General features: G+C 52.8%; 7 protein-coding genes across 10 annotated transcripts in view; 2 read left to right on the top strand and 5 right to left on the bottom strand.

The window, feature by feature from the left end:
• Positions 1-16,181: 16,181 nt before the first annotated feature.
• On the top strand, positions 16,182-93,395 carry PAX8 (paired box 8; the record flags this gene model as incomplete). The annotated part of the gene is made up of 15 exons (XM_081264573.1): positions 16,182-16,228; positions 17,905-17,970; positions 21,699-21,943; positions 40,117-40,292; positions 40,629-40,737; positions 68,362-68,527; positions 70,254-70,454; positions 72,101-72,189; positions 72,518-72,646; positions 72,788-72,963; positions 76,880-77,000; positions 77,343-77,549; positions 84,429-84,530; positions 90,937-91,023; positions 92,317-93,395. The coding sequence occupies 15 exons, from the start codon at positions 16,182-16,184 to the stop codon at positions 92,391-92,393; spliced, it is 1,998 nt and encodes a 665-aa protein (XP_081120699.1). The 3' UTR covers positions 92,394-93,395.
• An 11,550-nt stretch (positions 93,396-104,945) lies between these two features.
• Positions 104,946-138,132, bottom strand: PSD4 (pleckstrin and Sec7 domain containing 4). Of its 3 annotated transcripts, none has more exons than XM_081264688.1 (17): positions 138,020-138,132; positions 118,472-119,472; positions 117,476-117,601; positions 117,141-117,219; positions 116,707-117,058; positions 113,615-113,794; positions 113,090-113,170; positions 112,850-112,962; positions 112,585-112,643; positions 112,362-112,451; positions 111,247-111,290; positions 110,758-110,915; positions 109,783-109,853; positions 109,504-109,667; positions 108,705-108,849; positions 108,451-108,594; positions 104,946-107,093 (listed from the first exon to the last, which is right to left on the bottom strand). In XM_081264688.1, exons 2-17 carry the CDS (start codon positions 119,360-119,362, stop codon positions 106,836-106,838), a joined length of 2,955 nt encoding a protein of 984 aa, XP_081120814.1. In that variant the 5' UTR covers positions 119,363-119,472; positions 138,020-138,132; the 3' UTR covers positions 104,946-106,835. The 3 variants fall into 3 exon arrangements, with proteins under 3 accessions (XP_081120814.1, XP_081120813.1, XP_081120815.1); XM_081264687.1 differs by lacking the exon at positions 138,020-138,132 and adding an exon at positions 125,939-126,225; XM_081264689.1 differs by lacking the exon at positions 138,020-138,132 and adding an exon at positions 125,339-125,394.
• A 13,348-nt stretch (positions 138,133-151,480) lies between these two features.
• IL1RN (interleukin 1 receptor antagonist) lies at positions 151,481-161,251 on the bottom strand. Of its 2 annotated transcripts, XM_081264947.1 has the most exons (5): positions 161,214-161,251; positions 161,021-161,072; positions 154,256-154,344; positions 153,197-153,309; positions 151,481-152,874 (listed from the first exon to the last, which is right to left on the bottom strand). In XM_081264947.1, the coding sequence occupies exons 2-5, from the start codon at positions 161,032-161,034 to the stop codon at positions 152,659-152,661; spliced, it is 432 nt and encodes a 143-aa protein (XP_081121073.1). In that variant the 5' UTR covers positions 161,035-161,072; positions 161,214-161,251; the 3' UTR covers positions 151,481-152,658. The 2 variants fall into 2 exon arrangements, with proteins under 2 accessions (XP_081121073.1, XP_081121072.1); XM_081264946.1 differs by lacking the exon at positions 161,214-161,251 and having other exon boundaries at positions 161,021-161,203.
• Positions 161,252-202,619: 41,368 nt separating this feature from the next.
• IL1F10 (interleukin 1 family member 10) lies at positions 202,620-204,977 on the bottom strand (the record flags this gene model as incomplete). The annotated part of the gene is made up of 4 exons (XM_081264844.1): positions 202,620-202,832; positions 203,111-203,238; positions 203,497-203,582; positions 204,946-204,977. 4 exons carry the CDS (start codon positions 204,975-204,977, stop codon positions 202,620-202,622), a joined length of 459 nt encoding a protein of 152 aa, XP_081120970.1.
• Positions 204,978-215,235: 10,258 nt separating this feature from the next.
• On the bottom strand, positions 215,236-218,414 carry IL36RN (interleukin 36 receptor antagonist). Its single transcript, XM_081264386.1, has 4 exons — positions 218,313-218,414; positions 216,620-216,705; positions 215,873-216,000; positions 215,236-215,551 (listed from the first exon to the last, which is right to left on the bottom strand). Exons 1-4 carry the CDS (start codon positions 218,339-218,341, stop codon positions 215,315-215,317), a joined length of 480 nt encoding a protein of 159 aa, XP_081120512.1. The 5' UTR covers positions 218,342-218,414; the 3' UTR covers positions 215,236-215,314.
• An 11,284-nt stretch (positions 218,415-229,698) lies between these two features.
• IL36B (interleukin 36 beta) lies at positions 229,699-234,736 on the top strand. The gene is made up of 5 exons (XM_081264022.1): positions 229,699-229,848; positions 230,691-230,827; positions 231,332-231,439; positions 233,342-233,481; positions 234,357-234,736. The coding sequence occupies exons 2-5, from the start codon at positions 230,713-230,715 to the stop codon at positions 234,564-234,566; spliced, it is 573 nt and encodes a 190-aa protein (XP_081120148.1). The 5' UTR covers positions 229,699-229,848; positions 230,691-230,712; the 3' UTR covers positions 234,567-234,736.
• Positions 234,737-247,431: 12,695 nt separating this feature from the next.
• Positions 247,432-253,706, bottom strand: part of IL36G (interleukin 36 gamma) — a gene marked incomplete at both ends in the record, with an annotated part of 15,923 nt that continues 9,648 nt past the window's right edge. Inside the window, one exon of the mRNA XM_081264572.1 lies at positions 247,432-247,644. Coding sequence (XP_081120698.1) covers positions 247,432-247,644 — 213 coding nt within the window. The remainder of the gene's footprint in view (positions 247,645-253,706) is intronic.

Below are 253,706 nucleotides of genomic sequence, written 5' to 3'. Positions count from 1 at the left end.
CAGTGAGGTGCTAAGCAACGCAGTGAGACCGTGTCTCTAAATAAAATACAAACATAGGGCTGGGGATATGCTCAGTAGCCAAGTGACCCCGAGTTCAATCCCTGGTACCTCCCCCCCCCCCCCGAAAATCCATGCCAAACTCCCAAGGCTGCCCTGAGAATCAATTAAGGCAAAAGCTATAAATGCCTTTCCAGATGAGGGCCCTTGTTCCAGAGTCCTGACGACAGCACCCCAGTCCTCTTGCTCAGGCTCCTGTTCTGTGCATGTGACCTGCATGCAGCCATTGACTCCAGAGTGCCCACCTTCCCTTGTGGACAATGGAGACGGAGCCTCCTGGGTGAGTCCACTCAGAGGAGCAGAAGTTGGCAGAGGCTGGGAGCTCTGGCAGGAGTGAAAAGTCAAGCTGTCTCTCTGAGACTCAGTTTACCCATCCATAAGATGGGATAATAATAGCAATAACACCACTGGCTTCCAGGGCAGATATGCAGGTATAGGACTAGGTACAGGTGAAACACGCAGTAAATAGTTACTGAACCAATCAGTTGCCAAACTTTGTAGCTTCTTCTTGTCCTGCTGTGCACAAACTGTCCTCCTCCTTTAGCTGGAGCCACAGCCTCCCCTTCCTACCTCCAGCCAGTCAGCCTGCTCTGGTACGGCCTCCTCACCACCTTGGATTCCCAGTGGGTCACCCTGTAGGAGGAGCAGGGGACACAGACCCAAGGGGACCTGCCAGTGCCACTGGATGCTAAACAGGCAGAGCAGCTGCTAGGCTCCTGGGGCCCAGCCTGTGGGTCACCCCACCTGAGGGGGCTTTGAATTCTGCACAGCTCAGGTCTGGCTGTTCCTCCTCACAGCCCTTCACCAAGGCCCAAGAGGGAGGACCGGCCCCTGCTCCAACCCAGGCCGTCAGTGATTCCCACTCTCACCCCCTCTCCTCCTTCCCACGTAGTTCATTCACAGCTCACTTATGTGTGTGCTGGGCCTCAGACAGGCTGCCAGGGACGCAGCTGGGCAGTCTTTGCCCTCAAAGAGCCCCAGCCTGGCAAGCACCCGTGCCCCGCAAACCTCCCACCCTGGCCAGGGGCTCCAGCTGCCTCCTCCCATCATCCTCAAAGCCATCTTCCTCCATGAAGCCCTCCCAGATTGGCTGACAGATTGAAGGCTCTTCCCAAATCCTCCCAAAGGGCACCATTCCTCTTTGAAACTGTACGCATGAGGTGTTTTTATCTCTTTTTGAAACTGCACTTCTCCCTGTGTTGATATAATGTATACGGCTGACATTTTAAAGTCCATTTTCAAAACGTCTTCTTGTCTCATCTGGTTCCTGAATATAGAAGTCCACTCCACTGTCTGCATAGCATTGTAAGCCCCTGGAGGCTCCCAACAGGAAGGACAACCAGGAACAGGGGAAAGGCACCTCAGAGCTGAGCCCTGAGCCTCTCCAGGGAGAGGAGAGGAGTGGATGATAGAGAAGGAAAGGACCATTTCTGGATGTGGAAAACCCAGAGACACACCCCTCCTTCCAAGGATCCCCTGGACCACCACACCCTGCATAATAGCTTCTCTGTTCCCCCAACTGCAATTGCGCTCCTTCTGCTAGGGAAACACCCCACTCAGTGCAGATCTGCCCTGTGACACAGAATAGATTTGGGGGGGCAACTTTCGGGGGGGGGCGGGATTCTGTCAGTCTCCTCTGTGCACAGCTTTGCTTTCTCCACAATATGGAGATTCATCCTGAAAAGAGGTCGGATTCTGACAAGGTTCGTACCCTTCCTTCCTCAACACCCCCTAATTGAATGCCTGGTGCTTAGTAGATGCTCAATAAATATTCCAAGAGGAAAAGAAAGGAGGAAGGAACTAGAGGAAGGAAGAGAGGAGGGAGAGGAAGTGGGAATGGAGGGAAGGAGGGGAGGAGGAAGGAACCCGCACTCTCTCAACAGCAAGGGGGCTTCTCCTCGTGGTCTCCCTCCCTGCACCAACCAGAGGGCTGGGAGAGAAGATTTAATTCCCTGTTGCCCTGGGGGCAGAGCCAGCCCTTGAGGCACAGCCCTGGGTGTGCTGCTGGTGAGAAGTGCAGCTGCAAACTCCTCTGGATGATTAAGATGCACATCAGCAGCCTTGAGCAGGATCCAGTAAAAGAGAAGAAATCCATCAGCACCCTGCCCCCTCTGCCACAGGAGGTGGCCCCGTCCAGGCGGGGGCAGGGCAGCAGCAGGTCCTGGGGCCCAGGTGCAGCTGGAGCTGCAGGTGAGAGTGCAGCCCCCAGATGTTGACACCTGGTGAGGGCAGATTGGCCAGAACTCAGTCCACTGAAGTGTGAACCAAATGGAAATGTTTTCTCACATTCTTCTTTTTTCTAAGAAGTGCAGGACCTCCGACTCCAGTGCCATTTCTCTGTGACAGAGTAAAGGTTTGCTGCAGAATGCAGAGGTGAGCCAGTCCCAAGGAGGACAGTGAGCTGGCCTGCAGCCTGGACTCTGCTGCCAGAGCTGCTGGGCACTGCAGCCTGGACTCGGGCCATAGGCTGGCCTGACCTTGTCCCCATCTGTGAAGGCTCTATTCTCAGGCAAGGTGGCTTCAGGTCTCAGCTTTATAGACTCTTCTTAAGTGAAAAGTGTCAGTGGGATTTGAAAAGTTTTTGTGGTTGTTTTGCTTTGTTTTTATTCCACCCCCCGCCTTCCCCCCCTGTCCCATACCCCCGAAAAACTGAAGGCTTCAACTGTCAGCATCTTCCAGTAAACTGAATTCTTCTGTCATTCCACGTATTTCTGGTCTTTTCTCAAATGTTGCCAACCAAATGAGAGGCTACTCTGCTCTGAAGCTCACCATGCCCTCGAAGTCAAGGACCTGGTTACTCTTCTTGGAAATAAAAAAGAAAACCTCATCTCTTCATTCATTCAGTGAACCTTTTATTGAGCACATACTATAAACAAGGTTATAGGAAAAAAACAAAAATGAGTAACTGCAGCCCCTGCCTCTGTGAAACATCTCCGAAGGGGGAAGAGTTAAAACAAGAAATAAATCATTACACATAAGGCATCGCAGACTTCCTACAACACAATGCCTTACAATGTAAAGGTGGGTGAGACTCTTATGGGTCATCTGACCTTTAACAAGTCTGATTCCTCATATGTTGGCCTTACAAATCCCGTTACAGCAGGGGCTTCGCACCCACCATTTTCAAGCCTAAGTTTTGTGCTTGGGAGAGAGGCTCAAGCCTCTGGACTGAATGAAGAATCACTGGCCCTCCTGTGTCCCTGTCTCTCTTCTGAAGCCATTTGAATCCGGGGGTTTGTTTATCCAGGACTCAGTTTCCTGCTCTGTTAACCGGGAGGGCTAGACTGCGCAGCTCTGAGACCCTTCCGGCTCTAACACTTTATGATCTATGATTAAGGCTGGGAGGACATTGCTCAGCCTGCTGTCCAGAGGGTGACCTGCCAACGTTCATAAAAACAATCATCATTAACCTATGTTAATTGGTCAATAAAACCAGCACAATTTTATAGCATGAAACTCGGGACCTGCTGAGTCCAACGCTCCTGATGAGCCCAGAGGAAGTAGAGTTTAGCTTTAGAAATGAAAAAGAGCTGACCGGTAACCCCAGCGTCTTATTATTCAAAGCAACAAAGACTCAAACTTACTGGGACTGAAGTGGAAGAAGCTGACAGAAAGGGGACCATATACAAAATAATGTTGTGGTTGGAAGAACCCAGGTCACTCAGATTTGGAGGGTGGACTTCCTGGGGTAGAGACTGGTACAGGAAGGGTCCGGAGGACCTGCTTAGTCACACAGACACATTCCTGACTTAAGGGACCACAACCCACTGGGCGTGGTGGCACATCCTTGTAATCTCAGTGACTCAGGAGGCTGAGGCAGGAGGATCACAAGTTCGAGGTCAGCCTCAGCAACTTAGGGAGGCAACTTAGCAAGACCCTATCTCAAAATAAAAAAATAAGAAGGGGCTGGGGATGTGGCTCAGTGGTTAAGTCCCCCTGAGTTCAATCCCTGGGACCAATAAAAAGACCACAACCATCACCGCAGGGAGTCCACGCAGCCTGTGTCAGCAAGTCGGGCCGGAGGCGCCACCCTTCCCAGGCGTACTCTGCTTGCTGCCCCACTTCTGAAATTTAGGGGTCATCTCCCATTCCTTCCTGACCCCCTCCTCTTCCCCCTGGACATACTGGGATTCAGCTGCCCCTCAAGATTTTCTGATCTTACACTCCCTGCTCATAAGAGGTTATCAAATGTTCCACCCACAGTGTGTCAGGGGGTTTACACAGGTCTGCTTACTCCATGGGCAGCCGTGGGGCCGTGCACCTGGCCAGGTCTGTTCTGGAGCCCCTCAGGGAAGAATTGGATGAGCCACCCTTGAGTTCTTTGTGACTCTTCCTCATCCAAGACAAGAAACAACATCAACTGAAGTACAATGAAAGCTAGAAGCTGTACAATGTATTTGTGTGACCAGCAAAGAACCCAGGGGAACAGACGAGGCATCTGGGGGCCACGAAGGTAAAAGCAGCCAGCCCTTTTTTATTTTTTATTTGACACAGGGTCTTGTTAAGTTGCTGAGGGTCTCCCTAAGTTGCTGAGGCTATCTTCAAACTTGCAATCCTCCTGCCTCAGCCTCCTGAGTCACTGGGATTACAAGGATATGCCACCATGCCCAGGTTGTGGACCCTTAAGTCAGGACCGTGGCTTTGTGATCAAGAACAGAGAGGTTGAGAAACCAAATGAAGGACGCTGGTGCCGCAGCAAGAAGTAGCTTTGGGCCCAGGGCACAGGGACAGCGAAGTTCATTACGGATGCTGCGTGTGGCCCACAGAGGACACCTGCAAGGTCAGCCACCCGCTCCTGTTATCCTGAGTCATCCGTGCCAAGAAGGTTTCCAGACCAGCATAAAAAGCCACAGTCAGTTAGGGTGATGCACAGCATTAGATAGAGACCCTTTATGATCACTCCTAGGTTAGAAACCTATAGGCATACAATCTACACGCCCGCCATCTTCTCCCATGAAGGCAGCAAAAGTGTTGTTTCATAATTTCATTCTTCTTTTCAGTTGAGTATTATTCCATTGTGTACATACACCAAAGCCCCCCCCTCCATGTGAGTTAATAAATGACTTGATAACATGTAGCGAGAAGTCCTGCTTTAGGACACAGAAATGTGTCAGTGCATGAAATGCACTTCTCAAAACGTGGAGGTGTTAATGGGCAGATTTGACCCGGACCCCTCTGTGATGAGCTTCTCCAAGGAAATGATGCTGGGCCTGGGACCAGCAGGTTTTGTGGGGCTCAGACCCGACTCAGACAAGAGCTTGCTAGGCCGTGTCTGCTGTGGAGGTGACCCGTGATCTGCGAGAACATACCCTGGGGAGCGTCGGAGCGGTGGCCCTGGAGGACCCACGGTTTCCAGGACGTGTTCTCAGCCCAGCACTCACTCTTGCGGCTGGTACATCCCGACCAGAAACACCCCAGAAACGCGTTAGGAAATGAAACCAGGATGCCCGGGTAATTCTGCACGTCTTTCATCAACACCCCTGTGAACAGGAGGCAGGTCATGTGCTCCACATGTGTTCTAGATCTTGATTAGCAATATGTGAGGCGGTTAGTATCGCCAGGAGGGATAAGCAGAGTTCACCCACAGTGAACCTAGTGCCTAAGATGGGAGCAACATTAACGGGGGTCACAGCTTCCAGGCCCAGAGGACTGAACCCAGCTCTGCTTCTTCTGAGGTGGCCATGGCCTCATGGCTCAGCCCACCTGGCTCCTGTCGCCACCCCACCCCCCCACCCCCGCCCCAGGGTCCCAGGTCCAGCCTCATTTCCCTGGAGAAGCTCGCCACAGAGAGGACCCGGGCAAATCTGCCCACAGCAAGTTCCATTTCACACACTGGTCACCAAGGCAGATTCACCGGCATTGGTGCAATCGCTTCATCTGTGTTTTTATCTCTTCCTGGTGACACTCACCTCCAAGAACGCTGTGTGGTGCGTGAAGGAATAAGATTCATTAATCAGTTGATAAAAGATGGGAAGACACCCCCCTAAAACTAACAGCAAGACAGCCTGCACCCTCTGCTCCCTCCCAACACGTCGACCTTTCCTCAAAAGCAAAGCACCTCAAGTTATAAGCACTGAGCTTACAAATGCCCACTCCTCCTGCCAGCTGCCCGCCACCCAGCCCGTGTCCAGAGCCAAAAGGACCCTTCCTGCCAGGCGCTTCCCCCCTCCTCCACCCCTTCCTCCCTCCCCCAGTGAAGTCCCCTCCCCTCCCTGACTTGCAGGATATGGTGCCGAAGAAGACCCTAAATTGTTTATCAAACCAGCTGATGTTTCTGATGTTTAAAGAGGTCTGTTTTCCTCTCATCATTTCCTCCCTTTCCCTCCCTCCCTCCCTCCCTCCCTCTCCCTCTCCCTCTCTCTCTCTCTCTCTCTCTCTCTCTCTCTCTCTCTCCCCCCCCCTGTTTATAAGCCATAGATGACCTTAATTGTGGCTGATAGAGTCACAGTTCCAGCGACCCCGTCTGAATCCAAGAAGGAAGGTGGGATTATATGTCATATAGAAACAGTGCCACCAACCTCAAAAGTCCTTGAGCATGCCTGCAGACTTCTCCCGAGGTCTCCCAAAAGTCTATGCCTTTGATGTCCCCAAATCAATTCTGTTTCTTCAAGAGGTCAGCTTTCGGGGTAAATCCAAGAACCAGGAAACCCCTCTTTCGGATGCAGTATCAACTGTTCTGACAGCAGCCGGGGTCTGTGATGGTCCAGCTCATTCTGGAGGCGCACACTCTTAGCTAATCCAGGAATCCTAATAAAGGTTCATCATGCAAAAGATCTGAGCTTCTGAACTCCTTTGTAACTTGAATTCTCCCTGTGAGAAGCTGGAACCAGCCTGGTAATCATGGAGAAAGGTTCATTGGAGGAAACACAAACTAAACTTGAAAAAGAGTGCTGGCTAGGGACCAAGAGTCAATGCTCAGCCCTTGACCTAGAAGGAGCCCACCAGTGCAGGTCCTGGGTTCCATGCAACTCGAGGTTCATGCAGCAGCAGCAGCAGCAGCAATATGCCCCCAGGGCTCCTGTCCACCACCCTGGGCTGTCTGCTGAGCCTGGGTCCTACTGTCTGTATAGTGAGCAGGGGCCCCCCCTTTCTAACCATCTCGCCGTAGCATCCTGCTATCAAGGGAGCCTGCCGTCAGAGGATAATAAAAGTCACACCACCAGCAGCGGTGGCAGCCATCTCTCGATGGCATCTCTGGAGCAGGCACCTGACCCTTTGCAAGCAAGTCCCAGCAACCACCAGCATCAGGACCATCCCTGCTCCCAGGTAAGGAGACTCAGGCTGACCCACAGAGACGGGCCAGAGAGCAGGAGTCTGAACGGAGCCCTCTCTTCTAAGCCTCAGAGTCCTGGGGGCTGAAATGAACACATCTGGGTTCCAGATCCAGTTGGTACCTCCTGGATAGTGCGACTTCCTGGAAAACCCAGAGCAGACGTAACCTGGACAGCCAGAGTGGGACGCACGCAGTCAGAAGGGAAACCAAGGTCAGCCCTGGAGGTGGGGAGGCAGGAAAGGCCAAGAGCAAGCCCCTCCAGGGGAAGAACTGGGTCGGGAGGGGGAGGAAGGCGGCAGCTCTGGGACATGCCTCTTCAGACTCAAGGACACCAGAGGGGACACCAAGCCCCTGCCAGAAAAGGAGCAGCTGCTGGCAGGGCCTAGGGCAGCCTCCGCCTCCTGCAGCAGGTGGGGCTCCGAGGTGTTATGTAAGTGAACCAAATCGATTCAAAGGCACAGGGGCTTCACTGGCTCCCAGGCCCCTGGAGGAAGGGAGGGATTTAAGAAGATGGAATAACCAGCCATGGAATAACCGATCTTGGTCGGCAAGCTCCTTCTCCAAAGCAGGTCGTCCAGAAGTGGGGCAACAACCGACCGCCTGACATTCCGCAGGCCCAGCCTGGTTTCTGATGGGCAGTGAACCACTGATTACTGCCACCCGTGGCTGCTGTGTCCTAATTGCACGCGTCTCCAGGGAAGGCGACCCACAACCTTCTTCACAAACTCATTCCAACTCCCAAACTTCTTCCAGGCGGAGACTTCTCCTCGTCCCCAATCCCATGCCACCAACCCCTTTGAGATGAACAGAAGTGATCACTATCTGCTCTGGTCCCTGTGTGGGCTGGCAAAGCCATTTAACTCCACACACCTGCTTTTCTTTCTTCCCCAGCATACTCCTAGATCTGCCTCATTTTCCCTGAAAAGAAGGAACTTCAGGCAAGAGATCAAGACACTGACCTGGAGGGAGGGCCTGAAAGGGATCCTGGGTCCCAGCTCATAGTGACTGGGTCTGCTTGTGACCTGACTGCTCCGACCCACAGGCTCCTCATCTGTATAAGGCAGCTAGGAATGATAGCCCCCCTGGAGGGTTCTTGGGATTCAAGAAAACCATATACATGTTGCAGACCCCATATCTGAAATGTTTAGAATCAGATGTATTTCAGACTTTGGGATTTGGGGGATTTGGAATATTTGCATATACATCATGAGATATTTTGGGGAATAGGACACAAGTCTAAACACAAAATTCATTTAGGTTTCACATTCGCCTTTAACACATAGTCTGAAGGTAATTTTATATGGTGTTTTTAAATATTTATGTGCATCTAACAAAGTTCCAGAGTGTGCAGCGTTCCACACTCTGCTCAAAAGTGTTTGGGTTTTAGATTTCCAGCTCAGGGGCTCCTGGCACCTGGTCCTGAGCTGCTGCGTCGGCGCCAGGGCTCCAGGCGCTACAGCATCTCTCCACGCAGGTTTCCCTGGTGTGACGAGCACCCGTGGTGGCCCCGGGCGCCACGCAAGCGCATCATTTGGGAAGTGAGGTGAATCCTGGGGCACCGTCTCTGCTCTGGAAGTCCACTGGGGACTCGCCGAGGTACCCGGCCGACGCATACACCCTTCGCCCCCAGCAGGGTGGCCAGCTAGGATGTGCCATGGAAGGAGGCCGGTCACGGGTGAGGCTCCCTCCGCTGGTCCTCTGAGGTCCCCGAGGTCTTTCCCTGGGAGACTGGTAGCGGCCCCTCACCTCAGAGCAGGAGCGGGGGAGCGGAGGGCGCAGGGGCTTCACACCTGCCGCACATGCTCGGATCGGCCCCTGCGCCCCGGCGACGTTCCAGTGGTTGAACTCCATCCTAAGACAACACTGCGAAGTGCCGGGGTTGGCTCCTGTCCTGCGTCACCCTGTCCTGCGTCACCTAGCCCCACTTCAGGACTGAAGGACGCACTCCCCAGCTCTGGACCCCTCGGGAACTGCACTTGGATGCAGAAAGCCAACTTGCCCGAAGTCAAGCCCCAGTCTTGTGAGTGGTCCACGGGGACTTTGAACATTGGCTTTCTGCCTCAGTCCAGGCCCATTCTGCCGAGACCTCCAGGTTCAGAGGCCTGCACAGCCTATGTTGCCGTTCACCTCGTCCCTTCCCACAGCACTGCTGTCCCCAGACGCACTCCACATCCAACATGCATGTGCATCTTCCTATGGAGAGTCAGAAAGTCTCAGAGAGGTTAGGAAGGTTTTCCCAGGTCACACAGCTCTTAAGTGATAGGACTGAACTCAAACCCAAGATTATATGACAAGACTATTATTTTCAGTGTATAAAACAAAAATCCTCTATTACCTTGGGAATCGATACACTCTGAATTCTAAATTCCCCAAAAGAAGCAGGATGTGTACTGCAGGCCAGTAAGAGTCCAAATAAGATCAGGCAGTGTAAGTTAGAATGGATTCTGCCCTTGGTCCCTTCCCCTGCTGAGGAGCCAGCCCTGGCCCTCTCTGTGGGCTGCCTCGCAGGTGCAGGAGGGCCCAGCTGGAGACCTGTGGCACAGGTCCAAGGACAAGGGTACCAGTGCCCACCCCTCTAGGTGCCACCTGTGTGGCTCTGAACAAGCTGGTCAGCATCTCCACCCATCTTCCATTACCTCAATTTTAAAATGGAAGCAGTGATTCTACCCCCAGGGTTTTTTTAGGGTTAAAGTTCATGATAAATATTTTTAAACTTCTTGTGGTTGAGTGGGAATGCAGAGCTTTGGAAAGGTGGGGATAATGGATTTGATCAGAAACCTGAGGCCAGTACCTTGAGACTCGGGCTTCACAGAGAGACCCTCCCAGAGGAGCCTCAAACTAACTCAGGGCCACTCTGGAGCAGCAGAGGCCACTCACATGAGAAAGGGATTGGGAGCCAGGGACCTGAATTACAGACCTGGTTCTCTCCAGGATGAGGTCTGATTCCTTCCCGCCTCCTTCTCTGGGTCTGGCTCCTTCCTGGGGGCGAAGTGGGGCAGTTGGACTGGATGCTCCTTGGCTCTCCTTCCATCTCAGGAGTAGGAAATTCTATGGCACCAGTGAAAGTGCTCCTCCCACTGTATCTCACTCTGCCTGCCACCTGGACCCTCCACCTTGGGGATGGTGTCCTTACACCCCGGGTAGGAGGACGGGGTGGCCGGAAGGGAAAGGAAAAGACTGCCGGCAGACCAGGGTTGCCCAGAGACCCTGGTGCCCTTGGACCAGCGCTGACAGCTCCTTTCAAGAAGATGTCCGAATGCAACTCCTCTGAGTGCCAAGCCCCCACCCCAGGTGGGTCTGAGTGTGCACCCATGCCACCGGCCCCACCTGCCAACTGGCTGTCCCCTGACATGGAGCCTTGCCACACATACCGTTGTGCACCCTGTAGAGGATCTTGGGAACGGCAAGCTGCTCTTCCAGTAAGTCAAACAAACAATCAAGAGGCAAGATGTGCCAGGACAGAGCTGAGTGTGTACACACCAGAGCCAAGTAGTCTGCAGTGAGTTCAGAAGGTTCGTTTACAAAGTTAATGACCAACGTGTTCTGCCCAGGCGAAGCCCTCCATCTCTCCCCTTGCACTTTGGCTTGTGGGTCAACAGGATGGGAGGCAGCTGTGACCCTTACCCCCCTGGAGGTTTGGTGCTCCCTTATTGCAAAAGACCCAAGCAGTTCCCAGAAAAAGGTACTCGGTTTGCAGCTCAAAAGACATTTCCACTGCAAAAAAATCTGATCACCCATGTTCTGCGGTTTACAGAGAGTGCTTTGACCAGAGAAAGGTTTCCTAATGTGACAGGAAGGTTTCAGCAAGAGATACAGCGAGCTGGTGATGCTAGGGAAACTGGGATCGCCTTGATTTTGATCAGTCCACATTGATTCATTCTGAAGAAGGTGCTAAGTACACACTGCATGCCATTCACTTGACAGCCAACCAGAAGGTGGGAGTCCCCACGTCATTCAAAGTGCCCTTTCAGGAAATGAAGGTGCAAAGTATTGACAAGGGGTTTCTGTCCTCCATCTCCCAATGACCCTCTGCAGATCTACTTCGGGGCAGGCATTGCACCAACAGGAACATCGGATGTTCCGTGTGGCCCCAGCTGCTGCAGCCCAGCGCAGAGGGGAGATTGACACGTGATTCTATGCAGTCGCCAGAGGTAACTTGTCACGTACCTAAACCCAAAGGGATCTGATGGTCAAGGTGCCATCTCGCGTGGCGATGCCCCTGACTGGATGCTGCGTTGAGACATTCAAGGCCAGTGTGGATCAGTGGGGAAGGGGGCCTGGGGTGCCGGAAAGGGGGTGTATCCTGGCTTCTCCATTTTGAAAGGCACATCCTATCGCCCCTCAGGCCTGGTGATCAGAAGGGCTCCTAGGAGTGCCCCCCCCCCCCGGGCTCTTTTTCCGGGGAAAGTGTTGAAGAGAGGAGAAAAAAAAGCATAGGGCCAAAGCAAGGTGCCCCAAGGCTGCGCCTAGACCAATCCGTCTCCCTCCCGGCAAAGAGCAAATGCTCCCTGTGAGGAGGCAGAGGTCTAGGGGCCAAGGTTGGGGGGTGGACAAGCCCTGTGGCCCCTTGTTCCTGGGACTGGGAAAGCCTGTCCCCTGTGTCTGGCGGCCAACTAATTGCAGAAGTTGCAGCTCCTTGAGAGTTAACTCTGGGGACAGCTGCACTCCTCGCCCCTGTCTGTGTAATTAAGTAGCAGTTGTTCCCGCTTTGTGGAACATGGACCTGGCAGCCCCTGCGAGGTCCTGTGGGGACGCTCTCAGTCTGATTGGCAGACAGTTGGCAGGCAGGTGCCTCTTCTGCAATGCCTCACTGCGGGACTCGGGCCACCTGGCATATTCTTCTCCACCTGAAATCACACCATCCACCTCTCCCCACTCCCTCAGGGCCCTCGCAGTGTCACCCTGGCCATCCTTGCTGGCCACCAAACCTATGATTCCCCTGAGAGTAGGTGGTTGAGCTTAGGCCCGATGTCCAATGCTAGGTGGGCATTTTGGATTCGATTCCTAAAACCTCATCATTTGAGTTCCAGGATAAACTGGAAGAAACTGCCGCTGTGGAGGACAATCTCACCATCTTGCAGAAGAGAAAATTCCTCTTGGCACACCCAAGGACATACCGCTGTCCAGGACAGGACTGAGGCCCACTCTAGGGCTGCTCATGGCCAAACCTCACCGCCATTTGATCCTCCCGAAACCCCCGAAGGGTGTTCCTCCCTCAGCAGCCTGGAGCCGGGGGTGGCCCTCCCTCAGGCCCTCTCCACTATCTTAGTCCCCATTTCTACCCTTCAACATCACCTCTTATTTAAATTTCATATTTGTTTTATTTTATTTTTCCAGGTACTTAAAGATCCACCTGCCTGGTAATGAGGGGTGGGAGGTCCATTCTAGGGACCCAGGAAATTCTCAGTTCCACAGCCACCGCGTCTCCCTGTCTCCTCACTCACTCTGGAGATTCCCCAAGGACAATCCGTACATTCCACAAATACTGAGTAAGCGCTGCTTACTGGGCACTTCTCTAAGCACTTGGGGACACAGCAGAGAGCAAGAGTGACCCTTTATCAAGGCCAGGCACTAAGTCAAGATGGGGCAGAGGCTGGCATGGGCATAGGGAGCCAGGGCCAAGGGGCCAATGGAAGGATCTGGAATCCTCAGTTTCTGTACTTCCTCAGGAGGGACGAGGCTGGGATCAGAGGACCTTGGTCCTCATTCCACTCCTGTAGCCTGATGGAATTCTGCTTCCCTCTTTCCTAAAGCATACAACCCCCTGCATTCTTGCCTGTTTCCTTTAAATCCTAGAGTGGGCCTATCATAAGCAGCACAGGGAAGCTGCGTCCCAGCCAGGTGGCCTGGGGAATTGCTATGAGGATGGCAGCTCAGACATGAAGACGAACAAAAGGCCACCAAGGTGACTCCTTACCCCCACCCATGCACTCTCAGGAGGAGGACTAGGGAGCTCAGGGGCCTGATACCTTCTGTCCTCACCCGGCCTGGGCTGTCCACATTCAGGGACTGAAACCCCTCCCTCCTGAGCTGGGCTGACCCATTTCCAAGGGAGACAGGGTGCAGGAGCCTCGTTCCTTCTTACAAGGGTGAAGTACAACCTGCCTTTGCAATCCACATGCTCATGGAGCTGTCACATGATTGCCTTTGCAGTGTGAAAACCTGACCCCCAGACCCCCAGGCTCCCAAACCCAACAGCTCCTCCTCTGCAGCCCAAGCACCTCCAGGTCCCCATGTCCAAAGGGCAAGTGCCTGGACCAGCCCAGCACGGCCTGCTAAGTCCTGCATGTGCTCACGGAGGCCCTCGACAGAGGAAAGCAGAGTGCTCACCTCCGCATTCCACCAGGAATGTCCCCCAGAGCCCACTGTCATGCCATTGTCAAGTCCCCAGGTCCCCAGGACTTGCTCTCAGTCATCCAAGGAAAGCAGCCATTTCCCTTGGCGGTGTCTTCTTCCTGCCCCTCTGGGCTGCCTGTCCTGCCTGCTCACAGCAGGTCCTTCATTTGATGAGAGGGACCCTCCTCCCCTGTGAGGCTCATGCCCTGCGCTGCTCCTGCTAAGGAGGGAAATGAGCTGGGGATCGGATACCCTGTTGTGACACTCCCGTCTCAGTTGGCTTCTGGAGTCTTCCTCCTCCAGGGCTCCACCAGCTTGTGCCGTCGCTTCCTAAACACACGCTCACTGTGAATGCTGAGGGATGGCCTGGGCCAGGACAGGCAGGTGTGCAGAGGACCACTGAGAAACAGACAGAGGAGCACACCCCACCCACAAGGGGCTCTGGCCAGGGCAGGATGGTGCAGGGAGCAGGCCAGATAAGGAAAGAGGAGCGGGATGCTGTCCTTAGACTCTTGTTTGGGTTTCAGGCTTAGGGTGCAGATAAAAATGAGGAAGAATGAAGGGCAAAGAGTCCTGATTGTCCCAAGTCCAGGCTTAGTTTCAAAACCTGGTATTGCGGGTCACTTGCATCCACACCTGAGCTTCAGTTTCCTCATCTGCAAAAGGAAAGACACAGGGAGAGTCTCAAAACATGGACAAGGCTTGAAGAAAGGCAGAGTCTCAGCCCCACCTGGGGCTGAGGGTGCGGTCAGCCAGGCTTATTTGTGAGGAGCTGTCCTGGGCAAATCAGAGAAGGGGCTCAGACAGCCCCAGGAGGAATCACCCAGGGACTTTAAACCCTGTACCCTGAGGGGACTTCCTGGACCATCTGTTCTCTCTCTGCACTGGAGTGGTGGTCATATGCATGTTATAAATGTCAAAACTCAGAGACTGAGCCATGCTGGGGGGGCACTGGAGTGTGTGCTAATGAGACCTCAATCAAGTGGAGCTCACAGGAAAACATCCCTGAGCACAAATCACTGGCTGACGTAAACCCATGATAAGGAACACTGTGCTCAAGAGCACCAAGGCTGCCCTGCCATCCAGCCACGTGTCCCCCTGGAGAAGGCTGCTCTCAATCATGAATGTGACTTGGCATATTTGCTAAGGGTACAAATTGGTGTTTCTTTACCCTCATGTTAAAATATCTCCACTTGTCTCGCACGCAGACACACAGTCCCAGGGCTGCTGTCCACAGCCATTAGGAGCAAATTCCTGCATGTTTCTGAAAACTCTCCAGGTAATCCTGGTGGGCTACAAGGCTGAGAGCTGCCTGAGACCCTCTTACTGGTGTTGCAATCAATCCCATGGTTTTGTTGAGACACCTCTAAGTACTTCACACCAGACAGAGGACAGCATGAATGAATCAAGGGCATGACAGCCTGTAGGAGGTCACAGATACTCACCTCCAAGGCCCCTCCTCCTGGCTCCCAACCCACTTTTGATTTCATGAATAAATAAGTGGATACTCTGAGAGGTCAAGTGGCTCCCCCAGGGTCACACAGCTAGAAAGGTAGGAGGGAGACCTTGAACCCATATCTGTTGGCTCTAGAGCAGGAACTCTTTCCAGATGCCACATGTGTCCCCTCAGGCAGTGGCTGAGATCTCCCCTCCCTTATTGATTGGCCAGAACCAATTGATTGTCATGTAGGACTCACTCAAGATCCCCAGGACCCAAGAGCAGAAACAGGAGCCACAGCCTCTATGGTGGTGCTGGTGCAAGGAGCAGGAGAGGCTCTCTGTGTGACAGTTATGCAGCCCAGTCTCAGGGAAATGCAGCCACCTGCCATCGGAGGGCACAGGTGCAGGTGCCCCCTCAGAAAGAAGAGCCACTGTTCGGGGATGGTCAGCTCCAGGAGGCCAGGGCACGAAGCCCCACTGCCCCTCCTCCTTTGCCAGGGCAACCTGGGATGTCAGACAACACTGTGGCCACCTCATTATTGGGCTGCTTGGCCATTGTCCCCAGGACAATGGTTTCCGGCAGGGGCTTTGTGTGGGGCTGCCAGCCAAAGTTATTAACCCCGGGAGCTGCCTTTGAGGGACATCCAAGGGAGGGGTGAAAGGTCACCGGGAGCAGCGAGGGGAGCGGAAGTGGGAGGGAGAGGCAGCACAAAAGAAAGGGATGAGCCCCTGTCCCCCTCCCCCTCCCCTTGGAGGAACCCCAAACAGAGCTGCGCCCAGAGGGAGGCGTGGGGGGGAGGAAGTTCCTGCTGCTGCTGCTGCTGCTGCAGAATAGAGAGGACCTGGGGTGGCCGGCTGTCCCTTCTGTAGAGGTGTGACCGGGCCGGGGCAAAGAGCCAGGGGTTCAGGCCCTGTGTGGGGAGAGCTGAATCCTGGGACAGGAAACCAGGAGGTGGCAGAGACTGAGCTCCGGCTCCTCAACTCACTCCTAAAGCAGGTGGCTGCAGCCTAAGCCCTCCACCATCCATGCCACCAGCCTGGCCCTGGCCTCGGGAAACAAACCAGATGGACGAGCATGTGTCCAGCCAAGAGAGGGCTACTGCCTTTCCCAGTGCCGCCCAGGTGAGCCCGCAGGTGTGGGTGCTGCGCTGGAGACCAGCCTGGACAAGTGGCCGTGGCCAGCGTCAGGTGGAGCCCCAAGGGTTCCTTCATCACCCAGTGATTCTGCTTCTTGTGGATGGAGAGACTGACACAGGACAGGAGATGAGCAGACAGGGTGTGAACCACGCCAGGGCAGAACAGGAACTGAGAACATTCCTCTTTCCTGCCCTTGGGGAAAACCTGGGCCTCTAGCCTTCATCTGGAGCCTCCATTCTGTCCCAACTTCCCAAATTCCAGATCCCAAGGTGGCTCCAGCCTCCTGGATGATGCCAAGAGGCATGAGCCCTCCCACTTGCCAGGCCTGAGGAAGAGAGCTCTGTCTGTGTCTCAAGCAAGGCAAATACAGGGACCCCTGCTCCCAGGGCTAGCCACTGTGCCCCACTCTTGTGCTCTGCCAGTCCAGCAGAGACGCCCAAGCCGGAATGTGTCCCCACAGTAGGACACAAGGCCCAGAGCTCTGAGGCCCCAGAAGGCCTGGGCTCAGGGCTCCTCTGTCACAGCTGCTCCTCCAGCTGTGTACAGGGCAGGCGTGGGGTGGCCACCGGTAGAAGATCAGATGGCAGAAGGATTCATGACTTATCTGTAAGTTCCCATGTGTGGGGATGGGATGAAAAAGGAATCATTCCACTAACTGTACGTTCAAGGCCACCCAGCTCTATCTCTAGCCTTTCTTCCTCCTCCCCAGCTCCAGTCCCCACACACCCCAGCCCCAGTCCACACTCCTCCCCAGTGCCCCTCCCCTGCACTCAGGGTCCCCTCCACAGCCAGCAACTGGGGAGGCCTCTGCTGCTGACCCGCCCCTAGGAAGGCAGCACTGACCAGGCCCGCCGGCCTCCCCGCTGCCAAACGTCCCAGCACCTTCCTGGATGTGGCCGGCCTCCGCCTCCTGTCCCACTGCTGAGCTCCTGCTGCTGTGTCCCAGAGCCTCACAGCCCAGTTTGGGGGCAAAGAGCTGCTGACAGGGGCTTCAAGTGAACAGACTCACAGTGAGCAGGTCAAACCAAGGCAAGGAGGTGCTCTCTCTCTCTCTCTCTCTCTCTCTCACCCCCCCCCCCACACACACACAGCTACACACAACACTAAAATTACCTCTATTACCTTGGTCCTTTTGGTCATCCTCCTCGTCTGTCCCAAGCTAGGGACACCAATCCTCTGCCCTTGCCCTGAATTGCCTTCCTGAAGCTTCAAGTGACCTTAGCTCTGACCTGAAGCAAACTGCCAAAGGGGGTCCCAGGGACTCCCCTCAGCACAGGCCATGGCACTGGGGTCTCATGGGGTGAGCTGCAGCTGGGACCCGGCTCAGCCTAGGGAGCTGGTCCCACCCGTGCCCCAGGCCCACTCCAACCCGCTCCTCCCCAACAGGCAGGAGATTCACACTTTCCAGAGTTTGGCAACAAATTAAAATCCCAAACCAACAAAACAGGAGCGGGTGGAGGGAGAGGAGAGCAAATGAAATGTTACCAAAAAAAAAAAAATTAAGCACTACGTCCTTGCATTCTCATTAGCAGGACCATGTGAGACGAAGCACGTTATGTTATTAGGCATTCTCTCGATTCAGTAAACACAAGCTGAATAAATTTATAAATATCAGCATTAAGTGAGATTTAACGGGGAGCTGTTTATCTTCCGCCTGTCAGGCAGGAGGCGACGCTCTTCATGAATCACCCGCCAGCCGTGCAGTCTGCACCCGCCTGCCTGCCCAGGTGAGTGGGCCAGCGCTCGCTGCACCCAGCCCAGCTCAGCCCAGCCCGGCTCAGCCCACTCAGGAACACACTCTCTGCAGCAAGGATCCAGGAGACTAGTTGATCTCTCCAAGCTAATGTACCAAGATGTGGCTTGAATGTCCCCAAAAAACTCATGTGACATTCCATCTCCATTTTCAGATGTCAAGAGGTGGGACCAGGTGGCACTGTAAGAGTTGCCTAGGTCCTCGGGGAAGTGAGGGCTCTGAGGGGACTAATCCACTCAAGGGGTGTTGGGCTATCTTGAGAGTGGGTTGGACTCTGTCTCTGGTAAGTCCCCCTGGGCCACCTTGATTCTGCAGAGTGTCCACTAACAAGAAGCCTGTCACCAGATGAGGCCCTGAGATGCTGGACCTCCCAGATTCTAGAGCCATGAACTGAATGAACCTTTGTTCTTTGTCAGTTAGCCAGGCTTTGGTAGTCAGTTACAGCCCCAGAAAACAGGCTAAGACCTCAACCTTGATGGGAGCAACACAGGTACCCAGGAAGGGGGAGGACGAGGCAGCCACAGGGGAGATGCAGACTCAAGGAGCTTGAGTGTGTGCCTGGCTCTGCAAGGACCATATGTGGCCCTTTTTGTGGTGACTCTGACTCTCTGAGTCTCTGTTTTCTCCTGTGATAGTCGTAAAGTTCCTCTGAGCAGGGGCTATGTGCAGAGTGCCTTGTCCACAGGTAGTAGGATCAAGCACTGGAGGACAGGCCACCGAGGAATGAGGCCTGTACCTGGTGAGGGCCTGATACTGTGACTTGATGCCCCTGGGCCGGCAGCCTGCCTCCCCCTTGCTGGACCCCTCATGGCTGGGGCATGGTGCATGGGCTTGTGAACCCCCAGCCTGGGCCCCATGGGCCTTCCCAGTCCCCTCGGCACGTCCCAGAGCGTCGGCTCCCGTGTCTGCCTGGACCAGAGGCACGTCTAGCAACCTCTGCCTCCCTGCTCCCGCCACCCATCACAAGTAAAGTAAAAGACAAAGGTAGTCTGCGCCCCTGGCCCAGCTTGCTGTGGTACACTGCCACGGAAAGTAAGGCGCAGCGACGGGTCCTCGATAAAGAGCTGCAGGGTCTGTGGCTGGTGCCACTCTTCAGCACCTGGTAAGGCGTGGATGCTCTAAGGTCCCAGCAGAGCCCTGAGAACAGACCATGTGTGAACTGCACATGAGCCCGGGGACACCCAAGGCCCCTCTTCCCCCAGTACAGGGCAACAGCCAACTCTCTTCATTTCCCTCCCCCTCTGCTCAGACCTACAGACCCCAAGAACTCACCAGGACACCTCCCAAAGGCACTCTGAGATGCTGTGCCACCGGGCAGCATTTCCACGGAGCTCTGGGTAGATGTCGCAGGATAAAAATGGGCAAGGGGTCTGTAGCAGCCCCCACCCAACACGCTGCAGGCAGGGGCTCATGGAGCACCGCCTGGCCCCTGGGAGGACCACCTGCTTCCCACACACACGCACAGTACTGCGATTGAACCTAGGGCCTCGCGCATGCTAGGCAAGGGCTCTGTCAAGGAGCTAAGTCCTCCGTTCTTTTTATTTATTTATTTTCTCTCTAAGTTGCTGAGGCTGGCCTTGAGCTTGCGATCCTCCTGCCTCAGCCTCCCAAAGTAGCTGGAATTACAGGTGTGTGGCATGGCTCCTGGCTCAATACTGTCCTTCCAAAAGAGAAAGTGTGATTGATATTCAGCTTTCTGTCACAGTGACAAAGAAAGACAACTTAAAGGAAGAAAGATTTGTTTGGGCTCCCAGTTGCAAAGATTTCAGTCCATAATTACATGGCCCTGTGGCCATGGCTCTGTGGTGACCATCATGGTTGGGAGCCAGGAAGCAGAAAGACCTTTGAGGGACATTTGAGACCCAAACTATAACAGAAAGTAAACACAGGTACCAGGTAGGAAGGGCTAGCGGGGCAGGCGGGGGATGTCCCTGATGTCTCGGGACATCTGCCTCCTCGCGGATGACATGAAGGGTTTGAAGCAGGTTGTCTCTGCAGCCCACTCCAGCCTTGAATCCCACACTGCGCCATTATTATGCTCTCTGGCTGTGCAGGGAATGAAGGTTCTGGAAGCTGACCTGCAGAGAAGTAGCAACAGCTGCTTACTGACAAGCCCTTGAGTGCAAGCATTTTGAATTTTGTGAATGAGATAAGCACCCGGCAAACTGCGTTATTCACCGTGTTTATAGGAAGCTGGCTGTGAGAGGTTGTCTACTACCAGCTCTGGAAAAAATACAGAATTAGTGTAAAATCGTCTGTTCTATGAGAGAAAGGGCGTCCGAGGCACTTCTGGGCCTCACTGGATCTGAAATCAGGCTTAGTGTTATCTTATTGTCTAAGTCAGCTCGAGCTGCTATAACAAAAGCACTACCAATCAGCTAGCTTCAACACCAACATTCATTTCAAGCGCTTCTGAAGACCAGAAGCTCAAGATGTGGGTGCCAGCATGGGTGGGTACATGGGTGGGTACCTCTTTTTGGCTTCTTGCTGAGAATGAGAAAGGTGGGAAAGGGTGGGGGTGAGAGGAGGTAAGCCCTCTCCTGGGTCCTCCTATAAAGGCACTGATCCCATTCCGAGAGATCCACGCTCATGACCAATCACCTCCCAAAGGCCACCTTCACATGCCATCCCACCAGTGGCTAGAGCTTTAACACATGAATTTGGGGTCCACAGACCATAGTGCTAATGCCTCTGTGTTGCTAGTGTGTTTGAGAATCTCAGCTCAGGGAACCAGGCACAGATCAGAGAGTCCTAGGCCTCCAGAGGGCCACAGTGATGGCAATAAGCCACCCTTCGCTGGGTTAATCTCACCTGCTCTCTAGGGAGCCCGTCCACATCCGCAGTGCCACGGGTATTTCTGGAAGTCTCAGAACAGTTTCACAAACGCTGACATCAATACATGAAAATACAAAATGGGCAAGGACTGGGGGTGGAGCTCAGTGGGAGGGCACTTGTCTATGAGTGAGGTCCTGGGTTCCATCCTCTGTGCAAGAAAAGAGAGAGAGAGGGGGGGAGTATGGTGGGTTGGGTGTGTCCAGGTGTGTGCGCACACTCGTGCGTGTGAAGAGGATGTGTTGTGCTAGGGATAGATTACCTTTGAGGCTCCTTGGTGACTTCTAAGTGGCAAAGCTTGCCCTGAGCTCGCAGAGATGTATCTGTTACCTACTTAGAAGAGGGCGCTGGAGCATGAAGGTTGGGAAGAGGCCAGAGGAGAGTGCATTGGACAGGGACTGTGACCAAGGTCCCCACGTTAAGAGGCACCTGGAGTTGCAGATAGGGAGGGAAGGAAGAGCACACAGGAGCCCCAGGTGCACACAGTGACCTGGACACCAGGTTAGCAGAGGTCACCCTGGACACTGGGTAGCCAGAAAGGAGGGGAGAGACAGCCATGCCAAACACCATGGGGCAGTCACAAGGGAAAGGAGTTAGAAGCAGCCAGTGAATCTGCAACTGATGACCTTCAGGGGAACCATGGAAGGGCAGGATGTGGAAAGACACCTGCTACAAGGAGCCACAGAATGAGGCTACAAGAACATTTCGGAAACTCTGAGTTGCCTGGGGTCCCCCAAAAGATATGTGGAAGTCCTGATTCCAGTGCCTGGGAATGCGACCTAATTTGGAAATAGGGTCTGTGCAGACGTAATCAAGTTAACATGCGGTCATTAGGATGGGTCCTGAGTCCTTATGACTGTGTCCTTGTAGGAGGAGGAGACGGCCATGTGAGAACACCAATGTGGAGGGAAGAGAACCGTGTGCAGATATGGTCAACGACAGCCCAGCGGCCCAGCTCCAGGAACTCCGGAGCCCCCAGAAGCTGGGAGAGACAGGAGACTCTCCAGAGCTGTCAGGGGACAAGGCCTGCCTGCATCTCAATTCCCCGCTCCAGAACTGCAGGAGAAAGCCACCTGATGTGTGCTGCATGGTCACGGTAGCCCCTAACACAGGCAGTGAGCTAACTTAACAAGGAATTTGCTCATGAAGAGATAGAATTCAACACTTTCAGTAACTAGATGATTTGCTTTTCATGGAAACACTTGTGCATGAGCTAAGAGAAGGAAAGCCACAGGGAAAGAGAAGTTCAAGGTTTAGAATAATAGAATGGTTAATGAAGTACGCAGGAGGCAGAAGTGATTGACATGAGAAACCAAGTGATGGAATTGGCATCAGGAAAGGAGAACAGTGTGTCACCTCAGGTCAGGGGTCTTAGCCTAGGTCCTACAGAAAGCAGAGCCAGAGGCAAGGATTGCAGTGCTGGTGCCTCAGGTGGGGGAAGAGAGCACCCCTGGGATGGAGAGGGAGAGGAGGAAAAGGAAGAAGCAAAAGATTTCCCGTGAGGAAATGCAATTTATCTAGGACCAATGTCACGACAAGCTTGAAAGGTGCTGTATTAGAGTTTGCTGGAGAAACAGAACCAGTCAGTATATAGATACAGATATATATCTCTCATAGGTAGGTAGGTGACGGATGATGAACGGATGCATGGAAGGATGGATGGATGCATGGATGGATGGATAGAAGGATGGATGGTAGATAAAGGGATGGATGCATGGATGCATGGATGAATGGATGAATGGATGCATTCATGCATGCACACATAGATGGGTGGATGGAAGAATGGATGGATGGATAGATGGATGGATGGATAGATAGATGGATGGGTGGATAGGTGGATGGATGGATGCATGCATGCATGGATAGAGGGATGGATAGATAAAGGGATGGATGGATGCATGCATGGATGAATGGATGCATGAATGCATGGATGGATGGATGGATGGATGGATGGATGGATGGATAGATGGATGGATGTATGCATGCATGGATAAATGGATGGATGCATGCATGCATGCATGGATAGATGGATGGATAGATGGACAGATGGATGGATAGATGGATGCATGCATGCATGGATGAATGGATGCATGGATGGATGGATGGATGGGCGGAGGGATAGATGGATGCATGCATGCATGCATGGATAAATGGATGGATGCATGTATGCATGGATAGATGGACAGATGGATGGATAGATGGATGCATGCATGCATGCATGGATAGATGGATGAACAGATGGATGGGTGAATGGATGGATGGATATATGGGTGGATGAATGCATAGATGGATGGATGAATGGATGGATGATGTATGAATGGATGGATGGATGGGGAGATGGATGATAGATAGATAGACAGACAGAAGGAAAGACAGTGAGAAATAGAAAGATTTATCATAAAGAATTGGTTCATATGATATAGAGACTGAGGATCCCCACATTTTGCCATTTGCAAACTGGAAAGCTGGTGGTGCAGTTACAGTTCAAGTCAAAAGGTCTAAGAACCAAGAGTAGCAAATGTACCAGCTGCAGTTCAAGGGCAGGAGAAGAAGGATGTCCTAGCTCAAGCAGTCAGGCAGAGAGAACAGATTCTCCCTCCTTCCCCTTTTTGTTCTGTTCAAGCATTCAATGGATTGGAACTCCCACACTGGGAGGCAATCTGCTCTAGCCAGTCTCCCAATTCAAATGTCAATCTCTCCAGAAACAGCCTCACTGACATGCTCAGAAAGAATGTGTAGCCAGATATCTGGGCAGTCCACGCTCTGGTCAAGTTGATGCATCAGGAACACAGGGCAGATCATGCATGAGACGTGACTGCCTACCATGCTGGGCTTCTCTGTTCGATTTTCAAGGAGGAATCATACTTGAAGTATTCCCCAGAATGAGGGGGATCCCCCTACCCCAGTATCCCATTTCCCAACAATCAAGATTTATCAACCAGTGAGCAAACACCCCTGAACTTGTTCATTACATCATCCAGTCACCAGAACTATACAAAGCTCATGATAGGACCAGTCTGGAAATGGAGTGGTGACCCAGCATGGACTGGGCACTTGACCAAGAGAAGAACATAGGCAGTCACGGGAAGCCAAGAAAGTACCCTGAGGTGTGTCCCAAAACTCTAGGGAAAAGGAGAAAATGGACAAACGAAGATATAGAGATATTTTTAAAATAAAGAGAAGTTCTGGAAATTAACTTCAAGATTTGGTAACGTCAAAAGAGACAGAAGTCAAGCAAACTGCAGGAAAGGAAGGAATGGGGAGATAGGGATGACCCCAAGGACAAATGAAAATGAGTAAAAGAAGCTTGTGAGAAATGCTTTGCTGAGGAATCTAGGAATCCAGAGCTGGACATTGGAGGTCACTTTCCTCGACGTTTTCACTTCAAAGATGAGGAGAAAAAGCCTGGAGAGGGTGAGCAGAAAGTCTGGATATGTTTACAGTGCTTGTCAGTTCCAGGGCGGATTTTCATCCTTTTTTCTTTCTGTTTTTCTTGTGGTCATGGTGGTGATGCTGGGGATGGAACCCAGGGCCTCGAACATGCCGGGCAACTGCTCTACCACTGAGCTACACCCCAGCCGTTAGTATTCTGTGAGTGTGTGCGTGCGTGTGTGTACGTGTGTGCGCGCGCGCGTGTGTGTGTTTGTGTGTGTGTACGTGCTTGTGTGTTTAGGAACAGCTCCAAGTGTGATGGTTAAAGCTCTTCTCTTGGGTGAGTTCTGCCTTGAAATCCAGAACTTCTCCACCTGGTGGAATCTGCATGAATTGCAGGCAGAGTCCGTAACAGTGGAAACCCAACTTCCAAAGACAGGTTTTGGGATCTCAGAAGGAAAGCTGAGTGCCAAGAGCTCCTTCATAGAACCAGAGGGCTTCTTGCGGACTTGCGGGATGCTCAGGGACTCTGCATGCTGTTGGTCCCTCCTCCCCACGCCGTGTGCCCCTCTGTGGTTCCCTTTTCTGTAAAAGGAAATGGAAACTAGTGGGAAAGTAACAAACAGAATGGGTCAAGTTGGCCAGCACTGGCCCTGGCCTCCCATTGCTGAAGAATTCCAAGATGGCGAATGGACACAACATCCACAAGTGGTCAAACACCAATCTGAGAGGCCGGGATGATACGCCTGAACTTTTCTCTCCTTTTACTCAGAGGTGAGTCTCGCGTGAGTCTCGCCGACCCCAGCCACTGTCCCCCACTGCCATTGCCCCTGATTTGTCTCTGGGAAAGACCATGTGGTCTCTCCTCCAGGATAACCCGTCTCCGCCAGCAGTCCATCCAGAGCAGGATAAAGCATCGAATGGACCCACAGGAGAGCACCCAATGTCTCCCAACTGTCATCTGGGAGGATCCCTTGAGGGAATTTCTAAAATGCCAATACACTAAAATACTACATCTAAAACACCAAGAATAGAGTGTTATGTGAATTCACCAAAACTGTCAGTGGTAGGGGCCAGGTTTAAAACTCAAAACAAGTCAGTTTAGGACAAAAAGAAAATGTAGGAAAAAAATCCGGGGCTGGGGTTCTGGCTCAGTGGTAGAGTGTTCTCCTAGCATGCATGAGGCATTGGGTTCAATCCTCAGCACCACATAAAAAATAAAATAAAGATATTGTGTCCACCTAAAACTAAAAAATAAATATTTAAAAAAAAAATCCATTTCCTTTTCTAATCAGGAAAATATTTTCTAAGCAGTCTTCTAACAGCATACTCCTATGACCAAGAAAAGAATTTCTCAGAGGATACAGGAAAACACACATCTAGTATGAATTTTCTATTGCTGTAAAACAAATTAACCCCAAAGTCAGCATCTTAGAACAACAAACATTTTTTTAACTCAAACACATTTATTTCTGAGGGTCAGGGCTCCAGGATCTGCATAGCTGGGCGAATCCTGCCCAGGGTTTCTCATGAGATTACAGTCAAGCTGTCAACCAGGCCTGCAGCACATGAAGGCTTGACTTGGACCGAGGATCCATCCAGGATGTCCCCCTCACAGTTACTGACTGGGGGCCACGGGTGCTCAGTGGCTGTCGGCAGAAGGACTCAGGTCCTCACACGTGGGCTTCCCCATGGAGATGCCAGCATCCTCAAACATGGTGGCTGGCTTCCAAGAGGCAGCAGGACAGAAGCTCCTCTTTCATAGCAGAGCCTCAGAATTCATATGCCATCACACCTGCTGTCCTCCAGGGTCCAGTGGACCAATCCTGAGAGTGCGAGAAGGAACTGCAGGAGGGCAAGAGCAGCAGGAGGAAGGGATCCTTTGCACTTGGGAATTTGGGGGCCATCTTTGAGCCTGACTACCACAAAGTAGGTGGTAAACTCAATGGAACCCATTGTTCAAATACGAGCCGAGCTAAACTAAAACGAAATAGAGTTGAACTAAAAATTAGTTTTATAAATAAAACTAATAATTACTGGAGATCAGTGGTTCTCAGATGTGAGCAGGCATCAAAATCACCTGTGTTTTAATATACAGAGGCTAAAACCCACCTTTAGCATTTCCGATTCAGCAGGTCTTGGGTGGGTCCCAAGAATTTGCATTCCAAACAAGTTCCAGATGACACTTGTGCTGCTGGTCTGGTTCACATATTAGTGTAGATGTATTCATCAGGATTTAGAATTTGAAGAGGTCTTCTCTTTGAAGAGATGGGGCCTTTGTTGTTGCTTAGTCTGGCCTCTGATGCCTGGGCTCAAGTGATCCTCCTGCCTCAGCCTCCTGAGTTGCAAGGCTACAGGCATGTGCTCAGCTGAAAGATTTCTTAAAGGTCTTCGGATTCAATGGTTCCCGGATCCAGCTGATGATCAGAATCACCTGGGGGAGATTCTAGATGTTAGAGGCCCCGGGCTCAAGACTGCTTCAGCAAGTCTTAGGTGGAGTCTGTGGTGTTTTTTTTTTAACTCCTGCAGGTGACTATATGATACTTAGGGTACTTAGGAAAATCAGTCAGACTTGGGAACCCCTGATCCCTAAGCTGTCCTCTTCCCAGCATCCCCAGCAGCCAGCGTTCCCTGAAAGAAGACTCACCTCCCACCCAAGGCAGTGCTCATTCCAGGGCCAGGCAGATCAGCTGCCCCGATCGCCACTCAGATTTAAGCAAAACTGATTTGGGGACAACATTTAGTGAGCACATTGTTCACTAAATACATGGACTCTCTCCCCAGAGCCACTGTCCCCTCAGTCTTGTTTAGGAAAAATATTCTCTGTCCTTTAAACCCATCCTCAGTGGGCCTGGTTTAGAGTGCACTCAGGGTCCTCTGGGACCCTCAGCTTCTATCTCAGACAGCTTTTTTTTTTTTTTTTGATAGTATTGAACTCAAAACCCAAGTGTTGTGTGACTCAAGAGAAGAAGGGGGGGGGCAGGAATCACCACCTTACCTTGGATGTGCTATCACTATTTTTTTTATAGTTATAGATGGACAGAATGCCTTTATTTTATTTGTCTTTGTGTGGTGCTAAGGATTGAACCCAGTGCCCTATGCATGCTAGGCAAGCGCTCTGCCCCTGAGCAACAGCCCCAGCCCTGTGTGATCACTATTAATACCACCTGCTGGCATAAGGCGTTTCAGGTCAGTCCCAGCTCACTAGAGAGGTAAATTGTGACAAAGGGGTACTTAGGAAAGTCCAATCTTTGGAAAAAGCATCTCTGATGAGTGTTTGGGGGTGTCTAAGCCACCCCGAAGTTTCTAACCCCTCTTCTCTGAGAACTGCAAACCTCATTCACCCGGATGAACCCCAAGAGCCTCGGTGACAGCCGATTGGACTGGGTGTCAGCATGCCCGGCCCAACCAAGCTCTGCTGATGCCCCCCACTTCACGATGTCCAATAGGTAATCTGGGTCTCACGCCACACTTGTGTCACCCCCACCTTGTGCAGGACAGAAAAGAGACATTTCCTGCAGAGGTATAGAAAGAGAAGCCGGGGCTCTGATAGGAAAAGCAGAGGAGATGGCAGGTGGTCCCAGGGCCTTTCTGGTCCTGGTTCTGGTCACTTCGGAGGCCCTGCTGCATCTTGACCTCGGGTTCTGTGACCCGTCCCCACAGTTCTGTATTTTTGCCCAGTTGATTTTAATGGGCTCCTTCTTTTGCAAGTGAAGCGTTTCGCTGACGGGTTACCCAGGAGTCCTGGGCACCACTCATGCTACTCCCTCAGGGGTGAGGACCAGCCTCCTCCTGTAGGCCAGGTCCTTCACCTCAGCCTTCAAGGACCTATTCGCCTCCTACCCGGTCAGCACCTCCCATCCCCAGAACAGCTCACGGGGTGTAGCCCAGCTGGGTGGTCACTCTCTGAATCAATTGAACCTTTTAGCCCCTTCGAGAAAATGTCCCTTTTTTCTTCTCAAACCAGAGGAGGAGGAAGCTGGGGCTCCAGTTCACACCCACAGGTGCACACCCTGCTTCTCTTGCATAAATCCAATCCTAAACGGGAATTCGCCTATTCAAATCTGCCTCCCAGGCCCTTTCTCTGCTCCCATCCCCTCTCCCTCGCTGATCCCTTCTTCCATCAATACTTACTACTTTTCAACAGAGAACCTGGACAAGCCAAGAGCTGAGCCACATGGTCCCAGGCTTGGAGCTCCTGCACCCACCAAATCATACCCGCTCTGGAGGTCTGTCCCCCTGAGCTCACCTCTCTGCTTCCTGGGTGACAGCAAGTGTAGCGAGTGGCTCAGAATCCGCTAATAACTCCGTTGTGTCTCGGGCTCATGTTAATACATTGTTCCCAACTGAATCCTTGTATTTTGGTACATCTCTGGAGTCATGGTGCCTGAATTAGGGAAGAAGTCTATGGCTGGCATTTCAATCAAGATGCTCACCTTGTTCTTCCGAGTGTCCTGGGTGGATGGTTCCACTTTGTGGGCAATGGCAGGGGACGCAGAGTATTAACTAGACTCCAGGTCCCTTCCAGATGGTCTTCCCCACCTCAGCCCCGAGTCTCTGGAAGCAGAGGGCCCCATCCAAGTCCCGATCCGATGCTCAGTAGATCCTCAGTAGCAAGGTGACCTTGATATGTTACTTAGCCCACCAGAACCTCACTCTGCTCATCCACGAAATGGGTCAACACCCCCCTCATAGAACACTCAGGTGCTCATGAGGACACCATGAGATCGCACTGTAGAATGCGCTCTGGGGCAGGGAGTCACTGCCATTGTTCTCTCCTCAGTTCAGCAGAGCACTGTGGCAAAGGGGATGTGAACAGAGAGTTCAGGGCTCCAGACAAATGAGATCTTCATCTTTCATATGCCTGCCCAGCTAGAGGGGAAGGGGAATGGGCAATTGGGGACATTCCAAACGCACACCTCCAAAACAAATCTGGACCTCGTCTGCCGTCTCCTGCCCCTGCCTACCCCGGACCTAGCATGGTGTTGACAGACATCTCCCAGTCCAAGGAAGAGGGATTTCTAGAAAAGGAGGATCTGACCTAGCTCATGGGGGCTGGGACCTGGGTTTCCTGGCCCCATCTGGGGTCAGGGGTGAGCCCCCTCTGCTCCTCCTTTCTATATCTCTAAGAATCAGGCCTCCTGCCTTCTCTCTTCCTCCTGGTCCTGAGACCTTGGGCAGCTGGAGGGGCCAAATACTGGCCAGGGAGGAGAGGGATTGCAGAGGTCAGCTGGGAGGTCCAGAGTCCGAAGGCAGAGAGGGCTCTGCAGTCAAGCCAGTGCGCTGGTCTGGGTCTCCAGGTCCCTCAGAGCACAAGCACCAGGGAGGCCCCAGGTCCCACCTCCCCAAGAGTGTGCCTCCTCTGTGGGAAGCCACCTGGCCACAGTTGAAACCCCAGGACTGTGGCGGCCAGGTGAAATGGCCCGAGTTCTCTACCATCAGAATCTTCATTTAATTAATACATAAAACATGAAGATAAGGCGTGGCTCAGTGGTAGAGCACCCACTTTGCATGTAGAGGCCCCAGGTTCCACCCCAGCACTGAAAAAATAAAATAAAATAATGGTCCACACTGAGAGTCTATGGCCTGCTTCCCTTCGAATTCCAGTTCTTCAGCTGAAAGGTTTCAGCTGCTGTTCTGACCATCTTCTGCCAGAGAGTTCCTTGTGAGATCTCCACTACAAATGTCTCCTGATGAGCTTCAGTTCCTTTTGGGAAGGAGCTGGGACTTGACCTTCCCTGAAATAACCCCCAGGGCTCAGGCCAGGGTCCAGGCACCCGGGGAATCGGGAATACCAGCCTTCCTCAATCACCCCCTCACCTCCAGGGCCAGCCCTGGCTTTAGGGACCCAGTGACATGGTCTGAGAATAAGCCTGAGCTCAGCAGGAGGCTGGGGTCCCTGGGAGGACCCCTCCCCCCTGCAGGGGAGGCCATGCTGCCTATGGAGTCCGGAGTCCAGGGGCAGCATAGCAAGCAGGGTGCTCGCCCTCTGGACCAGGTGTCCCTGGACACAGCAGGATGCTCCGTTAAGCTCCTGGTTCATCCTGATACTGAGGCTGCATAAAGAGAAGGATCCCATGCAAATGCAGGCCAGTCTAGCGGAAGGCTAAGTACTTTTAATTAAAGGAAGGCACCTAGAGACAGCCAGGCGTAGGAGGAGGGAACTGGAGCAAGTCGGCTCGCTCCTGGGCAGGGAGGGGGAGAGGCCCAGCCTCCCTCCTCCCCATCCTCCCTCCTCCCCATCCTCCCTCCTCCCCGGCCTCTCTCCTCCCAGTCCTCCCTCCCCCAGTAGGCTGGGGGCCCAGGAGGGGGTCACCTAGCCCAGAGTTAAGGGTGAGGCCTTTCTGTCCTTTGGCCCCAGGCAATCAAGCAAGGGGGAAATGGAGTCAGGTCCGTGAGGCTGCCTGTCTGGAAATCCCAGGAAGCCGAGAAGCCCAGGATGCCATCTCTTGGGTCCTGCAGAGCCTCCGCTACTTCTCCATCATCTTTTCTCCTTCTTCTTCATTATCCCACTAAACTTTTCAGCATCGTGTGCCTGTGCCCCATGGTGTCATTGACTCTCACACGCTTGGACTTTGTGTCCTGATTGTCCCTCTGTCACAGGCGAGGCAAGCAGGCCTCCAGGAGGGAGATCACCTGCCAAGGCCCCAATGGCAAGTGGCATAAAGGAGGCTCAAGACTGTCCCACCCCAAAGTTCGAGGTCACAGAACCCTTCAGGGACAAGGGTGCCAAGAATGATGGAAAAGGTGACACAGCACCTTGGACAACACCTAAAACCACTGGTGCTCACTAGCAGGTGACCCCTCCATCGCCCTCGCCTTGTTCCCTTCCCACAGCTGGGCAAGGGGGTTCCCTCAGAAGAGAGGAGAGAAAATCCAGGGAAGCAGAAATCAGCTCAGATCCCCTGCAGCCAGGGTCAGGGTCAAGGGCATCCAAGGTGTCCGCGTCCTGGTCTCCGCACCAGCATCCGTCCCTGCCCTTTCCTCTCTTCTTGTGGAAAGCCTTGCTGAGGACTGGGGACAAGGCAGGCCTGAGATGGCTGAATCCCTAATAAGAAGCTGGGACCCAGAGTAGGTTCCGGACTCAGATTCACCCCTTGACACTTCCCTCCCACGGGGCACTCAAGAATCTCCCGAGGTACCAAGCAAAGCACCATCCCCCATTCACCAAGTACAATCAAGCTCATTGTGGCCACCTCCCTTGGGGTGACCTACAGGAGGGCCTGGACATCTGACGGCTCCCTGCCAGCCCCACAGCTGTGCCCTGCAGGGAAGGCAGGGAAGCGGGGCACACTCCCTCCATTGGGGTGTCCTGCCTTGTCCCAGTACTGAGGCAACTTAAAGAGAAAAGCAACCTGGGCTGGGCAGGACTTCCTTAATGGCATGAGTGGCCCTGTGATGGGGAATCTACCCATGTGCTTGGTTCTAGCAAGAACAGGGTGCAGCGCCTCCACGGGACTCCTCACTCCTAGGACAGCAACGAGTGCATTTTCATTATGCTAACATTCCACGCCTCTGGCTCCATTTGAGATCCTCTGCCACTGTGGATGAGAAGCCATGTCACCCCCTCTTACCATGAGGAAGCTCAGGCTCAGAAAGGCTAGGTGCCTGCCCAAGACCACTTGGCTTTCAAGGGGAAAGCTGGCACGTGCTCCCTCCCGCCCATCTGCCTTTCCAGAAGTTCACCCGCTGTGCTCCCTCCAAGTTTGGCCAGAGTCAGCCAGAGCTGAGTAGCCCCAAATCCTTGGCTGGTGGCCTGCTGAGGACAGTTGTGTGTAGGAAGATCCTCCTCCCAGAATGGGCAGTGACTTGCTGAGAATTTCTGGACCCAGTTGGAACAAGGAGAAAACCTTTGGACTTCTAAACAAGTCAGTTAACACTCAGCAGTCTTTGCCACCAAAGCAAGTGTTGGAGGACCATGGCCAACGGTCAGTGCCAAAGTGTCACCAAGAATCCAACCAGCATGGATGGCCCTGTGTCTACCACTCCCCAGAAAGCCTGAAGCCTTACTTCTCCCCCTCTACTCCCACCTGCGAGTCTCCAGAAGGCACCCTGTCCTCCCCAGGGCCCTCCGGATCCCTCCCCGCAGTCTGGGGACCCTGTGAATCAGGCCTCGGAGGGCTGGCGCCTGGGGTGAGGCGTGGCTTGGCACGGAGAGCCACGAGTTTAGCACAATAGCCTGCCTGTGCAGGTTGTTCCAACCCAGCAGCCTCCAGTGGTCACATGTCCCCTGAGCAGCAGGTGCTGCGACCTTTGCCCTGGAGATCAGGAGCCCTCGATGGTGGGATGAGTGCCAAAAAGGGGGAGAGAGTTCTGCTGTCTCCCCTTGGCCCTGGGATGCAGCGAGGGCCACTCCCTGACCCTGCCGTGGCCTCTGCCACGCTCCTATCAGACTCGATTCAGCTAGAAAGAGGAGGGCAGTGCCCAAGGTGGAAGCTAAGCACCACTTGCTCCTGCTTCACCCACCAGCTACCAAGAACCCGCGAGGGCCGTGCAGGGCCGAAACGCAGAGCAGTGTTTGTCTCCTGAACTGCCAGCACCAGGACATCACAGTGAGGTCACTGTGTGGCCCTTGCCACTCACAGCCATCCTGTGGAACTTTCCCCAAGCACGTGTGTTTATTAAGCATCACCAGTAGGCCAAGTACCATTCTCAGCACTGAGAAAAGAAAGGCACCCAGAGCTGTCAAAATGCCGCTGCCCTCGCGACACTCACCTACTGGGGGACAGTGGCAAAGAGATTAGCGAGTGGACTGTGTCAGAAGGTGGACCGAATTGAAGAGGCAGCAGGGGCGAGGGGGCAGAGGGGGCAGTAGGGCATGGGAGAAGCATTCCCAGAGGGGACACTGGAACCAAGGCATGGAGGCCAGGGAGGAAGTGGCAGAGGAACCCGAGGGGACAGCAGCGCAGGGACACAAGTCCAGCATGTCGTGTGGCTGCAGCAGAATAAAAAACACAGAGCACAGAGGAAATACAGGAAGGAGGGGGAAGAGGGTGGGCTGTGGGGAGCTTGGGATGGAGGAGTGGGACTGGGAAACACTGCAAGAATGTTGTCATTGTCCCTGAGTGAGTTACGGAGCCACTGGACGTGACTTGGAATATGTCAGAAGCTCTCACCTGCCTACTGTACACCTTATATATGTAAATAAGCACCCATGCGTGTGTCCCCATGATGCATTACCACATAGCAATGACACACAGCAATGCCCCGTGACGCACATCTATACTGACAGCTGCACTGAAGGTGGTTCTGGGTGCCCGATGCTACCTCGTCACTGGGAAGTGCCAGATCCATCAACGGCATTAGTACAACTGTGGGTTTCAAAGTGCTTTTTTTTTTTTTTTTGGTACCAGGATTGAACTCAGGGGGGCTTAAACACTGAGAAACATCCCAGCCCTTTTTTTTGTATTTTGATTAGAGAAAGGATTTCACTAAGTTGCTTAGGGCCCTGCTAAGTTGCTGAGGTTGGCCTTGAACTCACGATCCTCCTGCCTCAGCCTCCTGAGCCACTGGAATTACAGGCCTATACCACCACCTGACTCAAAGTGCTTCCACACACACTGGATCACAGGAGCCAACCCAATGGGATTTACAAGAAGACGTCCCTAGACACTTTTTATTGAAAAGGAGAAAACACCATGTGGAGGTATTGAATGGCTTCGCTCAGGACAGACCTGGGAAGTTCTCTCTCCTTTACAGACAGGGCAACGGGCCTTGTGAGCTGAGCAGACTTCCAAGACCCCAGAGCCGGCCAGCAGGGCTTCCTGATTCCCGCCAACGCTGTTTGCTGTCCTATGTCAAAGACTGAAACCTGCACAAATTCCCACCCTCCTCCCACTGCTCAGCTTTCTGTGGCTCGGCCACGTGGGTGCCATCAGTCCACGTCGGTGGGATCTGAAACCCAAGGCAGCTCCTCCTCCTGGTCTCTGCTCAGAGGCCCCTTCTTCTGAACAACCAACACTCTTATGAGGCACCCTCTCTGTGCTCCCAAGGGTCCTGCCCCCACCATAGCATGTACTACACCCTCACAAGACCTGTCAACTTGCTCCATGACACAGGATTCTTATTTTGGTCACCACTGTATTCCCAGATCCCACTTAAGTGTCCAGCCTTAGTAGATGCTCAGTTATCAGTTGCACAGCTAAATACATAAAAAGTGAGAGAGGGTAGGAAGGAAAAGCAAAGCTTTACTGGTGAGATGACCCTACCATTCCTCATCCCTCACTTTTCCCTATTAACAGTTTCCAGATCCTTTCACGCCATCCTGCTCACTCATTTGTACTAAGTATGACGAGCTGGAGAAACAGAGTGGATTAGTGACTTCCCTAAGGTCACACAGCTCTTGCCAGGGCTGCATCACAAATCCAGGTCTCACAGATGTATGAGCCCAGGTACTTTCTATTCCCAATTCCCTGGGCTCGAGAATGCAGCATCCTGACATCTTCTGGTAGCTGCTTTCACTTTCAATCATTAGCACTGGTTAAGCACTCACTGTGTCCCAAGCACCTTGTCTGACTTAATCATCATGATATCATCCAAGAAAAGCACCATCCTGAGTCTCACACTTCAGACCTGAGCAGTTCAACTCAGAGAAGTTGGGACAGTGGCCTGAAGTCACACAGCAGCCAGTCCAGGGTTGTGTCAGAATTCCAGCTTGGGCTTTGGTTCCAGCCCCACAGTCATGACTTCTACACCTTCTGTACAGGATAGAAAGGCAAGTGCTAGCATCCAGTGGGAACAGACCCATCTCCCAAAATCCTGGTCCCTCTCCATTGGAGTGAGGCAGCAGGAAGGGATTTTACTTGGAATAAAGAAATCTCACAGCCAACGGGATGGAAATGTGGAGCCAGGGGAAGCACCAAGACCAGCACTGCCCTGGGACAGCACTGCCCTGGGGTGGGAGCCGCAGAACAGCAGAGCTAGCCACTGGGCATAGAGAGAAAAATGGGGGTCCAGAGCCCTAAGCCTCAAGGCTGCTCCTCCAAACACAGGGAAGGCAGGGGCTGCACCATGCACAGCCTAGCGCACAAAGTGGAATGGCAGGAGACCCCGTGTGCCAGTGAGCCATGGCCCCCAGGGGAGGGGACAAGGCACCAAGATGCCTCTGCTCAATCCGTGCCAGGAGCAGAGAAGTCTGGAACAAAGCCAGGTTTAATCCACTGGGTCTCCATGCCTCAGCCTCTTCCCCTTCCCTCGGCCTCCCTCCCCCAACCTCCAGGGCCTCTGGTCCTTTCTCTAGGACCCTGGGCACTGCCAGGGGATGGGGAGGGGACACCCTGCTCCGTGGTTTGTGCCCAAAGCAGAAACCTTGTCATTCCAGGGCCACAGAACACACAGCCAGCCCAGAGTCTGGGGAAGTGCTGGGCCTGGGTGTTTTTCCCGGGTGCTTCCCCACGTGCCCTGGCACCAGCAAGAGAGGATTCCTGTCCCCTGACTCCCGCTGCTCTGGGCTGGTCCCCAGAGGCCTGAGGGAGAGGAGGGCATTCCTGCTCAGTGAGCTCTTGCCCTCCTGTGGCAGGGAAGGTTTCTGGCCACGGGGGTCTGACCTCACCCTGGCCACTCCCTAGGTTCCAGAATCTTCCTTAATAATAGAAGAGGTGTACGTGCCAGGGGGAGGAGCGAGGCTGGGGTGGGCAGAATTTCTGGCACCTAAGGCAAGGCCTGGGGTCATCCGTCCTCACCAGCCCTCTCTTGGCCATCAAGTTGGCCACCTCCCACGGGGAGACCCTGGCCATAATTAGCGTCCCTGGGCTTCAGTTTTCTCATCTGCCAAACAGCCTGCAAACAGGGTCTAGTTGACTACTCATAGCTGTTTAAGAAGCACTATTACTAGAACAGAAAAGGGACCTGTGGCGTCCGTCCCCTCTAGACATTGTTCCAGCTCCTCTGCTGTCACCTTCCTTTCTGCTCGCCCAGGAAGGTTTTCCTCCCCTGCCCTGGAAGCACCGATTTTTCCTCCAGCAGCCCAGGCAGCCGCTGCCAAGGGGCTAGAGGGTGGGCACAGAGCCCAAGAGACACGTGCATAGGTCACATCTGCAGCCCTACCTGACTGGATAAGGGCCAAGGGTGGCTTTTTCCAAACTGCCTTCTCTAACTAGTGCCCCTTTCCTTCTACCTGCCAGGATTTGTGTTTCTATTTCTGTGTGTTGGAAGCCTGGAGGGGTAGGGGACACGGAGTAATTAATGATTGATTCTCAGGCACAGCCACCTGCAGGCCCCTGGACAGACTGTCAGCCATTTCCTGAGAGTGGGGACAGGGTGGAAATCCCTTAGGGCTGTGGTGAGCACTTCCGCCTTCTGCAGAATTGGGACATTCCTTCTGCCACCAGCAGCTCCCCTGATTGGGGATCCAAGGACACACCACCCCACTGCAGCCCCCACATCCAGCCCTGTGCCCATACTCCTTCCCTGGCCCTCCCCTTTCCAAGGACTCTCCAGCAGAGGCTCATGGAGTTTTCAGAGAACTTGCCATGCTTCAGGGAAAGGATTAAAGGAGCCGAGTTGTACAGCAAAACGTTCGAGAAGTTTTAACTCTGCCCTGCTTGGAGTATTGTTGTCTAATAATAATTAACTTTTGTACAGAGTTGTAGTTTTCAAAGGGCTCCACATTCAGAGCGCTATTCATCTCACAACAAAGCCATGAGGTAGTTCCCACCCTCCCCAGCCCCACCTGCACCCACAGGTGCAGAAGAGGACATTGAGGCCCAGAGGGAAGGAGTGGCTCTGTTTCACAGTCAGGGCAGGAACACTGGCCTTCTGACTCCTAGTAAAGAGCTGCCAAATTCTCCCTAAATGACACACGTCGGTCCCAGGACGGGTTCACGTAGGGAAGGCAGCATGGCAGGTGAGAAGGAGGGATCCTTGCAGGTCTCCTCCAAGGATGGAGTGAGAAAGTCCATGCAGGTCAAAGGGGAGGAGGTGACCCCAGGATTCCTCCCCTAGTTACCCGGAAGTGAGGTGGAGAAGCCCAGGACTGCTGGAGTAGAAGAGGCCCAGTCAGCAGGCGACCTTACCTGCACCCTCACCTTCTATTCTATTGAAACTGACCCCAAAGTTCCCCCTCCCCAGTTGTGATCAGCTATTATAACCAGCTCAACCTGGTTTGCCCAGGACAGCCCCAGTTTTAGCACTGAAAATCTCACATCTAGGGAAGGCCCTTGGTTTCATCTAGGCAAATCAGAGAGAGTTTACCATTGTACTACAGGGCAGTGACTTCCAGCTGAACCCTGGGAAGAAAGGCCATTTTTCTTTTTTTTTTTTTTTTTGGATCAACAAATTTTACAATTTAAAATCCACAGAATGTTATGCAAACTCAAACATTCACCAGGGTTAGGCAGTTACCTGGGATTCTCAGAAAGGTAAATCTGAAAGAATATTCATCTTCACAAGGACACACTCAGATCTGTGACCAGATTATTCTGACAAGCCAGAGTTATTCTTTTTTTTTTTCTTCTCTACTTCTGCATTTTAACATTAACAACAAATTAAATTTTCTCAGAAAAACACTGAGTTAAAAAAAATATTGCAACTGGCTTTAAACCACAGGTCACCAATTGATCATTTTGGCAGGAAGTCATTATGGGCATGGAGTCTGAAAGGAGGAGGAGGTGTTACTTTCAAAAAGTGAATTCTCCATTTCCCATTTAACAGAGAGTCAGATGCAAATGTATTTTGAAATTTCCAATCAAGTCTTGGGAAGGCAGACTTGAGATTTTTTAAACGTTCAAAGACAAACTCTGGTTAAAGACAATTTTTAAAAAAAAAAAAATATGCATTTCAAACCCTTCATTTTCATAGGGAGGGGACTGGTGCCAGAGAGACAGAGTTGGGGTACCCAGTTGATGACACTCTGGCCTGGGTCCCAGGGGATCAGGACGTACCAGAGAGCCCAGACCTGATTTCCAACTGTTCCAGGTCACACAGCCAGTTGTGTTTGCCTCTGCAGCAGGGATCACTGTGTTCCTACTGCTCATGGGTTCTGGGTCCTCTCTGCCGACTGTCCTTCCTGGTCATCTGCAAGGGCAGATGGGGTACGTGTGGGGTAAGTGCAAGGCACGTGGGCGTGCTTTTCTTTGAGGACTAGATTTGCACAGTTGCAAGTTAAGTTTTCATTAAAGTGATTTTGTAAAACGAGTTCACCAATGGGACAGGAATGTTTTGATCATAACTTGCTGGTTTTGTCCTTTGAAAACTTTTGCCCCAAAGCGGAGGGAGGCAGGGGACTTGTTTTGCTGGCAGTGAAAAGAGCATTGGCAGAAGGGATGCCTGAGCCAAGACTAGGTGCCTTCTAGTCCTTGGCTTGGTGGAACCACCTAGGTCTTCAGAACTGTCTGGACGAGGGCCTGTGAGACTCTCCCTTGGGTACTGCCACCCTAGTGGGAAGAGAGCTTGGGTAATGGTGACCAGAGTCTCCACTGGGCCTCCACCCCCTCTGGTTCCCCTCCAGTGACCCAGCAGGGATTCACATGGTAAGCCAGCCCACGGGGTCCACGGGGCCTACACCGAGATGATGCAGCTTCAATCTTTCTCTCCAAGGGGTCTGACGGGAGAGGTCGAAAATCCTAACCTTCAAAAGCCACCAAGAATTTTAAAGAACAATTCATTCGGGAGAAACATTTAAAATAAAAAAAGCACAGATTACTTTCACTGGGAGCCCTTTACAAAGGTGAAGGATCTCATTTAGAGACACACACATTCTTTTTCTTTTCACAAAATAAATTTATCCTAAACCAAGAAATGAGAAAGCCTAGGTAGAAGGAAGTAGTGGATTACTTTTTTTTTTTTAATTAAGAAAACTTGTGAGTGTTCACACACACAGGCCCCCCCCCAGACCCCCCCACACAAAGACCCCCCCCCTACACACCCCTCAGTTTCTCTCCCCTTCACTCCCTTCCACCTCCCCCAGCATCTTATCTTCCACACCCCAGAGCAGCAAGGCTCCTCCAGACCCACAGGGCTGTCCTACGCTGTGATCCCAGTCCAGAGATCCCTGCTAAAAGCAGGGAGTGCCCAGCCAGCCCTGCTGGCCTGAGGGTGCTCCGGGACACTTGTCCTGCATACTCACAACTTTCCATGGACCCTGACTCCATAAGAGAGAAGAACTACAAAGAAACAGGGGGCAGCCCTTACCATTACTAAGCACCTCTCTTCCTACCCAAAGGACCCCTCCTCATCTGCATCCAGACCCCCACATTGCAGAGGCTGTTGAGTCCTGCAACCAAGGACATAGGTCAGCTCAGTCCTGCCCCTTTTAAGGCCCTTCCAGGAGGAGGTGAAATCTAGGCCCTCACTGTTATTTCTCTAAACTCTTTCCCCAAGTTCAAAATCCTCATCCATCGGAAAAAAAAGGGACAGGAGGTATGCATGTGTTCAGGAAAAGAAAGGAGTCCCCTGGCATGGGTAATGGGACCATTCCTTAACTTCCCAAAGACAGGGTGTGGATCCTGCCTGTGTGGCCCGAGGGGATGCCTTCAGGGCTGTTCAGAAGTCTGACCTGGAAGAGGTGCACACCAGGGTGGGAAGGTGGGACCTTCTTGCCTATGGCCCTAGGAACAGGTTTCTAGGGAAAGAACTGGGCATGGAAAAAGTTCCCTCCAGACAAGGAAAGAAAGGAAGGACTGCTTCCCAGTGAACAGACTTGGGGGTAGGGGAGGGCCATAGGGTGTCACAGCCAGACCATGCCTCTGCCTCTGGTGGTCAGCGACCTGGGAGGCCCCAGAGGCCCTCACCCTAAGGCGTGAGGCCTCCATCTCCTACTCCTCCAGCATTTCCAGGCCTGCCGACTTGGGGCTCAGCTGCCTGGCCCTCTTCCCTCCGCTGGAAACAGAAGCTCCAGCGAACGTTTCTAACTCCTGAGTCCACTCAGCCATGTCCCCCTTGCAAAATCCTCCCCTTCCCGCACCCCCCCTGCACCCAGACAGCCAATCCGCGGCCTGCAAGCCTCGCCAGACCCATCTCCCAGGGCCTCAGCGGGATAAAACCGGTTGGCGATGCCGGGTGGATGGAACAAACTTCAAAACGAGGAGAGACACCGGGCCCAGGGCACCCTCGGGGGCGGACCCAGGCAGTGAGGGCCTGTGGCCAGCAGACCAGGTATGTCGCTCAGAGGTTAGGTGAGGGCTGGCTGGGAGAGAGTGGGGATGCGTGAAAGGAGAGGGCCCCAGGCCAACTAACAGCCCTTTCCGTCTCAAGTTAACGGGGATAGGTTAGGACTGGGGCAGTGTGGGGAGGATGGAATTGGGACTTCTTTGGGCATCTACAAACCCGCATCTTCCCGACAGGCATGTTAGCTAGGCCAGGCTGAGATTGGCCCCACTTCGTCCCCAAATCCTGGCACTCTAAGAAACTCTAAGGTCCAGGGCCTGGGGAGCGGGGTGTTCTAAGCTTAAGGGCATCGAATCTTAAGTCCCTTCCCCTGGGTCTGTGCAGGGCAGCGGCGTGGCGGCGGGCGCGGCTGGGACTGGCGTGAAGGAAGCCCCGAGTGTTCGGCAGGCTGAGAGCGACTCCCCGGCCATGCCTCACAACTCCATCAGATCCGGTAAGGACGCGGCGCGGCTAGGACCCCAGAGCCCCCGCGCCGCCGTGCGTCCGTGCGTGCGCTCGGGTCGGTGGGGCTCGGCAGCTTACGCTTGGGGCTTGCGGGACCCACCTGTGTGGGGACGCGGCTGGGGACGCCTCGGGCCTGGCTTACCGCTGGGGCCGCCTCACTGTTCTCGGGTCCCCTTTGGCCGGACTGAGCCGCCCTCCCCAGGCCTTGGTTTCCGCGGACAACACAGAGCGGTGAGGGGTTCTCTAGGGGGTCACGAGGGTTGTCCTTTGCGTCTCATGACCGTCTTGCATGGCCCACTAGGGTGGACCTCCTGCATGTTCTGAGGCCCTGATCCCCGCGGGTGCTGGACTTGAAGCTCCTAGCCCCCGACCTCTAATCCCTTCGCAGTCCTTGGCCCATGACTCCCCTCGCAGGATCGGGGGTCCCTGGCATCTCTCAAGCCAAAGGGAAAGGAGACTGTGGCTGGAGGCCTGGAGCTGGTGGCGCACTCTGGGGCTCTGGGATGCTTTCCTGCCCTGCACGTAGCAGGCGGGGACCGGCGCGCGCGGGGCATTCGCTTGTTCGGACTAGACTGCCCTGAACCCCTGCGCCCGGAACCAGGGCCTTCAGAAGCGCTCGAGCTCCCTAGCCACGGTGCCTGCTCTCTCCGTTCTGGGCCGGGGCCGGGCGGGGTCTGTATCGGGCATGAGCCCCGGGGTCGGGGCTGTTGGGCGCGATGGGCAAGGCCACCCAGACGCGCAGCCCGTGCAGACAGCGGGCGAAGGCGCGGCTGGACCCTCAGTGATGGATGGAGCCGGGCCAGCGGCGGGGAAGGCGATTTATGGGGCCAGGGCGCATCGCTATCGATTTGGGCCGGCGAAGTGAGAGGAAATCAATATTTCAGATGAATTCTCTGCGAATATGAAGTCCCGCTCGGCAAACGGGACATTTGTTATAATAAGGAGGGTCAGAAAGCGCGCCGCGCGCGGCTGAGATCTCTATTTAGCAGCGAGCGCCGCGGGACCCGGCTGTGCCGCACAGTCGCCGGTCTCAGGGCTGAGGCTCCGCGAGGAGCGGAGCCGGCAACCCCTGCGGCGCCGAAAGGTTTTTCACCCGAGTTCGCTCCGCAAAGGCAGACGGGTCAGCAGGATGCTCCCTCCCTGTCCCCTACTTCCTTTAGAAAGTGTGGCCCGACATCACGGCCGCCCCCTGCGGGCGCGGGGCCGCTTCTGGGACCTGGGGTACAGACCTGACTGCCGATCCCGGGCGCCGCAGGTTTGGCAAGGCCGGGAGCCGGCGGAACTGCCTGGCACCCCTTATCGGTCTGCTCCGGGGAGCCAAGCGCTCTCCTAGACCACTTTCTAAGGCCCATTAGTATTTAGTCAAACCCGGGTACTGGGCGACGACGCCTCCCCCTTGGAATCTGGACGATGCTGGAAGGCCAAGCGCGTGGTACCGGGTGCCGGATCGATCCCAAGCCTGGTTGATCCTCGCCACTCGCTCGCCTTCGGGGTTCGGCCTTTCCCCTCGACCTTCCCCTGACCTTTCGGGCCGTGATGAGAGGAATGAGTACTCTGGACCTGGAATCTACCGGGCTGCGCGAGACCCTTCCCCTGTGACCCTTGCCAGAGAAATAACCCGATGTCACAAGCCCTGGGGCTGGCTTCCCTTCCTGCTTAATTTTCATTTTGTAGGCTCTCATTAGAATAAATTGGAACAAAAGAAGGAAAAACAAAAGGCACCATTTACTTTTACTTCATTTGTGATCAATAAAGCTGAGTCCCCCAAATGGACACTGCTTTCTCATAAGCTCAGATGCAAATTGCCTTTGGGTTTAGAGGAGGAGCTGTCTGCCCCTGACCGGGCCAGGTATTTTTCTCTTGGGGAGTCAAAGGGGCTTCTCCTAGCCACTTCCCAAAACAAATAAAGGAAGAAAAGCTATGAGGGAGAGAGAACAGAACTTTCTCCATTAATTTAATGCTAGAAGGAGAAGGGAGAAGAAGAAAATCGACCAAAAACAGTCAAATGGTTCAAGGTTGTCCCCTCTGCTTCCTGAAGCTTCTCCGAAAAACCTGAGCCCAAGACTTTCCTTCTTTCTGATCAGTTTACTTGACATTGTCCCAAATAGAGCTAAATTCATAAATTGATCCCGCTTGCTTTTATATGTCCATCCTCTCTTAAGTTCCAGCAGCTTCCTAAATTCCCCTCAGGCACCTCCATTTGTGACTTCCGAGAGACCTTCCGTTTAAATTTTCCCGGAGTAGACTGGGCGGGAGCGTCGGCTTGTTTGGCTTTTCGTGAGAGCGAGGCCGAGAGCGCACCCTTTCCATAATCCCAGACGCCCCGAAAAAGTTTCCTGCGCGCTTCTGCTTCGCAGGTCCCCGCGACTCACTCTGTACTCATCCTTGGCTAATCTTGCTTTGCTGAGATCATAGTATCTTCTATGACTGTCTTCTAAAGAGATCCTGACAGAGGATTATTTTACCGTGCGCAGGTCAACATCCGCCGGGATTTTTGTTGCATCAGGGAACAAAATCTTCTAGAGCAAAAACCTTTAAAAAAATATTCAAAGACGCATAAGAAACAATAAAGGCCACATAGATATTAAAATGTAAATAATACCATATCAATGAGGTGGAGAGTTTAGTAAAAGCAAGCAAACTGTCATTAAAAGTTAGGTTTGAAATAACTTGTCCCAGTCCTCTCTTCCTTTCCCTGAAAATAGATCATTCAGGCGGTAAAATGAGAAGTCAGATCAAGAGCGACTGATGCCTCTAAATACCCCCACGGAGATCCAAAGCCCTGGACCACCTTCTTGGCTTTAGAATGGGGGAAAGAAATGGAAATCCGTTTGGGGAGAATTTATTTTTTTCCTGGAGTTTCTTGCCTGGGTTGGAAAAAAGGTCTTGAGAGGAGAGAGTGTGGAGGACATAGAGGTATTGGGGTTCCCCTATTCATCTTTGTTTCAAGATGGTCTGCCCTCCTACCCTCTTCAATTCAAGTTAATTAGGAGATAATTTAGCTACCTTGTGAATTAGTTTTAAGATAAGTATCTTTTCAAGCTTTGTCACTTTAATTGCCCCACTGATTGATAAGAAGTAATTATTTCTAATTGACACTTTTTTGATGTCTATTGGAAGCATTTATTTGGGACTTTTTTGGGGGGTGGAAGGGAAGTTAATTAATTTTATCAGTCTTCACCCAAAAGGTCTCTGCCTGATTTTCCTAAAGAGGACAAAGAGAGTGAAGAAAACACACAAAAAATCGATCTCATGGGATTTTAATTACTAAGAGACATTTTGGTTCAAAGGCAGACACATAGTACAATATATCAGAACTTTCTATTCACAGCTCCACGTCTCTGGTTTTAAGGAGGTGCACATTTCACCGCATAGGTGTTCCCACAGATAGATCCACAAGCCCTTTATGTGCCCACTTCATTTTGAAGACAGGTTTCTCTGCTTTGTAATTAATTTTTTTGTGTGTGAAAAGCAAAATCAATAAAACTTGGTAGGCTCAGAAGAAATGAAATCATTTTTGTAAGAGCTAATTGTAGGAAAGATTTACCCATGGTCATCCTCGTTCTGTAATTATTGATGGAGTTGGGTGTAAAGGTGAAACTTTACTTATGGTGTCATGCTGTCTCATACCTAAATCTTGGTGTAAACAGTTTAATCATTTACATCCTCCAGAACATTTTCCTGTTGAAGAGAGAGACAGGAAAGAATATAGAGAAAAAGAAGAATAGTGAAAGGGAGTCAATGGGGGAGGGGAGGAGAGAGAAGGAAGTGGCAGGGAGAAGAAAAGGAAGCACTTATTGCAGAAAGAAGGTTGCCAGGTGCACAGAACCTTTGTCATCAATAGGAGAAGATTAAAATCCTGCCTTCAAAATATATGCTTTTGAACACAAAATCTCTACCACAGCCCCTGCGCCACCCCTAACCATCACTCCCAAACCCCACTTTTCTATGCATTAAAAAAAGAGGAATCTTTGGAAGCCAGTTGGTTAGGATATTGGGTGTTGGGCATCAAAGTTTTGACTTGGGGTCCATGGAAAAGAAAGCCCCCCCAAAAAAATACACATCATGCTCTGAGAACTGATCAAAGGACTTGAGTGTTATTATTTTTATTTTATGATTAAAGCCTCAGTGATCCTCGCCTCCATTTACATGAGGAGTCTTTTCGTAGATAATGTGTGACTTACTGACATCAGGAAACATTCCCGAATTAATCCAAAGAGGAGGCACCCAGACTCCAGCGCCCTGAAAGGAGGGGAACACAATCTTGCAATGAGATGTGCTCCTGTCAGGTTAATCTCAGCCAGTGCCTTTTCCAATCGTTTATGTATAAAATCTTGTCTCCTTTTAATGATGCTTCTCCCAGATTTTGTGGAGTTGAAAGAATGAGGAAACATCTTAAATGAAAAAGAAATTTAAGGCATACAAACAGCAGATAATATCGCATACCAACCTCACTATTAGTGAAACTGAAAAAAATATATAAATAATGCAAAAAAAAAATCGGCAAGGGAGAGTTTAGTAATGGAAAATTCCCCTGCAATTAAATGAAACAGTAATTTAGTGAAGATATGCCTGAATGAATTAGCATTTATTAATTGGTTCTCATAAAAACAATTGTGTGTGTGTGTGTGTGTGTGTGTGTGTGTGTGTGTCCAGGAGGGGAGTGGGGGAAGTATGTATTTTTCATAGGAAAAGTTTCTCAATTTTTTCTATCAAATGATGTCATTATCACATTCCATTTTGTGAAAAATCCCAATTCTCTCACTGCTCAGAGGGCTTGGGGGTGAAGGGAAGAGTCCCCTCCCCAGCAGGAGGAATGAAGCTGATCCCTCTCTTCTCTTGGTACATTTCTAAACACAAAACCCAACCCGTGGGGAACACGCTGGCAGTATGTCATGCTTAAGAACATCCAAACCGGATCCCCAAAAGACTCTCAGGCACCTCACTCTGGCTGGGGGGCACTTCTGGCTGAGGCAGGGAAGGCTGCTTTGTGGTTCTGGTCCCCCCAGAGGGCAGGAGCATCCTCCGGCTCCGGCAGGAACTCCAGTTTGTAATCTCAGCCAGGCGCTTGCTAGGGTTGACTGGCGCATGGATGTGTTTACTCTCTCTCGCCACAGTTGGTCTGTCTTCAGCTCTCAGCATTTTAAAGCTGCTCTATTTATCAATCCAAGAGGTGCCGGGAGTTCTCAGTTGAGTTGAGCAGCTTTAAGCTCTGTGATTCTGAGTACAGAAGGAACCAAAAGATAAAAGAAACAGTTTGGGGGGGGGGGAAGCAAGATTTGAAAGTGCAGGGGGCGAGTCTTGATTCAAGATCACAGATTATCTCTGCTTTTGTTTCAGTTGAGACTTGGGGCAAAGCTGAGGCGCTGCCCCCAGCAGCCCCCACCCCCTTCAGAGATGAACCCCCTAGTGAAGTTCTGTGAAGGAAGGATTCTGTCTGAGTTCAAACTGGGACTCCTGGGCCAGGTTGTCTTGAGGAGGGAGCCAAAAGTTCTGCCTAGGAGAGGTGGGCAGTCATTACTGCCTCCGATGGGGTTTCTTAAGGGTCTAGATGATTTTCTTTGAGGGAGAAGTGCAGAGAACTACAATCCAAGGGTCTCCTGGTTCCTACAGGCTCATGCTCCCAGGCCAATTTGAGTTCATCCAGCCGCCAGTCAGCGCCCTGGGATGCGGTCCCTTGAGCCAGGGCGGGTAGACAGAGGCATCCACCCTCTTTATTTATCTGTAGTAATAACACTTTAAAGCAAATCTTTGGGGGTTGATAATTATTTTCTTAGGTCCAGAGTTAGGCTGACAGGCCCATCTGGGCTGCCAAAAGCCCCTCCAGACTCGTCCCTTGGCCAGATGGGGACATGATGAGCAATTATCTCTTAGACAAGCCACTGGCCAGAAAAACCTTTGTTTTAAACCCATAATTCATGTCACTGAATCTGGGCTAGACCTCAAGTGGGGGGTCCTTCCCCAGGAATGGGCCTCAATGGGAACCAGTATCTCTTTTCCAAAGCACGTTCAAGACCAAGGGTCGGGAAGTTCAGGGGTCCCCCCAGGATACTTGGGTCCTTCTTCTGTGTTTACTCTTCATAGTTCCAAATGTCACATGAGATGCCAGATATTTCTGGGCTCAGCATAGCCAACTTCAGAGCCCTCCCGATCTGCCTGTTCTACTTTTCTATCCCAAGAAAGGGAGCTGAGCACCCTGGCCTCAGTGAGCTTGCAACAGATGGAGGCTGTGGTCATGGCCTCTGAGGACCATTCCAGGTGTGGCCTGTGCTGGCAGCAGGCATGTTCCCCATGCCCTCTATTCACACACCCTGTGAGGCAGGCATGGCTCCTGACAACCGATTAGGCGTGATGTTCAGAGAGGTCCACCCACCTCCAGTGCCCTCTCCACCGGCCCCGCCCCCTCAGAGCCCTGCTTACCAGAGCTCGGTGCAGGGGTGAGCAGGAAGTGGACCATCTTGCGACCTCACTGGAACCTCTGCCAGCACCTTCAGTAGGAGCCCCTGTGCCTGTGCCAGCAGTGACCTCCAGGGCTTTCCCCTGTCAGATGCCTTTCTGGCAATTTCTTAAAGCATATTGCCTTTTCAGAATGGCTCTCAGTCTTCCCGTCTGTGAAAGGGGAGAAGTGGTCGTGGCCTCTAAGCTGTCCTGGAAGTCTCTCTGAACAGGAAGGAGCACACCGGCCACCGGAAAGGCAGCGGGAGGGCCTTCTCTTAGCAAATCGCCTCCAAGGCTACCATGTCTCCACTGGGTCCAGAAAAAGAAGTCATTCTTGGGTCTCCAGCTGTGGAAGTTCTGAAATCAGGAAACCTGATTTCCTCCCTTGGCATCTCAAAGGCAAGGGCCTCCCTGCCTGCTCCATTTCGGAGACTGAGGAGTTTCTGTGTTGGAAATAGGGCCAGAGTTACCAGCAAGACCTGCCTCTCCACCAGGAGCCAGCGCTCGGGCCCAGCCACAGACGGCACAGCCAGGCACGGGGCCGGTGCTGGGCAGCCTTTCTCCAAGTTCGGGTCCACTTCCTGGGCAGCCTCCTCAGGGCCCCTTTCCCTCAAGAGTTCAAGGCCAAGACCTCCACCCCTGTGCAGCTTCTGCAGAGATCCACTCTGTAGTCTTAGGTTGAAAGGGGTTTCATTTTTCCCATTTTCCCCTGGACATAGCTGCCCAGGTCCCGGGCTCTGTGCAATCCTCAGGGGAATGCCGCCTCTGGTTTAAGCCGAGTGACAGAAAAGAAAGAAGCTGTCCTGGCCTCCCTTTCTTCAGCTCTTTTCTTCCTCCTCCTTGCTCAGCCACCGTGGTCGCCGGTGCTTGTCTTTTCCCTTGTGTTCCTAAGTGGCCTTGGCATGACCTGGGTAGTTAGTGCTAATTAGTCCACTGGGACAAATTGTCACTGTCAGACCAGCACAGCAGAAAGGTCCGGGAGCTGGCTGGTGACGTATCCGATGGGGAAATGGCTCCACCGTCTGCCATCGTTTGGGCAGCGGGTCTGCGCGCACCCGGGGCCGTGTGTGTTGGGCTCTTGATCCTTCCAGGAGGACAGCAGAGCTTCGGTCCCGGGAATGAGCTTGGGGACCACAGCAAGGTGTCAAGAGAAGGTGAGGGGCTTTTGACATCACCATGAGCCAGCCTCCTGATCCTGTTGGCCCTCCTCTGTTCCTGACCGGGCCTTGCTGTTTTCTCCCTGTGTGACCTTATGCAGGTCAACTCTCTTTGGGCTTGTTTTCTTCACCTGTATTCAACACGGGGACGTTGCAGAGTTTTCTAGGAGGTAACGCAAATAAAACCAGTGTCCTCACCTGGCACATAGTGACCCCTTGAGGAAAGTTTTCTGCTTCCTGCAGTGGTCACTAGGGAAGGTGGTCTCCATGGAAGGTGGTCCCCAGGGAAAGTGGTCACCAGGGAAGGTGGTCTCCAGGACATGCTCAACGAAGGTGACTCTAAACCCAACACTGAAATGTTGCATTTAGAATTTCGGAGAGAATTTCTAATATTCTACAGGTACCAGATAACAGGCACAGCAGGCAGGAGTGCTGGGGTTAAATAAAGGGACACGTGGTGGGCCAGCCCAGGTGCCTTGGCCATGGTCAGCTGTGACCACAGCCCCATCCAGAGGGGCTTGTTTCATTTTATCAGGAAACCCAGTCACAGGGAAAGCACTGGGCTTTTGGCAGAAAGGGCTGACCATGAACTTTATGCTGGACTCCAGAATATCCTGGGAGCTTAGAAGAATTAGCTTAAAGTAAAAAGCACTCTCCATGGTTGGCAGAGGTGCTGTGTGCAGGAAGGCGGCCCCAAGCACTTGTCCTGACGCCCACCCGCTCTGCCTTATACTTTCCGACTATGTAGACATGATCCAGTTTCCCTATGACATGAACCCTGGTTGTCCCTCAGAAGTCTCTGAGTGGCTGGACACCAGCCCCTGGCTTGAGTTCTGCTTGGCTGTCTTACTGAACACTGAGATTCTTTCCTGAGCATCATCAATAAGGAGATGGTGGTAATAGAGGTGACTCTCTGGTACTTACTGGGACCCACTCAGTGATGAGCCATGTCTCTGAGGTGGGAGGGAGGAGAGAAGTGACACTAGAAGGAGCATCGTGGTGGGAAGTGACACCAGAGTCCAGCCAGGAGGCAGCGGTTCAGCTTTAACAGGCACACAGAGCGCCACCCACCATGTGCAGGGACCTGCCTGCAGCGGAGGCATTCGTGACCAGGGTAGTGGAGGCCCATAACTGGGCGTCCATCAGGCAGAGGTGAGAGTGCCTGCCTCCTTGAGTCAGGGTGCAGGAGTCTTGAGATTCCCTGTCACGGCTCCCGTGTGGCCCAGAGAGGGAACCCCCAGGTGAATCAACTCGGGCAGCACAAGGAAGGAACACCAAGGGGCACAAAGGTCATTTATCTTGAGCACAACCATGTCATCCCCACTAGCAGATAAAACTAGTGGCCTTCTGGAGTCCTGTGAATCCCTGGAGCACTCTGGTCCAGAAGGGCAGCCTGTGTTTGCTCAGCTGTCCCCTAATGGTCTACACTGGGCTGCATCTGGGGGCAGCAGCCAGTTCAGAGCAAAACATGGCAGAGCTGTTGGTGCTGGTGCCAGGGAGATGTTTCTGCCCACTTCTGCTAACTCAGAACACTCACCATGCACTTCCCATGCTAACCTGTGCCTCCACAGGACCCTGCCTCCCAAGCCCCCTCCCCCACAGTGAAATGGCTGTGGTCTGAGGCTCCCTTCCTTGGGGCTTGGCTGGGTCCTATCAGCTGGAAAGTGTCCATTGCCCAGGGACATCTGAGGCCCAGGGGTGCACCGTGCCCCTGCCCACGCCACTCTTCGTCCCCACCTCCCTGGCGGTCACTCTCTGTACCGTGCAATGTGACACAATGGTGCACACACCCTGCTTGCAGACTAGTTTTTCTGTGCTCCTCCCAGTTCCCACGTAGACGGTGGCCAAGGAGGCCAAGAACCTGTCTTTCCTCTTTGGTGGAAGAGGAAGGGAAAGATTCAGAGGCTGGCCGTAGGGGTCACACATGGCTATCTCTGAGCCCCCCACTCACCCCTCACGCTGGCCAGCCTGGAGCCCTTTGCTCTGTGATTAGGGTACTCATTCTCCCTGTTCAGAAGGCTGCCTCCAGGTGGGCTGGCGTCACACTGGTCAAGCAAGGCTTGGCACGTCCCAGCCCTCCTCAGGCACCCAGCTCCGCCGCCACTGACCCCTAAAGCCTCCAGGGGCCCTTGCACTGTGTCTGCAGGCTGCCATGCCATGCTTAGCGACTCTTACCTTCTGGACTTGAGCTTGTTGGATGAGCACCTGCAGCTTGTGTCCCCGCACACCCTGGGAACTCCATGGGGCTGTGTCACACCAAATAGTCCACCTGGCCTAGAGGTGGTTAAGGCCAGAGGGGACTCAGGGATGAGACTGTTGTCACATTGTACTGAGGAGGAAACTGAGGGCCAGAGAGGCCCTCCTTAGGGCAGAGCAGGAACTCCCTCCCAAGACTGGGTCTCTCTCTGTGACCCTGTGGTGCCTCCCAGAGCCTGGCAAGGGTAGAATGAGGGCTGACCAAAGCCAAGGGAGTCCTGGCTGTGGCCTGTTCTGAGTGAGCAGGACCCAGTTGGGGGGATGAGAAGAAGGAGTCTCCCTCACCTGTGGATGGTGACTGGAGGACCAACACACACACACACACACACACACACACACACACACACACACACACACAACACATCTCAGGCTCCTGCAAGGTAGGGTTGGCCTTGAGAGAGGCCGCCTCCTTAAAATTTGCAGCCTGGGTTGCTGGTTGTCTTCATTCCAATCCTGCATACATGACACACACAGCAAGCACTGTTGCACAGATGCTCACATACAATACACACACACTGCTCTCCTGCACACACATTAAACATACTGAACCATGTGTGTGCGAGCACATCGAACACTGTCCTAGGTCCAGGGGTGATAAACTGAAACGAAGGCCCGAGAAGCCCCTGCTCTCATAGATGCCCAGACACTCAGCTCTGAAATCACAGGTGCAACTGAAGAGTCCCAGCTGAACCCGCAGTTGCTAGGAGAAAGTGGTGGTAGGTGTGGTAGGGCAAGTGGGAGTCCCCTAGACACAAGGTGACTGACCTGTGACCTCCCTGGTCTTGCAACCTATGGTGCAAGGTCTGAATAAAGGAGCTCCAGTGTCCCAGCCATGCCCACCATGCCCGCCATGCCCACCCTGCAGATCCAGTCCCTCGTTGATGTTTTGGACACAAGTGGTCACTGAGGCCCTGTTCAGACCTTTGAGTTCAGCATTCTGGTTTTCAGATGAGGTTCAAGGACAGTCAGTCATTGGGCAGTGTCAGCCCCTACCATTACTCTGGGGTGCGTGCTGGTTCTTCCTCCCGGGTGGACAGTGGCAATAGCAGCGGGACCCATCCTCTCCAGAATTTGGTCTCTCAGGTCCCCTGAGGAACTGAGGATGGACATCAAGGACGGGTGGCTGAGGGCTGTCTTGAGCAGGCTCTTCTGCTCAGGCCATGAGAATGTCCTCCCTAACGTCTGCCTCACCCAGAATTCCCAGCAGCTCCACGCCAGGGGGATCCTCAGCTTTGGCCCCACAGCCTAACAAGCAGCATGCCCCAGCTCACACACTAAAACCTGAAGAGGAAACATGGAAGCCAACCACAGCTGCAGATTGTCCCAGCACCCGCATGAACGTGTTCACAGCTATTACACCAATATGCTGTCATCCTGGACCTCTTGCACATCCGAGCAGTCAGGGTCAGTGGAACTTCCATAAACCATTGATTCTCTCCCAGGGTGAGCAGAGATACCCATAGATGCAACCTAAAACACTAGCAGGAAAAAGTACTTTTATGGATAAAATACCTTCAAATTCAAGGTGCACATTTTTCTATTTATGAGCCACTACACCATTTTCCCCTTAGGATCGGGGATCTGATTGATCAGCACATTACAGTTTTGCCATGTTGAGCTCCCTGTTCTGTAACACTCTGTGCAGAACACATACCTTCCAGGTGCCCCATGTCCTGACAGGTGTTGGAATAGCGGTGTCAGCTTGAGGCTGGATTTGTCTGATGGCCACATAGTGATCGTAGCCCCTGATTATGTGAAATGCTGAGCTGGACCTGCCTCTCTCCCTCAGAAGGAATCCCCAGGATACCTTCACTCACCTTTGCTTTTCCTAACCAAGGCCCCCTTCATTCCAGGCACATGGTAGAGCAGGTGTGCAGTGATCTTTTAAGGAACTCAGGTGCTTTGCTGGAGCACAGTCCATCTCCGAGTGTCCTGGGCAAATTCTCACCTTGACCCCTACCATCTCATTTACTCTATTCCTATGACACCCTCTCACCCAATTATGCATCCCCTGGCTGTGCAAACCCTGAGTTCCAACTCCGAATTGCTTCAAAGAGTGTAATTACTTGACCGTTCAGTTCAGTAAGTAAATGTCTACTGGGCCCCTCCATGGGGCAGGCGTGGCATTGGGCTTCGGGGTTACAGAGCTCAAGATCCATGGTCTCCGCCTTCACGTTGACATTCAAAAGAGAGAAAAGCAAACTGGACTTTTAGCCACAGTTGGAGAGAGAGCAGAAAGACCTCAGTCTAGACAGATTGAAAATTCTGAGCAAGGGTGGAGGGAAGCGCTGGGCTGGGAGCCATCCCGTGGGACCCCAGCAGAGATGTGTGTGCCCTTGGGAAGGACAGCACTGGGGAGGTGGGCGTGGTCCAGATCTGCTGCTGGGGCCCTTTGCAAGAGAAGCCAGTCCTTGGTGTTGACTCTAAGCTGCTGTTATAAAGTCTCAGGCCTTTCACTGACTTGTACGTGAAACTTCCACCCTGGCTTGACCTAAGGCTTTGGGGGTTGGAATTTTCATATTCTTTTTAGCTCTCTGCCAGAGCCACCTACCTCCTGGCTGTGCCCCCTGGGCTTGATGATGTTTTTTATTAAGTAGAACAGCTGTGGCAATAATCTGTGATAGCTAGATTATTCACATCATCAAAATGTTCCAGTTTCTGTCCTCTCCTGGCCCTGTTCCAGGGAAACTTCACCTGGTGATTTTCCAAAATCATCTTAGATTCCTGTTTCCACTTTCTCTTAATCCAATCATTAACAAACATTTGGGGGCCAACTGCTGGTGTCCAATCTGACAAGACTATCCCACCTCCCTGACCCCATTTCCCACCATTTCTGTGTGCGGACCCAGGTTCCAGCCAACTGGTCCTTGTTTCCAAAACACTCCCACCACTGGGCCTTTGCCCATCGGATGCCAGCAGCCTGGACCACCATCCCTACACCCCGCTCCTTCCACAAATGCTGCTCACGCTCTACCTCTCCACCCTCAGCCCCCCTCAACCTCAGTGGCCATCCCGTCTGACTTGCCATTCCCTGGCACTCAGTACTTGTAACAAACCAAGCTTGTCACTCGGCTTTTTCCAGTGACATCCTACCTCTAAGCCTAGATAAAACACCTTGTTCAGACCCAGCACCTTACACAAAATCCAATCTGGAGTGAGGACTGTGAATGTGTTGATAATTTTCACCTAATTCTCTAATAACGAGGTTTATTGTTTTACTGGTTGACCTAATTTGTCCATTTGAGTTTTGTCTGTAGTTTTCTCAATGTGAAGCGCACCTGATCCTTTCCTGTGATCTTGCTGTAATTACTCTTCTAGCTTCTTTACCATGAATGAAGAGCAGGGGGCTGAAGAAATGAGGAACAAGGCTCTTTAGAGATGTTAAGACAGCCATCAGGGCTGGAGCTGCCCCACTATGTCCCCTCCCTGGTCCTGGGGCATCTTTTGGCACACGAGCCAGGTGGCACACAAGCCTCAATGCAGGGTAGCCAGGTGAGGCAGCAGCGAACCACAGAAGGTGCACACACACAGATTTGGGCAGCTGACCCTGTAGGGCACTTGCCTGGTGGACATGGGCATCAACCTGGCAAGGTGTTTAGTTAGACTTCAGGTGAGGGCACCTGCGAGGACCAAGGGTTGCAAGGTTCTTGTAAGTACTGAGTAAAGTATGGCTAAGACTCCAACCATGTTCGGTGCATAGTAGACAAATACTCGGTACTTAAAAAAATATCTGTTATGTGGAGGAACCTCCTTTCCTCCTCTGTCTCTTCCTCCCCTCTCTTCTTTGTTTTTCTTGGCTATAGAGAAGGGTTTTTTTTTTCAATTTCATCTCTAATCTAGCATCAGAAACCCCTAAGACCTGTTAGTAAATGTAAGACCCTGGAAATCTGCATCCTTCACAAGCTCCTGTGGATGCTTTTGCAGGCTCTGTGATTTAAATATCTGGATTTGGATATGGTTTGTCCACCCAAGGTTCATGTGAATATAAGGGCATTGAGAGTTGGTAGAAACTGTAAGAGGTGGCACCCTGGCACGGGAGAGGTTGGTCCTTCCAGGACCAGATTAGTTCCCTCGACAGTGGTCTCTGACAAAGTGAGACCCGGGATGTGGTGGGTCGATGCAGCATGAGCACGTCAGCAGAGATGGGCAGCCTGACTGTGCACTTTTCAGTCTCCAAAACCTTGAGTCAAAATAAGCCTCTTTTCCTTATTAGGTGCCCAGTTCTGAGTATTTTGTTTTAGTGACACCGAACAGACTTAGAAAATCAACTTTTGAGAAACTGATCTAGAATCAGAGGCCCAGTGGAGGCCAGCCGGAGGCCTGTCCCCTGTGGAGACTCCCATGAAAGTTCACTAAGTACACAGCCCTTCTCCTTGGACAATGTCTCCTGCTTCCAGAGACTTCCATTTGGTCATGGGCAGGTGCAGATTGACCTGGATGTAACCTTAGATTTGCTTCTAACTGGCTATGCACAGCCTACTTACCCCTCCAAGATGCTGCTCTTGTCTATGAGTGGGGCTCCCAGGGCCACCTCCCTTGTGGGCTGTTGTGACTTCCAGCCCTGCTGCAACCGAGGCCCCATGAAGGTTTGCTAAATTGGACTAAACAGGAACCGCTTCCCCGACAGCACGTTGACAAGTCCTGTGGACATGCGGCCAGTGCAGAGCCCCCCTGCAGACTGAACCCATGTGGGAAAGGTCTGAAAAGGAGGAGAGCCTGGGTGTCCTGGCAGCCTGGGGGAACCCAGCCCAGCAGGCAAGGGTGATGGCTGCCTGCCTGGGGCTTTGTTACCTTGGTTCATTGACATTCTTCCATTAAAGAAGAAGTTGGCCACGTGATGGAAGGGTCAAGAATGGAGACCGGATAGTGGCTCCGTGGGGAGGTCGTGATGTCAAGAGAAGCAGGTGCCCTGAGGGAGGGTGAGATGTGAGGCAGCCTTCAGGCCTTTCCTTCTCACTAACCTGGCTGCTGGGGAGCCACTTGGGGGGAAGGGGTGGGAGGCCAAACACCCTGAAAAGACGTCCCCTGGGCTTCCCATGCTCGCTGTGGCCAGTGCAGGTTGAGAACGGGTCCATCTCTGCATTGGTTGGCTAGGGCTGCCGTGACCTAGTACCACCAACTGGGGACTTTAAGCAATAGCAATTCATTGTCCCATAGCTCTGGAGGCCAGAAGTGTCCAATCCAGGGGTCAGCACGAAGGGCTTCTAAGAGCTGTGGGGGGAGTCGGCTCCTTGCCCTCCCCAGCTTCCAGGGGTGGTCTGTGGTGTCCGCTGGCTCCGGGGAACATGACTGCAGTCTCCTCCCCGTCTCGCTGTCGCTGGGTCCACTTCCTCCTTTTGACAAGGGCATGGTCACGCTGGATCAGGGCCCATCCTAATGTCCTCGTCCTAATGCCATCATCGGCTAAGACCCTGTTTTCAACAAGGCCACATTCTGAGGTTGGGAACTACACTAGGAATGGGAGGGACACAAATCGATGATAACAGTCTGAGTGTGGCATGTCATTGGCTCAGCCCCCACCGGGCCCTCAGCTGCTCTGGGTCCTGGTTTGGGATTGGCAGAGAGAGGACGGGAAGCCAGTACCTGTCCTCCAGAACCTTCCCTGTTGCCCCCACAGAGGAGAGGATTCTACCTCACAAACCCAGAACCCCAGTGAGAGCCTTAAGTGTGGGTTTCATGCTTTAGAATGTAAAAATGACGAGCAATCACACTGACAAAGAACCCGCGGTGGCCTTGGTTCAGAGCACAGCCCACTCCCTCTTGCCATCCCTCCCTCCACTGCCAAGATGGCCCCAGCCAAGATGGCTCCACAGGCCTCCTGAGGTGGCAGAATGGACACGGGCCCAGATCAGAAGACATAAGGTCTGTCCTGGCTCTTCCAGGAAGTGGACCTGTGGCCTGAGATGGACAGGTCAGCTTCTTTTCCAGCTGGGGACTTTCTGAGAAGTGTGCTGTGTGGTCACTGTGCACATGACTGCATGCTTCTCTTGACTTCACTCCTGGATTGTCTGCTGGCCACGGCAGCCCAGGGGGCCCACCATAGGGGCCTTCCCTTGTCTTCTTACGGTAGGGCCACTTCTCTACCAGGGCCACTTCTGGTAGTCTGCTACTTGGGGCACCTGCACGACACGTCCCCACAGAGCACCCCTTCTTGCACCCCTTCTTGGGGGTGTGTGGCCTCTGTTCCCAAGCCTGAGGGCAGTCCTGGAGTTGTCAGTATTAGGACAGGTGGGATCAACTCCTCTTTGGAGGTGAGACGCCACCAGCATGGTCACAGGTGACAGGGCCTGCCAAACCAGGCCTCCCAATTTTCAGCACCCGGGTTCCTCCCAGAGCGCGCAGCCTCAGGTGTGTCTGTCCCTTCCCGTTCCTCCTGAGCCAGGAGTGTGGCTTTGAAGTGGGAGACCCTCTTTGCTATGGTGCCAGGTTCTGGGGAGACTGTCAACAGGCGTGGAAAGTACAGATGCAGTTTGGTCACAGATCTGACTTAGGGTGTTGCTCAAAAAGCTGTTCATGTGTCGGCCCCCCGCAGGCGGGTGACCTGAACCTAGTGGTGCACGGGAACAGATCTCTCTCACACACACACGCAGCTGGTCACACACACACACACGCACTTGCTGTCTCTCTCAGGCTGAGCCCGCTGTCCCTCCTCCCTGAGCTGGTCACTAGTGACACTTCAGAAGCCAAGAGCCCTGGAGGGAGAGCACAGCTCACATTATTCAGTTCCACCCTCTTGAAAAGGCAGTGTCTGTGTCCCCTGTCTCTGCGTCCTGTGACGTCACAACTCCCCCACTCTTCCCACCTCTCAGCCACCACAGGCACCCCAGCTACAGATGGCATTTCCTTCCCATCCCCTCTCCCCTTTCCTCCCTCCCTGCCCCTCTTCTCTCCACTCTGGTGTTCCCTTGTCCCCACTAGGCCCTCTTCTAGCCAGCTCTGGTCTCCCTCCTTGTTCCCCTCTGGGTGATGTTTAAAGCCATGCTCACTACACCACATTTATAGCATGGGACCTCTGAGCCAGCGGTTCACAGGGTCATATATGTGACCCTAGTTGTTCATGATAGCGTACGTCATGGGGACCTGGATGGTCCACCGACCCCCACAGGGTCACACTCTCACTCCCAGCCAGCGGGGCGGTACTCCTCAGGGCTTGGGAAAACAGGAGATAGCAGGGGAACGGATTGGACATGTCGAAGTTCCCAATGTCAAGGTCATTAGCCTGTAAGACAAGTGTCTCAAGGGCCAGGACTATCTTCCACTCTGAAACCATCTCCCTGCCACCTCACACACCTACTGGCATATTATCAGAGTGGGTGCAGCGTTCCAGCCACAGGCCGCCGGGTCAGGGGCACACAGCACAGTGATGTGCATGGACGCTGGTGTGAAAGTGTGTGTCCAGCAGGTGTCCCCGCTCGCTCTGAGCACAGCGCCCGGGCCTGGCTGTGCAACCAGAGGGTCCCTGCAGCCGATGGGGTAATGCCAGGAGTCTGCAGGCCTCCAGGAAGCTCAGTGAGAAGAAGTCAGAAAATGACCTCCAGTAAATCTCCAAGGAACCTCTGCCAACAAACTCATGGTTAATTCATTAATTAATACTTTCAGTGCCTAACTATCGACATCTACTGAGTGGATATAAACTGGATGCTCACCAGAGGAACTTTTTAAAACTACAGGTTTGGGGCATCACTCTAAAAGGCTGGGTCAACTGACCCAAGGGGAAGTTCCTGAGCTCCGCCGGCCATTCCAGTGGGCAGCAGGAGAAGTGGTGGTCTGCGCCCTGTGAGTTGAGCCGCACCGGGCAGTAAGGCATGGCCTGTCCAGATCAGACCTGAATAAGAGACACAGGCAGAGGGCCATGGGTGGCCCTCCTCAGGAAGGGGAGCAAGTGTGTCTCCAGCTTGGGAGACAGTTCCCAGGCTTAGCCACAAAGAAAAAATGGCCCATCTGTTGTTTGGCCCACCATTAAGGATTTAAGAGAGCCGGCAGAAATTCTTGGGAGACCCCAAAGGCCAGTCTGCCCAGGGACCCCTCCTGGACTCCGAGCAGCCTCTGGGTGCCCCATGTACCTCCAGCTCTTTGGTTCCTGTATGCCTAAGGCTTGCAAAATGACTTCCTCTGGAGCAGGCCGGGCCGCAGGTCCAGCACTGCTTCTCGTGGGGAGCTTAGAGGGCTGGTGACTTTTGCAGCCGCTACATCTCTGGAAACCCACACACTGGGGTCCTTCCTGAGAGGGAGGTGACAGGGTTAATCCCAGGGCTGTGGGAGGCTGAGAGAAAGGCCTTGAAACCACCCAGTGAAGCCAACCAGATTAATAGAGGAAGAGAGAGGGGGGTAGACCATTAGGAAGACAAAGAGAAAATCATGCTGGAGCAATAGAAAGGGAAATCTAATATCAACTAGGGAAAAATAAATGGAGATTAGGGCAAACAAATTAGCTTTAATGGGTTCAATGCTAATACAAGAATAACAGAGGAGCTGTGGATGCCTTTGAGGGGAAGATGGGATAAAGAACCTGAGCAGCCATGCAGGCAATCAAGATTCTGCAGGGAAGGGGTGGCCAACCTGCCAAGGGAGGGAGGGGCCAGACTCAGGGCGAATGGGCAGGGAGAGGGCAGCCCAGGGGCCTCCGCCATCTTTGATGGGGAGGGGCTGAGAGCTGGTGAGAATGGGGAAGAGGCAAGCAGCTTGGATGGGAATACAGGGAAGTAAAGCAACTGGAAGAGACCCAGGACAGAGCAGGAAGGCGTGGGAAGGAAGGAAGTGGAGAGGGACGTGAACAAAGAGGGTGGAGGAGAATAACCCAACAGGGAAGAGTGGGACTCAGGTTCACTCTCTAACTAGGGAAAGTCAAAAAGGGACTGCTGCTAGTGGTGGGTGCCAAGAGGGGGCGAGGAGGGGCCAGGTGGTGGGACCATCTGGGATGGCCTCTTGAGAGCTCTGAGTTCTGGCCCTTGGTCAAATTCCATGACCTCTCTGCTCCTCCTCCTCTGTTCTATATAAAGAGGGGATGCTGGTCTTCCTGTCTCCCAGGTCTTCCTGCCATGAGAACTTATCAGAAGGCCAAATTTATGGCTCTCCACTGGGCTCAGGTATGGACACTCCCCATGATGCTGCCCAGGATTGTTACTAAGCATTGGCTAACTGGGGACAGGGGCTGAATAAAAGCCCTTCCTCTTCCCCCTTCCTCCTCCTCCTTTTAGGTCCAATATGGGTCTAATATCAGCCAACTTTGGTTCTTTCCCAGTCACAGCTGAATCCAAGGGAAACTTTTGGATCTATCCTTGATCTCCTTCCTTTGCCCTCACCCACAGCCCCCTTTCTCCAACAGAGAGGAAACAGGGAAAGAGTCTTCCCATCTCAGCCACCCTCTGCGATGATCCAAAGCAGGGACATCCCAGGAAATCAGACTTCTTATCCTTTAGGGGACTCTGAGATTTGCCTGAGCTTAAGCTGTAGGAGCCTCAGAGCAGGTTGGTCTTTGTGGCTGCAGTAAGTGGCACTGGGGCCTGCCAGAGGGAAAGAGCCCCCCAGACGGGGAGAAGGCATTAGTGAGAACACGCAGGAGTTCAATGAATAACCACCCAGTCATGCGTTGCAGGAGGGGAAAGGAGGAGCTGGCATTATTTCCTGCCCCTTAAGGCATCCAGAACTATGCCTTGTCTCATCACTGAGGATTTTGGAAAAGGGAGAACAGAAAACAAGAAGAGGGGCCAGTGGGGTGGGAGAGCTCTGTCACTTGCAAAGACACAAAAAATTAAATTGAAACCGCTACAGAAAGAACTTTCCATGAAACCCTAACCTCCAAGAGGGTGGAGACCCAAATATCTTGATCTGCGTATCATGCTGTAGCAGGGCCTGGCACGGAACCAGGGTGGATGAGGTGGTCATGGTGACGGTGACACTGTGGAGGGCCCATCCAGGCCAGGCCCAGTGCCTAGTCCCATACATGCACTGTGCTCACCCAGCACACCTAGGGGCAGAGTTAAGACAGGAGCAGCCCGTGACAAGATTCAAGGAGCGATGGAGCAGGGGCTTCCCAACCTCTGCCTACACAGCTTCGGAGAAGGGAAATAAGTGGCCGTATGAGCCCTGCCCACGCATCCAGGCAGGGGGACAAGTTTGAAAGCTGCCTATCAGTTTGGACTTCTGTGAGGGAAGGGGCCACCTGGCAGTGGTGGAAGGCCAGAGACTGTGGAAGGACTTCCTCCTTCAAGGGGTTTGCATCTGCTGGTCCAGCCCTTCCAGGGCCAGCCTCCCACGTCCCCTCAGAGGTCCAAGCCCCAGCTCCGTGGCACTCCCTCCAAGATCTCCATTCCCATAACTCCAGCTCTGCCCTCTGCTTCCTGCAGCCCTGGGGCAGTGGCTTGCGCACCCCATGTTCAGCATGCTAGGGCCAGAGAAGTGCTGGACTTCGGACTCCTTGGGGATCTTGTAATGTTTTTGCATATACTTACTGAGATAGCTTATTTGTTTGCATGTATTTATGGAGATAAATGACACTCATTGGTGTTCCATATACACCTTATGCACATATCCTGAAGGTTATTTTATGCCATGTTTTTATGCACCTGTGTTGGGACTGCCACCTGTCACAGAGGCCAGGACTGGAACTTTTCATTTGTGGTATCATGTTAGTGCTCAAAGGATTTTGGATTCTGGAACTTTTCAGATTTGGAATTGTATCAGCCTGTATGGGACGCTCAGCTTGTATCTCAGAATGACCTCAGTTCCTCCTGAGTGCGCTTATTTTTCTCCAACACCTGGGAAAACAATTCCTTGCATTAAAGCCCTTCTGTTGAAATACCTAGGAGTAAGTTTCTGTTTTGCAACGACTTCATTGACTGATGCATACTTGGTACCTGAAGAGTCCGAAAATTCCAGGGCTGGACTGATCATGTCCTTGACCTTGACCATAGTGTTGAGCTCCCTGGCAACAAAAACCGGGAGCCAGTTTCTTTTATACCAACTGGACAGTGGCAGACTTGAAGGGGCAGCATCGCCACCCAGAGCTGTCAGAAACTCCCCTCAGTGGGCTCTCTGGTTCTCAGGAGGAGCAGTTTGCACTCTTATCCACTGTGCCCCCAGCTTAGCCTGGCCCTCATGGATCTTCCCCTGAATGCATGTTGATGTCGCCCCAACTCTGCTGGAAACCATGAGGACAGAGTCTGTCCCCCCGCTATCCTCCATAGAGCCTTTATCTCCAGAGTCAGAAGGACAGGTCTTCTTGGCTCAGAATGTAAAGACCTCCATTAATGACAGTTTCCCCGCTGGTGTCAAATGGAGAGAAGGCTTCTTATCTCAGCAGAACATGCTCCCACAGAACATGCCGCCACATCCAACGGGAAGCTCAGCAAGTGTGCACACTTCCAGTGTTGACGTCCAGGACTGTGTGGAAGTCACGAGAGGACCCTGCACGCACCCCGGCTCCTCAGCAGCAGGCCAGCCTCTCTCCTCCTGGGCTGTGGGATCTGGACCTCGTTCATGTCGAAGAGCACACGTCAGAGGAAGCCAAGCTGCTGGAGGCCAAGAGCAGCCTGTGAGCTTCACTGACTAACTGTGGATCTGCCCGCCTCCCTGCCTCCCTCCCTCCTCCCCCTGCCTCCCTCTCTGCCTCCCTGCATCCATCCCTGCCTCCCTGCCTCTCTCTCTCTCTCTCTCTCTCTCTCCTCCCCCTCCCTCCCTCCCTCCCCTCCTTCTTCCCTCCCTCTTCCCCCTCTTTCCCCCCTCCTCCCCCTGCCTTCCTCCCTCCTCCCCCTCTTTCCTCCCTCCTCCCCCTCCTTCCTCCCTCCTCCCCTGCCTCCCTTCCTCCTCCCCCTCTTTCCCCCCTCCTCCCCCTGCCTCCCTCCCTCCTCCCCCTGCCTCCATCCCTCCTCTCCCTCCTTCCTCCCTCCTCCCCCTCTTTCCTCCCTCCTCCCCCTGCCTCCATCCCTCCTCCCCCTCCTTCCTCTCTCCTCCTTGCATCTCAGATCACCTCAGTTCCTCCTTAATACTCTTATTTTTCTCCAACACCCAGAAAACCAATCCCCTGTATTAAAGCCCTCTCCTCCTCGTGGACCTACCAAGAGAATTAAACTAGCATGTGAGGCCTCACCAGCCACTGTTCTCCACCCCCAAGTTCCCTTGACTATAAAACTCTCCTCCTATTGTTTTCAACCAAATTTCTCAAAAAACAATCGTATTGATCCTGCATGTTGATGGATGCTGTGGGAGAAAGGTAAAGGATATTCTGAGAACATCTAAACAAGACCCTGACCTGCTCTGCAGGATGAAGCAGAGCCCCTGGAAGAAGTGACCTGGAGCTGAGCTCCACAAGATGCACAAGAGTCAACAGATAAGACAAGAGGTCCAAGCCAAGGCAGCAGCATGTGCAAGGGCCCTGCAGTAGGGGATCCTCCAATAGTTCCAAGGACATGCAGAAGCCAAATCCAGAGGGTGCCACGGAAGGTGGCAAGCTCCACGCTTGCAGGGCACTGCGGTCACCAGCCAACACAAGAGAAGCAGCCTCTCTATTGCCTAAGTGGAGATTTCCAACAGGAAGCTGAATGTGCAAGTGGCAGGAAGACTTGACCTAGAGACACCTGGGACACCCCCGATGCCTCGGAAGATGGGTGGTAGTAGAAGAGCGAGAGTGAGCCGCCAAGGAGAGCCTCGGAGTGGAGCAGCCCCGAGATTTGAGAGAAACCTGGGGGCGCAACAGACATGGTGGAAAAGAGATCGGAAAGCCCAGACTGAAGGTCCAAGGAGCCAGTGGACGGCCTTGTGTGGAAGCCCCTTGGAGAGAGAGAACATGGCCCCTGGCAGCCCCTCCCTGGCCACCCACTGCCCCCATGGCCAAGTGCTGATGCACATGCCCAGCAGGAGGCAGCGGGGCCAGTGGGAGGAAAGAAGGGAACGGGAGCAGCACATTTGCCTGCTTCTTAAGACGGGGTTGAAAACAGGAAAGTCAGATGTGGTGGTGCACGCCTGAGACTGAGGCAGGAGGATCTCCAAGTTCAAGGCCAACCTCAGCAATTAGCGAGGCCGTAAGCCACTTAGCAAGACCCTGTCTCTAAATAAAATACCAAAAATGGGCTGGGGCAGGGGCTAGTGGTTAAGCACCCCTGGGTTCAGTCTCTAGTACAAATATATATATATATATATATATATATATATATATATATATATATATACACACACACACACAGAGAGAGAGAGAGAGAGAGAGAGAGAGAGAGAGAGAGAGAGAGAGAGTTTTTCATGGTCAAGAAAAGAATTTTTTTCCAAGGCAAGGGCTGGGGAGGCAACACGGATTAACTTAATTGCATTTGTAGCTGCAGAGGAAGGACTGAGTAGAAAAGAGATAAACAATATAAAAGAAAGCCTGGCCCCATGGGGCATATCTGTAATCCCAGCTCCTCAGAGGCTGAGGCAGAAGCATCGGAAGTTCAAGGCCATCCTGGGCAACTTAGTGAGATCCTGTCTCAAAACAAAGACAAACACAAACCAAAACACCCTGGGGGACACTTTATGGAATCTCAGGTTCTAGAACAGGTCGGAGGAGGAGGAATCAATGAGATTCTGAGGTCTGAGCTTTCCTCAGACCTTCTCTTCTCCAGTCCCCTGAGGAGGACAAAGGGAGGCACAGAGATCCCCAGGGCCACCCAGCACACTGGGGTGCAGCAGACACAGGGTGCTGCTTTCCTGCATTCCTGCTCTTTTCATCCCAATCTGAGGATCTGTGTCTAGGTGACCCATGACCTCATGGGCAGCGGGCTGATCCGCTCTGCAGAGTGGGGCCCTGGGGTTCCACGGTTCTGGGACACTTTCTTTGGGAGCACATTGAAGCAGAAGGCATGGACTTGATTCTGGAAAGGGAGAAACTTGAAGGGCGTAGAGACCACAGACCTGCAGGCGAGCATTCGGGGAATGTTGGAGCACAGGCCAGGCTGAGATGGACACCAGGGGTGGTGCTGGAATCTGGGACTTGGGGGTCACCACAGGGGATCCCCGAATCACTGCCACCACCCCCACAATGCAGAGCACATTTTTGTCTCATGCGTGTGCAGGCGTTGATTAAACTGTGCATCGGGTGTTAGGGAGACAAAGCAGGCCCTGCCCTTGAGGAATGCACAGGAATCCACACTAGATAAAGCTTCTGTTCACGAAGTCAGTTCTGTGACAGGGATGTGGGCAAAGCACTTCAGGGCATGGGAGAAGTCTTCCTGCATCTTGAAGGTTTGATATCAGTGCATGTAATGAGACTCTCGGGACATCAGCCTCCTTTTTCTTCTCCTGTCCCTGCTCTTTAGAGTCTTCTAAGTGGTGAAAAAATTATAAAGATGGCCCTACACCTCTCTGAACATCACTTTCCCAAAGGAGAGAGCAAGCCCCATGTAGAGCTAAGGATAAGTCCCCTTGGACCTGAGAAAGCTCTGGCCCCCTGTCTGCAGCATCCGGCCAGGCCACAGGTCTTCCTTCTCCACACCCACCCCTCCCCACCCACGCCCCTCTAGAAGGCAAAGGGTCTTTGCTTAAACCTCAAATCTCTTCCTGACTCACACCTTCCCTGCACCCGCCTCGCGCCCAGCCAGGGGCTCCTACTCACTGCTGGCTTCCGGCCTCAGGCCCACCCGTCTGCAGAGCAGCATAGAAAGGGGGTCAGCACAGTGGGCACCAGGCCACTCCCCAGGGCAGGAAGGAAGCCTGCACCCACCTCTGGGTGTTTGGTGGTGACTCACCTAGAAAAGTCCACTCCCCCACACCGGACACAGGAAAGATGAAAGTCCTTCCATTGCAGGGACTCGGTTCAAAACCTCAAACCATAGGAGCCATTTCATCCGCAGCTGCCAGCCCTCTCCAGCTCACCTTCCTGCCTGTCCATGCCTCTCAACTTCTCCAAGTCACCAAGACCTCACACATGGGATTTGCTCCTGCTTCCTGTGGAAATGCCTTCCTGGGTCACCTCCTAGTCTCTCCTCCCTGCAACTGCCCTCCGATCACTTCACAGCTGGACTGACCTCTCTTGGGGACTTCTCCCTCTGACATGGCAATTCCCAATTTATCTGATTGTATCCACTGAAAGGGTTTAAGGACCCAAGGGACAGCATCAAGGTTTGAGCCTCAGCACTTGGTATCTCAGTCATGATTGGCACTTGGTGGATGGGTCATTGAGTTTAAAAGAAATGAAATCCAAAGTACAAGCCCAGCTTGGTGGCACACACCAGTAATCAGCGGCTCCGGAGGCTGAGGCAGGAGGCTGGCAAGTTCAAGGCCAGCCTTAGCAATTCATCAAGGCCCTAAGCAACTTAGAGAGACCCTGTTTTAAAATTAAAAACCAAAAAGGCTGGGGATGTGGCTCAGTGGTTAAGTGCCCCTGGGCTCAATCCCTAGTACAAAAAAAAAAGGAAAAAAAAAAGAAAAAGAAAACCAAAGTACATAAAGAATACTTGTTAGGAGAAGGGGTTGGAGGAAAGGGGAACAAGCAGAGTCATTCTCTTAAAATTGTCTTCACCAGCCATTACCTGGCCTAAACCAGGGACCTCCGCGTGGTCTCAGACTAGTAACAGTCACACCTTCTGGAAACTTCTTAGAAACACAGATTCTTGGTTCCGTCATAGACCTACTAATTCAGAAACAGCCTTGAGTCCAGCCATTTTTGCCGACCTCCTCAGTGATTCTGACACACACTTACATTGGAAAGTCCTGGGGCCTTGCCTGGGTCAGAGCCCTCAGCCATGTGAACAAAAAACAAAATCAGAAAAACATTCCCATTTCTATCGGGATTTTCAGCCACCAACACTTCTCCACGTCCATCCCCCGTCTTCTTGTGGCACTTGTCCCAGGACAGCAGCAGACACGACGAGAAGTCACGTTAACTGTTCAACAGACAGAAACACTGGGGTGGCAAACCAACCCCAAACCCACCTTCTCAAAGGATGAGATTGGAACGGGTCAGGTCGAGGCAGGAATCGGACCCCGTGGTTCTTGGCCTTGGCACAAACACCCAAGCCTCCTCCTCGTATGGGCATCGGAAGTTCTGGAAAATGGGGGCAAAGCTGGACCTAGCAGGTTGTGTCTGTTTGGGAAATTGTCCAGCACCCCTTTGTGTTTAGCCTCAGGGCCCAAAAGATCCAAAGGGCAGTACGATGGCAGGTGGGGGAGATGCGTGGCCAGAGGGGCCAGCATGAGGGCCACTCTTCCCACTGGGCTGTGCTGAGGCTCACAGCCCTTTGTTTTAAGGGAGCTGTTCTGCTGAAGGCCGCTGGAGCCCTTGAGGAGACATGGACAGGCAGCTCAGAACATGCTGTCACTGGGCAATGAAAGGCACTCAGTGCCCAGCTAAGACCCTTCCCGCCCACAGTCATAAATAGACTCCACTGGCTCCCACAGGGGCCTGGTCATGGCTCCTTCTCGCCTGCCGGCTCTCTCTGACTCCCACCCCAGGGTTCTGACCACCTCCAGGTCATCCACCAAATCATGCTCTGGTGTGAAAAGACCTTCCCTACCCAGGCCACAGCACCTTCAGAAAGGACTGCAGGCCAGTCCCACACCTCACCGGCCAGCTCTGGCCACTGAGCCACTGGGTAGCCTGGGAGCAGCTCCGGTCTGAGCCTCAGACTTCGGGTGGATCCTGGCTCTTTCTGGTATAGTCTTGAGTCTCGAATGAATCATGTAAATCAAGTCGCTAAAATGCTCCTGGTCCCAGTCCCCTGGTTGAAAAAGTGGAGATCTGAGTCCTAAAATTAGCCCCACTGAGTGATTTCATGGAGTAGAACATGTCAGGGAGTCTGACCGACGGTGCCCTCTGGCCTCAAAGCCTTTGCATACGCTGTTCCACTGTCCGGAATAGTTTTCTCCTTCTTCTCCCACTCAGCGGGCACCTCTTTACCTTTGGCCTCAGCTTCGACTTTCCAGGAACCCTTCTGTAATTCCCTGACCGGGGCCAGGTCCCCTCCTCTGGTTCCAAGGGACTGTTTGCTACTTTGGGATTCTACTATAATAAAGCCATGAGGCGAGAGCCGGCTGGGGTCTGACTTATTTACCTCAGTGACCATGAGCCTCCCACCACGGCTGGCAAAGAGTGGGCACTCAGTCAGCACAGGTCTGCTGAGAGAATGGGCTCAGAATGGAGGAGGACCGAGGACAGAGCAGGAAAGCAGCTGAGAGTCTGCGGCCTGACGGGGCCATCCCCAGCCAGGCCTCTGCCCACCATTTTAGTGCTCTGACCTGTTAGAGGAGAAACCCTGAGGCTCTCTCAGGCAGGACACCGCTTCAGGACTGGGGTCTGCTCCCCCCAGCTCAACCAGAGACGCTCTGGGTTCATTCTTTGGTGTTTATGTTTGTGACCAGGTTTCAACACCACTTCTGTGGTTTAAAGAGAAATGGGGAGACTATGGATCTCCTCTTGAGCCCTCATTTCATAGAAAAGGAAAGGAGACCCAGGGAGGAGAGGGTCCCCCCAGGACACCCAGGACACAAGGACACCCTGAGTCTTTCTCCTTACCTGCCTTCAGAGGAAGGAAGGGGGTTGGTGTCTGGAGTGAAGGGCTTGGTCAGAAGGAGATAGGACAGGCCCCAAGGGCCCCCAGGGCATGCTGTGCCCCTCTGGAACCAGCAGTGGGCGTCGGGTCTGAGCATCAGGACCACTGGTGCCCCGTCCAGGAGGTGGGACTCCAAGTTGGAGCTCAGTCACGGCAGGGCTCAGTCACGGTCGCACACCTGCAGCCTATGCTTCCCCACCTCCCCGCCTGATCCTGACCACTCTCCCCGGGGTGTTGTGTTTCCAGGCCATGGCGGGCTGAACCAGCTGGGAGGGGCCTTTGTGAACGGCAGACCCCTGCCCGAAGTGGTGCGCCAGCGCATCGTGGACCTGGCCCACCAGGGCGTGAGGCCCTGCGACATCTCTCGCCAGCTCCGCGTGAGCCACGGCTGCGTGAGCAAGATCCTCGGCAGGTAAGCTCGCAGTTCAGCACGCCCCACGCTCTGCAGAGCTGGCTTCCCACGTCCAGCTTCAGTCCTGGGACCCGGACAGGGTGTGGTGGCACCTCTGCCCGCTATGGCCTCCTGCTGTTCCCTGTCCTCGCTTCCTTCTCCGCCCGTTTCTCCTTCCTTTGGCTTCTCTCTTTTTGGGGGAAAGGGGGTTAACAGGACTGAACTCAGGGCACTCGACCACTGAGCCCCATCCCCAGCCCTATTTTCTATTTTATTTGGAGACAGGGTCTCATTGAGTTGCTTAGCGCCTTACCACTGCTGAGGCTGGCCTTGACCTCGCCATCCTCCTGCCTCGGCCTCCTGAGCTGCTGGGATGACAGGGTGCACCACTGCGCCCGGCTCCTTTTTATCCTCGTTTCTGCAGCCGTCTTTGCTCTTCATACAGGAGACTCACCCCCCAGTTCCTTCTCTGTTGACACCTAGGGAAATGGGGCCCCTAGAAGGGCCCCACAGTAGAGAAGGCTCCTGGGGTCTAACCACTGCAAGGGGGACGTCTGGGTTTGTGCCCCTGTGACAGAAGCAAGGGAGTGGCTTGCTCAGTCTCCAGGCCCAGCTCGGCCTCCCTGAGTAGCCTCTCTGGGAGTCAGGCCTAGAGGCTGGGATTCTTATGAGGTGACACTCGGGACCCCTGGGCACTGTTGCTCTATGAGCACCCAACATGGTGGCCCTCAGCCCCAGCTGCCCTGGAAGAAACTTAAACATAACAATAAAATTAAGTGTCTGTGCTCCAGCTCAGACTGATTTAGGGGACTGGGTCTAGGCCCCCACCTTCCCTCTGCAACCAGGTGGGGAACTACTTCGGGGGGCAGGGGCAGCACAGGCTTCCAGCAGAAATGCCCCGCCCTGGAGGACTCTGGGTTTTGAGGTAGTTCCATGCACCCGTCCCCCTCCTCCACACCGCACATGGATTCAGGGGGACCCCCGGTGCCAGGAGGCAAAGGGCCTGGCTGTAAGTGAACCCTGGAAACCCCGACTCCCTGCCCTGGGCTGTCAGGTTGGGGTCCAGGAGAGGGGATTCCCAAGATGGCTGTGGAGTCCCAGGCAGGAGGGGAGCTCTGATCACTAGTGACCAACAGAGAGTTTGGAAGAGACAGATTGGCCCCGATGGCAGAAGAGGGTGTCTACAGCAGGGAGGGGAGGATGTCCTGACCCAGGCCACCCATCTGCCACAGCAGAGAGCGGGGCAGAGGCTGGACGCAAGCAGGCTCAGCTTGGGGGACTGAGCCTGGCCAGGGATCCCCAAGGCTGGCCTCCAGAGTCCAGGGGACCAGCCTCACATGGGCGGTGAAAGCAAGATGGTCAAGGAGTAGATCAGTCAGCCTTCAGCCCAGAGAAACTGCCACTGTGCCCCACGGTTCCCACTGGGCCCAGCCAAGACGCCCCTCCTTACAGGGGACACCTCGTGCCCCTGGCCCTGATGGGGGCAGGCAGAGCCTGGACAGAGGCAAGGCAAGGAGAGGAGCTGGGGCGTCCAGCAGAGGGCTCTGGTTTGGCGGCAGCATGAGCCTCCCCAAGAAAGGGATGTGGACAGTTCTGGGCATGCCAGGTGCCGCAGGCATCCTTGGGCTCCTCACTCCCATGGCCCTCCCCAGAAGCTTCAGACAGACAGAGGGGGGGAGGCTCTGGCGACATCCCCCCCCAGCGACCCCCTGCTTATTGGGTAATTCTTTGGGGTTCTCTATTGGAGTAGGTACTACGAGACTGGAAGCATCCGGCCTGGAGTGATAGGGGGCTCCAAGCCCAAGGTGGCCACCCCCAAGGTGGTGGAGAAGATCGGGGATTACAAGCGGCAGAACCCCACCATGTTTGCCTGGGAGATCAGGGACCGGCTCCTGGCCGAGGGCGTCTGTGACAATGACACCGTGCCCAGTGTCAGCTCCATCAACAGGTGAGAGACTGCAGCCTCTGGCCTTGGGCGGGCGCCTGGCTTTGGGATCATGAAGGAACTGAGCAGGGGCCCAACCCAGAGGGACTCGGGCCTTGTGCTGCAGAGTTGGCAGGACCTCTCCATCCCCAAAGGTGTCCCCCCTGCCTCCTCTCTCCACGCTGGGGGCACCCTGCCCCATTCCACAGGGACCCATCTGCACCTTCCTTCCTCAGATACCACATCCTCTTTCATTGGACCAAAGAATGTTCCTGAACTGGTCATCTCCTGACCCCTCTCCTGGCCCCATTCAAGCACCTGGTCATCTGTTCAGCCCTGCAGATAGCTACAGCCCATCAAGCGCTTACTCTTCATCCATTATTCATCACTCATTCAGTTACCCATCACTTTCAGGCCCTGGGGACACAAAACTCCTCCCCTGTGCAGCTTGCAGTCTAATGGGAGCACAGACCAAACCCAGTACCCACACAGACATTATAAAAATGCAGCTCCAAGTCCTGCTAAGGACAGGAACATGGGGGCATGTGGACCAGCACAGGTTGACTTTATGGGGTTATGAAAGGCTTCCCCTGAGTAAGAGGCAAGGAAGAAGAGCTGACTAGTCAAAAGGGAGCAAAGGAAAAAGGTCTGAGACATTCAAATGCCCTGTGGCTAACACAGTCTTATACAAGAAGCTAAAGGAGAGCCAGTAGACAGAGGGAAGGGAACCTGAGGCATGCTGAGGGGTTGGTGCCAAGTTATATACTCTTTGCTTTTGACCTCTGAGCCCTTGTCAGATTTTAAGCAGGATGCTGACTTGCATTTCAAAAATCTCACCTTGCCCCAATAGGGTGAGTCGATTGGAAAGGGTCAAGAGTGGAGGAGTGGGCCCTGAGTGTCCGCAGCCGGAAAGAACACTGTTGGCATGCGCTGAGGTTATCAGGAAAGGATCAAGGCTGGAGAGGTTATCAAGGACAAACCCACAGAACTTGGGGATGAGCTTGATTGGGAGGGGCAGGCAGATGCCCCATCTGCACTTGACCTTGAGTGACCGATGTTTCCAACATGACATGAGGACACAGGCAGGGCCGGTGTGAAGATAGAGATCAGGGATTTGGATGTTGTTCTAGTTAGCTTCCTTGTTGCTGTGACTAAATGACCCGAGCATCACCTCTATAGAGGAGGAAGAGTTTATTGAGGGCTCATGGTTTCAGAGGTCTCAATCCATAGACAGCAGGCTCCGTTCCTCAGGCTGGAGGTGAGGCTGAACATCATAGCAGGAGAGTGTGGTGGAGGGAAGAGGCTCACATGGGGATCAGAAAGCAGAGAGAGACTCCACACCAGATACAAGTATGTAGCCCAGGGCCAGCCCCATGCCCACCTGCCCAGCCACACCCACCACCTCAGCTGCCATCAGCTCATCCCAGCAGGGGTCAGTTCACTGGCTGGGCTGAGGCTGTCACCCCAGCCATTTCTCCTCTGAACCTTCTGGCATTGTCTCACACCTGAGCTTTGGGACACCTCACATCCACACCATAACAGACGTGGACTAACTGAGGTGGAAACTCCTCTGAGGTGACCAGTGGAGTGTCAGAAAGGCCACCCACCTGGGCACCGCTGGGGCCTATTTCCTCCTCTTTCTCTAGTGATGTTTTTGTTCTTCCTCGCAGAATCATCCGGACCAAAGTGCAGCAACCATTCAACCTCCCCATGGACAGCTGCGTGGCCACCAAGTCCCTGAGTCCAGGACACACACTGAGTGAGTTCTGGGGGCTTGAAAGCTCACAAAACCCTTGGCACACAGACCCCCACCGCGTCCCCCAGGAGCCCCCAGACGCATCCCAGCACCCACGCCACCCACCTGCCCCAGCCCCTGTGTGGACCGAGCTGTCGAGTTGACAAGCCTGTCTTGGTCCCCATGAAAGGTCCCGTGGCCACAGAGAGGTGGAAAGGACAGGCATGGATGACTCCAGCTGCCACCAGGGCTCAGGGCTCAGGTCACCACGTGGTTGGCTGGTCCCTCCAGGATGGCTGCAGGGGCTGGGGGCACTCCCTCGGCCTGACACTCTCCCTCTCGCCCACTGCAGTCCCCAGCTCCGCCGTCACGCCCCCCGAGTCCCCCCAGTCGGACTCCCTGGGCTCCACCTACTCCATCAACGGGCTCCTGGGAATCGCCCAGCCTGGCAGCAGCGACAGCAAGAGGAAAATGGATGACAGTGAGTCCTGTGGGGACGGGCGGGGACACTCGGGGTCTGTCCCTCGCAGGGTGGCAGGCCCAGACCTAAGAGCCCGGCTCTTGGCCCCCTGGGATGGGTGGATGGGTCCCCTGAAAGCCTTCTCCCTGCCTGGCCACGCAGGTGACCAGGATAGCTGCCGGCTCAGCATCGACTCCCAGAGCAGCAGCAGCGGGCCCCGGAAGCACCTGCGCACGGACGCCTTCAGCCAGCACCACCTGGAGCCGCTCGAGTGCCCCTTCGAGCGGCAGCACTACCCCGAGGCCTACGCCTCCCCCGGCCACACCAAAGGCGAGCAGGTGAGCCAGACTGAGTCCGCAGAGCTCTAGGGCTGGGGGCTGGGGCACCTGCTCTACACGGCCTCGAGCCTCGATTTCCCTGGGTGCTCCGGCAGCTCCGCTCCTGGCCTCTCACCTGCCCTCACCTTGGAGCCTGTCCCTTTAAGGGTGGGTGGCATAGCCAGGGGTGCCATCTCTGTGCTATCAGGGCCGGACGCTGTCACTGTCAAGTGGCCTTCCCGCTATGACCTGAGCACCCTTCTGGCCCCACCTCCCCTTGCACACCCCATGAGCCTGCATTACTCATGTCCCCAAGCATGCCACCCTCGTCCACACCCCTCTGCCCTGGCACACCATGTGCCCTCCGTGGAGAATGCCTTTCCTCCTACTTCTCCTCCTGGAAAAATACCACTTGGCCGCTATGACTCAGCTCAATGCCGCTCTGTGAATCCACCCCTGCCCCTCAGACGTGCTCCGTCCCCTGTCTCTGGTCCTGCGACCCACACGTGGCTCCTGGGGACTTCTCAGGTGCATGGAAAGGACCTAGTGGGCGCAGCGAGGCACAGTGGTGTCTGAAGGGTGGCGCAGGCTCTCGGCCGTGGCTCTCGTCCCCAGCACCAAACTCTGCGTGCCTCTTGGAATAGCCACTCAAGGCTGTCCCAAGAGGGCACAGAGGCACCTGGGGAAATCGGGACAGTAGGTCACCAGCTGCTGGGAGTCTTTCTTCCCAGCACCCAGGACAGGTCGGCCTCTGGGAAAAGCTGAGCGAGATGTGAGAGGTCCCTTCCCGAGGCCAGCAGAGCCTCTGCCTCGCTGGCAACCACTGAGCCCTGGGTTCATATTGTCTGGGGAGCATTGAGTCTGGCCCCCAAGTCAGCCAGCTGAGGAGCATCTCTGAGGGGCCCACGCTGATCCAGAACGGAGGCGAGACTATGTGTGTGTATGTACACCTTTAAGATCTAAGTAGGACAGTAGGGGTGCTGCCAATGATCAACTGAACAGTCGCCAGTGGCCGGCTGGACTGCTGGCCCCCAGCCAGCCCCACAGCTGGGCAGTCGATCTGCGTCAGCGATTTTATCAGCCTTGGCTGTGACAACAATGAGGGGTGCAGAGAGAGCTGGCCGTCGGCAGACCTGGGAGAGGGCCTGGGTGCTCATCCGAGGGTCGGCACAGCTCCAGGAGGGGACAGGGCATCCATAGTGGTCTATAGGATGGCCTCTCTGTGAGAGCAAGCCTGCAGAAACCAGAGTGCAGCTCCAGCTGCCCCAGAGAGCAAAGAAACCCCGATAACACCTGGGCACCTGCTGGGTCCCAGAGCCATTTCCTGGCTCCAACCTAACTCTCAAAGGACCCTGCCTGGCTACAGACAGCCCCTGGACCCTGCTGGCATACATATTCAGGGGATCCAGGAATGAGAGGCTCTCAGAGCTAGAGGGGACCTCAGGGACCACCCAGTCCTCCTTCCCCACTTGTGTGGAGATAGCCCAGGCCCAGAGAGCAGGCAAAGGCTTGAGGAAATAGATGGCTGCCAGGCTCAGGCCTATCAGCCCTGGTTTTATTCAGACGGTGCCACTTTACCTCCTTGGGAAAGATGCTTCCATATACATCCTGGTTTGAATAAATACCAAGAAAAAGCATCTGAAAACCTTCAAACTGCCACCACCACGCAGCCTACAGAGGAAGAAATCCAGGTGCAGACTGTGAATCACTCCTTGTCTCAGGCACCTGGCTGGATGGTGAGGGGCACAGAGAACCCAGCCTGTGCCCAGGGCTTCTTAGGTCTGAGCCCCTGCCTCCCCAGCCTTTGGTACTGACTGTGCTTCCAGAGTAATACTGTGTTCTCGCACATGGGCACAGAGAGGCCCTCTGGCTGGGGGATCCAAGAGCAAAGCACAGATTCTCACACTTGACCTTAGCATGGGGCAAAGACACCAGCTTCTTGTCTGGAAAATCAATCGGGGGGGGGGGGGAGTTTAATGGGAACTTCTGGTGGCCTCTGTCCTGGTTGCTATTTTACTAGGGAGCATCATCAGAAGCCCGTAGAGCTCTCCTTCTGCTAGTTCACAAGCCCACCAAGAAGCGGACCAACAGAGCGTGGATATTATGATGCCAGAGACCAAGAATTTGGCAGCTTCTGACTCTTCCCCAAACCCCCAAATAACATCTATCATAACTGCTCATTGAGCATCTGTTGTCAGCAAGCATTCTGGGATGAATGTTGCATATAAGTTTGTAGATAATATCTCATTCACTCTTCACATCACTCAAGTAGATCTTAGGTCTATTGGAATAGGGGAGTTCAGGACTAGGTCTGATTCCCACCTGCTCACACAGGTGAGAACAAGGATGCAGGAAGTCAAGTAGACTAAACGCCTTGGCTTGCCTGAGTTCTGAAGCATTGTGAAGCTCTGCCCCAAATCTAGGTTCAACCCCAGAAAACAATCCAGTCATCTCTGAGATGTTTAAGCTATTCAAAAACATTAGACTCTAGTTGTTTCTTTTTTCTTCTTTCATTGAATAGCCTGGTTTTTGGAGACTAGAAATATCTTGAGTAAATATTTTGATATCAAATCAACTCAACCAAAGGCCTTTCAAACTTTTCTTACACTGTCTAGAATTTAGGGATTTTATTCAATTTCATTAAGCCAGGCCAGGCTCTGAGCAACTCCACCCTGCCTGGGAGTTGGCCCCCTCGGAAGGCACAGAACCAGAGCACCACTTAGTTAGTAATTGCTGCTACATGCTAATGGTGCCCTGGTGCCCTCCAGAATTGCCTGCAGCTTCCAAAGGTGCCCAGCATGCAACCAGAAAGCGCTGCAGCTTTATGGAGAGCCCTGCTCAGTGGAAATAACCAAGAGCACCTGATAAAGATTTGCAACCAAAATGAACAGCAAGCATCTTTCAAGCAGAATCTGCATGCTGCTTTTGGCTTGGCTTTGGAGAGAGAATGCACCTGTCCTGTGGACCAGAGTCAGACTCTGATGTCCTAGGTTTAGTCCTGGTTTCAATAAGCAAAACAGGGACATTTACCCTCGTGGTCCAGCCTCTACATGTACCAAACAGACATGGTCACATGCACTCATGTCAAGGGACTGGGGAGGAGGGGACTCCATGAGATTGACAGGCAAAACCCCAATATAAGTGTAAGAAGTGGTCAGGATGTCATCCAGTTTAGGGCAGCAGGTGACACAGCAGGGCACTGGAATCTGAAACCCGCCTCCAGCCCACAGGGGAGGGTGTGGAGTTTCTGAACCTCTCTGTGCCTCATTTTCTTTCTTCCTTTCTTTTCTTTTCTTTCTTTCTTTTTTTTTTTTTTTTTGTTGTTGTTGCTGTTGCTGGGGATTGAACTCAGGGGCACTCAACCACTGAGCCACCCATTTTGTATTTTATTTGGAGACAGGGTCTCACTGAGTTGCTTAGCACCTTGCTTTTGCTGAGGTGGGCTTTGAACTCAAGCCACCCTCTTGCCTCAGCCTCCCGTGTGCCACTGGGACCCACTGTGCCTGCATTTTCTATTTGAAGGTGAATACATGAATAGTGGTGTGCAGGACTGTGAACTGCCTGTTCCAGCCGCTGGCATTGACCATGCTCAAACCATGTGAGGGGACAAGGAGAGACCAGTGTCCAGCCAGGACACAGTTCCTTAAAGGACACCAGCCATCCTGTACCTGGACTCTCCTTCCACCAGCCAACCTTGAACTCTGGGCCCTGGAAGAGGCACTCCCACTGTGGGACTGGGAGAAGAACAGCAGGGCTTTGAGTTGCAGAATAGGAATTCCTTCAACAGGCCACCTGGAACAAGGGATACTATGAGCCAAGGAGGAAAGGGGCCTTTCCTGGGGGAGATTAGGGCCCTCATGTCCAGAGACAGGCTGCAGGCTCTGGAAAACTTAGCCAGGGCCTCCCTGTGCCCTACTGATTCCTCTTTCCCCCGCAGGGCCTCTACCCGCTGCCCTTGCTCAACAGCACCCTGGAGGATGGGAAGGCCACCTTGACCCCTTCCAACACACCCCTGGGGCGCAACCTGTCGACTCACCAGAGCTACCCCGTGGTGTCAGGTAGGATGCCAAGGCGCCTGGGCCACCCGGGCCCAGCTGCGAGGGCTTCTGGAGGGCAGGGGAGGGCAGATGTGGCTGGTGTCAGGAGGAGCGTCTGTGGCCCCAGCCGGGAGAGGAGAGGTGGGCTGCAGGCTGGGCCTCCAGGGGGACAAGGGGGCGTGCCTCAGCCCACCTCCTGGGTCTCCTGGCGCCCTCCTGCGGGCACAGGCGGCATCGCACCTGCGGGCCCACGGCCACCTGCCGCCCGCCCGCCCTCCGCAGGCCGCATCCATGGCTGTCGTGCATGTGCCCGCCCCGCCATCTCACACCCCTCTCTCCTTGTTGTCTCCCTCCCTCCGGCAGATCCTCATTCACCCTTCGCCATAAAGCAGGAAAGCCCCGAGCTGTCCAGTTCTAGCTCCACCCCTTCCTCTTTATCTAGCTCCGCCTTTTTGGATCTGCAGCAAGTCGGCGCCGGGGGCCCCGCGGGCGCCTCGGTCCCGCCCTTCAATGCCTTTCCCCATGCTGCCTCCGTGTACGGGCAGTTCACGGGCCAGGCCCTCCTCTCAGGTACGACAGGGAGGTCCCCGTGCAGGTACGCGGTGGGAGGGAGGGCCTCGGGCTGGCCCAGGTCCCCGGCCCCACCTGGGCCAGCACCGCGGCTTTGTGTCCCGCGACTTGGCGGAGGTGGCGGCACCCAGGCGCGGTTCCGGTGCGGTCTGGACAGGCTATGAAGGGACAGGCGCTCTGGGGGTGCCAGGAAGTGGTGAAGGCCCCCCAGGACCCCGTGGAAGAACAGGGACCCAAAGGCAAGGAGCCAGATGCTGAAACTGGGGACATTTGGTCTTGGTCTTAAAGTTTAAAAAAAGGGGAAGAAGAAAACCGCATAGGGCAAAGGCAGTGACCTTTGATCCTTTCTGGATCAAAGGCCTCAAAAAGAATGGGGGCCAGTTCCAGCTGGGCCTCTGTGATGTAGCTCTCCCCATTTGCACAAGGCAGGGCCGGCCGAGGATGCTCCTGTATCTTTCAACGGAGTAAGGGGGGTGCAGATTGACAAATTGGGGGGGGGGGGTCCCTGATGGGCCTCCTGTCAGGAACCTCATCTACTTTAAAACATTAAGAGCTAGAAGCAGGTTCAAGCCACCTGGAGCAAACCTTGCCCTGCACGGAAAAGGAGAAGCTTGCCCATCCACAGGTGGGAGCATGTATCCTGCATCCGAGGCTGGACCTGCATCCCAGGGCCAGTCCTCAGGTTCTCTGTCTCCGTGACAGAAGGGCATCCACCCAGCCAGCCAGGGCCTGTGCTGTGTGTAAAAGTCCAGATTTGTCTTGAGCAGAGACAGAGACTCCCAGTGAAGTCTGAAGGGCATCCACAGAAACGAACTACTTCAGATGTGGACCAGCCAGGCAGGAGGCCAACCAGGCAACTGTAGGCTCAGCAGAGACCCGTCTCCCTTGTGTTGGAGCTGTCTCCAAGGTGTGCAGGCATTTAGGGACAGAGAGAATGCCTCCCTGCCCTTGCTCCCATCCTGACTACCCTGAGAGGCTAGAGCAGAGACCAGGGCAAGAGGGCAAGAGGGCAAGGACACCTGGTACAGAGACAACCCCGAGTCAGACCGGCCATCTGCACCATGCTTTCACACATGCTGGACCTCACAGGTTGTCTTGAAATGAAGTCCTTTATGGGCACCAGGTATCCCAGCTAGCTCAGTGAAGGGCTGCGCTGTTTGAGTAGGCCTTGCCCCCAGAGAGCCTTTGGACGTGAAGCCACTGTCCCAGAGGGCCAGCACCTCTGCCAGCCCAGAGAGATCTCTGAGTCAAGTGCACGGATCCTTTCTCGTAACCCACCCTGTGTTTACTCCCTAGCACCTAGAATTTTTTCCCTTCCCGGTGCATCCCTACCTCTAAGCCGGGAGGTCCTGTTGGTGGAGATGGACATTCAGAGAGTGGGTAGAGAGGCAATGTGTAAGGGCTGATGCGAGGGAAAAAATGTTGACTCCAGAGTTTGCAATGTCGAGAGGATGAAGTCAGCAGAGATGGGTCATTTGTCTTGACCAGAGGACTAAAGAAGAAAAGCTGTGGTCTGAGTGAAATGGTGTCAGACAGACAGTGGAGGGGAAAGGAGGAGTAGAGGAGGCTCGAGTGTGCTGTGGGGTGGACGGGCCAGTCCCTGGGAAAACTCAGGTGCCTGTGGGAATGGCAGGAGGTAGGGCAGTGGAGAAGAAAGGGGAACAGTTCTTTCCTGTGTGAGCTGCAGAAAGGCATGGCAGGGCCAGTGAGAAAGAGGGATGGACAGATGGCGGCTGGACGCTGGTATATCAGAGCCCACACAACAGCCCAGGGCCAACTCCCTGATCCTGAGGCCCTCCCCCCACTCTCTCCCCTTCCCAAGACCCCCCTTTAAAAATTATTATTATTATTATTATTATTATTATTATTATTATTATTATTATTATTTTGGTACCCGAGATTGAACTCAGGGGCCCTTGACCACTGAGCCATGTCCCCAGCCCTTATTTAGAGACAGGGTCTCACTGAGTTGCTTAGCACCTCACTTTTGCTGAGGCTGGTTTTAAACTTGCTATCCTCCTGCCTCAGCCTCCCTAGCTGTTGGGATTACAGGTGTGCACCACCACGCCCGGCCTCCCCAGGACCCTTTTAAGGAAGGCTGCAAGTGCAGTCAACCAATGTCTATTGGCTCTTTGGCTCTTCATTTAGTGGACAAGCCCACTCCAGCCAGCTGTGAGACAGGGAGCTGATCCAACCCACAGGACCAGGCAACTGGCAGCAGACAGCAGGTGGTCCCCGAGGCAGCAGGCAGCCAGATATACAGCACTATCATGTCCTGGCAGGTGACCTCAAAGCCAGGCCCAGATGCTGTTGCAGTTCAGGTGTGAGCACTCATGGAGACCAGTGGCTGGCCCCAGGGCTGGAGATTCAGCACAGAGGCAAGGGCCCCAGAAGGGCAAGGAGTGCCCAGGCTTGGAGGGACTGGGGTCCAGGCAGGTGGCTGGCAGCAGGAAGCAAGTCAGGACTGTGCTGTGGTTCAAGGAGCCAAGCCAGTCCTGCAGCTGAAGGGCAGGCAGGCAATGACTGGCAACCGTGCCAAGCTCGGGGTGTTGGCCTGGAGCTCTTCACACTGTCTAGCTGAGGCCTATGGTCAAGGTTGGACCTATATACCTAACAAGGCTGAGCCCTGCTGGGAGGGCTCAGAGGACAGGATAGGACAGGGGAGGATCAGAGGGGCATGAGCTCAAGGGTCTGGGGGGCTGCAGACCTAGAAGAGGTGAAATTTGAAAGAAAGGAAAGGAAGCAGAGACCGAGCTCTCCTAGGAAATTCTGCAGACAGGGCAAGGAGGGACCATCTGGGAGTTTCCATTCCATAATCAGCTCAGCTGTGACCTGCATGGACCTTCCTGGCTCCCCTCTACTGTGTGACCCGAGGGCCTCCTGCCATTTCCTGCAACCCTTTTACCTGCTTCCCTGAGCAGCATTCCAAAGCTGGTAGCTCTGTTAATGTGATGTCCAGGGTGACTTCCCTTCTGAGTCTCAGCTTCAAGAAGGAGGAAGCATTAGGGAATAGACTGCCCCTGAGATGCCTGCCAGTCCTCTTTGGACAGCCCAGTCCACATCCCAGTGCGGATCCCGCAGCCCTGCCAGTAACATCAAGGCCAATCTTGCCCTGCTGCTCCAAGGCTGACTGCAGCTCAGCTGATCAGAAAGCTTGAAGTTAGGTTTTATCATCAAAGAGCTCATTACCCTCCTCCGTCCTTTTGTGCACAATTATATTTAGTCCTGCCAAAGAGATTTCTGGGTTGCCATAATTCTCCATGCTATCAGAACAAGATAAGGAATTGAAAAGGGGTCACACAGAGGGCAGACATCAAAGGGGGCAAATGAAATAGTCTGAAGTCACCTCTACCCTCTGCATTCCTCCAGCTAAGGTCTTCCCGCCCAGCTCTGCCGTTCTCTAGAATACTTACCAATGATCCTGGGGTGCTAGAGATGTCTTAGAGAATCCCACCTCCCAGCCAGTCAACTTGGGCCTGGGCCTATGTCAACTTCTTAAAAATAAGGCCACATTGGAAATATGTTGTATGCAGAGGAGATGGAATTACACAAATTAAGGATGAAGAGTCTTAAAAAAAGAGAGAGAGAGGGAGAGAGAGAGTGTGTTAGGCTGTTCTGGAGCATTTAAGCTCATGGCATCTTCTGTTTGGTTTCTAAGAGAGAAGCAAGGTTGTTGGCTTTCTGGAAGAAATATTATTATTTTCCAGTGCTAGGGATGGAACCCAGGCCCTTATACATTCTAGGCACTCACTCTACCACCGAGCTAACTCCCAGCCTGCACACCCCCAATTTTTTTTAAGGAGTTGGGGCAAAGAGGGTTGTGGGCTGCAGGGACAGACTAGGGCCGCACAATTGGGTGAGGGCCACAGGAGAAGGTTTTCCAGGAGGGCCAGGTGTCATGGGAGGAATGTGTCCAGTTCTGCTCTGGCAGGTGATCCAGAAAGGAAATGAGGTGACTCCAGGGAGAGGAACATTAAAATATCAGAACATAGGGGATGGAGGACAAGGAATTCCATTTGCAGGGGCAGTGTGGGGACTTGTGCTGGGGGAGGGGTACTTGTGGCCTAATGGAATGTGTGTCCCGGAGTCTGCCCACTGCACTGCACAGCTCCAGAGCCCAGGGTCAGCGGAGGGAAAGCCCCAGGATGAGGTCTGGAAGGGGGGAGCAGGGACCTGAGGCCACCAGGGACAGAAGAGCACTAGCAGAGAGGTGTCCTGTGAGCCTAGACTGGTCCCCACCAACCTGTCCCCAGTCATGGCAGACACAGGCTGCCTCCGTGTCCTTCTTAGCTCACTGTGCTGGGACGCCCCTGCCCGCCAATCCAGGAGAAGGTGAACCAGTCATCAGCTCTCCCAAGTTAGCCCCATGTGACAGGCAGGAAGACGTGGTTTGGAGGGATTTTTCCCCCATCCACAGTCTGGATCTAGAGGACTCCCTATCCCCCTCTGTGGGGAAGGAGGAGGAAAGAAGGTATCAGGCCTGGTGGGCCACCACCAGCCTCTTCCACCTCTCCCCCATGCCACCACCCCTCCACCTTCCCACTCTCCCTCCGTGGTCCCCAGTGCCTGGCTGGGCGCTGCTCCCTGGGCCAATGGGGCTGAGTCTGAGGGTCGGTCAGATGACACTGTCCTTCCCAGGAAGCTCAGGTGTCCCCATGGTATGCTTCTGCCCGTTTCTCTTCTCCTTCTAAATATGCCACAGTTCCCTTCTCCTTACTCTGCTCCAACCCTCCCTTGTTCCCCTGATGACCCTGGGTCAAGGTGAACAGAGCCCACCTCAAGGATCCCAATGGGTCCCACCCTGTTTGGTCCAGCACCAGACATGGCCAGATCCTGCAGTGAAAGTCAACAGGTGAGAGGTGGCGTTCAGGTAGGACCCTCCCACAGCTTCAAATAGCTGACAGCTCGTTGCAAAGAGGGTTTATTCTGCAAGGTCTACTGACATGGCCATTTCTAAGGTGTGCTCCCTGCACTGATCCGAGTCCATCTGTAGCATGAAAACCTGGGTATGGCGTATGTTGACAACTTCAGGGGAATGGTAATAAGGCACGTGAGGTTTATTCGATCCCATGTTACGCGTAGATCAATAGGATTAGGGCACATACGTGCCTGTCAAGGGCACGCAGAAGATTGGCTACAGAAGCGGGATGAGGATCCCCAGGCTGAGGGCACAGGGTCTTGTCCGTTGGCTCCTTGGGCCTGGCTCCAAATGCCCATGCCAGCCTCTGCCCCATCTTGACTTACTGCCTGGCCTTGATAAATGGTCACTCTTGCTGTCTGCTGTGTCCCCAAGTGCTTAGAGGTTTCCTGGCACACAGCACTTACTCAGTATTGTTGGAATGTTGAGATGTCCTTGGGGAATCTCCGGAGTGAGAAGTTAGGGAGATGAGGTCACTGAGGAGTTGAGAATTTACTGGGCTCCATGGACAGACCTCCCATCCCTCATTACCTCATTACTGTCCAAAGGGCTGCTGTGTGAAGGCCTCAGGGCACCCAGGGGAGGAAACTTGGGCAAGCAGTGGCCCTGAGGAGGTGGCCCTGGGAAGGTGGTGGGCAGGGCTCACAGGGAGCCCATGGAGCCTGGGAGGAAAACTTGGCCTCCATGAGGGAGGCAGAAGGCATCTGGGTCACAAGCTAACACAGAGGTCTCAACCCGGAGTGACTTTGCCCCGTTTCCTCCCCGCTAGTGACACACGGCAGTGTCAGGAGACACTGGGTTGTCACACAGATGGGAACTGTAGACAGAAACCAGGGTGCTGCTAAATGTCTCTAGTGCACAGGACAACCTCACAATGAATAATTAACAAGCCTAAAAAACCATATTGCTAAGATTGGGACCCTGTAGATACCACAAAGACCACGGAGGGCCAAATAATTCATCATACAATAGCAGCATTTTGAAAGTGAAATGGACATTAGTAATAAATGTGCTTGGATACGGTCAGCACCTGGTTCCCCCTGGGCAAACCAGGCTATACCGTCTCTGTCACAGAACCTGGGGGTGAGCCAGATGCTGACCTGGAGTGCAGCACCTACGGGTGGTAGCAGAGGGGAACAGGTGAGGGACCCTGGCTGTCAGGCAGGGGGTCGGTGGGGAGAACATCACCAGGTCATCTACGTCTCCTAAATGGAAAGCTTTCACTTCCTGATTCAGAGGAGAGACAGAGCCAGGGAGAAGGGTCTTCACAGAGTTCCCCTGGTGACACCACAGCATGGTTATGTCCCACAAGTTCTCTGTGTAACAGATAACACAGATGTCCCAGTAACATCCGTGTCGCTGAGAAAGTTTTCATTTTTTTCAGAAATGCAGGTGACCGATGTGCAGCTGGTGGTCACCTGTAAAAGCTAATCATCCCTCAGCCATGTCTCCTCTTAGGTTAGGGGTAGGCAGTGGGTTTTGTGTCCCTTGCATCTCTGATAGATTATATTCCCCTGGAAGGCCAAGTCAAGGAGAAGAACCCTGCTCTCTGGTTCAGTGGAAAGGGTGGTGGTCGATGGGTAATGTCTGCTCTTAACCCTCCGAGCAGAAGCTGGAGAAGATGCTGAGACTCTGGTCTCTGTGCACACACTTAGGCGGGGTGTGCCGACGACTGTGCTGGGCACGGGGATCAGGAAGACTGGCAGACTATCCCCTGGCCTCCAGGATCGTGATATAAATAACACTCATGGCGATGAAGCCATTGGAGAACAGGGAACAGAACAGTGCTGTTCAAGTCCTTGCTGCCTGGAGAGCCTCTGTCCTGACAGAGGCAAGGGCTTGGGCTCAGAGGAGGAGGGCAAAGGCAGGAATGGCATCAGGGCCTTGCTGAACTCAAGGAGAGCAGACGTCGAGCCCAGGAGCCCCACTGACCGACTAATGACTCTGCTGTGTTTTTTCAGGGAGAGAGATGGTGGGGCCCACGCTGCCCGGATACCCACCCCACATCCCCACCAGTGGACAGGGCAGCTATGCCTCTTCTGCCATCGCAGGCATGGTGGCAGGTAAGGGGAGGGGCCACATGGGGGAGGTGCAGGGACATTGCAAAGGAGGGGCAGGAGACAGACCGAATCCCATACATAGGCTTGCCAAAGGGCACTGAAGGGTGATGGACCCAAGGGGCACCTTGTGCACGCCTGGAGAAGATGCCCCTGTACCCTCCTGGCTCCTTCTCTAGCCCCCAGCTTGGCCGCCTCCTTCCCAAATAGCCCATGTCCCCACCATGATGGAAAGGGCGGGGCTCAGACAGACCCATGTTCAAGTCCAAGCTCCCTGACCTCTTCCACCACTTCGATGGATAATAATGGAGTGTGCTTCGGGGACCAAAGGCCCTAAGCCAAAACTGAGCCCGACCTCGGAGCACCCTTGTCACGCAGTGATTTAACTTTGATGAATTGCAATCTCATCCCTTCGTGAGATCCAAACATTGATGATGATGATGGTGATGGGATTGAAATACAGCCTTCTCGTCTCCCACTCACTCATTCTGCATGAGCAGGATCCTGGTTCCCAGGTTCTAGGTCTAAGGAGCCTGAGATGAGCTAGGGGTTTCCATCCTTGGTTGAACTGGCTTGGAATCTGCGTGCCAGACATTTGGGGTTCTTTATCTGCCAGTTGTCATCCAGTGGTGACTTGTAGTGTCAAGGTCTGAACAAATGAGGACAATGGGGATTTCTTTGAGAAAGTCTCTGTCATCTAGGAGCCTATGAGGCAGACCCTGGGGTGGATGGGCTAGAACGGAGACACTTCCACTGTCCAGAGAGGTCCAGGGGACTTTAGCTCATGGAGGGGACTCTGAACTCAGGGCATGTGTGAACCCCATGCCAGCCCTGGGCCTGCTTCCCTGGCTCTGCACCCAGAGACTTGGCACGTCCACTTCCCTCTGCTGACCACCTGCTCTGGGCACCCTGTGCAAGGCAGGTGGGCTGGGCTCTCCTGGGCAGAGGAGGGGCAGGAGAAGGAGGAGGGAAGCAGACCCAGTGCTCCCTGGGAACCTGCTGAGCTGGCACTTGTTGCCGCCTGGTTACCGTGGCGATGTGCTTAATGCAGCGTTGAAAATACAGAATACTGACTCCTCTCTCCCTCCTGGCCCCGGACTCCCTTCCTCCCTCCCTTCCTCTTCTGGAGCGTGAAATGAGATTGGTCAAGATAAAAAAGGAAAAGATTCGGTTATTTTTTTAAGAGTGTGGATAATGGGGCCTCTCAATCAAAATCCCAGGCTCCAGTCTGCTCCCCCATCCCCCTTCCACCCCTCCACCTTCCCCTGCCGCCTGCTCCGAGGAGGAGGAAGACACCAAAGAACGAGGTTTTCCTCTTAATTATGAATCATTCCTTGAGGGCAGGCCCAGGGCAAGGGGTTCCTGGGGCCCAGAGTCTGACCCGGGAGGTAGCTGGAAGGCTTGAGCCTCTCATCAAAGGCTCCAGGTCATTTCCAGTAAGGCCTCATCCAGAGCCAGGCTGTGGAGAAACACACACACACACACACACACACACACACAACCACCCTGACTACAAGTGGATTTCGAGAGGAAGGGACCTTGTCTTGCACATGAAGGGCCTCCCAGTATGTGCGGCATGCAAATTAATTTTAAGAAAATGCGACACTATTTAAGTAAATCAGCTGGCTCCTAGATATGCCCTTGTGTGGATTAACTCTTAAAAGAATTTTATTTTTGTAGAAAAAAATACGCGTACATCTCTCTTACCACTGCTTGTGACCTCCCAGTCACAATTGAAGGGGGATTCCTTCAATTAATGTCAATAAACTCATCAGGCACCTACTGCATGAATGTAAGGTCATAATAAGCGCATGAAGTAAGGCATGTCAATGACATTCTTAATCCCTGTGGAGAGGAGGAAGTGGTCATTGACTGTGCACTTGTGCGTGCCCAGACATTCATCCGTAGGACTTTGTTTCCCATGGAGTCTTCACCATAGACTGGGAGGCTGACATTACCCCTGTTTTATAGACAAGAAGACTTGGAAAAGCAAACAGTGTGCTCTGGGTCTTCACAATACTCAGCAACTGAGTTGCTCACAAATCTTCTGATTCCAAATCTAGGGCTCCTTCCGCTTCGACACGCTGCCTCCAGCCACCCCAGAAACAAATGTAAGCTCTAGGAAGTAGCACAGGAGAAGGGTCAGGATGCAGATTCCTTGGTCCATTCACTTTCCATTGTGTCTTTTCTGTCTCTCCCTCTCTGTGTATCTCTGTCTTTTCCTGTCCTCTCTTCTCTCATTTATTTTTATTTTTTGGTTCCAGCCCCACTAACTCAAGGACCCTTACATCAGTTCTAGAGCAGAACTAACACCTCCAGATAGATGGCCCATCCAGCAAACTAGCCATCCTTCCATCCATCCATTCACCCACCTTCCGTCCGTTCATCCTGCCTACCTGTCTGTCCAGGCAACCTTGCATTTTTAAGTCCTCTCTTGATCCATATGTTTTTCTATCTGTCCATCCACCCTTTCTTTAATCCCTCTATTTCTTCATCTCCCCATCCAGCTATCCATCCTTCCACTTTTTATCCATCTTTCCATCCACATGTCTTTCCATCCACATGTCTTTCCATCTATTTATCCATCCGCCATCTTCCATCTATCCATCTGTCCATGTTCTCTTGTATTCAGCCTTTTATCTACCCATTTATCTTTCCATCCATTTTTCCATCTGTCCACTCATTCATCTACCTATCCATCCCTCCATCTGTTCAACTGTCCACCTTTCCATCCGTCCATCTACTCTTCCATCAGTCTATCTGTCCATTTTTCCACATAGCCATTCTTTCATCTAGCCATCTTTCCATCTGTCCCTCACACCTGTCCTCCCATCCATGGTGTTGTCCATCCATCTGTCCTTTTCCACACCATCTTTACCTTCATCTGTCCACGCATCCATTCTCCCTGCCCCCCTCTTCCCACCTGTCATCTCCTCATCTTGGGTATTCTCATCATGCACACACCATCCGTCCCTGGGTCTCTCCATCTGTTCACCACTTTTCCACTTAACAGATATCAGGGAGATTCTCTTGGAGGGGATGCTGGGGATGCAGGAGCACACAGGACGTGTTCCTCTATTCATGGAGCTCACGACCTAATAATGGAGAGAAATGAGTGATGAACAAGTCAATGAATGAACGAGCATAATTCCAGATGGTTTTAAGTGTGCGGAAACCAGAACACGGGATGATGTAACAGAGCCACCGGTAGAGGAGATCACTGCTTTAGATGGGTGATCAGGGAAGGCCTCTCTGAGAAGGTGTTCAAAGTGGTCAGCCAAGTGATAAACTGGGGCTGACCATCCCTGGCCCCAAAAGAACAGCCTGTGCAGAGGCCGTACGGCAGGAAGGAACTGGTTTAGCCTGATAGCACACAGAGGGAAGGCCACCTATGGGAGGATGCTGAGCAGCTGGGTGCACTCCAGGACAAGGAGGTGTCATAGCAGCAAGGTCAGGTTTTAAAGGACAACTCAAGCCTTCTGGGAAAACAGACTGTAGACATGAAGAGAGGACGCTCAGAGGCCAGTCAGGGTGGAGTGGCAGTAGTGCTCGCAAGAGATGCCGGTGGCTTGGATAGCAAAGGAGGAGAAAGGAGACGCCAGTGGTATGTTTTAGTGGTAGAGCCAACCCAAGCTGCTGGGGAACTGGCCATAGGCATGATACAGGGATCAGAAGACAGGAATCGGGGGTCCCTCCGAGTTTGGCCATGGCAAGCCCCATTGGTGATGGTGGGAAGCATATATGTGGGCAACGAGGGGAGGAAGATAGGAAGTGGGTGAAAGGTGGGACTCCAGAGTCCTGTGAGGCCATATTAGGACTGAGACACCGTGTGAAATGCCCAGTTTAACATGCCAGCAGGCACATGACACACGTCTGAGGCCAGAAAAGTATCCTCAGTACCCTCTGAATATCAGTCTGTACAACCCTCTTGTTTCAAACCAAGGAATTAGATGAATTCTCTTGAAAGAATAGGAATGGAAATTCACAGAAGGTTCCCAGACCCTCAGAAGGTTTCTCCAACATACTGTAGAGTTCTAACAGAGAACAAGCCAGCAAAGAGAGTGGGGAGCAGAGACAAGCCAGAAGCAGACCAGGACTTGGGCCGCATGGAACCCAGAGGCACAGGGGGAGTGGTGAGCTGGAGGGGCAGGTGCCTGGAGACAGAAGTGGCCATTGGTGATCAGGTCAGAGGCTGTGGGACTTGCAGGCCTCCGCATCGGCATGATTAGAAGGGCATAAGCAGAGGCCATGGGGCAGAGAAAGGGGCAGATGGCTAGAAAGGGCTCTGGGGTAGGAAGAAGTTGGGTTTTTTGTTTGTTTGTTTGTTTGTTTGTTTTTGGTACTGGGGATTTAGCCCAGGGGCTTTTTACCACTGAGCCACATCCCCAGTCCTTTTTATTTGAGACAGAGTCTTGCTAAGTTGCTTAGGGCCTTGCTAAGTTGCTAAGGATAGGATAGAACTTTTGATCCTCCTGCCTCAGCCTCCCAAATCACTGGGGTTATAGGTGCATGCTGCCACCCTGGCAAATTTTTTGCAGGTAGAAAATAGCAGAGCCATGATCATAGGCTACAGGGCGTGATGAATGGGAAAGGAAGAGACCACTAAAGTAGAAAGAAGGGGACTGTGCAGGAGGACTGCACATGCCGAGGGAGGAGGACAGGACATTCGGTCTTCCCTGGCCCAGCAGGTGGACAGATCTGGTGGTGGGAAGAGGCCACACCCAGGAGTGTTCCTCCCCGAGCCCCCACCTCCACCCGGGCTGCCCTGGGGCTGAGGCACAGGTGCCCAGTGTGTTCAGTAACTGAGTCCCTGTGCGGGTGAGCGGATGCATGAATGAGTGGCACTGTGAGGGGCAAACATAAGGCTTCCGTCTCTTCCACGTCCTTTGGAGCCTGCAGCACTCAGCTTTGAGAAGGGTGGGGTGAAAGTCAGGGTGGGGCCATGCTGTGAGGCCAGGGAGATGGAAGAGAGGGGCAGTCAACAGGGTAGTTCAAGGGCGGGTGCCCACCTCCGCTCCTCCTGCACTATGCCTACTTCTCTGCAAGGAAGCAGCCCCCACTGGCCCCAACCTAGCTCTAAGGCTGGTTGTATGACAGATTTGAGTGGAACTTTATTTAGCACCTGTTTCATGGGAGACTAATTAAAAAGCTAACAATTATTGAGTGCTTCTTTTATTCCAAGCACAATTATATATTACGTATTACCGTGTTTAGCCCCATGAGTGGGGGGCAATAATTTGTTCCATTGGACAAATGAGGGAAACAAGGCTCAGAGAGGCCAAGTGACTTCTCCAAGTTTATAGAGCCAGGAAGTAAGAGACAGGGATTTGACTTCAAACAGCCTGGGAAGAAGATGCGGAACCACAGAAAGCACTTAGCTCATAATCGCAGATGAGTTTCCAAAAGGCTGTAGGTCATTCACTGGATCTCAGGGTTGGCGGGAACCTGTCTTTGTAAATGACATTGTCTCATAAGTGATAAAGAAACTTTCTGGAATTTAGGGTCAAGAGTTCTAAGGTCAAGTCCTGCCTTGCCATTTATCAGCAGTGTAATTTGAGGCAAATGACTTAATCCGGCTGCGCTTCAGTGTCCTGGTCTTTAAATTGGCTGTGTGGCCGAGTGCCCCAAGGGATGATTGTGAAAGCAGAATTGTTGCTGCTATGTCAGAGATTTCTTAAGTAATTCCTCTGGGAAATAAGTCCTGTGGGGAAGCCATGATCTACTCACGGAAGGAGGTGATCTGGTCTACTTTGTGTAAATAAATTCATGCCCTGGGTTTGCTTACAATGGTGACAAATTCTCAGAGTAAGTTCCAGAACACAGCGTCCCCAAGAACTGGATGCCCTCCAGGCTCCTCCCTCTTCTCTGGCCTTAGCCTTCAGCCCTGTGTGCTACAGAGGGATACACCCTCCCCAGACCTCCACCTGGGAGGATAGCAGTTCTCAGATCTTCACGGCTGGCTCCTCTTCCGGCCCCCTGCCGTGGCCCCTCTAGAGCCCCTGTACAGAAGGTCCAGGCAGCAGTAGAAGCAGGGGTAGAAGCTGGGCCCTCGAGCCCAGTACAGTGTTCACCCTCCACTAGGCCCTGCAGCTGTGTGAGCTTCTGTGGGTCCACAGCCTCGTTTCTTTGTCTGTAAAATAGGGTTAGTGATAGTGTCTGTCTCCTGGGGCTCCTTCAAGGGCTAGGGTGTTTCCATGTGTTAGGGCAGCCCCTCTGGTGCCTGGAGAACAGGGCACAGCCCCAAATGACCCCAGACTGTGCAGTTCCCGGTGGGACGCTGGAGAGGCCTCTTGGCCCTGCCCCTCCCCCTGCCACTCACCCACTGCCAGCCCCACACGCTCTTCTCCCCCAGCCCCAGCTCCACCTTGGAGCCACCATCCTCCTCACGGACCTCTCACCTGTGCCTCCACAGGAAGTGAATACTCGGGCAACACCTATGGCCACACCCCCTACTCCTCCTACAGTGAGGCCTGGCGCTTCCCCAACTCCAGCTTGCTGAGTAAGTCCAGCCTGGCAGGCCCCCTGCTGGGCAGGGCGGGTGGGAGGGACAAGGCCAGGCCCAAGGAGACTGAGCACTGGGCGGCCTCAGGTTAGACAAGGCCTGGAGACCTGTGTCCCCTGGCACAGGACATAGCAGGAGGGCAGTCTTTGCCGGGAGAAGGCAGAAGCCAGGTAATTCCTGACTTTGATCTCCCTCCCGCTCCCTAAGGCCCTAAATCATGGTTTTGCATAAGATTCAGAGTCGAGGACTTGAGGGGAGGGCAAGGACGGATTCAGGAGAGTCTAAGAGAGGCCTGCTGCTGCAGGGTCACCGTCCCGTCCCCCTGGCCACGCTGCTCCGGCCACTGCAGGCCACGCTGCTATGCTTCTTCCTGAGAGCTGATTTCAGAACACTGTCCTGACCCTCATCATCCACCTAAGTGGGTCCCAGATAATCCTGACTCTGTACCAAAGCCCTTAGCAGGGAGCCTTGTTCCTCCAGGTTTGGCCTATTTGGTTTGAGAACTGGACAGCATGCAGAATTGAGGTCCAGAGAGAGATAATGGCTTCAACAGGCTTCAGGGCCACTGTCCACCCTTCTCTAGCCATGGGACCTGGGCTAGGGAGAAAAGCAAGCCCACAGTGGGGAACTTGAGGGCTCCCACTCGGGCTTCCCTGAGTGGTGGCCTTGAGGGTATCAGAGCAGACCTGAACTGGAGAGGAGCCCTGGCAGACCTCCTGGGAACCTCTGCTGCTGTAACCTCTGAGCATTCTGCCCTAGGCTCTGCAGATGTCTACAATTCCAAGCCACCTCTTGGTTCACCTCAGCCAGGAAGGACAAGGGCAAGGAGACATGCAGGGGGTCAGGGGTCAGGACAACCTCCTGCTGAGCCTCCCCAAGCTGCTGTCCAGCAGGGGCTTGGAGCCTGCTACAGGCCTGGAGCCCAGGCCTCCTTGGCCCAGTGGGAATCTCAGTCTGGGCATCAGATTCTGCGACCTGCTGTTGTTGGGCAAGTCTGGTGCTTGGTTCTTGTGCTCCCATGGGCCACGGCTCTCTCCTGCCCTCTCCCTGCCCCCAGGTGTTGAAGGTCAAGAGAGGGGAGGGGGCAAGACAGGCTCTCATTCTGGCCGGCAACTCCGGGGTGAAGTTGGAGAAGGAGGAGACAGGGCTGGAGAGGAGTTAATCTTTGATGATCAGATAGGCCGGGGTGAATGATTAACTGCTGCTGTCTTAAAGGTCAGCAGAGGCCGGGAGGCCGAGCCGCCACCTCCCCTCTGACCAGCAGTGTTGTTGTTTTTTTCGATGGTCCAGGTTCCCCCTATTATTACAGTTCCACCTCGAGGCCGAGCGTGCCGCCCACCTCTGCCACGGCCTTTGACCATCTGTAATTGCCATGGGGACAGTGGGAGCGACCAGGCAGCAGGAGGACTCGGCCTGGGACAGGCCTCAGAGAGTCATACAAAGGAATCTTTATTTATTACATGAAAATAACCACAAGTCCAGCTTCGTGGCTCACTCCCTGTGTGGTTAATGTAATCAACCATGAAAGATGGGATGACCTTGGAGAAGGCCAAACTGTCCTCCAGGACTCCTTAATGGGGGCAGGAGTTCAAGGGAAAGAGGACCATCCCATTCCAAAAGACGGAATTGGAGAAGAAATGTTCCCTGGCTGCTAGCCACCAAAGGAGAGAAGGAAGCGCCCCAGGACCTGGAGGGGGCACAGGTGGGCCTGCCTGCCCGCCCGCACGGGCACAGGGCACTCACATGGCTCGTCAACACAGCTCAGCAGAGGTGGAGTGTAGGCAAGTCCTTCTGCCCACAGGTCACAGCCCAGTGCCAAGGCTCTCCCCGACAGGCACCCTGACCCCCCCCCCCCTCAGCCTCCACCACTGCTGGCTCTTCCTGCTCTGTCTCCCGGGCACGGGCTGAGGGCTGCTAGTCTGTCACCCCACTGCGTTGCCAGCTGACCCCCACTCCACCTGCTGCTATGCAAGTTCCAGCCTCTCCTCCGGTGGCTCCTCTCTTTGGCAGCCACCATCAGCCATCCAGAAGCAGCTGAAGACAGGCATTCCCCAGGGCCTAGGCCCTGCCCAGGGCAGAACAAGGCCGAATGGTGGGAAAAGCCAACCGGAAGACACTTCCCCTTCCAACTGCTCTTGCCAAGTCACCTGAGCTTCCGCAGCCCTCCTACAGCAGCCAGAAGACACCCGAGGCAGCCCCCAAGGCCCAACTGTAAATACTGTATATGAAGCTCTGGTGGGTCCTGCTTCCCTCTTTCCACCCCAGACTTGGCCTCTGAATTGTCTCCCGGCACCTTGGGCTTCTCTCCTTGATGCTTCTTTCTTTTTTAAAGAAACCCACCATTGCCACATGACTCAATAAACCATTACTCTTCGTCTCAGGCTTTGGGGTTGGCTCCGGGGTGGGATTGTGCTTCCTCCGAGAACCTCAGCGTGCGCTCTGGGGCGGGGGTTGGAAGGGGCCATCAGATGCCCCATGGCCCTGACTTAGCATCTCCCTGTGCTCTTTTTTTTTTTCCTCCTAGAAGACAGAATTTATTTAGGAAGATAGGAAAATTCACAGAAAATTACTTACGGTGAAGATCGATATTATATTTGACCTTATAAAAACACTTTTACTCTCGAGCTAAAATATGACGATTCACTGTTCTGCTAGATGTCCAAGGCTGGGGAAATCAGTTTTCCCAAGCTTTGAGTTCTTCCACTCCGAGTAAATACGAGGCCAAAACAAGCTCCTGTGTGGGGCAGGGCCGTCCTGCGCTTCCCACAGACCTTTGCTGTTGGTGTCCAGAGGAAGCCTGAGGGTCTGTGGGGCAAATGAGGAAGGACCTGGGGACAGCTACAGAGTGGGAGCCATGACCAGCTCTCATGGGCCCTGCGGTGCTGGGGGGAGGAGGGGAAGACTGGGCTCCCTGTGCCAGGCCAGGGCGTCATGCACACGCAGCTGGGACTGCGTGTGAGGGCCCCAGGCCTGGGGCGGAGTGAAGTTCCCCAGGTGGAAAGTGTGGATTCAGTCAAGCCCTCTTCCGCTGTGTCCAACATTTCACCCAATACCACAGGCCCCCTGTCGGGTGCCAGAGCCTTTTGCACCCAAGGGAGGTTATAGGACTCTCATGGAGGGTCTGGTTTCTTTGGGTTCCGGTCTAAAGATTTGGCTGGGCAGAGGTAAGGGACAGGGTAGCGGGGTCAGGAGTGGGTAAGGGAGGCTGCAGGGCCCGAGGACAACCTCCTCTGGGAAACTTGGGAGAAAGGAGGGAGATCCAAGGAAGGGCTGTCCTAAAAGCCCTCTGGGGGCTGTCTGGGATCTGCATGGCTCTCTTGTCGGTGTGGGACCCAGCTGGAACGCGGGGCCAGGCTGCAGCCACCGTGCTTGGGTTAATGTCGATGCCTGGGCAGACGGCAGCTGGGCTGCAGAGGATGGGAGGGGGACTCCTCACCCCACCCAGGGGCTCCGCAGCAGGGAGGACAGAGGTGGGAGCAGCACTGTCACCTCCCCGGGGACCCTCAAGTAGAGGCCAGGGATGCCATGAGAATAGGCCATGAGAAGGGGACCCCTCCCTTGAAGAACACCTGTCCCCAGGTCTTTAGAGGGGATCTGAAAGGAGGCTGGGTTCTCAGCAGCAGGCGGAGAGTGGCCGGAGGCCCTGGAAGCCCATGAGATCTGAGCTCTTCATGACCCTGAACCACTGGGTGCCCGAGGGCCCTAAGACAGCCCCCAACCCAAGTCACTCTGAGATGTGTCATGTCCCCAGGAGCCTACCCATCGATCCTTGGGCGCCAGCCCTGGAGACCTACCATGTGTCCCTGCAGACCCTCTTCAGGTCCCAGAGGACGGAGGGCCTGGAGCAGTTCTTCTGCAGCAGTGACCCTTCTCTGATCTGAGCTGGTTACACCAGGAGGCCTGGCTCAGAGCGGGTGTTTGTGGCTGTGCTGTGTGACCCAAGGGCACAGGTCCTGGCCAGGGTCTACCCAGATATTCCACCCCAGTCAAACCACGGGCCCCTTCAGAAAATATAGTCATGTGAGAGGCGATCTGAGATACCTTGGCACTGGGAGTGGCATGGGGAGAAGTCTGGTGGCACATGAGAAAGGACTTGGGAAGGGGGCCAGGGGGATGTAGGAGGCTGCTGGGCTGGAAGGCCACACTCACCCTGCACATTCAGGAGCCTGGTTCACTGTAGTCGGGGGCCCTGGTTTCCATGGGGCATGTGAGAGGGCGTTGGCAGGAGAGCTGGGAAGAGCTTGGGCCTGAGACATTCCCAAGGCATCTTGTCCCCCACCCCAGGCGCCTGGAACAGTCCCTTCCAGTGCCCACTTTCCCAGGCTGCCCCCCCTGGTCTGGCATTCCTCCCTCCTCCCCTCTGGGCCTCCCTGCCTCCTAGCCTGGACAGGTCAGCCCGGGAGCTGGCACAAAGTCCATATGAAGGGCAGGCCGTGGGTTTCTTGCTGGAGGACAGAGTTGCTGTAGCCCTTTGGCCCCTGCCTGAAGCCCTTGGGGTGGGCAGAAGGGGCACTCTGGGAGTCTAGCCTCCAGGCTAGACCTAAGGCCTTCCCATCCCACTCACTTTCCCTCAGTCTTCCAAAATCCTTGCCACGGGTTGTTCCCACCCTGTGCCAGGCAAGAGCAGTGACAGCCACAGACCACACGCCCTGAGGGAGGACACCAGACCAGAGGTCCAGGCCCTTGCTAAGGTGTTCAAGGCAGGTCCTTGGAGGCTGGGTGCAGGAAGGGCCATGGGGACCTCCTGTCCACCATTGGTGGGTCCATGTCTTAGCATCGTTGTGAGTCAGGGGCAGGGGCAGCAGTGGTCACTGTGGCTCCCTCCTGGGTCCCTCCTTCCTTACTGCTGAGCAGGCCCACCCTCTCCCAGCCTCGGAAGTGACAGTAGCCCTCCCCGGAGGCCTCCGTTCTTCCTGCACATGAAGCTCAGTCACATGTGCTAGTGTCTTTGATTCTGATCACTGGCCCCATTTTTTTTGCTCTTGGGGAGACAGAGGTGACTTTGTCACGGTCAGCCAGTCAGCAGAGGAGCTAAGACCATAGCCCAACCCCTGCCAAGGGCCTGGTCTGCATCCTGTTTGAAGTCTCAGGGACCTGGATGTGAACAGGCCCCCATCTCTAGGGCCTGAAAGCACTCCCACCTGTGGGGGGCTGATGGCCCCCTGGAAACGCATTCTGACATCAGAGAAGGGGTTCCAGAGAGAGGACCCCTTGTCCCACAGACCGCCTGCTCTGGCTCTCGACTTCAGTCCGAGCTCCTCTCCCATCCCTCTATTGCTGAGTTGGAAGCCATTACTGCTTCCCTCCCATGTGACAGACGAATCAAATGTTTGGGAAGAGCGTGGAGGTCGGGGAATGGCGGGAAACCTTCCTCTCCCCTTTCCCTTTCTTTGGCCTCCTGTCTTTTCCGTGCTGTCTTCTCTTCCTTTGGCCCTTCGGGGTCAGAACTTTCTGGACAGCAGACCCCTGTGTCCAGGGTTCCCGCCTCGCGCATGCGCGCGCACACACCGCATCATCCGCCTTGCTTCCAGTGCCTCGCTGTTCACTCCAGCTCTGCCGGGTGCAGGCCTCCCTGGGGAGGCCGCGGAGGCAGCAGGGCAGGTCTCCCCTCCCTTCAGGGCAGCCTTTCCCCTGGACAGCCCCCTGCCCCACTAGAGAGCAGCCCAGGCTGCGGGAGGCTGCCCTGAGGTCTGGGTGAGGGTGCAGCGCAGGAGGGTGGCAGCGGGCCAGGCTGGGGGCGAAGCGCAGCCTGCAGCTCTCCCAGGGAAATGTGATTTCCCCTGAGTGAAGCGGACTGTGCAGTGTGGAAATTGGCTCTTTTCTGAGCGAGTGGCGGCTGTTGCTGCAGAGTCAGGCGGCTGAGGCCCGCGGGAGGCCTCGCTGGCCCCTGGAGTGAGCCGGGAGCAGCCATGTGCTGAGAACTCATTAGGGATAAATCAAACTAGTAACAGCATGAAGCCAGCACCGCCCCCTCCTCACGCCTCCTTCACCCCCCAGGCCCCCACTTCCCCTCCTCCCCTGGTGGTCGTCTCCCACCCGAGTCCCTCCTCCTGCCTTCTCCCCAGCCAGGGCGCCCTCCCCACCCCCACCCAGAGAATCCTCCCCTCCAACCAGGGCACCCTCCCACAGCCAAGGCACCCTCCCCTCAACCAGGGCATCCTCCCTGCCCCCACCCAGAGAACCCTCCCCCAACCAGGGCACCCACCCCTCCAGCCAGGGCACCTTCCCCCCACTTCCAGGAGTCAGAGCTCACACAGGTGTGCACATCCACCTGTGCATATGCACACTCACATCCACCTGCTGCCCAAACTCCAGGAATGGTCCTTGAATTTACAGACCCAGCCTTCTCTCTCTGTCTGTGGTGTCACTTGCTCCTGGGGGAGACGAGGCGCTGGTGAAAAACCCAACTACCCAACTGTCAGCGCCAGGTCCTGCCAGAAGCATAGGCCACCGGGCTGTCTTCCCACACCAGGGCATCTTCATCTCCACCTGCCTTTTCACCCCTGCACGGGCTCCATGGGGACCTATGTCCCCTGGGGGCTGAGAACATCCCAAAGGCTCACACAGCAGGAAAGAAAATCTCCATGAAGTAGACGAGCTTGGTCAAAATGGAAGCTCGTTTCCCACAGAAGGAGAAAGGCGGAGAGAGAGGAAGGGGACAGTGTCTGCCTGTCATCCCAGGGACTGGACCGTGGGTGCCCCTGGAGCCTGTGGGTTATGTCACCATGATAAGGCCCCGTCATCCCTTCGTCTCCCCAGGCCCTTTAGTCACAGCAAGTGCTGTGACTAAAGGAGCCCGGGCCTGGAGTGCAGGGTGTGACCACCTTCTGTCCCTCCTGCTGGTGACCCAGGAGGGTCCTTCTCAGTTTCCTCAGCTATAAAATGCATGGCTTGCCCCAAAATGACATCCCTTTCCTGGGGTCAGTGAAAAGTCCCGAGGGCCTCCGCTGACCGCTCCAGGTATGAAACCCTCTTTCTCCCCAATTCCCCAGGTAATTTTCCATCAGGCAAACTCCACAGTTCCATATTTGGAATCCAGTTTCTGTTTGGAGTGTGGCCAGAAGCCACCTCACCCACTCAGATGGACACTGGGGCTCTGACTCAGGTTGGAAAACCGTGGCCAGGCTTCTCAGAGATTCCAGAGTGGGGCAGAGCCGGGGGCTGAGGACTGAGCTGCATCCTCACATGAGCTGGCAGATGCATGCCTTCACATGGCTTCCTTGGGCCACCTACCCTGGCCAGGCCACCTACTTCCGGTGGGCCCCTGGGGGAAAACAAGATGACGGCCTCAGGACCCCCTACTGCCCCACCCCAAAAAGAACACCTCAGCACCTAGGACCAAGACCTGTCCAGAGCCATGGGCAGTGGCTCAGACCTCTAGGCCTCTGAGCACATGCATACTCCGCACGCCCTGCCAGGCCTTGCCCTGGCATCCCCGCCTCTGCCACAGCGGCCGTGAGGAGCACGGCCGCAGGTAGGCCTCAGGCCTGACCACCCCACCTCTTCCTAGAAAGGGCTGCCGCCCTGTCCTGTATGTCTGTGTCCCAAGGAAGACCCCAAAATGTCAGTGTCCTCCCAGACACCTCCTGCCCCATCCCATGTACACCTTCCAGCCTTGGCCGGTGGCTGGCTGGGCAGGAAGCTGGGCACCGTGGCCTGCACCTTGGGGAGCTGCTTCCTTCTCCTACTCCTGGGTAGGGAAGGGGCAGGGGTGCTCAGAGCCCAAACACACACCAAAGGTGCCCCTGGCTGCATGCGGGGCTGGTGGCCCTGCTTCCCTTCTGAAAGACCCTGCTCCACCCAGGGTGAGGCTCACCCAGTCCCTGACCAGAAGTTCACAGACCAAAGGGAAGAGGGAGAGAGAAGGGCAAGGGCGGAGGTGGGCATGAGCAGCACCGGAAGGAGAGGTGGGCATGCCCTGGACAGCACCAGGCCCTGAGTTCTAGGACCCTGGGGATGGTGGCAGTGACACAGGCCCTGGGGACAGCCCTCACCTCATGGTCCCCTCCCCAGGTGCATTTCCTCAGGGCTCTACTTGGAAAGTGGAGGGAGGGGGATTTAGGGGCTGGGATACAAAGATGGCAGGGGTTTGCTGCTCCGAATGCCCCCAGGGAGGGAGAAAGGGAGCCAGAGAAGGGGAGCAGGTGCCATCTCGAGCAGCCAGCCTGGGGAGGGGTGTGGGGGGTGCCCAGACCCCGGCCAAGGCTCAGGGCCCATCTGAGCATGTCGCCTGCTAAGGAGGAGCGGGGGCGGGGGAGGGGAGGGCGGGGAGGTGAATAAATAATAGGAAATAAAACTTCATGAAGCAGAAAATAAAAGGCAGATTATACAGATGTGGCAATTTGAAGGATCATTGCCTCTGTCCTCTTTTTAACTGCTGCATCTGGAGTTTTGAAGTGGCTTATCCTCTCCCTCCCTCTGCCAGGTCCCTGCCTGGCTGGAGGCCCCCGCAGGGCCAAGGCACTAGTGGGGACAGCCCCTCGATGTCCGCCAGTGGCTCTTCCTGGCTCCACGCACAGCTGCCCAGCTCTGGTCAGCTCCCAGGCCTGGGTGGGTGAGGGGCACCAGGCAGGGGTGAAGCTCTGACCAGGTGAGGGTGTGGCTGTGCCTGGGACAGGAAGGGCAGCCCTGTGAGTGCGTTGGACTGCCGGTGAGGACAGGGGTTCTACTCTGAGAGCGGGCCAGCAGGGACAGCAGCACAGCCCTGGGTTCTGATCTGGGAGATGGTCAGTCTGAAAAAGAAACCCTGGAAAGAGAGGGTGTGGAGGACTATCGTCAGGAGGGTCCCCTGGCTTCTTCCCCTCTTCATCAGAATTCATTCTTTAGGCCTCAGTTTGACACTGTGCCAGGTGCTATATAAACAGCCATGGTCCCTGCCCTTAAGGAATGTCCAACCCAAGACACAGACACACGGACATTTTGTTGATTTTATTTTAAATAGTAATGTACTCCCCACTTTGCTCCAGGGAGTTCACACAGCTCAGGGGAAATGCATCCAATAAATCCGTAAGATGCAATTTTAAAAGAAGGTTTTAGGGCCACAGGAAACAGGGCCGGTTGGAGGGTCACAAGTGCCAGCTAAGTCAAGCTGAAGAGTGGCCTTGATCTCTCAGCAGTGGAAGGGAAAGGCCACCATGGCCACAGACAGGCTCTGGTGCAGAAGACGTGTTCCAGGCCTCAGGAGCAGAACTTTTGTTAGTGCTCAGTTCTAAGTGAAAAAATCCACCTTGACCCTGGTGTAGGGGACTAGGCGCACCTGATCCCTCAAATCCCCAAACTGGCTATTCCCCAGGACCATCCTGTGCAGTGTTCAGCAGGGAGAGCCCTGTGGTCACTCTCCAGGTTTGTCCAAGCGAGAGTATTAAAATCCAGAATGTCCTGAGCAAAGAAGGACTTTGCATCCTCCAACCCTGCCTTCCACACGGGGACTCCTTGGTCCAGTGGGTGGGCTTGTTTGAGACAAGATCTCACTAAGTTGCTGAGGCTGGCCTTGAACTCACAATCCTACGTTTCAGCCTCCTGAGTTGCTGGGATTACAGATGTGCACCACTGCGCCTGGCTTTCCAGTGGGTTTTGGACCACAGATTTGGCACCTGGCCCTGACTAGAATCTCAGAGGAAATACTAGTAGCTGAGGTCAAGGTGACAAATCTGGTCTGGCTCAGGGTGAGGCCAGTCCCTGCATATGGGAGGTGGGAGACATGGCAAGACTATTCTGCAGAACCTCAATGAGGGAGTCGTCCCTTCCCCGTCCATGTGCCCCTTACCAACTCTGTCACAGAGACAAAGAAAGCAGAAGCCACAGTCTCTATCCCGATAGCAAAGGGGAGGCAAAAGCCCATCTGGGTCCGATCTCCCTGTGGGTCCTGGTGAGTTGTCTTTCAAAGTAAAGGTCAAGCCATCACAGAACCAGACGAAGGGACGGAAGAGTCAGGATGTCACTGTTGGGATGCCAGATGAAGTCCAAGTCCTTGTTGCACTGAACAAAGCATTGAGCAAGACACACAGAAGGAACAGATAAAGTACAGACGTACTGAAGGTGAAGGTGGCACTCTATTAGGTAGGCCAGAGGGGGTAAGCAAGAAGGAGGCTCAAGAACCCAGTCTCTGGAAATTAGGGTCTTATATCTTAAACCACGAGGCATGCTCTTCCTATGTGGACCTGATTGAAGACCTTACCCCATCGTCTCCCATTGGTCATCTTACAATACCTGATTAGAATATTTTCCAATTTTCTCTCCATTGGTTATTTTAGAAAACTTAATTAGAATACTGTCCACTTTACCCACATTGGTCATTTTAAAATTTGAACCTGGGGTGGAAGTTGTCATGGTGATAAGTGCTCCAGTGGCGGGGAGCTGTCCTGGTGATGTCCTCGGGGGCAGAAGTTGTCATGGTAATGGGAATTATTGTAAACAGGGACAGGACTCCTTGTCTCTTCGTCTTGTCCCCCAGTGGCTTCTTTCTTAGGCCCTGTCCCCGCCATCTTGGTGTCCCTGAACTCCTACCTAACAAGCAGAGGAAGGTTCTGGGGAGAAGACACCAAGTCCAGTCCTAGGGGTAATGAGCTACACCTGTGTGTACTCACACCTGCTGGAAGGATTCACCGAGACCCAAGACTTGCACACAGAGCTCGAGGTCCAAACTCCAGGACAGAGATCAGGGCTGAAGGCTCCGACTTGGACACCACTCCTCCATGAGTTGTCCCAGAAGCCTAAAGTGGCCGGGCAAGACCTCTTGTGTGGAAACACTGGGTTTAGGGGATGGAGGAGGAAAAGGACAGTGGGAAAGGCAGAAAAAGAACATGCAGAGAAGCCCAGAAGGAAGAGAGAGCAGGGGTGCTAGAGGCCCAGGGAGGGTGAAGATGGGAGATATGCATCCTCCAACTCTGATGCCAGGCCCTAAAGCAGCCTCGAGGAAGCCAGGGACACCAATCCCCAGGTCCTGAAGGTTCGGCTCTTCTGGAAGCAGAGAACAAAATAGAGAGAGGAGAGAGGGGAGGGGAATACCTGGAGGAGGAGGTCAAGGTAGGCTTCCTGGAGGAAGTGGCGAGTGGATAGCAGTTGGGTTTCCTCTCCATCATCCATTCCTCCCAACCTGTCCTTTGGCCATCAGAACTTCTCCACGGCTGGTGCCAGTCCCTGTTCCACCGCCCCCCCCAGGGGACCTTGGTTTTAGCACAGGCTCATTGTGCAAGGCAGGCAGCACCTCAAGGAGGCTCTATTTCTGGACTTGAACTTGAAATGTCCAGGGTGTAGGTCATCTCTATCTGCTAGATTTGCACCAAGAGGAGGGATGTTGGGAGCTACTGAGACCATCTTGCTACCAATGAGGGTTGCTTCTGCCCTCAAGGCCTGAGAGATGCAGCCCCTGAAGAAGGAGAGACAAACAGGGTGCTGGTTCTGTGTGCAGCCTGGATTCAACCTCCCCGGGGCATACGCATGGTCCAGTCAGAGGAGCTGATGGACGTCCCTTTCTGAGCAAGAGCCACTCCTGGCAACCTCCTGGGGGAAAGCCCAGGGCAGAGGCTCAGCTTAGAACAGAGTGGTGTGTCCTAGGGCAGGACCTCGGCTGGAGCCCAGAGAAGGACGGGTGGGTGCCCGGTGGAGTCTGGCCGGGCGGGGTGATAACTGCTAACCTGCCAGGCTCTCCTCCCGGGCCAGGCATTGTTCCCAGGTGTTTACATGCGTGACCTCACTCAGTCCCTCCAGGCTCCAGTGAGGTAGATGGTGGCATTGTCCCCATTTTATAGAAAAGCAAACCAGAGCACGAGAGGCCAGGAAACTGGCCCGTGGTCACACAGAACACACTCAGCAGGACACAGCCCCAGGCAGCCAACTCCAGGGCTCCACCACCCAGGCCAGGTCATCCAGGCCTGGGGCAGGGGTGGGCAGGCCTTGTGGCTGATAGGGACAAGGGTTCCTAGGAGGTGAGGAGGGAGGAAGGCTCAGAAGACATCGAATTTGAAGGTCATCAGTGTTCCCTGGGGTGGCATTGCAGAGAGGGGTGGGGTGGAAGCTGGTCTGTAGATGTGAGTGACAGTCACTGGGAACAGGAACCAGTGAGAGAGGATGGCTGGTGAGGACCAGCACCTGGGGCGTTAGGTCATCACAAATGAGGAGAGCAGGAAGCAGCCGACTCTGACTCAGAGTCTTGGTGTTTTTCCTTGTGTTGGTGACACTTGGTGTTTGTGGGGCGAGATGAGGAGGGGCAGACAGCACAGCAGGCCAAGGAGCCCCGTGGAGCCCTGAGGACAAGGGGTCACACAGGCAGGGCAGGGGCCAGTGCTGCCTCATGGGGTGGCCAGGCACGGCACGCAGACAGTACCTCTTCCTCCTGGGGAGAAGGGAAGAGGAGGCGACCAGGCAGGGGTGTACACAGGAACCCAGAAAAACCGAAGTCTTGGCTGTGGTAGAGAGAGAGCAGCCATGCAGGAAACCCTGACATTTTTGTGAACACGTACTCGGGTAAGGTGGGAGGGCGAGGACAAGGAAGGGCCAGCTGAGGTGCAGCCACATTGTCCTTGACCCCAGACCGTTGTCTCCACTTTTACCTTTTTTTTTTTTTTTTTTTTTTACATTTTTTTTATTGGTTGTTCACAACATTACAAAGCTCTTGACATATTATATTTCATACATTAGATTGACATGGGTTATGAACTCCCAATTTTACCCCAAATGCAGATTGCAGAATCACGTCAGTTACACATCCACAATTTTACATAATGCCATATTAGTGACTGTTGTATTCTGCTACCTTTCCTATCCCACTTTTACCTTTTTAATTTTTAAAAAACTTGAAACACTTTTAGATTTGCTTGAGAGTTTCACATAGTCCTGACCCCATCAGACCCCACCCATGGCTTTGCTTGATTTCATCTTAAAGCAAAGCTCCTAAGCCACAAGCCGTCACTCATCTGGGCCCCTGAGCAGCTTCCCCCGCCTTCCTTGGTCGTACTGGACACCCTTGCCCGTTGGACTAGTGCCCCTGCCGACCCTGCTTCCCTTAGCTTCGCACCCTGACCCTCCAACCCGCCCCTTGAGTCCCTGCACAGCCCCCTCTTTCCTTCTGCTGGGGACTCTGAGCCCCGAGGAGTGGCCCAGGCCTCGGGCCACGGCCATCTTGACTCTTCTTTGGTGCTGGTGAACCACAGCTTCTGTAGCCCACGAGCTGAGCAGCCATCAGGCCGCCAGGAGCAGGAGCAGGGGTGTTAGCCTGGTCACAGCGGTCCCAGGCCCCAGAGGCTGAGCTTCCATAGAGGGGACAGGAAGAACTGGAGCCCAGTTCAACCTCCTGACCAGCCTGGGCTCATCACCGTGAACCTCGGATGAGGCTCTTCTGCAAAGGGAGGACCCCCACTGTAGAAAGGGAAAGGAGGAGGGTAGGGTGGAGCCAGGGTCGGATGGGGGCTTGCAGAGCCTGGGTCTGCTCCACTCCTGGGACTGGGACTGGGGGTCACTCCACTTTCACTCTCCTGGGTAACCAGGAGCCTCCCTGGAGGGCCCCAGGCTGCAGAAACTTCCTCCTCTCCTGCTGCAGAAAGCCATCCCCATCCCAACCCTTTGCTTGGAAGAGCCCACCTATTGGCCCCTGTGAGCTTGGGGAGTGGAAGGTTCTGGTTATGAAGATGGCCCAGGGGCCACAGACTAACTTCCTGCCCCTGCTGACCACAGCTGTGGCTGGGCCCCTGAGCAGCCTGGAGCTAGGAAGATGCAAGCCCGCCCCCCAGTGGCCGTATGTTACAACTGCATCCCCACCCTGCCTGCCCCTCTCCTCCCAGACCTGGTCCAATGGACCCGGTGAGGCTAGCAGCCAGCCAACCCCGTCCTGAAAGCTTCCCTTGCCCAGGTGAAAGGGAAGGTGCAGGTTCTACACAAGCAAAAAAGCATCAGAGCAAAGCATCATACGTGCAGACTGACTTCCACCTTTTATTCTGGTGTCAGAAATGAAGACACATATTCAATGAGGTCAAAAAGCCACCCCAGCTCCCTCAGCCTGAGAATACCAGGCCTGGACAAGTCAGGGCCACCTGATGCCACGTTTCCACCTTAGTAAAAGTGACACTGGGCTCTCGGGTGGCTGTTAACTGCTACTATGCCTCAGTGACCTAAGTAGCTTTGAAGGCATGTACCCATTCCCCTGAGCAGGAGACTGAGCCGGAATCCTGGGGGAAAGGCAGGACTGTGGCTTTTCTATCAAGCTTCTTCAGTAAGATAGAATCTGTCTATACTGATGGCTGGGAGCCAGCAGGCAGAATCATCAACTCATGGGGTCAGGGGCATGTTTAGCTCATTTTTGGATCTCCTAGTACTGGCCTATATTGAGTGTCCGATGGTATCTGTGAAATGGACAGAAATGAAGGAATGGATAGAAATGATTCTTAGGGCCCCTCAACTTTGGAAAGCTGTAACTATGGTCCCATCATACACAGGAATGACACACACACACACACACACACACACACACACACACACACGGCTGTGGCCCCCACCCTGCAGATGGCCCTGATGCCCGCCCCCTTCTGCACACACTCATGCACACTTCCTTCGCGATGGCCTGTACTTATTGCACACCAACCAGGTGCCCCAGGCCCTGACAGAGACCCTGTGTGGCCCCACCTTATGGAGCCCCAGGCCCAGGGCTGGTGACAAGCCTCGCCAGGAGGGAGGAGTGTGGCTCAGCAGGAAGGCGGGAGTGCCAGTGCGTCATGCAGGTGGCGGCAGGCAGCCTACTCACGCTTGGCTGGACAGAGACAATGGAGGCTGCCCCTCCAGCCAGCTTCTTCCCACAGCCTGAGCCCAAGTCCCCAAGTCTCCCGGAACCTCCCCTAGAGAACAGCCCCAGCTGGCAGGCAGCCAGGGCCGGCAAGGGGATTTCCCAGGGGAGGGTAGCAAGGCCCCAGGGCACTGGCTGGGCACCTACGAGGGGTCCTGGCAGCCATCAGGAATGCAGCTTTTAGGGGTGCATAGGATCAGGTGCAGGGAGGAACCTCCAAGATGGCCAAGGACCCCAGACTCCAGCCTCCCTCCCCCACCCCTCCTCAGCTGAGCCTCAAGGGGACTGTCACCACTTCCCCCTCTAGTGAACCTGAAGAACCCTCTTCCCTGCGCTGGGGAAACAAAGGTCCCTTGTACCTAGCACTCCAGGGCTCTTGGCAGAACTCTGAGGCCCTGCCCCACTCAGGTCATCAGAGGCTCCACTGGTCATCAAGTGGACAGGAAGCTCTCATGTGTCCCCGTGTAAGGGTGATTATAATGGGAAGAGGAGCCACAGGAGACAGAGGCCTCGCAACCTCCCTGGGTGCTTGACACATGTCCAGGTCCCTGCCAGAAGGGTGTCCCTTGGCGGGCAGGGCCTGAGTAACCTGAGTCATGAGCTGTGAGCTGAAGTCTCCCAGAAGTCCTTGCTCTGTTCTTCTGGGGCCTTCCCTAGCAGGTCCCTGTCCTCAGGGCTGTGGCTCCCTGGCTGGATGGCCCCAAGCTCACTCCCAGAAACCCAGGCCCATGTGCCCAGGATACAAGGCGTCCTGGATTCTGGGGATGGAGGTGGGATAGGTCCCTGGGATTGAAGCCCAGGCCCCACCTGACCTTCCTCTTCCCTGGGAGTGGTCAGGAGCAGCCACGGCCGAGGGCCTGTGGGGTTGTGAGCAGGCAGGCAGCGTCAGGGAAGGACCACAGGGAAGAGAGCTTGGTCCTCCGGCAGAGGGTGGGGCAGGCCCATCCCTCACCAAGAGCCCAGAGAAATAAAGGTCCTCCGTGGATTCATTTCAGGTCCACCTGGATCAGGGCCAGTGTCAGAAGTGGCACCAACTTCATAGCTGATTGCGGGTCCGCTTGGGGATGATCTTCCGGTAGGTTCTGCGCTCTGAGATGTTGCGCTTCACCTTGGCTGTGGTGGGGGCCTCATCCTGGTGCAGAGACGGGCTGGAGTGGGATTTCTTCAGGCTGGGCTTTGGCTCCCGCAGGCCTGCAGCTTCCCTCCCCAGCCGCTCTTCCCACAGGGCCAGGTCCCCGGAGGGACAGCGCAGCCGTGCCACCAGCAGCTGCACGTATGTCTCGTAGCGGGTTTTCTGCAACACAGAGGCACTGTGTCTTAGGCTGGGGGAGGCTGGATTCATAAGGGGCAACTCATGCTTGGGTGCACGAAGTAATGGTGACAGAGACCTCTGCAGAAAGAAGACAGCACCAACCGCCTCTGACCTCAGCCAGTCCTGTTACAACCACCGGGGTCGTAGGGCTGCGACTGCCGTCCCCAGACCATGTTGAGCTCCGTGTCCCACTGTGCCCAGGGTCTGTTAGCATACACGCACCCTCACATCTGGATGGAGCCCTCATAGTGTCTGAACAGTGTTGTAGCAGCTGGCATCTGCGAGCTTGATGCCATCTACCCTGCCCTCGTCTGCTTCACAGGCAGTAACCAGCACCCTTGGGCTCCCATTCCCGGTTTGCAAGGCCCTTTCCTACCCTCCATCCCACGGGCTCCTCAGCCATGCCCTGAGAGGTTGGACGGTGTCTCTGGTTTAGAAAAGGAGGACCTAAGGCCAAATGAGGGCTGACAGTCCCAGCAGTGCAGTGGTGGGAGAGGCTGGGTCCTTTCAGCCACACCCTGAGGCCTCTGGGAAATGGGGAGCTCACAGCCAGGGGGGTGACATAAGTCAAAGGGCTGACAGGGACCTTGAAAGCAGACCAGGGAGGGAGCAGGCTACATGGGTTCCTGCCAGGCACAGGCAGGACTCCCTTATCGCTCACACTGCACCTGGCTTTCCCTGGCTGCCCACAACCTCAGCAGGACCGCCAGGACCTTGGACAAGGACCACTCAGCATCAGGGTCCCAGAATGTGTACTGATGTGAGGCCAAAGAAGAACTGGTGTGTGTGGGGGGGTCAGACTAGGTGCAAATACATCTTGGAATCCGTCACAGGGCTGAGGAAGGCCTTGCCTGAGTTAGGACCATACGGGAGTGACTGGAGCGACAGGTGAACTTACTAGTTGCGCAGACTGTTAGCTCCCTATGCCTCGGTCTCCTGGTCTATAAAACGAGGATGCGAGTACCCAGCCCAGAGGCATTAGATAATCACAAGAAGTAATTCGTGAGAGAAATACAAGTCCACATACACTACCTGTTATTATTAGGTAGGTACTGGGGGAATAATTCTGCTATAATAAAATTTGTCTTTCAACTTGGAAAAAAGCCAAATAAGCCCAGGAAGGAAAAAATATATATATATATATAAAGAGACCTCCATCAGTTTTCAGACGGCATTGCTATGCACCTCCAGGATGAGAGGTGAAGGGCCTGAGTACACACAGGTATACATTGTACATTTCGTTCACTTCTGTGTGCGCATCAGCACACCGGGGCCTCCAAACTGCTGGAGCGACGGCTGCAGGGACAGAGGCAGCCAGGAGGGGGCGGCAGAGCCTCACCTCGTACTCCAGGTACTCCTTCCGCAGGCGGTACTCTTCCAGCTCCCGGCTCCGGCCCCGCCACTCAGGTAAGTTCCTCTGCAGATCTAGCAGGTCGTCAGAAGCCGCGTCCAGGCAGTTCTCGTGGGATCTATGCTGCTCCTCCTAGGAGGGAAGGCGGTGTGGAAGTCATACGTGGTAGTGGGCTCTCACCACCCGAGGCACAGGTGTGCAGCCCCACCCGCCCTCTGCACCCCAGCGGGTAGGGAGCCTACCAGGGAGCTCTGAGCAGGGCCCACAGGCAGGATGGGTCTCACGAATCGGCGCTGGGAGCCCACTGCAGCGGGGAAGGGCGGCGCTGAGTGGGTGGCCGCAGCCAGGTTGATGCGCGCGATCCAGGAGGTCATCTCCTTGGCAGTGCTGCAGGAGAGAAGCTCGTGGTCCCAGGGTCCGCCCTGTCACCTGCTCCCCATCCCACACCTTCCGTGATCTACACAGCCTTCCATCCACTCAGGACTACCCACCCAAACCAGCAGCCCTTCACTACTGGGCAGTTGCCCTCTGCCTGAGGTTTTTAATTATCAAAGAGGAAACTCCAGAGCTGCCTGGAGCTGCCTGTAATCCCAGACGCTTGGGAGGCTGAGGCAGGAGGACCAATCCTTGGAGGCCAGCCACAGCAACTTAGTGATCCTGTCTCAAAATAAGTTACAAGGGAGTTACAAGCACTGGTATGGTGCTGGCCTAGCATGCCCAAACCCTGGGTTCAATCCCCAGAAAGGCCAGAGGATCCAACAGATGTTATTTTAAATGTCAAAAATTGAGTGACCTCCTGGAATCCTATACCCAATACTGGGAGGCTTGACCTGGAATTAGAAGGAAACCGTGGATGCCTCAAGGAAGTTGGCCACGCCTGGCTTCATCTCTGCATCCCCAGGACCTCTGGGGCCATGGCACTCTAAAGTTTCCTGGCCAGGAGGGTTGGGCCAGCAGGCATCAGAGGGGTCAGGCGGATAGGAGAGAGGAGAATTAGGGGCCCCGAGGCCTGGCCACTTTCCTCCCACCCTAGGGACTTACGGTGCCTGGAAGAGGAAGAGGCGCCAGTCAGCCGTCCGCAGCTGGAAGACGTGGGGCCTCTTGGTGTAATGGGTGGCGGGCGAGGCCAGTGAGTGGTGCACCCCCACGGGCTCGTCCACCATGTGCCCCACCAAGCTGTCTCCTTCCAGGCAGTGGTCCTCTCCCTGCCAGCAGGCACAGGACTCAGAGAAGGGTTTAGTCTCAGCTGCCCCCTCCAACAGCTGACCACCCCGTACATCCCCACCTCATCTGCCCATCAGGGTGCCGACTCCTTCCTACCTTCAGGAAGTAGAGGACCATTCCCCGCAGCAGAGTGTGGAACATCTTCCAGCCTCGCTTGCCCCACGGCGCTGTTCCAGACCAGACACAAAGGCAAGTGGCACACCCGCACCCAGACACAGTGTGGGCAGGTCACCCTGCCCTCACCCTGCGTCCCTCCCCACCGGGATGCACATAAGCGCACAGAGAGCCATCACCAGGAAACTCAACGGCACCTCCTGGGTCTCCAGCCCAGTCCTGCTCCACACAGCACCAGAGAACTATTTGCATACAAATGTGGCTATTTCTTTAGACCCTCTCTCACCCCCCACATCCCCCGAACCCCAGGCACAAACACAGCCGTGCCCAAACAGTTCCACTCAGACACCTTCCTGCCAGACACCCAACCTCCCGGGTCCTGCGTGATGAGGAGCCACCTCCCTGGGGCCCTGCTCAGGCTGCTTCTGAATGTCACACCCACTCAATCTGTGATTTCCAGAGGAGTCTATGGCGATGGCCAGGCTGCTGCCTTGGGCTGCTTGGGGCATGAGCCTTGCCCCAGTGCGTCCTCCAGGTAGAGTGACTCTGCCTGCTCTGTCTTCTGTGGGTGCATCCCCTGACCAACTGCAGAACTCCAGCTCCTCTTGCCCCCCAAGTTCCACTCAGGTCCACCAGTCACCCACATGCAGTGACCCATTCCCCACATGCAGTCCCCAGAACGAAACGAAACCCTTTGTTCCTCCATCTCCGAGCTCAGTCCAGCCCTGCCACCTTCACCCCGCTCGCCGACTATCTTGCCTGATCTCTCCCTTACCAGGGCCCAGGAATAATTAGACGCCCCCTTTCCCCTTCCCCAGCACCCAGGTCATGGTCATGTTCGGGAGGAAGCAGCACTCGCTGCCTGTCCTCAGCAGGGCATCTCACACACGGCACACACAGAGTGGCCCCTGGGCAGCGCTTCCCCTCCAGCCCTGCTCGCAGGCAGGGGACACTCACTCTTCTTGCCATCCGCATCCTGATGCATCTTCCGAGCCAGGATGCCCTGCTTGTAGGTGGGCGCCATGGGATCCTGAGCCAGCTGGAGGAAGGGGCTGCCCGTCTTGCCAGGCGGGGATGGCAGGGCCTTCTCGGGTCTGGCTGTGTCTTCCTCATCCCTGGGTGTCAGAGAACAAGGCTGGGAGTGCTGAGTGGGCAAAGACCACCAGGAAGTTCCCACTGCCCCCCCCCCCGGGGCCTCAGCACACTCTCTTTGGTTGGGGAGGTACATGGGATCCTCGTTCAGAGCCAACTGTCAATTCCTGGGAATAGCCCTGTGGCCAGCCCTTACTACCTTGGGCTTCTCTGAGATCGGCTGGCCAGCACTCTGCCTTTGGCTCCATCCCACACAGAGGGAGCATCCTCCCAAGACTCGGGTGACAGAAGAAGGACAGGCCCAAAGGCAGGATCAAGGGCCAAGGAGGGAAGTGGAAGGGGACTCTCACTTACACAGCCCACTCGAGCTTCTCACTTCGGATAGACCAGTAGAGAGCCTGGAATAGAAGCACACGGTGGGCAGAGGGACTTCAGGGCCAGGCTACCTAAACTCACCCCTCAGGCACACCGCTAGGGGCATGTGTGCTGCCTGTCCTGGCACCCCCATCACAGCTATCCTTCTCCTTTGACTGGGCAAGCACCTATCCACCTGTCCATCTGTCCACCCACCCACCCACCTGTCCATCCATCCATCCATCCACCTGTCCATTTGTCCATGCAACAAATTATTCCTGGAGCATTTCCCAGGTGCCAGGCCCTAGGATGTATACTGGAGACACAGAGATGACCAAGGCAGCAAGTCCCTGCTCTGCCCAAACTTGGAAAGGCCTGAACTAGTTTTCTTGAAGGGGACATGCATCGTGTACCACCCAGCATGGAGGGATCAGACAGAGAGGGAATCAGACTAAGCAATCCCCACAATAAAGGTCTGGTCACGGAAGGAACTCGTGAATGATGTGCTAGAATTCTGAAACAACATAGTGAGTAGTCCTGACACAGGTGCATCTCGCTAGCTTGGTGCCCTCCAAACGCCTGGCAAGGTGTGCAGCATACAGTAAGCACTCAATAAATGTTCACTAGATGAAAGAACCAGAGATCTGCTTGGGAAGCAGGTGTTGCACCTGGCGAAGGTGATCTCATCTTGAGGAGGACACTGTGAGGTGGGGATCTTGAGTGGCCCAGGGGTATGTTGTCCCACTCCCAAACCTGAGTTCGAGACATTTGCTACATGAAACTTTGCTTGTCATCTACTCAAAGTGCTTCTCAGACTTCAAAGGGACAAAAATCACCTAGACGGACACTCAGTGGAGCATCTGCAGGGCTCCAGCCCCACAGCGTGGCTCAGTAGGTCCAGGGCTGAGATCTGCACAGTTAACCAATTCTGAGATGTCCCTGATGCTGCCACCAAGCCAAAATACATCCTCCTGGCATTTCAGCAGAGCCAGGCTGAGCTCTCTATGTCCCCCTGGGGGCAAGGGACCAAGGACCAGGCTCCACGGGGAGCCTGGAAGGGGAGACTGAAGGGGGGAGCCTGGAGGGGGGGCCTGGAGGGGGGCGCCCAGCCACACCTTCAGCAGCTCCTTGGGGAAGTTGCCGCCATCCTGCAGGCCGTGCAGGTTGGTGACGAAGTCCTGGCAGCTCATGCTCTTCCCAATGTTCTGTGGTGTGGAGAGAAGAGGGACAGCTTGAGCACCCCACCCCGACTGAACACACCCCCGTCGGTCCCTGGGGGGGGGATCCTCCAGTGCCCCAGGCCCCTGTGCCCCGGGCCCTAGGCTCCCCGCCTCTCACCTGCCCATGCAGGTCCGTGTTCAGGAGCATGATGGCACAGGTCAAAGTGTGCACAGAGTCTGCCCCAGGAAGAGAGAAGGGGAAGCCACGGAAATTCTGACTGCCACGTCCTCTGCCCACAGGGTGGGATGCACCCTCGCCCCGCACCCCCGCACCGCTTCTCGGCAGCCCCCACACGCCCCCAGCAGCCCCCACCCATGGAATGCCCCAGCAGATACAGGGACACTGCCCCCAGCCCTGCCCCACCCGCAGCTGCCCACCCTACCTACTGAGGGGAAGGCCCCAGGGTTGCAGTGGTGGAAGCGCCGGGAGAACTGGTAGAGGACCCGCTCCCGCTCCTGGGTCTCCCCACTGAGCACCAGGGCCTGGAGGAAGCCCCTGCAGGAGGCCATGGTCAAGGAGAGGCAAGTGGGTGGCCACATTCCCAGGGCAGGGAGCCAACCCCATCCCGCGTCCCACGACTGCCCCCTCCACAGCCTCCCCAGGGAGGGCCCGCAGGTGGTACCGGAGGGCTCGGTCCAGGCTCTGGCCTCCAAACTGGAAGAAGGACAGGTACTCCTCGGCCACCGCCCTGCTGAAGTCATCGCTGCAGAGGGACAGCTGCCTGAGAGCTGGACTGGGGCAGGCTAGGCCTGGCCACGGCATGGGCCAGACACGGACCCCAGATCCCAAGATGGCAAGGGACGGTCAGGGTCTGGCCTACCCCTGGCACCCACCCAGTGTTGTGTGGAGGGGCCTGTGGGTTCTGGGGTGGGCCAGGGGGCTGGGCCGGGGCTCTAAGAAACACAGAGGGTGTGCAGCAGAGAAAGCAGGACCAGAGAAAGCAGCAGGGGGCCAGAGAACTGGGGAAAAGGCCGAGGATGGAGTGCAGAGGAGGGCGGAACACTGGGAGGAGACGCAGTGTGGGCTTGGGGTGGTGAGGAGGGGTCACAGGACAGGGAAGGAGGGGGACAGCCCATGCAGGGAGCCCGTGGGCAGCTGCCCTTTGTCCTGCCTCCCCTCCAGCCTTGCCCAGGCCCAATGCCCTTACTTCTTCTGCAGGTGGACGGCCACTTCAGACTTCCGGAAGCCCTCCAGGTGATAGAGGCGTGAGGCCAAGTTCCACGCCGTCTTGTCAGTAGTCCGGAGGCCATTAGCCAGTTTGTCCCTAGCCAGTGTTTTCCGGCCTTCCTCTGGGGACTGTGCTTGGGGCGCAGAGCTCTCAGCATGCCTGGAAGAGTCCATCAGTGTCCTCAGACTCACACCTGGATGGCCTGCAGGCATTCTGGGCCAGGGGTCCATGCAGGCCAGCCATGGAAGGGGGTGCCCAGAGCTCGGAGTTGGAGCTGGGCCCAGACCCTCACCCATGGGAGACGGAGTCTCAGCCTGCCTCACAGGAGAGCTGGGAGCCCCACACTTCCTCCCCTGGAGGATCTAAGCTTTCTCACCTAGAGCTCAGGCGCAGCCCTTCCAGGCCCCCAAGGTGTTCTGTCAACCAAGGTGAGTGGAGCGTTTCTCTCCCCTGAGCCCAGCCCTGTGTCCCCCACTCCCACCCCCAGCCAAGAAAGGCGAAGGCCCGGCTTAGAACAGGGAGCTAGACTGGCTTTGGATGGTGCCAGGGGAGTCAAAGAGGGGGTTCCAGCCTGCCCTCCTGTGCCTGGCACTGCTCACCACCAGGAGCCTGGCGGGTGAGCTAAGCCGAGTGGCGCTTCACCCCAGGGTCAGGAGCATGGAGCTCCACACCGAGGCTCTGAGAAGTCACTCAGCCCCATCTCTACCTGACTCTGCTGTGCTCCCTGCAAAGATACCACCAGGTGTGGGCATCCTAGTCATTCACATATTCATGAGCAAGCCGGCACAGTGACAGAGTCGCACAGAACGCAAATGTCATCAAATATCATCGCAAGGTGAAAACGGTCGCCCGCAACCCGAGGGCTGATTACACCCCCCGAGGGCCCTCTCCACCTCTCATGAACAGGTCCACTCTTGGCTGATAACTGCTCTGTTTCCTAAGTCTCCTAAACATCCCAAAATGCAGGATCAACAGAACAGACACTGAAGAGCAAAAGGCAGATCTTGCCAAAACCTGTAGGATTTCAGGAAGTCTGTCCAAAGTGACCCTGGAAGACTCCAGGAATCCCATGGAAAGCCACTGACAGATGGGGACTGCCAGAGTTAGTCCCCCAGAAAACTGAAGAGGAGGAAATAGAAATAATGACACAATTGGCCAAGTAAAGAGAACTACATGGATAATAAGCTATAAAGAGCCAGGTGTCTTGCACATGCCTGTGATCACTGAGGAGGCTAAGGCAGGAGGATCACAAATTTGAGCCCTTGAGCAACTTGGCAAGAGTCTGTCTCAAAATAAGAAATAAAATGTGAGGATGTGGCTCAGTGGCTAAGCACCCCTGAGTTCCATCAATGGTACCAAAAAAAGAAAAAAAGATCTTTAGGATCTCACTATGAAAGGTGGCATAAATGAAAGAGGCCACCAAGGCTGTGTCAAGAAAATTGAACTTCCTACAGTGTGTTAAATGTAAGACTAAATAAACTTACTTATATGTTTAGTTAAGATAAAGCCCAATTAACCCTTTTCACCATTTATTTACTATGAAACTAGAGTTGTCACTTCAGGTGGAGTTACTTTTGCTTTGGGTTGGATTAACTAGTCTTTGGTATCTGCAGCCTCCCTTTTTGGAGGCTGAGATTTCTCTGGTTACCTGGCCTCTGAACAGCCCCACGGCAGGGAAGTTTCCAGAAGCATAAGGAAAGTGGTTTTGTGGTTTCTGGCACTGATTGACATTTGTCATCGTCACCCAAACACCCGAGATGGGAATAGGGCTGGCCTATCGCAAGCCACCCATGGGCTGTGTGTGAGCTATGTGCATTTGAGCGTCTGAGGGGACTGGTCTGGCGTTACCAGCTTTTGGGGCTGTGTGACATATGTGTCATTTCCTCTGGCTCTGCCTGTGATCCCACATAGCACCTGCGATGGGCGTGACTTGCCGAGATGTCAATCAATCTGCTGACCACAGACATCACCAGGCGAGACTCCACCCTTCGAAACCCAACCCCTGGCCTTATTTGGGTGGAACTTTCTATTGAATGTCTTTTCCCCAATAAATAGAGGGGTTTGGGGTGCACTCTCTCTCTCTCTTGCCTTCCCTGATCCCCTCAGCATGGAGCTGAGGTCTCAGAGCCATCCCTAACCCCCCAAAAAGGTATTTCTGTGTTTGTGTGGTTTTCTTAGTTGTCAGCCTGGCCAGCTGGTGACACTAACCCCCCATATCTGCACCATCTGGTCCAATATGCCCCTGTTAGCCAACCAGAGACAAAGCCCTGCTGAGTTCCAGGGACCAGGAGTCTTGACGCAGCATGGGGGCTGGTAGACAAGGAGGTCCGCTTCCCAGGTGGCCTGCTCCCACCTCTGGCCACAGTCCTGAGGTGACACCTACCTGCAACGGGCCCCAAGAGCCAGTCACTCAGTCCCCACCAGAGCCCCCCTCCAAGATCAAAGCCAGCACCCTGGGCCTAGGCTGTCAGGTGACTTTCTCCCAAGCACTCCCTCAAGGCCAGAGCCATCTCTAATCCCCACATCACTGGACTGCTCTCCCCCAAGGCGGCCAGGGCCCGGTCAGCTCCCCACAATGCCTCCCTGCCTTCTTCCTCACCTGGTATCCAGCTGTGGACACTCCCCAGGGCCAGGCCTCTCCACCCTTCCACCTCCACCTGGGACCATCCTCCCATTTGTTTCTTGAGCTTCTAGACCCTCTGGTCCCTATCAGCTCTCTCCTGAGGCCGTTCAGACAGCCCAGCTGTGAGGCTGTCAGAAGGACTCATGGCCCGATAGCTTTACCCTCCAACCAGAGGAGGGCTGGGGGCTTGTGGATTCCTTTTCTTTTCTTTCTTTCATTCTTTTTCCTGATACTGGGGTTGAGCACAAGCTTTCTCACATGCGAGGTAAGAGCTCTTACAATTGAGCTACTTATTTACTTTGAGACTCACTAAATTGCCTCGGCTGGCCTTGAACTTGCACTCTGCCCACCTCAGTCCCCCCACAGTAGCTGGGATCACATGGCCAGCTCCACGCTGGGTACTCTGAATGCAACCATCACCAGGAGCCAGGGCGCCAGTTAGACTCACCCCTTGGTAGACATGGAGTCCTCGCCGGGCTCAGCACCTGCAGCCTCCGGAGTCCTGGCTGGGCCCTCGCTCTGTGCCTCCTGCCCTGGGTGTGGAGCTTTCCCCGTCACCTCTTTCTTCAGGGAACTCGGCTCTGCCCCATCCGACTCCAGAAGAGAAGGGTGTGGAGCATCTAGTGACCACTTGGGGAAAGTGCCGGGGCTGTGGCGCTGGGATGGTGGGCTGCTCTCCGGGGAGGTGGAGGGGCTGGGCCTGGGGCCGAGGCCTCTGTGCTCAGACTCTGGGCTCCCCCAGGGCCCAGGGGCCAGGATGCAGGGGGCAGGTTCCTGGGGACGCCCGGCATCCCTTCCACCTGAGGGAGAGTGTGGAATGAGCATGACGACCCCAAGAACCACCCCCACTTCCCACCACTGGACCCCTGTGTTGGGTCTCACCTCTATCCTGGGAGATAAGAGGCTCCTGGGGCCAGGAAAGATCCTCTTCTGTCTGGCAGGCCTCGGGGGTGGGTGGCTCCTGTGGAGATTTACAGAATCCCATAAGCCCCGGAAACAAGTGAGTGGGAAGGGGAGAGAAGAACACAGGGCACCCGGAATCCCCTCCCTCCTTGCCAACCCCCACCGGGAATACACAGGCACCAATCTGGGTCCTCAGTTCTGAAGAGAATCCCGGATGGGAGAAGACCCACATCCTAGGAGAGTAGAAATCAGCAGGTTCTTGTTCCTCCTTCACAGATGGAGAAGGTGAGGCCCAGAGAGGGGAATTGACTTGCCGAAGGCTGCACAGGATGTGTGGCAGGGCTAAGGTCAGCTCCATGGTGTGCAGTCTCCCAGGCCAGTGCCCTATCTTCATACGGTACCTCAGGTGTGGCCAGAGTGGGCTGGTCCTCCAGAGAAGTCTAAGAGGAGGAGGGCGCAGAGAAGAGGTTTGACCAGAAGGAAATTATTCCCAGGATCTTTGCATATCCCACAAGTTTCCTCACCTCACCAGACGCCTGCTCAGGCAGTACCTGCCCTAGAGGGGCGTGGGTCCAGGGAGGGTGCTGGCCCCAGGCACAGGCCTGGGCGGCAGGCTCAGCCAGCGGGAAGGCAAGCCCCAGCTCCTCCCAGACTTCTCTCTGAGGTTCTGAGACAGTGCTCCTCACAGGACGCAGCCCAGCCACCCCTGGGCCCCGCCTGCCGGGCTCCTCGCACTCCATGTTCTCTGGAGAGATTAGAGAGCCACAGCCCCTCCGCCAACTTGAGCCTCCTTATCTCTGAAGGGAGGCCTCCCTGGGAAAACTGTTCCCTATTGTCTCATCCCCAGGGCTGGGTGATATCACAGGCCCCCTGCCATGGTCATATGAGCCTGATCTATTGACCATGGATGGGGGACAGTGGAAGATGGGGAGCTACAAGTAACCGAACCCCAGAATCCCTGGAGACACTTTCTGTTGGGGCAGAGGCCGTCCCTGCTGGCATTTGGGACAGTCTCAGAGGAGGGAGGGGAAGACTGGGAATCCGCCTGGGACACCCTGCAACGGAGGAGCTGCCTGTTCTTCACCTGTCTCTAGACACAGCCCCTCGGAGATGGGAACTTCTGTGGGCCTCACTACCATGGCATTGGTGGTGATGACCTTCCCAGGGTTCTGAAGGCCACACTGGTCCTGCTGGTCAGCAGTGTACCTCAAACCACCAGCGGGCCCTGCACTGAAGAGTGTTCTGGGCCTGGTGGCCCCAGGAAGGCCCTCCTCTGTGTGTCCCCAGGGCAGCCCTGGGAGTGAACTCACCTCGCCCTCCTGCGTGGCAGGTGCTGTGGGAGCCCCGTGGGTGGCCCAGCAGGAGGTGTGTAGCTTGTAGGAGGGCACAGGGAACGGAGGGGTGGCACACCCGCTGGACTCCGCGGTGCTGTCCCTCAGGTCTGGCTCACTGCCCAGCTCCCGGGGCCCTGTGCCTCCCAGGAGCAGAGGCTCCAGAGCCTGTGGGCTGTGGGGCCTCGTCCTCACGTCCGGGCAGGAGTCAGAGAAGCCCCAGGAGAAGCATTCCCCAGAGGCGCTGGTGTCCGAGCAGGGGCTCTCCAGGAAAAGGGGGTTGTCGAAGAACAGGCTCTCCTCCTCAGCACCCCACTCTGGGGAGGAGTCTGCCGCTCCCTCCAGGGCCCAGGCCTGGCTCTCCCCCTCAGGCCCACTACTGTCCTCCCCGGAGTCCTCCTCCACTGCTGGGCTGGGCCGCAGGTCCCTGTCGCCAGGGAGGCCCGGGGAGGACGAGGGCACGCAGCACCTCAGCTCAGCCCTGAGTCCTTCCGCCTTCTCCAGCTCCTCTTCCAGGTCCAAGACGCACATCTGGGCCTGCAGGATGCCGGCCCAGAACACCACCTGTGCAGAGGAGCTATGGCTCGGTCGGGGACTCCCTGTGGGACAGCTGCCCCCTGGTGTTCCTGGGGAGGAGCAGCGTCCCACGTGCGCAGGCTCCACACCAGAGACCCTGGCAGGAGCGCCAGGCCTACTGGTCTCGGGAGAGTCCAAGGCCCAGGTGTGTCCCCCGCAATGCTCAGGAGGGCCTGGCTGGCCATGGGTCTCCCTCTGGCACACTCCTGGGTGGGGCTGCAGGTTGTCTCCCAAATAGAGGTTGAGCAGTTCCACGGGCTGCGGGTGATCGGGGAGTGTCCTGTCGCCCATCATGCACAGAGCTCAAGCTGCACAGGAGCCTCTGGAGTGTCCACGTTCACCATCCCACGGGGTGTGACAGGGGATGTGTCCACCACGGGGGCCACCGGGAGTCCAGCTCTGCCCTGGAAATGCCCAAAGGAGCGCAGGTTAGAGAAGTACCGTGTCCTGGGGGTGAGCACACGTCTGCAGCGTGAGGGGTCTGGAGGGCCTGCCGCGTCCAGGAGGCTGGGAAGCAACCCTGCCCGCGCCGTCCGGTCCGCAATCTCAAGCCCACACCAGGCAGCAACTGCCCCAAACACACCCATCTGCCGGTTGAAGGAGCACCATTTGGGTTAGCCAAGGACAAGCTGGCTGGGAGCATGGTGGAGCAGTGGCCAGTGAGAGGGAAATGCACACCAAATAGGCAGGAGACAGACGCAGAGGCCGGGAGGGGAGCGGCCTGGCGGGGGAACAGGCACCACCCAGGAGACAAAGGCCCCAGCCCGCCTGACCCTGACCATGCCGGGCCCTGTCCTTGGGGCTGCACCATTCCCAGGGCTACTCCCAAGGCTGGGCTTCTGGCCCTTGCAGCCCGTAAGCAGCTGTGCGGAGGCGCAGCAGCAGCAAGGAGCTCCAGCCCTCTGCCCCACAGAGAGGCCACCTGCAGCTCAGGGAGGGCAGGCTTGCCTTCTGGGAGCGGGCATGGCCACATCTGCCAGGAGCTGCCCACCCACTTGGGCTGCCCTGCACATCGTCCACAGGACAGGTCTGGGTGGGCCCTCATGCAGCACAGACCCTCCCAGGTGTACCCGAGGACGTGTGTCCACTGGTGCTCCACCCTCAGGAGTGACTCAGATACCCAGGATTGGCAGCCCCTTCCACCCATCCAAGCCCATCCCCAGCCTCCACTTGCCAACCCAGACCAGGAAGGCCAGCGGGCACCTGCTGTGCCCTGTTTCACAGGGGAGGGAGAAAGCCCGAGGCTGGCTCAATGTCCCCGCTGGGAACAGAGGCCAGGCCTGTCCCCAGACCACCCACCCTCCAGTCCACAGCTTCCCTCCTCCCACCCCTGCTGTAGGAACCTCCCTCTGACATGGAGGGGGTGCTGCCAGATGGCCGCCCCAGCCCAGCCTCCTGCAGCACCATGGCCTGTCCCTGTCCAGGGCTCCAGACCTCATCCAAGGCCCCACCCAGGCAGGCTACAAGAAGGTAGGGCCAGACCTGGTGTGCAGGCCCAGAAAACCATGGGGACAACTTCTCCCTGCCTGGTGGTAGACAGCAAGGGCCTGGCCTCTCAATCCCCCTCTGCTACTTAGAACTGAGTGATAGCCGGGGAAGCGCCCCAGCCCTGTGGGGCCCAAATCAGAGGGGCGCTGGGGGAGCTCAGCCTTCAGCCCAGGTTCAGCCCACCACTGGACACCCAAAATGGAAACCCCACGACCCTGCAAACAAAGATCAGACAGGGCCCCCTACTGTTTAAGGCCACCAGAGCCAGGGGCCATGTGTAGGCCATAATCTCAGGGATTAGGGAGGCTGAGGTAGGAGGATCACAAGTTTGAGGCCAGCCTCAGCAATTTAGTGAGACCCTGTCTCAAAATAAAATTTAAGAAAGGCTCAGTGTATGAGGCCCTGGTTCGATCTCCAGTGCTGGGGGAAGAAGAGTCCCCGAGAAACGAGGGAGTATTAACATGCATGTCAGTTTCTTATTCATCTTCAAACTATTCTCCTAACACTTCCTCAAAGATAGAGTCCCCTCCTAGGTTTTTACCCACTTCTGTTCCAGCCCCGGGTCCCGTACTTTCCGTAGAACAGGAATCTGGGCCTGCAGAGGCTTCAGCCACTGAGATAGGTCACCTGATGTCCTTTATCAGTTAGTGATAAGTCAGCTCCCATCCTGTTCTCAGCCCCTGTCCCTCTCCAGGCTCGACTCCAGAGGCCCCAGGTTCTCACGGCTGGAAAGGCTACTCATGCAGCTGATGCTCTGAAGCGACCCGAAGGGACGAAGGGACGTAGCCTTGCCTGTCACCCTCTGCTCAGCTAGCCCTCCACCCACCCCTCGCCCCACCCAGATCTGAGTGGCAATGCCTGCCCCCTCCCCCCTCAGAGCTGCCCATCCCCCATCCTCACTGCTCTGGGTAAGAGGCTGGGGCTGTCCTGGTTCGTTGAAAAAGGGACAAGGGGGCCTTGGGGCCGGCTAGGGTTTTGGTCTGCAGTGTCACCCAAAGTGCCCAGCATGGTGCTACCGGGAGGTGGTAGAAAGTGTAAGCAGTGGGCCTGGTGGGAGGTCTTTGGGTGTCGTGGGGAGGGGTCTGGGACCCTGGTCTCTTCTCTCTTTCCATCCCCGGCATGGGCATGGGGGGAGCAGGGTAGCCCCCCCCACACACGTGCTCCTGCGGATGCCACAGCCCAAAGCAAAGGCGCCAATCAATCGTGGACTAAATCCAAGCTAAAATCAACCTTTTCTCTTCTCTTCACAAGCTGATTGACCAGGGCACCCCTGGATCACAATTCTCCCTCCTGGCCTGCTGGGGGGACAAGGACCATGTGGTAGCCAGAGGCAAAACAGCCCTGCTGTCCTCATCAGGTTGAAAGCCCCTAGGACAGGGCAGGCCTGGAGTCCAGGGAGGGAAGGTCCTGGACCTGCGGATCCCAGCCCTAGCCCAGCCTTCTGCCAGGCCCCAGGCTGCTTCCCTCCACCCCTCCCTGCGGAGACCCCTTAATCTGTGTCCACCCGATTCCTCCTGAACCCTCCCTTCCCTCATCCTCATCTCCAGCCCCGACATGTTGCATCTGAACCTGTGCCAGCCTCACGTCCCCGTGGGCACCGTGGCAATTTGACATCAACTCGCCTAACAGGACAAGTTCACAAGCCCATGATGGGTCTGGGAACAGGGGCAGGGCGGGTAGAAAGGGCACCCTGGATTTTTATGAGACCAGAGGGTGCCCCACTTGGCTCTTTTTGCAAGTGTGCACTTAGGCACAGGGGTATGTGAAGGAGAAGCTCTAGGAACGCAGAGATGGCTATGGCGGACACTGGTGAGCCATGGGTCTGCCTTCCTCAAAGAAACCCAGTGTCTCTTGCTAGAGGTTTTCAAAGGAGGAAATAAATAAAGGAGGAGCCTCAGTCACTTTTCAAAGAACAGAGAGAACAGAGGTCCCTGTGGCCTAAAGAGTCTGAGGAGCCTGGAGAGGGAAGGGGCTAGGAAATGGAGGGTAGCCCCTCCTACGGAAGGTGAGGCGAGAGGCCTGTTAGAGAAAGATGGCGGGCAGCCTCTGTGGTGGGCGGGCAGGGCTTGACTGGACCAGACTCTTCTAAGTCACTTACACAACCTGATGAGGTTCCCATCCTTCCTGATTCCAGAGTTTGCCTCCCAGTGGGTTCCTCCTGCCAACCAGGCAGGTTCTTTGTGCTCCCAGCTCTCCACGGTCTCAGCCCACCCCATGGCTGGCTCTTCCCCCCACTCTCACCCACAAAGTTCTGAGGACACATCATTACCCTGTAGTTCAGGTGGACCTGAAAGTTACAGGTCAATTCCGACTTGAGAAGTTCAGGTGCACCCCTGGACACCCCTGGGGTTCCATAGCTGGGTGGGAGGTAGTTCTAGTTCCATAGAAACCACCCCAAACGGGCAGCACACACCTTCAAGGTGGGGGTGGCCAAGGGTAGCCATAACTGTATTAGGATGCCCAACATCTGGGACATACTTGTGCTAACAATTTAGTCACTGTTTATGAGAAATTCAAATTAACTGGGCTTTCTGTCTTTTATCTGGCAACCCAACACCACAGGGAAGGTATAAACACTGTCATCAAGCCCCTGCTATGTGCCAGCTCTCAGCTGATTCCTCTCTCTTCCCAACCACACCCTGGCGAGACCAGTGGTGACATCCCTTCCTTCATAACAAAGAAGCTGAGGCTCAGAGAGGTTCTGAAGTTGCACTAGGTAACTCAGCTGTAGGCAGGGGGCAGGGGTCTGAATCCAGGTCCACAGCTCTCTTAGCCAGCACCCTCTTCCCACCCCCAAATCAATCCCCTTGGATAATCATGAGGTTCATGAAGGGAAAAGTGCTTCTTCCTTCTTTTCTTTTTATATCTGTCCCTCCTTCAGGTGGAAAGGCCTAAGGGTATGGTCACATCTGAAGGCCACTGAGGTGTCCTGCCAGTTACCTGGGTGAAGACAGAGACCAGCCTTTGCCTCCTGGAGGTGGGACGGCCCCTCTTAAGCAGAGACAAGCCAAGAACCTGCATCTTATGCATGCATCTAGAATTTTCTTTTTTGACATTCCCAGGTCCAGCGTTTAGTAAAAACCTCTTTTGAATTTTCCTATGTCCAGTATGGAACAGAGGAAGGGATTCAGCAACAGAAGAATGTGGCACACGCCTGATCTGGTGGATTCTGTCACCTAATATAAAGTGGCCCTTTGCTTTTCTGCACTCTGCGATGGCTCAGGAAGTTTAAGGATAAATTCTGGGATATGGAGACTGGCTCTGCAGGATCCCAGAAAGAGATCTGGAGCAGGCGGGAGGGAGCCGCAAGGGCATGAGGTGGAGAAGAGGGAAGACCTCACTCAGCTGCAGTGGGTCCCAGCCCTGCTCTCGAGCTTGCAGGGGACCCTCCCGGGGATTCACCCTGGAATGAAAGTGTCCCACTCCTACCCCAAGGCTGTGGTACAGCTTCCTTTTGGTCTTACAGGGCAGGAGGGAGCCCTGGGGACACTGGACAGGACTTTTTATCAATGGGTTTGCTCTTTATCCTTGGCTTGGGGGATAAGCCTAGTCCTTTGGCTGAAGAATGGGGAGGCCGGGGCTGGGTGCAGCTCAGTGGTAGAGCTCTTGCCTAGCACCTAACATGCAAGTCCCCTCAGCACTAGGCCCTGGGGACCGACCCCTGCACCACCAAATAAAAAGAAATGGGAAGGCCAGGCACAGACTTGGGATGCGACAGGCCTGGGAACTTGGCCCACCTCCGTCCCTTGCCCACCTAGGAGTCATGGTAACCGGCAGCTCACAGCTAGAGGCACATCTGAGCTCTATGCCACCTGCCCAGTCAGGTGACTGAGAGGAAAACCTCACCTGGTTCCTCAGCTGTAAAGTAAGGAAATCAGATGGTGGGAAGTACCTGGAGCTGTGTTCCCGAGTGGGTATGCCTCTCAGGGCAGACGCCGGGGCTGGGCCTACAGAGGAACCCATGTCCTGCTCCATTGAACTCTGCTGCTTTGCCACCCCCCCCAGAGAAGCCAGAGTACCCCAAACAGCAACCACACTCCTTGTCGGGCTCGTCTGGCCCACCTCTGCCCTCAGCTCCAGGAGGAGGAACCCCATCTTCTACCTGGAGTGCACCCGCCCCTCTGTCCTGCAAGCTTCCAGGCCCAGCCAGCAACCGTCCTTCCCTCCACCCTCCAAGTGGAAGTGGGCGGCCCTGTCCTGTGGTGCAGCCTGCTCAGGAGAACGGGCCTCTGGGGCTCCCTGGTCTGGAGCCGCAGGACAGAGGCCCCTGATGAATGCGAGCTCTTGCCCTGAGAGCTGGCGCCCTGAGAGCTCCGATCAGGGAGGCCCCACATCCTGCCCCTGAGAAGGAGCCTCCATGCAAATGTGCTCAGAGGAGGGGAGAGGCAGCTGGGGGCTCCCTGGGGGAGCCAGCTGGGGCTCAGGAAGGGAGCAGAAAAGGTGGGGAGGAGGTGGGGGTGTGAACCAAAGAGCCCCAGAACACCTAGCACTGTCCCCTCACCAGACTCGGGATGTCACCCCTCCCGCCACAAAGACCCCAGCAGCCGGCGCCCCTCCCTGTGCTGGGTGCTGCCTTGGCCTCAGGAGGCTGTGAGCAGCCCACAGCCCAGGGGGCAGGTCTTTCAGGCCTGCTGAGGTCCAGCCCTCTGAGGCGCCTTCTGGTCAGCTGAGGACAGGTCATCTTCCCAGCCTCCAAGCAGCACAGGGACTCCAGCAGGGGGACTTTAGCCTCTGGAATAAGGGGGCAGTAGCTGGGCCTTCCCTCCATGAGACTCCACTGACCTTCAGGGTAACAAGTGGCCTTAAAGGATCTCAAACAGGGACACTGAGAGTGACAGCGTTCCTCCTGCACATCAGGACAATCGGCCTAAGCCAGAGAAAACAGGCAGCGTCCCCCACCCTAACCTGACCTTCCTGGGTGGGGCCTGGATGCAGGGTGAAGCTCCCCCTAACGGCAGGGCCTGCCTCTCCAACCCCACAGCCACGGACCGCACCCAGGCCAGCACCAAGACCTGGGCTCCCTCCCTGGGGTCTAGGACGAGGGCTTGCTCAGGGCCTCAGCCACAGAGGCCCTGGGGCTCTGGGAAGGCTTCCCCAGCCCCTGCCCTTCACTACTGCACACCTCTAGGGGCTCTGGGGACAGGGAACATCAGAGAGGGGCTGGGGAGGGGGTGTTGCAGGATGGGAGGATGGAGAAGAGGAAGGGGAGGGGAGGGTCCAGGCACAGGCCAGGTGCACGCAGTAGGTGCACACAGTGGGGCCCAGGCCCTGGCTTCCTGCCTGCCCACCTGTCCCCAGCCCCTGTCACAAGAGCCCCACATGTGGCTCACATTCTAGCCCCCACCCCCTCCAGCCCCTCCCCAGCGGGTTCTCCCAGCTCACCTCCAAAGGGTCCAGAAGTGAGGAGCTGCCCTGCGCCCCCCAGTCCTGGGAGAACTTCCTGTCGAGCAGTCGTCTGCCCCACAAATGCGGCCGCTGTGCTTCCGACTTCCGCTCGCTCCCCTCATCACGATGACACACACCATCCTGCTCCCCGGGGCTCCCCAGGGCCCAGCACCTCACACTTCCTGCCCACAGGCCAGTCTTCCGTGCCCAGCAGCAGGCCTCAGCCCCTCTCCACATCCCACTCGGGAGGCCCTTCCCAGCCCAGGAAGGACTTGCCGTTGCTCTGCCTACACCATGGAAGGGCCTGGAGAGGGAAGGGAAGGTGCTGGACCCGGACTGCGGCAGGCCCCTCCCCCGCCCTCCCTGCAGTCCTGCCCAGCTCAGTCACCTGCAGGCACCCCGTGGAGACAGGAGGGTCCCAAGCCAGCCAACTTTCCTTTTCCCTTTTAACATGACATCTCCATTTCTGCACGGCTATGTCTCATATCGACACCTGATACAAGCCTTGTCGTTACAAAGTGTCGCCAACTCTCCTTGCTGGGTTCTCCCACCTGCTTTATGATGCTTTACTGTGCCCACTCTACAGAGCTGGAGACGGGCTCTGAGAGGTCACACCAGCTCAGATGGGAAGTCACAAAGCCGGGGTCTGAACTCAGCACCTCTGAGCACAGGAGCCACCTCTTGCCCCATCTGTTCCCCACGCAGGTCCTGGGCACCAAGGCTAGAGGGGAGCCACACCCATGGTCCCCTTCTCACAGACTACCCTGTCCACTTCTCCAGCCTCAGACCCCACCCCAAGCTCTAGACCTCCAATCCACTCGCTGCCTAGGAGCCTCTTCCTGGGCAGGTCCACAGGGCCATGTCTTCAGTCCCAGGCCACCTGGGCCATTGTCAAGAGGGCCCCATTCTAGCCACACCCCTCCCCAGGGAACAGGGGAGTCCAGAGGAACATGGCTCCTGAAGCCCAGGCTCCCCTTCCTCCACCATACCGGGTGCCCAGGATCCTGGAACTCTGCCTCTGGGGCTGTGTGGCCTCCACCTCCCACGGCCCCAGGCCTCGCTGCTCTGTGCAGCCCTGACTGGGGAAGAGAGGCCATAAGGCTGACTGTGGACCAGCAGGGGGCCATGGGGTGGGTAGGACTTGGGGCCATGGCCAAGTCTCCACTCTGTAGACTTGTGGCAGGGGGCAGGGTGGGGAAGAGGAGGGAGGGGAGAAGGCACATTCACAGGAGGCCCAGATTTCAGCTGACGCCTGGCCTCTGGGCTGCTCTGGAGTGAGGTGGGGGATCAGGTAGAAGAGGGCAGGATTCCCCTCCGCCACGGGTCTCCAGCTTCATTTACACCCCTCACTTTCTGAGACTGACAGACAGGCCTAGCTCACAGGCCCCTCAAACTGTGTGACACAGGCCTAGCTACGGTTCCTCACACAGATTTCAATGGACAGGCCACACCTGGTCACCAGGACCTTCATACAAACCTTCCTCTCAGGCCCCCAGCCCCCAGGGCCTCTGCAATACCAGCCCAGGCCAGCACCTGCCCTGAGCATTCTTTGCTGGAAACTGCTAATCCATCAGGAATGACCACCCAGGAGTCTGGCTGCAGGGAGCTTCCAATCTGGTGACGCAGAGTAAATGAGCGGGCTGAGGGTGAGTCATGATGAAAGCTAGGGAGAAATGACAGCGGGTGGCAGGGCTGAGTGAGCCACCAAGGGAGGTCAGGGAGGCCTCTGCTGCCCGTGGACAGGTTGTCCAGGAGGAGGGCCAGTCAGGGAGAGCCAAGGGAACTGCAGGTCTCACTCTTGCCTGGGGTGGGAAAGGTCTCCATGTGCCCAGAGTGGAAGAGATGGGCCCAGGGTCTGCAGGGGCAGAGCCCGACACACCCACCAGGTCTACAAAGTAAGCCAAGGTGCCATTCAAGGTGGGCAAATGCCAGGTCAGGAAGCATTTACGTATCTGTGACTTTGTTCTTAAGGTCATCTCTCTGCTGTGCGGAGAACAGAGGGCAGGTAAAAGCCAGGAGACCAGTCACGTCTCTGTGCATGTCCAGCAGAGGGAGGGCAGACCTGGGGCTTGGGATCCACACTCAGGACCAATGGGCACACTTCCTGCTCAAAGAGGAGGAGGAGAGATGGGCGAGTAGGCAAGGCAACTCCCAGGATCCCGGCTTGAGCCCCTGGCTGAGTGGTGACAGTGACATGTACAGAAACAGGAAGAACCAGGGAGAGAAAGCACACTGGGCTGGGACTGTCAAGTACTGGGTTTGAGCTACTTGAGATGTTCAAGTCCGCAACCGAAGATCGCACCTGGCCTTAGGGAAGTGTGTGACCAGAAGTCATCAGAGCCAGGGGTGGAGGAGCCCACCAGGATGGGAGGGGACAATCTGCAAAGGGGCCACGAAGTCGGTGAGAGAGAGAGAGAGAGCCCTGTCACTGAGAGGAGAGGCGGCTGCAGAGGAGGAAGTGGCTGGCTTTGTTGAAAGCTTCTGCAAAGTAGAGAAAGATAAGAAGAGAAAGTGGTAGATTGAGAGGGGCCACCCAGAGGTTAGGGCAAGCGAGGCTGGAGGGGACAATGGGGCAGAAGACAGGTGGCTGTGAGGGGAGATGCACCACCTCCTCGCCCAGGCTGTGCCCCTCGGGTCCAGCCTCCCTGGCCCTCCTTAGCACCCTGCTCCTCAAAGCCGGAGTGCCACCTGGCAGGATCTGCACCCCTCCCCAGCTCTGCCCCCACTCGTTCCAGGGTCCACAGCTCCCCTTGACTGTGAGCTACTCAAGGGCAAGGACGGGTGCCGTCACTGTGCACCAGAGGGCCTGTCCTGTAGATGAGTGATGTGTCACTAACACTCGAGTCACCTCAAGAGGACACCACAAGCAACACCAGCGCCCGTGGCTGTTCCAGGCCGTGGTCTGTGCGCACCCAGCGTGCCAGAGATGGGCTGAGAGGTTCCCGCTTACACCAGACGAGCCTCCCAGCCCTGCAGCACCAGCTCCTTCCTGTCTGCTTGACTCTTGTCTTCCCAGGACCACAAGGAGCATTGCTCGGGCAGAGGATCCTCGGTGGAGGACAGCAGGGTGTCCAGCACCGGGCAGATTCCCACGCCCAGAGCCCTGCCAGCTGGTAGCTTGGATGCTGGGTCCTCCTGCCCAACTCCTGGGCTCTCTCCTGGGCCTCCTGGGCCCCTCCCCAGGACCTGAGGCCACAGGGCCTGCACCCACAGCCCTGGTGAGCAACTTCCTGTTTGCCTACAGAGGAAGCTGCTCAGCAGGTTGGTGGCAAGGTGGCTTCTCACACCCTGAGCCAGGAGGGGAAGCGGCCACCTTCTAAGAAGGAACCCTGGGTATTTCAGCAGAGTCTGGCCCTCCTGGGAGGCAGAGGGGAGAGAGCAGAGGGCAGCAGAGGAAGGGACATGGGCACTTGACTTACACCGCCCTTTCCTGAGGCCCTGCGTGCTGACCCACAGGCCCTCCGCAGCACCTGACCAGCTCTAGGGGTGTGGGGGGGAGGGGAGTCTGAACCTACACCACAGACAGGGGAGGAGACCGACAGTCACAGCTGTCACTCACGCTCACAGGTGGTCGGTGGAGAAGGCGGGATGTGAAACAGGAAGCTGACCCCAGCAAGCACACCCTCCGCTCTTCCCTGGCCACCCACATGCCTCAGGGGGCTGAGCCAAGGCCACCCTCCTCTTAAGCCAGCAGAGATGCTAGGGTGGGGTGAAGCCATTCCTCTCAACTCGGGGCTTACTGTGGCGCTCAAGCTGATGGAATACTGTCCTTCTGGGGGGACCAGCCACCTGGCAGGGTGAGGAGGAGGCCTGGAGCAACTCAGAGGTTCCAGGACCTCTGAATTTGACACTGTAAACGTTTGTCCCCTTGGGGAAGCCTGGGGTTAAGGCATCCAGGGACTTCTTTCTCCAGCTCTCCACCTCTACAAGGCCAGGCCCCAGCAAGGCCAGATAGCACGCCTGCGCTCCCTCTGTTGAGTTAGACATTTACCTCCCCATGGGCCTCTGAGGATGGACCCCCATGGCCAGAGCAGGGAGCTGGGGGGTAGGCCTGAGGGGACAAAGGCGCCCCCTCTGGAGAAGAGGTCTTTCAAGGCAGGAGCAGGAGGACAGGGAACAGTCCAGGGGTAAGTCACTGCCCATTTCCCAGCACAAGCCTCTACTGCTGTATCTGGTTACCCAAACCTAACTTTAGAAAGCTGTCCCTACTCTGCCACTCAACCAGAAGACCCTCTGTGTCTGCAGACAGAGCCTGGACACAATACCAGGCTCTCACTGCCCCAGCATGAAGGTTTGCCTGGCCTCCCCTCTGGGCCTCCCCTCCAGGCCTCCCCTCCCGGCCTTTCCCAACACTGTGAGTTTTAAAGATGGGCGCTTGCCAGGCAGCCTCTAGTTGTGGATCTGCCTCTCAGGGTTGGGCTCTAGTTAGTCACTCTCCATCTCCCAGTCCCATGGCACCAGAAGTCACCTACAGAACAGCTCCTGAAACACACATGTGCGTCATTACTTACAGTGACAAAAATGCTCAGCCTTCAATATCCAAATAGCGAATCAGATAAACGGTTGACGGGTGGGGGTGGGGTGGGGGGGGTGGGGGGGGTCTGTCACAAGGCCACATGCAGACCCAGGCACCCTCTAGCAACCTCGTTTTTGAGGAGTATTTAGTGAAGTGGAAAGATGTTTATAGCATATTAAGTAATAAAACTATTTATATATTCATATTATCTCTATTTTTAAAACCTTGTTTATTTAGGCAATAAAACAGGAAAATAGCAATTGATAATCTGCATGGGAAACAAATACAAAGTTTTCATTTCTCTATGGAAATTTTGCTTGGAATGTACCTAATTTTTAAAGATAAGTATGTGTTTATCATCATCAAAAATAATAAAGGTATCAGCAAATTAAACTCAGTGATTGGATTACTCCGTTCACAGGGCGGCTGGAAGATCCTTTCACAGCCTCTGACTCCCCATTGCTGGTGGAGGCTGAGAATTAGGGAGACACAGGGGTCCAGAGGGTCTGCACAGGTGGGTCTGGTTTTGTTTTGGTGGCACTGGGGGTTGAACTCAGAGGTCTGTACCACTGAGCCACACCCCCAGCCCTTTTTATTTTATTTTGAGACAGGTTCTCGCTAAGTTGCCCAGAATGGCCTTGAATTTTCGGTCCTCCTGCTCAGCCTAAGGTAGCTAGGATCACAGGCACCAGGTAGCATGGGCAGGATTTGTTCTACTTGACCTTAACCATTACTGTCTCTCAAATGGCTGCCACGGTGACCTGTCAGATGTAGGTGTGGGAATCGACTTGGATTTGGCATAAAACCACCTAAAGGTGAAGACATTTGAGATTTGACAGCAACAGAAAGGGCTCTCCTGAAGCTTCTCTTACACAACTCCAAGCAGCAACAGGCTGCCCTAAACCCCTTGTCAGGAGTAGCTGTTCCCAGAAGGGAGAATAAAAGTGAAGCCCACCCCAGACCCTTCCCTGTGACAGCTTTGTAGCCCTGAAGGACATGGTGAGATCACGTCTGCACAAACATTGACCATAACTTTTTCTCTCATCTGTTCTCCTAAAAACCCATCCGATTTTCCTAGGGAAACCTATTTGTCTTCCCACAGAAGGCTTTTCTGCCCCTATTAATGTGTCTTTTGTGAGTTTAATTCACAGGTCCCAGCTACTAAGTCTAAGAGGGTAGAGGAGAGGGGGTTTCCCCCTGCCCAGGGTGGGGAGGAGGAAGCCCAGCCCCAGCGCCTTATTCACAGAGGAAAAGCTCTGTCTGTCTGTCTGTCTGTCTGGGTGGGAACATGCACACTGCACAGGGTGCTGTACTTAACTACGTGAACCAGACAAAATACAAGTGGTGTACAGACCTATAATTTATCTCACAGATACACAGTAGAGTGGACAATGCCCACTTGATGAGAATTCAAAGAAAAAGATTAAATAATATTACAGGAGAGAAACTGTTGTATCAGAGGTCACAAACAGGACAGGTAAGCAAGCAGACACCTGGTACGGCTGCGTCTGACATTTCCAGCGTTGGGAGAAGGAAGGGGAAGGGTCCCTTAGGACGATTATCAGCCCTGAGAGGCCATCAATCAGGAGCAGGAACCCAGGTGTGCGTGAGGAGCCGCAGGAGCATCAAACAGAGCAGGCAAAGCAGGAGGGCAACTCAGAACAGGGCGATGCCTGAGCCACATGTTCTCTTGGGGTGCCCATGCTCAAGCTGGGCCCTAGTACAAAGTTCCGAGCCTTCCAGAGCCCTCTCTACCCAGAACCCTCTCTACCCAGAGCCCCTTGGGAGACAGAGAGGCAGCCTGGCTGGGCAGCTCCCGGCAGGGACTGTGCTGGAACCTCTGAGTTCTGCCTGGGGCTTTAGCCTGCACACTTGAGCTTCCTGAGGCTACCTCTGTCCCCTCTGCCTCAGCACATCTGTGCATTCCCCTGCGGGCCCCCCAGGCTGCACCTCCAGCCTCCTGGAAGGTAGGATGGTCACTTGGGCCTTGTTGTGTTGTGTGCAATCCCCACATCTCTGTCCAAGACCCAGAATGTTAAAGAACTGGTTCCAGGAGGATGCTTTCCTAACCCCTCAGACAGAAAAGACAGTTTAAAGTGCTCTGGGTCTCCTGGGCCAGCTCAGCTGTCCACCCACTCCTCCTGCCTGCCTGCCTGCCTGCCCCCGGCGCTATTCTGGATTTTTCTCTCTGGCTCTTCACACTCTTCCGGAGAGACTTTACTCCCACGTGTCCACCTCCAACAGTGCACTGCAGAGCCACAGACCCCTCTACGGCCCAGAGTCCCAGCTGCCCATGGGAATCTCAAGCAGGATCCAGATCTTATGGCTTGTGCAAGGGCCCTGAGCGCCTCCCCAGCCCTGCGCCCAGCTGGCCCCTCCGGGTCCTCACATCTGTGTGCTGCCTGTGGGGCCCAGCACACTGTCCAGTGCAGGCCCACTGCCCTCCCTGGCACAGCCTCTAATCCGGGGAACTGCAGGACTGCCCACCCTCAGAGTCCATGTCCTCAGCCACCCCAATCCACACTGCCAGGAATCGCTCCCACCCCAGAAAATCCTTACGGGACTGGATCCCCTCCACCTCAATGCCACCCCATGGCCTCTCCCTGATACTTCAGGGATCATCAGGGACCATCTGGGACCTCCTACCTCCCCCACAGGACCACCCCCTTCCCCCACCCTGAGCCTCAGCAGTCCACCGGCCCTTCCCTAAACGTCCCAGTATGTGTCCTCACGCCATCCTGTCCACCCACCCAGTCCTCTCCATCCCTCAAGGTCCCCCTAACACCACTTCTCCAGACAACCTTTCTAGACCAATCCAACAAGAACTGGCTGCTGCAATAATTCCATTAGCTCCAGCTCCAGCACAGCCTGACCATCAGAAGCGACAAGCTCAGGATACACCTAGCAGTCAGATACATCCTACCAAAAAAAAAAAAAAAGCACTGTCTTGAGCTAGGCCTGGTGGTGCACACCTGTAATCCCTGCCGCTTGTGGGCGGAGGCAGGAGGATCGTGAGTTCAAAACCATCCTCAGCAACTCAGCACGGCCCTGTCTCTAAATAAATATAAAAAGGGCTGGGGATATGGCTCAGTGGACAAGCACCCCTGGGTCCAATCCCCTGTTTAAAAAAAAAAAAAAGAAAAGAAAAGAAAGAAAGCGTTGTCTTTAAAAGGTAAGGAAAAGTGTTGCTCCATAGCACAATGCAACTTATGTAAGCTTAAAATAGATGCAGATATAAACAAACACCATATATTTTTCTAAAATATGCCCAGCTCCTCGGATAAACCAGTCAGAAAATACCAGAATGTATACTCAGGAGAGTAGGGGCGCAGACATGACATTTGTGGGACTAGGGATTTCAGAGAAAAAGAAGACCTCTTTTTTTAAAATATTTTTTTTAGTTGTAGTTGGATACAATACCTGTATTTTATTTACTTATTTATTTTTATGTGGTGCTGAGAAACAAACCCAGCTCCTCACATGGGCTAGGCAAGCGCTGTACCGCTGAGCCACAACCACAGCCCGGGAAGACCTCTTATGTTCAATAATCAATAACAAAGACCAAAGTCTGATTTAACTCACAGGCCAAGGGCTATAGTCCCCCAAGTCCCAGCGTTAAAGGCTAGGTCCACTGTCCATGTGCTACTGGGAGGTGGTGTGGCCTTTAAGAGGGAGAGAGGCCTGGTGGGAGGATTAGGTCACAGGTGCACTCAAAGGGATAATGGTACCTCAGCCCCTTGCTCTCCTCTCATTTCCCCACCATGAGCTGGGCAGCTTTGCTCAACACATACTCCTGCTATGATGTGCTGCCTCACACAGACCCCAAACTAAAGGGCCAACTTGTGACAGAGACCTCCAAACTGCAAGCCAAAATAAACCTTTCTTCTTTATAAGTTGGTTGACTAAGGTATTTGGTTACAGTAACAGAAAACTAACACATCAAGGATATGAACAGTACACATAAAGACAAACAGCTTCAAACAAATGTGAGACTCACTAGAAAGAAATGCCCATTCAAACTACGGCGTGATGACATTTTTTTTTATCCATCACACTGGCAAGAAAAGAAGGTTGGTGATACAGTGAGTGGGTGGCACTGTGGGGAATCAGCACTCTCACTAGTATAGTCACGTGCATCTCTGGAAAGCAGACTGGCAACGTCCGCCATGATCTAGATCACACATAACCTGCATTTGTGTATGAACCACATTTATGAGTTCTCCTGCTGGAACAGACACAGAAGTGAGAGAGGTGAGGTACACACAGGCTTAATGCATTTTGTCTATCATAGCAAACAATAAAAACAGGGAAAACAACTATAAACCCACAGTGACTGGCTCCATAAACATGATACATCCCTTCAAGGAGACATTCAACCCTTCCTGGTAAAAGATGAACTCCATCTACGACTTGAAGATGAATTGTTCAGGATGATTTAGTTACTTGAGTATTAAATTCTGCTATTTATGTCCCAGTACACAGCTCTTGGACACCTCCTGCCTTCAGAATCATGGGCTAAATGAACATTTATTCTTTATAAATTACCCAGACTCAGGTATTTTGTTATAGCAACAGAAAACAGATGAAGACACCAACTGCCTCCAGACCACTTCTCCCCACCTTAACTAAACTGCAATGGAGTCCCTGATCCAGGTGTCCCAGAGTGGACTCGGGGAGAGAAAGTAGTGGGAACAGGGCTGACCTCTAAGGCAAGCATGCGATGACAGCTGAGTTGCAACAGTAACCGGAAACTCAACCCTTGGGCGCTGGGCTGGACCTCACACTGGGGCAGAACAAAACAGAATCTAGGAGCTGACCTGGTATGCACTTGATAGTGTTCCCTGTGTACCCATGTCCTTACCCCAGCCTGCAACTGCAGTCTTAAGAATAAGCCACACGGCCACAACTACTTTATGAATAGACCAACTGCCTTCATCAACTGTGTACCTCTCCAACAGCTGGGCCAGCAGAAGGAGCTCCACCTTGCTAGACTTTCTCTGTGGAGACTCCTACAGCGTGAGTCTGAGGTTGGCTCTGGGACGTTAAAACCACACAGTGGCTAAGAGCACTGGACAAAAACCGCACCAGCTGACGGTGAGTTCTGATTCTTCACTTACCTGCCTGCAAACCTTGGACAACCTTCTTAGCATCTCTAGGTCCTTTTTCTCATCTGTGAAATGGGAGAGCAGAAGCATACACCTGCTGAGAGGATTGTTTGCTTTTTCTGCACATAAGGTGCTTAAAGGAGGACCTGGGTACAGCATGTGCTCAACAGGTATCCATTACTACATGCTCTCCTGCTACAAGTGTTTTATAGAAGGGAGATAAATTCTCCTAATTAGATCACATAATTAGCTTTTAGACAAAAGACTAGATCACTGGAATTGTCCCAGAAGACAAACTCCAATACTCAGGGCCTTTTTTTTTTTAACATTTTTTAGTTGTAGACAGACACAATACCTTTATTTTACTTATTTATTTTTATATGGTGCTGAGGATCGCACTCAGGGCCTCACACGTACTAGGTGAGTGCTCCACCGCTGAGCCCCAGCCCCAGCCCCCCCAGGGTCTTTACTGGTTCCAAACCTTGGATCTGTTTCCTCGTTCTCTCTGTGTAAAACATATGTGTGGACAGACTCTGCTGCCAGGAGGCATGCTGTCCACCTTGGTGACCACCTACCCTGCTTGGTGTGAACTGCCAGGCCTCACTCTGAGCTCTGGGGGGGAGCTTGTAACTCTCGCACATCTTCTGGGTTGCCTTCGGCTTTGTGCACCGGCTGAGCTCCCTGCAGCCTCTTCCTGAGCTCTCTCAGATCCTGGGGCCTCCCAGAGCCCACCTGCCTTTGCCCTCCTCCTCCAGATATCCAGCCTGCTCCAGCCTCCCTTTCCCTGGGCCGCAGTCTTCTTCCCCCCGGAGTCACATGGCTGAGTCCTGTCCTCATTCAGGTCTCTGGTCAATTTCACCTACTCTGCTTGGCCGGTGTTGACTACCCTCTCTTGATCACTGCAGCCCATAACCTCCAAACCCTCACACTGTTTCTCCTGCATAGCATTCACCTAACATGGTGTAAAAATTATTGGTTGTTTTTTTTTTTTTTTTGGTCCATTTGTCCCCCAACAGAAAATAAGGTCCCAGGGGTGCAGGGGAGGCGGGTATCTTGTTCACTAATGTAACTTCAAAGCCTGGACTAGTACCTAGGACTTACAGACCAGCAATAAACATCTGTTGAATGAATGAAGAAATGAGTGGCCAAGGACACTGCAGAACATGTCCTCAATATCTCCACCTCAGGCTGCAGCCTCCCAACAGGACACACTTGAGGACATTCTGTCCTGTGCCTCCAGATCCTAAGGGCCTGAGGACTGTCCCACTTCCCCCCCTCATCTAGAAAGTCGGCTTGCTGCCCTTTCTTGCTCTGGACCAATTTCTCTCATTTGTTTCACTGTTCTTGCTGTTTGTTTGCTGTCTTTTGTTCTTTGCAGCACTTATCACTCTCTGAAACAATGTGATTCATCTGCCTAGATCCTCCTTTCTCTCTAGCACCCCTGTCAGTGAAAGCAGAGCGCTCCTAGCCTTCAGTGCAGCCTGGTGACCTACTGTGCAGCCTAGTGACTGCAGCCAGCATGGGTAGGTGTGTCTTGAGTAAATGAATGAAGTTGTGACTGCACACTCTCCACCAAGAGGAAATGCCACGTGCAGGGAGGGAGAATGAGTCACAGCACTACAGCTGTCCACACCTGACCTCGGCATGTTTCTCAAGTAGTCTCTTCACAGACATCCAATTAATTGCTAATTACATGCAATCAGCTGTGGGCCTGGGGAGGGGCAGGCTAATGATATTCAGGGGCTGGTGGGGCCTGGTGTCCTTCAGGACTTCACTCCTGACCTGCACAGCAGGCCTGGGACACCACACTGGGGTCAGGTGTGCATATGGACCAAGCAGCAAAATGCATCTTGTGGCCTGGAAAAGTCCAGCAAAGAACTCACGTCCCTGCTTCCATCATCCTCCCACTGAAAGGCCAGGCTAGAGACAATTCCAGGGCCAGAAAGGAATCCTGGAGAGGATGCGCGCTTATCAGCTGGGCTGACACAGTGTACCGGGTCTACCATGCCTTCTGGCCAGACAGACCAAACAGACCAGGGTGGGAAGAGGGGCCTGCATCCCCAGGGCGGGAGTTGGGGGGAGCCCCCAGCTAGCCTCACCCCAGGGCACAGACCCGCAGATCCCACCGCGCCGCACCTAGCCTGGTCGCAGGCACAGGGACCACTGGGGAGATTGGAAGCAAAGCCCTCTGGGTCGCTGGGCTGGGACCCTGAGCTCTCCAGGCTCCCTGCTCGCCAGCGGGGCACGGAGCTCCCCACCTCGGGCCCAGACGGACTCTCCCAGGGGAGCACGACCAAGCCTCCCGGTGTCCCAGTACCGCCGACCGGCGAGGCTGGATTCTCACGGTGCCCTGCGTGTCCCTGACCCTGCTGCAGCCTTTCCAGCTCCAGGCCCCTGACCAGACGCGCCCCGGCAGGTGCTCCCGGATCGCCGTCCAGCCCTCCCCGCGTCCCTTACCCCAGTCCCGCCGGCTCCTGCTCCCGCCTCCCGCCGGACGGGCGCACCATGGCTCTGCGCCCAGGCGCGGGCGGGCCCGGGAGGGCTGCGGGCTGCTGCGCGGCGGGGCCGGTGCGCTCGGGCGCTCGGGGAGGGACGCGCTTCCGGGAGGCCGGGCCGATCCGGGCGGCGCCAGGCGAAGTCGTCGGACTGGTCTGGGCGGCCGCGCAGGCTGGGAAGGGCCGGGCCGGGCAGGACAGGGCCTCCCGCGCAGCGGGCCCCCTGCGCCCCTGCCCTGAGCCGAGCCGCGGGCGCCCCTGGGCGCTCTGGCCTTTGTGTTTGCAGCACAGACACAGGAAACTGAGGCCAGGCCCAGACACGTGCGCCGCTGGGACAGGCGACAACTGAGAGTCCCTGCAAACCATTATTCGCTACTGATTGTGGAGGCGCTCTCTCTCTCTCTCTCTCTCTCTCTCTCTCTCTCTCTCTCTCTCTCTCACACACACACACACACACACGCATTATTTGTGCTCGGAAACTCAGCCCTGTAACTGAATTTTGCTAAGTGGCTTTGGGGTTGGTGGCATGCTGGCAGATTGTTGTGACTTGAAGTTGAACATATCCTCAGACAGTTTGGCCCCGAGAGAGGCACTTACTTTTCAATACCCACTTGATGGCACTGTTGGCTTCTATTGCTGTTACTACAGAGGGCACCAGAGGTGAAAATCTGAGCTGTTATAGCTTATTTTCTACATACCCAGTGACATTTTAGCTCCCTTACAAATTGGCAACCCGGAAAAGCCCATCTTTTAATCTGAGGTTGCCTGGCACGGAGCTGACTGGGCTCTGTCTGGGTAGGCAACAGGAGCCACCAAGATGTCCAGCATCTGTCGAGTGCCAAGTGCTAAGTCATGAGCACTCTGTCTCAACAGATCTAATCCTCCCAGCAGTGCCAGTGAGGTGGGGCGCTTTTCACATAATGAGGGCACTGAGTTATCAGAGATTGAGTCAGCGTCCCACCTGGAGACCCTCAGGACCCAGAGGCCATGCTCTGCATCTCTGTGTGACACCCCACTTTGTCTAAGACGGGGTGAGGATGCTAGGCTGTGGTCCTGTGTGAATATTCATTGTGCACCTGCTCCACACATGCAAGGCATTATGGGAAGGGAGGAGGAACCAACACTCTGAAAGCTGAAGTGGTGTAATGCCTGCTCGCAGGGGTGGGTAGCTGGGAGGCTCCCCAAAAAGGAGCCTGGAAAGGTGGGAGCCAGAGCAGGGAGGCCAACACATGCTCCCAAACTGTTTTTGAATCCCTGGCAGACTCCTGAATGAACAGGCAGGGGGCAAGAATCCCAATCACCCAAAGGAAACAGCCGTGAGCAGAGCCTTGCCCAGCTAGCCGCCTGCTGCAAGGGGATGGACTTCAAAGCCTGCCCTTTTAGAGGGTCTTGGGAAACACTCCAGGCTCCCATTGAAATTCCAGAGCAGTCACACCCAAGGGAAAAGACTGCAACTCAGGATTAGGAGCTCTACTCTCGGATTCAGGACAGAACCAACAGAAATCCATCCAAGTATACAAGACCAAGGCCCTGTGAAGTCCAGGTGAGCTTCCAGTGACTTAATTCCCTATGAGAAAAGGACCTGATGCTTTTCAGAGGAGAACAACAATAACGCTTTCAACGTCACCATGCAGCGTATTTTTTGAATAAAATATTAGACAGCCAAGGAAACAGAAAACTGTAGATCATCATCAAGAGGAAGAACAACAGCTGTCCATTGAGGACAACTCCCAGACAACCAGGATGTCGAAATGAGGAATATGGAACTAAAACGGTGATTGATCTAATCAAACCCAGTGAGATCTAGATAAATCTGCTCCAGCCAGGATGATGATATCTCTAAAGTTTTTACCTGAGAATGAAGACACGTCTCAAGTTTTGCCCTCTACAGGGAAGACAAACAGACTGTCCCTTAGGCCCTAAACAAGACCAGGCTTCCTGCTGTTGGGGGTCCTCGCCTGTGGCTACCGAACTGTGGGTTCAGGCCATGCTGACCCATCACCCTCGTGTTAGCCAGCTTCCCGTCTGTGGTGAGTTCCCTGTAAACAACTTCAAAGGAGGGAGATTTGTTTGGGCTCAGGGTTTCAGGAGCTGTCCTCTGTGTTTCCCTGGCCCCGCTGCCTTGGACCTGTGGCAAGGCAGGACCACAGGGCATCGAGGCTGCTCACCTCATGGTGACCACTCAACCTTAGAGAGAGAAGAAGAGGCCAGGGTCCCAGTGTTCCCCTCAATGACACCACCTACCGTGACCTAAGTTCCCTCTACTAGGCCCCGCCACCTCCACAGCACCACAGGCCACTGAGCCTTTAGAGCAGGGGCCTTTGGGTGACATTTAAGATCCAACCATAGTGTGCACCACTGTGGAAATCGGTGCTCAGGGAGTCCACAGCGGTGTTTCCCTGATATTGCACTGAGAAATAAACTGCCATCTACTACCTCCCGTCAGGAGGACCTGTGAGATGGTGGCAGACTGATTGGTCACCTTACCAGCAGACAGTTACCACAGTTGCCGACTCAACAGAGACAAGAGAAAATTCCTTAAAAGCCTCCAGAGGCAGGGCGTCAGAAACCCCTCATCAGAACGCATGCTGGCCAGGCAGCAGGGAACTTGGACTTCCAAGGCTGGGAGAGAGTGACTGCCCACTTACAATTCGGTATCCACCATCTTTTTTAAAAAATAGGAAGCAAGATGTTTCCAAACAAACAAAATCTGAGAATATCATAAGAAAATGAAACAATTCAAGATGAAGGGAATGATATCAAATAAAAATTAGAATCTACACTGGAAGAACCAGGAGCCGCGAATAGGTGGATAGATTCGAGAGTGTCTTGCTTGTTTGTACTGTTATTGAAAGTCCACTGACTAAAGCAAGAGTAGTCACGTGTTGTAAGATTTATTAACACAGTGGAAACAAAACAATGCGAAAAGCACCAAGCACAGAGGGGAAGGTAAATGCAAGTTCTGACACTATACGTGGAGTTTGGGGATATTAATTCAGAGTCAAATCCAACTGAGTCACTAAAGAATAACTAACCCAAAGAGATTAGAAAAGTGAGAAAAAGAGAGAGAGAGAGAGAATAGAAGTTCATGTAAGACAAACAGGAAAATGTATCAATAGTGACATTAGTAAGAAAGAAATTATCAACGGTGACATTAAAGGTCCCAGTTTAAAGGTGGTGCCATCAAATGAGACAACTGCATAGTGTTCACAAGAAACACGCTTTAAATATAAACACACAGAATGGCTGGAAGAAAAAGGATGGGGAGATCTACGATGCAGTGTTCATTTTACACCAAGTAGATTTTGACGTATGAGTATTATCAGAAATAAAAGGGGTCACTTTAAAATGATAAAAGGATCAATGTATCAAGAAGACAATCCCAAATGTATACGGAACCTAACAACAGAATTTCTAAATATCTCAAGTAAAAAGTGAAGGGATCAAGACAGAAATAGAAAAGCCACCATCATAGTCAAAAATTTAAACCTCATATCAGTAATGAATTTAAAAGTACAGAGAAAAACCACTAAAGGATGCAGAAAATTTGAACAACACTAGGGTTCAGCTTGACCAAATCGACACAATAGACTATTACAGCACCAATAGCAAGATACATATTCTTTTCTAGTACACATGGCACATTCTCCAATACTGACCACACACAGGACTATAAAAGAATCTCTAAACTTGAATGGATAAAATTTTAAGATTATGTTTTCTGAGCCAGGCCTATAATCCCAGCTGAGGCTGAGGCAGGAGGATCACAAGTATGAGGCCAGCCTCAGCAACTTAGTGAGACTTTGTTATAAAATCAAATAAAAAGAGCTAGTGATGTAGCTCAGTAGAAGATCACCCCTGGAGTTCAATCCAGTACTAGGAAAAAAAAAGTGTTTTCTGATCACAGTGGAATTAATTGAACAATCAACAATGATATCTTATCTAGAAAAATACACAAATATTTGGGAAACAAGTGAGACACTTCTAAGTAACTTAGGAGGTCAAAGAATAAATCATAGGAAACATGAGGAAATGCTACAAACTGAAATGGCATCCACTGAGAAAAACAGATCAAAGTAACAGAATTAGAATGTCCAGATACAGATTCATATATCCTTTAACAAAGGTATCAAGGTACTTCATGGAGAAAAGAAAACATTTTCAACAAATGGTGCTGGAATAACTAGAAATCTATCTGGTGAAAAAAAAATGGCACCTGGACCCTGGAGTTTTTCATATATATATAAATTTAACTCTCATAACCCACTATAAAAAGAAGGCTGACCCAACAGAGGCCAAGGCCATGAGCAGACGTTTCTCTAAGGAAGACGTACACATGGAGGATGCACACCTGGAAAGGTGCCCACACCGTCAGCCACAGGGAAACACACATCAAAACACACATCAAAAACGCATACCAAAATAATCAATGCATATAGCCACTCTGGTATAACTGATATTTAATTTAGGAAGACACACAGTGAGACGCATCAGCCAGGCTATGGGAAACTAGAACCCTCAGGCACCCCTGGTGGGGTTGGTAAATGGAGCAACTGCTTTGGAAAACAGTTTGACAATTGCTCAAAACCTTAAGCATGGTGTTTCCATGACTCAGGAATTCCACTCTTAGGTGTAGACCAAGAGGAATGAAAACTATGTCCTCACAAAAATCTCACGCACAAATATTTATGGCAGTGTTATGCATGGTAGCCAAAAGGGGGGAACAACCCAAGTGTGTATCAGCTAGTGAACAGATGAACAAGATACAGTGTGTTCATACACCGGAATATTATTCAGCCAGTAAAAATGAAATACTGAGACATTCTATAATATAGATGAATCTTGAAAGCATTATCCTAAGTGAATGGACTCAGTCACAAAAGAATGATGTCATTTATATAAAATGCGCAGAATAGGCAAATGCAGAGATGGGAGGTGGATCAGGAGTTGCCTAGGCTGCAGAGGATGGAAGGCATGGGGTGATGGGTAACGCACACAGGTTTCTTTTTGGACTGATGCAATTTTTACAAAATTGATTGTGGTCATGATTGCACAGCTTTAGGGATACACTAAACACCCTTGAACTGTACACCTCATGGGTGAATCACATATTATATTGTTAATAAATCTGTCACCCAACAAATGAACCTTGGTTCTTTCCGCACACCATATATATATTTGAACTAAACAATGGCTAATAAACCTAAATATGAAAACTAAAACTGCAGAACATCTAGACAAAAAAACAGGAGAAAATCTTGGCCACTTTAGGGATGGCGAAGATTTCTTAGTAGAAAGGAAGAATTGATAAATTGGACCTCATGAGATTTTTTTCAAATTCTGCCCATAGAGTGGGGTTAGGGGACCAATTCTGTAAACGAGGCCCACTGTGCTGACCCCACAGGCTTTCTTTTCTAAGAAGCCATTTCCCTGTAGCCTTGCCTGGCTTAAATCAGCAGGATTTGTTACTTTCCTCAGCAAACTACCTGTTATCTGCTGGAAAAATGCAAGCCCCAAAATGTCAATAAGAAGAACACAAGTGACCCAGAAGAGGGAACTTTGGTCACATTAATACCAAACAGATCCCAGAACTCAGGAAGGTAAGGATGATTCCCCTTATCATACAATCTATAATAACAGCTTCCAGATGGAACTGGTCAGCATGGGCCAAAGTGGCCTGAATGGTCATGGCCAGTGGGGACTTGCAAGTTTGATGTCACCCTGCTATCAGTCAAAAGTCAAGAGGTGGACCTGGGTGAGACTCTGGAAAGTTCCCCAAGACCTCCAACAAAACTGGAGGGCAGGAGAGGCACGCTGTCCTTCTCCTCTCTGAGAGGACCCATTCTCTCCCTTGAGAGTGTCCCCTTGTCCCCTTTCCTATCCCTTCTAATAAACTCAGGCCTGTTACTCTGAGCAATGTGATGACAAGAATCGGGGCTTGAAAGGGGAAGCTTCAAAATGCCTCAGTTTTCTAGAAGGCCTCCACCCTGTAACAAGGCCACTTGATTAAGATCATGCCTGAAAGTCTTAAATAAACCCTGTACAGTAAAAGATAAATAACTAAGAAAAGATGTTTAATAGCCATGGTGGATACTCAAACCCTGATGAGGGTCGCCATGGCTCTAGGGGGATTATTTGGCCCAAAGCTGCCTCCTGGATATTTGAAGTTTGGCCGCAGGCTTTCTCTCTACGTAGTAAGCTGCAACTTAACTTGATGTGCAACCAGAGTGTAACCGGCTCTTGTGACAAACTGTGAGTCTCAGCCAATCACAAATAGCCAGTTGTTCAAACTGTCTGTGACCAGCCGGCTGTCTCTGAACATTTCTGTATGTCATCCCCTTTCTCTGGTTGTAATTATCACCTCCCTGGGGTGGCTGGGGCACTCTGGAGTCTTTTTGGTCCTAGGATCCCAAATACAGTTAATTATGAGATGCTATCATTTTCCCTTTCAACAGTTCCCCACCAGAATAATTAAGATTTAAAACACTGATAATGCCAACTATGGACAGGGGACTTGAAAGTTTGATGTGGGGGGCTCATATTTAGCCATGGGAGTGGAAGACACTGCTTTGGAAAAGAGCTTGGCAGTTTTGGTAAATTACACATGCATTTGAGGCAGATGGTCCAGTCCCAGTCATTTATTCAAGAGAACTGAAAACCAATCTCTCTGCGAAGAGTCGTGTGGAAGAGCCGATGTATCTGTCACGGAAACAAACTGGGACAACAACCCCAAGTCCATGGGCAAACTGTTGGGATTAATGCGTAAGCTGGGTCCTACTCAGCAGTATAGAGAAAGGATCTGCTGAATCCTCACAGGGCCTGGAGGGATCTCATAAGCATAGTGTTGAAAGGAAGAGCCATTTAAAGGGTACAGACTGCGACTCCATTTATATGAGGTTAAGGAGGGCACGACTGGTCTCAGAACAGAGGTTTACGTCTTAGGAACAGAGATTTGAAGAGATTGAAAAGAATTTTCAGGACTTATGAAAATGTCCTAGATTGGGATGGTAGTCAAATGAAAGAATCCATTTGTCACGACTCAGGAAGAAAACATTTAAGATCTAATGTATGTAAAGTATGCTTCAATAGGAAGCATCCATCAGCAACTCAGGAGGCTGAGGCAGGAAGATCACCAGTTCAAGGCCAAACTTAGCAACTCAGCCAGACCCTGTCTCTAAATAAAATAGAAAAAGGGCCAGAGTTATAGCTCAATGGTCAATTGCCCCTGGGCTCAATCCCAGGGGAGGAGGGGGAGGAAGAGGAGAAGAAAGATAAATGGACATAATGAAACACATCTGGGGCAGGTGGATTTTTTGATCTAGGCAAAAGAATGAGACAACTAAGTGTCTGCAAAGAAAATTCATTCTCAAAAAAAAAAAAAAAAGAGCTGCTCAGAACAGGAGTCGCGCGCTCTGCTGCCTCCTCTTTGTCTCTAAATCGACATCGGACTTAAAATGCCTGCAATGCCTCTCACCTCAGGAGGATGAGTGTTAGGAGATGAATGATCACCCAGGACGCTCGACTGCTGGGTGGGGACAAAGCGCCACCTAGTGGCAGAAGGTCGGGATGCCGGTGTTCTTTCCGGACCCACTTGGTCCCTGGAGAATTGGTGGCTCAGGGCTGCCTGTAGGCTGTGTTTGACCCAGACCTTGATGGATAAGACAGAGAAGAGGGAAGTGGCAGGCTGAGGTTGTTGAGAGCCATGAGTGAGGTCCCTTATCTGGGTCATCTCAGAAAAAGGTGTTGGGGACATGTCAGGAGCAGCAAGAACTTCCAGGGCTCCTGAGTCAGGACCAGGACGTTCAGATGAGTCACAGCTGGAGACACCTGGTGACCCTGAGACGTAACACCATCAAACCTGTTTTTATAGCAAGCTTTCACACAAAGCATGTGGACGTGCTATTCAATTCTCACAACCACTCTGGGAAGTATCTTGGTCTTGATTTCCCAGGTGAATAAAAACAGCCTCAGGAAGCGTAAGTCCTTCAAAATCGCCAGGGGGAATCCTTAAGGGGCAGCTGGACCTCATTCCTGAGGGCCGTCACTCACAGGAGACCCTCCTGTCCTTCTCGCTGTGTCCTGTGTGGACCCAAGTGTGCTGGGCAGGCTCCCCTCCCCTCCGCAGCCTGGTCTACCTGACGGAGTTTCTCAGAAATGGTGGGAGAGGACCTGTGTGCTTTTGCAGGGGGTCTGAGAGGGCAGAAATCCTGCCCCCAAAGAACTTGATAATAGGACGACTGTAATGTCACAGTTCTGCTCCCCTGTGGAGGGGGCCCGGGGCCCAGCACTGTACTTTGGTCTGTGTTTGGAGACCAGTGACACTAAGGGCCCGCTGGGGTGGCAGGAGGTGGAGAATCGCCGGCTCCTTCACACAAGACAGCCACAGAGATGCGAATGTCGGGGCCAGCGCTGGAGAGGGCCGGAGATCCAGCAGTAAGGATCCTCAGGAGCCTGCCCCGCGGGGCAGCCAGGGAGCCCGGTGCGCAGGACACCTCAGGCTCCAGGGACAATGTGGCCGCCTCTGCTGGGAACTTCGTTTGCTTTTTCTAATTTTTTTCTTTTTATTCTCTTCAGTTCCTTGCATCTCATCCTCTGTGGTATCTCTGTGGCACTCTAGAGGGAAGGCCCTGGGGACCCAGGACTTGCTCTGCACACTATGGATGGACACAGAGACCCCAGGTCACTACAACCACAAGAATGGGATCCCAATTAGAATCAGCTCTACTCCACGTACGTGTAATATGTCAGAACACTCTACTGCCCTGTGGATCTACAAAGAACAAATAAAAAACAAAGAGGACATTATACTAAGTGAACTAAGCCGGTCCTAAAAGGGCAAATACCACATGATTCCACTTATAGGAGGCATCCACAGCAGGACCACTGATGAGAATGCAGAACCATGGTTGCCAGGCTGGGGAGTGGGAGATGGGGAGATGCTCTTCCACGGATATAAAATTTCCATTAAGCAAAATGAAAACGTTCTGGAGATCTGCTGTGCAACCTCGTACTTAGAGTTAGCAATGCTCTATTATATACTTATAATATTTTGTTTGGAAAAAGAAGAAAAAAAAATTCTTCATTATTGGAGATCTTGATGGTCCAGAGACCAGTATGTGCAAAAGCCATGAAATTGGCCGAGATTTAGAAGGATCAGCTATGATATGGTGTCATTTTGGAAATGACTTAACCAACTTATTGAGTTGGTTAGGAGGACACAAGCCAGCTGGATCTCTGGAGTGGAGTATTCTAGAAAAGCAAAGCATGGATGGGAAGCAGGTGTGATTGATATACTTCAGGATATGTCTGCAGTGTGCTTTCAGGTAAGTGGCTCAGAGCTCTGGAGGTGGCAGAATGCAAAACACCGAGTCTCTACCTCAAGGCACTCAGGGAACAGAGCTCATGGCCCTGGGGAAGGCCCCAGTGCTGGGTACATCAGGGGGCTGCGCCTCAGGTCCTCAGGGGGTTGGAACAGAGCCAGCCACTGAGGGCTGGTGTGGATGCTCCTCAGTGTTGCCATGGAAACCGTCCCCCAAGAACCTGGCTCCAAGGAGATTTTATAGGCTTTAGGTGGTGCAGCAGGAGAGAGGCCTCGCCAGAAGGGAGCCTGTGGCCCTGAAGGGGAGAACTCGAGAGTTCCCAAGGCCTGTTCACGCTGGAGAAGAGCTGGGCTTCCTTGTCATCTCCCACCAGACCTGCACCTGCCGAGCCCCTCCCTGCGCTGCAGCCATAGGTGTGCACGGGAAGGGAAGTGACCTCTAGGCCATACGAGACCATTGCCAAGGTGAAAAGGGGAGGTGGCCGTGTGACCCACCGTGGCCCCAGGAAGAAGGCCTTGGCCGTGGGGCTCAGACATGCTCATCTCCTGGCAGGAGCTCCTTGGAGTGGAGCTGGCACTAGGACAGCCCCTCTGCTCCAAGTCTGTGTCAGCTACCCCTGGTGAAAGGAGTGAGTGTGATTGTCCCTGAACAGATCCATTCTTCACTATAATAAATGTCTAAGTCTTGTGTCTCTCTCTGAGGTCTCCATTCACCATCCGCCAACACTAAAAGCCCTTAGAGAAAGATCATTGGCCAGTCTGTCCCCCCAGCCCTCCGTGTCTCACAGGGCCATGGACACAACAAAGCAGGCATTTCCAGGTTTTACTGTAGCAGCGCTGAGGTCACAGGGTGTCAGAAGCTCTCCACCCAAGGCACACAGCACCTGTCCACCCTGTGCCAGCCAAGGGCCAGGCTCAGTCCCACGAGACCTGACTCACACATAAGTCCTACTCCCTGCTCTGAGAAGCTCATGGCCTGGAGGGGAGCCAGACAGGGGCACAGCCAGCTTCTACTCCAGTGTCTGGGTCAGAAGTGCCAGAATGGGCCACCAGGAGGGACCTGGGGAGCCACATCTGCACATTGACCTCTCAGGCCTCCAGGGCTCTGCACTGAAGTCCAGCAGGTGGGGGTGTGTTCCGGGGCTGAGGGGGTAGGATCGGTTCCACACTTGAGTTGGCCATTCAGGGAAGAGGTCTTCAGCAGGAAGCCAGACCTGGGAGGGGGGGTTTAAAGCAGGTCCAGAAGGCCCTTGGAATTTCCTGGGTCTGAGCCTCTGGAGAACTGACATTAATCAGATACTGTCAGGGGTCAGGCCCTACATGTACACTATGAAATAATTACCCCAAATTAGTTTAAGTGAAAATGTTTGAATGAAAAAATAAATAAATAAAATTTTCTTGGAGAGAAATCTAGAGTTTTCTTAGGGAGTCTTTAAAGCTATAACCTCCTACACACTGAAGTCTGCAAAGCTTAACATTCCACAACTGAACCAATGGCAGTGTTTGTGTTTCTGGGGATCTTTCCAGAACAGAATCAGGCACGTTTGAAAGGCTGCCCCCTGGTGGACATTTCCTGAGTTTCTTTTCTTGCCCCCTCCATACTTGAGTCAGTTGGTCATTCTGGCACATTCTTTGGAAAGTCCCTAGTACCTCTATTCAAATGTTCTTCAGTTAGAGGTGAAGAACCCCCAAATCTATTTCACAATCTTCCCGACGTTTCCTGATAAAACAAAGTTTAATATCAGCTTGTTGAGATTTGCTGCTGTGGCTTAGGGATTTCATAGTGACCCAAAGAGAAAACACAGAATTATTTGGTTTCTCCAAGTTTTGCAAAAAGTATTCCCCAATTGGGCAAAAAAAAAAAAAAAAGCAAAATGAAAAGTGAACCTCAAAGAGTCTTAACCAGTCTTGAGATTGAGAAAGTGGAAAACCTTCTACCTTTAGCCCAATTTAACAAGTAGTTGAAATGTACCGCTGACTTGGAAAGGACCCCTCCCCAAAGTGAGGCCATCTGCCTCCTTTACATTGACAGACACTGCCAGGTGTGGGCAGCTGGGAGGACGTGGCCTCAGGGCCCCAGAGGGTCTCAGCAGTGGCTGAAACGTCCTTGTGCCACCCAGGCCACCAGGCCAGAATCTCTGTGGGGATGGGAAGGTCAGGTATTGGCATTGAATGCAGATCTACTCCAGTCCCTTCCTTTTACCAGCAAGAACATTGAGACCCAGGAAGGAGGGACCGCTGGACCTGGCCACGTTATCGGGAGCTGACAGGAATGTGGGTCAGAAAACCTTGAATTCAGTTGGAAATTTCCAAACTCGTTCTGGATTCTGTGGTGACACCTAGAGGTGATGATGTCCCACCTGGGTGCTTGTTCAGGTCTCTTTCTCTGCCTTTCCTCCCACAGAGACCCTCCTGCCTCTCAGTCACCTTGCACTGCCTCCTAATAGCCTGGCCTGCTCCCCAGGCCTAGCTCTCCAGAGCCACCTCCCCGTCCTCGTATCACACAGAGGAGCCACAGCTGGGCTCTGGGTACTGAGTAGGAAGTGGGTTTCTTTGCTGTAGGCTGAGACCAGATCCGTTAGCTCAATACCTCACCTGCCACCAAACTCAAATATTTGCACATCCAGTGACTTAAATTCAGTCCAAAGAGGTGACTGTTTCTCCATTCAGAGCTGCTTGCTTTTCCTCCTGCATGAAGCTGTACCCAGGAACAGGGACAAGGACCTGGCCCCAAGTTGCTGCCCTTTGGAGCCTTCTGAAGCAGAGACTCCCCATTGTACTGCAGAATGACATCTGGGCACACAGTCCACCTCCTGTTCCCTGTCCTGGGAATCCCCTTGGCCTCTCCCCACCTCCGCACTGTGACCTCTGGACAGACCCCTGCTGTGAAGAAATTCTTCCCATGGCAAACCTTCCAGAGAGCATCAGGGCATCGCCCAGCATTGCTCATACTACTGTCACCTCATGGTCATATCTTTTCCTAGCTAGGTCCCCAAGCCCCTTGAATCCCTGTTGATATATCAGTGGCCAAGTCATTGATTTTCCAAGTAGCTGATGCGTGCAGAGCACGCCAAGCCTCGAGCTGGGGACTTGGGACACACAATGGAAGAAAGCAGACAGAAACCTCTGCCTGTGTTGGGCTGACATTTTGGCAGAGTGGTGACAGCCAAAAGATTTCCCTTAGAACAGCTGGAGTCAAAGAAAGGCAGGAAGAGGGGAATTTGGGGATTGGTCCTGGAGCTAGTGGGATGGACAGCAAGGACAAGAACTGGGTTTGAACTCATAAGAATCCCCTGGATAAATATGTCAGAGCTCGCATGCTGCACTTTAGAGCAGCCTTTCTCAGACTTTATCCTGCTGGGCTCATGAGAGGCCGGGTGAAGACCAAGATGCCAAGCTGGGAAGTGTGACGGGAGGCCAGGCGTGTGCATTTTGACTCCGAGTGGTGCTGACAGAGCTGACCCACAGACCACACTGAGAGCAACAGGGCTTTAGGGCAGATCGCTCTGCACACAGACTCTTGCTGGACTCATCGCAGTAACCACAGATGGCTGTCGCTGGGCTCTCTGTATTATCTCTTATTTACATTGACAGATAAGAAAACTGAGCCTCTGAGATTGGAGCTGACGCCAGTGTGCACATGGCGCAAGCAGGAGAGCCAGGGTGTGGCTAGGCTCCCAGAGCTCCCCTGAGGGTCCCTGGGACTGACTTGGCTGGACCTGGCTCACACAAAGCCTCTGGACCCTTGGGATCCTCAGACCCCACATCATGCTGTAAGATTGGACTGTCACGTCAGGTGCCGCTGGCTGTGGCTTATTCACTGTCTTTGCTATGAGTGTTACACTACATGCAATGGATGGAGGTGATGGACATTGGTGGTTTTTCCCGTTGGGGCTCTTTGTGGACAGTGCTGACCACACCTGCCAGGCTGGGACATTTGCTCCCATGTAATCTGGTGACCGTGAGGACCAAGGAGGAAAGGACTCTCAGACGAGAGGCTCTCAGAGAGAAATAGACCATTGGCCTGCCTGTCCACCCAGCCCTCCGTGCCCTGAGCCTCACAGGGGTGACAGACATCTGCAACACAGTAGGCATGTTCAAGGTTTTATTGTAACACAGCGCTGAAGTCACAAGGAGTAAGTTTTCCACCCAACGCACAGAGCACCTGTCATTGCGTGCTGGCCAAGGGCCAGGCTCAGTCCCAGGGACCTGAGACACACACAAGTCCTGTTCCCTGCCCGAGGAGCCCACAGCCTGCAGGGGAGCCAGACGGAGGCACAGCCAGTCCCACTCCAGTCTCCGCATCAGAAGCGCCAGAATGGACCAGGAACAGCTCCTCGACTCCTCGGTCCTGGCAGAGCAGGAGGGACCTGGGGAGCCCCATCTGCCCAGTGCAGAGCAGGGGACTTATGTGGAGTGCAGACAGTGCTTGGGGCCGGGCACGGGCTCAGAGTACGGGAATGTTTCAAAAAGGACAAGAACAGGGCTCCAATACAGTCCACTAATGTTTAATTTTTAAAGTTTGGGACATTACAAAAGGAAGGGAAATGAGGTCATGTGCTGCCTGCCTTCCCGTTTCCCGCCACCTCACAGGTGCAGGACATCCTAATGCCCCATCCCTCTCAGAAGGGATCCAACCTCCAAATTCCTTCACGGGGAGTAGAGTTGGCTAATAAATATTACCATGAACTCCCTAATCTCTACTTTCCATAGACCCTTAAAGACTTTCCCACGGCCAGGGATGGAGCTCAGTGGAAGAGCTGGTGCCTTCGCACAGGGAGACCCCGGGTCCAATCCCCCACACCAAAACCAAAACCAACAACAGCAAACTTCCCCAAGGACCAGCCTCAGCTGGTAACACAGGTCATGAAGCCACCTGGGGAGGGCAGTGACCTGATGGATGGGGGTCATGTGAGGGGCAGGGGGAATGGAGCCGAGGGAGGAGAGCAGGGGGCGCCCAGCAGGCAGGTGGCCTGGATTTCCCCACCTCACCTCGCCCAGAGAGAGGTCAGAGGCAACCCAGAAGGGTTTGGAGCAGGGCCTGCCGGGATCCCATCTGCACTTGGAGAGATGATCATTCTGGAGGCAGCATGGAGGTGGGGGTCACCAAGAGGCTGCAGGCAGAGTCCTGTTGTGGGGTTCTGATGCCTCCTTCCAGGGTCCACCCTGCAAAGGTCCCACCTCTGACCCCACAGCTGTCAGGAGCCCCCAGGCAGGGGTGGACAGGCAGGCCCTGGAGTCATCGATGGCCCGGGAGTGTGGAAGGGCAGGTCTGGCCTGTACTACTGGTCCTCCTGGAAGTAGAACTTGGTGACCACGAGGGTGTCTTCAGGCCTGTTGGTGAGGCTGACAGGCTGGTCAGCTTCCAACGCCGTGCAGATGAACCAGCCCGGGCAGACTGCAGACTCAAAGCTGGTGGTGGGGCCATTGTCTGAGCGGATGAAGGAGAAGCGCTTGTCCTGCTCCTTGGTCCCGCTCAGGTCGGTGATGTTAACTGCCTGGAAGTCAAGAGTCAGGTGGGTGATGGCTGAGGGCCTGGGAAGTCCTACCCTCAACATGCTGTGGGCCCCTGGCTGGGCCAGGCTCAGTGTTAGAGAAATGCCTGGACCCAGCCAGCAACCACAGCCCAGGTCTCATAGGACAGCACCAAGGTCTCCAGAGACCACAGGTCCCAGGACTCATAGGACAGCATAGATACGAACAGTTGGCCCCTCATCATACCCTGACTTTGGAAATGTGGCCACTCACAGAATCATGAGAACAAACTGCTTTAAGCCACTGGGCTTTGGAGGGGTTGGATGCCCCAGAACAGATCCTTACCTCCAACTGGAGCCGTATGTCATCACCAGACTTGACACAGGACAGGCACAACTTCCCCCCGTGGATCCCCAAGAACATAGCATGAGGGTCGATGGGCACCATGTCTATCTTTTCTGGGGAAGAGAAGAGAGGAGGATCAGGAGGAAGGAAGAGGAGGCAGGGATGTGGAGGAGACCCTGAGTATTGTTTTTGGCCCCCTCTCCACAGCTAAAATCCAGGGTCAGAAGGACAGGCAGACCCTACCTTCCTGTCTGCGTCCAGAGGGAAGTTCACTCCCTGCTTAAGCACTCCCCGGAGGCTGAGGCTCTAGTCTCTGCTTCATGTGACTTCTCCCCTCGCTCTCCCAGGACACCTGTGCTCCAGGTCAACAACCCTGCTGCCAACCGCCAGGGACAGCAGCACACAAGAGTGAATGGGGCTCCAAGGGACCCTAGGGACTGGGAGTCCAGCTTCCCCATGCTCTTGTGTAGCAGGAATAATCTCAGCCTCCCTGTGCTTCAGCAAGTGCATGGGGAGAACTACCTGCAGGACAGGAAGGGTAGGTCTCTGATTCTTTCCACGTAAGGTAGGGCAGAGGGAGCAAGGGGTTGGGCAGGGTGGGGCGAGGGAGACAGCACCATGCTACCTACCAAACAGGGAAGTGAGAATATCTGGATGCCAGGGCTGAAAGAATCTCCAATCCTCCACCCCAGGACCCTCAGCTTACTAAAGGGAAAACTAGGCACGGGGTGAAGTTCTTCCAAGTTCATCCAGCTGGTTTGGAGTGTGAACTAGAACATGGTGTCCATGATTATTCACGGGACATGGCCCAGCCTTGCACAGGGGGTCTTAACCAGGGGCTGGCTCAAGTTTGAATGACACAGGAACGTGGGAGCCCTAATAGGCACAGGAGGAAGGGAAGGTCCCGTGTGACCTGTAGTGGTCCCATCTCCCCAGCTTCCAACTCACAGGGATTAGAACACGGCACCTAAAATTGTAGGGACAGATGGCAATGCTGGGACTCCGGGAACAGAGTGAGCCAATTCCCATACAACACTGGTTCCCCTGGAAACTACTCACCTTCTAATTTAATATTTGGCCCTTGCAAGTATCCGGCGACTAGTTGATTGTTCCTCAGGTAGAAGGTTTTCTGATTAATATCCCAGATCCTGAAAAAGAAAAGAACCCAGTTGTAGTGCACACCTGTTATGTGCATGGTCCACTAATCAGCACCTTCCTGTGTCCCCCAGAGCTCACCTAGTCTGCTTCCAGTTCTACCAGGAGTGTGGACTTGCACACCCATGACATGGAGGAGTGGAGAGCCCCTGCTACCCATGCCCTCAGCCTGCTTCTCTACAAGGGATTAAGGTTATTCCTGGAGTTATTGATTCTGATTATGCTGCAGACATTAAGATTTTAGGAGTGCCTTCATCTCAAAAAAGTTTGATTACTCATTAAGGGCAAAGGATTGCTCAGATCTTGTTACTTCCCTATTTATTGATAGGAAATTGAGCTATTTCAGAAGACCAAAGACAAACTAGAGGTTTTGGTTCTAGTGATTTGGCATTTGGGGTTAAAAAATTTTCAAATCTCTCGTCCTATGAAAAAACTAAAGATTCAGGGAAAAATATTTGAAGGCTTATTGGACACAGGAGCAGAAGTTACTTGTGTAGCAGGAAAAGCTTGTCCCTCAACCTGGCCTACAACGGTGACTCCCTCAATACTTAGGGGACTTGGAACTGTTACTAATGTAGCTAAAAGCACTCAAATGCTTAAATGGGCTAATAATAAAAATTTGGTCACTTTTCAGCCATATGTGATTCCTCTTCTTCCTTTTAGTTTATGGGGTCCAGACATAATGTTTAAAATGGGGGTTTCTCTCTGTACTGCTCTTGTAGAAGAGGCTCAACAGGATTTTTAATTGGGGCCATTGTTGAAACAGCAGATAAAATGACTTGTAAAAATGATGAACCTGTATGGGTAGAACAATGGCCCCTAACAACAGAAAAATTACAGGCTGCAGACTTGTTGGTTAAGGAACAACTAATTTAAAACACATAGAGCCCTCCAAGAGTCCCTGGAATACTCCTATATTCGTTATTAAGAAATCAGGGAAATGGAGATTACTACAAGATCTAAGAGCTATCCATGCCACCATAGAAGATAGGGGGTCCCTACAACCAGGACTCCCTTCTCCAACAGCTGTCCCTGAAGGATCTCACGTTATGGTAATAGACTTACAAGACTGCTTTTTTATTATTCCATTACATCCTGATGATTGTAAAAAGGTTTGCTTTTAGCCTTCCCTCTGCCAATTTGAAAGGACCATGCCAACGATTTCAGAGGAAGGTATGAAAAACAGCCCTACTCTCTGTCAAAAGTATGTTGCATCAGCAATACAACCACTAAGAGATAAATATAAAGATGCCTATGTTATCCATTATATGGATGATATATTAATCGCTCATAAAAACGTTCAATTGCTTTATCATATATTATTGATGTTAACAATCTTTACAAAATTTTGGTCTAATCATTGCCTCAGATAAAATTCAGCAATCCCCTTCTTATAATTATTTGGGTAGAATTATAAGTACTCAAGCTATTTCCTATCAAAATTTAAAATTACAAATTGAGCATTTACAGACTTTAAATGATTTTCAAAAACTTTTAGAGATATTGACTGATTCATCCTTTTTTGAAACTCACTACTACAGAACTTAAACCATTATTTGATATTTTGAGAGGAGACTCAAACCCATATTCTCTTCGGGTTTTGACAGAAGAGGCTAATCTGGCCTTATGTGAGGTAGAAGCGGTTAATAACAGTTGCAAAGAGTTGGCTATGCTCAGATTTTGGATTTTCTTATTTTAGCTACTCTTCATACACCCACAGGGGATCTGTGGCAGTCAGGTCCTTTAGAATGGATGCATATGCCAATTACCTCTGAGAAGGTTATCTGCTCATATCCTGCTGTGGTTGCCTTAGTAATAATCAAGGGAAGGCATAGAAGTAGAGTTATTCAGGAAAGAAGTGCATAATTTGGTGACTCCTTATGCTAGAGATCAACTAAATACACTATGGAACATTCTGAAGACTGGCAAATAGCCCTACAGGGATATGATGGTCACGTTAAATTTCATCTGCCATCTCATCCTTTGTTATACCTGGTTAAGAACCACCCTATCATTTTTCCAAAATTGTTCTCTTCTGAGCCCTTACCTCAACCAGCAGTCTTACTTTTCACTGATGGTTCTTCTAATGGACAAGCATCTTTAGTTATTAGTGATAAAACTTATGTTCAACAGACAGAAGAAACCTCTGTTCACAGGGCAGAAATGGCACCTGGAATCATGGCCTTTACCCAATTAAAAGGTCAAATGTTTAATTTCTATACTGATTGTCAGTCTATTGTGAAAATCTTTCCTCATATAGAAACAACCTGTCTTCCTCAGCATAATACTACAATTTTTCATTAATTCCTTACAAAAGTTGATCCTAGAAAGACAACATCTTTATTTTATAGGACACATCCGAGGACATTCTAACTTTTCAGGAAAGTATCACAAGGTAATGCTTTAGCAGATTCATCAACTAAACCCCCAATTTTTACTGTTCAAGAAGCTACAGCTAGTCACACTTTGTATCATCAAAATGCCTCTGCCCTTCAACAGAAATTTCATATCCCTAGGGAATCAGCTAGGAGAAATTGTTAAACCTGCCCAACATTATAGCTCTACCCATGGGGGTTGATCCTCGGGGTTTAAGACCTAATGATTTATGACAAACGGATGTCACTCATATTCCTTCATTTGGAAAATTAGTTTATGTTCATGCCATTGTTGATACATTTTCCCATGTGATTATTGCCTCAGCAAAAACTGGGGAAGCATATAAAGATATGGTCCAACATCTGTTTATTTGTTTCTCATATTTTGGGGATGCCTAAAGCACTAAAAACAGAAAATGCACCAGCTTATACTTCAAATGCCTTTAAAAATTTTTGTGACATGTTAACAATCTCTCATTCTACGGGGATTCCCTGTAACCCTCAAGGACAAGCTATAGTTGAGAGAGCTCATCAAACACTAAAGGCTCAAATTGCTAAACTTCAAGGAAAATATAAATACAGTTCTCCTCATCATGGTCTACAACATGCCTTGTTTGTGATTAACCACCTTAATTGTGACTATAAAGGAGTAACTCTCATGCTAAGACATTGGGAAAATGAGAAAATATCAGGAAAACCCTTAGTGAAATGGAAAGATCTCTTGAAGGGAAAATGGAAAGGACCTGATTAATATATTATTAACTTATGGGCGAGGGTATGCTTGTTTCTTCCCACAGGATGCGGATTCTCCCATTTGGATTCCTGATAGACTGATTCTGCGTCCCCTCCTTCAGAACAGGAAGTGGAACAGATGGTTCCCTCCAAAACTCCCATACTTCCCACAATTGACCATGGTGCCTGAGGAAGATCTGACAACCACCTGGATTCCACCTCTTTCTCAATTACATTTTAACACTTCTCAACTCTTACCTAAACAAGCGTTTTCTACGAGATCCGCAAGACCACCAACTTGGGGACAGATGGAACAACTGACCGATCAAGCTCCAGTACTTATTTCTTCTCAAATTCCTATGCACCTGATATTATTGCCAGGTTAACCCTTCTTGCCTGTCAAGTAGCAAGTGTATCTTCTAAATATTTCGGGGCACATTATCCTGACCCACCTTTGTTTCATCTTACTACCCAGGGAAAAGGAGATATGAGTGTATTTGCCAATAATACTGATCTAATTATTTTATTACTCCTATATTGATTCATAATTTTAATTTTAAGGGTAACAGTGGTTTACCTCTTCTTTGTTTTACTCATTGTGTTGCTAGACCAATAGGCTGTTTATCACTTAGTTATAGGACATTTTAAACAGATTCCCTGTCTAATAAAAACAAAAAGGATCTTTGGGCACTTTCTATTTTAACCTTAGGTTTACATAATTTTAAAGATTATTTATGAACAGAAAAGGCTCCTCCTGTGATTCAAAACTGTTCCTGAGTTGAGGTTCATCTTAAAAGTTCATGGTCAGGGATAGATAGACTATTTGGATTTCCTTCCTGGCTTAAATGTGTGTACATTGAAAAAGGATTTAAATTTTTCCCTCGAGATTCTTCTTTTCCAATATGTGATCATTCTATCTTTTCCCCTGACCATGATTATCACAGATTTTTAACAACAAGTCCTTTCTTTGCTAGACAATGGCCAAGTATTATGTTGTCTAAACTGGAGCCTATTTATCAATGGTTCTCAGCTGGATGGGTTACTCCTATCCAGGTGTAGACTTTAAATTCTAGATGGCCAAGAATATAACTGGTGGTTCATGACTTAAAGGCTGTTTTACTATCTCTCAGGACATTGAGGACAAAACAGAAAAATATCCACAATCATTCTGGGAACTGCTACAGGAACTCTGGACACCACAATTGATTATATCAACTACGAATCCAAATTCATGTCCTCAGTCTCTTAAAAAGCCTAAGCAGATAGTTATCATGCCTGTCGCATGAAGCCCACCATATGTAGCCTGTTTAATTAAGGATAGGTTATGGTATTCATCCAGGGGAGAAAAGGTTTGTAAAAGTATGTTGTCCTTCTAAAAGACCCTCCTTTACTTTAGGGATTTATGATGAGCATAGTTGATGTTAGCGGCAGGGGGATGGACATGCAGAACCTGCCCTTTCGTTAAAGATTACAAAGATTTAAGACTGCTGTACTTTGACTAAAGAACAAAGAAACTCTCTGAGAAAGCAGCTTAACCAGTTTTATGAGAATCAATGTAGGCATTTTTAGATGCTTTTAGAATATAAGATTGTTAGAGGGGACTTTTAGATGGGATCTTAAGTACAGGTGTGCTTTAAACTTAAGTGTTAATGACAGGTTAGGAGACAAGGAGTCTGGTTATGTAGTTTGGCATCTGTTAAGTAAGGAAATGTCGCATCCTGGGAAAATCTGAAGATTTTAAATTGAAGGCACATTTTATTAATGATTCTGTATCCATAATGACGAGGAAAAGAGCAGAATAATAGGAGACAGGGAGACAGCAGCTGACAGCTCTTTCTCTGGAGATTACTCCAACAGAACGACTCCTTTGCACTGATGCCACTCGTCCTTCAGGACCCCCTGGACCCCACTGGGGCAGGACCCCAGCAAACACCTTCATGTGTCCCCCAGAGCTCACCTAGTCTGCTTCCAGTTCTTCCAGGAGTGTGGACTTGCACACCCAGGACATGGATGAGAAGACTGAGGCCCACAGCCCAACTCCTCCATCTGGTGAGTGGAGCCCCTGCTACCCATGCCCTCTGCCTGCTTCTCATCCCAGATCCCAGCACAGGCACCTCCTGCATTAGCAGAGCATGCTCTAGAGCGTCCCTGTCCCATAGACCTTCCTGGGATGCAGAAAAGCCTTGCAGTCACCCTGTCCAATATGGCGGCCACCTGTGTTCACTGAATTAGGGAATTGCCGGGGGTGGCGGAGGTTGACTTGAATTTTGACTCTATTGTCATTCATTTCAAGGTAAACAGCCCCCTGAGATTGGTGGCTACTGCAGCTCAGTGTAAGAAGTTCCAGGAACACAACACCTTGCTGCTAACTCACTGAGCCTTGGACCCACAGGGTCTGTTGCTAGAAACCTTCTCCTATCTAGTGACCTGTCCTGGGTCTGGCAGGGGCAGCTGTCCCCCCCGGGGACAAGTTGGCTTCCTCTAGCTCACTCAGTCACCTGTTGGTGGCTCCCAATCCTCTCTTCTCGCTGACGGGCCCCTGTGGCTGACAGCAGGACTGGCAACTTAAGATGGTGTAAACAGAGCCAGCCTGGGGCCCAGAAGGGCCTCACCTCCTCGCTGGTGAAGCCCTCTGGTGACACCTGCCATCCTGGGGTTTGAGCAGCACTAGCTCAGGGAGGGGTCCTCAGGCCAACCAAAGGGCTGTGCACGTGTGAGCATTGGACTTCTTTTGATTGTCCTTAGTTCCCAGATGAGTTTCAGCCTGAAGGGATCCAACATCCCTGCTGGAGGACCCCAGAGCCCTTCTGCAACCCCCACCTGGTGAGAGGCACTCAGAAAGCAGACAGTCCTGCGTCTGGGAAGGGAGGGCCTCGTCTTGAGACCCACACGGGCACTGACACACTCAAAGTCTCAACCTGCAGCTGTGGGTCAGAAACACCCGGGAATGGAGAGGGATATTGCTGAACATGCCTTCCCTCCTGGGACGAGTCCTGGGACGAGTCCTGGCCCGCAGGACCCACACAGGCAGCACACTCATATGCACTAGCGGTGCCATTGCCTGGGGCTCTGGACCTAATCTCAAAACTCACAATCATTTTTAGGCACTCTTGGTCGCCAGGACACTGTTACACTGTCATCGGTGCAATTGCTTTTCATTCACGACAACCCATAAGACACGCAGGAAGTCATCATGAGCCCAAGTCAGAGACGGAGAAACTGAGGCATCAGGAAGTGAAGCCTCCAATAAGTCAACACAGACCGGGGTCTCCACAGTCAGTGGGGGTCTCCGGCTGTGTCCTGCCCTGCTCTGCTCTGCTGGCCCAGACACCAGCATCTCTGCACGTGCCTGTCCCTGGGTGAGCTGTCCTAGTCTCTTGGGAGGTGAGCTGCGCTTCAGCCCTGCTTCACACATCTGGGGTATTTTAAAACACAAGCCCTAGAGGTGGTCCAGGTAGCATGTGGATCTTGTGCACAGCACTTCTGTTGCCCACTCATACCCAGCTCTTGGAGCCCGCAGAGCCAGTGGCCCCAGAAGGCCTGTGTGCCCTCACGTCCTTACCTGAAGGCTTGCATCCTGCAGGGTCTCCTCCCCAGGGGGCGGCAGGCAGCCTCTGAGTGGAGCAGGAAGAGGAGAAGAGAGATTAGGCGGCTGCAGGGACCCCTGCACATTTCCATCCTGTGGTCCCAGCAAGGCAGTGGAGACTGCCATTTGGGGGCCAGTGTTGCTGCTTATAAAGAAGGTAGTCACTCACCGGGGCCAGGCTGCTGCCACCAGTCCCACTGCAAGAAGCGGAAATACCCTCGCAATTCCAAAACGAGAAACCCTTGCTGTTGTCACTTTCAGCCCCAACGAGTGTCGCAATGGGGTGTTGTAACCGATGCCCTCCCCTTTTTCCCCTGTGCAATTTCCCCAAAATCAAGATTTCTATTTCCCCTTCACTGGGTTCGTGGGAAGAGAACAATGAAAGTCCAAGTCCCTCCTTTGCCTGACAGGTAGTCTGAGATGTTGACTTGTTAAAATCAGATCTGAGAAGAAATGTCCCCTGTCCCCACAGATCCCATCACGGGCTCCCAGTACATGGGATTGTGTCACATCACTCTGTTTTCTGTGAAGGAGGGATGGCCTGCTGGACTTTGGGCAGGGGACTGCCAAACACTCTGTACAGAACCAGATTGTAAATATTTTGGGCTTTGTGGGCCATCCAGCTGACGCGATCACCCAACTCAGCCGTCCCCCTGAACAAGCGGCTACGGACTGTCTGCAAACAGGAAGGTCACACTGTGCTCCAACACAATTTTATTTACAGACCAGGGGCCACCGGAGTGCGCCGGAAGTGTGCTGATCCCTGTTCTAGAGAAAAGCGAGTCCTTCCCGAGAGGTACTCTCAAACCAGTTCTCTCCCCACTCCCCACATCTTTAAAGACATGGTCTTGGAGAAACGGAGGGCACTCAGCCCTTGGATAGAAATAGGCCCAAATTCTCCCTCTGCATCTGGGCCTCAGCATGAAGATGACTGTGTCCTCCTTGCTGGTGGGGGGACAGGATGGCAGGATGGAAGGAAGGGGCAACTCCTGGCCCGTTCTGGGTTGATAAACATGAATTTCCTGTCTTCCGATATTCTAAACAGGAAAAGGCCATCATGTTTCCCATTTATGGATGCAAAAAGCTGAAGGGGGTTTCTATGTGATGGGAAATGGCATTGCAGAAGCACAGATTTGGCATTTTTAGATAAGAGGGTCAGGATCAAACATCCCGTTTGTTTTAAGGAGACCCAAAGGTCCCAGAAGGGAGAAGGGGCATGCCCAAGGTCACAGAGCTTGTTAATGCCAAGTGTATGTCCAGGAATCCTGGTCTTCTCACCTGCAGCCCGGGATCCTCCCACCACCACACTTGATCTCAATGCATTTGACTTCATCTTCAACCAACAAATCAAAGTCTGTGGAGGTTGCAAATGAATTCCCTGGGTCTTTAAAGCAAATGGACATTTCTGCAAAGCTCACTCTGGGTGATAGCTTTGGCAGGCAAGGTGGCTCGCCTGTGTCCCTTCACTGTCCTCAGAAGCTGGGGGGACTTGAATGGATCATTTGGCCTCTTTGAAACCATAGAAATCTATGGACCCACGGGGCTGTTTGGTCTGCTCACATGTTTGCTTTGGTTGTTCTCCTGAGCCCTGGTGGAATGATGCGATGAGCGTGGACCTGTGCAGTTATTGGTCACTTCCAGAATTCACTGAAATTTCTGGAACAGCTATTAATCATCTGGGGCATATCACTGTCATTACGTCTGCGGAAGGGCAGGCAGCCAGCCCGGCTGTGACATGCTCCCTCCTGCCCAGCTCCCCTGGGCTACTCTACAGCCCCCCTGAATTTTAACTTAGCACTCTCTCAAAACACATCTTTAGAGATGGGAGAGAAGGGGCTCTCCGGGGTGGAGTGGGGTGGGGTGTCTCCATTCTGGTTCTGCCTTCAGGCAGCATTCCAAGGAAGGGTCTCACCCACGTGGGTAAACTGCTTCTCTGACTCCAATTTGAATTCAAAGGAAACGAGATTTTTCCTGTGGAACAGAGTTCTGGGCTCCCAGACTCTCTAGGCTGTGCATCCTTTTCCCATGTTCTCCGAAAAAGACCCCCAGCCAGTGGGGAGGGAGTCTCTGGGGCTCAGCTGAGCCTGAATCCTCCCCTGTCATTTACTAGCTGGGTCATCTCAGACGATGAGCCAGGCTGTCTGGGTGCCAGTTTCATTATCTGTTAGGTGGGGCCAATAACAGAAGCACATCCTGGGTTGCTGTAAGAATGAAATAAGATGCTGTGTGTGGTGTCCTTAGCCCTGTCCCTGGCACGTGAGAAGTAGCCAAGTAGCAAAGATCATGTGTGCTCTTTCACCCCAGGTAAAGTGGGAGAAATGAGTCACACTGCCCCAGCCCCCACACCCTGCCCTGCACTCCCAGCCTCTCCTCTGCTTACCGACTTACCCTTCTTTTCCTGGGTACTGATCCCTGCTCCTTTCCCTGTGTACTGACCCACCCTCCTTTCCCTGGGTACTGATCCCTGATCTTTTCCCTATATACTGACCCACCCTCCTTTCCCTGGATACTGATCCCTGCTTCTTTCTTCATGTACAGACTCACCCTCCTTTCCTTGGGTACTGATCTCTGCTCTTTTCCTTATATACTGACCCACCCTCCTTTCCCTAGGTACTGATCCCTGCTCCTTTCCCTGTGTACTGACCCACCTCCTTTCTTGCTCCAGATGCAAGTCTATTCCCCTGCCCAAAGGAAGAGACAGGGAGAAGGGGGACAGGAAGCTCTCTCCCTGTCCTCATGCTTCTGGCCACAGTTCCAATCTTGGTTCCATTTATTGCACCAAACCAGTTGGTGTCCGGTATGATTTCTGCCCACAGGACATCTCTGACTAAACTTCTTCTCAGTTCTAGGTACTTAGCCCCCAACTCTGCTTCCTGAATGAAGCTAAATAACCACAGCACTTATAGGACCCTGCTCTCCTGACCAGTACTGGTGACTTCCCTCTGGGCTTCGGGTCACCACAGCTGTATCTAGTGCCTTCTAGACACTGAGCCTGATGCTAGTCGACAGTGGCACCATCAGAAATGATGAGGACCTGCTTAAAGGGGCCCGCCGAGGGGGAGATGGAGGCAGGCTGTCCACGTCTTAGGAGACAGCAGAGCATAAAACAAAAGTGCTACCACAGGGGACCTGGGAGTCCCGAGGGGTCCCTGCAGAGAAGTGGGAGGATGACTTTGCCACTGTCTTCTGATGCTGCCTGTGAAGTGCTAACCATGGCCCCGGCCACGTGGGGCGTGTTCAATAGTGTGAGCTGTTTCTCAATCCCAGTTAATTATATCTTTCCGTTCTAGGATTTCCATTTGGTTCCTCCTTTGCATGCTCACAGCTCTCTGCCAAAATTTTCAATCTTGCCTTCTAAATCTTTGAGCATATTATCCACGGGTCTTTTAAAAGCTGACAACTTCATTATTTGGAGCCCTGCTGGGTCTCCTTCTGCTGTCTGTTTTTCTTTAACGCACAGGTTGTCTCGCACATATGTTGTGGGTCGGATAAGTGCTCCCCCAAGGTTCTTTTGCGGGAGGACTCGTCCCAGGGTGGCACTAGGGGAGGTGGGGAGCCTCCAGCGGCGGGGCTCGTTGGGTTACTGGAAGTGTGCTCCCGAGAGGGGTCGTGCTCCCCAGCCCCTTCCCTCCCTGTTGCTTTTCCTTCTTTTTTGTTTCTTTCTTTCTTTTTGGTGTTTTCAGTATTGCAAACCAGGGGTGCTCTACACTGAGTTGCACCCCCAACCCTTTTTTATTTTTATTTTGAGACAGGGTCTCACTAAATTTCTCAGGCTGGCTTTGAACTTGTGATTCCCCTGCAAGTTGCTGGGAGGACAGGTGCACACCCCCACCCCTGGCTGTTCCTGCTCTTTGCCCTTTGCTTCCTGGCTGGCAAGGTGAGCAAGTTTGTCCCATCATGCGCTCCCTGCGATTGCCACCTGTTACCCTCACCAGAGACCCAAAGCAATGGGCCCACCTGATCTTGGACTGAAATTTCCAAAAATCATGAGCTGATTGAACCCTTTCTCTCTGTAAATTAACTATCTCAGGTATTTCATTATGGTAACTCAAAACTTACTAATACAACATGCCTGATTACTTCTTATTGATTGATGGACACTATACATCAAAACCTGTAGAGATCATTGGCACCTCTGGGTGAGGCTGTCTTTACTCCAGATGAGTTACTTTGCTCCTGCTGGGAAGCTGGGTAGGGAGAACTGCAGCCCTAGGTGACCTTCACTCAAACATGACTTGAGGTGGTTCAGAGGGGGGCTTCCCTGCTGGAGCGGGCTGCTGAATTTCCCTCTACTTTTACACTCCAGGTTCCAGCCCATACTGTGTGGGAGTTTTCAGGACCCTTCATCCTAAACAGAGCATAGTACAAATTTCACCCACGTGCCCCAACCAAGGAGGATCCAGGAATCCACAGCTGAGCTGGGTGGGCTGGGTACTGGGAACAGAACCAGGGCCTCACCCATGCTGAGCATGTGCTCTACCACTGAGCTACCCAAACCCAACCAAGCCTTTTGGAACCTGCAGATGGCCCTGGTGAAAGGCCTCTGGGCTGGCCCCACCTCCCTGGGCCCTGCAGTCCTTCAGCCTTGGCACCTTGGAGCATCTTATCTGACTGTTCTAGATGTTTTCGCAGGAGGGTCCATTCTGAAAAACCTAGCCAGAGGTAGAACCTGGGGCCATCTTATTCGGGAAGGCTGGAGCGAGTGTCACCTGAGGGTAGAGGCAGAAGTGACTGCAGACCTGGGCGGGGGGGAGACAGAGCAGAAGGACCTTGGTGTCATCCCAAGGAGCTGGGAATTGACCTTTAGTAAAATTGAATCAGAGCATGATGTCAGATTTCTTTTACGTTAAGGTCCTCCTGGTTGGTGAGAGTGGACAGATGGGGTAGATTTGAATCAGCGTGACTAACCCTGAAATCAGGGCCGTGTTGAGCTGGTAAACAGCAAGTGTCCACTTGTGGCATTTGCTGGTCCCCATGGTATGAGTCCTCCCACCAGAGATGAGCTCAAGCCACTGACGTGACTGCACTGAACAGGAACTGGGGAGACGTGGGCACAGTCAGACCCTGCAGGCTGCAGCGCCCCGGGGCATCAGGGAGGCTTGGCTGCTCTTCATCCATTCTAGAGAGAAACCATCTCCACATGTTCCAACTCCCACCTCCTTCCTCTCAGCACAAGTGACTCTCCAGAGGTCCTCTCACCCTTGCAGGAAATAATCCTACTGATGAATCCAGTGTATCAGAAAAACTTACTGAATCTGGGTGCAGACACTTTCCATGAGCCTGCTGGATCTGCGAGTGCATCAGCCAGTGCTGTGGCTAAGACGCAAGCATCCGACTTTGGTGAGCAGCTGTACACCTTGAGTTCCAATGGCTTTATTCACCATCTTCCACCAGCATGCCATGCCCGAGTGCCTACCACCCAGAACAGGCACTACTGTCCAAACCTTGTAATTTTTTACTAAGACAATGGTACAAACACCCTAGTTGTTCTTTCCAAGTCATGGATATATATTTTAATATGAAGAGGAAGAAAACAAAATACAAACCCCTACAGTATAATTTGATGTCTCTCTTTGTCCATCTCCCCTCAGCCAGCCCTGCCAGATACTAGTTCATTTGAACCACATCCAGCAGTTTATTAGAAGGTGCCCTGGCAGCAAGCCAGGCTTGGAGACTGGCCTCCGGGGCGTCTCTGCCCACCAAGCTACAGCCCTCCCGCTAGCTGACATTTGCTCTTCTGGCTGCCGCAGAGCATTCTTTGTGTATAAACCAACCATTATGGCTCACTGTTTGCAAGAAGTTTGTTCTCCTACCAGATCCAAATAGTAACTCCTACGGATCCTTTCTGAAGTTCAGTCTTGCCAAGTGGTTTTTGCTCCCGTGTGTTACTACAGATCTGCAGGGAAAGTCAGCATTTGTCAATTTCCCTTAAGTTTTTGGAGATACGTGTTTGCTCTTGCCTTCTTGGCTTTGATGATTAACTCTGCAAGACAGCTTCTCTGCAGGCAAGAGGAGCAGCTGTGTGGCTGCAGCTGTGCTGGGGAGTGGCCTGGGGCCTCGTGCATGCTGGGCTCACCTTGCCACTGAGCTGGGCCCCAGCCTGTGTGATACTACCTCCTCCAGATCTCCTCTGGTCCTCTGGTCCATAACAGCACCCATTTTCATGATGGAAACATTCTCGTAGCCACTTTGCAGAGAAAGAACTTAAGGCTCAGAAAGATTAAGCCACTTCTCCAGACCCCAGTGAGCTTGGATTTGAATCCAATTTGGTTAGTCCTTCCCACACTGAAGTCAGCCAGAGAGAAAGCTGGGTTTTATCTTCTCTGCTCATTGAATGGTTGAAAGAAGCAAGAATTGTTTTCATTCTTGTGGTGCTCCATTTGGTTTGAATTTACTCTGCTTAGGCAACTATTTAGTTCATTTTTTTAAAAATATGTAGTAAGGAAAGAATAAGTCTAAAACTTTATACGGGGCCACAGGGCAAACTTTTCACCTAAATGTGTCCGCAGGTGACCAATTGCCCTAGTTTGCAGGATTTGACTTTTTTGTTAGCCTTCGACACATGAATGTTTGGAGGACATTCCAGATCCTACCGTAACCGCATTATGACTACAAGTTCTTTATCTTAGCAAACCTCTCAGCCCCTGATAAACCAGGACCACCGGTCACTCATTCTTTTTCTGTCTTTTTGGTACTAGGATTTGATTGACCACTGAGCCACATCCCACCTCTCTTTATTTTGTACTTTGAGACAGGGTCTCTCTAAGATGACTAAGGCCTTTCAAAGTTGCCGAGGCTGGCTTTGAACTCGCAACCGTCCTGCCTCCGCCTCCCAAGTCGCTGCTTGTGGGTCATTCTAACTTATGAAGGCTTAAAAGGCAAAGGCACCTCTGACGGCTGGTGCCACAAATTGCAGACACAATTAGTTTGTCCTTGTACCCTGCCAATTCAGCTTGTTTTTGTTGGCAGAGAGGTGACCCATCTAGAGAGAGAAACACAAGCATATCCAAAAACCACAGTGAGTCTCCACTCAGGAAAAGAGACTGCAGCCAATGTGGCAGCGATCAATCACAGCAGTCAACAACCGCCACTCTGTCAAGCTAATTTTCAACTAATCCATTCATCCTCAACATCTTCCAGCTGCATGATCAAGAAACCGTGGACACGGGGTGGCTTAATGCTGTGTTCAAACCTGGGTCCTCAAAGGGATGGACATTTTCTTCATCTTCTCCTTCCTCTCGTCATCCCCCTCCTCCTCACACACGTCAGCTGCAGGGTAAGTGGGGACCTCGTCGTACAGAGAGGAAGCAGAGGCTGGAGCAGTGGGCCTGAACTGTGCTGAGCGTGTGCAGTGACCCCACCCTTGTCCTTGTTCCTTGTCCTCTCTCCCAGCTTTTATCAGAACACACATCTCCCCAGCTTCTCTGCCTGGCAGGGTCACTGCCTCCCGTAGTCCTGGCTTAGAGGGAGACTGTGGTTCCTTCTCCTAGGGAGCATGGTGTCTTCTCTGGGCTTGCTGGTACTGGCTTCCTGAAACCAATCCAGGTCAAGCTCATGCACATTTATTTAGCACCTATCTATGCCAGATCAACCTCGTAGCTCTGGGGTGAAACCAGGGCCTGGCACACACTGGGCAGGTGCTCTGCTCCTGTGCTACCCACCCAGCAACTGCCTTTCTGGAATGGACTATTTTTAAGTAAAGAAATTTCTTCACAACGTATCGTCATCTGGTTCTGACAGTGATTCCAAGCTCCAAGCATTGTCTGTACACGTTAGAAAACCACACAAGACCCTGAGCTAGATCTTAGCACATCCCACTAGAGATGCCTGCAGCCTGGGGAGGGGCGGATCTGCTGCCTCAGGATCACTGCTGTGGCTTCCCCAGCTCCTCCTCCCCTGATCTCATCCAGCCTAGGCCCGTACTGCAGCACAGCATGGTGGATGGGAGACAGACTCATCTGCAGTCCACCCAGGCTTAGACTGGCTGTCTGGCTTGGGCAAATGACTTCATCTTTCTACATCTCTTTCCTCTTTCTCATCTGGCACTGTGAGGACAGAACAAAACGAGACTGGTAAGGGCATCTAACAGTAAGCTCGCGGGAGTGTTAGCATCCTCCTGACCGTGAACCCCTGAGCATTTGCCCCCTCTCTCCTGAGACCAGGAAAGCCAGACCAAGCAGGGAGAAACCGTCTGCTCACAAGGGCCAAATAAATGCAAATAGAATCTGGGTTCTCAGATCAGCAATCCTAAGATTTTTTTTTCTTTGCCCCACACGTATCCTAATGAGAGGTTAAAAACTAGTGACTCATAGATGGAATATTTTACCTGCTTGCTCTATGGTTTTATTTAACCAGAGCATTACTCACAATGAAATCTGAATATTTGGCTTTTCTTGAGAGAGAGAGAGAGAGAGAGAGAGAGAGAGCAAGAGAGAGATCAGTTTGGCTCCAGGCCTGCATTCTCACGGGTCACCCATCTGCTGGAACTACCTGGTGTCAATCATTTAATTCTCTGCAGGCCCCACCCTTCCCTGTCACCACTCCGACCTTGTGAATCACTGCTGGGTTCTATTGGTATCTCTCATTACACACAGACTCTTCTTTCCCTCGTTTTACAGAGATATTTCCCTGGTTCTATCATTGACCAACAGACTCCAGGGCTCCCTGAGCAGTCCTGTGGTGGTGCAGCCTTGAGCATGGCCCCACTGCCCAGGCCTCCCAGACAGACAGGCCTAGAGGTCATGCTCTCAACGCTCCTCTGGAAGCACTGGGTAAATACTGGCCCTTCCACCAGTGGAACACATTTTCCTCCCCCACGTTTCAGATGGAAAAATGGGATTGGAAGGAGCTTACCTAGAGCCATGAGGGCCTGATTGGATACGAGGTCTCCCGAGGTCTCCCGAGGTCCTCAGCCTCCAGCTCTAGACCGACTTGCTCAAATAAAGACTGTGGGGGCGGTACCTGCGCCACCTCCCAGTGTGGCGCTGTCCTCCCTCCTGACCACCTGAGGACAAGGGAGGAGGGAGCAGCCCTCCCACACACCCACATAAGGCCAGACAGCCCCAGGAGGAGGTGGGCCCGCTGGGGATCAACGCCAAGACAAGCTCAGCTTCCAGGAGGGTGACTCAGACCGCAGAAGCCAAACTGGTTCTTATCTGCATTAAACGGGACAGTAGGTAGAAACCCGAGTGGGTTTATGGGCTTTGCACCCACTCCAGCCCCGACCGCCACCAGTTCAGACAAGTGTACATACATTCATCCAAAAAGCATGTGTCGGCCTGACCCTGCCTGTGGGACACTCTACCAGGCATGGGAAGCAAGACAGACAAGGTCCCTGTGTCCCAAGGAAGAAATCAGACTAGAAATGAGTTGCAAGAATGAGGCTTGAGGGGTGGGTGAGTGCTCTTGGGCACCTGGAAAGCATGGCATGCCTCTGAGGGACACAAGGGTGGGTGGGTATGCAGAAACTAAGAGCAAGTGGCACTTGAGCTGGAATCGGAGGGATGCCTAGGACGGGGAGAACATTCCAGGTGGAGGGAACCTCAGGCAAAGGCCCTGGGGCAGAATCTTCGGCCACTTTGAGTATCACTTGGAAGCTGGTATGGTCACACATGACTTCAGAGCATTCACCCCTTCTTCCATTAACACTGAGCCTCACATGCTGGCCACTGCTGGACTCTGTCCAGAAGGCCAGATCGGCTCCCTGCACTTTCTCTGGGAGATCCCAAAGGTCTAACCCTTCTCCCTCTTTACCTCCCAGCACCCACCCGCTCCAGCTTCACACCCCTGTGCCTGCCATCAGGGAGCCCACACCCCTGTGTGCTCAGAACCATCAGTGGATGCATGGCAGGTCGCAAGGGCTCCCTGGGTTGGTCCCCAGCTCTGGCCAGCTGGGTGAGTCCAGGCACCTCACTCTGCCCTCCAGGTCTTGGTTTGATGGTGGCAAAATGACCCTGGCACTTGCTGCCCTAATTGTGACATGGGCTGGCTGGAAGAATGAGCAGCCTGCACGTGACAGTTCCCTCTATCAACTGTGCGTTTGTGCAGGACCTCGCTCCAGGCGGGGACGGGGAGGGCGTGCGGCTTCCAGTTCTGCCACCTCTGAGTGTTTAGGGAGACTGGACTGGTTCCCAGGGTCTCCTCAATGGACTCACATGCCTGGCAACGGGTCCGGGAGATACAGGAGCCCAGACAAGAAAGGCTCCCTGCCAGGGTGCCCCTGACCACAGGGACTTCCCGGCCTCACTTCCTGCTCTCGTTGGTGGTGGCTTCCCAGGCTAGAGGGCTAAGACCGCTAAGCTTTGCCTGACAAGTCTTCAAGTAGCTTTTGAAGAGAAATGCCTGTTTGCTGAGGAATCAGAAACCAAACTTGCAAACCTGGAAACTTTGTAAAGGCCACTTTGCAAACCTGGAAAGTTGAGCTGAGCACAGCCTGTGAAGCTGCTGGCGAGCCGGTCACATCTTGTGACAATGCACATCATTGTGCATTTCTGGGATGACAAATAGGAAGTCACGTGGTGCAGGGGGCTCTGGTGCCCAGGAGGTCAAATCTCAGCCTCACAGATTTTATCTCTGTGCTCTTTGCAACATCTACAAAATGAGGGCAGACTGCTGCCATGTCATAGTGCAGTTTAGGACTGAGCGGACTAGTGGAAGGAGCTTAGAATAAGCACGAAGTCCTCAGCCCTCTGTGTCCGCAGCTTTACGTCTGTGAGTTCAAACAACCATGGACTGAAAATAACTTCAAAAAGGCCTGTGTTGAGATGCTGTGGAATCCCAGCATCTCAGGGGGCTAAGGCAGGAGGATCCTAAGTTCAAGACCAGACTCAGCCACTTAGTGAGACCCTGTCTCAAAATAAAACATAAAAAGGACTGCGGATGTGGCAAGGTGACTAAGCACCTCTGGATTTAATGGCTGGTACCAAAAGAAAAAAAAAATACTTAAAAAAATGGCCCCTGCTCTGAACACATTCAGATGTTTTGGGTCATTATTCCTTGGATAACACTGTGACAGCTATTTACGTAGCCCTCACATTATGTCAGGTGCTAGAAGTGATCTAGAGATGAGTCCAAGTGTACAGAAGGACGTTCTCATCATGTGTAAACACTGGGCCACTCCACATAAGGGACCTGAGCACAGATGGATTGGGTATCTGCATGGGGTCCTGGAGCCCGTCCTCTATGGACGCTGGGGGACCACAGCATGAGCTATGATTATCGTGGGCTTGGATTTGATTTCTTCCCTGGGAAGCTTGCATCTGGACTAGTCTAGGGCTGGTCACTAAGAGTAAACTTGGCTGCCAGTCAGGGCCAGAGCATTCCAAGTCCATCAGGGCACGAGCCTTGGATTCCCTGTTGGCCCTGACACTGGGCATGTCCAGAGGTCGTGAGGGTCCTGTTATGGGCACCTGAGCCCCCCAGTGCCTGGCCCACCCAGAACTCCCCTGTGCAGGATTGCCACCACTTCTCCAAAGCTTTGCAGCTTTGAGGGGACAGTGGACTGGCAGAGGGTGCTTGGAGCATCTTTCCCAGAGCTGGGGGCAAATGGTAGAAGTGAGGAGGACTGGCACTCGAGGACTTGGGAATTCCAGGTGTCCAGGGACCCTGATCCATGGGAAAGGGCTTCTGAAGAACATTTAGGAGCCCCAACCTCAGTGGCGGTGATGCATTGCTTGCTCCAGCACTGACCCTCCTGGCACCAGAACACTGCCTGGAGAGGGGACAAAGGACAGATAGAGGAGGGGGAAAGGCAGGAGGTAGCAGGGGAGAGGAGCGAGACATGAGGTCAATGTCCTCAGAACCCCTCTCTTGGTTTGAGACAGTCCCAGGTGAGGCCTTCTCCAGGAGAGACCCCCCAGACTCCCCAAGGGAAGTGTCCTGGGGGGACAGAAGACTGGGCCATTAGCTGGGCTCAGGGCAGGGCTCCTGCTGCTGTGGGAAGACCAAGGGTTTTAGCTGTGGGAGCCTGAGCAAGGACCCTGAAGTCTGAAGAGGGTGGGATTTGTTCCACAGTACCGATGACTAAGCCGTTGCGCTTTTCCCATGGTCAGATAAACCCCAAAGACCTGGGTCCGAGTCTGCAGAGCTGGGTCCAGGTCAGCCTATAAGACAGCCCTGTTCTCTGAGCCGCGTGGGCCTTCTTTTAGTTCCTCACAGTCACCTCCTCCTTCCACCTCAGGACATTGACATGCAGCACCCTCCCTACGCTGCTCCGCACTCCAGCCCGCTGTCCTCACCATTTCCTCCTCAGCTCAGATGCTTCGTGTGGGGTCCCCCCCTGTAATATCTGTCCCCCTGGGCAGGTCACAGTAAGAACTACATCTGTTTTGTTCACCATTGTGTCCCTAGCTCAGAGCATGAGACCCGCCCATAGATGAATGGACCCATGCACCAGGACTCTCTCGCCCTGGTGCACGCACACACATGCACATGCACACACACACACAAACACACACGCACACACACACGCCTAGATATTCACAGGTGACTGAGACTCCTGGGCATAACGTTCACAAGTGGCCGCACATTAAGCCACACAAGCTCACATCAACTGAGTCAAGACGGGCCCACTCTGCCGTGCCCAGGGTCTATTCTGCTAGGAACAACCCCATCCCCATCACCCCAGCTCACAGGCAGTCACTTGAGACTGAACCTGACCTTGTCCCCAGGTCATGGCTAACTGACCAGTGGCCGGTGCCTGGTTTAAACTAATACACTTCCAGAAGTAAGGAGTGACCTCGGAGAGGCCAGGCCATATACTGTCCCCAGGCTGAGGACTCCTAACTCCACGAGCCGTGGGGTGGCCACCTTCACAGGGGCACGGAGAAATAGAGGTGGTCACTCTGCAGAGAGATAACCACACAGGTGGACAGATGCAGAAAGCAAACATGGTGACCTGGAGGGGACCCACCATCGCAGCTGCCTTTGCTCCTCCCAACTCTCCTGTTTCCAGTTAGCGTCTCTCATGAAGCCTGAACTTCCTGTCACTGTGTCACGTCCCTTTTCAGCCAGAGCAAGTTCAGACGTGTCAATCCCCTCTATTATTTAGATAATCCTACAAAATCCAGCAAGCAGCACGGAAGGGACTGAAGAAGCAGGAAAAGTGGGAACGCGGAAGGGCAAGAATCCAGCCAGACCCGCTAAGGAACTCGAAGCGCCACTGGAGGCCACTCGGCTGTGACGCAAGTGGACCGGCCTGCGGCTTCATCTGCCTGTCCCCGCCTCGAGTTGCTGACCTATTCCTCTTTTTCTCACTCCAACCAAAATGTTTAATGATGATTTTTTTATTGGGGTACAATCAACATCTGAAAAGCCGTCCACCTTTAATGGGTGCCTCTCAACTAGCTTGGGGATGATTATACACCTGTGAGCTGAATCGTCACCCCCAAGGCCAGAGATCATCTGGTCTACCATCCCGTTTCAGCCTGTTCCTGCCCCTTCATTGTTATTGTTATTGTTAGCATCATCATTGGGGGAAGAATAAAACCTACTCTCAGGACAGTTGTAAGCATATAATGTTGTTAGTGGCAGAGGCTCTTCACACACAGACGGTCTCCAGAACCCATTGATCTTAGGTAACTTTGCACCTTCCCAGTCCCCTTCTCCAGCCTCAGCCACGGAGACCAGGGCAAAGGACAGGTAGCTGATTATCAAAGGAAAGGAAATGGGTAGAGAGCATTCCTGCTAACAGCCTCCAGGGGAGGGGAGGATTCCATCTCCAACAAAAACAGGCACCCGTGACTCTCTTCCTGCCCTAATGGTCATGTAGGCAGGATGGGACAGAGCATGAGAAGAAAGGAAATCTGAAATCTATAAAAGGGGCAGGACACCCCACTCCCTTGGGCACCAGCTTGGACCCCTCCTCTATGGAGGAATATCCCCCACCCCCACTCTCTCTCCTCTCCTTTAAATAAACGCATTTGCTCTCACCCCACCCTTTCCTGGGCACCCAGTCTTCGACACCAGGGAGCAGGACCGATCCGGGTTTGTTTCCACACTGGTGTCATCCTCTCCTGCAGAGGCTCCAGAACCCGTCCACCTCTCACAGCTGAAACTTGGCCGCTCTCCCCCCTCACCTTCCCCACGCCCTTCTCCCAGCCCCGGCAACCGTGGATCTCTCTTCCCGAGTCGGACTATTCCAGATCCATGTGTGGGTGAGACGCACTGCATTGCCTCTCGGAGTCTGGATCCTTCCATGTCACCCCATGTCCCCCAGGTCTGTCTGTATTTCAACAGCAGCAGGACTCCTCATTCTTAGTTTAGGCGGCACTCCACGTATGGACACTCCATGGTCACCTCCCCTCTTGCCCTTCCCTGTCTTGGCTTTTGCCACCAGTGCTGCCCACTCAGCCGTCTTCCCGTCCTCAGCCACACACATGGGACACGGACCTGATCCCCTAGTTGGAATCCTGCTAATATCCTTCAAGCTGAAACCCAAGGGGCGGTTCCAAGGAAACAGCAGAGCTGTGGGCTAGTTCAAGGTGGGGTTTTGTCCCCTGTAACAACAAATGATGGAGACAACAAGAGACCCGTGAGCTCCTCTCGGGCATCTGCTCTGTGACGTTTGCTCCCTAGCTCCTGTGCCAGGTGCCAAGTTAGATTCTAAGGAGACAGGGCATCTCTTCACGGAATCCAGACCCTTGACACCCCAGAAAACTGCCAGCCATCACAGGATAATGCACAAGAGGGTGAAGGGAGCACAGGGCTTGGAAATGGCTCAGGGGAGGAGGATGGGGGGAGGGGGGAAGGAGGACTCCAGGGTAGTGAGGCCAGGGGACCGGCAATTCAGGAAGTCTTCAGGTCTGAAGTGTAGCACTCTGCACAAAGGGCAAGAGGGGGCACCTGGTCCCCAGACCCCTTCACCAGGAGAGCCTTGGGCTTGGGGCAGAGCCAGATATCCAATGGGGGGACTCGGGTGGCAGCCTGACTGGAGGTTGCATTTCCCCCATTGTATTCTCTTGAGGGGGGAGGAGTTGGGGGCTAATGGTAATTATAGGACCTTCTGTCCCTACACCAACTAGAACCAAAGTGCCTCTCTGCTGGTTGCCCCATATAACATGGTGGCTGGGCCTTGGGAAGCTCTGCCTCAAGGCTACCAGGGTCACCTGAACTAGTTCCCTCTCTGAGGCCAGGGGCTTTCACAGGGAAAGTAGAAGGATTTAGACCGTGGGATCTTGCAGTGCATCAGAAAGACCCAGGGACGCGCCTCTGTGTGCTCAGGACAGGAATGAGTGACCAACCTGTGGTCTGTAACAGAGTTGCATCACCAGGGAGAGGAGGCTGTGCCCAGGGACAGAATAATCCACCGCTGGAGGTTGCTTCAGACCCAGGGCCAGAGGCCAAGGTCACGGACCTAGGTCTCAGGAAGGCCTGTCTTCCTTTCTTGCAAAAACACAGGGTGCATAGCTAATCTAGACCAGCCTCTCTGCCACTCTGGAAAGGGGGCCCTGTGTGCCTGACAGAATGTGTGCGGAGCCCAGCATGCAGTGGGGATCAGCATGCAGTGGGGATCAGCATGCAGTGGGGATCAGCGTACAGTGGGGATCAGCATGCAACAGAGATCAGCATGCAGTGGGGATCAGCATGCAGTGGGGATCAGCGTGCAGTGGGGATCAGCATGCAACAGAGATCAGCATGCAGTGGGGATCAGCATGCTGTGGGGATCAGCGTGCAGTGGGTATCAGCGTGCAGTGGGGAGCATGCAGTGGGGATCAGTGTGCAGTGGGGATCAGCGTGCAGTGGGGACCAGCGTGTAGTGGGGATCAGCATGCTGTGGGGATCAGCGTGCAGTGGGGATCAGCATGCAACAGAGATCAGCATGCAGTGGGGATCAGCATGCTGTGGGGATCAGCGTGCAGGGGGCATCAGCATGCAGTGGGGATCAGCATGCAGTGGGGATCAGCATGCTGTGGGGATCAGCATGCAGTGGGGATCAGCATGCTGTGGGGATCAGCATGCAGTGGGGATCAGCATGCTGTGGGGATCAGCATGCAGTGGGGATCAGCGTGCAGGGAGCATCAGCCTGCAGGGGGCATCAGCGTGCAGTGGAGATCAGCATGCAGTGGGGATCAGCGTGCAACAGAGATCAGCATGCAGTGGGGATCAGCATGCTGTGGGGATCAGCGTGCAGTGAGGATCAGCGTGCAGGGGGGATCAGCGTGCAGTGGGGATCAGGATGCAGGGGGGATCAGCATGCGGCAGAGATCAGCACGCATGGCCTTCCTGGGGGAGACACAGCAGGTTCCAACCTGTGTGGGTGTGGAGGAGGAAGAACTGAACAGAGAGGAGCAGAGCTGGTGCAGCCACAGCACACCCCTGGCATGTGGCACTTACTATTATCCTATTTCTACCCCACCCCCTTCCACATGGGTTTATATATTCTTTGTATAGAAAAAAAATTACTGTGAAAGTTTGCCATAAATATTTGACTTTTGAGAGTCTGAGGTTTACAAATGTCTGATTTTCCTTCTCCCGGTACATGGTTAAGAGTGTTTTTAACTCCACTCATCTCCTTCTCAACCTAGACATTACTGTTGAATGGCATTTGAATGGCATTTTAATTGTATCCTTGTTCTAAATTTTTGGACATTTTTTTCCAAACAAGACAAGCTTTGTTCAGAGTTTCCCACTTGGTTTTTTCATGGGCGCCCCTTCTCTCTCACTTCCCAGATCTCCTGCAGGAAGCAGAAAAACACCTCCCACACCTCCTAGAGCCCACCCTCTCCCCTGGGGGCCATGACTAGGTCATGTCACAGGGTAGAGGGGGAATTAAGATTATAAGTGGAACTAAGGCTTCTAATCAGGTGACCTTGAAATGGGGAGGTTATTCTGATGGCCTAGATGGGCCGGATTGAATCCTCTGAGTCTATAAAAGTGGAAAAGGGAGGTAAAGAAGAGCTCAGAATGACCAAAGGGATTCAGTGACCATGGCTGGCTTTTAAGATGGAGGAAGGGGCCACAAGCCAAGGAACTGGGTGGTCTCAAGCAGACTCTCAGAGCCTCCACCAGCCCTGTGACACCTTAGCTCTAACCCAATGAGGCTCATGTCTCACCTGCAGAACTAGAAGATAACTTTGTATTGTTTTAAGCCACTAAGTCTGTGGTAATTTGTTACAGCAGCTAATAGGAAACTAATACACCTCCCCTTTAGGGGTCATCTTGAAACATCCTTTAGATATTATTTTTTAGGAGGCAAGCACATTCAGAAATGTTTTCATTGTGTACTTCTTCAAAGATCATTTTGGCAGGTACACAATCTTGTCCCAGCTTTGTTAACAATCAAATTTTCCCTCAGCATTTCTAGGATGTCATTCGACTGTCTCCTAGTTTCTGTGTGACTGAAAAGTTGTCTAATAGTCTGATTGCCAACTAATCTCTTTAGCTTTATGTTTTACGCCACTCTCTATGATGCATCTATGAATTCTGTTTTATTTGTTCTTTTTTGTAGAATCTCTGTTTGCAGAATCTGTGGAGTCATTTATTTGCAAGTTCTAAAATATTCTCAGACATTAACTCTTCAATGTCGTTTTTCTCCTTGTTCTATTTTTGCCTTAAAGGGTTGTGGTTAGAGGTGTTGGGGCTTCTCCTCTGACCCTCAGGCTCTTGACATATCTGTTATACACTGAATTACCTTGCTTTATTATTATGATCTGTGTAACTTTTATTCTTCAAGTACAATGGTTCAACTTTATTCAAGGTGCTGTTTAAACCCATTTATTTGAGTTTTCCTTTCAACTCAATTTAATTATTTTTCAAATATACCAGATCATTTGTTTTTCTTATCTCTTTGCTCCTGTTTTTATTCAATTTTTAGCTTAAATGTTTCCAAAAAATATTTTAATTTCTGAATCTAATAACTCTGAAGTCCCCCAAGGGATCATTTTCTGCTTGAATTGTGAATGTCTGCGTGTGTAGAAGAAATTCCCCCTGAAACTTGTAAAGAAAAGAGAAAAAGCAAATGAAGTAAATTAAATTTCATATTAAATTATTAATAAACTTGACATTCTAGTATAGCAATGTAGCTCTTTATTAAGGAAACAAAGCAACAATTAAACAAGAATTCTGGTTCCAGCAGGTACTATAACATGGTTCTTAACCTGAGAGGTGTTTGTGGAAATGACTCAGAAGTCATATAAATTTTTTTGCTGTTTGTAAGAGTACAACATTTGCTTTTTACTTATTCTGATTAGTTATGTAAGACAGTAGAATGCACGTTGACACATCATATATAAATGGGGTATAACTTCTCATTCTTCTTGTTGCACATGATGTAAAGTCACAACCATCACGTATACATGTACATAGGATAATAACATCTGATTCATTCTGCTATCCTTCCTACCCCCCTGTCCCCTCCCCTCCCTTCACTCCCCTCTACCTAATCTAAACTAACTGTATTCTTCGCTAGCCCCGCCTTAATTTGAATTAGTATATGATATATAAAACATTTAACACCAAAAATAACCCAATTAATAAATGGGCTAAGGAATTGAACAGACACTTCACAGAAGACATACAATCAATCAACAAATGTGAAAAAAAATGTTCAACATCTCTAGCAATTAGAGAAATGCAAATCAGTATTACTCTAAGATTTCATCTCACCTCAGAATAGCAATGATAATAAATAAATGTTAGCGGGAATGTGGGGAAAAAGGCACGCTCGTACATTGCTGGTGGGACTGCAAATTGGTGCAACCATTATAGAAAGCAGTGTGGAGATTCCTCAGAAAACTTGGAATCGAACCACCATTTGACCCAGCTATCTCACTCCTCAGTTTATACTACAGTGACATAACCACTTCATTGTTAATAGCAGATCAACTCACAATAGCTAAAGTATGGAACCAACCTACATGCCCTTCAATAGATGGATGGATAAAGAAAATGTGGTATATATACACAGTGGAATATTACTCAGTCATAAAGAAGAATAAAATGATGACATTTGCTGGTAAATGGATGAATCTAATATCACGGTAAGCAAAATAAATCAAACCCAAAAAGCCAAAGGAGTCATTTAAATTTTATGCAATAGGTCAGGCTCATTTGGGAGCTAAGAACCCTTATCTCAAAACTATGTATAATGTCAGAAAAAAATCAAGAATCACTACTCCATAGGTACTTCAGAAATGGAAATAAGCTGTAAGTTATTATTCTGTATATTTCTCCACTGTTCTTGCACCTAGTCTATTTCTTCAGTTATGTATCTTTGAAGAAAGATCTTTCCTTATCTTCTCATGTGTAACTGTGGCGTCACAGAGGGGAAAGAAGAGAATTTAAATTCCTGTAGATCAGTAAGCAAAGTAAAATGTGCAAAAAGCAGAATTCAGATGGGAAATAACAAGTACAGAAAATGCTGAACTTCATCATGCACGTGGAATAAGAGTTAAAATAAGGTCCTCACACCTAACGGCTTGGCCAATGTTAGGAAGGCACTCTTCCAACTCCATGAGACTGCAGCAAAACTCAATACCAGCAACAGCACACTACTGCTCCAACTCTTGGTCACAAAAGGAATACCAGTCTCAGTTGGCCACTGAAGTTCCTGAGTGAAAGCTGCTTTGAGAGCAAAGCCTGGCTCAGCCTTCAGAAGGAAGGGATTGATCCCCAATGATCCCACTCGAGGGTGCATTATAATAGAGAATCATCCAAAGCGTAAAGCCTCATGACGATCCCATCACAGACGAAAGCAGCTGAACCGTGGAAGGACACCTACGTGTGCAAACCAAGGAAAACCAATCGGTGAGTCTACACTTGCAGAAAACCCCAAGTCTATGTGAAATGCTGAATTTGAAAGTCCAGGAAGTAAACCTGAGAAAAGCTCATAACGCGATGCTAGTGTCCCAGGTGTCCCAGTGTGACACGGAGGATCCAAAAGGGGAACTAGATGAGGAACCGGAATGCAAATTTCCCCACGTTACAAAGTCCTGGGCTGCTGCTCGCGCCTCCTGACAGCCGACCCCAGGACCCGGTGACGAGCTGTGGCACTGCGGTGGCAGGTCCAGAGCCCACATTTCTGAGCAAACAGTTCTCACGGGAGAAGACGCGAGTTTCATGGGCAAGCGGTGCCCGAGCCGGGGGATGAGCAGGGGAGGGTCTGCGGTTCCCACGGGGGACCGCGTGTGGTCAGCCCGGCCCTAGGGCTTAGCAGGAAGCCTCATGGGCTCTTCTCAGGGGAGCTCCAGTCACCATCTGGGCCCACTGCAGCCCCTGAGGTCCTTGACTCATTGTGCTGGTCACCCACCCACTCACTCTTCCCCATCCATCCCCACCTCCATGCCCTTGGGCATGTCCTCCCTCTCCCAAGAATGCCCTCTGGTCAGACACTCATCCACCCGAGCCAGCTACAGGGCCAGCTCCTCTGAGAAACCTCCCTCTCGCACCTCCACATCTGTGTCTGGGCTTCCTGCCAGGGTTCCTGTCCCTCTCTTTCTACATCACTGCACCGTGTCATGTTTCCTTCCTGGAACTGGAGTGTCTCGAAATCAGAACCACCGTGCTTCAGTCATGGCAGGATGGGCCAAGGATGGGATTTGGAGTTGGAAAGATCTGATTTTAAACTTCAGCTTCCCTCCTTGCTAGCTGTGTGACCTTGGGTGAGTTACTGAGCCTTTCTGAACTTCCATTCCTTTAGTCCAACGGCAGTCAAAGGGAATGTGTTTCAGACAGCTTCACCTGTGAAGTACCCAATGAACATGGGCTACGTCCCCGAGCCTTGAACCACCAAACGGAAAATACCAATCTCTTGGATCCCAGCTCAGCCCCACACCAGAAGGACCAGGGGAGGAGTGGAAAGTCCAGAAGACCCCAGCCCCTTAAGCCAATAGGCTTCCGGTCTAAGGTTGGAAATCAGCCGTGACTGGTCGTGTTTTCTTGGAACACGGAGACATTGGGGAAGTCCCCCTGCTTACCTCTTCCCCTGTAGTGGGGAGGCCCACTGTGGGGGTGAGGAGCCCAGCCTCCCACCTCTGCCTCCACTGGCCAGCAGTCAGTGAGTCAGTGTTAACAGGGTCCACAATACCCTTGGACCTGGGGCCAGTGACCTCATGGTGTGAAGAACTTTGCCTCCAGGAAACCCCCCCTCCAGGTTCACGAGGAGTCCCCCCTCCCCCACTGCCATCTGCACCTACCCTTTATCCCTCTGTGCAACGCCTTTTCCCGACACCCCCCGTGGGAGTGCCCACCTTCCATGTCACTGAGATCCAGGGCAGCCCCTGTGGGGAGGTCCCTTGACTTTCTCCCTCAGTGCCGCTATGGAACCACGAAACTATGCTCATCTCAGTCCACAACCAGACTGACCCCATGGGACCCGAGCTCTGTCTGGTTTTAGCTGAATAATCTATGGCCACTTCTCCAAATCTGTGGCCACTTACCTGGTCCACTTTGGGAAAAACCTGGTAAAACACAACAACCCACCTCCTGGGTGTCATGAGAATCAAATAACTTGATGAGAAAGAACCAAAAACCTTGTGGGTCCTGGCAATACTGATTATCACCTGTTTCTCCTCCTTTCAAATGACTCATGTTCCTTTCTTCCTACTCCCAGTTTCTGTTGTTGGATGTTTCCCTCCAAATGTGCTTATGACACCCCGAGTGTTCAGGATGGAGCCATTGGCTCCCCCACGCCCCCGACCTCCCCGGGCAAGCTGGGCCGTCTTCCCCTGCTGCTCCTGATGAGGACAGAGTCCCTCTTCTGTTCACTTCCCCTGGCTGCTCTCACCAACTACCCCCGACGTGGTGGCCGTAAACAGACACTTCTTGTCTTCCTGTCTTGGAGAAGTCTGAGGCAGGTGACCACGGGCTAAAGCCAAGGTGTTAGCCAGGCTGTGCTTCATCTGGACTCTAGGGGACAGGCCATGTCCGGGCCTGTTCCAGAGCTAGGGCTCAGAACGGCTCCTCTAAAGAGGAGTTCTCCTAACAGCCTCAGAAGCAAGTTTTCTCTGAACTTCTCCTGTCCTGCCGCCTCCTGTTCCCCTTCCTCCCCCACAAAGCAATCTGAAGATACTAGAATTTTTCTTCCCGAAGATGGACATGGAAACTAGAGCCTTCCTTCTCCAAAATAAGTCATAGATCCTAAATATATATATATATTATTTTCCCTCCACCTTTCTTCTTGGAGTTGGCCACCAAGAGAAGTTCTGACCCACCTCATCTGACGTAGGTCCGGAGGCCCATCCCTGAAGGGTTCCTCCCTGGGAGGAAGGAGTCTCAGAGATAACCAGGAAGGGTCGGAGCAGACGGCCTGGCAGGGGCTCCCTTCAGTGAAGGGGCCCCAGATCCCAGTCTCCATGTCCAGCCAAATTCTATGTGGCCCCCATGCTTCCTCCATCTTATGTGTCAAAACGAAGAGTTGATCCTAAGTCCTTGGGGGTTCCATCTGAAAAAGCTCCATGTCACGTAAAACTAGGACCCAAAAAATGTGTTGTGCTTTTCTCCTGTCAACCTGTCACCGGGTGTCAAGGTGTTGCTGGGCCCCTTTATGATTGTGCTCTCTGCCATCGACTTCTCGTGGTTACTACTCCCATTCCTGGGCCCACAGGACTGCCCCCACCCTCACACTCCCTCCTCAGCCCCACCCTGCTCCTCCACGGTGAGGACCCTTGTGATCCCACAGGTGCCCCCCGGTGAAAGCCAGGATCATCTTCCCATCCTGAGATCTTGCCTCGATCTCTTCTGTAAAGCCCCCTTTCCATGTTCGCGGCCACACTCTGGCCAGACCTTCCAGAGGAGTGATTTCTACACGCTGGCCCTTAGATCAGCGTCAATCTTAATAATGAGCCCAATGAAATGAGACCTGTGCTGGACACTCCAGTGTGGCGGGGCTCTGTCCTCGTGCTCCTGTCTTGAGAAGGGTGGTCTTTGCTTCTGAGACCATGTCTCGTGGAGAAGAGATGTAAAAATGGCCTTTCTTCCTTCAAATAATGGTGATAATCGAGGCAACTTGTTACTTAGTGTCTGTCCTCATTCAAACAAAAAGTTGGTTTCCCACATTTTACAAAAGACTGTTGGTACAAATCGTTGCCTTAAGTCACAGCTCTGATCCTACAGGCCCTCTCCCCATCTGAAACTGCATGTGCCTCCCTCCACAGAGGGAAGGAATTGCCTTTGCCCCTTGGGCCACTCCAGGTGACCCCTGGCTGCCCACTGCCACCTGTCCCTGCGTGCACTCCCACACGCCTGTCACAGGGACCACGCACTCTCCCAATGTCCCCGCCCCCCGCCCTCCTGGTTCCTTTGCCTTGTTTTGCTCCTGGGACTTCCCCATCCCACTGACTCATATTTACCTGTTGAAACCCTGGGGAACCCTCAGAGCCCATTCCAACCCTGAGGGCTTCATAAAGCCAAGGGAACCAGAGACCGTCCTCCAAGACCTGTGTCTTGTACGAGGACCATTAAGCTAAAGGCAATTAAGAGTAGCAGGTAGAGTCAGGTATGGTGGTGGCTCCTGCAGCCCTGGCTACCCAGGAGGCAGCAGGTCCATCTGAACCCAGGAGCTGAAGGCCTGGCTGGGCACACAGTGACATGTCTTCAGAAAAGAGGAAGAAGAAGGGGAGATGGAAGAAGGAGGAAGGGGAGGAGGAGGAGGAAGAGGAAGAAGAGGAGGAAGAGAAGGATGAGGAAGAGGAGGAGGAGAAGGAAGAAGAGGAGGAGAAGGAGGAGGAGGACGAGGAGGAGCTGCCGAGGGTGCAGGAAAGCCCGGACCCTCCCCCTGTTTGCCAACAGCAGGGTACAGATATACAAAGGCATGAGGTGCCCCCCTCCTCTTCCACCAGTGGGAACAAGGGTGACCGTGGAAGACCCGTGGGCCTTGAGACGGCATGGAAGGACCTACATGGACCCGTTTACTAGCTGGTTTCTATCTGTCACTTTATTTGGCTTCTCCCAACTTGCTGTCCCTAGAGACTCAGAGCCCTTTGCTTTTGTCTTGTCTACACATTTCTTGCTCTTTGTTAAAGATGCTATGCAAACAAAATTCAAAGCCACCTCTTTGAAACTTCTCATTGCCTGGTGTCTTTGTGTACATGGAACATACATTTAATAAACTCCTGTGTGATTCTCTCTTGTTATTCTGAGTTTGGTTGCAGGGGTGCAGAACAAACGAGAATTTATGAGGGCGGAGGGAAAAAAGTCTGTTGCCTTCCCTACACAGCTTTCTGATCTCCCGACAGTGCCGTCTCTCCTGACAGGTTGTTTGGATCTTCTTTGTGGCATCTAAATCTCGGCTTATTGGAGCTTGTTGGACCCTCCAGCAAGGAATGTGAGCATACAGTGATTTCAAATGTGGCTTTCCATCAGAAAGGTCTGAGTGCCAATCTGGTCCCCACCACTTACTAGGAAGGACATGTTGCTGAGACTCCCTGAGCCTCGGTTTCCTCATCTGAACAGTGAGGTCCTGGAGGTGCCTCTCAGGTGAGGCCCCACAGGTAATGCAGACAGCACCGTGCCCAAGGTCACCACTGGGCCCACTTCCTGGGCGTGGGGACCGTGGCTCATCCTGTCTCCCAGGAAGAAGAGGAATGCCCCCTTAATATCTCTGTCCTGAGGTCGCTCCCACCGCCCCATCCATCCCGGGAATTACCCAATAATCTTCTTCAATGAACTGCAATACATTTTTTTCAAACATTTCTGTAATGAATTCCTGTTTCAGTGAGTCTGAGTTCACTCCATGGGCCATCCCACAGAGCTCTGACAGCCACAGAGACGCACTGATGATGGTGACATGTCACACCCAAATCATGACACTTCACACACCATCCACCCTTCATGTTTCCCTGTGGCAATTCCCCCTGGCGTGGCCATCTCTAGTGGTACATGGGATAATTTCAGAACTCAATATTTAAAAATATTTAATAGCATAATTATGTATTTAAGATGTAACAGAAACAAATACAATCAGCACCTCAAAGACATGATTTCTTGGATTGATGCTCAATTTCTTGGATTGATGTACAGTAGGTGATCCCTAGTTAAATGCAGATGTGATGGCCACATGCAGGGTGGAGTGGCCGTTTTGCTTTCCGTCCATCGACCACACAGGCTTCCATGAACCTGGGGGACGAGTCCCTCCAACCTCCAAGGTCATGGCCTGGTGGCTTCCACGCAATAACCTCAAAGGACCCAGTGCTCCCCGCTCCTCCCCGGGTAGTGAGGAGGGTGTGGCCCAGTGGGACAGATGGGTGCTCCTACTGAGGACTTTGATTTTGCAGAATGACCCAAAGTTGCGGAAAGCACTAGGTTCCAGGGTGATGGAGCAGCCGCTGTAGTGATCCTTCAAAGTATCGTCGTGTCCCCGTCATGTCCCCGTAGGCTACCCTGCAGCACTGACTGAGACCCAGGACACTGACGTCATTCCCAGAGTCACACAGCTATTGAGGAGGGCTCACAGACAGAGGGGACTTTCTCCCACTCCTGAGGTGCTCTGCCGACCACAGTCCCCCACATAGAGAAGGTCAGATTGGTCACCGTGCATCAGCCACCATGGAGGACTGTCCCCTGATGCTCTCGGCTGTGAGGTGGAAACTCAGCAAAGTGCACGGGCTGCACCCAATGCAAGGGTGGTGTCCCTCCTGTCCTAGGTGTGAATGACCAGATGCGAGGGTGGTGTCCCTCCTGTTGTGGTGTGAATGTGCCACAAGCCCACACCGCCTGCCAGGTGGCTGGGAGAGCAAGAGACATGGCCCTGCACAGGGCTTTGGCTACTGCTGCTATCACACCCAGGCCATTTCTGGTCCTGGAAACTCAACAGATATGGGAAGAGGTCCTGTGGGTGGCAACTGGGGTCTTCAGGACATCTGTTAGTGATACCGTGGGTCACTGGTGACGAGTCCTGCTTCCCCACATGTTGAAGTTTGAACACTGGAGACACATGCCCAGGCACGCATAGAAAGAGGGGTTTATTTAAAAGAGGTAACAGACTCTCCCGGGAGGGAGAAGGGGCCATAGCTGGTATCCTGGCATCCCCAGAAGCGAGGTGTTCTGCCCTTTTTATGTCCTAGGCTACCTTTGTTCTGCCTTCTCCCCTTACCTCTCTCCTTCCTGCCTACGTGACTAGGCCCAGGAATGCTCCATGGGGGTGGCCCAAGGGTGGGAAGCAGGAGGTCTGAAGGGCAGGATGGAGCAGCCCAGGACATGTTACTTAACAACCCATAGCTCCCTGTAGGGAGGGAAATTCCTGGGACAGGTGACCAGGGCAACAGGCAACAGGTTATCCTGATAAGGGTGGGGGAAGGGTGCTGAAGGCAGTAGCCTGTGAATTCCTCCATTCTCGGACCTGACCTGGCCTAGCTGGCTTCCTCTGGCCACTTCCAGCTAGTCTCTGCAGAGCCTGGGAAGCAGCACCGTCTTAGGATATTTTGTGTTACTATAAGAAATGGCTGAGACTGGAATGTTAGGAAGAAAACAAGCTTGCTTAGCTCACTGCTCTGGAGGTTGGAGAGCACACTGCTGGCCTCGGCCACTCCATGAGGGCCTCACGGGAGATGGCACCGCAGTGGTGACAGCACTTGCACACACAGGAGGCGCTTGTGCAGGACAGGGGGTCACGCAGGGGCCAGCCCCACTCACAGCCGCCCACTCTGCTGAGGGCTCATCCAGACCCTCGAGACTTGACCCCTCCTGCCAGGTGCATCAACCCACCCTGAAACCCCACGACCTGATTCCCTCCGCCAGTATTTCCACACTGCCACCCCAGGGACCAGGCTGCCCACATGCAGCCCTTTGGGGCAAACCATCTCCATGCCCATAACCACGCTTCTCAGACGCCCTTGCAGCTAGAGTTCCATGGGGTCCAACTCTGCCCGTCGGACACGTGGCTGAGAGGCTTGCATTTGGCTGCATCATCAGGGGAAAGTCACTGGTCCTCTGACCCCCAATTTCAGCCAGCACAGCTCGCTCCAGGCGGCAGGTTCTGGATCTCGACTGCAGGTACAGCAGTGTGGTCCCGGAGCCAGCAGCCCGGCGGCCCCTTTACCCGGCTCCAGGGGTGGGCGACAGGGGCCATCGGAGCAGCAGCACCTTCCTGACTGTGACAGACGGACAGACAGCTCCCAGCAGGCCCCCTCTGGAGGCTTCCTTGGGAGGTTCCGGATGTGGACTAAGGCCCGCTCCTCCAGGTCTCCAGCCGAGGCTGTGAGGGTCCAGTTCCTTATGTGAAAACCTTCCTGACAACACCCCGAGTGCTTTCTGTCACCCATCACTGAATCCTGACGAAGAGACCAGCATCTCACCCTTTTCCTTGACTGCACTTCAGGGCATTTCCCGGCTCTTTCCGGAAACTTCCTTTTACTCTTCACTTGGCGCAGACATGGCCTCTTCCTGGAAGGCTCTGCTGCCTACTTCAGGGAGGCTGTGGCTGGTCCTCCTCGTCGTCCCTGTGCCCTGTTTCTTTCCCTCCTCCTCTCTGACCCCCTCTCCCTCTCTCCTTCCCTTCCCTCCTCCCCCTTCCTCACTTTTTCATTGTCACACATGGTTAAATGGCCCCCTTAAGACACTGGCGATGCCACCCGTGGAGCAAGCCACCCTCAGGTTGCCTGTGGAGTGTGGGAAAGCCTCCCGTGGGCACGGAGCTGGCAATCTATGTTGGCATCCAGGGCCACAGGTGCACACAGCGTGGACGGTGCTTACTCTGCTGCAGAGCTGCACATGGCATCCCCCAGGGAGAACTGAGCTCTGAAGCATGAGGAAGAGAAGGCAGCAAACAGAAGAGGGATGATTGTCTAATCCCAAAGAGTGATACCTGCAAGACAGAACTTGTGAGAGACCACGGGGACCTGGGGGACCTGCCAGTACTTCACGATGGCTGTTCTTAAATATACAATGATACAACCACATCAATGTTGATAGCAGCTCAATTCACAGTAGCCAAACTATGGATCCAGCCTATGTGCCCTTCAACAGATGAATGGATAAAGAACGTGTAGTTCATAGACACAATGGAATATTACTCAGCCATAAAGAATAAAACTATGGCATTTGCTGGTAAATGGTTGGAACTGGAGACTAACATGCTAAGTGAAATAAGCCAGTCCCAAAAAATCAAAGGCCGAGTGTTCTCTCTGATATGCAGATGCTAACACACAATTCGGGGGAGGGGAGCTAAAAATAGAAGTTCATTGGATTAGGCAAAGGGGAATGAAGGAAGAGAGAGGATGGGAATAGGAAAGACGGGAGAAAGACTGGGACATAACTTTCCGGGTTCATATATGAACACACAACCAGGGACACTCCACGTTATGAACAGCCCAAGAATAAGATGCACTCCGTGTTTGTATAAATGAATCAAATTCTACTCCACTGCCATCGAGGTGCAGCATGTGCAGGGAGGTTGGAAGGAGGCCGGGCTTTGCAGCGAGGAGACGGGTGTTGGCCTCCATAGCCTCCAGACCAGGAGCCACCAGGAGGGGAAGAGCCTGGGAAGACATGGCAATCAACGGGCCTCAATGGCTGCTGAGTGACCACAGAGGTGACTTCGAAACATGGAACAAAGGGGAGGTCAAGGATATTCTTATCTTGAGGCTTAGATGATTGAGGTGGGAAGAGGAATAGGAGCTTCATTTACAGAGAAAGAAGACACAGGAGGAGAAGCGGGTGTTCCTGCAGGTAGCGGGGGTGGTTCCTTCTCTTTGAGTGGCATTTCAAATGTAGCTGTGTAACCCAGCTGCCCAGTGGTGGCTGGACATAGAGACCCGGACAGGAGCAGAGACAAAGGCCCACATGGGATGGCTGCAGCTTGGCACAGGAGTGTGGAGTGGAGGGTAAACCAGTGTCTGCAGTATTTTGTGATGTCATTCAAAATCACTTTTTATTCTCCCTATTGGGCTAAGAATCATAACAATTTTTTCCTTAAGTCCCTATTTTTTGGAATAGTATCTTTGGACATGAAATGTTAACGCAAGAAGATTCAGAGGTAAAATGATTGAATTAGGAGAGCCTTAACCAAGTCAGTGGATTAACCCACTGATATGGATTAACTGAGTGGTAACCTGGGGCCGCTAGGGTGTCACTGGAGGAGGTGGGTCAAGAGATGTGTCTTGGGGACTTATATTTTGTCCCTGGTGAGCAGAGCTCTCTCTGCTTCCTGATGGTCACATCCTGAGCTGCTAGTCTCCAGAACACTCTCCCGCCATGGTGTCCTGCCTCATCTCAGGCCCAGAGCAATGGAGCCGACTGTCCACGGACTGAGACCTCTGAATCTGTGAGCCCCAAATAACCGTTTCCTCCTCTATTTTGTTCTTGTCAGGTCTTTTGGTCACAGAGATGAACACCTTACTGGAACACCCTAACAATTCAAAAAGTGGGAATACGTGAATCAATAATGAACGAATTTGCCCATTTCATGTAGCTCAAGATCGCAAAAGGCGCACAGGTTCAGGGAGAATCATGACAAAGGAACATCGGAGGGAGGGACACCAATCTCTAATTCTCAGACCATTCAGGGCACCAGAAAGGATCCCAGGAGCTCAGGGCCACCTCTCTGTGACTTCCCTGTGTGAGGACGCCCTGGTGTTCCCAGTTCCCATTGACAACCAGTTGTGACTCTCTCCCTGCAGGTACGGGTCCTGCTTTCCTCGAACAGCTCCAGACGTCTACTAAGAAAGCAAATTGCTCATGTTTACTAACCCTGGTGAAGTAAAACTTCCTTTTCTGTGCCCTAAAGACACGTCCTCTGAGCCCACATGGTGTCATGTCTGAAGCGCTGGCCACTTCCCTTTGCTCGGCTCCAGGAGCTCTGTGGCTTCCTGGGCTGCGTGCAGATGGCCTGAGAGCCTGGGAGGCTGCCTCCAGCCCCCGCAGGAGTGTCAGCTCTGCTTTCAGGGCTTCCATGACCCACGGGGATGTGGGCAGCGATTGCAACAGCCTGCCTCTGGTCTTGAGGTCCAGCAGGTAGGAAAGAGCCTGCACTGCCCTCGGCTGCCCCCAGGGGGCCCCAGTGAGAACACGTGTCTGAGAGAACCTTGCAGGGCCGCAGGAGCCTCGGGGTCCCACAGGAAGGCCCTAATGTGCTCTTCAGCAGAGCTGTTCACTCCAGCAAGCACTAACCCCGTGAAACCTATCTGGGCCTCCTGCTGGCCCAGCTCCCAGGGCACCTCCATTCCCTTTGGAGATACAATTTGTGACAAACCCGTCTCCACTTCCTGCCCACACTGGTCAGTCTCCATCCAATAGCTTTCTTTTTTTCTTCATAACTTGTGTCACTGTCTGAAATTATGCCCAGTATGAATTCGCATAGGTATTTGTCGTCTGTTCCAATCGCTGAGATGTCCCTTCCTCACCTTGTTCAGGAATGTGCCTCAGCGTGCTCCACAGTTTTTGTTAAGTAAATGGTTTTACCTTTCTTTTTTTTTTCTTTTTTTTTTTTTTTTGGTTTGGGGGATTGAACCCAGGGGCACCTAACCACTGAGCCACACCCCCAGCCCTTTATTGTATTTTAGACAGGGTCTCGCTAAGTTGCTTAGGGCCTTGCTGAGTTGCTGAGGCTGGCTTTGGACCCCTGATCCTCCTGCCTCAGCCTCTCAGCCACTGGGTGACAGGGGGGCACCACTGCCTGGCCTGCTCTCTTTTCTGAGTATCCCTGGCTCTTCCTCTGGTGAAATCCAACATCTCCGCGCTATGCTTCCCCTGCAGCTTTTTCAAAAAGAAAAAAAGCTCGCGCCCCCCACCACCCAGATTCCTCAGGTCCAGGGGCTTGGGGGTGGGCACAGAGTCATCTGCCGTACTGTGACTTCTCCCACTTTGTAGAACTTAAAAGCAACCCACGCAAAGTTCCAGCCCCTCAAAACTCCTACCATCCTGTCCCTCTCAGTCGCTCTCAGCGGCTGACCCCTGGTCACTCTTCTTTACTTTTTAAGTCTTTGCACTTGGAACCAGTTCCTCATCTTTGTCCTAAACCCCAAGAGACCTTGATGTCCATTTGGATGACCAGCTCCGTGGTCAGTGCTGTGCCTCTCTCCCTGTGACTCCCATCCCTCTCTTACTCACCCGCCCCCAGGGCCAAGCCCTGTGGCTTCTCATCATTGTTACTGGAAGCCTGGCCAGGGAGACTCCCTGGTCCCCAGATGGCCGGATTTAGCCACCTACCCACATAAGAAACAGGCAAATGATAGAAAAAGGAGAAAGATTTTTTTATTTTTGTACCAGGGACTGAACTCAGGGGCACTTGACCACTGAGCCACATCCCCAGCCCTATTTTGTATTTTATTTAGATTCAGGGTCTCACTGAGTTACTTAGCACCTCGCTGTTGCTGAGGCTGGCTTTAAACTCACGATCCTCCCCTCTCAGCCTCCAGAGCCGCTGGGATTACGACGTGCTCCGTGGCCCTGGGCAGGAGGAGGAATGTGAAGCAGCATGATCCAACTGGGGAGAAGCACCAGGTGACTTCCCCATCAGTTACAATCTAGAGAACCAGCAGCCAGTGGATGGATATACATGGACGTAGCCAGGCTGCACTAATCAGAAAACCGCGACAGTCTGGAGTTGGGCGCCAGGCAGGCCAGAGGTGGTTTTTATTCACAGTGTGAAGAAGTTCAGGAACTTTCTGTTTCAGTTCACCTCTAAATGGTCCAACATAAGCATCCTGTTCTCAGGCCTGGGGACGCGGTCCCACGGCCTGCACTCTCCGTCACCCCCACTGCTCATGTATCAACCACACAGTGACCTCCAGACCTTGGCCTACTCAGCTCTGCTCTGCCACATCCCCTCGGTGGTCTCCACCTCCATCCAGTCACTCACGAGACCCTTCCTGTATGGCGTATCCCCCGTCTGTCTTCTCTGCCTGCCCGCTGCACCGCTGGGCAGAGCTCTGGATCTGTCCAAGGTCTGTCCACTTGGACTCTTTGCCAAAACCACCGAGCCCCGAGGGAGAACAAGGAAGACCATGCACACTGATGACACTGAAAACCAGTTGGCTTCTATGGTTGCTTAGCAACCGCTCTCTGATCCGATGATTAGTCAGCTACTCCATCTCCCCAGAAAATATTCCAAATCATCCCCAGTTTCTTCCATCCCTGGCCACACCTCCTGTTTCCTCACTGAGAGCAATATAACAAGAGCTAGCAGAACTTCTCCATCCCCATCAGCTTAGCAATTCGGGGGAGGAGCCCCCTTCCTCGGGGACTCAGGGGGGAGGATGTGGTTCTGCGACTCTAACTTGTTCACAGAATCCCTCTGGAAGGTGTTGAGACCAGCCACAGGACCAGCTCCTTCCCCTGTGCATCACCAAGAGTGCCAGGAACCCACCTACAGCCCCCATTCTCGGGTAGAATAAATAGACCCTTGCAAGCCTTCGAACAGAAGGGTCTGATGAGATGACAGGGTCACAGAAATCGTTGCTGCCTCAGTAGAAATCACCCTGAAAAGGAGCCTGCTGTGGTAAGTTGTTGTCTTCACGGGCTCCGTGCTACCGTCCGTGGTGGTTTTAAAACATGTCCACAAATCCTTCCAGACTTTTCTCATTCATAGGTGGAGCCTGGTCGCCCTCCCTCTGGGTGTCCGCTGGCATGAGTGACTTGGATGAAGCAGAAGGACTTTCAAAACAAGAGTGACACAGCTTCTGCCCATCTTTCCCGAGGCCCCTTCTTGGAACCCAGTCGCCATACTGTGTGCAAGACCAAGGCATGGAAAGTCCGCATAAAGGACCTTTGACTGACGGTCCTGCTGCAGACCCAGCAGGGCCAGCCAGACCCACACTCAGAGAGCCCTTAGCCCACGCCTGGTCCCACCCAGGGACCTCTTCAGCCTGTGCTCGCTGGAGCAAAGACATCATGTTCCCACTGAGGCCTGAGCAACCGCAGAGTCACAAATAAGAAAAAGCAGTGTCTTTCTTTATTTTTGAAGGCCACTAAGTTTGGGGGGTAGTTTATTCTACAAAAGATAAAGGAAACCAATGCTTTGGAAATAATACTGGAAAACCACTTCGGTATCTTCCAGTGGTATATTAAAGAGATTTCCCTTAAGTCTAAATGTCATTAGTACTTTTCTCCCAGATGTGTTGTGGGACAATCAAAGCACATGGTTTTGCTACACTGAGCACTGCAAAAGTAATTAGAGAACATCTACCTATACCACTTACTTAGGTGAGAGCCACACAGGGTGCTCCGAGCCCACACAGGGCCACTTACCCTTGCTGCGGGTGCCCCGTCCTGTCATCAGCCTGTCCTTCTCCACGAGCCCCTTCCTGCCAGCTCTTACACTTGGCTCAACCATCGCATCTTGAAGCTTTCCTGAGCTCCATGTCATCCCCTCTCCTCCCCTTCACAACCAAATTGATTACAAGAGTCCTCTCCGCCCACCGCCCCATGTTCTCACCTCCTGAAGACCCTGTGCTTCTGCTCAGCTCCTGTCTTTGAATGCACTCCGGTGTCCCCCAACTGAGGCCCCGTGGATGCGTCAATGTTTGTGCCCCTTGCTCTGAGACCCTCTCTGATCTGGACCCTGGGACCCTACCTCCTGGCTTCCTTCTGCCCATCCTCCTTGGCCTCCCCTGAAGGCCTCCACCTGCCGCCTGCCTCTCCATCTCCCTCTCTCCTGGACCATCTTCTCTTAAACTCCCCTCTCTCCAGTTCATTCATCCCATGAGCCCAGACACCTTCTTCATGCTAAAAACTTCAGAATTTCCATCTCCATCCCATGTTTCTCTCCTGCACGTGTAACTGGCACTGAATGCCCTACCTGCTGTTTATGTGCCGCTAAGAATCCAACTGGCTCAGAAGCTCAGCTTACCCGTCTTTCTCCCCAAACCCCTCCATCATCTCCTGCCAGGGAACAGACACAGGACGAGCCTCTACCTACTGCCAGCAGGGGTGGGGTGGGATGTGCCACACTCCTGTCCCCTCACCTGGACCTGTTCAGGGCAAAGGCAGCCATCACTCTGGCCAAGTGACTGCCAGGCCTAGGAGGTGCCATCTATAAAGCTGTACCCCAGGACGACACAGCAAGGAGAGGGGCCCAATCCCAGATCAGGGCAGGAGGCAGCAAAACCTTGAACTCACCCCAAACCACCCTCCTGCCCCCCACGAGCCAACCCTGGGCACAGCCCTGCCCGCCCCCAGTGGGGCCTGGACCCTGGTTTTCACGTCCCTTCCTTTGGGAAGAGACATGAATTCTCAGAACCAGTCTCCCCTGGATTTCTGTTTGGGGTCACAGACTTTGCCTGTCTTGTGGGGATGTGGGGGAAGTGGTGACAGATGAGCAGCCTCTCAGACTGAGAACGTTTTTCCATGATCCTTTCTGACTAATAAGGCTGAGCAGAAAGTGACAGACTGGGCCCCCACGGTTCCACCGAGGGGGAGCTGGCTGTTGATGTCTGACTTCCTGTTTTAGTGACTCCCTTTCTGTCATGGAAACCCACACACAGAGGGTCATGTACCCTGCTTGGCATTTACTCCTGCAAGGCTGACTCATGGCTCCGAGCAGGTGGCTGCGTTTTAACATCACGTGACAAGCACATCTCCAAGCTGGGAAGAGATTCTGTCGGCTCAGCACCGATGGCGGAGACGGATCAGGCGGAAGGAAAGTGCTGCAGACTCCGGGAATCCTCAGACTCTTCCCAAACCAGGTGCTTGGGAACAGCGCTGTGGTCTGCATCAGCTGTGGTGGGGGTGGCAGGAGTCTACTCACCCTCATCCTGGCTGGTGCTGACACACATGGTCCAGGCAACCTGGGAGCCTCGGGTGCTGAGAGCGCACACTATGGAGCAGAGCACATGGCAGACACGACCGCGGGCGGGTGAGTGGGTGGCAGCCGCTGGACATGTGCTGGGCAGACAGCGCGTGTCCTGCAGAAGGCCAGGCTGCCCTTATCTGTGAAAAGGTCCTCTGGCCTCCCTCTCAGGGTGCCTCCGTGGCTCTGAGCTTCCGGAGCCCTGAATTCCACAGTCTCGGGTTGCTCACCACTGAATCCTGGGACAGTGAGAAGGGGCAGGGCGGCAGCTTGAACTTGAATGCGAAGCCCAACCCCGCACAGAATGCCCGTCACCTCATTCTCTGTCTGGACCACTTTTTCCCTGAGGCCCAGATTGAAGGCACAGCCCTCCCTGGTGACTCTAGCTCTGTGCTTGCTTCTGGAGTCCTCCTTACACTGCCTCACCCGCACAGAGCTCCCGGCACAGAACCCACCAAAGCAGCACCCAGTTAGTGAATCCCCCTCAGTTTGCAGGGAGACGCAGTTCCAGGACCCCCAGGGGCACCCAAACCCAAGGAGGCTCAGATCCCCACATGAAACGGCTCGGCAGTTCCGTGTAACCCCTGTGTCCTCACACATTCCTGAGATCATGATGGGTCACTGACGGTACCTAATGCCAGGTGAGTGCTGGGGAACAGTGGTCACTCTGTACTGTTTATGAAATAGCGACAAAAATCAAAGTCTGTATGTGTTCAACACAGACACGCTTTCTCCCGAAGATTTCAATCCGTGGTTGATTGACCGTGTGTGTGTGTGTGTGTGTGTGTGTGTGTGTGTAAGCCACAGGTATGGAGGGTGACTGAGCACATGGAAGGGGTTAGGAGAGAAGGGATGGAGGCCCTGGGAGAACAGCACGAGCCCTTCTCATAATGGGGAACCCAGCAGTTAGCCCTTCAGAGGCAGAGGGGCTTCTCTACCTAGGTTCCTTTGCTTTCATTCCAATGCTCCTCCTCTGGGTTCTTGGGGTCTCCTCCAGCTGTACTGATGTGCCTGAGCCCCTGCCCCCAGTGTTCCCATTCTGGGGTTCCAATGGGGCATTGCCTCCCTCTGCACGGCCCCCCAAGGGCTGACCCTCTCCCCAGGTTCCCAGTTAGCATGAAAATCACTGAGCAAGATAAGGAACCCAAGAGGGCCCTGAAGCCTGGCCTTCCCATCCGAGCAGGAGCACCACGTACTGGGACCCACTCACTCCTGAGTCCCCGTGCCCAGACAGCATTGAGCCACAGGGTGCTCGGTACCTTCTGCAGAATGAGTGAGTAGGCATTGCCAGCCTGCATGGCCCACGTCGCAGCTCCTCACCAAGGTGGCACAGCATGACCGTCAGGATCGGGCTTTCAGGGGTCAGGCAGCCTGCTCTCAGCCCCCTCCTCCCATCTGCTGGCAGTGACCTTGGGCAGTTCTCTGTAGTTCTTCCCTTCAACAGGTAGAATCTACTTCTCTGACAATTTCTCCCTTCCTCAGGGCAGCCTGCGATCTGCTTTGACTAATGGGATATGGGGCAGTGGTTTTGTGAGCTCAGGACCCTGAACCTCAGAGGATTTTCAGTGTCCACTTCAATGTGGCACCAAGATTGTCACATAAGGAAGTCACTCTGGTTTGCCAGAGGGTGAAATACCTGGAGGACAGCCAAGGTCCCCTACCAACAGCATAACTGCCAGTCCTGTGGGAGGATCTACCTTGGACCCTCCAGCCCAGCTGACCTCCCACTAAATGTGAGTGAGCCCCAGCAGCCCATCAGAGGACCCACCCAGCAGGTCCACAGAATAGTGAGGAATGACAAGTCATTGCTGCTCTGTCACTGAGTTGGGGTTGGTTTGTTACACACCAATAGCTAACTGAGACACCAGGTAGGTCCTTTCTCCATGACTCCCACCTGCAGCCACAGTCCTTCCTGATGACTCAGGACACGTGACCCAGCACAGCTCCATGCTGGGAATTCTACTTGGGCTTCCTGGGACTGGTATCCATGACAACCCATCAAACAAGAGTTCTCCACCCCTGCTGTGCATTTGTCCCTTTATTACTTAGCAGTGTCACTGAGTGCCCGGCACAGGGCACAAACACACTTGTGCCTGCCAGTCAGATACAAATGCACAAAGCAGACCAGAGCCTCTGCCTGTGGGTCTTGTGTTCTAGCAGATGCGGAAGGAAAAAAGTACAATAAATAAAAAATGAATCATAGTGTATGTCAGATGTGATGGTACCATGGTGACATAGGAGTGCTGGGATTCAAGGGGGTGCATACTGTGATTTTAAATAGAGTAGCCAGGGCAGGCCTCCTTGAGGAAATAAGCCATGCAGGTCATTGGGGAACAAGCCTCCAAACAGAGAGCGGGTTCAAATGCCCTGGGGTTGCATGGTGCTGGAGTGTCTGTCTTTGGAGAGCTAGGAGAGACCAGTGTGGCTGAAGCAGAGAGAACAAACAGGCAGAGACACACAGGAGAGGTCAGAGATAATCCACTCTTCCTATAAACCTATGAGCATTCACTAAAAAAGTGTTCCCAGGAACCAGTTTGGAAAATACTTAGCTAAGGGATGCTGAATCCGTGGTCCTCTATGTAGACAAGATCATGTGATCAGTGCTAGGACCATGATTTGGCTGAGGACCCTCAGAAAAACATCCCATAGAAGACACTCTGCCTTAAGGCGGAGCCTGGGTAAGGGTATCCCAGGAGCTGGAGGGTGCGAGAGGATTGTTCCCTGTAGCCTCTTTCAGGGGTAAGAGGGCCAGGAATGCATGCCCTGCTCCTTCACGTTATGCAAGAAACCCCAATGTGAGTATGTGCTCAGTGTCTAACTTCCCACCGGGCCTGGCACTCCCAGGGAGCAGGGTCGAGTCCCCCTTGTTAAGGGGGTGCTGGGAGACTTGATATGGGCTCCAGAGGCAGGCAGAGTTGATTGGGAGCCCTCCTCTTTATTCCAAGAGGCTCTGGAAGAACTTTGCACAAGAGAGAAATGTGTTCTGGGTCTTCATAGGACCCATGTCTGACCCCCTCTCTGTTTCAGAAGGATGAATCCATTGTGAGACAGACTTTTGGGGCACAGGGACCGCCAGGTAGGAAGTGTGGGTCTTCAGGGGCTCAGAGAGCTCCCAGGCCTGCAAGGCAAACGCAGAGCCTGATCTCTGCCGCCCCCTGCAGCCCAAAGGCTGCACTGCAGGCTGTGGGTCTCAATTGGAGGTTGTCATTTGGGATGGGGTGGAGCGTGCTTTCGTAGAATGGTAGCATGCCCTTGTCGCCATGTACATGTGAAATAAAATTGTAAATTCACATAGAAATATAAACTGAATGTAAATACTTCTATCCAAGATGTTAACTTCGGTTTATATTGAATGCACTCATCTGTCAAGTTCATTTACGGACTGATAGTATATTTCAGAGAATTTTCTAGGAAAAGTGATGTCCATTACAGTTTCCTTTGCTTTTCTTCAGTTTTATTTTTCCTCTCTAAAACCTAGGTCGACTTCTTGGAACTTACATGTGTTGTGTGTGTGCTGCAGGGTTTTTTTTGTGTGTGGCTTTTAGAGCAGTTGTTCATAAATCCTGAGATGAAAAATTGGGTCAAAGGGAAGTGAGACTAGATTCTGAGTCTTGGTTGGAATGATTTAGGACACACAGGTTCTAGTGGACCCTGAATGCACTGCTCTCCTGTGTAAGGTTGATCCAGAGCCTTCTGGATAAAGAGGAGGGGCCTCTTAACCAACTGCTCCTGCCTCTGGAGCCTACAGTGAACATGCACCATGCGCACACCTGGTCACTCATCTGCACACAGCACACACACGCAGACACAGACACCTGTCCATGTTACATAAACGCACCCCATACACACATGGGCACGTGCAGACACCTCCCCATCCCTGAGCCTCCCAGTGCTTCCTGATTGAAAGGTTGCTACACTGTGCGCCAATTACCTGTTGACCCTGTCGCCTGAACTACCAGTTCACTTTGAGATGTAAGTACTGGATAAGAGCTGACGTGGGCCTCTCCCTCAGAGTTACTTAATTCTAGCTCTGGCTGCCGAGGGAAGACTTTGGGGCGGTCTCCAGGGAGGACAAGGAATTCAGGAGACATGTCTTGGGACATGGGATGGGAATATCCATGGCACGTGTGAACTCCATTTCCTACTTTTCAATCTCTGGAGCCCTAATAACTTGTCATTATTTCTATCAGAGTGTGCATAGGTCACAAGAGGAGGGCCAGCAAAAATGAGTGACCCGGGCTGGGATGTAGCTCAGTGGTAGAGCTCTTGCCTAGCATTGGTGAGGCCCTGGGTTCCATCCCCTGCACCACCACCAGAGAGAGAGAGAGAGAGAGAGAGAGAGAGAGAGAGAGAGAGAGAGAGACCAGGTGTTATAGCAAGTATCTGGGAGGCTTTGAGGGGAGACAGCCCCAGAACTTGGGTTCCTGCTCCAGAAAACTGAAATGCAGCTCAGAGTGAATGGTCACAGCATTTGAAAATGAAGTGCGCTAACCCAACCAGAGCCACGCCACCCTCCAAGTAGAGACTTTGCCAGTTAGAAACACCCAACTGAGGACTTCCCACTTCAGTCAGCCGTGCCCCTCTTCAGCTTCGGGCACACCTTACAAAATCGGCCCCCACAAGCCCACCTGGAGGAGCCCTGAGCAGCAGCTTGTGTTCTTCTAATACAAAAATCAGAGTCCGCTCAAATAAACTTTTGCTGGGTGTGGAAGTTCATGTCTGTAATCCCAGAGACTCGGGAGGCTAAGACAGGAGGATTGCAAGTTTGAGGCCAGCCTCAGCAATTTAGTGAGGCCCTAAGCAACTGAGCGAGACCCTGTCTCAAAACAAAAAATCAAACGGGCTGAGGATGTGGCTCAGTGGTTAAGCACCCCTGGGTTCAATCCCAGTACCAAAAAGAAAAAAAAAAATCTAAGTATGCCTCAGTTTATCTTTTAATCCATGAGTAAAGGAGATGAGCTGGCCATGGGAATATGAATCAGGGGTCAAGCTGACCACAGAACCAGACAGAAGGCAGGTCAGGCCGGGGGTGGAGAGCTGAGGCCCTGTTGGCATCTGGGTGAGTCCAGCTCTGGCCATGGGGGCCCAAGCTTAGAATCCAGTCCTGCTTGAGGTTCCTGAATGACTCCTCCAGGTTCCCAGGTGCACCCCATGGCCAGGCAGGCACAACCTGGCACTCCAACCGAGGCCCCACTCACCGAGCCCCAGATGCAGGGGCTGTCCCCCGTCCCACCTTCCTGGGTGGCTCTTTCTGCCTAGAATGCCCGTCACCTCATTCTCTGTCTGGACCACTTTTTCCCTGAGGCCCAGATTGAAGGCACAGCCCTCCCTGGTGACTCTAGCTCTGTGCTTGCTTCTGGAGTCCTCCTTACACTGCCTCATGGTCATCCCCCCAGAACCTGCAGAGGTCCCCTCACTTGTTAGAGACTGTGCGCTTACTCAGCACCTTCTGCAGACCAGCTGCAGACACAGGTGAAGCGAAGGCCATCATGTCCCTCCTCTGCTGAAAGCCTTCCCAGAGCGCCCCTTTGCACCCAGTGTATGGACGCCCTTCCTTCGGCCTCAAGGCCTCTCTGGCCCACGCCTGCTGGTCCTGCTCACTCCCCAGTGCCCCTTCCTGCCCCTCCCCACCCCCAGCCTTACATCTCAGGGCCACAGCGGACGCTATTTCTCTGCCTGGGTCACTCTGAGTCCCAGCTCCTTCCTGTCCTTCAGCCTCACCAGAGTCCAGGCCCGGTACTGCCCTCCCCGAGGGACTCGGCACTGAATCCCGGGGGCCTGCAGCTCCAGATGGGAGCTGCCTCATCTGTTTGCTTTTTCTCTTTCTTGTCCATTTTATTTGCTTATCCATGTTTCGGCCTCTCGAGGACAAGCTCCAGGGGGACAGGCTTTGTTGGCCATTCGGTCCTCAACTCCTAGAGTAGAACAGCACTGGACTCAGGTGGGCCAGGTCTGAGCTTCACCTTCAACATGGAAGCCCACCGGACCTTCAGCTAGCCATGTCACTCTCTCAGTGTCCTCGTGGTCAAGTGCAGCGAGAACACTTGCTTAGCTGGGTCACTCCGAGGAAGAAGCCACACTGCTCCTACAAGTTCTGACTACGGTGAGACTCCTGAGCATCCAGGAAGGTGGTGCTGAGGGGTTGTGCGCAGGAGGAGCAGCACCAGCAACCCACCCTATTGGACACGGAAGGACAAACCCCCTGCCCCAGCCTGAGCCCAGCCACGGCCCTCCATGAAATGGAGGAGGATCCTGCTCTGAGGACCAGTGCAAGCTGTGGGCCAGGCTCCAGCCCAGCATTCCCCACTATGCCAGGTCACCTCCACTCAGGGGCCCCCCTGGGAGCTTACACTCAATGCGTCCGGGAGCTGTGGTGGCCTTCCAAGAAGAATCCCCACATGCCCCACAGCTCCTGCACTGAACACTGTGCACAGGACAGACTGAGGCCCCGTGGTCATCTCCTGTGGCCACACTAGCCAGTTACCACAAACTCCGTAGCTTAAAGCAACACAAGTTTATTCTTTTTCATGTTCTGGAAGGGTGAAAGGGTGTCAGGGACTTCTGGGGACTCTGAGGAGGATCTCTTCCCTTGCCTTTTCCAGCCATCAGAAACACCTGCTTGGGTGACATGTGGCTCCCTTCTCCATCCTCAAACCCAGCAGCATGGCATCCTCCAATCCCCCTCTGCCCCTTACCCTCCTGCCTCCATCTCATGTGTCCCTTGTGGTGACCATAGGCCCACCAGAAAGCTCAGGATGCTTAACCAAGTCACACTTGCTAAGTGACTTCGCCGTGAAGGGTACACACTCAGATTCTGGGGCTGAGGATGGGGACATCCTTGGTGGGCCACTATTCTGCCCACCACAAGTGGGATGAGCTTGGCTTGGGGGCACAGGCTGGACTGCACCTCCTGCCTCCCTACCGACTCTGTTCAAAGTAGAACTCAGTGCGGGCCGAGGGCTCGCTCTCCTTGGCAAGCCGCACCGGCTGCTGGGGATCCTCCGGGCCGCAGAGGAACCAGCCAGGGCAGGCGGCTGCCTCCAACCTGAAGGCGGAGCCCAGGCTGCTCTGGAAGAAGGTAAAGCGTGTGGCCCGTTCGCCTCCCTTGTACAAGTCCTCGATGTTCACGTCCTGCGGGGGCAAGGTGGCTGCTGCAGGACCAGGGTGCTGATGGGGGTGTGGCCCTACAGGCTTCTGGGGCTCTACCAAAAGGGAGGTGCCTTGTGCAGATTCCCACAGGCAAGGCTTTTAGTTCTGGGCACAAGGGGGAGGGTGGAAGTCTGAGGAAGGAGGATGGTGGCCCTGAGGAAGGGGGACCACGGCCCTGACCAAGAATCCACAAGTGGGTGCAGAGAACCCCGGGGCCAGGCAGGGTCTGCACAGCCCCCAGAGAGGGGCAGGGGTCTCACCTCCAGCTGCAGGGAAGGTCTCTCTTCTGTCTGCACACATGCCAGGCAGCGGCTCCCTCCTTGGAGCCCCAGGAGGATGGGGACCTTGGCCCGGTCCAGGTCTCTGTTAGGAAGTACGCAGATCTTCTCTGGGAAGAGGACAGAGACAGGAGATGAGGGCAGCCCAGGCTGAGGGTCTCAGGGAGCAGAAACCCTGCAGGCCTGGCCACACCTGGGCTGCAGGGCCAGCAGGACTCTGCAGGGTCCTTTTGGGCCAAAGCTGCCCCCTGCCTCTTTCTGTCAGGGGACAGCTGCTGCCCCTCTGGTGGGGACAGAAACAGAGAGAAGTGGGGGCTGCGGTGGGCGGAGCGTGGCGCAGGGCCCGGATGGAGGCCGCGGAAGCTCACCAGCGCTGCAGTCGTCGGTGTCGGGGTCGCCCACCAGCAGCTGGCCATCTCTTGTGTACAGCGCCTTCTGATCCGCATCCTTGATTCTGGAACAGGACGGCAGCACTGAGGGCCTGTTGCATTCAGGCACCACTGAGACCCCAAGCCCTTCCTCTAACCCGCCACACTGAGCGCGGGGATGCTTGCTTCTCCACCAGAGCAGGTCAAGACCGCTCTGTCTTAATGAAGCGAGAGAAGACCTCCTCCCCTGGGCTCCTGGTTTCCAGAGGCTTGGAAGAGTGAGGGGAGCCAGCCTACTCGTGGAGGGGTAGAGAAAGTTCTCACATGAGGCTCAGGTGTCTCAGAGATACAGTGAGCCTTATCCCAAATTTTCCCAGCTTGCTCCAATTTTTATCAATGTTTATTCTATTTAATAAAAGGACTAATCAAGTGGATAATGAAACATGATTTGCTTCTTCAGATATTTTAAAGACTTTCTGTAGGAGAAAATCTGCAAATTGGAAAACAAAAATTAAAATATGCTGTGCTAGGTAGGTGTCCATCCAGCCCCTGGGAGCCAGGGCCTGGTGTGCTCCAGGTGGACCAAATACAGGTCAGCAGAAAGCCCAGGCAGAGCCAGATTGCAGTCATCTGGGGGTGGCTCTGGTCCTAATGACCAGCCTGGGAGGGCAGGAACGTGCCGGGCAGGCTGGGGAGAAACCCAGGTGAACAGGTGGAACAGCAGAGTCACGCAGGCAGCTTGGTTGCCCAGCTGGTTTCCAAGATGCCCATCAGCTGCTCCCAGAGCCTGGGGAGCTCTCGACAGGTTTGAGGGCAGAGTCTCTGGACCCATGCCACCGCCTCCAAGCCCTCTCTCCCTCAGTAATATCCGGGTATAATACTTTCAGCTATTGGCTTTATGTTTAAAGCAGTTTCACTTGTATATGAAAACAGATCTGGACCATCTTGGGCTTGCCCGTGGACGTTCTCCCTCACACCTGGCAGCCGGCAGCACCCCACTAGGAGACCAGAGAACAGTAACCGAGGATGCAAATGAGGCTAAATGCAGGTCAGGGTTGGGGGCCTGGGCTCAGGGCCAAGGCCACAGACAACACCAGGAAGACAGTGTCACTGGGATTCAGGGTTGCCTCAGCTTTCAGAGAGGCCGATGTGGCCACACAGGTGACATGAACTCCACCTCAGGCTCTGCCTTTTGGTAGCCGCCTGGCATGGGGGCACCATGCGCCTGGTTCCCAGAGTTGGTAATGTTTTCTTTACAGGTTTCTCAGGGCGGGGGTGAGGATAGAACGGCTGGTATCTCAGAGAATCTGGGAAAGAGAGCTGTTGTCGCTGCAGAGTGTGATGATGGAGAGTGATTACGGGTTTCTATGGAGTCCCTGACCAGCCTTCCTCCCTCTCCCCATGGGGCCCAGCCCCTCGGGCAAGCAGGGCCACAGCAGGATGACTTACATGTAGTATTTCGCCATGGGGAGGGAGCACATCTTGTAATCAGGGGTGTCTGGTCCTCACTGAGGGAGAGAGAGAGGGGTTGTTAGAGAGGGAGGGGCAGCAGGCAGGGGCATGCATCCAGGGTGCAGAGTCACCCAGGGGCACAGAGTCACCTGCAACAGGCTGCAAAAGCCACCTAGCTCTAACCAGCCTGCTGGAATCCAGCAGCACCCCAGCCCAGTCCATCCAGCTCCAAGGAGCTCTGTGTCTTCCTCACTGGGGATCAGGAGGAGCCAGCAGGGCTGTGAACCTGGAGGGGGTGTGTGCCTGTGCGTGTGCACATGTGTGTGTGCGCACACGCATGCGCTCATTTATGCCCATCTCTGGTGCTAGCTCTGGGAAACTGGAAGACAGGTCCCCCAAATAACTTAGCAGGACGCTTCCTGGCTGAGAGGGGCTGTGTGATTGAGCCCCACAGCTGGAGATGAACCTGAAGCAGATCCTGTCCCACTTCCCAGCCTGGAGGTCACCACATTCCTGTCCCCTGACCTAGCAAGGGCTTCCATGTCCCAGAGCCCGAGCTCAAAGGGAAGAGCAGCATCGCTAGGAGGCCTCTCCAGCCACCTTCCAGGCAGGGTCTTCCTGCAGGGCTAGGCACACCCTTCCCAGGGACTCATGTTGCTCTGCGGGGCCTTAAAGGAGCCCACCCCCCTGTCCTGGTGTGCTCCCTGTGGAAAACGGGTCAGCCCTCAGAGTCAGAGGCTCCTGCAAAGAGACTGTCCCTGTGTAAGCCCAGGTGCAAAACTTCACAGGACCCTGCTCCTTCCTTAGGGGGTCATCCTACCCCAGAGTGCCACCAGGAAATGACCACCTGCAGAAAGGCCAGCCCAGACTCAGGCATGGAAAGCAGCCAACCGTGAGAATGGTCAGGGCTGCAGTTGGCCAGGGGCGTCTGTGGAGTCCCTGACCATCCTTCCTCCCTCTCCCCATGTGGGCCCAGCCAAGTGAGAAGGGAGGAGAGAAGAAACACGTGAGAACACAGGAAATGAGACAGGAAAGAAGCCCAGAGGGCCACCAGAAGGAGCAGGACTAGAGGGGCAGGGTGATACCCCGGGCATTGGGGCGGCGGGCGAGGGGATCGGCTGTGGCTGAGAGCTCGAGCCCCATGGCCTGGGAGCTGAAGAAGTAGGGCCGAAACCAAGGTGTCCTTGGGTCCTGGATCTGCCACTGTCCCCTTGGGCAGGTCACTTTGGATCCCTGGGCCTTGAGGCAAGAGTTTGGGGGTTGATGGGAGTGAAGGAGAGCAGGGTAAGGGGGCAGATGCCGGCTGGACACGGGCGTTAGGGTTATCCCACAGCTCTGAGGTGGCATGAGTTCTCCTTGGTCTAAATAAAATGACAGACTGCCCAAATGTCCAGTTATAACGATGCACACTGCATCGCTTTTTATAATATGGTGAAGATGGGAAAAGCCTAAGTGTTCTCAACGAACCTAACAGGCGATTGGTCAAAAAAATTATGGCAATTGCAATAAAGAAGATGCATGTGTACACTGAAGATGACATCATCGACGAAGGTTTAGAAGGTGAAATTTTCAAATACACCTGGGAAACGCGCAGGTTATGAATAATACGTACATGACAGCCCATCCACACACATACAGAGATGCACACATGTTAATAAAGACAGCTAGTGTTTTTATAACACTTGTCTATGACCGATAGGATTATAAGTGACTTTTTAATACCTTTCCACATTTTTCCTATAATAACCCCAAAGTTTCTTTGTAATATAAAGTTGTTTTTTAATTTAAAAAAAAGTGCTCAGTCAAAAATCATTGGCTCCCAAACATGCTTGACCACCTGGATCACCTGGGGGACTTTTTTTTTGGGGGGGGGGCGGGTACTGGGGACTGAACTCAGGGGCACTTAACCACTGAGCCACATCTGCAGTCCTTTTTTATATTTTGTTTTGAGACAGGATCTTACTGAGTTTTTAGGGCCTCACTAAGTTCCTGAGGCTGGCTTTGAACCTGCCATCCTCCTACCTCAGCCTCCTGAGCAGCTGGGATTACAGGTGAGCGCCACAGCACCCAGCACCTGGGGACTCTGATGGAGATTATTTCAGGGGCTGAGGGTACTGAGTGAGGCCTGAGGCGGTTCAGTGATGGCCAGCCTTGGGCCTCGGTGTGCCAGCTCCATCTTTCCCACTGTTCAGTGCACATGCCAGTCACCTGCAGCTCTGGTTAAACTGCAGACTGGTTCCCTGGGTCTGGGACAGGGACCAAGACTTTGCCTTTTAAACATACAACTGGGCAGTGTTCACGCTGCTGGTCCCTGGACCACACTTCTAGATACAAAGTACCAACCAACACCCAGTCCAGATGGTCCAAGAGCAGTGTGGCCTAGAGTCCAGCCCACGATGTGCTCCCACCTAGCCACACTGCCAAGGCACCTTTGGTGGTGGCCTCAGACGTGGACAGCCGGTTAGGTGCACTGAGATCCAGAAGGGGCGGGCCTAAGCAAAGGGCCTTGTGTGCGGCTGAAGATTGCCCCTCCTGGTCAGTCGGCTCACAGAGCAGGCGGAAGCTCAGTGGTGGTCCAGCCCCATTGGACCCTCTGGTTCTGTAACCCACCCTAGCGGGTGTCCCATGGACTCCATATTGGGCCTCTCTGCCTGGGTCCTGGCTACACTGAGAGGAGGTGAGTAGGGCTGAGAAGGTGGCCGCTGGGAGACCCCTGGGCTGCCCCTGTGCCGAGGCCCTTCCCAGTGCACCTTGAGCTCCCTCCCCAAGCCTTCCCTTCCCTTTAGGCCCCAGATGACCTTGCACTGGACCTTGGCCTCTATCCCTCTTTCCTCCTTTACTACTACCTGGACATGACCTCTAGCTGTCTCAGACCTCCTCACTTCTCTTCTGGGTCGAATCCCAGTGACCAGTGGTGCTGAGCTCTGTCCATGTCCACCTGCACATCACAGCTGCCCTGGCCTCTCCTCGTCCCCCTGCTCATCACAGCTGCCCTGGCCTCTCCTCGTCCCCCTGCTCATCACAGCTGCCCTGGCCTCTCCTCGTCCCCCTGCACATCACAGCTGCCCTGGCCTCTCCTCGTCCCCCTGCTCATCACAGCTGCCCTGGCCTCTCCTCGTCCCCCTGCACATCACAGCTGCCCTGGCCTCTCCTCGTCCCCCTGCTCATCACAGCTGCCCTGGCCTCTCCTCGTCCCCCTGCACATCACAGCTGCCCTGGCCTCTCCTCGTCCCCCTACACATCACAGCTGCCCTGGCCTCTCCTCGTCCCCTGTATATCATACCTGCCCTGCCTCTCCTCGTCCCCTGCACATCATCTACGTGGAGTCTGTTCTCTCTGAGATGGTGTTAGCTCCCATGGAGCAATGTCCACAGGCTCTGCTTTGACCTCTTGGCTCCCAGGAAGGCTTGACATTGGGTGATGCCCTTCCCACCTGTCCTCTCTGTCTCAGGTCCATGGTAGATTCTCCCTCCTTCTGGAGCTGCCCCAAAGGTCACCACACCATGTCCTGAGCACTTCTGTGCCATGTCCTGTGGAGCTTCAGTCCATGGCTTCCCACCGCAGTGACCTCTTGATCTAATGTCTCCACACCTTGACCTCCAGCCATCTGTAGTACACCCCGCCATTACACTTTGGGTATCCCACCATTACACTCCACCACATGTACCTAAGCTTGGGGTGGTCAGCTTCTCCTCCTCCCACCCACTTCCCTCTCAGTTCCATTCCTCACACCTCCAGAATATGCGTTGGGCTCATAAAATTCATTATCAAATTCAAAACCTGAGGAGAACGAAACCTAGCTCCCACCTCTCTGTGTGTCTGCCTCGTCCTCAAATCCCAGTGGATGGCTCCTTTGATAACTTCCTGCTCTCGATGGCCATGCAACTCCACTGCATTCCTGCTCTTCTGCCTTCAACCCAGCCCAGCCCTTGTGAGGCCCCTGGACTTGTTCTCAGCTCTTCTCTCACCACATCCCACCCAGCTCTGGAATCTGAAGTGGCTCCTCATTTTGCCACCACCTGGCCCCATCTGACTATTATTGGTGGCACGAGTCACCTCTACAGGCAGCAGACTCCTTCCTCACCTTCGCAGAGGGCATCCTTAACTTGCTTCTCAATTTCTCTCACCGCTGTCCATCCAGAGCTCTAGTATTAAGATTGCTGGACATTGGTGTCCACATAGAAGAGTATCCAGTTCTGTCCCATTAATTATTCACACAGACAAAGAACCCAGACACGCAGGGTCATGTCATCTAAGGAAACCCAACTGTGACAGCCTGTCCTCAGGTTAACAGCCCATCTTCAGGGTCAGTGTCTGTAAATCCCAGGTTAGATGACGGGGCTCGGGTTCTTTCTAGGTCAGATTCTCTTTGGTTCCGTGACTCAGAGTTTAATAACCCTTCCTTTACTGCTGTAACCCTGCTCCGAAGGCCTATTAAGTGTCACTGTTGTTTAATGTTGTACATTAAGACATTTGTTCCTCTTGTAAAAGCCGGTAAGCTCTCGAGGTCACGAAGCCTGGCACCCAGCTCTCCCGATGCTCTCCCCAGCCGCCCGGCGGACAGACCGGGTGCTCATGAGCAGGACATGGGAATGCACACCCCAGGCTGTGAATGGCAAGGCTGGGTTCCAGACCTAACTGGGCCACCAATTTGCCTTGCTACCTTTTGTGCCTAAACCTCCAATTTACCTCTCCTTGGAATGAGAGGTTGGGCAAGGTCACCAGTTTTCACAGTGAGAGTTTACACAGAAACTACTGAACATATTGCTTTTGCTGATCAGGGTGTGACAAAGACGCGAGGACCCTGCTGGTATGCCTCTCGTCTACCAGAGCAGGCACTAGACATCCCCAAGTTCTCCCGGGTTCACCAAACACTGCTTGACCTCACTGGCCTATATGCTGCCTTCTGGCATTGTCTTTGAAAGTCCAAGGTTCTCAATATTTAAAAATCTAGACTTGATTTAGCCGAAACCACTCCCCAGATCCCACCATGAGCTGCTAGATCTACCGATCGTCCCCCCAATTCTATGAAGGGGATTCTTTGTTAACCAGATGGCTTGACAGGTGGCACTAAGAAGGGGACATTTTTGGGACATAGAAGAAAAAGAAGAAGGCAATACTGCCAGCCCACCACTGACCTGCAGATCCGGGCACCTGGAACCCTGGTGTCGGAGCCTCCAACTGCTCTCTCCAGGGCCTCGGCCCCACCTTTATATGTGGGTGAGGGTGAGTCGAGCCTGCGGCAGTCGCTGCCATTGATTCCAGGACAGGGAGAAAGAAGAGCCCAGAGATTTCACAATGTCTTTGACACAGTATGGATAATAAGAAGGTGGGGAGATTAATGAATATTTATCGAAAGGGGCAAGAGTCACCCATAAAGCCCTGACAGAGGCCAGGCACTGAGCCCCACTCTGTGGCTACTGTCATTGGCCATGTTATTATTGGTTTGGCAGCTGGGGACACAGTGTGGGGTCAGACATCAACGGTGACCCACGGGGCTCCATCAAGGCTTGGGACGTGGTTACTTGGGACATAGGGTAGGTCTGAAGATTACTGAAAGCACCTGAAAGTGAGATCAGGGGCTGAGAGCATCATGAGTGTGGCCCTATTTGGAAAGGTGGGGGGTGTCTCTGCTTTTCAATAGGTTTAATTAGTTGGCATCACCTTGATGAAACAGATCATCTAAGGAAACCCAACTGTGGAAGCTGTTGACCTTATTATATTCACCCTGGGACTGGCCAGGTGCTATGTGCCCCACACGAGCAGAAAAGATGACAGTACGAGAGGTCAGCACTGAATACCCAGTTCCCTAACTGACATTACCTAACCCAGGCTGTCCACCCATCCATTCATCCATCCACTCATCTAATCATCTATTCATCCCATCATTCACCCACCCACCCATCCACACATTTCTCTATCCATCCATCCATCCATCCACCCATCCATCTATGACAAGGGGCAAAGAGGTTGGTGTCATGCCCACTGGAGACTAGCAGCCTTTCTCTAATTCATATTCTCTCTCTCTCTCTCTCTCTCTCTCTCTCTCTCTCTCTCTCTCTCTCTCTCATCATTTGTAAATTCCCACAAAGGGCTTGATGGGGAGATGGGAGGGGTCCACCCAAGACCCAGATGGTTGCAGGACGAGAAGGGAGAGAAGATGGGCAGGAGGGAGGCCAGAACATTGCTTCTACAGCCAGCGCTCACTCACTCTCCTCTCCTCCCACTCTCCCTCCTCTCTGTGGGAAGGAGTAAAGCGTGGGTGTCACATCAGGCAGTAAGTGCATGTTTACCAAGCTTTTATCTGCTCTATGACAAAGACATGAACAGTGCTCAGTTCCTGCTGTTAAGTAGCTTCACAGTTCAGCTGGGAGCAAAGTCATAAACACTTGAAAGATAATTTAAATGACCAGAATCTCTAAGCTGTGGACCAAGGGCATGTTGGAAGCCACAGTTGCAGAGAAACTCCTTGGTTAAAAAAAAAAATCTTGAGAAATTAAAATGACCTTGGACATGATGTCCTGGTGTCCCTCCAGATGGAGAAGTTTGTATTATGGAGCTCTGGAGATATAGGTTGATGAGACTTTTCCTCCACATCTCTAAGGCCAGGGACTGCACAACCTCTGGAAGAAGCACTAACAATGTTTGTGGAGTTTGTAGTTAAAAATCTGGGATCATTCAGGAAAAACCGTCTCCACATCATTTCCACCCGTCTATCCAATTTGTGCTTTCTGGAATGACACAAACAAGGATACTCTTCTACTCGGCAGAACTTTGGGTGTCTGCGGGGCTCTCTGTGTGCTGCTTTGTCAGCATGAAGACCCTCAGCAGCTTCACCTCTTCCCTTGTGACCTGCCCTTGGGACCTCCTCTGCTCTTCCATTTCTGGAGCTGGCATGACCCCCACATGGTGTAGAGATTGTGTCTCGGTGACACAGGTCCAGGCCTACAGTTTAATCAACAATTGCAGAAATCTGAAACCACCAGGTCTTTTTCACTTGAACACCCACGGTGCCAGCACCCACGGCCACACATACCCCAAGGTAGTGTTTAATGTCCTCCTTTTCCTACTGACTTATAAATGCCTGCTCGTCTAGGCAGAAGCCCTTGTGGATCCTGTCATCCCATAAATGGTGAAGCAAATCACTTCAGGCTGGAGAAACCTTCAAGAACGAAGTGGAATTTAAGCTCCACCCTTAGAGGCTTAGATGGGTGGAGGAGAGGGAGAGAATGTTCCAGGGTGGAGAGAGAGTGGCCACATTCCATGCTCACTAGATTCCAGTGTTTGCCAAGCAAACTTATGTTCAGAAGCCCTAACCTTGAGGTCATCCTGGGGCCACAGATTCCAAGCCAACTTACTGCAAGGGGGTGGACACGAAGCATTGCCAGAACAGATGACCAGGGTTCTCAGCTCATCAAAGGCTTCCTGGAGGACGTGACATCTTAGCAGGGTATGAAAGATGGGCAGTTTCTCTAGACAGGGATGGTGGTGAAGAGCCCCAGAGCAGAAGGGCACCCTAAGACTGTGTTTGGACCCACAGAGAGCAGGAACAGGAACAGGTGTACAGAAGCACAGCCTGGTACCTGGAGCCCATGGGGACCTCAGCAGTGCTGAGCTGGAGTTGCTGAGGCCCATGGAGGTCATCCCTCCTGTCCTGACCCTGTTCTTGCCCCTCCCTCTGAAGGCTTTGAACCTGCCAGTCTGGTCCAACAGGTGAGCTGCATGTGGAATAGCTGAGGCTCAGATATGGGACCCTGCTGTGGCTTCTGTGTTCAATCCTCAGGATACTGGTAGGGACACTGGAACAGACCCTGGCATGTAGAACTAGATGTGTGCAGCAGTCAAGGATGATCTAACCCTTCCTGAAGCAGAGAACATTTAACAAATTTTGCACGATAGGCATTTAAATAGACTATTTGGATCAATAAAGGGTCAGAGTTCAATTTGAGAAGGAAAAAAATTGGAGAAATTACAATCATAATCAAATGAATGCAGCGAATCCCCCTTCCTTGGGTCTTTTTTTTTTAAAGAGAGAGTGAGAGAGGAGAGAGAGAGAGAATTTTTAATATTTATTTTTTAGTTCTCGGCGGACACAACATCTTTGTTGGTATGAGGTGCTGAGGATCGAACCCGGGTCGCACGCATGCCAGGCGAGCGCGCTACCGCTTGAGCCACATCCCCAGCCCCCCTTCCTTGGGTCTTTATTATCTACGCTTCAGAACAAGTTACTCCAGAACCAAGCAATGAGCTCACACACTTTCTGGGGCAGGACTCTGGACGGCTCTGCTCTGTGTCAGGAGGCTGCAAGCCAGCTGTCGGCTGGGCGGCTCTCATCACTGAAGGCCAGACAGGCTGCAGGACTGGTTCCATGCCTGTGGCTGTGGTTTGGAGACTCTGGTTTTTCACATGGGTGTACCTATGAGGCTACAGAGCCAGCGGAGAAGAGGAAGAGAGATGGATAGTGAGAGAGAGAGAGAGAGAGAGAGAGAGAGAGAGAGAGAGAGAAAAGGCATCTCAAGATAGAAGGCCCAGTGTCTCCTATAACTTACTCTCACAGGGGGCAAGCCGTCAGTCACTTTAGCCACATCCCACTGGCCCAGGACACCTCTGGCACAGTGTGGGAGGCAGGCATACAGGGTGTGAATTCCAGGATTTGGGGTCATGGAGGCTATGCAGCCAATCACCACACACTTCACGCGTCAAACAACAAAGATGTATTCTCTCACAATCCAGGAGGTTGCCACTGTCCTGATGTCCTGCTGTGGCGAGTGGCAGCCTCAGTCCAACCTCCCGGTGCTTCCTCTGAGTCTCTGGGTCCTCTTCTTACAAGGACACTAGTCACAGGAGAATTTATTCCACCCTAATGCAGCCTGACCCTTTCGTAACCATCTGTAAAGACCCCATCCCCAAGGAAGGCCACAGGCTGAGGTCCAGGAAGGACATGAACTCAGGGAGGACACTATTCATTTGGTACAGCAGCCCTCTTGGGAGCTGATCCCAGATCTTGGACTTCCAGGGACTGTGGGCCATTCCAGCTCCAAGCACAGGATTTTAAAAATTATTATTGACATTATTGTTGTTGTTGTGATGATGATGATGATGATGACGATGATGGTGACGATGATGATGATGGTACTAGGGATTGAACTCAGGGGCACTTAACCACTGAGCCACATCCCCAGCCCTTTTTTGCTATGTTCTTTAGAGACAGGGTTTCACTTGGTAGCAGAGGGCCTCACTAAGTTGCTGAGGCTGGCTTTGATTTTTAAAAAAAGTTTTTATTATATAGGGTTTTTGTTATTGTTGTTGTTTTTTCATTTGTTCTGTTTGTCTTTTATCTGGGGTTTTTCCTGCGACTCCCTTACCCTGGAGATTCCAGCCACACAAGCCCATCGCATCTTCTTCTTGGTGCTTTGCTGGGGAGGTTTCTGCCCCTGCGTCTGCCCCCCAGATCAGCCAGGTTCAACTCAGCTTGAGTTTCCGTCCAGGGAAGCCGAGGCTGAGGACAGTCAGAAATGGTGTCTTTTCCAGTTCCTCAATCTCCCTCTTAACTCCTTTTTTATAATGACAATGGGAACCCATCCTCATGATGGAAAAATTAGGAAACATATTAAAAATAAAAATAGACAGAAAAGACACCTATAGCACCACCACCTGGACCCTGCTGCTACTGACGTACCTTCCAGGGAGGTTTGATTCAGAAATATATACTTAGGTATTTCTTTTAAATTCAAAAGAAATGGCAAGAGCTCTGACTTTGTAATATGCTCTTCACCACATGCTGTAAGCATCTTTCCATGGGAGGAGAGACCAGCACTGGAGGTTTTCTTTGTATCTTGGGTTTCTAAAAGAGATGGGATGCCCATCTCCTGTCTTCTGAGCTGAAGCTGCTTCCCCAGTGACACCCTCCCAGGCCCTCCCATGCCCAGGGCCAGAGGAAGAGGGCAGAGACGGAAGAGGAAGGCCATGGCAGGAATGGGGAGGGGCTGGACCGGCAGGGGATCATGGTCCATCTACCTGTGGCCACCTCCCTCTCCTGCACCCCGGGGGGGGGGGGGGTGACAGGACCTCAGTGGGCACCTGGGCGCTGAGTCAGGCACCTTTAAGCATGAAGGAATCCCACTCAGTAATTTTATGCTGCTCTCAGTTTATCCCACGTGGTGTTTTAAGGTTCCACAGTAGGACTACCCCGTGGGCAATGAATGTGGGTACCAATCCCCAAAGTGAGAAGACTTTATACACACTGGGACCAGAAGAAGGGAGCACGGCTGGGTGTCCTGAGTTCTGAGAGCAAAGACGGTCCCCCTCACCCCCTGCCCCCGCTGGAGCTGGTGCTGCCCGGGGAGTTATGGGGGCAACCGTGGCCCTAATCACAGGGCTGGAAGTAGAAGTCCGTAATGGGGGCATCCCAGGGGGTGTCCCAGGCAGCGTCCTCAGGGATCTGGGTGAGCCTCACAGGCTGGTCAGCCTCGGGAGCTGTGCAGAGGAACCAGCCTGGGTAGGCGGCCGACTCAAAGCTGGAGGTGAGTCCCATGTCCCTCCGGTAGAAGGTGAAGCTCTTGGACTCCTTGGCACTGCGGTAGAGCTCCATGATGTTCACGGGCTGCCAGCAGAGGGGCAGGGGTGAGGGGCAGGGGTGAGGGGCAGGGGTGAGGGATAGGGGTGAGGGGCAGGGGTGAGGGATAGGGGTGAGGGGCAGGGGTGAGGGGCAGGGGCCAGGGGCAGGGGCCAGGGGCAGGGGCAAGGAGCAGCGGTGAGGGGCAGGGGCGGACAGTGGGAGGCCCGAGCTAGGCAGAGCCCTTAGGGAGCAGGCAGAGCCGCGACCAGCAGCAGCTTGCTGGGTCCCTAAGGTTCAGAGGCAGTGCCCAGCCTCAGAACTGGCCGGCTTAGTCTCCAGATGGTGAGGACGCGGGACAGGGCTCACCTCCAGTTTCAGAGTTGGTTCCTTCTCTGTCCCACATGACAGGCACTGACTCCCTCCCTGGATACCCAGGATGACTGGAGACAGACTGGCATCCAGTGACCGATTGGGGACAACACTGATCTCCTCACCTGTGGGCAAGAGTCAAGGTACAGGGCTTTGGGGGCCTTTGTTTCCCTCTCCCCGATCTTGGACTCTGGGAGCAGGGCCAGCATGAGGCCTCCTGTCCCCATGCTGGGCAGAAGGGGAATCTTTCAGCAGTTGTCACAGGGGGAAGGCCACCCTCCTGCCACTGTCCCAGAGTGGACTTCAAGGCACAGAAGCACCTGGTGCCACCTGACACTGCAGCCCCCACATTTAGAGCTGTCTCCAACCCCAAGAGACCCTCCCCAGCACCTCCTTTGAAGCCCAGGCCTCCATTCTGAGCCCTGTCTTTATGAGCCTCCCAGAAGAGGACTAGCTAGCTCCCCCTGCACCCCCCACCCCATGCACACGCACACAATGCTCACACACGCAGCAGCACACATGTGCACACTACAGCAGAGGGGCCCACTGACTCCAGTGACCCTTACAAGTGCCCAGGTGGACAGGTGTACACTGTCAGAGAAGATCCATCACAGCATGTGGGTAAGCACAAGGCCACACAGTGTCCCCTGATGCTGAGGTCTGCAGGCCTGCTGGGAAGCCTCCTCACGTGCCTCCCGCAGAGGGACACGGATGGGGACCACTCAGGTCCTGCTCTACACCAACCTTTAATGACCTTCCCCGCGTGCAGCCCTCCAGCCAGAAGCTGGTTGTTGTGCAGATAGAGCACCTTCAGGGCCGAGTCCTTCATTCTGAAATGTGAGGAAGGAGGAGGCCGTGAGGAGTGGGGCTCCTGCAGCTTTCCCTGGCCCAGAGTCCCCCAGTCTGAGCATCTTGCCACCCTCTCTTCCAACAATGCTGGGTACCACAGCCCAGCCTTCCCCCAGGCCTGCTGGGCTCCTACACTACCAGGGGTGAGCCCAGGCCCCCACCTGAGTCTCACCCTATCCAATCTTTCCTATCCACAGTCCCCACATGGTCTCTTAGAGAGAAGTGACTGTGGCTGCCGTCCATGCTGCTGAGCCACAGGAACAAGTCACCCACCCTCTATGGGCTCATTTAGCAATGAGTCTCCTCATTGCCAAAGATGGGTTAGGTAGCACCCAGGTCTCTTCCTGATTAAAATCTGTGTCTTCAAGTATTATTGAAGACTTCAGTGGTCATTTACTTCCACTTGGCCATGTATTCCTTTCTGAGTGAGGATTTTCTCTAAATTTAAAATTGATTTATTTTACTTTTCTTAGTTATTTCTTGTATATGAGTTGATTGGTTTTCTGATATACTGTGAGGTGAAAGATGTACTCTGAAGCAGGTTTCCTCAGATATTAACTGGGGAAAAGTCTGCAGTGTAAACGTTGGCTGCATGTTTGCCCTAACATGATTAAACAAGCTCCATTACTTAGGAAGATCCAAAGTCACTGGCATGCTGAGTGGCACCGTGAGCTCTTACCAGGACAGGGAAGGCACCACTTGCTGCATGTACTTGATCAGAGAGCTTGAATGTACGAAGAACCCCATAGGACTGAGGCCCATAGAACACACTTTGAAACGTGCTAGCCAGTCGTCCCCCAATTGCCCAGGCTGCTGGTCCCACAGACGCCGAAATCCACAAGGCTCAAGGCCCAACACAAACCGGCGTAGTGTTTGCAAAGAAGCTTCACACATCTTCTGCCATACCATAAATCATCTCTAGATGACTTACAATACCTACCATCATGCAGATGTATGCAAACACTGTCATACTGCATTGTTTAGAGAATAATGACAAGAAGATCATCTGCACATGTTCACCGCAGATGCGATTTATACATACATATATATTTTTTAAATCCACAGTTGGTTGAATCTGTGGGTGTGGAAACCAAGGATATGGAGGGCCAGTCAGACTAGACTCAGGTCAGAGAGGGCTGCTCTCCCCCTTCACTGTGAAGTCCGCACACAGCTGAGTTTCTGGGTCAGTACACACTTGTGGGTGGGCAGACCTCTGGAGATTGTTTTTGTTCTATTCCCCCCACCCCCAGGGCTGCAGGGAGGAGGTGGCACAGTGGCTGGAGTGACATTAACTCATGGTGTGGGGAGCAGAGCAGAGCTTGGAGGGGGCTCCTGGCTCCCATCTTCCCCGTACATGGACCAGGCTGCAGCCCTGGCCCCATGGTTACTTGTCCCCCTGAGACGGGCTGCCGGGTCCTGTCCCAGTCTGAAAGGCTGGAAGAACGGCAGGGGCAGTGACTGTTGGTCCTGACTCCCAGCCGTCTGTCTTCCAATGGGAGCCCCAGCTGGGGCAGCAGGTTCTTCCCACCCTCACAAGGCTGGACAGGTCCACCCAGATCGCATTCCCCTTGGAGGCCCACATACTCACCGGAAGCACAGCGCCCCGCTCAGGACCATCTTGAATTCCTCGATGTGCAAATTCCCCTATTTTGAAACAAACAGCAAAAAAAAATTTTAGGTGCAGACAAAGGCTGAGGGCTGTCAGGGGCCCGGGTAGCAAGCAGGCTCTTGAGCCTCCCAACGGGTAACCACCTCCGCTGGGCCCGGGCTTCTGGGGCTGGGGTCAGGAAAGCCTGCCCTGCCAGCACCCAGAGGACACCTCGGTGGCTCCTTTCCCTTGGTGGGAGCCTGCGGAGTCTGCGGCTCCTCGAGGATGCTCCGGCTTTTTAAGTGCATACTTGATTATTTATGCACTCCTCCCGGGTCGCTGGGAGGAGACTGAAACTGCAAGCCAGGGAGGAGCAGGGTGATGTGACACCCTGGAGCCTCCTGAAGCACCTGCTGCTCGGCCCTGCCCGGGAAGGGAGTTTCTGGAGACAACCTCCCCGCAGCTCTGAGCCGGGCCCTTGGGGCTCTGAGGAGCACACAGAAAAGCAGCTTCTGCAGAACTCGTCCCTCCTCTCCCCTCCCCACCTGCCTGCCTTTGCCAGGGCCATGGAGACGCCGGCCATGGGGAATTCCTACTGGGGGAGCGTGTAGGCTACAGGTCCACTGCAGAAAAACCTGAAAATCCAGAAGAGCAAACCAGGAGAAGAATGTGAATGCTTCTGTGAATGCACCATCAAAAATCCCGTGAGGACACTCTTCCTCCCCCACCTCACTGCAGACAGCTGTCCTGCTACAGCGTCACAGAGGCCACTCTCAACCTGCTGCTCTCTGGGGCACCACAGCAGACTCATTTCCCACACTAACATGAATAATGACTTCCTAGGTTTGAACAGCTGTGCAAAAATTCCTAAGGGTCTTTTATCATTCATTTATTCCAGCCCATTATTATTGGTCCTTATTTTGTTGGGTTGTGTTGGTTCATTTTTGCATTGAGCACTAGGTTGTGACAAACATCTATGATTCCACAACTGATCTTTCTTAAATATCTCATTAGCAAAAAAAAAAAAAATCATGATTGTGAATCCATTAATATGCTTTTAAGACTCTCCATGATGGCTCTGAATTAATACCCGTCAGTGCAGAACAATTTAACAACATCTTGACCACCATCGGTAACTATTTATTGTAAAAGCATGAATTTTAAATAAACCATATTCAAACATGTGGGACAAAAAAAATCCTTAAGGGGTTTAAAAATAAATATTGGGTTGATTGAAAGACAGAAAATAACCTCTTCTTCACATAAGACTACCAATGTGATAAATAGCATTCAGAAATATAAATTTAATGTAGATGCTGCTTATGCAAAATCATTAAATGCACTATAAATTGGCCAGATAGAAACAACTCAGAAATTACTGCCAATTACAAGAACAAATTCCAGAGTTAAGCTATTGACAAAGTGGTTTTCGAAAAATAGGCTCTTGTCTGCAAAGTGATTGTAGAGGTGGACACCGTTTCCCCTAAATGCCAGGGTGCCATTCTCAACAGTGAATTAGCCCTGTGTGCCCATGGGCTGATCGAGCTCCTTCAAGTTCTGCCCATTCAGAACGGAGCATGCACGTGGCTGGCCCTGCAGAGACACAGCGAGCTGGCTGAGGCGCCGGGGGTGCCTCTACCAGCTCTGTCTATTACAAAACATGCTGAAATGAGAATCCAGGCAGGATGAATGAATGGACAATGCACCAATGAGCTCACATGTGGTGCACGCCTGTGAGCCCAGTAGCTCGGGAGGCTGAGGCAGCAGGAGGATTGCAAGTTCAAGGCCAGTCTCAGCATCTTTGTGAGACCATATCTCAAAATAAAAAAAAATAAAATAAAATAAAAATGGCTGGGGATGTGGCACTGGGATATATCCCTAAGCTTGAAAATAAGACAAAACGACCACAGTGTGGGCTTTCACATTGTCAAACAGGCCCCACCAACAGTTAGTTCCCTCAGAAATGGGTCCTTGGTTTGTCTCACTAATTGCTATTGGTTGGCTCCCAGTGCATCCCTAGGGTCTGAACGCCCCACCACTGATTGGGTTAAGGCTCTCATAACCCAGTGATTTCACCTCTAAGCCTTTTTGCATTGTCTGACCTCTGCTATTTTGGGGGTCACATCCAAACCATAATAGTGCTATTTTTTTACTATAAAATGCCCTATACTGCCTTGGGACTCTGCAGAGTTCTCACCAGGAACAAAGATCTCACCAGATGCAGCTGCCAATCTTGAACCTCCCAGATTTCAGAACTGTGAGCCAAAAAACAAAACAAAACAAAAACAAACAAACAAACAAAACCTCTTTTTCTCACAAATTACCCAGTGTCAGGTATTTTGTTTCATCAACAGAAATCAAACTGAGACACAAATTCTCTGAAGTTAGATGTGAACTAGGAGAAGATTGATAAATTCCAACTTATTTTTGTCTGATAAAAAAAATTCAAAGGCAGTAATTTTTAAAAATTGTAACTTAGCCAGCCTATTCCAGCATTTCTTTCCCAATAAATACTAAAGACCTTTGTTCCTTGAGCCATCCTTAGATAATCAGTTTTATCATTGTGATTCCCTCACATATTAATAGTAAACCGTTGACTCCTACTCACTGCATATGTGTATGAGAGTCAATTTTTTAATTGGGGTAATTTAAACTTTGTCTCCTTTGACAACATGAAAGCCCACATTGTGGTCATTTTTTTCTTATTTTCAAGGGTGGTGCTACTTTGCCCTGACCTCACAGCCTCCGTACGGGGGTTTTGAAGTGTGTTATGGGGTATTAATCCTATAACAGGCAGCACTTCACACCTTCCCTTCAGTGTGGCCTACCCTTGGCCACTTGCTCCTGATGAATGTAATACCTGGTGGGAAGTGACAGTGTGTCACATTTGAGCTAGGTCACCCTGATCGTGGCTCACCCAGTGGAAGCCAGTGGCCATGGGATGGACCTCAAGCAGCCCTGAGGAACCCGGGTGGGGGGGAACAAGGCCTTGTGACAGCACCCTGGGAGTGAGCCTTCTGGGGTGCAGATCCTCCACCTCCACAGGCCTAGCATGCTGCAGCCCCTGCTGACCCCCCACCTCCACGTGGGAGAACCCTGCCAGGTGGGTCCTCCTCCTCCCAGGCCCATGGGAAACCACAGGCGTTTCTTGTTTTCAGCTGCTCGGGTTGGAGTCATGTTAGGCACTGACAGCTTCCTGCAGCACCTGGGCCCCCCAGGCTTCACAGTCAGGGGGGATCCTCCCTTCCCAGCAAACTCCTTGCTTCCTCCTGGGGACCGTGTCCCTGGGGCGACTCATCACCACATGTGTGAGATGGGCAGTGTCCTGGACAGAGGTGGAGGGAGGAATATCGGTCAGTGTATCCTCACTGGGAGTTTGTAGGCCCACACAGCTCACGATCCCAGGCGGGAAGCTCTCGTTGGGGACCCTGATTTAATAATGATTAAAATGACCAATATCCTCCAGTGCTCACAGTGTCCCTGGAATCATGTTTAGGGGCCTCCTGAATTTTTTCATTATACATTTGTTTAGTTACTGATCTGATAACCACTATCATTTCTGTTATGCGGAAGGAGAAATCAGGCACAGAAAGACTAACTACATCACCTGATGGTTGACCACTAATTAGGATTAGAGTCAGACCCGAGTCCAGGAAACCTAGTTCAGAACCAAGGCACTCAGGGTGACCCTTTTGCTACCTGAGTCAGTCCTGTCACTCCTCTGTGAGTAAAAGGCAAGTCTCCAAAGGCCCATGCCACTGGACTCCCATGGACTCTCAGCCTCCTCCTTCCCCACTAAGGGGACCAGGAGCCAGGTGGACATCTTGCTCTTCTTGAACAAGATGACATGGTCCTTCTTGGCCCCTCACTCTTCCTCTAAAGCCAGCGTGGTCCTTATCAGGGGCCTTCCCATGGGCTCTGCTCCCCACCCAGAAGCTGGCGTTGTCCCCACCTCCTGAGGCCTTTGCTGCGACACCCCTCTCAGCGAGGCCATGTTCTCCACTTTGTGCGTCCCTCCCCTGCTCCCACGCCCCCCACCATGCCTCACTTCTTTCCGTGGGGCTCACCACTTAGCAGACTGTGTAATCCACCCAATGTGCCCTGCGTGGTATCTACTGCCAGGTGCACAGGATGTCTTAGTAAATAGGAGCTCAGTTGTCCACCATCCTCGTTTAAGAAGCCAAGGAGCTGATGACTATTTTTATCTCCATTGTTTTTATTATGATGATTTCATTTCCCAGAAAGTATTGATGCTTGTGAACCCTCCTTTTTTTTTTTCCTGGAACAGTTAAGACCATGGATTGGCAAAGATTGGCCTGTGGGCCAAGACCAGCCCACAGTTTGGTTTATAAATAAAGTTAGTGGGAGCACAGCCTTATATCTATGCCACTTTTGCACGGTGATGTCTATGGCAGAGACTGTGTTTACTCCACAGCCTTTTATAGAAACAGTTGGCTGAGCTCTGGTCAAGACTGTGTGGGTTCGAGTCTTACATCTGTTGCTTACTAGCATGTACATTTGGTTGAGTTACTTAAGCTTTTAGCTGTTGAGTTTTCATTTATAAAAAGGGAATAAAAATTCTGCTATTGTTATGAGGACTAAATGAGTTAATATACATGAAGTGTTTAGGACGGTGCCAGCACATAGTAGGTGTGTACAAGTCAACTTTATCATCATTACCACCATCACCATCACCACCGTCATCATTTTCACCATCACCCACATTACCACTATCTTCACCATCATCTTCATCACCACCACCTTCATTACCATCATCTTCATCACCACCATCTTCATCACCATCTTCATCACCACCATCATCACCACCACCATCATCACCACCATCATCCTCATCACCACCATCATCACTACCATCTTCATCACCACCATCATCACCACCACCATCATCACCACCATCTTCATCACCACCATCATCACCACCACCATCTGTGGGGAGCCATTCTGACACGTGATTGGGTGACTCCCGTTAAGGGCCTGAGGCGCTTTGGCTGTGTCGAAGCTTTCCCGACCCTTTCCTGATGAGAGATCCCATCCGTGTGGGGGTGTGCCTGACCACTGACCCCGGGGACCCAATCACTGACCCTGACCTTGGAGTGCAGCCCCCCCTCAACCTTCATTGGATGGAATTCTCCCCTGAATCTCTTGTTCCCCAAATAAAAGGCTACTCCCCGGCGTGTTCGCTCTCTCTCTCTCCTGCTAGCCCAGAGTAATCCTCGCTGCCCTGCTGGGCGGCTAGAGGTGGGAACCAGAGAGGTGAGCCGTCTTGGACCTAGCAATATAAATAAGGTAACTGGTCTGTGTGTTTTATTTCGATCTCTTCTAACTAACTTTATGCCTAGAACCTCATTAATGAAACCACTGCGCAGGCCGAGTGGTAGAACCATCATCACCACCATCTTCATCACCACCATCATCACCACCACCACTATCATCACCACCATCTTCATCACCACCATCATCACCACCATCTTCATTTCCACCATCATCACCACCACCATCTTCATCACCACCATCATCACCACCACCTTCATCACCACCACCACCATCTTCATCACCACCAACATCACCACCATCTTCAAGACCTGGGAAGTTTATTTCACCGCTCTGATTTGAGGATTTGACCCACTCGTTTCCGATTCCCTGTGAAGAGGACAGTAACAGCCCTGCCCCTGGGGTGTCGTGAGGCCTGCATGAGGCGAGGCTGTGCCGAGCCAGCTCAGTCACCCATGTGCTGTGTGCTCTGTGCCTTCAGCAGTCCCTGCCTCCCTCTCTCTCCTGGGTACAGTGAGCACCAAGTGCACACTGGCGGAAGCCCACGGCAGCTCAAGACCCAGTGCTTCGTCACATGTGCCTGTGCCTCATCCCCAGAGAGGGAAAATGCCAGACTCCATCGCTGCAGGGTTTGCTGTGGGGTCTTAGTGTCTAACGAGGACAGTTAACTTCTGCTACACGTTCACTGTGTCAAAATAAATGTCGCTTTCGTCCCCTCTTGTTGTGACATCAGTCCCACGGGGTCAGTACAATTTATATTCCTATTTAAACTGACTGAGGCCAAGGAGGTTTGGAGAGGGTGAGCGACTCCTGCGAGACCACAGAACCAGCAGGAGGTGAACTCTGGCAGTTCAGTCCAGGCCAGGAAACCCCAGTCCCCCTGTGAAACACAAAGGGCATCTTGCTTACAGATGCAAGGAATGAGGGCGGAGCTAGAGCAGGGACCTCCCTGCAAGACTCTCTTTCCATGAAGGACCAAGGGGCCACTGGAAGAGAGCTGGCCCAGGGTGGGGACTCCTCACTCACTGGGGTGACCTTGATAGCACAGAGCACCCAGGAGGGCCTCGCTGGGCACCAGAGATGGTGGCCATGTGCAGAACACCTCTGGGAGCCAGCCGCAGAAGTGGGACTCCAGTTACAGCCTGACTCTGCAGCCACATCACAGGGTGACCCTGAGGGTCCACAGAGAGGGCAGGGCCACCTTGGCTACTAAGACATTTGAGGACCACAGAATGCCATGAGGTCAGAGAGGCTGGGCCAGGGCAGGGCACTGTGGCCGGTGCTGGGCAGGGGCCCCGCTTTGCTGCCCTTGTTTGTCTCCACCTTGTTGTGTTGTCCTGTGGCACCTTTCAGCACCCGGGTGGAGGCAGGGGCAAAGGTGGAGGCTGGGGGAGTAGAAATGGCCAGTTCTGCAGGGAGAGCGGGTGGCAACCAGGAGGCATGTGGGGCCCCATGCATGTCACACCCACAGGCAGTTTCTCCTGACTGAGTCACCAGGGGCAGGTCCAGAGCCACCGGCAACCTCCTTACCTGAGATCCAGGTGAGGACCTCCAGAGCTGGCCCAGGTGCCTGCCTCATCTGAACCTCGAGGCTCCAGAGCCTGACCCCCCTCCCCTGGGGTGTTTGGGTGGCCACTGATGGAGGGGACGAACATGACATTGGAAATAAGTCCAAATGGGAGAGAGCCAAGGGTCAGGAGGGTGAGGGCTGGCTCTGCTGGCCGCTGGAGCGCCATCAAGGCACCAGCAGGGACCACATAGGAAGGCAGTCCCCACCGCCTGGCCCAGAGGACACACAGGCTTCCCATGTCTCCACTCCCTCCACAGGTATCTGGCCAGCTCGTCCAGCGAGCCTCCCAGCAACCGTAGCTGCAGACAAGCCTGGGCACTGCAGCTGCTCCCAGAGGACCCAGGGGGCTCCGCTTCCCTAGGCTCCATCTGGGGGGCATGGCACCAAGGGGGATCACCCTCTTTCAAGAGTGCCTCAAAAGCGGGATTGTTTTTGTAAACAAGGCTCATCTCTTTATTATACAGGTCTCTGTACATCTGTCTTTTTTGATAGATTTTTAATTATCATTTTTAATTACAGGGAAATATACGTAAGATGAAAGTTACCATTTTAACCACATTTACATGAACTGCTCAGGGGCATCATTCAGACCATTGAGCAATCCCCATCAGCCCTCGACAGAACGCTTTCTACCTTGCAAAACTGAAACTCTGCTTAGTAAACAATGACTTCCACTGCCCCCGCCAGGCCCTGGCCACCACCCTCCTTCCCATCTCCATGACTTTGACTCGCCTGGGTATCAAGTGGAAGCTCACAGCACGCGTCCTGATTTGTGGCTGGCTTATTTCACTTAATGTTCTTGGGTTGTGGCTCCAATTCCTTTCCAAGGGTGAGTAATATCCCAATGTATATATATATGCTCCCTTTTCTTCATCCTTTCAGCAGTCAATGAACACTCTGGGGTTGCTTCCACCCTCTCATTACGGAGAATAATGCAGCTATAGCCTGTGGGTATGCAAGCAACTTTTCAGGTCTCTGTGTTTAATTCTTTCTAGTGTAGGCCCACAGGTGGAGTGCTGGGCCATGTGGGACTTCTCTTGCTGTTGCCACTGGGATGTTGTCATTGAGCCCCAGGTGCTCACAGCATTGTCCAGCTCTTCTGTCCTGTACCTTCTGGAGACCTGAGTCTGCCTACTTTTCTATCAGTTATGGAGGAGAGAGTATTGAACACACCAGCAAAAATTGGAGATGTGTCTACTCCTCCTAATGGTGCCACCTATTTGGGGTACCAGGTACTTGGAAGCTCTGTTGTCAGGAGCACATGCATAGAAGATCCTTTATGTATTTTTGGCCCCTTTATCATTAGGAATGTTCCTCTTCGTTCCTGCTAGTCTTCCTGGTCTTTAAATCTGCTTTGGCTATCATCCATGCAACTCTAGATGTCTTCTGTTTAGGGTTTACATGGGACATCTTTCTCCATCTCCTTACCTTTAAACTATCATTGTCTTTATAATTACATAATTAGATACTGTATAATCAGATCTTGAGTTTTTTTTAATCCAATCTGGAAAGCACAGTCTTTTAACTGGTGCTTTTGCATCATTTACATCTAAGTGCTGATATGGTTAGATTATTATCTATCATTCTACTGCTTTCTATTTATTCCATGTGTTCTGTATTTCTTTGATTCTCTTCTTCCTTCTCCCAAGTTAAAATATTTTGATTCCACTTTACCTATTATATTGTCTTATTATTTATATCGCTAAATAATTTTTTGCTTACCCTAGGGTTTGTGTGTCCTTAATGAAGAAGACTAACTTCCAATAACACAACACCTCCTTATGGTAAAATAAGGGTGTATAACAGTATGTTTCCAATTCCTCCTTCCCACCCTTTCTGATATTGTTGTGACTATCCCTAAAGCTAAGGATGAAAACTTTTCAAAGAATTAGAGAGAACAAAACCTGTTCCCATCGCTGGTCTGGAAAGACTCATAATTCACAAGGCCTTCACAAAGACTCATAATTCAGAAGGACCTGCTTAAGCAATGGAAAGTAGCTAGGTCCAGATCAAATGCTTCTCTGGTTCTACCTCTCCGATCTCAGTATCATGCTCCAGAGGATCAAAACCTTTCCAAGTACCTCAGTTGCACCAAAGTATAAAGATGGAGTTCATTCATAGTGATATATAAACACTCAGCACCCTTGGGGAAATGGCTGAATTGGGGCTGGGGCAGGAAGCACATCAGAGTGGCCTGTGACACTTGTCATGACAGAAAGTAAAGAAATACCTTTAAAAAAGTAAAAAGGAAAGAAATCTGCACTGACAAGGTAGGTCGAAGGCAGGCAGGAACTAGATGAAAAACTTCAAGGCCCAAATCAGAGCAATCTGGGAGAACTGGGGGGTCCTGTGGGGCAAAGCAGGGGAGGCAGAGGGGCTGAGTGTGGGAGGCGGGCGTGGGATCCTGTGGCTGCCAAGAGCCACGCCAGAGCTACTACACTGGGTACAAAGTGGAGCCACCAGGGGTTCTGAGCAGGGAGGGTGTGACTGTGTTCATGTCTCTGATCCGGGTCACTGCTGGGTGGACACTTAATTCCAGGGAGGTAAGAAAGACGCAGGGATATCATTGGGGTTATTGCAACACTCCAAGGAAGAGAGGTAATGGGGGAGTTCAGAGAGTAGAAGCTTCACTACTCACTGGGAGCTGTGTGACAGCAAATTTTGGTACACAGGGTGATACTGGTGTTGAGAATCAGGTCCCAGACTCATTCCCCGGTGTTAAAGACTGAACACCCAAGAAACACCGAGGCAAGAGCAAGAGGTTTTATTTAAAGGTAGAAAGAACAGAGAGAAAGACACAGACGCAGAGGGAGAGGGGTCCGAAGCTGGTGCCAGAGGGAGTGGGGGTGTCCTGACCTTTTTATAGATTATTTTAGATTCCCTTTGTTCTCATGCACCCTCCTCCCATCCTGCCTGGGTGATCCAAAGGTGGAGTAATCCAAGGGCTGAATGAGCCACCCAGGGGTACAGGCAGGAAGGGAACCACCCAGGGACTACTCATAACAGCTCCTCGCAGGGAGGAACAATTCCCCGGAGGCAGGTAGCCTTGGCAACAGGTGGAGGAGGGAAGTGCTCTGGAGGTATCAGCATTTTAATTTCCTCTAGATTCAGCCTGCATCGCATCTTCCTGACCCAATCATTCTTTACATACACTAACTGTCCTTTTGTCTCCTGGCCTCACAAGGAATAGGATTTTTTTTCATGTCTCGGGCTGAGCAGCAATGTTATGTTTCAGGGGTGATGAGTTCCTTGCGTTGCCCCCGCTGAGGCTGCAGCTGATTGTTGATTCAGAGTTAAGGAACCGCCGGCCTTCAAGACCACTCCTGCCGTGTCAGAGCTGGGGCCTTCCAGGAAACTGAGGCAATGCCAAGACCACCCGCCCTTCAACCACGATTCATGGGACCAAGTCAGAAAGATTTCAGACATGTCACTCCGAGTGATAGGCATGAGCTTATGGAAGGGATTAGAAGAGGGAAGGAGGATATCTCAAGGGGGAAAGTGGGTCCTCTCAGAGGGGAGAGGGACAACCTCCCTCTGCTGCTCTTCAGTTTTATTAGCGATCCCAGAGAATTTTCTAGAAAGTCCTGCCCAGGTCCACCTCCTGATATTTGACTGATGATGGGTGACTTTTCAAGTCCCCACTGAAGTAATTCTAGGTCCCCTTTGCCTATGCTGACCAGTTCTAATTGGATTTTAAATCATTTTTACAGATATCATGGTTAGGAGGAACTGTCCTTATCATCCAGGATCTGGTCCATGAAAAGGGTCTTAAAAAATCTCTCCCTTCAAAGTAACCTGGGCTCCTCTTATCGACGTTATTTCCTGCCTGCATTTCCTTACTGATGACGGGTAGTTTACTGAGGAATGAGGCATACCCTCCCCACTTAAGCCAGGAAGGGCTACAGGTAAATTGCTTTTTGGCAAAGAAAGCATGTGGGGGTCATCACAGTGAGGTTGTTTTATAGAATTTTTCTCTTACCCTTGTATTCCCACCATCCTCATCTGTCTGTCCCCTAACACAACCACGTGAGCCTCCTCCCCTGGACACATAACAGGTCCTCAGTATCCAAAGCTAAACACAGGACCACCTTTTTCTCAGCTAGCACAGTAAGCAGAGGACCAAGACCCCCGAGGAAGCACGTCACGTAGTGCCTAAGGACCCAGAGACTGGCTTCCACCTTGCTAGGTGTCTCTGGCTGTGTGACTTGGGAAGTGTTTTCATCTCTCCGGGCCTCTGTTTTCTTATACAAGAAATAAAGATTAATGGCCCCTAAGGGTTATTAAGAGGATTAAAAGATTAACCAGGTAAAGCTCTTAACACTCAGTAACAGCATAAGCTTTTGATATTTCTACAAGTGTGGCATATTTGGTGTGTAAATCCCCTGAGCGGAGGCTGTGATTTGCCAGGTTGGATGTGGCCTCACGCCACTAGTGCGTCAAGGGGCCACACCCCGGCCTCCAAGGCTGTCTAGAAAGTTGCTCTCCTCCCTCAGTCCAGCGTCCAGCCCCTGCCTGTCTCCTCGCTCTTGTTTCCTGGTGTCTCTTCTGCTCATATTTCTCAAGGAGCCCAGACCTGACACACCCGTGTTGCTTCCCAGCCACTCATCCAAAGCCTCTCAGGACCTCTGTGCCAGCCCAGCTCCCTTACCAAAGTAGGACACCTGGGACCAGAAGGTAAGACTCCCTCCTTGCTCAGTAGAAAGACTGGAGGTCCTGACTCGGCTTCCTCTGCCCTTAAACACAGCTGGAGCTGTGACTTTGAATCCAGGATCATGAATACTTCTGGGCAAAAGCAACTTCTGCTGCTCAGAAGCCAGGTGTGGGGAACCTTCTCTCATAGCTTTGGCTATCTGGAGATGCCCATGGGCTCCCTGGCCCAGGCCCAGGATCCTGGAAGACCTGGTGCCATGTTTAAGAGCGTGGTTGCTGATTTGCTTGTTCACTGTTTAGGGGTAGCTATGGAGTCAGGCCCTGAGGATCTCGAGGCAGGGAACATTGAGAAAAACTGGTTCTCATTTTGAAGAGTCTGTGATCCTCAGGGAACTGTCCTGGGGCCCTAACCAGAAGCAAATGTCCCTTGAGAGTCAAAATGCCTAATGTGGCCGTGGATGGCCACAGGCAGGATCCTTGGAGATTCCTCTTTGAAAAAGAGCAGAGGAAGGTGGGGGCCAAGAGGCTTGCTGGCTGCCAGCCACTCAGGAAGGTTCATCTTAAACATGGCAGAGGAGGCTGCTCAGCAGCTGAGGGAGGCCTGGGCTGAAGACAAGATATGCTCTCTTCCCTCCTCTCAACCGAGGGCCTCGCTGCACAGAAGGTGTCTGGGTGATGTTCTGGACCCTCCTAATGCTCCCATATGTGATGACAGAGAGTCCCCAGGCATTGCAGCCTGGGCAATCAGGGTTGGCCCAGCCACCAAGGGAATGGAGCTTTCATTCAGGGTCTGCTGGCCTCAAAATATGCTCCTTTCAAATATGTATGTGAGAAGCTCTCTCTAAAGAATTTTGACCACGTTCCAGGTGCTGAAGAAGAAGCGGCGACATGTCTTCCTCCTCTCCTTCTCACCTTGAGCAGCCGCAGACAGGCAGCTTTCCACCACCTCACACGCCCGTCCCCAACACCAGCAGCTCCGAAGACCCCATGGTCACCCCAGAACGTAAGTGGAGAGCCAGAAACCACCCAGCCCCACCAGAGATAGGGTGCAAGGACCCTGAGTCATTGGCTCAGCTGTAAATGTATCTGCTTGGCTAAAATCTCAGAAATCTGCAGTAGAAAATCTCTTTTCTTACTGTCTCTGTTCCAAATTGCTTGTTTATTTTAACTAAGAGGGTAAAAGGGGAAAGAAACCAATGTAATGATGACCAATTAAGTAGTTTTTGTTTCTATAACTACCCAGAGACTTTATCCATCAGGAAAAAATAACCCCAGAAAAAAAGGGGGGGGCAAATCTTTAAAATCTCTTGGCCCCATGAATGTGCTGAGATCCTTTCTGATGCTTTGATCCACAAACTGGTCCCACCTCATTTCCCTTTTCTTTCTCCCTCTTCTCAGAACAGTCAGCCTGTCTCGAGAACCCAGAAGCCAGTATTATCAGGGTGCAGCTGGGGTCCTAACGTTTGCAATAACAGTGCCTGTGTTCTGTGATTCTGTCTTCTGGCAGTTCAGGATATGCCCATATTCTACACCATTCGTGACTCCCAACAGATGGTGTGGGTCCTGAGTGGAGATGTTTTAATAACAGCTCCTTCAAGCAACAATGTGCAGCCTGGTAAGTGACATCAGAATCCACAGTTGCTCTGGCCTAGGCCAGGAACACCAGTTCCATGAAGTGGGCTCTGGTCCTCACCAACTTCTGGGCACCAGCCCAACGTCCAGAGGAAGGGCAGGAAAGAGCAAGATGGTCACCTTCCATAAAAGGAAACCCATACCTAGAAGCAGGGGTGTAGGGATTGGCAGCTTTCTTACCTGGAGAATCCACCTTCAGGTTACTGGGGGACTGTCCTTTCAGGTATGGCTGACCTTGGAGTTTCTCTCCTCTAAATTCCAGCCATCACTCCCTCTGTCAAACTTCCCCATCTTGCCAATACACACTTCTCTAATTTGGCATCATCTCCTCTAATAATGGGGGCATGTTCCCTCCTTCCACCCAAAGCCAGCCCCTCTCGGCTTCTGTCCCTTTCTGCAGGACTTCTGCATTGGATGGAGTCCCTTTCTCAGCAGGTACCCCACCTGTGTCCCCTGCATCATCTCTACTGTTGACAGACACACTCCAGTCTTAACACCTGCTCTTCATCCTCGCTGTCTCTTCCTGATGCTGTCCCATTTCCCTGTGCCCATCAGAGGCTGATTTCCCTGGAGAGTTGCCCTCACAGCTTGTCTGCACTTCACTTCCTTTTCACAGCAAAACAATCTGACTTCTACACTGCTCTCTTCTCTCCCCTAAGGTCCCTCTTTCCAAGTGCATCTTCAAATGCCAAATCCCAAGGGCACTCGTCTCAGCTGTCCTGCTGTAGAGCCGTGCCGGTTACTCTCCACACTCCATTTTCTTCTTCTGTAAGAACGCTCCTGGTCCTCAGGTCCACTGGCTCCTCTTCTGGGTTCATCTTTATGACTCAACTTTCTCCCCGAAACCTCCAAATCATGGGGTTCTTCAGGGCCCCCTCTGCCACCCTGCAGGCCCTGTGAAGGGGTGGGGAGCAGGTCCTGTGGTTGGGTACATGGCTTCTCCTCTCATCACCTGACATTTGTGCTCCTGGCACACATCTCTCTGAACGATCTTCTCGGCATCTCTAACTTCACATGCCCTGGGGTGGAACTGCGGAGACCTGTCTTCTCAAAATGGATGATGGCCCCCACTAGGGGCACTGCCCCCTGTTCTACTGGCTTGGGCCAGGAACACAGGAGGCATCTGGATGCCTGACCCCCCACACACACCTCCTGCATCCACCAGCAAGACCACTGAGTCTGTATTTCTAAGTCAGTATCATCTCCAGCCCCCGCCCCCACTCTCCTTCCCACTTCATTCATGGAACCTCCAATCCATTCTCCACAGAGCCTCAGGAGGGACCTTCTTATGTATGGAACTGAGCAGAAAGGACTTTCCTTTCCCTGTGAGCCCTGCTTTCAAGCCCCGATTTCTCTCTCTTCACTTAGTGGCCTTTCCTGAACTTTAAGGAACATTCTTGGAAATCCCACCCAAGGGCTGGGGTTGTGGCTCAAGCGGTAGCGCGCTCGCCTGGCATGCGTGCGGCCCGGGTTCGATCCTCAGCACCACATACCAACAAAGATGTTGTGTCCGCCGAGAACTAAAAAATAAATATTAAAAAAAAATTAAAAAAAAAGAGAAAAGAAATCCCACCCAACATTTCCACTTCTGGCTCATGGGCCACAGCCTAAGTGTGTGGCCACATTTATCTGCCAGATGGGTAGGAAATTTTATTTTATATTTGGGGAAGCTCTGTGCCCTGGTGAACAATTAGGGTTCTGATATTCAGGAATAAAAAGGAAATGAGTTTCAGAAAAGCCACAAAGGGACCTGCCATGGCTAATGGGAGGAGCCATCTGGGGAAGTCCCTGACGGTCCCCCGTTAGCCTCCTGAGTGTGAGGCCAGAGGCCCAGACTCCCCTCTGCTCGAGGCCTGACCCTTCTCCATTCTTCCTGTGTTTCCAGTCACTCTCACCTTGATAGCCTGCAGGGACACAGCATTACACGACGAAGAGAAAGGCAACCTGGTTTTCCTGGGAATCAAGGGCAGAGACCTCAGCTTCTGCTGTGCGGAAGTTGAGGGCCAGCCCACACTGCAGCTGAAGGTGAGTCGTGCAGTCGATGAGGGAAGCATAGCAAGTGGGCTTTTATCTTAACGGGTGACCGTGAAACAATCTTCCTGCAATCCTGGGTTGTCCTCCGCAAGGAAGGAAATCTGACCTGGCTGGTCCCCACGTCCGTCAGTGGTGCCATTGGAAGGGGGGGTACCACACTCGGGTCCATGCACAGCATGGCTCCTGGGAAAGCCAGAGGATGTACACGGGGATGTTCCTGAAAAGACAGGGGAGGTGGCTTCTCTATTCTCCGTCCTGATTTGCTACCCCCTAGAAGCCCCCAAGGGAATGGGAGGCTCCCACTTCAACAGACTATCACATTGACAAGTGGAGGGAGAGGGTTCATCTGGATTTCTGACAGTGTTTGTTTATATCCATGTACCCAAAGGAAGATCAGTAGGTGCAAAGCCTCTGCTCATGATGGGAAGTGTAATGTCTGAATCGACAGGGAGGTTGGGACTCCAAAGAGTGCCCGGGTCTGCAGATGAAGGCACCCCGGGAGCTTCAGGGAAGAGAGCATGCCAATCCCGTTACAAAGAAGACCGCACCTGTGTCTGGAGCCAGGCTCCTGGAACCTGCTAGGTCCATGCCCTGACAGCCTGGTCCTACCCGACACCCCAGTGCTAGGAACTGACCCTGGGGAGCTCTATCACTGAGCCACATCCCCAGCCCTTTTTTAAATTTTTTTTTTTTATTTTGAGACAGGGCTTCACTAAGTTGCTGAGGCTGGGCTCAAACCTGCATTCCTCCTTCCTCGGCCTCCCAAGTTACTAGCCTCCGACCCTCCCTGCTGTGCACAGAGGGCTGTGTTAGCTTAGCTCCCCACTGCTGTCCTCCTCACTAATGAGCCTCTTTCTCACCCCCAGGAGGTCAGTATCATGGAACTGTACAGGGAGAACAAAGCTCGGACGCCATTTCTCTTCTTCCACAGCCTGGAGGGCTCTACCTCTGCCTTCCAGTCGGCCTCCCACCCCAGCTGGTTCATAGCCACGTCCTCCACAGCCAAGCAGCCCGTGACGCTCACCCAGGAGAGAGGCCTCGCTAACACAAACTTTTATTTAGGTCGTGAGAATTAAATCCAGCCTGGTCGGAGGGTGACAGATTTCAGGATAGATGATCAAGCTGTCAGAGAATCCTTCTGCTTGAAAATACAGTGCCATCTGACCAGGTCACCATCCCCTACGAGGTCATCCGCAGTTCAGCCCATCTGTGGCCCACCTCATTCTGTCCCCCCTCAAACCTCTGCCCCTCTGGGCATCCACTTCCTCCCCATGTCCCTTGCCTGAGCAGTGTCCCCACAGGAAACCTCAGAGTCGCTTTTTATTCTTTCTTGGTCTCGACCCACTGTCCACTCAGCTGCCACATCCAGCTAAGTCAACCCCACATGCTTCTCACGTGACACCCTCCACCCTCTTCCTTCTGCCAATCATGGCCCGTCAATAAATGCCATAAGTAAATCCCATCAATAAAAGAACGCCATGTAATGATTTGGGGCATGTTTATTTAATACATCATACATAAACATTCTGTTTACGCTATAAGTGTTGTCATAATATTAACATTACATCATATAAACATTTAATATAAACATACTATTCATATAACATGTTTACATTATAAACATTATGTTATAATATAAACATCATAATGTTTATAATCTCAAAAGATAAATTGAAAAGATGAGATGAATACATATCTTGATAAGCATGATGGATTCATAATCTAATTGGTTAGTCATTCAATACACAGTGTATAGTTTGGCAATGATTAATTATTAACCAGGATGAAATTAAATTAATCCACATTTCAGAGAATCATTCATATCAGGCAATTTCTCAGAACTAATCGCACTGTCTTTTTTTTTTTCTTTCTAAAGCAGTTAGAAATAGAAGAACATATTAATATTTCCTTATTATCTCTTGGAATTACAGTGGTCTTTTTCAATTCACAGCTTCTCTTGAGGGATAGTTTCGAGCCCGTTGTTCATTTTGTGAGGCTCCTGCAGGTACAGCCTGCACATTCTCTACCGGAACACATTTAGGGTGCCGTATTCTAGAACACGCAGCACACGGACATCCACCAGCATCACAAACCCTCCTCCCTCAGAAGGCCAAGCCCTCTCTGCACAGGACGTGCAGAGGTATCGGGTCTTGTGACATATGCCCACTGCTGAGTTCAGTGCCCCAGCCAGGCAAGCTGGGTCCCCTACCCTATTTTCCGGCATCACCTCCTGTTGCTTCCCTGCCCGGGGCTGTTCCGGAGACTTCTGATCCCCCCTCACGTCCTGTGAGCCTCCCTTTTGCTGTGAAAAGATTGGCTCTTCCAACATTTCATGGCAGCCCCACTGAGCAGCTCTGCCTGAGCCAGGGCTCCTGGGACACCTGGGGAGGATACTGGCAGGAATCTGCCTGGCACTCACACAGGCATAAACCTAGAAGTGGAAGGGACCACAGGGACCTCTTGACCCTTGGGGGTGGGAGCAGCTGTCCTCCCTCACCAGGACAGTTCTGAGTGGCGCAGCAGGGCTGGACTCGAGACCCACCCCTGCAGAGGCTTCCCCCATTTCCTGCTCAACTCCCAGGCCCCTCTCTGGGTCCCTGGACTCGCCTTTGGTCACCCTGCGTACAAACCCTTGTCTCAGGCTCTGCTTTCTGGTGAGACTGATTCTATCAAAGCTAGACCTCTCTGCTCACCTCTGTGCCCCTGTGTGTGCCTGGAACACATCTGCAGCCCATCTGCCACCGTGTACCCCACCTCCCCCAGCTTCTCAATAGCCCAAATCTGCTTGCAGGGCTTAGAGGCCTCTCACCTTCCCCACGTCACTTTCTTTTGTTTTAAATCACATTTTTGCCTTTTCATGGGACAATTTCTTTCGTTAGACTTTGTGCCATTCTTGCCTCAGAATAACAGTTTCCACTACTACTGAAACAAATGAATCCTCTTTGCATGCCGTGAGGTCTGGGATAGCATCTGCCCCCTGATAGGGAAGCATGTCAGGCAGGATCCTGAATTGCAAAAGCAGAAGCAGCCATCGGCTTCGAGGAAAATCTGAGGGACTGAGATTCCCTCAAAGAACATGCAGTGGGGAAGCACAGAGAGGTTCTTGGGGCTTGCCTCTTCTGTTCCTCCTCCTTTCCCCACGCCAGTGTGACCCAGGGACTGTGAGGTGGCTGGGACATCTACTTGGGTGTGCTGCAGAAATGAAGCACAGCCCAGAGCGTCCCCCAAGGTTGCCAGCCAGTGTCCGCCACCTGCCTCTCAGAGGGCTCGGCACAGCTGAGGGTATGCACTTTTCCCAAGCCCCCCCTCCACACACGCATGTCGGGCACCACTGCATGGGCACACAGGAGAAGAAGCCGGCGGGATTCACGGCTGCAACTTTTTTCTCTGACTGAGTCAGGACTCAGCACAGGAGGACCCTAAAGATGGCTTGAAAGACTCATGACAGTGAAGTTGGGCACATAGTAGGCACAACTGCAGAGCATGTGAGCCTGTAAATAGTGAAATCTATAGGAAGAATGGCAGGTGGTGTTGGAATACAGTGTCGCAGGGATGTGCTTGTAAATGTTTGCTTCCCAGCAACTCCAGGGGCCATGGATATGGGCAAGAGACAGGCACCCACACTGCCCCATGGCCTCCAAGAGAGGGGCAAAGACACAGTGGTAGCGGGAGGGAGAAGAGGAAGAGGACGTGGAACCACAGAGGAGTCGGGATATCCCCCTCCCTGGGTTAAGGTGTGGGATGCTCTTTGCTTGAACCTAAGCTAAGAACCAAAGGAGGAAGCCCAGGAAAAGGGATTTCTGTTCCATCGGAATCAGAAAGCACTTCCCAAACATTGTGATTCCATGATTTGGGCATCCTGCGGAAATGCTTCCTTTGCAAGGAGCTAGGTGAATCCCTTGTCCATCTGCAGCATGGAGAGAATCATGCCAACATCAACACACAGGAGAAGCAAAGACAGACAGTGGAGAAGGAACACTCTAGAATCATATCTCTTGTTCAGTCTCTGAAGCATGGACTCCTATCTCTCTTTCCTCCAGTGTATGATTAGACACAGAGAGTCCTGAATCTCCCCCAGTCAGCAACCTGGATGCAGGCCCGAGTCCACTTCAAGCGTTCCTACCGTCCTTCCTTTCTCCTTTGGGTCAGCTCCATGTCTGCTCTTTCCTTCCCTCAAATCCAGTTCCCTTTATTCTTTGAAAAAGAAACTTTTCAAGAATCTACAAACTTATAATTGAAAATCTTTGCCTCCTACTTAGTCAAGAAGTTTGTTTTTATTTTTTCTGTGACCTAATGTGAACGGGGAACAAGAAAACACCTGTACTGCCAATGAGAAGGAAAGACAAACATGCCAAAGACAGATGGACGGATGGACCGACGGGGTGCTGAGTCCCTTACAAGCAGAAGGTTCCTAATTATGAGAATAACACTGAGCAGTCAGCCTAGGCCATATGGTTGGATGTGACTCTGGAAATAAGTGGACATTAAAAAATGAATAAATTTACCCAAGCGTCACACTATGGCCCATAAAGACGTTCAACTACTATCCATTAATAAAAAATTACGGCAGTGGAAAGTTGGTGGACCCAGCTTGGAAGCCCAGTCAGTTACTTCTTCCAAGGCAGGATCTCCCAGGCCGAGCAGAAAGGGGTGGCTCTGGTTAGTCCTCTTACCAGCGGCCACCAAGTGGCCACCCTGGGCACTCATTCTCTCACCCCTCTGCTCGTTATCTTGCCAGAGGAAGTCCAAGTCCAAGGACATGGCCAGGACCCCAGCCTTTGAGGCCCTAGGAGCCCCTGCTCACACTCCTGTCTTGACCTGCCATGCATTCCTCCCCCTTTAGAAAATGTTGATCATCAGCTGTCACTAATTAATTGGTTTATTTACTTTGTAAAAAAATAAAATAAAATAAAATAAAAACTTAAACCATATCAGATAAATCCAAATTCCTTTCCTCCAATCATGGTTCCCCTCTCCCCACCCTAATGGTAATCATTGTTATGTGCTGGGATCCTTCTGATCTATTTCTCATACATGGAATGTGGAAATACACAGGGTGGTTCTGTTGGTGCCTCTGTGCATGTATTTGCGTGTGCTCGCTCGAGTACACCTCCTTGATTGGTGTAACACCACCGTGTTTTTCTCTGTGCAATTTTGCATTCAGCATCACGGCTCCCTAGAGGACTCTCTCAGGATGGATTTTCTGATCTTGTGTTTCTACAGCAGCTGCCAGTCATTCCTTCCTAGATAGTTAGTTTCCATTTTCTGGGAGTTTCCCTTATAAATAATGTGGCAACAGAGGTCTCAGGGCCTGCCTCCCACACACACCCACCCACGACTTTCCTTACAAGAGAGAGCAAGTTGCCTGACTGTGGAGCATGCACATTCTTTATTTTCAAGCCCTCCCTGTGTCCAGGACAACTCACTGTCGTTCCGACTTGCTCGTCCCTGATTACTAATAAGCCACCCACCCCTCAGCACACTGCAGTCTGATGCTGACTTCTGACTTCTCCACCCAAGCCTGTCTTGGGAGCATCACAGTGACACCTCTGTTGCCTAATCCAGGACACGGTGCTTTAGGCCCAGCCTGCCCTGTCCTCAATCTCCACGCTCACCTGCTGGCCATTCTGCAGCAAACTGCTCCTGGTTTTCCCCATCTCCCTGGATTTCCCTTCTGGTTCCCATTTCCTGGTTCCTCCCCAGGTGACCTCTGAAGGCTGAAGTTACTCAGGAATCATCCTTGGGTCTTTCTACCATCTCTCTGGCTGACACTAGGGATGCTCATGAATTTAAATTCTAGCTGTAACCCAGCAAATCAATCTCTGGCCCAGAACTCTCTCTTCGCCCCAAATTTGACTGGGGGGCTGCCAGTCTGGACGGTCTCAGAACTTCCAGGATGAATGTGTCACACTTGGAACCCTTAATTCTGCCTCTTCCACCCCCCAGGCTTCTCCATCTCAGACATCTGGGGGTCACCTTCTGTTCCTCCCTACCCTGAAACCCCTCAGTCACACCATCACACCGCCATACCTGCAATCAAAGTGCACCTGGCCTGCAGATCTGCCTCTCGTTGCCTGTCAGCAGTGCCCACTGAATCGGTCCTCCGCATGGAGCAGGGGTCGCTCCACAAGGGAAATCGCAACCCTGGCATCCCAGTGTTACATGCCCTCTGTGTGGCCATTTGCACTTGGAAAGCAAAGCAGATTCTTCACCACGGATCACAGCCTGGAGGACCTTGCCCCTGCACCAACCCTGCTCCAGGTGACTTTCTCTCTGTGACATCTCAGCTATGCAGTCTTCCCTGGAGGTGCCAAGTTCTCACGGCCCCAGGACTGTCACCTACACTGATTCCATTCACAGTCCTCGACCTTGATTGGTTTATTCCCATCTATGGCTGCCTCCTTCAGGTCACCTCCTGATTTGTCCCCATAGTGTCAGGCACAGTGGTCTGAAGGTGAGGTATGAGGAGGTGACTTGTGAGGCAGCAGAGTATGAGAATGAACTTCCTCTGTATTTCCTATCTCCTGCCTGCACAGTTCATTATCAGTGTATTCATTTCCCTTTGTCCTTCCCCACTTGACCCATTGCATTATTCCATTGTTATTTTCTCTGTCTTTTATTTTGGGGGCTGCTGGGGAAGGAACCTGGAACCTCCCTGGGGATGTGCCCTTGCTTGAAGCCCATAGGCCCTTTTTTCTTCTTGTCTCCAGCCAAGGAATGAGCAATTTTGCTCTACCATGCCCTTCCACCATGACGTGCCACTTGGTCACAGGCCCAAAATCATTGGCCCCAACTGACCTGGAAACCTGCAAAATTTCGAGCCAAAACCACACTTTCCTCCTTATAAGTTGATTATCCTTCCTTTCCCTTCCCTCCTACACTAGCTCTGTTTTCCCAGGGGGGATGGCCCTCTATTCCCATGTCCTCCCTGGTGGGGTGGCCCTCTATTCCCATGTCCGCCTGGGTGGGGTGGCCCTCCACGCCTGTGTCTTCCCAGATGGGGTGGCCCTCCATGCTATGGATAGTCCCCCTTTGGAAGTGTCAATGAACCTGACTTTGTTGGGTCACAGAGTAGCCCCTTGTGGCTTCAGTCTAATGGGGCTAAAGCAGCGTGATTGTCAGGCATGACCCTTCACAGCTGGACCCCGATGGTAGACCCAAGTGTGCGTCATGACATCTTAAATCAATGGGCACACAGGTGGCTGCCCAGCGATGTGCCAGGTGCCCTCCACAGTGCTGCCCTGCCCCCAGGTTCAGCTGTTGGTCCAGCTTAACCCCAACAGTAGGCCTGTCTGGCGTGGGGAGAGTCCATCCATACCAGTGGTGTTGGCAGTGAACCAAGGATCGGGGTCTGCCATGTTGATCATTAGGTTTTGAGGGGTGGTGTGACAGGTAGTGTCCCTCTTCCCCTCTTGAGTATGCACCAACAGAGAATTAAGACAAGGCTAAGTTTTTCATTCATTGATTTATTACAGTTGGTGCTGGTATTGGACAGTGTGGACTTCCTACAAACCAACAAACAGAATAAGGCTGTGAGAGTGGCAGGCACAGCCAGGCCCGGTGGCTCCACAGTGCCCTGGCCTCCTCATGTGAGGATGGCCCTCCAACAATGAAAATCACAAGGGAGCAGGGTGGAATGGATGCTTTCTTCATTTCAGGTGTCTCCCAGTGGCCAATCCCTATTTTTCATAAGTAGCATGAGCACATCGTTTACCATATTACGTGGCACTTTCTAGAGTGGAAGGTGGCCTCGGTAATTATGCTGGGACAGCAGGTGTGCACCAGGATGTATGGACATGCCTCCACTTGGGTAGGTCAGGAGAAGAAAGTCAGATGTACAGCAGAAGGAAACACCAACAGCAGAGAAGAGCTGTTCTCCCCTTATGTGTTCTACGTTTTAATGGGATCAAAGAAGAGTGTTGGTTGAAGAGGAGTCTATGTCAGGCCAGGAGTAGGAAGTGGGTCTGGGTCTGTGTCCCCAAAGGTGCACAGGTGAGATGGACGTGGAATGTCACATCCAGCAACCTTTTATCTGAACCTCTGCACCCAGGCTGGAAATTGAGGCTGCTTCTTGGTGATAGGGATTCGTATCACTTTAGCAAAATTGAGATGCTTCATCCTTCCTATTATAATCCTGACAGTCGAATTTCTGATTGTCTGTAGTTTTAAAGAACAAAACCTCTCAGTGAGAACGTGGTAGTCCCTTCAAGAAGGAGGTGTTGTGACACCTTACAGCTGGCACGTCCCTGGGAGAAGGACTGCTTCCTGATATTTGGCAGCTGGTCCCCTCTGTGCAGGGTTAGTCTGGCCCCCTGAATGGCCTTCCCGTTTTCACTTTCTCTCCAAATACAGTGTCTGCAGTCCTTCCCCGGCCCCAGCACTGCTGTGAAGTTCAGGGAGCAGGTCCCACCAACTCGGCTCAAGGAGAGCAGCTGTCCCTTGGTTCCAGCCCAGACGCTCCGTCTGTGATCAGGCCAGGGGCACAGCAGTGAGCTTGGAATGGCAGCCAGCAGCTTCCCAGCATGAGCAGGACTTGAGGGACACCAGTGTGGACCGGGCCTCCTTGTTCCTGTGGACACCAGGTTGCAGGATGTGACAATCCATATCCATCTCACCTGTATACTTTGGGAGACACCTGGCTTCTCTTCCAGCTCCCTGTGCTCTGACCAGCTTAGAAGGGGCGGGGTGGGGGGCGGTTCAGTCTTTGGCCAGAGGAGCACGTGGAGGTACCTCTCTCTAGAGAGCTGCTTCCTGGTGAGGCCGTGGGTGGGGCAAGGACAGGTGCAGAACTGGCCAGACAGCTCAGAGCTACTGAAATCTCCAGCACTGCAGGAACAAAACAAGTGACAGGAGCACGTGGCGGGACTTTCCCAAGCCAGGCGCCTGGAAATCGTCCCATCTAGATTGTGAGCTCCCTGGGGTCAGGGAACACCCCTCGTGGGGCTGAGCAAAGGAGTTCCAGTAAGCACAACCCCTCCCTAGAAGTCCCAGGGCAGGCCACGGGGGCGGACACCCAGGTCTCTGAACACGCACTTGGCTGCCTCTTTCAGGAGTGCAGAAAGGGACGCCTCTCCTCCAGGGCCAAAGCTCCAGCTCCCAGCTCCTCTCCTTGTCCTTCCCCAGTGCTGGAAACAGAGGGGCAACACGGAGGCAGTTCTGAGCATCACCTTGCTGTATGGACTGTGGGACTCCATTCGGCAGCTGCGCATTCAGAATTCCATGTCACTACCTTCCAGCTGTATGGCATCTGTCAAGCCTTTCACAGCCCTGAGCCTCAGAGTCCCCTTCTGTAAAATGGGGACAATTTTCAGGTGTGGTTAAGGAGCACAGCATGTCAGCTCATTATCCACGCAGCAGAAAAAGCCCAAGGACCTGCTACCCCGGGCCCCCACCTCTGTCATGTCTCTTTCCTGCTCTCTTCTGGACACTGAGGAGGCAGCCATGAGGCCCTGGCTCACCTTTTCCCCTTAGTAGGGTCTTCCCTTATGGAAACCATGTTGGGTAGCAAATGGACAGATAGCAGAACATACATGTCATTATATTAAATGAGAACATGATGACACTTTCCCAATCCATTCAAAATCCCAGTGAATACCAAATAGCACCAGGTTCCCTAAATATCTCTGTTATACCACAGTACTTCTGTATTAAAATGCTACTTACCCAGTTATTTAACAGTAATGAACTCGTTAGGGGGTATGCTGTGTGCCAAATACAGTTCTGTAGAGTGTGTCAGACTTGAGTATCAGAAAACATACAAAGTTGTCAGTGTTTGTTCCACGTGATGCCTCTTCAGTGCCAACGAGGACACCGGGGACAGCACTTAGTGGTGGGCTGTCCATCTTGTTCCCACACAGTGCTCCACAGTAAGCTGGGGGCTGCTGGCCTCCTGTCCACAGTTTTGACCATGCTGCTTTTGTGGACCTTCAAGAGGTGTCAATGGAAGATTCGTCAACAATAACCAGGATTGTGTTCCTTAAAAAAAAAAAAAAAAAAAAAAGGCTTTTTGGCCTGGCGCAGTGGTGCACACCTATAATCCCAGCAGCTTGAGAGGCTGAGGCAGCCTCAGCAAAAGCGAGATGCTAAGCAACTCAGTGAGAACTTGTCTCTAAATAAAACACAAAATAGGGCTGGAGATGTGGCTCAGTGATGAAGTGCCCCTGAGTTCAATCCTCAGTACCAAAAAAGAAAATAAAAAAAGGCTTTTCGATGATTTATTGAATGAAATATCAAAAGGGGAACATTTGTCCAAACACATACTTGCACACATGACAACCAAGGCATGACTGTCACCTAGCCCACTGTATGCAAGATGCCATCTACTTTAGTGAAATGCTTCACGATTACAGAGATGCTAAGATGCAAAAAGGCAGATGTGACCTTTAAATGATGAAATGATGGTGTGCACGGCCAATAGCAGACTCAGGAAAACAACCAGAGAAGATATGGCACATGGGAAACACGGTGTACCCAGCAATTTAGAGCCCAAAGTAATTTAAGCAAACCGTGAAAAGTAGTAAGATAATCTGGCTAAAAATAGTCATAAGCTAAGTGGAGTTGCCTATGTAATCGCAGTTGTTCAGGACCCTGAGGCAGGAGGATGGCTGGAGCCCAGAAGTTCAAGGTCAGCCTGGCCAACATAGTAACATTCAGTTTCCAAAACACAAACCAAAACAAATGCTATCATAGTAGCATAATTTAAGACCCCTTTCTCAGCAATTGATAGACTGAATAGACAAGATAACAGAAATTCAAATATAAAAAGAAAATAACAAAATTCATTTATAAATATATTATATATATACAATATTTAATAGTAGGCATGATATATCTGTTAATATTAAAGTACTTATCATATAATATACAAATATGTAATTCTGTATAACATAATTTTATACCATGTTTATATTACACATAAATAAAAATCTATGTATGTGTATAAATGTGTATACTTCTTACCTAAAAAGCATGGTACTCATTTTTTAGGCTTTCATAGAGCATCTATAAACTTATACATGAAGTCACAAAGGAAATAATAAGGAGTAGCCCCAAATCAATACCATACAGGCCATTCTACCTGACCATAGGCAGTAAGAGACTAACAGCATTAAAGCATGACCCCTACCCACCTGGACAGTTAGAAATAATGCATGTGAACTTCACATAATGGCTGGAAACAGACCACAGTGGGAGATGAACCACAGTAAAAGCACATGTCGTAATAGTAAAAGGAGCACGGACAGCCCTTCAGGTCCTGGTCTTGGTTAGGGAACATGCTCGCTGCCCCTCCTAACCTCTGGGAGCTCTAGGCTGTTTCCTGCAGCGACTGCCCCCCCCCCCCCGGCTTCCCTGCCCAATCTGAGCAAGCTGCACCCCACCACATCCCACCAAGGCTCTGTGTTTCCCTGGTTATCAGTAAATGTTGGGAAGCTTTTCAAAGGCCGCTGGGCACTTCTGTGTCTTCCTGGGAGAAGTGTCTGTTCAAGGCCTTTGCCCATTTCTAAATCGAGTTGACACTGGCCTTTAGTTATTGAGTTGTGTGGCTTCCTGTGGGTTTGGGGTCTGAGCCTCTTACCAGACCCAGGGTTTTCAAGTATTCCTCCTGCTCCGTACATTCCCTTGGCTCTCTGACCCTGCTTTGCTATACAGAAGCTTTTCCCTTCAACCTGAGTCTCACTTGGCCATATTTGCGTTGGTTTCCTGCCTTGGGGTCAAGTCCAAGAAACCCCGTCGTGCAGATTTCCCCTGTTTTCGCCTAGGAGTTTCCCGTTTCCGTCTCCTGCCAACATCTAAAGACTCTCAAGTTCACTGTGGCCTGATGCACAGAGCCACATCATGGAACGACCTAAGTGCCTGTTGGCGGTGGGTAAAGAAAACGTGGCATACACATGCCATGGGATTTTATGAAACCTTAACAAAGAGGAAATCCTAGCCTTGGGGACAGCCTGGATGAGCCTGGAGGACATTGTGCTAAGTGAAATGGGCCAGTCACAGATGGCCAAATAAGGACTGTGTGATCCCCTTCAAGACGAGGAGCCTAAGTCAGGAAAACGGGTGGAAACAGAGAGGAGACGGTGGTGCCCAGGGGAAGGAAAACAAGGAGCTGCTTTTCCACAGTATCAGGCTTTAGTGCAGCAGATGATGAAGTTCTGGAGACTGTCTGGACTACAGTGAGCTTCAGGTAACTATGCTCTGACACCTAATCATAGGCAGGTGACCACGTGTCAAGGGCTCTTACCAATGTAAAAATTACAGCATGTATCCCAGGGGGCACTAGGAGGAAAGGCCGTAAGTCCTAAGCATTTATAAGAAAACAAAAAAGAAGGAAAGTAAGTAACAGAAATTCCTAAAGCAGTCGAGTTCCTCTTAGAAAAATTCCAGATGACGTCCAAGGTGGCCCGGCTCCTGCACAGCTCTGTCTTTAGGAGACCATCTGCCTCAGGTGGTCCACGAGCATCTCAGTATGTGCCCATCAACCCAGCTAATTATTATTAACCCAGCTAATCAATACCCCTACGTGTCCTGGTCACCCCACAGCTCCAGTGAAATCAACACAGGGAGAACTAGTCCCTCTTCTTGAAGGAATCCCAAGAAAATAAAAACTCAGAGAGCTCTGTGCCAAGAAAACTGTAATCTCCAACAGCAACACGGCTGTTCAAATGCCAAAAAGAGATGATGCCTGCCAGGCCTGGGGGTCATCAATATCCCCACATCCATGTCCAATGCTTGGGGAAAAGTGAAAACATGATAGAAAGTTAAAAAAAATAAATAAATAAATAAAAATTTTAAAAAATTACAATGGGACTATTCAGATGATTTGAAGAATTGTCCTATTGCAAAGGATAAAGTTTCAAGTGATATTCTATAAGAAGAAACTGTGTGTTTAAAAAGACACGGGAAAGGACAGGGCTTCATCCTAATAAACACCTCACAAGGAGGGACAGCCCTATTTGTTTGTGGCTTGTAAATTCACAGAAAAAGCCCATGGGAGGCTCCCAGACACCCTTGCCAGGGCAGAGAGGGCAGTTTCCGGTGGCTGTGTACCCCACCGTGCACAGAGATATAGAGTATGATTCTATGGGTGGAGCCTGGCTGTCCCAGCCACCCAGTGTGGGACCCAGGAGAAGCCGGCTTATGAACTTATCACCCTCTCCAACCATCTCGCTGGTCCCTGACTGCCACAAGAGACTTCGTGTGAGCCTACCATAGCGGCTAAAGCACCCTGTGAGGCAAGGAATCAATGTCACAACCAGCTACTCCATTAACGTGTCCACTCGCAACATAGCACCTGAGTGAAAAGACTTTATTCCACAAGTTTAACTCCTGGTGAGGTGGAGCGATGAGACTTCAGGTGAGGACTTTACAGACACCAAACCAGAATACAGACTTCACGGCGGGGAAGCCAAGCCCACGAGGGCTCGGCTTCCTTCTGCTCTCTCCTCTTTGTGGAAACTTCCATAGTTGCTTCTTCCTGTCGGGATCCAAAAGGTCTTGAAACAATGCCATAGAGCAACGTATCAGAGAATCCAGAGACCTGGAATTTAAGGCAAAAGAGTTCCATCCTCATTTCGTGGTTGGAGCATCACTAGCAAGTACGTTAAGAAGAACTTTATTTATTCTCTTGGTGTATCAGCTGTATGGCTGTGGCAAAGGCCTCGATTTCCCCTGGTCATTTTCCAAGCAACCTAGGTCATTGCATGGATGTATTGGGGGGCGCAGCCAGAAATCCTTGGATGGAAAACCCAACCTTTGATTCTCTCTTCCTACCCCAGGCTGAGGTTGTACTGTCTCTCTTCCCTTCAACCTGATTTCCATCCTTGAAAACTGGGCCCAGTAGTGGCAACTCTACCTCTCCTTCTTGAAGGGGTTGGTGTGACAATGTTCGTGTCAGAAGCACTTTAGAGCTAGACTGGGGAAATCAACCCAAGCCCCAGGCTGACCTCAATTCTGTCTAATCAACTCAAAGTCGGTGATGTAGGTTTTTCCCAGTTCCTGGGTCATAAAGAGTGGACAGTCTCCTTTGGAGCAGGCGGCAATGAACCAGCCAGGGAAGGCCACAGACTCGAAGGACGAGGTCCTGCCGGTCTCACTGTGGTAGAAGAGAAAGGGCTTCACAGGCTCACGGAAGGCATGCAGATCTATTATGCTTCTTTCCTGAAGAGTAAGAAGAGGGCCCCGGGAGAAATGTCACCTCTGGAACTGTCCCATGTTCCTTGCAGATAGGTATTTCTATAATTGCATTGTCCAACTATGTTTGCATCCCCAGTCTCTAACGCAGGCCTGGAGAGCTTGGTTTCACACCAGGGAATGAGGATCATGCAGATCCCGGGGACTGGCCTGGCCATCACTGTTTCTGAGCTCTTCCCAGAAGCCAGGGGACAAAATCATCCCTAACTTTACAACCACTGTTTCATATCTTATCATTGAATTGAGTGTCTGGTACTTTTTTAAAATAATGGGAAAAATCACAATTATTGAAATATTTGTTTTAGAGACCTATCTTTGTTTACTTAAAATGGCAAACAATTTCAAAAAAATTTTTTAATCAAGTCATGCCCTTTGTGATAGGTTGGCTAAAAATGTCCTTGGTGATTTTACTCAGTGAAAGAGAGAGAGAGAGAGAATGTGTGTGTGTGTGTGTGTGTGTGTGTGTGTGTGTGTGTGTGTTGGAGTCAGGAACCACTTTAAGAGCCTTTCTCCTTGTCAAAATCCTTTTCCAAAAATTCTTTTTAGACACATGCAATACCAGGATATACCCTGACGTCATCACAAAAGCATGGAATGCAACCAGCTCCAGGCTCAGCCCTCCCCCTGCTAAATCACTTTTGTAGAATGAGTGATTTTAGCGAATGGATTCAAAACACCACTACCATTTATTTCTTATCCTTTCACAATACACGCAATACCTTTGGCAACCCCAAAAGAACCAAAAATAAACATGCATAAGAATAGTGAACTGTCTTCTGAAAGATTCTAAAATCACAGGCTCCTGCAAATGAGCACCTTGAAAGATAGGTGGGCATCTTCTCCCTGTCGGGCAACGGTAGACCCTTGCTTGCTGGCCTTACCTCAAGCTGCAACACTGGTTGCTCCCCATCCTTTTTACAAAACAGGCAGCAATTGGGCTCCAACAGTCCTAGGTACATGGGTTTCCCTCTGTCCTTCTCAAGGGTCTCCAGGTGTCTGCATGGCATCAAGGTGACGGTGACTGGGAACAATGCAAAAAGTGTGAATCCATCGCCCCTTCCATAGATGGCCTCTCTGTGCAGAGGCTGAAAGCAGCAGAGGCTGCAATCGCCTGACCAGCTCTTACAGAGTGGCCACCCTGTTCCTCGCCACCCCCTTGTCCCTGAGGAATTCCTTCCCTTATAAAAGTCAGCCTCTGGTGGATTCAAAATTGAACCTTCTGGTAGATCCCACTCTTTGGTCTAACTCTTTGCAGTTTCACAGAGAAGGTCTTCCACCCTCTCCCTTCAGCCTGCCTGGACTCGTTCCTGTAGTCCCAGACAACCCCAGGACCACCCTCTGTCCATCATTGCCCACAGGGGGCCTTCTCTCTGGAGACCCAGAAACCATACCAACACTGAAATGCAAGGCTGTCCACAGCAGCACTGGCCAAAGGGGCTGCCTGCACCAGGCCTTGGCTACTCACTTGAAACCATCCGTTCCTTCCTTGGGACTATCATGAGGGTCTGGTCCTGAAGAACCCACGCGCGGTGGTTGAGATCCTGAACATACCTCCTGGACGGTACTTTTGAGGCTAATGCTGAAGAGAAAGTCAAAATGCAAATGTGTGCAGCAGAGAGTTCAGGGTGCCCCCTTTCCAAGCCCTTGCCTTTCGGTGAAGATCTTTACCTTTGGCCATTATGGTGGTGTTGCTTCAGAACTGCTGAGCTCCAGAACTGTTTGTGTGCTGACTGAGTCAGTCCCAAGCTACAGTGTGACCCAGGGTTGGAGGGCTGCCCAACAGAGACCCCAGTCAAAATCTGTGCTCTCAGAAAGCACCAGGCTTCCTTAGCTTCCTGGATTCAGCAGAAGCAGTCACACCTACGACTCCTGCTCCACCTAACAGGACAGAAGCAAGAGGAAAGCAGAGGTCAGCAGATTTCCCAGGGGCTGGCTATCATTGTACCCTGCTTATGCAGGACCCTGTATCCCTGCCTTTGTGAGTTGTGGCTTCTGTTGCACTCGGGTGCTTCACCAGGGTCAGGTCTTTTATCCACCCAGGGAAGGAAGAAGGTTCTGCCTCATTAGAGCCAGAACTACATGGCAGGTTAGGTAATCACTAGTTCCTGGTGTCCTGGGATTTGCTTAGTATTTATACTAATAAATATCAATTGTAGCATAGTCATGACTTATCCAAGCCTTCTACAAAAGGAGGAGACTTTAAGACCAACAACCAGGAAATAGTGTCACAGAAACTGGCTTTGAGGAAAAGAACATGATGGGACTGTCCCAGGGCAGATCACTATCCTCTTGTGATGTCAAATGACATGCAGCCACGTTATTCCTGACAGCAGGATCCACCAGCAGGTGCAAGGTTGCAAGGTTGCATAGGTCTCCTAAGACCTCTACAGCTGCTAGCCAGCCCTAGACCACGGTCACTTCATCTTCTGACGATCTCAGACCAGGCAAATGCCGACCTCAGTGGGCCCTCTTCCAGCTTCTCAAAGCTACCATGCATGCCGCTTCTCCACCAAAGGAGCCTCACCCTCAGCAAGGCCAGCTCCTGGGGCTTGTCCCCCTCAGTGGACTCCTGGTCACTATGTTGTTACAGGGGAAGGGAGCCAGGCTGCCAGGTGCCCCAGTGCTCTGAGCCTGCAATGCCTGACATCAGGTCTTCCCCAATGAGAAGCTGAGACAATGCTGTTGATGTCTCCCAACCTTTCTGGTGGGTCCCAGCACCAGTCTACTGGTGCATGGACAACTTCTGACAATAGGTGAAGGGACTAGTGGATAAATATCCCAGCCTCTCCGTCCTCTGGTTGGACAATATGAGAGCTCCTCAGACAGCCCATGGGGATCCCAGGACCAGTTACCCATGATGGTAACTATTAGCATTCCCTTTATTGACATTCCCGAGATCATCTCCCAAATGAGATCCCCACACCCAGAGTCTGCCTTGGGAGCAACCCAAACTAACATAGTATTCAGGGTGCAAAAGAAAGAGGCTTGTATTAGAAAGACATGTTCAGAATTAGGATTTGCAGCCTTCACAATTGTGCACATCCTCAAGACTCAAAATGTGATCTGTGGGTGAAGCATTGGCATCATCTGGAAGCATGTCAGAAATGCAAAATCTCAGGCCCCAACCCAGACCTAAGAAATCGTGATCTGAAACAAAGGAGCATCAAAACTGCTGTATGTTCTGCACACACTCATGCTCAGTAATGTAGTCACACCAGCACAAGAAAGAGGTCAAGGCTCAGGGTGTGCCTGAACTGGGACAGTGACAGCTCACAAGATCTGGACCCGCCTTTGCCTTTCTCCAGGGTTCTGGGAACTGTGGAGTGGGCTGTCCCAGCACAGAACAAAGGGGAAAGATTCAAAGAAGCTATCACTGGAAAGCTGTGGCTGTAGACACACCCTCACAGGGATTTTCACCTCAGGACTCACAAGTTCATTGAGTCAGGAACTCAAATTTTATTTGGTTTAATGTGATCCAAACTTATTCCATCAAAAGCCAAAAGAAAGCCTCTTTAGAGGAAGGCAGAAACACTCAGATTTTAAAGGGCACCAGTCACAAGTAGTTGAAGATTACCAGGCATACAAGCAAACAAGATCATAAGAAAGAGAACCAAAGAGGGAGAAAGGAAAAGAAACAAACAAAAGGAAACAACAGATGCATACCCACACAATCTTCAGAGTTTGTAATGATTATGCACTGAGCTTAAAACTACTACCCTAACCACGTTTAAGAAACAAATGGCAAACATACAGGTTTTTTTCTGAATAGAAAAACTTGCAAAGTGACAGACTGAAAAAGCCAAGGAGCATTTCTATAAATACAAAAAATCAATAAAGTAAATAACTGTATTCAGCAGCACACAGAAGAGAGTTAGTAAATTGGAAAGTAAATGAGAAGAAACACATATTGCATCCCAGACAGAGGAATGCAGGAAAATGTAAAAGAATGTGGAGAGGATTTGGAGAACTAAGTAAGAAGGTTTGGAACATTGATTCGAGTCATAGGAGAAAAGACAAATGGGACAGAATCACTATTTGAAAAGAGAATGGCTGACACATCCTAAAACCCAAGCTACAAGATGCCAAGCTACAAGTTCAAGAAACACTAAAAAAAAAATCCCAAGTACAATAATAAAAAGAAATGTGCATATAAACTCATCAGAATAAAATTTCTATAGGACCAAAGACAAAACTTAAATAGTAGAAGTGGCAAAAAGTAAAAAGATCTTTCCTTCAAGGAAGCAGAAGACTGGTAGCTAACTTCTCCACTATAATAGTGGAAACCAGGAGACGACAGATAATACCTTATAATGCTGCATTCCATACTCTGCAAAATTTCTTTCCAGATTAAAGGTAAGTCAAGTTGTTCTCAGAAACTCAAAATTCATCATGAGCAGAGGATGACTTAAGGAAATAACTATGAATATGTTTCCAGCAAAGAATTCTCTATAGCAGAAAAGTGTACATTTTTTGAGAAATAGTTCTTGATCGACTTCTGGGCCCTGGTGGTGACAGAACACGTGCATAATAAGGAACCAAGAAATTATTGGAATTGTCCATTATGATGAGTCCTTTCAAACCATCAACTTACAAAGTAAGAAGGAAGCCTCCAGAACTGAGCCTTGCAGGGAGGGCATGTATGTGAAGCATTAGCAATTAGCCCAGATGCCCACCTCACCCACCACGTTGCACCAGTGTCCTTCCTCAGCTTCAACCTATGGTCACATTGTGCCACACTTCCAGCTGAAAGAGGTGAGAAAGCCCAAACCTGGTCTAAATGCAGGTCACTTCAATGTGGGGATGTCAGCCAGAAGTTAATAGCATCTGCATCACAGCCACACAGGCTAGTTGGGGTGGCCTTGAAAGACCATGAAATGGAAATATCTTTAATGGGCAAATCTACAAGTAGTGCCACTGGTCATTCACTTGGTATGGAAATAAAGTGGCCCAAGGGGGAAATGCATACAGGTTCCCAGACAGTGCCAGCTTGTCAGGAGCCTGAAAGACAAGATGGCATAGAGCACGTGGATGGACATAAGGGAGTGAGCACACAGTGCGAACCCATATCCTATGCTAACTCTCGCAGGAAAGCTCAAGCTGACAAGATGACTGCTGGTTGATGTCAGCCAAACATCAGGCCCTCCTGGTGGGGCACTGGAAGGCCACTGAAGGCACAGCTGAAGTGGTCTTCAGCTGTCCCGGAACTGGTAGCATGAGCGATGGTGGTGGGGGTGGGGCTGCTCGTGGGTCTAATGGAATACACGCCCACTCACCAAGGATGACTCACCTGCTGGCAGCAGAGGCCAGTGCTGGCCCCCAATATGGCAGCAGTCCTCCAGGAGGCCAGCTAACCCTGTGGAAGCAGCTGGCTCTACCAAGCCACTTCCTTCTAAGAAGGAGAGCAACTTATGCTCACAGAAATGGATTCATATTCTGGGTGTGGGCTGACATTTCCTGCCTCCTGAGACTCGCCACTGTCTCAATTCATGGACCATGAATCCCATATAACTTCCAACCAGGGGGCTCCCAAACAACACAGCATGTGTCCAAGGAACTCACCCTCCAGGGAAGGAAGAGCCGTGTGGCTGTTGACTCCAGTCTGTGGAATGCCAGAGAATCTATAATAACTGGCTTTCCAGAAAGCAAACCAAAACAAAGCCCCGATGTGTGGTGATTGGCAATTTCCACAGTGTGAATACTTCCAGCATGGGTGATTTCAAACTACCAACAGACTCGACCAAAATCCTAAAAATGTAGCCATTGGCTACCTCAGGCCTGCATGAGCCTGCTCTACTACTTGCCTGGGCCCACTGGTCAGTCCCGAAGCATCCAACTTGACAGCCCATTGGATGGGCTCCTGAGGTACGCCCGAGGTCCAGGTAGGTGCCAGTGCCCTGGGAGGCTGGAATGCCATCCTGCAGGATGCCAAATGAGGAGGCAGCAGAGCTGCTTTCACATTGAGGGCACGGTGGATGTGGTGCCACCATTGTGAAAACCATGTCACCTCTTGGTGTCCCACTCCCTTTACG

The sequence above is a fragment of the Spermophilus citellus genome, assembly GCF_964194105.1.
Source record: "Spermophilus citellus genome assembly, chromosome: 13".
NCBI lineage: Eukaryota > Metazoa > Chordata > Mammalia > Rodentia > Sciuridae > Spermophilus > Spermophilus citellus.
The sequence above is the reverse complement of the archived record's forward strand: the minus strand, read 5'-3'. Positions and strand labels throughout refer to the sequence as shown.

Coding starts and splice junctions, on each gene's coding strand:
- IL1RN (XM_081264946.1), bottom strand. CDS start 161,136: ATGGAAATGTGCAGGGGTCCCTGCAGCCGCCTAATCTCTCTTCTCCTC. Junction 153,310..154,255: donor GCCAAATATTAAATTAGAAG/GTGAGTAGTTTC, acceptor TCTCTTCCCCAG/AAAAGATAGACATGGTGCCC. Junction 152,875..153,196: donor ACATACGGCTCCAGTTGGAG/GTAAGGATCTGT, acceptor CTTGACTTCCAG/GCAGTTAACATCACCGACCT.
- IL36RN (XM_081264386.1), bottom strand. CDS start 218,341: ATGGTCCTGAGCGGGGCGCTGTGCTTCCG. Junction 216,706..218,312: donor AGCGGGGCGCTGTGCTTCCG/GTGAGTATGTGG, acceptor CTCACATTTCAG/AATGAAGGACTCGGCCCTGA. Junction 216,001..216,619: donor CGCGGGGAAGGTCATTAAAG/GTTGGTGTAGAG, acceptor TCTTGCCCACAG/GTGAGGAGATCAGTGTTGTC.
- IL36B (XM_081264022.1), top strand. CDS start 230,713: ATGTCTTCCTCCTCTCCTTCTCACCTTGAGCAGCCGCAGACAGGCAGC. Junction 230,828..231,331: donor CCCCATGGTCACCCCAGAAC/GTAAGTGGAGAG, acceptor GTCTTCTGGCAG/TTCAGGATATGCCCATATTC. Junction 233,482..234,356: donor AGCCCACACTGCAGCTGAAG/GTGAGTCGTGCA, acceptor TCTCACCCCCAG/GAGGTCAGTATCATGGAACT.
- PSD4 (XM_081264688.1), bottom strand. CDS start 119,362: ATGATGGGCGACAGGACACTCCCCGATCACCCGCAGCCCGTGGAACTG. Junction 112,644..112,849: donor TGGGGCCTTCCCCTCAGTAG/GTAGGGTGGGCA, acceptor TTCCTGGGGCAG/ACTCTGTGCACACTTTGACC. Junction 108,595..108,704: donor GCCCTGCTCAGAGCTCCCTG/GTAGGCTCCCTA, acceptor CTTCCCTCCTAG/GAGGAGCAGCATAGATCCCA.